This window comes from Leucoraja erinacea, chromosome 38 (assembly GCF_028641065.1).
Source record: "Leucoraja erinacea ecotype New England chromosome 38, Leri_hhj_1, whole genome shotgun sequence".
Taxonomy (NCBI): domain Eukaryota; kingdom Metazoa; phylum Chordata; class Chondrichthyes; order Rajiformes; family Rajidae; genus Leucoraja; species Leucoraja erinaceus.
In genome coordinates this window covers 2,931,408-3,219,765 of record NC_073414.1, presented here as the reverse complement: position 1 = coordinate 3,219,765, position 288,358 = coordinate 2,931,408, and the positions used below count along the sequence as shown (strand labels likewise).

The window sequence follows — 288,358 nt, the reverse complement described above, 5'->3', positions numbered from 1 at the left end:
GGATAAACGTACAATAAGCAATAATACAATAAATAATAATAAGTAATACAAGAGTCAAGACTGTTTTATTGTCATATGTCCCAGATAGGACAATGAAATTCATACTTGCAGCAGCACAACAGAATATTGTAAACCGTGTACACTGTAAACAATATGATAAATGAGAGAAAAAAAGTTCAGTGTGTGTATGTACACGTACTCACACATATAAATATGTACACGTATGCACACACACACACACATATATATATATATATATTATTTATATAAATATATGTATATATTTCTATGGAATTCTCTACCACAGAAAGTAGTTGAGGCCACAGTTCATAGGCTATATTTAAGAGGGAGTTAGATGTGGCCCTTGTGGCTAAAGGGATCGGGGGGTATGGAGAGAAGGCAGGTACGGGATACTGAGTTGGATGATCAGCCATGATCATATTGAATGGCCGAAGAGCCGAATGGCCTACTCCTGCACCTATTTTCTATGTTTCTATGTGAGATTAGAGAGGAGACCGCAGGTAGCAGGGAGATGAGTGTGTGGCTAGGATGGTGTGGGTCCTTGATGATGCTGCCAGCCTTTATGAGGCAGCGACTGCGATAAATCCCCTCGATGGAAGGGAGGTCAGAGCCGATGATGGACTGAGCAGTGTTTACTACTTTTTGCACCTATCTTCTATGTAAGGGCAATCCTAATACTGCCATCTCAACAGGTCTCCTCTATCTCCTAGATTGAGAAGCCGAGAGCATTCCGATGTGGGACATTTGGAGCATCTTCTCTCCAGCAGAGATACCTAGCAACGGGAGACTTTGATGGCAACCTCCACATCTGGTAACTTGCAGCTGGTTTGTGGCATGGGACAGAGTCTCAAACCTCGGGGTCCCAGAGTCAGGGAATCACGTTACACCTCTACAGGACTTTGGTCAGGGGACTAGAACCACTATCTATCTCATTGGTGACCCTCGCACCCTCTACCCTTGATTGGACTTTGCTGGCACTACCTTGCACTTAACATTATTCCCTTATCATGTATCTATACACTTCTTTCCACATAGAGGTGTTCAACACAAGGTCCCTTTAATAATTCCATTCGGGAGTTAAGGCAAACACTATTTTAGTTGCATAATGACAAGGAACTTCAAAGATTGGAAGCAAATGCTGTCCCAGGATATTAATAGACAATAGACAATAGGTGCAGGAATAGGCCATTTGGCCCTTCGAGCCATCACCACCATTCAATGTGATCATGGCTGATCATCCCCAACCCTGCCTTCTCCCCATATCCCCTGACTCCGCTATCTTTAAGAGTCCTATCTAGCTCTCTCTTGAAAGCATCCAGAGAACCTGCCCCCACCGCCCTCTGAGGCAGAGAATTCCACAGACTCACCACTCTCTGTGAGAAAAAGCGTTTCCTTGTCTCCGTTCTAAATGGCTTACTCCTTATTCTTAAACTGTGGCACCTGGTTCTGGACTCCCCCAACATCAGGAACATGTTCCTGCCTCTAGTGTATCCAAGCCATTGACAATCTTATTAAGCAAACAGTGATAAGAGTAGATAGACACAAATTGCTGGAGTAACTCATCGGGACAGGCAGCATCTCTGGAGAGAAGGAATGGGTGATATTTCGGGTCGAGACACTTCATCAGACTGTCAGTGATAAGAGCGTTAATCTTTTAGAGCAGGGGAATCCAGAGGGCATAGGTTTAAGGTGAGAAAGGAAAGATTAATATGTATCTAAAAAAAATGGTAAATTATTCCTAGTGTGCAAGTTTTGTTGGGTGGTCAGTGTGGACTAGATGGGCAGAAGGGCCCGTTTCCTTGCTGTATCTCTAAACTAAGCCAAGTGCAATGATTGTAGTGTCGGAAGGAACTATAGATGCTGGTTTAAACCGAAGATAGACACAAAATGCTGGAGTAACTCAGCGGGTCAGACAGCATCTCCGGAGAAAAGGAATAGGTGACGTTTCAGGTCAAGACCCTTCTTGAAAACAATGATTGTCGTGCAAGAATAGCAGTTTGTGGATGGCAAACATATTTAAATTCACAGAGACAAGGTTAAGCCAAGTGTATCTCTTAAGTACTCCTAGGTATAAAATCGTGAGAGGAATAGATCGGGTAGATGCACAGAATCTCTTGTCCAGAGAAGGGGAGCCAATGACTAGACGACACAGGTTCAAGGTGAAGTGGAAAAGATGGAATCTGAGGGGTAACCTTTTCACACAAAGGGTTGTGGGTGTATGGAACGAGCTGCCAGAGGAGGTAGTTGAGGCTGGGACTATCCCATCATTTAAGAACTAGTACATGGATAGGACAGGTTTGGAGGGATATGGGCCAAGCAGGTGGGACTAGTGTAGCTGGGACATGTTGGGCAAGTTGGGCCGAAGGGCCTATTTCCACACTCTATGACTCTAAGTGAAAAGTCTAAAATCTAGTTTTTAAGCAAACTCTTGCCTCTGTCTCCCTGCAGGAACCTAGAGGCACCTGCGACTCCCTTCTACACAACCAAAGCACATCAGGAGATCATCAACTGCATTGACGGTGTGGGTGGACTGGGAATTGGTGAGGGGGCCCCGGAAATTGTCACTGGAAGCAGAGACGGTGAGTAGTGAAATACACCAGAGTAGGAAGCAACTGCAGATGCTGGTTCACACCGAAGACAGATACAAAATACTGGAGTAACTCAGTGGGCCAGGCAGCATCTCTGGAGGGAAGGAATGGGCGAATTTTCAGATCTGGACCTTACATCTTACACCTCGTTATCCTTCTGTGTCTCCCTCTTACCTGACTCGCAGTGGATATGAATCACGAGCAGGCAGAGGAGATTAATTTAGCATCATTTGTACTCCCTGGCTTTTGACCATGCCTGAGGCTTTGCTTCTGTTTGTGGTGTTTTTGATGTTTCTTTATTTTGCATGTCTTTTCCTACTATTTCTTTTGATTGTTATTTTTGGTGTGTATTAACTTTTTTGTCAATGATTAGTGATGTACAGCACTTTGTTGCAGCTATGTTTGTTTTTAAAGTGCTCTATAAATAAAATTATTATTATTATTATTATTATTATCATGATTGGCACAGACATTATGGGCCGAAGAGCCTGTCCCTGTGCTGTCCTGTTAGAAACATAGAAAATACGTGCAGGAGGAGGCCATTCAGCCCTTCGAGCCAGCACCGCCATTCATTGTGATCACGGCTGATCGTCCCCAATCAATAACCCGTGCCTGCCTTCTCCCCATATCCCTTGACTCCACTAGCTCCTAGAGCTCTATCTCACTCTCTCTTAAATCCATCCAGTGACTTGGCCTCCACTGCCCTCTGTGGCAGGGAATTCCACAAATTCACAACTCTCTGGGTGAAAAAGTTTTTTCTCGCCTCAGTCTTAAATTACCTCCCCTTTATTCTAAGACTGTGTGTGGCCCCTGGTTCTGGACTCACCCAACATTGGGAAATTTTTTCCGGCATCTAGCTTGTCCAGTCCTTTTATAATTTTACATTTTTCTATAAGATCCCCCTCATCCTTCTAAACTCTAGTGAATACAAGCCTAGTCTTTTCAATCTTTCTTCATATGACAGTCCCACCATCCCAGGGATCAATCTCGTGAACCTACGCTGCACTGCCTCAATCACAAGGATGTCCTTCCTCAAATTAGGAGAGCAAAACGGTTCTATATTCTAAATGGGAATGGTATGGATGGGTACTTGATGGTCAGCATAGGCATGGTGGGCCAAAGGGCCTGTGTCTGCTGTATGACAATGTTACTTTGCCAGAATCACTTGGGAATGGTGGAGTTGGGTGGGAAGGCGGTGAGGTGGTGGCGGGACATCTCTCTACCTCTCCCCACAGGCACGGTCAAGGTTTGGGACTCGCGGCAGAAGGACCTGCCCGTGGCAAACATGGAGCCCGCACAGGGCGGGCACAGGAGGGACTGCTGGGCTGTAGCCTTCGGTGAGATCCTGCACACTTTACCATGCATTCTCCGTCACACTCACACACACACACACACACACCCTCACTTACACACACACTCACACCCACACACTCACACACACACACCACACAAACACACACACACTCACACACACACACCCTCACACACTCACACACACACACACACCCACACACACACACACACACACACACACACACACACACACACACACACACACACACACACACACACACACTCTCACACACACCCACACACACACACACACACACACACACACACACACACACACACACACACACACACACACACACACACACACACACACACCTCACACACACACACACACACACACACACACACACTCACACACACACACCCTCACACACACACACCACACACACACACACACACACACACACACACACACACACCCACACACACACCCACACACACACACACACACACACACACACACTCACACACTCACACACACACACACACTCCATTTCTCTGTCACACCCACACATTGCCTCCCTCTTACCATCGCCCGGTAGGGTATCGTCTCAGCGCAGAGGGAGAATGAGGAGGGAAGAGACAGCAACCCTAAGACTTTTGCCTCCATCACAGTGAGGAGGTGCTTGGTGAACTCACTGTGGTGGATGTTAATTTGTGTTTATTGTGTGTTGTTTATTATTACATGTATGGCTGCAGGCAACAATATTTCGTTCAGACCGAAAGGTCTGAATGACAAATAAAGGATTCAATTCAATTCAATTCATACTCCCTCCTCTCACACACTCAGATACATCCCCTCTAACGCACTCCCACATACACTCCCCCTCTCTCACACACTCCCCTTCTTACACACTCACACACACACTCCCCCTCATACACTCATTTACACACTTTCACTCACACACACACACTCCCCCTCATACCAATGACGGTGTATGTTTGGGCCGGTGCAGGTCACGCATGTAACCAGTGGGACCGCTGTGTATGCGCTGGATATGATAACGGGGACATCAAGCTCTTTGACCTGCGCAACATGGAGGTCCGATGGGAAACCAATGTCAAGAGTGGGGTAAGTTGGAGCTGGAGTAACTCAGCGGGACAGGCAGCATCTCCAGAGAGAAGGAATGGGTGACGTTTCGGGTCGAGACCCTTCTTCAAACTAATGGAGCCGACCCAGGCAGCAATGAGGGTAAATCTAGTGGAGGCAGATATGATAATGGAGTTTAAGAGGCTTTCAGATTGGGTCATGGATAGGCAGGGAATGGAGGGATATTTAGAGATTAGTTTGGCATCATGGTTAAGAAACGTTTAGGCAGGTACATGAATATGAAAGGTTTAGAGGGATATGGGCCAAACGCAGGCAGGTGGGAATAATGTAGATGGGGCATGTTGTGCAGAAGGGCCTGTTTCCATGCTGTAAGACACCATGCTTGGCAGGGACATTGTGGGCCGAAGGGACTGTTCCTGTGCTGTAGTGTTCTCAGTGTAAGAAAGAACTGCAGATGCTGATTTAAATCGAAGGTAGACACAAAATGCTGGTGTAACTCAGCGGGTGAGGCAGCATCACTGGAGAGAAGGAATGGGCGACGTTTCGGGTCGAGACCCTTCTTCAGTCTGAAAAAAGGGTCTCGACCTGAAACGTTGCCCATTCTGTAATCGCCCTTCACGGAGGCTACAAAACTCCATGACTATTCAGTACAGGAGTAAAGAGGTTCTTCTGCAGTTGTAGAGGGCTCTGGTGAGACCACATCTGGAGCATTGTGTACAGTTTTGGTCTACTAATTTGAGGAAGGACATCCTTGTGATTGAGGCAGTGCAGCGCAGGTTCACGAGATTAATCCCTGGGATGGCGGGACTGTCATATGAGGAAAGATTGGAAAGACTAGGCTTGTATTCACTGGAGTTTAGAAGGATGAGGGGGGAATCTTATAGAAACATATACATTTATAAAAGGACTAGACAAGCTAGATGCAGGAAAAATGTTCCCAATGTTGGGCGAGTCCAGAACCAGGGGCCACCGTCTTCGAATAATGGGGAAGCCATTTAAGACTGAGGTGAGAAAAAACCTTTTCACCCAGAGAGTTCATAATTTATGGAATTCCCTGCCACAGAGGGCAGTGGAGGCCAAGTCACTGGATGGATTTAAGAGAGAGTTAGATAGAGCTCATGGGGCTAGTGGAGTCAAGGGATATGGGCAGAAGGCAGGCACGGGTTATTGATTGGGGACGATCAGCCATGATCACAATGAATGGCGGTGCTGGTTCGAAGGGCCGAATGGCCTCCTCCTGCACCTATATTCTATGTTTAGAAACATAGAAACATAGAAATTAGGTGCAGGAGTAGGCCATTTGGCCCTTCGAGCCTGCACCGCCATTTAATATGATCATGGCTGATCATCCAACTCAGTATCCCATCCCTGCCTTCTCTCCATACCCTCTGATCCCCTTGGCCACATCTAACTCCCTCTTAAATATAGCCAATGAACTGGCCTCAACTACCCTCTGTGGCAGAGAGTTCCAGAGATTCACCACAGTTTCTATCTGATCACTCTCCAGCCGAGGGTTGTTGTGTCCTGTGGAATTTGATCATTAGTGAGGAAGAACATCTTGGGAGGAGAAGGGAGGGAGTGAGTGGATTATGTTGTTGAACCTTGCAGCTTAGAGAGGTCTCTGGGTTTTCTCCCTGTACAGGTGTGCTGCATGGAATTTGACGGGAAGGAGAGGAGTTTACATAAGCTGGTGGCGACCACGCTGGAGGGCAGGATACATGTCTTCAACCTGCATGCCTTCAATGCCAACAACGACTTGGTGTGTCAGAGTGAGAAGGTAAGGTGTGGGCAGTGGGCGGACAAGGGTACCTGCTGACAAGCACTGCAAGGCAATGATGCCGTGACAAACTGTATCAGAAAGAACTGCATATGCTGGTTCAAATCGAAGGTAGACACAAAATACTGGAGTAACTCAGAGGGTGGGCCACACCATATGGAATTCCCTGCCACAGAGGGCAGTGGAGGCCAAGTCACTGGATGGATTTAAGAGAGAGTTAGAAAGAGCTCTAGGGGCTAGTGGAGTCACAAGGGATATGGGGAGAAGGCAGACACGGGTTATTGATAGGGGACGATCAGCCATGATCACAATGAATGGCGGTGCTGGCTCGAAGGACCGAATGGCCTCCTCCTGCACCTATTTCTATGTATCTCTGGAGGAGTGGGCGACGTTTCGGGTCGAGGCCCTTCTTCCGACTGATGTCGGGGGGGGGGGGGGCGGGACAGTGATAGAATGTAGTCGGAGACTAGTGGGAGAATTGGGAAGGGGATGGAGAGAGAGAGAAAGCAAGGACTATCAGGTTAGAGAAGTCAATGTTCATACCGCTGGGGTGTAAACTAACCAAGCGGAATATGAGGTGCTGTTCCTCCAATTTGCGCTGGGCCTCACTCTGACAATGGAGGAGGCCCAGGACAGAAAAACAATGTTGTAACACTGTGTTCTACTCCCTGGTAATTTCCCCCTCTACAATACCTGTTGTACGTGTATAGAAACATAGACAATAGGTGCAGGAGTAGGCCATTCGGCCCTTCGAGCCTGCACCGCCATTCAATATGATCACGGACCGATAGTGTCCAAGGTAACGGAACCGTCCACTCACCAACCGGAGAGTGGTCCTGTCCTACCATCTATCTCGAAGGAGACTCTCAGACTATCTTTAATCGGACTTTACCTTGCACCCTAAACATCATTCTCTCTAACCAGTCTCTGTACACTGTGAATATACAGTGGACACTAAATGCTGGAGTAACTCAGCGGGGACAGGCAGCATCTTTGGAGAGAAGGAATGGGTGACGTTTTGGGTTGAGACCCTTCTTCAGGCTGAAGAATCTGAAGAGGGGCAAAGTTGAAAGGAGATGTCAGGTGCAATTGTTACAGTCCCGTTAAGTAACCTGTGCGTTTTTTGTCGTTTTGCGAAGCCGTACAAATTCACAGCTTGGACGGTCAGGCACTTGCCCCAGAATCGAGACATCTTCGTAACGAGCGGCGGGGCTGGCAGTCTGCATCTGTGGAAACAGTAAGTGGCTATAGCTTTGCATTGGGCAGGAGTTAAAGTACTGTGCGAGGGGGGGGAGAGGGGGGGATGCACGTGCAGTCTTGGCTGGGTCTGCAATAAACGGGTTCAGTCCGAAGATAGACACAAAATGCTGGAGTAGCTCAGCGGGCTTGTACACTCTGGAGTTTAGAAGGATCAGAGGGGATCTCATTGAAACATATAAGATTGTTAAGGGCTTGGACACACTAGAGGCAGGAAACATGTTCCCGATGTTGGGGGGAGTCCAGAACCAGGGGCCACACACAGTTTAAGAATAAGGAGTAAGCCATTTAGAACGGAGACGAGGAAACACTTTTTCTCACAGAGAGTGGCGAGTCTGTGGAATTCGCTGCCTCAGAGGGCGGTGGAGGCAGGTTCTCTGGATGCTTTCAAGAGAGAGCTGGATAGGGCTCTTATAAATAGCGGAGTCAGGGGATATGGGGAGAAGGCAAGAACGGGGTACTGATTGGGGATGATCAGCCATGATCAGCCATGAACCCTAACCCTAACCCTAACCCTAACCCTAGCCCTAACCCTAACCCTAACCCTACACCTATTGTCTATAGTCAGGCAGCATCTCCGGAGAGGAGCGGGTGACGTTTCGTGTTCAGATCCTTCTATAATGGCACCTAATCCTTTTTGCAAGAGATGCTGCCCGACCCACTGACTTACTCCATCATTTTGTGTCTATCCTGGGTGTAAACCAGCATCTGCAGTTCTTCTTACACACCAAAGACTTTCAAAGCCACTTCTAAAGTCACAAGGGGGGGGGGGGGGGGGGGGGAGAGAGTTAATCCAGTCTCAATCAGGGATTGTAATTCTCTCCCGATTGCAATGGTTAAAGGGGTGGTGTGAGATTAGATGTTATTTCTTCAGTTGACTCCTCATTATCCTGTTATTAGGGTTCCATGGATGCCATTTTATAAGGTCATCTGCCTACTTATTATTGATGGGTATCAGACAAAGTCTGCCCTATTCACACGGCAGTGCATGTAGCCTAGTTTAGTTTAGAGATACAACATGCACACAGGCCCTTCCGCCCACAGAGTCCACACCGACTAAACATCACTCGTACACACTAGTTCTAGGTTATCCCACTTTCTCATTCACTCTCAACACACTCGGAGGCAATTTACAGGGGGCCAATTCACCCACTTCTTCTTCTTGTGTATGGCATGCACAGCCTAAAGTTGTAGGACAACTTGCCATATTGCCATAGAGGGAGTGCAGAGAAGGTTCACCAGACTGATTCCTGGGATGTCAGGACTGTCTTATGAAGAAAGACTGGATAGACTGGTTTATACTCTCTAGAATTTAGGAGATTGAGAGGGGATCTTATAGAAACTTACAAAATTCTTAAGGGGTTTGGACAGGCTAGATGCAGGAAGATTGTTCCCGATGTTGGGGAAGTCCAGGACAAGGGGGTCACAGCTTACGGAAAAGGGGGAAATCCTTTAAAACCGAGATGAGGAGAACTTTTTTCACACAGAGAGTGGTGAATCTCTGGAACTCTCTGCCGCAGAGGGTAGTTGAGGCCACAGTTCATTGGCTATATTTAAGAGGGAGTTAGATATGGCCCTTGTGGCTAAGGGGATCAGAGGGTATGGAGAGAAGGCAGGTACAGGATACTGAGTTGGATGATCAGCTATGATCATATTGAATGGCGGTGCAGGCTCAAAGGGCCGAATGGCCTACTCCTGCACCTATTTTCTATGTTTCTATGATTCTAACTTGTTCTATTTGATCTTATTTGATTGTGCACACCGGGTGATTGCATTAGTCAGAACAGGGTGAAGGTTGCAATCTTCCACCCCCAATTAACCTACAAACACGCACGGCTTTGGGATGTGGGGGGAAACTGACGGGGTCACAGGGAGAACGCACAACGCTGCAGTGCAGTGCAGACAGCGCCTGTGGTCAGGATCGCACCTGCACCTCTGGCGCTGTGAGGCAGAAGCCCTGCACCATTGCCCCAGGAGCTTTGGGCAAATTCTACCCTCCCCTCACCCAAGATCAGCGTGATTCACAGAGGTCTTTGACCCCAGTGAGGTGGCCAGGGCAGGCGCACGTTCTTTAGAGAACTGTCCAGTGCATCTTTTTTCCTTTCTCTCCCTCTCTCCAGTGGCGATTCTCCAGCACAACTTGAAAGGACCGACCACGAACGAGAGGGCAAGGATTGTGCAGGCCCTACTCTCCTGAACAGCATCTCCCTCTCCTCACAACCCATCGGGAGCCTGGACTGGAACACTGACAAGCAGGGTCTCTGTATCTCCGCATCTTTTGACCACAAAGTCCACATCGTCTTTGTGGCAGACCAGCAAACTTTCTAGATGGGGACAGGGGATACAGGTGGCTGCTAGAACCATCCTTATTACTTGAAGCTTTTTAGCAATCAGCAAGAGTGTTGTAATGTTAAAGAGACCCCCATAGAGATATAAGGTGTGAAGTGTCACAATACTGTATTTTCTCAGCAGGAGTTTACACTGTACTAACAGCATTGAGCCAAACTGTATTTCTCAATGCAAAGAAGTCTCATCTCATTGTCACGATGGGTCCTTGGATTAATTAAAAAACTGTGAACACTAAACTTCTTCTTGCGTGTGGTGTGCACAAGCCTAAAGCTGTTTGACAACTTGTTCTATTTGATCGTGCACGCCTGGTTGATTGCATTCGTCGAAGCAGGGCGGACCAGGTGAAGGTCGCAATCTCCCACCCCAACACTAAACTGTGGTGTGTTTAGCCCTGATGCAAATACTTCTCATATGTCGCAGCTAAAGAACAGAGTAATTCATGCTTACTGCACAAGGGCAGCACAGTGGCACAACGGTAGAGTCGCTACAGAGTGCACGTTTGACCTGTCACCAGCCCAAACAAACTCTCATTGGTATTCGTTTATTAGTAACATGTTCTGACATAGTGTACAGTGGGGAGCAGTGGCAGAGTTTCTGCCTTGCAGCATCACAGACCCGGGTTCAATCCTGACTGCAGACGGATGCTGTCTATACAAAGTTTGTACCTTCTCTCTGTGACCACGTGGGTATTCTCTGGTTCCTAGGTTAATTGGCGAACATCAATCTCCACTGGGCAGCACACACGATGGCGTAGTGGTAGAGCTACTGCTTTACAGCGCCAGAGATCCCGGTTTGATCCCGTTTACGGGTGCTTATCTGTACAGTGTTTGTACGTTCTCTCCGTGACCTGCGTGGGTGTTCTCTGAGATGTACAGGTTTGTAGGTTAATTGGCTTGGTGTAAATGTAAAATTGTCCCTAGTGTGTGGGGCAGTGTTGCCAAAGGGCCTGTTTCCACACTGTATCTCTCAACTAATCTCCGCTTTAAAAATACCCAATAACTAGTCTTGCACAGCCATCCACGTGGCAATGAATTCCACAGATTCACCACCCTCTGGCTAAAGAAATTCCTCCTCTCTATTCTAAAAGAGCGTCCCTAAGGGAAGGTCCCACTTCCACGACCTCTGCCGAGTTTGCCCTTGACTCACACTCGCAGCATGGTCGACACGAGATGCTGAGAGAAAGGAGCAGCTGGGCTTGTACACTCCGGAGTTTAGAAGGATGAGAGGGAATCTCATTGAGACACATAAGATTGTTAAGGGCTTGGACACACTAGAGGCAGGAAACATGTTCCCGATGTTGGGGGAGTCCAGAACCAGGGGCCACACAGTTTAAGAATAAGGAGTAAGCCATTTAGAACGGAGATGAGGTAGATGGGACTAGGTGAGAGTAAGTGTTCGGCACGGACTAGAAGGGCCGAGATGACCTATTTCCTTGCTGTAATTGTTATATGGTTACGAGGAAACACTTTTTCCTCACAGAGAGTGGCGAGTCTGTGGAATTCTCTGCCTCAGTGGAGGCAGGTTCTCTGGAACGCTTTCAGGAGAGAGCTACATAGGGCTCTTAAAAATAGCGGAGTCAGGGGATGTGGGGAGAAGGCAGGAACGGGGTACTGATTGGGGGTGATCAGCCATGATCATATTGAATGGCGGTGCTGGCTCGAAGGGCCAAATGGCCTGCTCCTGCACCTATTTGTAAGTAGGTCTTAGCAGGTCATGATGCTAGTCGTATGTACTCATGGCATCAAGTAGGTCGGGGCGTTTTTTTTTAACATAATGAAAAATGTCCACGAGTAAAAAAGGTTGTGAATTAGGTCATGAAAGTAGGACAGGCCCTTTATATTGAGGCTGTCCCACTTGTCCTAGGCTGTTCCCACTGCTGGAAATGTCCTCTCCATGTCCAGCTGCTTCTGCAGTCTCTCATCCTAAGACCGACTTACACACAGCTGATGCCTGCTACGAGGAAAGATTGGACAGGCCAGGTTTGCAACCACAAGAAGGGGATTGGATCGAAAAATAAAAACCCTCAGGTCTTGACAGAGTGGAAGCAGTGGAGATGTTTCCCCCGAGACCCTGTGTAGAATCACAGTTTAAAAATAAGGGGTCATCCGTTTAGGACAGAGCGGAAACTAAATATTTGCTTTTGAATGCTTGAGAGTCTTCAGAATCTTCTTCCTCAAAAGGCAGTGTCAGCAAGAGTCTTTGGATGTTTAATGGCTGCAGCAAATAGATTGTATCTCAGCGAGTGACATATATAGGAACAGAGTTGAGGTCACAATCAGATCAATCTATTAAATGATGTTATTGCACCTGCCTCAGTAGCTTTTTCCATATACCATCTCATCCGAGTAAAATTGCTGGTGAGTGCGGACTCAGTGGGCCGAAGGGCCTGTTTCCGTGCTGTATCTAAACCAAACCAGCAGCAAATTCAGGCAGATTTAGTGTCCAGGCCCTCCATGAACCAATCTGGTCTCAAACAAATCTTCCCGCACTTGCATCAAAAACAGAAAGTAATGAGAGAGATTTTAATTAAACTTCAACCCAGATGAACAGAGCAGCCCGGAAAATAAACAAGCAAAAGGTCACTGTTGGTAACTAAAATTTTAATGCAGTACCATTTCTTGCTGCAAGGAATGATAGCGATGCACAGTCTTGTGTAGTACACAATCAGACTTTCTACACTAGCAGATTACAGTAAAGGTACATGGAACATTGAGATTTATAGTTTTCGTATAAAATTGTTAGTACAAACATCTAAATTGGTGTACGATGTTCCTTCAAATTCAGTTCCAATGCAGAGCAACATTACAGGTTGGTTCTCTAACAACTAGTTAGAGGGTGGGTCAAGTTAAATATAACTTTATATATACACTTTAAAACAATGTGAAAGGAACAAAAGCATGAACTATTAACATGTGAATCAAAAACTATATATATACACACATTTTCCCTGCTTTCCTCCAGCACCTGCCCTCCCCACATGATCAGGTCTTGGTGCCCGTCGCTCAGAGCAGGTGAGAAACATCATCTACACTGCAGCCACACACCGGGGCTTTCAAACGAAAGCAACTTCCAAATGCAAGCAGGGCAGGGTTCTCCAAAAGCAGGATGTAAATGTGCGCTACTGAAACACAACTGCACCAAATCACTGCTTTGGAAGAAACTCGTGGAGAGAGAAAATTCAAGGTTTAAAAAAAATAAAAAAATCTTGGAACCAGTAGCAACTCAAAACGAAAAAGGAAATGACCCATCTTGCGAGGTTTCCTAATAAACGGAATATTTTCAATAGCCACTGGCACCATGAAGGGCAGTTTCAGCAATTTTGTACAAAGCAAATAAATCTTGTCTCGGCTGCCGAAACATCATCTAGATCCGAGTTAAGATGCACACAGTTTGGGAACTAAAACATGTTTGGTCTTCAGCAGATGTCTCAATGAATGGAAGCACTCATTTTCAACTGGCTCAGCTCCTTTGAACCCAATATTCCCAACACGCCAATTAGTTGGGGAATTAAACTACAAACCTCAATCTGACGTTTTATCACAAGGACGCTCAATCAAATTCAAATCTGTCACATTCACTTCTTTTTAAAAATAATTCCAAACTCCACGTTCATGCAAGTTCTAGGAAGCCAGACCAGTTGTCCTGACACTGATTTCTCAACTGTCAATATTAGAACATGGTTAATGTGGACTGACTGAAGAAGCCCTGGGCTGATGGGCCCACCAGAATGGTCCAGCAATGAATGTCTCAACAAAACTAGTCAAATGATGACCAATTCTTCTCAACTTAATCTAAGAAACACAGGATTTTAAACCAAATGTCTGAATTAAATGGGATCATACGGTTCAAAGCGTTTGCATGAAACAAAGTTGAGGTACTTAAATCCCAAACCCAGCAACAGACAGGGGGAAAAAAAAAAATGACGAGGCCAACATTTCATAGAAAATCTTTTAGCAAATTATAAAAACATTTCAACATGGCGGTGTTTACTCTGCACTGTTGACAGGGGATTGCTCCCGGGAGCCCGACCAGGAACGTGGCGATTTACCAGGGGAATTCAACCGCGACCTCGACTGGGATGGCTTCCTGCGATGCTTGACCTCTGGCGAGCGGCTTGGGGTGCGGGATTCGTCCCGCTGCCGCTTGGCGTCACGGGCAGGCGACCTGCTGCGGGAGGAGCGAGACCGGCTGCGGCTCAGCGAACGGCTGGCAGACCTCGAAACGCTTCTGGAGCCCTTGTAGCTGCGGGATCGCGAAGAGCTTCGAGAACGAGATCTGGTCCAAGACCTGGAGGAGAAAAGACACGGGTTTATAGAGTACCTAAATGAACAAAATCGCAATGTGAGCGGTCATCGATTTGCTCTTGAACCCATGTCATCACAACTATTGTCAGGCAGAACGGAAAGGAATACCAGTCTAGATATAATCAGGTTTATTAAAGGAACTGCAGATGCTGGAAAATCAAAGGTAGACAAAAGTGCTGGAGAAACTCAGCGGGTGCAGCAGCATCTATGGAGCGAAGGAAATGGGCAACGTTTCGTCCCGAAACGTTGCCCATTTCCTTCGCTCCATAGATGCTGCTGCACCCGCTGAGTTTCTCTAGCACTTTTGTCTACCTATAATCGGGACTGGACCGTTGATGAGCACATTCCATTTCCCAGTGGAAGATGTACAGTGGCCTCCAGCTGCAGTGACTAATGCCTTCTGTATGAAAGGCATAGAGGTTTTTCTAAAGTCGCTATATTCAAGGCTAGTGCAGAACCTATGCCCTTCTGCACAACATGCCCCATCTACATTATACCCCTCCTCTTAAACCATTCGGTAATGGACGTAGGGCCAAACGGCAACAATTCTGGTTGGATTGGGCACTAACGGCCCATCTTCAGGTGTCTGCCCTTGTCGCAAGTTGGCTCCAGCAGCCCGCCACGTGGAGATCTTAAAAAAAACTGGAGCACTCGGGTACCAGCCCAGTCTCCTAGTTTAAATTCATCTGATCCATGGAAACATAGAAAATAGGTGCAGGAGGAGGCCATTCGGCCCTTCGAGTCTGCACCGCCATTCAATATGATCATGGCTGATCATCCAACTCAGTATCCCGTACCAGCCTTCTCTCCATACCCCCTGATCCCCTTAGCCACAAGGGCCACATCTAACTCCCTCTTAAATATAGCCAATGAACTGTGGCCTCAACTACCTTCTGTTGCAGAGAGTTCCAAAGATTCACCACTCTCTGTGTGAAAAATGTTTTTCTCATCTCCGTCTTAAAAGGATTTCCCCCTTATCCTTAAGCTGTGACCCCTTGTCCTGGGCTTCCCCAACATCGGGAACAATCTTCCTGCTTTTGGAATGAAACAGTGCAAACCCACAATCGCTGCAACGATTACCTGTGGCGGCGAGGCTCCTCGATCAGTTGGACCCTTCGCCCACTGATCTCTTTCCCATCCAGTTTGTCAATGGCATTTTTCAAATCAGTGTAAGAAGCAAACTCCACAATGCTATGAAGAGAATAAAAAAACACACAAGTCAGCAATGGAATGATGGAATAGATGCAAAAGGGCAGAACAATTTCTAAAGTCATTTACTGTCAATGCAAATGTATATGCACGTTGCAATTAAGCCCAGTGATTTATAATTTGCCAATGGCAAACATCCAAGAGTTTCCAGTCACCGCCACAGCCATTATACGGGAGGGGCAAGTGCAGTGCACACTCTCTCTTTCCATCTTTGCCACTCCAAATCTCTCCAGCCCTCTCCAAACACCAATGTGCCTTGCCAAACACCCAAAGGTCTTCCTGCACAGTCACCTCGAGTCTAATTGCAGAGTTCACAGCTCCCCTTATTCATCAAGCACGCAAACAGGTATACAGCAAAGGTAGACAAAAATGCTAGGGAAACTCAGCGGGTAAGGCAGCATCTTAAGGAATGAAGGAAATAGGCAACATTTCGGGTCGAAACGTTGCCTATTCCCTTCGATCCGTAGATGCTGCCTCACCCGCTGAGTTTCTCCAGCATTTTTGTCTCCCTCTGGTATAGATACATTTTGTTGGCCTGTCTAGTCATGAACAATGGCAGAAATGTTTAATTGATTGTAATAAGTAAATATGCATCACCACTTTATTGAAGCCTTGGGGCCGAAACCCTTCTTTGGACAGCAATATGTTTGACATTCAGTCTTGGTGTTTGTTCAAATAGCAATCATATGTTTAAAATATTACCATCCACATGAAGCCTAAAGTTGAACTGGAACTTTTGAGAAGTGACCTAGAACTGACCTATGGACTTGCTGACAAATGACAAAATGCTGCTATTTATAATCCCATGCCCTTTCCTTGCTCAAATTTGAAGCACGGGCAGAACACCTGCACTTTAACACTTTATGAAACCACAAACTTACTGCCAAGCTCCCCCCAAAGAGGTTCCCCAGCTCACACAAATGCCAACAGTTTGACCACTCGTGAATACCCAAACATTACCCCAAGAAGAGAAAAAAAAACTACTTTTAGCTGGGAATGTTAAAAATGGTTGGTAGACAAAAGTGCTGGAGAAATTCAGCGGGTGTAGCAGCATCTATGGAGCGAAGGAAATAGGTTTTGTTGCCCATTTCCTTCGCTCCATAGATGCTGCTGCACCCGCTGAGTTTCTCCAGCACTTTTGTCTACCTTCGATTTTCCAGCATCTGCAGTTCCTTCTTAAACATGTTAAAAAATGGTTGTTCATTGTCAGCAAATATGGAAAGTGACTGCTGGTTGGGAGTATGTGTTCTGAATTTAAATGATAACTAAAGGGCACTCTCTTACCCTTCATTATTGTGGATTCTATGAGCATCAGTGAAGGTCACTTCACCAGCCTGCCGCATGATGTCTTTCAGATCCTACAAACAGGAGAGACACTTAATGCGGTTCACACAGGAACAAACACACAACACAATAACCACCAGTTAATTGCCTCAGAATTGGGATGTCATGCTATGGGACGGACTTTAAGTGTATGGGATGTGGACTGCTTGTGGTGTAGCCAAATGTAACCCGACAACAGGGCTAAACCTCCCTGTTCCACCACACACAGGATGGCAACATATGAACAATTAACATGCTGTGGAATGTCACAGTCAACTGCACCAAACTGAAGACCATTGCTTCAAAGTTCCTGTAAATGGTCTGATCAAGATTTAAAAATAATCTTCAGCACATCAGGCTTGTTAACTCGTGCTCAACCAAGCAAAAGGAATAACTTGGTTGGTGACGGCTCGAATTATTTACGAAAATTAACCAGCAGTGCCGGAAAAGAGAACCATCCCTTCAACTTGTAAAGAAAATGTGTGCTGCTCTCATTACCACCACTGTGGCGTACAGGGAGATTGGAAAGTGGTTTCACTTCAACATCACCGCCCCACCCCGCGGCCTCCATTTCCTTCGTATTATGTGCGTTTGGATCGCTCGATAAACATGTGGCATAATTTGTGTCGCAACCGAGTCAATACAGCAGGACCCATGGAATGATAGATCCCGGTGGGAAGAAGCCTTGAAATATTGTGCTCAATATCATGACATCCCCATTCCAAATTAAATATATATAAAATTTAAATTAGCCCTGGGTTACCCAGACATTTTACAATTTTTAGGCAACCGTCCAAGCCCTACACGATGATGCATCTAAGCATAGGGTGCACCGCCCACTCAATACGATACCCTGTCGATACAGCATCTTGGGGCATGGCCCTTCCCTCAGTGGCACCGAATGTGCCTGCCACCCTGGGTAAGTGCCACCAATAACCATGGGTTGGGTGAAGGCTCGGCCACCTCACAAGTCAATCTCCTGACAAGCCTCCGAGAGCGAGATCGACACGTTTTTTTTTTTTTCCTTACACCAGGAACTTGGGAATGCGACAGGAGTCGGCGCCATCGGTGACCCTAGGATCAGTACAACCCAGAACCCGCGTCCAGCCGCCTGAATTATCGTGGGAGCCGACTGGCAAATTAGTCAACACGGGACTATTCCAGAAACAGGGCGCGACAACACGAGAAAAGGGAACTCCTGGTCAAAATGCCAATGACCTCACGACAAGCTGCTAAACAAAGGTTTTCAAATTTAGTCAAGCGGTCATTAATTTCCAACAATATTCAAACCATCAGATTTATACAGTTTGTACAATTATCACAGTAAATAGGCGTAATATTGGAGCCGTTAATATTTACAATTCAGAAATGTAATGGCGATTCATTTTACAAGCTTGTGCAGAATACCATTAGATTTCAGTAGAAAAGATTTAATTAAAAATCAACAGCCTCCCAAGATCATATTTTCACAAAAATAACCCAACATGTATCATGCAGCATTCATTGTGAATTGTTACATAGAAAGAGGAGGTAGAGAAAGAAGGAGGGAGAGAAAGAGAAGGAGGGAGAGAAAGAGAAGGAGGGAGAGAAAGAGAAGGAGGGAGAGAAAGAGAAGGAGGGAGAGAAAGAGAGGGGGAGAGAAGAGGGAGAGAAAGAGAAGGAGGGAGAGAAAGAGAAGGAGGGAGAGAAAGAGAAGGAGGGAGAGAAAGAGAAGGAGGGAGAGAAAGAGAAGGAGGGAGAGAAAGAGAAGGAGGGAGAGAAAGAGAAGGAGGGAGAGAAAGAGAAGGAGGGAGAGAGAAAGAGAAGGAGAAGGAGGGAGAGAAAGAGAAGGAGGGAGAGAAAGAGAAGGCGGGAGAGAAAGCAAAGGCGGGAGAGAAAGCAAAGGCGGGAGAAAGAGAGGGAGAAAGAGAGAGAGGGGGTGGCAAAGCACCTAGCGCAGAGTGACATCAGGAAGCACTTTCTTCCATAATAATTAATGTCCAGGGGCAATAATTCGAAGTGTAATTGACGTAGGTTGGAACACTTTTTTATGGCTTGGGACAGAACTGACATGGAATGGAAAGCAAAGCTACCTATAGACAGTAATAGCTGCAAATAGACACAGTTAGGAGGTGCCAACCATTACATTCTCACAAGCCTCAATCCCCACCCCAGAGTAAAATCTCATCATTGAGGCTTTTCTTTTTTTTTTGCCCCATGAATAGCACATATAATGGGTGGGAGGCAGGAGATTAAAATTGTGCGTGAACTGTGGTTGCAAGAATGCCGTTATGCAATGGATTAAATGCTTCAACAATGTTTTATCTGGTCAATTTACACTAACCAGCTGCAGCAAAGTGGACTGCAGTTAATTCTCCACCAAGTCCGGGAGCAGCATTTTAATGCTACGCCTCTCGCAAGCCACTTAAGGAAGGAAAACAGCAGTGGCAAAAACACCTTGGAGCAAATTGCGTTGATACACGTCACACAAACACCTGCATAAGATGCGGGGAAATTGTCCATGCAATGTGTTGAAAGAACACTAAGCGGTAACCCAGAAGCCACAAATACAAGGAACAATGATATTTGTTGGGGAAACAAGATGCAGTAAATGGGTCAATAGTTAGAGCTGCCTTTAACAGGCTACCATTACCAGACTCCCAACTTCCTCAATGGACCTACTCCAAATTCCTACAAAATATTTGTATTATGCACGCACAGCTTCCCCAGGCTCAAGGGTAAAGCAAGCTATGGGTTATATTTATGAAGTTATGACCCATGTGTTTAAGCAGAGGCATCCACGAAAAACTGAAATTCTTACAGTTTTAGTCTGTTACAATTCTTGCAGATTTATATTTAAATAAGTTGACCCACCTGCCAACTAACACGGGAAGAGAGATTCTTTACAATCAGCCGGTAGTCAGTGCGAACAGGAGGCCCATATCTGAAATCACATTAACAGCATCACTTGAAAGGAACAAAGAAAGATGGGACAAAGGCACTCAGTGGGGTCTGGCATCTGCCCCAACAATCTGGGATTTTTAGTTAGACGATCACACATGAATGCCAATATTTGCCTTCAACCATGAAGGAAAGGTGATGTATCAATTCATTTTTACTGCTAGTTGGCAGTGGTCGGAGGGTGAAAACAAAACTCTAGCAGATAGAAAATGACAGGAAGCTCAAACATAAACAGCGCACAGGTGGCTGGGTCTTGCCATTAGCATTTCTCAGTTCGTGGGAGGAAAACAAACTTTACAACATCCTCAAATTGCCGGAGGAGGAAGCGAATATTCCAGGCTGATGACGTGCTTACAGGGGAATTTGTTAGGAAGCGCAGCTCAAAAGCATGAAGCCACACACGAGAAAGTTGTTTAAACAAAGAGCAGGATTTGCATTTGACAATGATGGCGAGCAGACAAAGATGAGAACAACGAGACAAGGGTGCAGGGCAGGGCAGGCAACAGTGACTTGCTGCCAGGAAGGAAGATAAAGGAAGCAGGATAGCAGATCCATGGTTTCAGACCAAGCTATAAAATTCCCCAAATGGAGAACAGGAAAACCGATGCTACGTTGTTCATGGATTTCTCCACCACCAAGAATATTATTCTTTTTTAAAGCAATAACATTGAAGGAGCAAAGATCTATGCAGAAAATGCAATCAGAAAGATTGGTTACGGATAGCTTCCTGAATTGATGCATTGGCATCAAGTACAGACAGCAGTTACAATGAAAGGGGTTACACTTCTTCCTCTTAATTTACACACTTCAATCAATTTGCTACCTTAGTCCACTGCTTCGTTCACTTCTGGGGCGATAGTAATTAAATCTCCCACCAAATCGGCCCCCCTCCTCTCCGGGGTGGTGCCTTTGCCAGTTCCACCGTGATCCTAGAGGAGTTTGGACAAAAAGAAAAAATTACATTCGAACGAGAAAGGATACAAAATTGAAATGCTACACAACCTTGAATTGTTTAAGAAATAAGCTAACAAAAAACAAGTAAAAATTGAACCTCTCAAAACTGAAGTACTAGCAATTCTAGCAGTGTGATCCAGAATTAGGATCAACTTCAACATACAGATGTTCCCGTGTTCAAATATTTAATACCAAGTTAGGAGGGGGACATGACCAGAAGGTCCACTTATAGTAGCCACAAGCAATTGATGAGAACTACAACCACTATACCGCTAAATGCCCAAATTCCATCAAATATGTTGACATTCTTGGACCACTTTCAGGATGTTTTTAGTGTAGTGAATTAATCACAGATTATTCTGCAGTACTTACCGCTCATGGAACAGCTCCTTGCCATTCAGCTCATAAACAGCATCGTCAGCATCCCGTGCATCGTCAAATTCCTAAACAAGACAGGGTTTTGGTTCAAACCAATGCTTAAGCATGTTTTATGAACACCTTCATAAAATCAGATATCGATCGGTTGCAAGCCAAAGGTCGTCAAGTCACATTTATTTATATAGCACATTTAAAAAACAACTCTCATTGGCCAAAGTGCTTTACATTTGTTATAAGTTCAAATTCCACCATTGGAACTAATAAAACCACAGAGTCAGGTAGTCTGTAGCTGGGTTCTCAAATTTAAGTGCCATAAAATTTCAATGACTCATCATTCTGGATCAGTCCAATAAAACAGGTTCAGATATATGCATTGTAAAAGGAATATATATTTACTGTTGATGTCTTTCATAGATCTCAAACCAATTCAACACAGCAAATAAGAAAGGCAGAAATCATGAGAACCATGGTGTTTAAGAAAGAACTGCAGATGGTGGAAAATCGAAGGTAGACAAAAATGCTGGAGAAACTCAGCGGGTGATGCAGCATCTATGGAGCGAAGGAATGGGTGACGTTTCGGGTCAAGACCCTTCTTCAGACTTGAAAGATGAGCAAAAATGAACTCGTACCACTTGTGAAATGGAACTGGACCACAGGAGCAGAGGTTGGATAAGGCATTGAATCACCTAGATTTGACCTTACAGATTTGGGTGCCAACTCATACCTCTATGGCTGATGTACAACTTCATTCAGGGCTGCCGAATGGAGTTGATAATCAATATAAACAACCAATTCCCAACCTGAAGATGGGGGATGATCAGAGCAGCCAAAAGTGGTTCGTAGTGCTGACGTAGACAAAAGTACTGGGGAAACTCAGCGGGTGCGGCAGCATCTATGGAGCGAAGGCAACGTTTCGGGCGGAAACCCTTCTGACGTTGTGACATGCTACCCACTGAAAAATGTTCCATAATGCAAGATAATATTTATTGACAAAGCTGCATCAACCAATGACTGCAACTACAAGCCTTATCCTTCTTGGCTGAAGAGGTCATTGGCTTGGAAGGGGCAGCTGAAGTAGCCTTGGTGACCAACAAAAGTACAATTCTTAAACGGTACACAATGCAGCCACTGTGCGCTGGCCGACCGGTGACAGAGAAAGCAAATGTCCTACAGTTGTTGAGTTGCTGCTTTGGCTTGGATGGACCTGAGCTCGAGTTGTTGCCGCTGCACTCAACCAGTTACGTGGATGACACATTTCCTGCTTGCACCAACTGCTCCGATTGCAAAAATCCTACAGTTCCAAAACCTGAATTCTCAGCACCTTTATGCAACTCAATGGGGGTCAAGGAAAGAGCGTTCACGTCGCGTCCCTGTTTCCACCAATACGTACAAGACGCGACAAGACAGACACCATTGTGTGCAAATGCAGAACAGTGTGTTCAGCTCTGCCTGAATAACTTCTAAACTTGTGTGTAGACTCGATAAGAAGGTACTCAATTAAATAGGGGACCTTAATTAGTTAGCAATGACTACACAAAAGCTGTCGCAGGGGTAATTGAGACACAGTTGACACATGATATGCCGTTTTATTGTGGCAAAGTTTCTCTTCCCTTTGCCACAAAACTACATTTGTACAACAACTCATGCCTTTGCTACAAAACAGCCACTATGAAACTTATTTGACAAGGCAACAGTGAGTCCTATTAAAACAAAATACAATGCACCTCATATAGTTATCCTTGGTCAAATGGATTACTTTGTATATCTTGGCTGCAAGTGCAGACAAAGTTAACTCAAGAATCATCTCATTGTAAAATTATTTTTTTGTGTTTTACGGCTTGTTCAATTTACTGGATACAATTTCAGAGGAAGTGAAATGTCATGCAAATCACCTTGGGGGCATTTCCCACTGGTCGCTCTGTATTGGGGATCTATGCCTGTCCTTGGTGCAGGTAAAGTATTTACCACTGGTTTAATACTGGGTTCACCCGTACTTCCAACTGCAATTTCTTTGACTCACTGGTACTGATGGGCTCTATCTAGCTCCACTACTGTTCTTCGTAATCCCTCCAAATACACTACATAACTGAAGGGCCTCGACCCAAAACGTCTCCTGTTCCTTCTCTCCAGAGATGCTGCCTGTTCCCGCCGAGTTACTCCAGCATTTTGTGTCTGTCCTCCTTCATAACAAAGACCTCTACTTGGTTGCCCCTGTCTTTACCCCTCTGCCTCCCAATGCCCAATGGTTTTTTTTTTTGTCCTAACACATGACCCCAATCTGAACTAAATAAGGTTCCATGTAGCTCCATTGTGTCCCCTCTTGCTTTCAATGATCACCCTCTAAATAAACCATAGTATATTTGTACACCAGACTCTCGTTAGGTGTATTCTTCCTCAAAAGTGTATTGTCTGTTGAACATGTGGCAGTTTGCACATTGCCTCCCATTCCCTTCACCCAAAAAGCACTACATGTTCAAATTATTATAAATGGTGGTGTCTTCCGATTACAGGTTCTCGCAGAGCACCACTATTTACCCTGTTTCACTAATTAGCCTTTACTATCCTATCTTAATCCATTCTGCTACCTTTCTCAACACGGCATCATTTGAGAGGCAGTTGAAAATCTTGGTGACGTTACATCTGCTGCAGTACCATTGCCTATTCATTCTCAAACCTACTCTTTTCACGGCAGCAACAAAGTAACCATCAAGTGCAATGAAACACACAACGAACAGATCAAGAAAAATAAATAACTTGCGTTGAATGGAGAACAAAAACTTGTTTAAAAAGGCAAAATACTCACCACAAATCCAAAGCCTCTCTTCAGGTCAATTTCACGAATGCGTCCGTAACCTTTGAAGAATTTTTCAATGTCGCGGTCCCTCACCTGAGGGCTCAGGCGACCGATGAACACTCGGCAACCATTCATTTTGAAACTTTATATAGTCTGAAAGGAGAATATTGCAATAAACACACAATATTAAGAGCTAGAATGTTGGGAGGACTGAACTGGTGGCACACGTAAACACCCAAATACCATATCACTTATGAATCCAATATGAATATGGCCCGCTGGTCACATGGAGTTGACTTGTTTGTTTAAAAAAAAAGCTACTTATAAGGTCAGGCTGGCAAAGTGCCCAATTACATTGCACCAATTGCACACAAGCTGTTAACAAAAATTACCATCTTCAGAAATTGCTAGAAATTTACAAGTTGAAAAGCAAGCAATTCATTCACAATGGCAAAAAAGTTGTAACAAATCTTAAATCTCTTAATTTTCAAATACAAGTCCTGAGATATTCCCAGAGGTAAATTGGAGTTACCCTGAAGGAAAATAACAATTGTAGGCAATGAATGCTGCCTTTTTCACAAGTATTTTAAGAGGTAGGCCAGAAACATTGTTCCTGATAACACAATGAAGGAGAAGCAATTAAATGCAAAACATTGGCCAATGCTAAAGATCCCATTCAACAAGGCAAACTATTTACATTTCCCCAACTCTGTATGCAATTTGAATAAAGTTTAATTCACACACGACAGAGAAAGGATTTAAAAAAAACCCGAAGTGGCCAGCAGGAAGTTTTGTTTTAAATCGGATTAGCGTTTTGAATGGTTAAAGCGAGACAAGCGAACACATAATATAACGTCACATTACATGGTAGAATATTGTTTTAATTTGAATTTAAACCCACAGAGCGCTAACTCAGCTTTGACTACTCGTTTTTTTTAAACTTTTTTTTGAAAAAGGGATCAGACTGCAAAATCCGTGAAAGATGTAACTTTAACAAGTCTGCCTCGTAAAAAAACGAAACGGGTTAAATCTCACACAGAGAGAAATCATCGTTACTGAAAGGTGTTACTCTAGACGGATGGTGGTGATTTCAGTTTGACGAGGTGAGGGGAGGAGAAAAAAAGGGGGGAAATATTGGGTGTTTTCCCGATTTTTTTAAAACGGGGTTAAAAATGGTGTCAGTGTGGTCGAAACGACTAATATATGAAAGACCGGGGGGGGGGGGGGGAAGTAGGTGGAGGATAGGGTGGAGAGGGGGGGTAGTGGGGAGACAGACAGAATAGGGGGGAGAGAGAGAGAGAATAGGGGAGAGAAGGGGATTGGGGTGAGAGGGGGGATACTGAGAGAGAGAGGGGGATACTGAGAGAGAGGGGGGGATACTGAGAGAGAGGGATAGGGGAGAGAAAGAGGGGGGATAGAGAGAGGGGGGGGGTAGAGGGGGGGGTAGAGAGGGGGGGGGGGAGAGGGGGGGGGGGGGTAGAGAGAGGGAGGGGGGATAGAGAGGGGGGGGGGGAGAGGGAGGGGGGGGAGAGATAGAGAGGGGGGGGGATAGAGAGGGAGAGGGAGAGATGGAGAGAGAGAGAGAGAGAGAGAGAGAGAAGGGGGGGGATAGAGAGAGAGGGGGATGGAGAGAGAGGGGGGGGGGATAGAGAGGGGGGGGGGGATAGAGAGAGAGAGGGGGGGGGTAGAGAGAGAGGGGAGGTATAGAGAGAGAGAGGGGGGGATAGAGAGAGAGGGGGGGGGAGAGGGGGGGGGGATAGAGAGGGGGGGGGGGATAGATAGAGAGAGGGGGGGGGGGGATAGAGAGAGGGAGAGGGAGATGAGAGAGAGAGATAGGGGGGACAAAGATAGAGAGGGGGGGCAGAGAGAGAGAGAGAGAGGGGATATGGAGAGAGATGGAGAGGATAGGGGGAGAAGATAGAGGGGGATACTGATAGGGAGAGAGGATAGGGAGGTGAGGAGAGGTACAAAAGGGCAACAGCCGTGGCGAGGAGGGGGAGGATGTTGTTGTGTTGTGAACACAAGGGGAACAGAACGGGACACAAGAGCAACGTCCAGAAGGTTCGGGGGGAAAAACACAGCAGTTAAACGCTGAGGTGCTGAGGTCGAGAGGTCGCCCCTCCCCCCTAACCCCAGTGTGGGGTGTCCGCTCCACCCCCACAGGGCCTAGGCCCCAGACTTGACCCCGAGGCCCAGCCGCTGCCCGCCGGGCCTAGACATCTAGGCCCGATCCGCGAGTCTTTCCCCGGCCCCCGGCCGCCCCGCTCGCACCGTGGCTCGGCTCCGTCCGCTGCCGCTGCCGCTGCCGCTCTCTCCGCCGTCGCCTCAGTCACTCGACGCCAGCGTCACCGTCACCCTGCAGTGGCACGGGGCCTCCCACTCCGCGCCGCACGGGCCAAAGATCCGCCCCCAGTGTGTGACGTCACACAGCCCGCCCCCATCTCCTCTTCCTCGCGTCCCATTGGTTACTGCGCCTGTCCGTCACGTCTGTCCCGCCTCCCCGGCGGCCGACCTCGCGTCTCATTGGTCGGCGCCCATGTCTGTCAGTCCTGCCGATCACGCGTCCTCATTGGTCCGTGTCCCTGTCAATCATTCACACTGGCCGCACGTCCCGCCCACTTCCGGGCACTGTCACTGTGTGACCAGGTCCCGCCCCCATCCTGTCATTCCCGCGTCTCATTGGTCTGCGGTCCCGTCTGTCATCCACATTGGCTGCACGTCCCGCCCACTTCCGGGCTCTGTCTGAGTCCAGGTCCCGCCCCCATCCAGTCATTCCCGCGTCTCATTGGCCTGCGGTCCCGTCTGTCATTCACATTGGCTGCACGTCCCGCCCACTTCCGGGTTCTGTCTGCGTCTAGGTCCCGCCCCCATCCAGTCATTCCCGCGTCTCATTGGCCCTGGACCCTGTCTGTCATACACACCTGCTTGTTTGTGTTCACTTGTATTAAGGGATTACTAACCCCCTCTTTCCAATCTCAATACCTGTCCACAAACCTTTTAAAATGTTGCATTTGTATCTGCCTCCATTGCAGGAGTTCTCGAGCAGTTACTTCCAGATAACCAACTAAACAGGTGTAAGGTGAAAAGGGAGAAATGTAAAGGATATCTGTTTTTCATTTCTCCCTTCTCACCTTAAACCTGTTTAGTTTCAAGACTTCTCTGGCCTGGGAGAAAAGATCTGACTGTCTATTCCCACACAGAGAGTGGTGAATCTCTGGAACTCTCTGCCACAGAGGGTAGTTGAGGCCAGTTCATTGGCTATATTTAAGAGGGAGTTAGATGTGGCCCTTGTGGCCAAGGGGATCAGAGGGTATGGAGAGAAGGCATTTCGTTGTCTCTGTACTGTACACTGACAATGACAATTAAAATTGAATCTGAATCTGAAATTGAATCTGAGAAGGCAGGTACGGGATACTGAGTTGGATGATCAGCCATGATCATATTGAATGGCGGTGCAGGCTCGAAGGGCCGAATGGCCTACTCCTGCACCTAATTTCTATGTTTCTATGTTTCTATAGGAGTATGGAGCACAAACCAAAGCTAGGGAGAGCGATCAGCCTATTGCATTTTCTTTAAATCTTTAAGAACATAAAAGAGCAAATGGCCTCCCTTAGTGCCACCAATTTCAATGGTTCGATGTAAACTAATTATCAACAGAAGTGACAGGATTTACAAGAACACAAAGTGCATAAATTGTGAAATTATATTCTTTGTTATTTATTTTAAAACACCTAAAAAAAAAAATACAATGTGCATTTAACAGCCACCAAGCTATTAAGCATTGCAACCTCCAAACAAGCTCTGAACTATATATGTGTTAAAGAAGGAACTGCAGATGCTGGAAAATCGAAGGTACACAAAATTGCTGGAGAAACTCAGCGGGTGCAACAGCATCTATGGAGCGAAGGAAATCCTTCGCTCCATAGATGCTGCTGCACCCGCTGAGTTTCTCCAGCAATTTTGTGTACCTCTGAACTATATACTTTGGGATAGAGGAAGCACCCGCTGAGTTTCTCCAGCATTTTTGTGTACCTTATATACTTTGGGACATTGGTTTTGTACTTTACTTTTTGTACTTTTTGTACTATATCATTGTTTTTTTTTTAATGTGTATGTATCTGTGTTTGTGTATATACATATATATTTGTGTGTGTGTGTATATATATGTTTGTATATACACACACTGAGCTTTTTTTCTCGTTTATTATATTGTTTACAGAGTTCTATGTTCTAAGGCTGTTGAATGTTTAGTAGAGTGTTAAATTTGTTCATGATACATGTATTTTTTATTTCTATTTATTTTTTCATGCACACTGAATGGACACTGGTTGAGCAACGTTTTTTTTGTTTCCTCTGGGTATGCGAATACTCAGGAAATGACAATAAAGATTTACAATACAATACAATACAATGTTTATATATTCTACTGTGCTGCTGCATGTAAGAATTTAATTGTTCTATCTGGGACATATAAACCAAATATCTTATAGACACCGCTATTTATAATAATTTGCCTCTATAAGATCTTTGATATAAACATTCTTGACTGCTGGACTCTGAATTAATGTGTGCTCGGAGGCAGGAACTTCACAGCGGCAATTAGTTGGTCCGAGCGCGGAGCTTGTTGACGGGTGGAAACTGTACGAGCAGCTTTGGATTCCGTGCTGTTAAACGTTGGACTTAAACTGTGTGTGTGTGTGGGGTTTTTTTTGGTTGTTGTTGTTGAATAATAACTGGAGCGAAAACAGAAGCGGCCGCGGGTAAAATGTGAGGCGATGGACGGGGAACACAGTGCGGAGTTGGCGGAAGGTAAAGCAGTCTGTGGATGATGTAGCTCTGGGGCCTAGAGAGGTCTGGAACACATGGAGCCTAAAATTATAGACTCAAAATGCTGGAGTAACTCAGCGGGACAGGCAGCATCTCTGGAGAGGAGGAATGGGTGACCTTTCAGGTCAAGACCTTTCTTCAGACTGAGAGTAGAGGGGAGAGTGGGGAATTGGAGGTAGGAAAAGGCCAGAGCAAATCAGGATTGTATTGTATTGTATTGTATATCTTTATTGTCATTTCCTGAGTATTCGCATACCCAGAGGAAACAAAAAAAACGTTGCTCAACCAGTGTCCATTCAGTGTGCATGAAAAATAAATAGAAAAAAAAATAAAAATACATGTATCATGAACAAATTTAACACTCTACTAGACATTCAACAGGCGTTCCGACCGGCAGCGGCACAACAGTGGCTCTGCTGCAGTGTGGGGGTTTGTGAGCGATACTTGGCAGGGGGCAAAGTCCATTTAGCAGCCTTATAGCCTGTGGGAAGAAGCTGAGGAGCATCCTGCTGGTTTTGCAGCTAATGCTCCTGTACCTCTTCCCAGATGGCAGGATGGAGAAAATGTCATGCGATGGGTGGTAAGGGTCTTTGATGATGGCAACCATGGTCCCCATTTGTGATAACCCCATTTTCCTATATTTTAGTGTGTGGTGGGGAGCAAACATAGAAACATAGACAATAGGTGCAGGAGTAGAGGCCATTCAGCCCTTCGAGCCTGCACCGCCATTCAATATGATCACGGCTGATCATCCAACTCAGTATCCTGTACCTGCCTTCTCTCACCAGGGACTAACTCTACTGAACGTTTTCCTTCCAGTATTTATTATGTAAAAGAATATGTGTGTTATGATGTTTAAGAAGGAACTGCAGATGCTGGAGAATCGAAGGTTACACAAAAAAGCTGGAGAAACTCAGCGGGTGCAGCAGCATCTATGGAGCGAAGGAAATAGGCAACGTTTCGGGCCGAAACGTTGCCTATTTCCTTCGCTCCATAGATGCTGCTGCACCCGCTGAGTTTCTCCAGCTTTTCTGTGTGTTATGATTGTGTTTATAGTTTGTTTGGTTGTTTGTCTTTTTGCACAAAAGTCCGCGAGCATTGCCACTTTCATTTCACTGCACATCTCGTATGTGTATGTGACAAATAAACTTGACTCGACTCCATACCCCCTGATCTCTTTAGCCACAAAGGCCACATCTAACTCCCTCTTAAATATAGCCAATGAACTGTGGCCTCAATTACCTTCTGTGGCAGAGAATTCCACAGATTCACCACTCTCTGTGTGTGTGTAAAATGTTTTTCCTCATCTTGGTCCTAAAATATTTCCCCCTTATCCTTAAACTGTGTGACCCCTTGTTCTGGACTTCCCCAACATCGGGAACAATCTTCCTGCATCTAGCCTGTCCAACCCCTTAAGAATTTTGTAAGTTTCTATAAGATCCCCCCTCAATCTTCTAAATTCTAGCGAGTACAAGCCAAGTCTATCCAGTCTTTCTTCATATGAAAGACTTGACATCCCAGGAATAGACTCAAAGTGCTGGAGTATCTCAGCAGGACAGGCAGCATCTCTGGAGAGGAGGAATGGGTGACGTTTCGGGTCGAGACCCTTCTTCAGACTGAGAGTAGAGAGGAGTGGAGAGGAGGGAATTTGAGGTAAGAAAAGTTCAGAGCAAATCAGGATTGGCAACCTGAAAGGTCACCCATTCCTTCTATCCAGAGATGCTCCTGTCCTGCTGAGTTACTCCAGCATTATGTGTCCAACAGATGACTAAGGAAAGATGGAGCCTATAACTGTTCTCTGGTCCACACCATGCAGCTTGTATAGAATGTGAACGTCCCATTGAGTGAGGTAGACACAATAAAATGGAGTAACTCAGCGGGGACAGGCAGCATTTCTGGAGAAAAGGAAATAGGTGACGTTTCGGGTCGAGACCTTTCTTCAGACTGAGAGTCAGGTGAGAGGGAAACAAGAGATACAGACGGTGATGTAGAGAGATATATAGAACAAATAAATTAAAGATATGCAAGAAAGAAACGATGAAGACGGAAACAGGCCATTGTTAGCTAGGTCAAAACGAATTACAGACAATGAAACCCACCAGGGTGACAGTGTAACTAGTACAACTAGGGTGTGGGAGGGAGAGGGGATACAATCGTGACCTTGGCTGCTGGCTGCGTGGTTTGCACATTTTCCCTGTGACCGCTTGTGGGTTTTTAAGCTAATTGACCTCTGTACAAAAATATATATAGATAATTGCCCCTGGTGTGTAGGGAGTGGACGAGAAAGTGGAATAACAGAGAACAGGTGGTGGGTGTATAGAACAAGCTGTCAGAGGAGGTAGTTGAGGCTGGCACTATCCCAATGTTTAAGAAACGGTTAGACAGTTACATGGATAGGGCAGGTTTGGAGGGATTATGGACCAAGCACAGGCAGGTGGGACTAGTGCGGCTGGGACATGTTGACCGGTGTGGGCAAGTTAGGCCGAAGGGCCTGTTTCCACTCTGTATCACTCTAACTAGTGAATTAATGAATGCTTTATTGTCGCATGTGACAAGTCACAGCAAAATTATTTGCTTGCATACCTAAGGTATACAATAGTTGCCCCATAAAAGGCGCAGAGAAAGATACAGAGTCTCCTGCGTCAGGTCCTCCTTTGTTCTCTCGTGTGAACTAGCCTTGACGGGCTGAAGGGCCTGATTCCATGCTGTATCTTTCAATCAATCAGAAGTTCTCAAAAACAACCTGTTCCCTGAAACTGCTTAATTGTTGGGAAATTAATTGAACCCTAGGTCCTGAAACTCAAGAGGTCCAGGAAGTTGCTCCAGTGATAAGCGACTCTTCTACCGGTGCTGTTGCGCAGCAAGGCGATACTCGAGTGGACGAGATGATTGTGATTCCCACCGAGGGGCAGGAGGCTCCGACTGAGGGAGGGGAGCAGAGTCAACCGGCTGCTCTCGCCTCGGCAGCAGCGCTCAGAGTGAGCAGGGAGCGCTCCGAACTCCTGGAGATCGATGCCATGGATGCCTCGCTCAACAGTATGTTCCACGCCATATCCAGCAGCAAGGCCGTGATCAAGAGCCAGCAGAAGGACGAGCCCGACCTCCTCTACGACCAGAAGCTGGCCATCGTGAAGGAGCTTTTCTTCTGTAAGCCGGTGGTTTTCCTGGAACGCTTTCACAAGATCATCAGAGAAGATCACCTGCGCTGCTTCAGACACTTGGCTGGCAACTACGAAGTTGCCTTTTACTGCAACGAAGTGCAAAAGTCTTCAATGAAGAAAAGGGCCCGAACTAACGTCCGCAACAAGAGGTACGCGGCCCTGCAGCAGATGATCAAAGGTGATGTGTGCAAATAAATCTCTTTCCCTGTCCAGTCTTTAGGCTGGTGTTCACAACATCTTCATCAGGATCTTATTGAAACATATAAGGGATTGGACACGCTAGAGGCAGGAAACATGTTCCCGATGTTGAGGGAGTCCCGAACCAGGGGCCACAGTTTAAGACTAAGGGATAGACCATTTAGAACGGAGATGAGGAAAAACTTTTTCACCCAGAGAGTTTTCAATCTGTGGAGTTCGATGCCTCGGAAGGCAGTGGAGGCCCATTCACTGGATGCTTTCAAGAGGAGAAGGATCTCGACCTGTTTTGGGTCGAGATCCTTCTTCTCCTCTTGAAAGTATCCAGTGAATTGGCCGTTCCTTCTCTCCAGAGATGCTGCCTGTCCCGCTGAGTTACCCCTCTGCCTCCAGCATTTTGTGTCTGTCCAGACTGCCACTCAGCTGCATGTCGGGGCAATTTACAGTGGCTCAAAAAACTATTAACCATGGGCCGGGTTGGGGAAACCCATTTGGTCAAAGGGAGAGCGTGCAAACTCTACACAGGCAGTGTCCAGGGCTGGGGTTGAACCCAGGTTGCCAGAGATGTGAAGGAGCGGCTCCATCTCCTGCGCCCTTTAGCTGTCTGCAATAGGTTTCTCCCCTTTAGAGTGTGAATGAATGAACACTTTATTATCATGTGTGATGAGTCACAGTGAAATTCTCTGCTTGTAAATAGTAAAGGTATGCGAAGGGTGGCCACTTAAAGGGCGCCGACACAGCTACAAAGTATCCCATTGGGCGAGTCCAGAACCAGGGGCCACAGTCTTAGAATAAAGGGGAGGTAATTTAAGACTGAGGTGAGAAAAAAACGTTTTCACCCAGAGAGTTGTGAATTTGTGGAATTCCCTGCCACAGAGGGCAGTGGAGGCCAAGTCACTGGATGGATTTAAGAGAGAGTTAGATAGAGCTCTAGGGGCTAATGGAGTCAAGGGATATGGGGAGAAGGCAGGCATTGATAGGGGACGATCAGCCATGGCGGTGAATAGCGGTGCTGGCTTGAAGGGCCGAATGGCCTCCTCCTGCACCTATTTTCTATGTTTGTATGTTTGTATGTTCTCCCCCCCCCCCCCCCTCCCCCTTGCTCCAGGTCCACCTATATTATCCCCCCCCTCCCAGCCGTTCCCTCCAGAAGGGTCTTCCTTTGTTCTCCCCCCATCACAGCGGTCCCCTCACGCCGGTTCCACCTTCGTTCCTGCCAGCCCCTTCCCCGACTCCCGCGTGGCCCGTCCTTGGCCTCAACGACTGCCGACCCCGACCACCCTGTGTCTGTGTACATGTATACATGTTTGTTGTTTTGCCACAGTCAGCGCTTCCTGGTGCGATGTAAAGTGAATCTCTCTCTAATCTATCTTGGCAACTGTTCTCAAATCCACCCTGGCCTTCCAAGGCAGCTTGCTAGAAGTGTATCAGATAATTACCATTTTGTTTTGCTGTACATTTGTATCAAATATGAATTGAAATTATATTCTTCCTGCATTTTGTTTAACAGTGAAACAAGACATCTCGCCCCGTGGGCCTTCAGAGCTAGGTGCTGCACCCGCTGAGTTTCTCCAGCTTTTCTGTGTAACCTTTGATTCTCCAGCATCTGCAGTTCCCTCTTAAACGCTGGAAGTAACTGTTGGCCAACTTCACTGTAACCAACTGCTGTACCTTCTCTCCTGTTTGTCTAGAATGTATAAACAGTTTAACCAATGCAAATATTTACACAAGTCGACAGAATCCATTTGAGCCCCTTTCTGTTTACTGTTGCAGGTCTTTCCAAAATGTTTCCATTTTTCAGTTACACTCGATCTTTCTAATGATGTTCTTTTTCTAAAGCAGTGGTAATACTGTCAGTGAAGAAAAATATCGGTTCACATGCTTTCTCTGTTGCATCAGTTATTTAACTGAGCCAATGCTCTGTCTGATGAATATGCCTCCTCTCCGCTGGATATTTACACAAATGACTGCCAGAATGTGCCTTACGCCAATTGCTTTGGGAGTCATGGAGTGATACAGTGTGGAAACAGGCCCTTCTGTCCAACTTGCCCACACTGGCCAACATGTCCCAGCTACACTAGTCCCACCTGCCCGCGTTTGGTCCATATCCCTCCAAACCTGTCCTATCCATGTATCTGTCTAACTGTTTCTTAAAGGTTGGGATAGCCCCTGCCTTAACAACCTCCTCTGGCAGCTTGTTCCATGCACCCCACCCTTTGTGTGAAAACATTACCCCTCAGATTCCTATTAAATCTTTTCCACTTCACTTTAAACCTATGACCTCTGGTATGTTGATTCACCTACTCTGGGCAAGAGACTCTGTGTATCTACCTGATCTATTTGTCTCATGATTTTATACCCCTCATCCTACTGTGTTCCAAGGAATAGAGTCCGAGCCTACTCAACCTCTCCCTAAAGCTCAGATCCTGGCAACATCCTCATAACTCGCTTGAGTCACTCCGACAGCACCTCCCACAGGATCTTGCTCTACACTGCGCCTGTGGCTGGGATTTTTGTGGCCCATTCTTTGAAGCAACTGTGCTAACCTGTGTTTGGTTTTGCACTGCAGATGGGGAGTACTTCAGCGATGAGCAGATGCGAACGAGAGATCCCCTGCTCTACGAACAATACATCAGGCAGTACATGACAGATGAGGAGCTGTTGGTTCAAAGCAACAGGAACCTGGGCACTGCAATGACTTTGACTGACCTACTCATGAGCACATATCAGGAAAAGATTGTGCAGCAGAGACTGCAGTGGCAGCAAGAAAGAGAGGATGCCTGTGAAGAAGAGGAAGACGAGGATGAAGGTGCCTTTTTAAAATATCTCTTGGTTTAGATCTTCCCTGAAGAGAATAATTCTGCCAATTGAAAGCAAAACCTGAATGTTATAAATGTTATCCTTGCACTAAACCTTTCTTCCAGATTTCTCCTCTGAAGACATGCTTTTTTTTTCAAGATACAAGATACAAGATACATTTATTTGTCACATGTGCCAGATGGCACAGTGAATGTGATCACCATCCAGCCATACAATAAAATATAGAACACAACACACGATAGTGTTCAACATAAAAACACCCCCACACAGCAGAATCAAAAGTTTCCCACTGTGAGAGAAGGCATCAAAGTCAGTCATCTTCCTCTAATGTTCTCCAATGTTCACCCGTGGTCCCCCCCCCCCCCCCCCCCCCCCCCCGAGCCCTCCTGCTTGGGCTATGTTTTACTACTAATACTGCCAAGTCCTGTGTCTGGAGCAGGTTTGAGGGGCTGAATGTCCTAAAACACAAAGTGCTGGAGGAACTCGGCGGGTCCGCCAGTATCAGTGGAAAGAATGGAATAGCAATGTTTAGGGTCGGGGCCCGTCTTCAGACTGAAGAAGGGTCCCGACCTGAAATATCACAGTCCAAAGAAGGGTCAAAACCCAAAATGTCACCTATTCAGTCCCTCCGCAGATGCTGCCTGAACTGCTGAGTTACTCCAGCACTTTGTGTTTCACTCAAGATTCCAGCATCCTTGTATCTCCCTGACCTCCTTTTCCCGATTGTTAGGTTTGTTTAACATGGGTGTAGCCATGTAAGGGGCATCACATCGTAATGTAGATTTCACACAGATCGAGGCCATTCGGCCCATAACGATTGCAACAAATTTTGATCCTGTTCCAGCAAGAAGTTGCGTTCTCAGAATCTCCTTTACTGCACCGCTCCATGCTGCATCTCATTGATTCAATTATACTTATTGTCACGTATCTCGGTACAGTGAATTGCTTTGTTTTGCATACAACACACAGCATCTGCATTAGTGCTCTGTTTGGGTCTTTGGGGCAACCTCTTATACTCCCGTTTTGAGTTCCACCTTGTTCCATTGCTCCTGTTCCCATACAGAGGACAGTCCTGTGTCTAATGCTGAGGAGTGGGTGCCCAGTGATGACGAGAAGAGCATGCTGAGGGACGAATTTGTCAGCCGCATGCACCAGCGCTTCCTAGATGGAGAAGATAGAGACTTTGATTACAGGTAACTTTCATTCAGACGTTTGGGCGGTGCAGTGGTTCAGTGGTAGAGTTGCTGCCTGACATTGCCTGAGACCTGGGTTCGTCCCTGACTTTGGGTGAAGTCTGTATGCTCTCCCTGTGGCCAAGTAGGTCATCCCCGGGTGCTCCGGTTTCCTCCCACACTCCAAAGGCATACAGGTTTGAAGGTTAACTGGCTTTAGAAAGTAGTTAAAATTATCCCTACTGTGTGTAGATTAGTCCACGGGGTGATTGCTGGTCCGCGCGGACACGCTGGGCCGAAGGGCCTGTTTCTGCCCTGTTCCTCTGAACATGTATACAGCACAGATGGAAGTCACTTGGCCCTTTGGACTGCCTTTTAAAGACTGAATGATATTGTGTTTTTTTAAGGTAGAGAGATTGATAGGTTCTTGATTCGTGACGTTGTCAAGAGTTACGAAGAGAAGGCAGAAGAAGAATGGGGTTGTGAGGGAAAAATAAATTGGCCATGATTGAATGGCGGAGTAAACTCGATTGGGCTGAAAGGCCTAATTCTGCTCCTATTTCTTATGGTCAACTGTGGCCTCAGCGCAGATATCTCAGCTGAGAGTCACAACGCAGCGAGAGGGTGCTCCTTTGCTAAACGTGCTGACGTTCTGGTAAGATATTAAAACCAAACGCCATCCACCACTTGAGAACGATGCAGGAGCTGCCCTGTCATTGTTTTGAAGAACGACCAAGGAATGTTCTGATGCTCTGGCCAATATTTACTGAGCAATCAACATTGGTAAAAGAAAGTATGTTGCGTGGCCGTTATTTCTCCGCTGTTTGTGAGATCTCGCTGGATATGAATTGGCTACATTATTTCCTAAGTTACAAAGTGGATGCAGTTCAGGAAGAGTGAATCGGCTGTGTGGCAGTTTCTGACTTCCTGAGCCTTCCTATCAAAGGAAAGTTTCTCTCCTCGTTTCATCTGATTTCCGAAAAACCGTTCTCCTTCACTGGAGGATTGATCCTTAAATTTTTTTCTTAACGAAATCCACGGAACAGCTTATCATTTTGTGTCCACAGCAACAGTGTAACTTGATGCGAGTTGGCTTGGCATCCTCTCCTGTCTACGAAGCAGTTTGCAGCGTTTCTGAGATGCGAGGCTGTGGCTCTGTGTGTCGTGTACCAACATTACCCACACATTAGTGCCTTGAACCAGAAGTGGGACCATAAGACAGAGGATGGACACAAAATGCCGGAGTAACACAGCGGGACAGGCAGCATCTCTGGAGAGAAGGAATGGGTGACGTTTCGGGACGAGACCCTTCTACAGACTGAGGAAGGGTCTCGACCCGAAACGTCGCCCATTCCTTCTCTCTGGAGATGCTGCCTGTCTTCCGCTGAGTTACTCTGATATTTTGTGTATCTTTGGTTTAAACCAGCATCTGCAGTTCCTTCCTACCCATAAAACAGAGGAGCAGGATTCACAAATTGGGAGCCTGGGGGACAAAGCCTGGCAGTTCAGTACGATACCGAGTGCATCACTGTGAAAAAGCATCCCGACCCGAAATGCCACCTATCCATATTCTCCAGAGATGCTGCCTGACCTGCTGAGTTACTCCAGCTCTTTGTGTGTTTTTTTTTTGGTAAAACATCATCTACAGTTCCTTATGTCTACTGTCATAAATGTTGTTGTTTTTGAATGAGACATGAAATCACAGCCCCATCTGTGCTCTTGAGTGGACGTGAAACACACACTGCTAACTATTTTGAACAAGAGAAGCAGAATGTGGATTGACAATGGATCAGCTGCTCAACCAATACCCAAAGCTGATCAGTGGATATTTATAACACTGCCCTGGTAATGCGCAGAGCTGACATTTCTGTGCAGATTTTGGCTCGATTTTGTCTCGATTTAATATAGTCTTTCGTGATGTGATTCTAAAGTATTTCAAATCCTTAAGATCTGAGAGGTGCAGAATTTAATGGAAGATTTTTGTTTCAACATTTGAACATAGAACAGCACAAAAACAGGCCCTTTGGCCCATAATGTCTGTGCCAAACATGATGCCAAGTTAATCTCCACTGCCTGCACATAACCCTCCATTCTTTGCATATATCCATGTGTCTTCCTAAAATCCTCATAAATGCCACTATTATATCTGCCTCCACCACCACCCCAGGTAGCAAGTTTCAGACACCCAACACCCTCTGTAAAAAAACTTGCCCAACACATCTCCTTTAAACTTTGCCCCTCTCATCTTAGAGCAATGCTTTCTAGTCTTCGCCATCACTCGACACAGAAAAAAATAGCATGGTGCTGAAACATACTTTAAGGTTGGAGAATGAATAAACACTGTTGAGCTGACCTCTGTAAAACTTGCAGTTGATTTAAGACCCATATCCATTCCCCTTTCAGTACTGTCGATGACAACCCAGAGTTTGACAACCTTGACATTGTGAATCGTGATGAAGAGGAGCGATACTTCGATGAGGAGGAGCCGGTGGAAATCGAAGATATGGAAACAGAGTTGGATAGAGAATGACGAGATTCAAACACAGTTCAATTATATGTCATATTTTTCCATTTTAAAGTTAGAATTGTTTCTGAGTTTGCTTTGCGACTGTTAGAGAGAAGATGTTGTGGTATTTGTACATGGTGAGTCGAAACCAAAAAGTCCTAATCTCTCCTCTTTCCCCATTCATCAAGAATGATTAAAATGGCCAAGTGCCCTGTTGCTCTGGACCCAACAGCCATTACACCATGAAAGAATGAAACTGTGGGTGGCTGTTAAATGAAAATGGTATTACATCTCCCACATCTTCACCATTTGGTCCCTGATGTGCATGGAGTTAGCTGAGGCAACAACCTGGCCCTGGTCTCCTGGAGATCAGGGCAGAACAGTGGCTGGTTGAGTTTCTGCCTCGCAGCACCAGAGGCATGGATTTAATCCCTACCTCCAGTGCCATCTGTGTGGAATTTTACACATTCTCCCTGTGGGTGCATGGGCTTCCTCCCACATCCCAGACGTGCGGGTTTGTAGGTCAATTGGCCTCTGTTAAATTGCCCCTGGTGTGTAGGAAGCAAACGCAGTTATCAGAGAACTAGTGTGAATTGGTGTTCAATGGTCAATGTGAACTTGGGTGGGCTGAAGAGTCTGTTTCCATGCTGTATCTTTTTTTTAATTAAAAGAGCTTTCTAATTGCTTGTCTAATTGTCAGTTGTTTTATTCCCCCTCCCCCCCCGCCTGTTATGTGTGAATCAATCAAGGATGTGGGTGAATATAGTTCACAAGTGCTATGGTGGAGGAGGCTTGTTTTATTTCTCCCACTGCCCTTTCCTTATTGAACTGCCATCGAAGGGAGGTAAATATTCTCCTCATCTATATAAATTGAAGATGTAACAGTCTGTGAAATGAAAGGTCTGAGTAGGTTACACAAAAAAGCTGGAGAAACTCAGCGGGTGCAGCAGCATCTATGGAGCGAAGGAAATAGGCAACGTTTCGGGCCGAAACCCTTCTTCAGACTGACAGAAAGGTCTGAGTATGTTGTGTGGTCAGCTTCAGACAAATAACACAAATGTAAACTTGGTAAGTATTAAACATTTTATTAAGCACAGAATAAAGATAAGACACAGGGAAAAAAAGTACACGTATAATTTATTAAAAATTACTTTAGAAACCATCACACTTTCAAATTTCTCACAGAATTAAAAGTTAAATGCTTATTAACAGGGGCAAAGAGGTTGCTATGCATTAATTACAATATAGGATGTTTTAAGTACTCACACTTTATGCAAATTAAATAGGACCTGTGTTTTATCTTTATTCTCTGGTCAATAAAATGTTTAAAACTCACCAAGTTTACATTTGTTTGAAGAAGAGTTCCAACTCAAAACCAACCCAACCTTATTTTCTGTTTATATTTGAATATTTTTATTTCAGGTTTCCAGCATCTGCAACTATTTGTATGTCCGTTAGCCTTGTACATCTTCCCTGCAACCCTTTAGTGACTCTCTATGTTCTTTTAATAAAATGAAACTCAACGATGATCAAGGAAAGTTGGAGCCCATTATTGCCTGTGGTGTAGGTCACCCATTTATTTAGCTCGTGGCCCCCTTTGGATCTTTTAATTTTTCTGTGCCCCCCCCCCCCCCCCCCGACATTATTGGCGGAAAAAAAGTACTTCGATATTATAATACCTTCCATAAAAATATCAGTGTCTATTAATTGCACATATATTCTCTTTTATTCTATTCCACTATTTCAACTACATAGATTTAAACTTATTAAAACTGAAATTTAGGGGGCAACAGGGTGATAGCTCTGTGGCCCCCTTCATTGAACCTGTGGCCCCCTAAATCCCCAAATGTTTCTGTGGCCCCCCTGAAATTTGCCATGGATATGGCCCCGGTTGGGAATCACTGGTGTAGGTGATAATGAGTTTTCCAGACAGTGAAACTCAACAGGATGGCAGTGAAACTAGTACGGCGACTAGAGTGGGGGAGGGACGGAGAGACAGGGGATGCAAGGGTTACTTGCAGTTAGAGAAATCAATATTCATACCGCTGTGCTGCAACCTGCCAAAGTGAAATATGAGGTCCTGTTTATTGGTTATAATGTCACATGCAAAATTAAATTGTTACTTAGTCGTGTAGATTGTTATTTGTATTTTATGGATTTTGTTCAATAATTTACATAGGAACGAGCTGCCAGAGAAGGGGTAGATGAATGAGGTACTGTAACAACATTTAAAATACATTTAAGGATAGGTACATGGATAGGCAAGGTTTAGAGACCAAGTGGGACCAGTATAGATGGGGCATCTTGGTCGAGAAGTTGGGCCGAAGGGCCTGTTTCTGTGCCATATGGCCCTATGATTCAATTCACATAATGTGATCTACTCATTCAACAGAGAACTTTATTCTCTGAGGCCATGATGATAGCGATTTGTGATTTTGCAGGGAAGTTATGCTGTTTTTGAGAGTACACCTGGAAATATTTCCTCTCAAATAGTTACAGCCATGTGTGGACACACAAATGAAGATACAGAGATTGTCTAATGGAAACAAAATGTTAATATTATCAGTTGATACTGGAATCTTGTATCAGTGATCTTTGCAAATAAATAATTGTGTTGCTGTTGCTCTCTGAGCTTGGATACTTCTAAATGCAGACACATTGTATGACATTGTCTCAAGTTCGCATGTATTTTCTCTAAATCCTCATAACACTACATAAATTACCAGAACAGGCCAAGGATGAAAATAACATCATATCTAAAGAACAGAATACTCTGCGTTTTCAGGATCTTCTATCCAAATTAGCAATATTAGCCCCATATCCCCCTCCCATTCCAAATCTGACCATTCTGTCCTGGGCCTCCTCCATTGCCGGAGTGAGCTACTTGGAAGTTAGAGAAGTCGATGTTCAGACTGTTAGGGTGTACTGCTCATATTTCATACATTACAAAGCCTTAGCTCTGGTTACCTTTATTGCTCACCATGGCGCCCAGGTGCAGATATTGGGCTTGTTGCTGCTGTGTTGGACATTGACAATGGTTGATATGTGGCTGTTATTGCCCCAGTTACTTCAGTGGTTGACTACTAGGCCTTAGCTCCAATTACCTTATTGCTCACCATGGTCCCCCTGGTATAGACATTGGGCCTTAGCTCTGGTTACCTTATTGCTCACAAAGGTCCCCCTTGTGCAGACATTAAACCTTAGCTCTGGTTAGCCTATTGCTCGTCATGGTCCCCCTGATGCAGATATTGAGCCTTAGCTCGGGTTAGCTTATTGCTCACCATGATACAGATATTGGGCTTGTTGCTGCTGTGTTGGACATTGACAATGGCTGATATGTGGCTGTTATTGCCCCAGTTACTTCAGTGGTTGACTACTAGGCCTTAGCTAAAAGGATTTGAGTATAGGAGCAGGGAGGTTCTACTGCAGTTGTACAGGGTCTTGGTGAGACCACACCTGGAGTATTGCATACAGTTTTGGTCTCCTAATCTGAGGAAAGACATTCTTGCCATAGAGGGAGTACAGAGAAGGTTCACCAGGCTGATTCCTGGGATGTCGGGACTTTCATATGAAGAAAGACTGGATAGACTTGGTTTGTACTCGCTAGAATTTAGAAGATTGAGGGGGGATCTTATAGAAACTTACAAAATTCTTAAGGGGTTGGACAGGCTAGATGCAGGAAGATTGTTCCCGATGTTGGGGAAGTCCAGGACAAGGGGTCACACAGTTTAAGGATAAGAGGGAAATCTTTTAGGACCGAGATGAGGAAAACAGAGAGAGGTGAATCTGTGGAACTCTCTGCCACAGAGGGTAGTTGAGGCCACACAGTTCATTGGCTATATTTAAGAGGGAGTTAGATGCGGCCCTTGTGGCTAAAGAGATCAGGGGGTATGGAGAGAAGGCAGGTACGGGATACTGAGTTGGATGATCAGCCATGATCAGCCATCGCGCACAAACCCCCACACTGCAGCAGAGCCACTGTTGTGCCGCTGCTGGTCGGAACGCCTGTTGAATGTTTAGTAGAGTGTTAAATTTGTTCATGATACATGTATTTTTTTTATTTCTATTTATTTTTCATGCACACTGATGGACATAGCAACGAGCAAATTCAGGATGACCAGCAATACAATACATGATCATATATGAATGGCGATTGTGCAGGCTCGAAGGGCCGAATGGCCTCTACTCCTGCACCTAATTTCTATGTTTCTATGTTAGAAACTGTGGCAGAGAGTTCCAGAGATTCACCACTCTCTGTGTGAAAAAAGTTCTTCTCATCTCAGTTTTAAAGGATTTCCCCTTTATCCTTAAGATTTCCCCTTTATCCTTATGTTAGCTCTGGTTACCTTATTGGTATTTCGTTGTCTAATGCATTTCGTTGTCTCTGTACTGTACACTGACAATGACAATTAAAATTGAATCTGAATTGCTCACCATGGTCTCCCTGGTATAGACATTGGACCTTATTATTGTGTTATTATTGCAGTCTTCAGGGAGGAAGCGGCCGCTTCAGTCCAGGCCGCTGAAGAATCGTTCACCCGACGCCGATGATCCAGCTTCGCGGCAGAGGGCCTGAGAACATCGAGTTGGCTAAGGAGGCCACATATAGACCCCGACCTCGGGTGGACTATGAGGGGGAGAACTGGATATTTTTAGTGCCTTCCCTCACAGTGAATTCTGCTGTGGGGGGACGTTTCTTGTTGATTTCTATAGTGTACTGTTCTGTGTCTTTTTTTTTTTTTTTCTCTTTTTTTTTTTTATTTTATTGACATTTAGATATGGATTTATTTTACACTTACATGACAGTGAAACTGTGCTCGTACAATTACATTTAACAAAAAACAAGAAACAAAAAACTCAGAAGGTAAGGCACAAATTTGGTTACAAATATATACTGGAAAGTTTTGTGTGTGGAAAGTTATGGTAGATATAATTCTCGGGAAAGATATTCCTGAGTCTGTTATCCTGGATTTGATTATAGCGCCTTATTCAGCAGGTCGAACAGTGATGCAGAAGGCATTGGGCCATGTTTGTCTGTTCTTACAGACTGTGTTTTGGCCATTGTCCCGGTTGCCAGGCAGCGCCCCCCCCCCTAGCAACGGGGACGTCGCCTCGCTTCCGCCGGCGCCCGGAGATGACGTGTGGACGCTCCGCGGAACCAAGATGGTGTCGGTGACTCTCGGTAAGCGCCGGGCCGGCGGCGGCTCGAGCTCCGGCTCCCGGGCGGTCACGGCCAAGGGGCGGCTCAAGCGGCTCCTGCTGCTCCCCGGGACGGCCAGGGACGGCCAGGGACCCCCGGGGCGCGCGGCTCAAGCGGCTCCTCGTCCGGCCCGGGGCGGCGGGTCAAGCGGCTTCCGGTTCCCCCTCCCTTGAGGCGGCCACGGACCGGGGTAGCGGCTCCAGCGGGAGGGGAGAGGGGGAGGGGATGGAGAGGGGGGGAGGGGAGAGGGGGGAGAGAGGGGGAGAGGGGATATAGAGGGGGAGGGGGGTCATAGAGGCTTCCGGGGGGGGGGGGGGGGAGGGGGGGGGCGGGGGGGGGGAGGGGGGGAGGGAGGGAGGGGGGGGAGGGAGGGGGGGGGGAGGGAGAGGGAAGGGGGGGGGGGGGGGGGGGGGGGAGGGGGGAGGGGGAGAGATGGGAGGGGATAGAGAGGGAGGGAGAGAGGGGGATAGAGGGAGAGGGGATATAGGGGGGAGGGGATGGGGGGGAGAGGAGAGGGAGGGAGAGGGGAGGAGAGAGGGATGGAGAGAGAGGGGGAGGGAGGAGAGAGGGGAGAGGGGATAGAGGGGGAGGGGATAGATGGGGGGAGGGGGAGAGGGGAGGGAGGGAGAGAGGGGGATGGAGAGGGGATAGAGGGAGAGGGGGATAGGGGGAGAGGGGGGGGGAGGGGATAGAGAGGGGGGGGGAGGGAGGGAGGGGGAGGAGGGGGGGGAGGGAGAGGGGGGGGGAGATAGAGGGGGGGAGAGGGAGGAGGGGAGGGGAGGGGGATAGGGGAGGAGGGGAGGGTACAGTGGGAGGGGGGGATAGAGGAGGAGGGGAGAGAGGGAGAGAAAGGGGAGAGGAGGGGAGGGGGGGGCGGTGGTGGTGCTGAGAGGTGGTTAAGATGGGGGTGTGGGGTATACAAGGAGGCGGGAGATAGGGATCCGGGCTGGGAGAGGGCAAGGACCGGTGCCCGGTCCCCCTCTCTTGCCCTAATCCCCTCCCTCGCCTGGTCCCAACCCCCCCCCCCCCCCCCCCAAACACTGGCCACGATTTCCCCCCCCCCCTCCGGCCCCGAAACCCTCCTCACCTCTAGCCCTAATTCCCCTCTTACCTCGGCCCTAATTCATCCCCCACTCCACCTCTGGCCCCCGACCCCTCACAAACTCTTTCCCCCCCCCCCCCCCCCCCCCCCCCCCCCCCCCCCCCCCCCCCCCCCCCCCCCAACCCTGCGCCCCTCTCCCATTTGCCCCTGATTTTCCCCCCCCCCGCACCCCCCCCATCTGGCTCCAATTCCCTCCTCCCCCCCCCACAAAACTGGTCTCGGTTTCTCCTCACAATCTGGCCCCAGTTATACCTCACAATCTGGCCCTGATTTCCTCCCCAATCCAGCCCCGATCCCCCCACCTCTGGCCCTGACCCCCTCTGCCTGATCTCTAGTCCTGACCCCATTGCCACCTCACTGATGGCCCCTGATGCCCATCTGCGTTGCAGAGTTTAAATACCAGTGAAGAAAGGAGTATTGACATTAAAAGTTTGACATTATTGCATGGTCTTTTGTGACGGTCTTTAGTGCAAAGTTTGATATTAGTGCCTTTTATGTTAGCTAATCCAACAAGTGAACAGTTACAGATTTTTGTTTTCTTACTTTTATCGTGTTAATTTGGGTAAATCCTTTTCCAGCATTTAACATGGTAGCAGGATTGAGAGGAGGTGTAGAATGTAGACCCATTGGCAAGGACCTCAGACTTCTACATCACAGGTGGAATATTTGAAAGCAGTTGCACTGTCACAGAGAATGTTGTGACTGCCCCAGCCAAAAATAGACCAACTGATCATTTGCCTTATGAGGAGTTGTGACATCAGGCAAACCAGCTGCCACACTCTGTGTCAGTTTGTGGAAGCGAAAAATATTTGTTTGTGGTCCCAGTCCTTAAACAGAATATGAAAGAATTATAGAGAAGGGTCTCGACTTGAAACATCACCTATTCCTTTTCTCCAGGGATGCTGCCCGACCTTTTGAGTTACTCCAGCATTTTGCTGTCCATCTTCAGTGTAAACCAGCACATGAAAGAATTGAAGTAGTTTTAGGCAATTGTGTATAATCTATACCGAACTTTCAAAAAAATGCATGCAATGGTGATGACATTTGTTATAATTTGAAACTCAAAGGTACAAATATTTATAAAGAAATAGGAACAAGGAACTGCAGATGCTGGTTTATACTAAAGGCACAAAATGCTGGAGTAACTCAGCAGATCAGGCAGCATCTCTGGAAAAAAGGCTGTGTGATGTTTTGGGTCAGGTCCCTTCTGCAGAGTGAGAATCAAGGAGTGAAACACTGGAGGATCAAAAAAGCATGATTGCATTTGAAGATAAATGACAGTTTTCAGTAGAAAAAGATTTTAACGTTTGTAGGAAAGAACTGCAGATGCTGGTTTAAATCGAAGGTAGACACAAAATGCTGGAGTAACTCAGCGGGTCAGGCAGCATCCCTGGAGAAAAGGAATAGGCGACGTTTCGGGTCAAACCCCTTCCTCAGACTGAAAGATGGAAAAGGTCAAAACAAAAAAATGGCCTGCAACAGACGGCCTCAGGGAAGGGTGGAGTTCATCATGACCCATTGTTGGCTGGGGAAGAAGTGCTAATGACAGGGATACAAGGATGCGAACAGTGGAACTAGTTGGACAACTAGAGAGGGAGGGAAGGAATGCAGGAGTTACTTGAAATTAGGGAAATCAATGTTGATAGCGTTGGGTTGTAAGAAATATGCAGTGCTGTCATTAACCCCATTCTTCTCAAAAGTGCTCACCCTATTGTTCATCTTAAATGCTCTATTTGTGCAAGTTCAATATTCTTGACTCGTTGAATAGAAAACAAATTGCTGCCATCAATATTGATTCTTTTACACTTTTGATCATTCATTTTCAATTATCCCACACATCTACCCAATGGAAACTTTTAATTTTATATCCGATAATCCCTTAGGTTCCCGTGGTTTGATGGAGTAGAACAGGAAGAGGCCTGTCCCGTCTTTGAATGGGTGATCTGCGATTTTATATGTTTTCATTTACCGCATTTCTCTTAACACATTTGTTTAATAAACTCCAAATATATGTCCATTTTACTATCGACTTCAGAGCACGCCAAATTTCTGCTATCCCCTGTGCGTAGAGGTGTTTGTTTAGCTTCTGTGCTGCTAATCCTGCAGAATCCACTGATCTCCAGTGGTGTGTTACTCATGTTGGAAAGCAGTTTGCAACCCTGTAGTTTTATTTAGTAGTCGTGCTCTCTGTCACACGTGTGGTGCTATTTTGATCCCAGCACTTGTCTTTGGGGCTCGGTGGCCAAGTGACCTTCGGTTGCTGCACGTCTCAGCTGCCGGTCACAGAGGTATTCCAACTATGGATGAAATTCAAAGCCAAGCTTTCAAACAGCATTAGATCTAATGTTAAAATAGGAACTTAAGATTGCAAAGGGAAGCTCTGAGTAAGTTGTATACCCTCTTGATTTAGCAATGCCATGCAGTAACATTGTCTTAACTGCTTAGTGGCTGAGTTACTCCAGTGCTTTGTGTCTTTTTTTGTAAACCAACTTCTGCAGTTCCTTGCTGCGAAATTGGCTTTAACTCCATTTTCCTGCCTAATTCCCATTATTCCTGATTCCCCTAGATTCCAGAAATCTCTCTCAATTTGGAATTGTATTGTATTGTATTGTATTCAAATTTATTGTCATTGTCTCAATTAGAGACAACGAAATGAATTTCCCTTTACAGTCAGTATCATAAAAATAAATAAATAATAAATATTAAAACATATTTAAAAAAAAATAGAATTACAAAAAAAAAAAATGTAGTTAATCCCACAGATTACCAGCAGCACATGCCATGACCGCATTGTGTACCATTTGCAGAATAGAGTGCAGTTACTCGTATGCCCTGACAGCACCCCCTAAACCCATGGTGTCTACCACACCAAGGAGGACGTGGGCAGCAGTGGCACCATCCCCCCCTGTGAGGCTGCCCCTCCAGGTTGTGCAACACTGAGCTGAAAATATATTTCTGTTCTCTCATCGTATCTGGGGCTACATCCTGAAACTCCTGCCTAACAACACCGGGGAGGGAAGTATCTTCACCCGCTATGATTTTGGTGGCTCAAGAAGACAGCTCAACACGGCCCTCTCGAAGGTCAATAGATTAGGGATGGTATGGGCAATAAATGTGAGGCCCAGAGTCCAAAGAAGGGACTTCTCAATTGATTGAGAGCACCACAAAATGATGCCCTGATCGAATGGAGTGTCCCAACATTTAACTTCAAGAGTACAGTATGCTTACAATTACCTTTTCGTTACTAATTTTCATTTGGCCAAAAGAATCAGAATAAAAGGACGTACCTTTAGATAGAAGATGAGGGGGAATTTCTTTAGTCAGAGGCTGGTGAAATTGTGGAATTCACTGCCACATATGGGTGTGGAGGCCAAGTCATTGTGTATTTTTAAAGCGGGGATTGACAGGTTCTTGATTAGTGTGGGGGGGGCAAAGTTATGGGGAGAAGGCAGAAGAATGGGGTTCAAAGGGGAAAATAGGTCAGCCACAATTGAATGGTGGAGTAGACTCGATAGCCTAATTCTGCTCACGTGATTTATGAGTTTACCCTGGAGTATCACTGGATCAGTACATAGACATAGACGCACTTGTATCTCCTTTTGTTTAGGATGCCTGCCCTACTTTTATGTTGGATTTTGAGAATTTCTAAAATAAAGCCTTTTTTTCTCCTTAGCCACGTCAGAGTGGATCCAATTTTTCAAAGATGCCGGTATACCTGCAGGACCAGCTGTCAACTATGCTGTCAGCTTTGTGGACAACAGGTAGGCCTGTCACATCTACAGGTTTCCATCCCTTGCTAACTAAAGTAAACATATCATCTCTATATCTTTTTTTGCATCATAAACCTAAAATAATGAAACTCGGTACTTTTATTGTGATCCATGATATTAACGTAAGTGTTTGATGGAAATATAATAACATTAAAAAGGCACTTGGATAGATGCATGGATAGGATGTTTTAGGAGCAGCAGTAGGGCCTTACAGCACCAGAGATCAGAGTATGATCCTGCCTATAGGTGCTGTCTATGCGAAGTTTGTACATTCTCCACGCGACCTGCGTGGGTTTTCTCTGGAAGCCCCGATTACCTCCAAAGATGTACAGGTTTGTAGGCCAACTGGCTTGGTAAAAATTGTCCCTAGTCTGTAGGATAGGGTGTGCTGGACTAGGTGGGCCGAAGGGCCTGTTTCGGTGCTGTGTCACTAAACTAAGCTAGAGGGATATGGGTCAAACTCGGGCAGATGGGACTAGCTTAGATGAGGCATCTTGGTCGGCACGGACGAGTTGGGGTGAAGGGCGTGTTTCTGTGCTGTATGACTACAAAATTATGGGATAAGTATTGGGAAATATTAATATTGAAAATTAAGAATGACTGAGCCTCTAACTGCTCACCCTTTTTTAAGTTGTGTGACTTGTCCTGTCCCTGAAACAACCAGGGAAGATAGAACTGCAGATGAATTAAGCTCCTGGATAGTGCTTGGTGGATTGGTTGCAAAGTGCAAGCATTGGTTAGAAACAATATGAAAAACTGCCTCTTTTATTAAAAAAAAAAACACAAAGTCACCCATCCATCTTCTCCAGGAATGCGACTTAACCTGCTGAGCTACTCCAGCATATTTCTTTTTTTCGCCGTAAACCAGCATCTGCAGTAGGTGGTTTCTACAGCTGCATAATATAGTTCTGTGATCCATCTTCCCAAACCAGCATTTACTGAGCACTGCTCTTTTTTTCTGCCTTCCTTTCCTTCCTATCAAAGGCATAATGGAGTTTAAAACTTTAGAGGTAATAGTTCCCATAAATTACTGGTGGATAAGATAAATTTAGCCTGCAATTAAATAATGCATTAGTGATGGCAAATGATCCGGCATTCTCCCTGCTGTTAACGTCCAATGATTCCTTACGAAAGTGCCCTAAAAACAAATATCAAAGGTTTCTACATTTGAGTCCCTGCTGTTATTTTATTAATTTAGTCGAGAGAGTGTTGTAAACATACAATCTTTTACTTTGGTGGATGTCTGCACAACCCGGAGATTTTATTCCAAATAAATAATTTGTTGCATTAAAGTATGTTTTTTTGATTTCTCAGCGGGGTGCATTCTTGCTCTCGAGTGAGAGGCTTGGGTCCCAGTTCTATACACAGACTTGAACACAAAAAATCCGAGCGGATATCCTACTGCTATCTGTACACTGCAAGGGCTAGGAAGCGAGCAGGCAGGATCATCTCTGACCCCTCTCACCCTGGCCACAAACTCTTTGAATCACTTCCCTCTGGAAGGCGACTCCAGACTGTCAAAGCTGCCACAGCCAGACAGCTTTTATCCACGAGTAGTTGTTCTACTCAACAGCCAAAAATCTGTAGCCTCCCTTTGATCTGGTATTTTGTTGGTTCACATGCTTGATCAATGGTGTTTTATCATTAATGTTTTATTATTATTATTAATGTTTATTGTTTACTGAGTCATTCGTAACTGTCACTGTATGTCATGTTGTTACTTGTGGGCGGAGCACCAAGGCAAATTCCTTGTATGTGAATACTTGGCCAATAAACGTACTTACTTACTTATATCGAGGGAGTTGATGGGCACATGATGGGGACTGAAAGACATTTGGACAGATATATAGATGGGAAGGGTTTAGAGACCTATTGGCCAAATGCAGGCAAATGGGTCTAGCCCAGTATGCCAGCATGGTCTGAAAAACGGCCCTGACCCAAAACCTGTCCATTTGCTCCACAGATGTTGCCTGACTCGCTGAGTCCCTTAAACACTTTGTGTTATGCCAATTTGGTCGGCATGCACAAGATGGGCTGAAGGGCCTGTTTCCATGTTGTGTAGCTCGACAACCTTCCTTCATCAATTGTATTGCTACAGGGAAATAACGGGGGAATGGTCTTGGTGTTGCTCTGCTGGAAGCTAGCTAGCATGGACTCAGTGGGCCGAATGGCACCCTGTATTACAGTGCATCAGATAGAAGGCTGGGACCTCGAGTTGGATGAAATGTTTCTGCCAGTTTTACCCCTAATGTGGACTCAGTGAGAATCTGACTAGGAATGCGAATATTCTTTGACCTTGGGTCCTGCATCAACATCACCATTCTGTTCAATAATTTGAATTTGCAAATGCGAGGAGGAAAGGAACAGCTCCCGTAGTTAAATATCAGCGTAAAGGTCAATCAGCTGATTATTCATCTGCCTTGCATAACAAAATTTGTGTGTGGGGGGGGGTACTTTTCATCTGATTTTTGGTCTTCCTCTGCAACGGCAAAGTGGTGTTTAAGTTGGCCATCTCTGCTGAATTTATGAACCTGCCTAGTTATGAGCTGCCTTTTATCATTAGGAAGTAATTGATCTAAAGTACAGTGTATTTGTTTGTAAACTAATGCAAACATATAGTCCCATTTGTCTGTGCTTGGCCCATATCCCTCTAATTCATTTCTATCCATGCATCTGTCCCCATGTCTTTAAAATGCTGTAATTGTACCTGCCTCAACTCCTCTGACTGATAAGGTTGCCCCTTATGTTCCTATTAAATCTTTCTCCTTTCACTTTAAACCTATGTCCTTTCATTTTTGATTTCCCTACTCTGGGGAAGAATGCATTCACCCTATCATTAGACTTTAGAGATACAGCGTGGAAACAGGCCCTTCAGCCCACTGAGTCTGTGCCAACCAGCGACCACCCTGTGCACTAGCACCATCCCACACACACACACACACACTAGGGACAATTTACAATTTGCCAAAGCCAACTAACCTACAAACCTGCACGTCTTTGGAGTGTGGGAGGAAACCGGAGCTCCCGGAGAAAGCCCAGGTGGTCATGGGGAGAGTGTGCAAACTCCGTACAGACAGCACCCGCAGTCAGGATCGAACCCGGTTCTCTGGTGCTGTCAGGCAGCAACTCTGCCGCTGCACCCCTACCTTCCCCAAATAATTTTATTCATCTCAATAATATCAACTCTCAGCCTCGTGTGCTTCAAAGAATAAAGTTGTTGCCTGCCCGACTTCATCCTATAACTTAGCTCCTTGTGTCCTGCCAATCACTGTAAATCTTCTCTGCACTCTTGCCAGCTTAAGGACATTCTTGCTGTAGCAGGGCGACCAAAACTGAACACAGTTCTACACATTTGCTCTTCACTTTGCTGTTGTGAGGTCACGCAGTGGCTGCCATTTCATGCACTGAACCTTGCAAGTGATTCATTGGTTTATAAGCTTAAAAGATAAAAGCATGCCTAAAGATGTTCCCTGTACCAGATATTACATTGGAATCCAGCCATTTATTCACTTAGTTGGTTGTGTTTTTTTAAATTCCCCGTCTAAAGTCAGCTTGATTGCAGCTTTCTCCTCGAGTGCGGAGACCATATTGAATGGATTAAGTGTTGAAACAAGGAACTGCAGATTCTGGCTTACAAAAAAAAACCACACAGAACGCTGGAGTAACTCAGCTGGTCAGGTAGCATCTGTGGAGAATGGATTCATGTTCAAATGAGCAGAATATTGAAAGGCAAGGGGAGACTTGCTAGAAATATATAAAATCATGGGAGGCAAAGATCAGATAGACAATCAGAACCTTTTCCCCAGGGTGGAAGTGTTCAACACTAGAGGGCATAGCTATATGGTGAGATGGAGAAAGCTCAATGGAAATACAGTCTGAAGAAGGGTCTCAACCCGAAATGTCTCCAATTCCTTCTCTCCAGAGATGCTACCTGACCCGCTGAGTTACTCCAGCATTTTGTGTCTACCTTCGAAGCTTAATGGAGATGTTATTTTACAGTGTATTGGGCGCCTGGAACGCCTTGCCTAGGGTGGTGGTGGAGGCAGATATGATAGTGGTGTTTGAGGCTTTTAGAAGAGGAGAGAATAGAGGGATATGGATCATGAACAGGCAAATAGGATCAGTTTAACTTGCGTTCATGTTCGGCACAAACATTGTGGGCCATGGTTCAGAGAATATCTTTATGCATGTTTCTATCTTAAAGCTTATAAACCAATGAATCACCTGGAGGGCTCAGTACATGAAATGACAGACAGATGAAATGACAAATTCGTTCCTCAAACATTGGGGGCCAACTATGTTATATTATTCTATGTTCTGTGTTATACCCAAACGGAAAAAGGCCAAGTTTAACTTCGGACACTAAGCAGCTCCTGAGAATGCCACATTAACAGTCAGCTTGTTGCCACTGAGACTTCTTTCTGTTTGCACAGGATTCAGAGGAACATGCTCATGGATCTCACTAAAGATATCATGAATGAACTGGGCATCATGGTAGTCGGGGATATTATTGCCGTTCTGAAGCATGCCAAAGTCGTCTACAAACAGGTGAGGGCTGGTGAACTTCCCTTCTTACTCATGCGGCTCCTGCTAAAATAGGTCAGGTGCAGAGATAGTTGAGGCTGACTGGATAACACACAACAGAAGCTTTTCACTGTGACTCAATACCCGTGACAATAAACTAAACTAAACTGATTAAACCAAACTGATACTGTACAGCATCTTAAACTGAACTTACTCCTTCTAGGAACTTGCTAAGATGGCCACAGAGTCCATAACTCCGACCCATGGAAACGTTCATTTTGAATTAAAAAGAACTACCGGCTCCCGTAAGTACTCACAATCTGCTGTGATTTTTGGAATACAAGAAATGTCTTAAAAATTATGAAAACTGGGAATAATTCAACAGTTCAGGCAACGTCTGTGGAGAGAGAAAGAGAGATAAGATTTTGGGTCCATGGACTCTCATTAGAACTAGGACAAGTTAGTAAAACAAGCATGTTTAAGTTGCAGAGAAGGGGCAGTGGTGGAGATAACAAAGTATTGTCTGTGGTAAGATGCACGTTGAAAACTGAATCCTGATGGTTTTGCCATTTGCCAAAAAATGGAACGTTTATTCTGAAACGGGTTAACCATATAACCATATAACAATTACAGCACGGAAACGGGCCATCTCGGCCCTACAAGTCCGTGCCGAACAACTTTTTTTCCCCTTAGTCCCACCTGCCTGCACTCATACCATAACCCTCCATTCCCTTCTCATCCATATGCCTATCCAATTTATTTTTAAATGATACCAATGAACCTGCCTCCACCACTTCCACTGGGAGCTCATTCCACACCGCTACCACTCTCTGCGTAAAGAAGTTCCCCCTCATATTACCCCTAAACTTCTGTCCCTTAATTCTGAAGATGTCCTCTTGTTTGAATCTTCCCTATTCTCAAAGGGAAAAGCTTGTCCACATCAACTCTGTCCATCCCTCTCATCATTTTAAAGACCTCTATCAGGTCCCCCCTTAACCTTCTGCGCTCCAGAGAATAAAGAAGGGTTCTTTAAACACAATGTGCAGTATTATATATAGGTGTTTCCGTAAATAAGGGTACCAACCTGTGATAAGGGTGGCCAAATTTGAAAGTTATTAAATTACAATGAAATACCACAGTGTTAAAAATGAGCCTATCTGTGATCCTTTAGAGATAATTTGTGATCAAAATTTGACCGAAATTTAATGATTTCAAAATTCGGGGAGGAAAAAATAATTTATAATTTTATAAATTATAATTTTTTTTTTGTTTATATACATTTATATACATAAATGAGAAAGAATATAGTAACCTTCAATCGAATTCGATGTTAATTTACTCAAAATGTGCTCGGAAGCAAAAGCATCGGTGAAGACGGGAGCATACCTTCAACGAGGCATGGAGTTTCCTGGGACCAGATCACTTTTGCTACAGTTCACACACGTTACAACAACGTAGCAACAAGCAATGAAAGTTTAACAGAATTTAAACATTTCTATAGTAAACAAGAAGTAACATTTACGAGAAAAGAACGAAAAAGAACAAAAAGATTTTTACTAACCAATGATTCCAAGTTAAAAAAAAAGTGAGCAGTGTTATTCAGAGCATAGCGTGACCACTGGGTCACTGGCTCCCTTACAAAATGCCAGCACAAACCCCACCACAAGGCCCACTAAGTTACTCCAATACTTTGTGTCTATCCAGCGCATTGTGGCATCAGCTAATACAAAGACCACTTATGGTTGGACCCTCGTCAGTAGCTACGAGGGCTGGCACGTGACATCACGGCCTAGGGGGAGTGTCCTGCTACTTAAGCCTATCTCACCTCGAGACCTGGGAAGTCAACAGGTAGCTGAGCTCGAGAGACCAACCTCGCTCAGCTACAGCAGCAATGATAATTACGTTAGCGGACCAACTTAACATGTAACACCTGAATAAAACAACTGTTTGAACCTGCCTGACGTCTGGCCTTATTCACCACGTTTGGTGCCCCTACATTGGTGACCCCGACAATCCAAATTGATCTAGCATAAAGTATACTTGAATTTAGTTTTAATTACATCAGTTGTGTTGTTACTGAAGGAACTGAGTTTGATATCTGCATGGAATGATTGGATTCCTGTTAGTTAATGAGTTGGCATATGAGTGTCTGTGCTCACCAAGTGCATCCTCTTTATTCTTTCCCCCCACGATTCAGCTGCCACGCGAATGATCGCAAACAGCTTGAGCAGAGAATCCCCACCTACCACTCCTGTGAGGAGACCAGAACCAACCACTTCCAAAATATCCGTCACCGTGGCCAACAAACTTGCCACAAAGAAAGCAGGTATGAAAGGCAACGGTGTATGCAAGAACTGCAGATGCTGTTTTAAATCGAAGATAGACACTGGTGTAACTCAGCGGGACAGGCAGCACCTCTGGCGAGAAGGAATGGGTCGAGACCCTTCAGACCGCAGAAAGGCAATGGGGTCTCGTAGACATTCATCCTGTTTCCAATTGCAGAGAGCAATTTTTTTTTTTAAACCCGTGTTTTCATTTTAGAGATACAGCGCGGAAGCAGGCCCTTCAGCCCACCGAGACCACACCGACCAGCGATCCCCGAACATTAATACTACCACACACTCACACACACACACACACACACAGAAAAACACACACACACACACACACACACAGAAAACACACACACACACACAGAAAAAAACACACACACACACACACACACACACACACAAAAACACACACACACACACACACACACACACACACACACACACACACACACACACACACACACACACACACACACACACAAAAACACACACACACACACACACACACACAGACAAACACACACACACACACACAGAAAAACACACACACACACACACACACACACACAAACACACACACAACAATTTTTACATTTGCACCAAGCTTACAAACCTGTACGACTTTGGAGTGTGGGAGGAAACTGTAGATCTCGGAGGAAACCCACGCAGGTCACGGGGAGAATGTACAAACACCGTACAGACAGCACCCGTAGCCAGGATCGAACCCGGGTCTCTGGCGCTGTGAGGCAGCAGCTCTACCCGCTGCGTCACCGTGCCAACCAGCATATTTATGGTCAGAAAAAGCCTAGCGGTCACCCAAAAAGACCCGAAACGTCACCCATTCCTTCTCTCCATAGATGCAGCCTCACCCGCTGAGTTACTCCAGCATTTTGTGTCTACCTCTGTGTTTCCGTGCTGTTATTTCTAACCAATGCTGGACTAAACTCGTGTATAAAATAATTTGAGTGTAACAATGTCGAACGCCTAATAAGTGTGAGTGGGTTTGAGGGAGATAGCTGGCTGTTGGGCACAGCCCCATACACTTACCCCTCTTGCTGTGTTGCTTCAGTTCTTTCCAGACCAGCCGACCCAGGGCCGGACAACTCCGCTAAGCGACGGAGAGTGACTGCGGAAATGGAAGGTAAATACAAAATCAATATGCCACAAGGGACAACAGCAAAAACTAAGAAAATCCTGGAACAGCAAGCCACGAAAGGTAAACGTAATCACACAGTGCTTACAGTTGGGTGGCAACTGCATGCTAACACAGCAAGGTATAGAAACATAGAAAATAGGTGTAGGAGGAGGCCATTCGGCCCTTCAACCCAGCACCATTCGCCATTCATTGTGATCGTCCCCAATCAATAACCCGTGCCTGCCTTCTCCCCATATCCCTTGACTCCACTAGCCCCTAGAGCTCTATCTAACTCTCTTAAACCCATCCAGTGACTTGGCCTCCACTGCCCTCTGTGGCAGGGAATTCCACAAATTCACAACTCTCTGGGTGAAAAAGTTTTTTCTCACCTCAGTCTTAAATGACCTCCCCATTTATTCTAAGACTGTGTGTGGCCCCTGGTTCTGGACTCGCCCAACATTGGGAACATTTTTCCTGCATCTAGCTTGTCCAGTCCTTTTATAACTTTATATGTTTCTATAAGATCCCCCCATCATATAGTGCAGTGTGCAGGACTGCAAATACTAGTTTAAACCAAAGATAGATACAAGAAGGGCTGGATTTTAAAATGGTCACCATTCCTGCCATTTTATTGCAGATTCATTTAATTAACTGACTTTGAATGGAACAGGTGGCGTGGTGAGATCTGGACTCAGTGAACCATGTCCTGATCTATGGATTCCTGGTCCCCTATTGTAGCCACTGTTCTAGCGTATCCTTACATCAGACACATCAAAGCTTGAAAATACTTCAGTTATTAACATTGATTTGAAACAAAGTTTTAACCTGGCAAGAAGTTTGTTTTCTCCCGCATGTTTTAAAATGCCCTTCTTCCTCTTGCGTTTGAGTCAGTTTAAGTCTGCAGCATGGTGATGCCATCCGGTTCGACATCCATAGGTGCCCGCCCTAAAAAGGGCGCATGTTGGCGCCAAGCCATGGCGCTGCTGCCTCTGTTTGTTGTCGTTCACCTGACTGAGGTCAGTGGACATGAATCACCACTGGGAGGTCGACAACATGAGCCCCTTAAAATGCCCGATCTGGTGCCAGTTACTATTTCTGTCAGTCTTCTGCCGTTTCAATTTCAGGTTTGTCAAGGATGTCAGTGTTCGATCGGCTTGGAGCAGAAACAAAAGCAGACACCACGACAGGAAGCAAGGTAACTTCTGGTGGAACTTCCTCCTTCAAGAACGAACCGATCGTTTAACGTTTAAAGGACACAAAATGCTGGAGTAACTCAGCAGCTCAGGCAGCATCTGTGGAGAACATGGATGGGTGACGTTTTGGGTTGAGACGTTTCATTCGTCATTCTCTTCCGGAAACGTCACCCATCCATGTCCTCCACAGATGCTGCCTGACCCGCTGAGTTACTCCAGCACTCTGTGTCCTTTTGTGTATCAAACAGTTCTTTGTTTCTGCAGGTAGACACAAAATACTGGAGTAACTCAGCGGGCTAGGCAGCATCTGTGGAGGACATGGATGGGTGGCGTTTCAGGAAGAGAATGAAGAACAAAATGTCTCAACCCAGAACGTCACCTATCCATGTTCTCCACAGATGCTGCCTGACCCGCTGAGTTACTCCAGCACTCTGTGAAACGTCACCTATCCATGTTCTCCACAGATGTTGCCTGACCCGCTGAGTTACTCCAGCACTATGTGAAACGTCACCTATCCATGTTCTCCATAGATGCTGCCTGACCCGCTGAGTTACTCCAGCACTCTGTGAAACATCACCTATCCATGTTCTCCACAGATGCTGCCTGACCCACTGAGTTATGGTGCAGCAGCATCTATGGAGCTAAGGAAATAGGCAACATTTCGGGCCGAAACCCTTCCGGGTTTCGGCCCGAAACGTTGCCTATTTCCTTAGCTCCATAGATGCTGCTGCACCCGCTGAGTTACTCCAGCACTCTGTGAAACGTCACCTATCCATGTTCTCCATAGATGCTGCTGCACCCGCTGAGTTACTCCAGCACTCTGTGAAACATCACCTATCCATGTTCTCCATAGATGCTGCTGCACCTGCTGAGTTACTCCAGCACTCTGTGAAACGTCACCTATCCATGTTCCATGTTAAACAATCTGCAGAAACAAAGAACTGCTTAAATTGTTCGGCCTTTGCTGGAGGTTTTGCTGAAATCCTGCTTGTCTCTCAGCCGACAGGAGTGTTCAGCCGCCTGGGTGAAGTGGTGAGTCAGAGGAAGGAGAGCAGCGATGACGATGACGTTGGCTTGGTGCTGCAGTATGCCGGAGTTTTGAAGAGAGCCCCCTCGGCTCCCGTGCCGGAGAGCCCCAAGCCCCCGCTCACCGTGAAGGGGCGAACCGGGGCGGCACTCGCCACCATCCGGAGACTGGCCGCCCCCAAAGCCGGCGGCACTACCACTCCCACCCCTGCCACTGCCGTGCCCGGCAAGAGCGGCCAGGTCTCCCGGCTGCAGTCGGCGGCTCCAGCCAAGGTCAGCATCCGGCACAGGCTGGGGAAGGCCATGCCGGCCGCAGCCGACACTCAGGACAACAAGGTGACCAGCACCAAGAGCCGCAGCAGCCCCGAGTTCACCGTGACCATCAAGAACACGGCGCCGCGGACCCCCGTCGCCACCAAAGTGAGCAGCAGCACAGAGGGCCGCATGGCTCAGATGGACTCCACGGGGACTGTTAGCGTCTTTGAGCGGCTGGGGATGAAGTTAAAGTAACCGGGGACCTCACCAAAGGCTGTCACCACAAGCCGCTGTATTACTCTACGTACGTACAGTGTCTCTTCAGTCACGGCAGCACGCTGTGTGCTTTGGGGAGTTCACAACGACTGTTCTGTCCACACCCTAAAAAAAGGTCAAAAAAAGGGGTTAACTAATGACCCGTGAGAGAATAATTAGAGCAAACAAGATTTTAATTAGCGTTTAGGCTTTGTTTTGATAATTTATTCAATGGCCTCTTTTATTTCTGTTGATGGGAGGGTGTGGGTGCTTTTTTTAAATGGGGAAAATAAATTTGATGCCGGTATTTTGTACCTGGTCACTGCCTCTGCAAACAAGTTTAGACGTCACCACGCTTTGCCCCCCCCCCCCCTGGCATCTACTAGGGGGGTTTATTTTGTGCAGTGTGGTCACAGTCACTAATTTAATGAACCCTGTAGGAACTTGGATAATCTGAAGGTTTAGCTGTTGTTATTAATGCATCTCAGTCATGTTGGGGTATCGTGGCACTGAGCACAAGGTTGTTCAAAGCAGGCTGTTTTACACAGTTATTTTATGCCTTTTAAACGCTTAAAACCCCTGTCCCACCGTACGAGTTGAGTTCATTCCAAGAGCTCTCCTGAGTTTGCCCCGATTCCAACTCGGAGATTTACAGTAATGGCCACTCGTCGGTACTCGGGGCTCTCGTGGACATTTTTCAACATGTTGAAAAATCTTCACGAGTCTTCCTGTGCTTACCTGCCGTTAGCGAGTCTTCCGAATACCTGCCATTAGCGTTACGAGCCGGCAAGAGACGTCCCTGAGCTCCGACGTACCCGCTACGTTCATTCTCCGTGCTTACCGCGAGTTTGATTTTTTTTAAACTCGAGAGAGCTCTTGGAATGAACTCGCACCGTGGGACAGGGGCTATAACCATCTGTATTTATCAGCCAACCTTTCTTCCTCAGCCGTTCTGTTTTTCATGCTTCTGAGAAGATATAAAAATTGTTTTCATTGGGCTCTTGTTACTGTAGTTTGATTTGTGGACTAGCCTTTGATCGGGTGGCCACAACCTCTGAAGTTCTGGCTGTCAAGGTGACTTGTTTTACTCAAAACTATTTATTACCTTTAGTCCAAGTGGAATGGTCAGTCCCAGTCACTCGCTGGAACGTTCCGGAAAGGCAAATCAAAATCAGGTTTGGTTTGGTTTAGTTTAGAGATACAGCATGAAAACAGGTCCCTCAACCCACAGAGTCTGCGCTGACCAGTGGTCACCTGTACACTAGTTCATTCCTACACTCCAGGGACAATTCATAAGTTCCAGCAGCTGAATTAGGCCATTTGGCCCATCAAGTCCACCCTATCGCCTTCTCCCCATAACCTCTAAGCAATTACTCATCATTTAACCTACAAACCAAGACTTTGGAGAGTAGGAGGAAACCGGAGCAAACCAACGTGGTCACAGGGAGAACATGCAAACTCCACACACACAGGCAGCGCCCAAGGTCAGAATCGAACCGATGTATCTGGCGCTGTGATGAGACCTAATTTAATGCTGAACCCAGTTAAATAGACTGCTTTTAAAATATTTCCCGGAAGCATATTGTTACATCTGTATAGCATCCGTGAGATTGCAAAGTTCCTGACAAAACGCATCAGTAATGGCCTGACAGATAGATTACAGCGTGCAATTCTGTAATGAAATCACTTTAAATCAAAGAAAACGTTTCAAATTGAAGTTCGATGCAGACTCCGATATTTTGGGGGCTACCGTCCACACGGCAAAGGGTAGATGGGGAGGAAACATGAAGAAGGGTCTCGACCCGAAACGTCACCCATTTCTTCTCTCCTGAGATGCTGCCTGTCCCGCTGAGTTACTCCAGCAATCTGTGCCTTGGATCCCTGGACAATCTCCAAGCTTGCAGTGCAATTTACTAACAAAGACTCTTCTATGTAGTGCAATTTATTTTGTGCATTTGGGTAATATTGGAACTATCAATGTTACGGAAAGTGTGATCAATAAAAAAATTGTATGCCGATCTGATCGTTAAAGTTACGAGTGAGTTTTATATACAAGCACTTCCTGACGTACGTACGTACGGGTTTCGTTCTGTGAACCTTTACGTAAGTTAGCTTTTATGGCAGTCGGGATCACCAACCCCATCCACTGCCCGAAATATCTCACTCAGAGTATTAACTGTTTCATTGGCATTCTGTTTCCACACTTTCCCCAAAGGGGGGGGCCTGTTTCCACACTGTATCGCTAAAATAAACTAAACGAAAGTCAAAAATAACATCATCATCATTATAGAATTTGACCCGAAACATTAACTTTGTTCCTCTTTCCACAGATGATGCCTGACCTGCTGAGCATTTCCAGTCATTTCTCCCTTTTATTGTCTGAAATTATGTTTTCATTTATAAATTAAATGAGTCATTTTGCCTTGTTGAAAGCTGGACCCGTTCTCATTCTTCTGTCACTGGCCTCGCCCCAAATCAATTAGATGTCCGACAGGTTTGTTTAGTTTAGAGACACAGCACGGAGACACAACAGCCATTCGGCCCACCGTGTCCCCACCGACCAGCGATCCCACACAATTATGCCCCTGTCCCATTTTAGGAAACCTGAACGGAAACCTCTGGAGACTTTGCGCCCCACCCAAGGTTTCCGTGCGGTTCCCGGAGGTTGCAGGTGGTTGCCGGAGGTTGCAGGTAGTGGAAGCAGGTAGGGAGACTGACAAAACCTCCGGGAACCGCACGGAAACCTTGGGTGGGGCACAAAGTCTCCAGAGGTTTCCGTTCAGGTTTCCTAAGTGGGACAGGGGCAATAATAACACTATCTTAATTTACAATGATACCAAGCCAATTAACCTACAAACCTGCACGTCTTTGGAGTGTGGGAGGAAGCCGAAGATCTTGGAGAAAACTTTGGCAGGTCACAAGGAGAACGTGCAAACTCCGTACAGACAGCAAGATCTTTGGTTTAGTGTAAACATGCAGTGTGGAAACAGACCCTGCTGTATACTTAGAGAGCCTTCCTCAGTCAGGGACCCCAGCAGTCTTGGTGTCATCTGCAAACATGTATGTCTAGTATCATCTGAAATGTAATGAATGCTCAACAGCTGCTGAAAAATCATCAGATTCTGATTCACTATTCTGATTGATTGAAAGATACATCATTGAAACAGGCCCTTCGGCCCACCTAGTCCACACCGACCATGGATCGATCACCCGTTCTAGTTCCAAGGTACACAAAAATGGAGCGAAGGAAATAGGCAACGTTTCGAGCCGAAACCCTTCTTCAGACTGGTTCCGTGTTTAGAGAAGGCAGGAGACTGTGGTTGAGAGGGAAAGATAGATCAGCCATGATTGAATGGCGGAGTAGACTAGATGGGCTGAATGGCGTAATTCTGCTCCCATCACTTATGAATTTATGATAAACATCATCTCTGGAGTGAAGAAATAGATGACAAAAAAACATCACCCATTCCTTCTCTCAAAAGATGCTGCTAGTCCCACCGAGTTACTCCAGCATTTTGTGTCTGTGTGTAGGATGGAACTGCAGATGCTGGTTTGCATCGAAGATAGACACACAAAATGCTGGAGTAACTCAGCGGCACAGGCAGCATCTCTGGAGAGAAGGAATGGGTGACGCTGAAGGAATGGATCGAGACCTGAGTTTCTCCAGAAATTTTGTCTACCTTCGATTCTCCAGCATCTGCAGTTCCTTCTTGAACAATATGTTCCCGATTTTTGGGAGGGTGGGGGGGTAGGGGCAGAATCAGGGGTCCCACACAGTTTAAAAATAATGGGTAGTAGGCCATTTAGGGCTGAGGTGAGGAAAAACTTTTCCACCCAGAGAGTTGTGAATCTGTGGAATTCTCTGCCACAGAAGGCAGTGGAGGCCAATTCACTGGATGTTTTCAAGGTGAGACCACACCTGGAGTATTGCGTACAGATTTGGTCTCCGAATCTGAGAAAATACATTCTTGCCACAGAGGTGAGTGCAGAGAAGGTTCACCAGACTGATTCCTGGGATGTCAGGACTTTCATATGAAGAAAGACTGGATAGACTCGGCTTGTACTCGCTAGAATTTAGAAGATTGAGGGGGGATCTTATAGAAACTTCCAAAATTCTTAAGGGGTTGGACAGGCTAGATGCAGGAAGATTGTTCCCGATGTTGGGGAAGTCCAGAACAAGGGGTGACACAGTTTAAGGATAAGGGGGGCCGAGATGAGAAAAACATTTTTCACACAGAGAGGGGTGAATCTGTGGAATTCTCTGCCACAGAAGGTAGTTGAGGCCACAGTTCATTGGCTATATTTAAGAGGGAGTTAGATGTAGCTAAAGAGATCAGGGGGTATGGAGAGAAGGGAGGAACGGGGTACTAGAAACATAGAAAATAGGTGCAGGAGGAGGCCATTCGGCCCTTCGAGTCAGCACCGCCATTCATTGTGATCATGGCTGATCGTCCCCTATCAATAACCCATGCCTGCCTTCTCCCCATATCCCTTGACTCCACTAGCCCCTGGAGCTCTATCAAACAGTACTGATTAGGATGATCAGCCGTGAGCATATTGAATGGCGGTGCTGGCTGGAAGGGCCGAGTGGCCTGTACTCCTGCACCTATTTCTCTATGTTGGATGTTTTCTAAGGGGCGCCGCTGCAGTGAGCGGCGCTGACGTGTGCGTGCGCTGTCCGCTGCCGGCGGTGCTGAAGCTGCCTGGCTCGCCGGGTTACCGCGACCTCGGCCACCGGGTAGAGTGTGTGTGTGTGTGTGGGGGCAGAAATCCAACCACCGCCGCCGTTGATGCACAGCAGACTGCTCCAGACCATCAAGCGGCGACAGGTTTCAGATCTGGCTAAGAATGGCGCGTCTGTAGGTGAGATGGAGAATGTGTATTCCCTAAAAGCGCAGGGCGGGGGCGGACAGGGAGGGTCCCGCGTCGGGGCTAGAGGGGCCGGGCCGCTGCCAGCCGGCACCTGGGACCCCGTCCGGCCCCCTACCACCCCGCCGGACAGCCGCAGCCCCCCTCAACACCAAGCAGCAGGCGAGGGTGAAGACGGCTCCAAGATCCAGCGAGCCGTGGGCTTCAAGGTGGAGGGGAACCAGTGCTACAGGGAGAAGAAATTCCGGGAGGCGATCGGCAAATACCACCGGGCGCTGCTGCAGCTGAAGGGGGTCCGGAGCAGCCAAGGTCGGGCCGACGGCGTCAGCGAGTTCCGTGCAGGACGGGCCGGCTTGACCGAGGAGCAGAACCGACTTATCGAGAACACCGAGATCGATTGCTATGATAGTTTGGCCGGTGAGTTGTGTCAACACCTCTCCCTCTCTCGCACGTCATAAATAAACCCTCTAATCAGAAAAAAAATCCTCTAATCAGAAAAAAAAGCCCTCAGCCCGGGCGCCAGACAGTGTATACAGGGAGCCAGCGGGTTGTGAATCTGTGGGATTGACCTGTGGAGGCCAAGTCAATGGATCTTTTTCAAGGCAGAGATAGATAGATTCTTGATTATTGCGGGTGTCAGGGGTTATGGGGAGAAGGCAGGAGAATGGGGTTAGGAGGGAGAGATAGATCAGCCATGTTGAACGGCGGAGTGGCCTTGATGGGCCGAATGGCCTAATTCTGCTCCTATCACTTATGACCTCATCTTAATCCCGGGGAGAGAGGGAGAGGAAGGCGACTGTTTCTGCACCCATTCTCGTTTATAGACACATAGAAACATAGACAATAGGTGCAGGAGTAGGCCATTCGGCCCTTCGAGCCAGCACCGGCATTCATGGCTGATCATCCACAATCAGTTCCTGCCTTCTCCCCATATCCCCTTGATTCACTGACGATGACAGACACACACAGAGGCGACTGGTACATAATCCAGAACGCCGCTGCTTTGTGGCATTCGGCAGTTTAGAGGCTGGGCTTTCAGGAAAGGATACGTCCCTCATGATTCACAAGGTGATCCCGCGCCTTTCAAGAGAGGAATTAGCAGCGAGCATTGGGGATATATATCTATATATATATAAGGTGGACAAAAATGCTGGAGAAACTCAGCGGGTGCAGCAGCATCTATGGAGCGAAGGAATAGGTGACGTTTCGGGCCGACACCCTTCTTCAGATATATATCTATATATATATATACAGACACACATACACACACACACACACACACACACATATGAGTGTAGGAAGGAACTGCAGAAGCTGGTTTAAATCGAAGCTAGACACAAGATGCTGGAGTAACTCAGCGGGACAGGCAGCATCTCGTGGGAGAAGGAATGGGTGATATTTCGGGTCGAGACCCTTCTTTCTATATATATAATATAGACCCTTCTTTATATAAAATCCCGTACCTCGGCCACTGGGGAATCGTCTCTTGGAGGTAGTCCCTATGTGTGTGTAAGAGTGCGTGTTTGTGTGAGAGAGTGTGTGTGTGAGAGAGATAGTGTGTGTGTGAGAGAGAGTGCGTGTGTGTGTGTGTGTGTGTGTGTGTGTGTGTGAGAGAGAGAGAGAGAGAGTGTGTGTGTGAGTGTGTGTGTGTGAGTGTGTGTGTGTGAGTGTGTGTGTGTGTGTGTGTGTGTGTGAGAGAGAGAGTGTGTGAGAGAGTGTGTGTGTGTGTGTGTGAGAGAGAGTGAGTGTGTGTGTGTGTGTGTGTGTGTGTGTGTGTGTGTGAGAGTGTGTGTGTGTGTGTGAGAGAGAGAGAGTGTGTGTGTGTGTGTGTGCGTGTGTGTGTGTGTATGCGTGTGTGCGTGTGCGTGAATGTGTGTGTGTGTGTGTGTGTGTGTGTGTCTGAGCGTACGTGCGTTGCCCACCGCGGTGAAGGATACACTGTGATATCCTTATTGTATCTCCCCGCTACGGGAGCACAATGTCCGGGAACCTTGCCAATACCTCGCCTTCCTGCTTGGGTGTTACTGCTTGACCCGAAACGTCACCCATTCCTTCACTCCAAAGATACTACCTGTTCCACTGAGTTACTCCAGCTTTTTTGTGTCTGTCTTCGATTTAAACCAGCATCTGCAGGCAGTTCTTTCCTAACCCCTACATCAGGATGTGGAGAGGATGTCCATATACCTGCCATCTCTGCATATCTGCATTGAGAATTAGCTCCCCTGTGCTTGTTGTATCATTAAGACAATCTGACTGATCAAGGACCATAATATTTATCAATAGATAACTCGCTCAATGAAGCCGTGTTGGTGGGGAACGTTGCAATTACCGCTTCCGTGGGCTTGAGATGGGCGGAAACTCACCAACACTTAGAACATGCAAATGTTTATTGTGTCGGATGGAATATAATTAGAGCTCTATGTAATTATCTTGTACACAGCAGCGATAAAATTATTCTCACTTGTGTTCCAAGATTTACATAAAGAATGAGGGAAGTCCCATATTGTGCACAGATCCACGGCCACAAATTGACATTACATCATTAATATCAAACATAGACAGCACTGGTGTTTAAGAAGGAACTGCAGATGCTGGAAAATCGAAGGTAGACGGGAGAAACTCAGCGGGTGCAGCAGCGTCTATGGAGCGAAGGAAATAGGCAACGTTTCGGGCCGAAACCCTTCTTATTTTAGAAACATAGAAACATAGAAATTAGGTGCAGGAGTAGGCCATTCGGCCCTTCGAGCCTGCACCGCCATTCAATATGATCATGGCTGATCATCCAACTCAGTATCCCGTACCTGCCTTCTCTCCATACCCCCTGATCCCCTTAGCCACAAGGGCCACATCTAACTCCCTCTTAAATATAGCCAATGAACTGGCCTCAACTACCCTCTGTGGCAGAGAGTTCCAGAGATTCACCACTCTCTGTGTGAAAAAAAGTTCTTCTCATCTCGGTTTTAAAGGATTTCCCCTTTATCCTTAAGCTGTGACCCCTTGTCCTGGACTTCCCTAACATCGGGAACAATCTTCCTGCATCTAGCATGTCCAACCCTTTAAGAATTTTGTAAGTTTCTATAAGATCCCCTCTCAATCTTCTAAATTCTAGAGAGTATAAACCAAGTCTATCCAGTCTTTCTTCATAAGACAGTCCTGACATCCCAGGAATCAGTCTGGTGGACCGTCTCTGCACTCCCTCTGTGGCAATAATTTTAGCTTCCGTTACTCTTGTGAAACCAATTGGACGGTCTTTCCATACCGATTCACCGAGTCCGATTCACCTCTACCCCATTGCAGAGATTGGACTGTGTACCTTGTACCTTTCGAAGAGTCCACCAGGGACTATACTGGCAGCTGGACAATTTTATACTTGACAATTTGTTTTACATCTATCAAGCCAATGAATCTACAAACCCGGCCTGTACGTGGGAGAAAGCCGAAGATCTCGGAGAAAACGTACAAACTCCGTACAGACAGCACCCGTAGTCAGGATCGAACCCGGGTCCCCGGCGATGCAGGTTCGATCCTGACCACGGGCGCTGTCTGTACGGAGTTTGTACGTCGTCCCCGTGACCTCCGGGTGCTCCGGTTTCCTCCCACACTCCAAAGACGCACAGGTTTGTAGGTTAATTGGCTTGGCGTCTGTGTAAATTGTCCCTAGTGTAGGGTAGTGTTAATAGGCATATGCAACAGGTGCAGGAGTAGGCCATTCGGCCCTTCGAGCCAGCACCGCCATTCAATGTGATCATGGCTGATCATCCACAATCAGTACCCCGTTCCTGCCTTCTCCCCATATCCCCTGACTCCGCTATTTTTAAGAGCCCTATCTAGCTCTCTCTTGAAAGCATGTGCGGGTGCGCTGGGCGGTGCAGACTCGCTGGGCCGAAGGGCCTGTTTCCGCGCTGTATCTCTAAAACTAAAAAATGAAAACTGGGCTGGGCATGGGCTTATAGTTGTACAGTTGTACGCCCTGCAGTTGTACAGGGTCTTGGTGAGACCACACCTGGAGTATTGCGTACAGTTTTGGTCTCCAAATCTGAGGAAGGACATTATTGCCATAGAGGGAGTGCAGAGACGATTCACCAGACTGATTCCTGGGATGTCAGGACTGTCATGAAGAAAGACTGGATAGACTTGGTTTATACTCTCTAGAATTTAAGAGATTGAGAGGGGATCTTATAGAAACGTACAAAATTCTTAAGGGGTTGGACAGGCTAGATGCAGGAAGATTGTTCCCGATGTTGGGGAAGTCCAGGACAAGGGGTCACAGCTTAAGGATAAGGGGGAAATCCTTTAAAACCGAGATGAGAAAAACTTTTTTCACACAGAGAGTGGTGAATCTCTGGAACTCTCTGCCACAGAAGGTAGTTGAGGCCAGTTCATTGGCTATATTTAAGAGGGAGTTAGATGTGGCCCTTGTGGCTAAAGGTATCAGGGGGTATGGAGAGAAGGCAGGTACAGGATACTGTGTTGGATGATCAGCCATGATCATATTGAATGGCGGTGCAGGCTCGAAGGGCCGAATGGCCTCTACTCCTGCACCTAATTTCTATGTTTCTATGTTTCTATAGCGGTGGGCGGTGGGCGTGGGATTGGGGAGGGATATTGCAACCTCCACACGGATACCCCGGAGTCTGACCCCACGTCTCATTCCTCGCCAGCCTGCCTTCTCCAATCCGAGTTGGTCAACTACGAGCGCGTGAAGGAGTATTGTCTGAAGATTCTTGGCAGGCACAAGGACAATTTCAAAGCCATGTATAGGGCAGGGATCGCCTTCTATCACCTGGGCGACTGTGAGAACGCGCTGCAGTACCTGAAGGAAGCAAAAGACCGAGAACCCACAGGTGAGTTACTCCGCCTCTCCCACCTCTCACCTGGCCTCGCAGGTAGATGGGGCGCTCAAGAAGCTCGACACATTGGCCCCCATCAGTCAGAATATCGAATGTAAAATATTAGTACATAATAATATCAGTTACACTGATTAGTACGGGTGTCAGACGTTATGGAGAGAATGAATGAATGGCAATAAGTTTATTGGCCAAGTATTCACATACAAGGAATTTGCCTTGGTGCTCCACCCACAAGTGACAACATGACATATAGTGACAGTTAGGAATGACACATAAAACATTAAACATTAATAATAAAACGTTATTGGTTAAACATGTGAATTAAATAAATTCCCAGAGCAAAAGGAGGCTGTTATAAAACATTCATGTTTTATGTATTAAGGCATGAGAATGGGGTTAGGAGGGAGAGATAGATCAGCCATGGTTAAATGGCAGAGTAGACTTGATGGGCCGAATGGCCTGATTCTGCTCCTATCTCTCACTTATGATCTTATGAACAGTTGGGAGGCCATGTTATGAGGTTGACGTTGGAGAGGCCACGTTCAGATATTGTGTCCAATTCTGGTCACCGTTGGAACGATGTTGTCAAGCTCAAATGGGTGCAGGGAAGATTCACCAGGAAGTTGCCAGGACTGGAGGGTCCGAGCTACAGGGAGAGGTTGAGCAGGCTGGGACGCTATTCCGTGGAGCGCAGGGGGATGAGGGGTGATCTTATAGAAGTGTGTAGAATTACGGGAGCAATTGATCGGGTAGACACACTTTTGCCCCGGAGAATTGGGAATCAGAGGGCAAAGATTTAATGGGAACCTTATCGCACAAAGGGTGTCTGGTTCGAGCTGCCGGAGAAGGTAGTTGAGGCAGCTACTATACCAACGCTTAAGAAACATTTAGATACATGGCAACTCAAATATCACTGTATCTTAATTGGTGCATGGGACAATAGGTTCGAATTTGAACTTGGATAGGATAAGTTTAGAGGGATATGGGCCAAACGCGGTCAGGTGGGATTAGTGTAGATGGGGCATGTTGGTCGGTGTGGGCAAGTTGGACAGAGGGGCCTGTCTCTCCATGCTGTATCACTCTATGACTGGACTCAGACTGTGGGCTTGGTCTGCCAACATGCCAGAGGGTTGGTAGCGTTGCCTCATGACCTGTGTTCTCTCCACAGACACAAACGTCTTCAGATATATTCAGCTAACAGAGATAAAGATGAACCGGTGCAGTCAGAGAGAGCAAGAGGGCTGCAAGGAGATGATCGGCTGAGGAGACGCAGGGGCAGCGCTGAACGTGACCTCCGCCGCCGACGCTGCAAGGGACTAATTCGACAAAACCGTCTACTGGGCATTGGTTTGGGAACAAGAAATCTCACCGGCGTTTTCAGTGTGAGCTCTGGGGATGGGGAGGGGTGGGGTAGGGTGTTACCCGCACAAGGACCTTAGTGATTTGGTGTTTGGTGTGAACTCTGACCAACAGGGTCTGAAGAAGGGTCTCGACCCGAAACATCACCCGTTCTTCTCTCCAGAGATGCTGCCTGTCCCGCTGAGTTACTCCAGCATTTTGTGTCTACCTTCGCCTTCGGAGTAAACCGGCATCTGCAGTTCCTTCCTCCACATCTAACTACCCGCCACGTTCTCAAAGGTCCTACGATTTATTGACCATCACATGTGCCAAGGTGCGGTTAGGTACTTCTCTTTGCCTGCAGCTCAGCCGACAGTCGCCGAAACGTTTTGAACATTTCAAAATCCAGCGGCGACCAGAAAAACGCTACGACTCTTTGGGTGACTGAGGAGACTACTCACGACTCCCCGGTGACCATGTGGCGACAGCCTAGTCGCCTGTAGTCGCCTAAAAAAAAAATCGCCTAAGTGGGACAGGGGCAACTCCCAAGATGACCTGCCGTCCCCATTTTTTGGGATGTCTCACTAAATCCACCTATCACTTGCCTGGCTTTGTCTCTTCTCCAGCCTCCCCTCCCCCCTTACTAGAGTCAACCTGGGGAAGGGCATTGACCGAAACAACGTTGCCTGTCCATTCCCTCCACAGATGCTGCCTGACCCGTTGAGTTCCTCCAGCACTTTGGGGATTTTTTCCGTAAATCAACATAGGAAAATGCAGACACAAAAATGCTGGAGTAACTCAGCAGGACAGACAGGCAGCAAATCTGGTGAGAAAAAATGGGGGTGACGTTTCGGGTCGAGGCCCTTCTTCAGACATCACCCATTCCTTCTCTCCAGAGATGCTGCCTGTCCCGCTGAGTTACTCCAGCACTTTGTGTCCATCGTCGGTGTAAACCAGCATCTGTAGTTGCTTCTTACAGTGTGGGAATGCTGGTTCGTACCAAAGATAGACACAAAGTGCTGGAGTAACTCAGTGGGTCGGGCAGCATCTCTGGAGAAAAAGGAGGGGGTGAGGTTTCGGGTCTGAAGGAGGGTCCACAGGTTATTTAGACAATGGTGATCACCAAATCATGACGTCATGCCCTAGCTATCCAACCCGGAAAACAAGGGGAGAAATATAAATATGTCACTGGATATGTAAATGTTTATATTCACCATGTGATATCCCAGAGTGTTTACTTTTAATAAAGCATCCAAATATGAAACGTTCAAAATTTTGCGGTGATACTTTTGTTTGCCGCCTTGACTATACGTGTCCGTTTTCACAGCCCTCAGTCGCTGCTAGAACAATCCCCCTGGAATGGCTTTGCAAATGGTGAGATCACAGTTCAAGGGTATATAGCACTTACAAAGTTTTAAGGGAGACAAGTTACAAAGCGGGGACAAGTCAATGAAGTTTTGGTCTCCTAATCTGAGGAAGGACATTCTTGCCATAGAGGGAGTACAGATAGAGGTTCACCAGACTGATTCCTGGGATGGCATGTTACTTTCATATGAAAAGAAAGACTGGATAGACTCGGGGTCTTGTACTCGCTAGAAATTAGACAGATTGCCATAGAGGGGGCATCTTATAGAAACTGGATGCAAAATTCTTCTTATAGAAACTTACAAAATTCTTAAGGGGTTGGACAGGCTAGATGCAGGAAGATTGTTCCCGATGTTGGGGAAGTCCAGAACTAGGGGTCACACAGTTTAAGGATAAGGGGGAAATCTTTTAGGACCGAGATGAGAAAAAAATTTTTCACACAGAGAGTGGTGAATCTGTGGAATTCTCTGCCACAGAAGGTAGTTGAGGCTACAGTTCGTTAGCTATATTTAAGAGGGAGTTAGATGTGGCCCTTGTGGCTAAAGGGATCAGGGGGCATGGAGAGAAGGCAGGTACAGGATACTGAGATGGATGATCAGCCATGATCATATTGAATGGCGGTGCAGGCTCGAAGGGCCGAATGGCCTACTATTTTCTATGTTTCTATGGACAATGGCGGACCAGGTGTTAAGAACTACCTCCAGCATTGACCAAGATCAACAGCAGGTCATGGAGCAAGATGCAGATACTGTTGCGTATCCATAACCATACAGCTGTCTCCATGGTGACCGTGTGTCAGTGATTTCTCCAGCCCAGCAATGTTTGGAGAAAAATGGAACAATGTGCATGAATTAGAACCAAAGTTAACCACAAAATACTCTGGAGTTTAGAAGGATGAGAGGGTCTCTCATTGAAACATATATGAGATTATTAAGGGTTCGGACACGGTAGAGGCAGGAAACATGTTCCCGATGTTGGGGGAGTCCAGAACCAGGGGCCACACACACAGTTTAAGAATAAGGAGTGAGCCATTTAGAACGGAGACGAGGAAACACTTTTTCTCACAGAGTGTGGTGAGTCTGTGGAATTCTCTGCCTCAGAGGGCGGTGGAGGCCGGTTCTCTGGATGCTTTCAAGAGAGAGAGCTAGATAGGGAGAGAGGGACATAGGGAGAGGGGGAGAGAGGGACACAGAGAGGGGGAGAGAGGGACACAGAGAGGGGGAGAGAGGGACAGAGAGTTTTTACAGGCGTGCTGGTGGAGGTGGATATGATAATGCCATTTAAGAGGCTTTTATATAGGGACATGGATATGCAGGGGATGGAGGGATATGGATCACATGTTTCTCGTGACAATATGACCTAACAACATTTAAAAGGTACACAAAAATGCTGGAGAAACTCAGCGGGTGCAGCAGCATCTATGGAGCGAAGGAAATAGGCAAGAGGCAATAGGAAATAGGCAACGTTTCGGGCCGAACCCCTTCGGGATTCGGCCCGAAACGTTGCCTATTTCCTTCGCTCCATAGATGCTGCTGCACCCGCTGAGTTTCCCCAGCATTGTTTGTCTACCTGTGGACTGTGGGAAGTCCTGGGATCACCACACAGACTTGGGAGACAGCATCTCCACCCAGGAGACGGACGGCAGGTTGGCAAAGCCGATCAAAAATCACAAACGCACACTTTCAGATATAGTTCCAAGTTGACAACATTTTTGTGGCGAGCCCAAAAATAGCATGGTTGCTAGGTAACTAACTGCCCGAGAAGCTAGCTTGATTGGTTGGTGTCAGACCATATTCCCCTCTCTGCAGGTGGCAAGGCAGAACTAGTTTCATGCGATGGTTTCATGCACGGCTGGTCTGCATTGGTGCCTGCGTTCCTGGCAACCCTGCCCGTCACTCCTATCAAGGGGTCACAGTTTAAGGTCCAGAACAAGGGGTCACACAGTTTAAGGTCCAGAACAAGGGGGTCACAGTTTTAAGGTCCAGAACAAGGGGTCACAGTTTAAGGTCCAGAACAAGGGGTCACAGTTTAAGGTCCAGAACAAGGGGGTCACAGTTTAAGGTCCAGAACAAGGGGGTCACAGTTTAAGGTCCAGAACAAGGGGGTCACAGTTTAAGGTCCAGAACAAGGGGTCACACAGTTTAAGGTCCAGAACAAGGGGTCACAGTTTAAGGTCCAGAACAAGGGGTCACACAGTTTAAGGTCCAGAACAAGGGGTCACAGTTTAAGGTCCAGAACAAGGGGTCACACAGTTTAAGGTCCAGAACAAGGGGTCACAGTTTAAGGTCCAGAACAAGGGGTCACACAGTTTAAGGATAAGGGGGAAGTCTTTTAGGACCGAGATGAGAATTTTTTTTCCCCACACAGAGAGTGGTGAATCTGTGGACTTCTCTGCCACAGAGGGTAGTTGAGGCCACACAGTTCATTGGCTATATTTAAGAGGGAGTTAGATGTGGCCCTTGTGGCTAAAGGGATCAGGGGGGTATGGAGAGAAGGCAGGTACAGGATACTGAGTTGGATGGTCATATTGAATGGCGGTGCAGGCTCGAAGGGCCGAATGGCCTACTCCTGCACCTATTTTCTATGTTTCTATCAAAGATAGACACAAAGTGCTGGAGTAACTCAGCGGGATAGGCAGCATCTCTGGAGAGAAGGGATGGGTGACGTTTTCGGGTCGAGACCCTTCTTCAGATTCTTCTATCTATTGGTTGTTTCATTGAAAGATACAGCGCGGAAACAGGCCCTTCGGCCCTCTGAGTCCATGCTGGCCATCGATCACCCGTTCACACTAGTTCCATGTTATCCCACCTTCTCATCCACTCCCTGCACACTAGGGGTCATTTACAGAGGACGAGTAACCTGCAAACCTGCACGTCTTTGGGATGTGGGAGGAAACCGGAGCACCCGGAGGAAACTCATGGCGACACAGGGAGAGCATGCAAACTCCACATAGGCAGCACCTGAACTCAGGATCAAACCCGGGTCTCTGGCGCTGTGAGGCAGTGGCTCTACCAGCTCATCATAAGATCATAAGTGATAGGAGTAGAATTAGGCCATTCGGCCCATCAAGTCTACTCCGCCATTCATTCATGGCTGATCTACCTCTCCCTCCTAACCCCATTATTACCTGTGACACCCATACTAATCAAGAATCTATCTTTCTCTGCCTTAAATATATCCACACTAGGGGCAATTTACAGAGAACGTGGATAGGTGACATTTCAAGTCATATTGGGATGTAGGGCCCCAAGCGAAACGTCGCCTGTCCCCGTTCTAACCTTAGTCACCAACTCCACCCATCTGCCAGTCAAACCCTCCCCCCCTGTATCCACTTATCACTTGCACCCCCACCTCTTTTCCAGCTCCCCTCCCCCCCCTTAATATATCAGTCAGAAGGGTTCCAGCCTAAAATTATTGTCTGTCCATTCCCTCCACAGATGCTGCCTGACCCGCTGAGTTCCTCCAGCACTTTGTGTTTTGCTCAAGGTTTGTGCATCTGCAGTTCCTTGCGCCTGTTCCGACACTTGGAAACATAGAAAATAGGTGCAGGAGTAGGCCATTCGGCCCTTTGAGCCTGCACCGCCATTCAATATGATCATGGCTGATCATCCAACTCAGTATCCCGTACCTGCCTTCTCTCCATACCCCCTGATCCCTTTAGCCACATCTAACTCCCTCTTAAATATAGCCAATGAACTGTGGCCTCAACTACCTTCTGTAGCAGAGAATTCCACAGATTCACCACTCTCTGTGTGAAAAATGTGTTCCTCATCTCGGTCCTAAAAGATTTCCCCCTTATCCTTAAACTGTGTGACCCCTTGTCCTGGACTTCCCCAACATCGGGAACAATCTTCCTGCATCTAGCCTGTCCAACCCCTTAAGAATTTTGTACGTTTCCATAAGATCCCCCCTCAATCTTCTAAATTCTAGCGAGTACAAGCCGAGTCGATCCAGTCTTTCTTCATATGAAAGTCCTGACATCCCAGGAATCAGTCTGGTGAACCTTCTCTGTATTCCTACTTCACCGTAGCCAGCCCCTTTTCAAACCCTCCCCACTTCTACTGCAACATCAAGATCCTCTAATCTCCACTTAATCCCCAATTCTGAGACAAACAATGAAAAAACAAAGCATCCTCTAGTGCAAATGAAAACAATCACTCCTTGACAAATTATTTTATTTTCCTCTACAAATCACAGAATCACCAATCCGATCAGGGTATAACTTAAGGGCGAACCCGCCAATAAAACCTGGCAAATCCTTGATATCATTTACAAGTATTTACATGGAGCTAAAAATTTAAACATCATCATCTCGACGGTTTTATATTACAGCTGCTGTCATATTGACTGCACCCACAGTATGGCCTCACTGTGCACACACACACACACACACACACACACACACACACCTGGGTTGCATATTATTTACCTTCATTTACACCATTTACATCTTCAATTATTTGACTGAGAATGCAAACACTGGTTGTTCCAGATCGCATGAAACATCCTTTAATATTCTCCCCTCGTTTATTCTGCTGGGGAAGGAATAACCTTCCTCAACTCCCCGCTGAAGTGTCACGTACAGAAGGGGACATTGAGGCTGTACCAGTGCCATTTTTAAGGGTCTCGACTCGAAACGTCACCTATTCCTTTTCTCCAGAGATGCTGCCGGACCTGCCGAGACACTCCGGCTTTTTGTGTCTACAGTATTTCCCGCATTTAACACAGTTTCTCCCTGCAGTTGTCAATGAGGTGGTTGGATCCTTGTGGATTACTTCATTACAAGACAATTCTGACAGCTGGGTATTGCGTGCACCCTCAACTTTAGCACCAGCTGTGCTGGGTAATGGGACAAGTGTTTGGAACTTCTCAATCTTTGCCCGGGGGGGGGGGGGGGGGGGGGGGGGGGGGGGGGGAGGGGGGTTTAAGGTGGGGGGGGGGGGGTTAAGGTAAATCAAAAGCAAGCCACGCTGTTAAAACATACAATGAAAAGGAACTGCAGATGCCGGTTTATTCCAAAAGTGGACACAAAATTGATATTTTTAATGCAAAGATAGATTCTTGATTAGTACGGGTGTCAGGGGTTATGGGGAGAAGGCAGGAGAATGGGGTTAGTAGGGAGAGATAGATCAGCCATGATTGAATGGTCGGAGTAGATTTGATGGGCAGAGTGGCCTAATTCTGCTCCTAGCACATATGACCTTACGACCTCTGAAAATGCAGCCACCATCAAAGGCGTTGTAACTGTGGACTTTCTACAAATAGTCACGGAGACTTTCTCTACACAGTGGAGCATTCCCGATGGTCCAATGTAATAAACAGCGCCGCACTCTCAGAGATTCCCCATTGTAAAAGCTGTCACACTCACATGGATTCTCCCAGGGTAAGAACTGGCACTGCTCCTATCACTTATGACCTGAATGTTTTTTACGGGCCTGCGTTTGGAAGACCGGGTCCAAATGTGTTCCTGATCATTAGTTGTGGCAAAGAAACCGTTATTAAATAACAAACTAATTGGAATTAAAACCCTTGACTGGGGGCAGCGAGTGAAGCTGCTGCCTCACAGTGTCCACTTGAATCCGGACCTTGGGCGCAGTTTGTTATGGAGTTTGCACGTTCTCCCTGTGACCACGTGGGTTTCCTCCGGGTGCTCCGGTTTCCTCCTACTCTCCAGGTTTGTAGTTTAAGTTGTCTCTGCCTGTTGCCCCCTAGTGTGTAGGGAGTGGATGAGGTCCGGGTTTGTAGTTTAAGTTGTCTCTGTCTATTGCCCCCTAGTGTGTAGGGAGTGCATGAGGAAGTAAGGATAACATGGAACTAATGTGATCGGGTGATCGATGGCCAGTGAGGACTCAGTCCCACATCCATGCTGCATCTCCAAACTAAAGTAAACTATTGAAATAAATATTGCTATATGAGAGTCGAGTTCATAAAGGTGTGTATGTAGTTTCCATTTCAAAGGGCAGCACCTTCAAAAATGTGTAGTGAAATTTACACAAGTTAATTTAATAAAATGGCTCTTTTATCAAACGCATTTCAGAAACCCATATCTACACCTTCCATTGCAATATCTACTTATGTTAAATCAGCAGTGATTAAATCAGTAGTGTTTCTCCAAATGAACATAAATATTAGATAGAGCTCTAGGGGCTCGCAGAATCAAGGGGTGTGGGGAGAAGGCAGGCACGGGTTACTGATTGTGGATGATCAGCCATGAGCACAATTTATTGGCGGTGCTGGCTCGAGGGGCCAAATGGCCTCCTCCTGCACCTATTTTCTATGTTTCCTAAATTAAAATATCCTCCAGTAATGTCCAGGCCCAGTGGTTCGAAGACCAAATCCAAATTCGAAGACCAAGCATCTTCCCCTTGGGTGCAAGGGAAAATGGGAGGAAAGGCTTCTAGCCCATGTCAACTGGACCAGAGTCTCTCTGAGGAGGGATCTAGGGCTCCTTGAAGCAGAAGCTTAATCCGAGTAGGACCAGAAGCAAAACCTTGGGAAGATTGGAGGCGTTCCTCGTGAAGATTGGAGATGCTTCCTTTGACTCAGTATTTCTGAGCTGTTTGATTGAGGGGAGCAGCCATTCAATGAAACCTCTTGGGTCAGATAAGAGGGAGACTTGACACTCAACGTTACCTGCATTAGGGAGGTTCTTGTACCAAGATACTCTTGTTATTGCCGAATCGCCGCCATTTTGTTCACCTTGAGGCGCGACCCCCTGCGATTGGACGATACATTATCCAGGGTGGCGGGAAATGTTGAACGGTCCAATCAGAGCAGCAGATGCTGGCGGAGGCCGAGTGCCGGCCCGTTGCCGGGGGCGACAGGCTTGAGGCCTAGCGGCTTCAGCGCATGTGGTCCTCCTCCACGCTGTAAATGGAGTCCTTGCGAGGGGCCAGGTCGGCGCGGCAGAGGGGCACGGTGCCGTCGTCCGTCTGGCCCTCGATGTCCATGTCCAGCAGGCTGCGGCCGGTGTCCGAGCCCAGCCGCTCGTCGGCAGTGCCGGTGCTGCTGGGGGTGCCGGTGCTGCTGGCCGGCGACGAGCTGACGGTCCGGCTGAGGGAGACGAAGCGCCAGGGGTCGATGAGGGGCCTGCCTGCCGAAGGCCGGGGCCGGGGGGCAAACTCCAGCGTCTTGGGCCTCTCCAGCGCCGCGTCCTTGTCCGACGCTCTTCGCCGCAGGATTGGCGGCAGGACGGAGGCCGGGTCCGGCAGGCGCGGAATCTCACCGCAGTCCTTGGTGGGGCCTGGCGGGGGAATGAGGAGGAGATTTAGTTTGGTGATACAGCGCAGAAAAAGGCCTTCAGGCCCACCAGCGATCCCCGCACACTAACACCACCCTACACGCATTAGGGACAATTTGACCGAGCCTGTGTAGAAACGCTGTTCCTCATCTCCGTTCGAACTGGCCTACCCCTTATTCTTAAACTGTGTGGCCCACATTCAATGTGATCATGGCCGATCATCCCCAATCAGTACCCCGTTCCTGCCTTCCTCCCCATATCCCCTGACTCCGCTATCTTTAAGAGCCCTATCTAGCTCTCTCTTAAAAGCATCCAGAGAACCTGCCTCCACCGCCCTCTGTGAGGCAGAGAATTCCACAGACTCGCCACTCTCTGTGAGAAAAAGTGTTTCCTCGTCTCAGTTCTAAATGGCTTACTCCTTATTCTTAAACTGTGTGTGTGGCCCCTGGTTCTGGACTCCCCCAACATCGGGAACATGTTTCGTGCCTCCAGTGTGTCCAAACCCTTAATAATCTTGTATGTTTCAATATGATCCCCTCTCATCCTTCTAAATTACAGAGGATACAAGCCCAGCCGCTCCATTCTCTCAACATATGACAGTCCCGCCATCCCGGGAATTAAGCTAGTGAGTAGGACATTATTGCCATAGAGGGAGTGCAGAGACGGTTCACCAGACTGATTCCTGGGATGTCAGGACTGTCTTATGAAGAAAGACTGGATAGACTTGGTTTATACTCTCTAGAATTTAGAAGATTGAGAGGGGATCTTATAGAAACTTACAAAATTCTTAAGGGGTTGGACAGGCTAGATGCAGGAAGGTTGTTCCCGATGTTAGGGAAGTCCAGGACAAGGGGTCACAGCTTAAGGATAAAGGGGAAATCCTTTAAAACCGAGATGAGAAGAACTTTTTTCACGCAGAGAGTGGTGAATCTCTGGAACTCTCTGCCACAGAGGGTAGTTGAGGCCACACAGTTCATTGGCTATATTTAAGAGGGAGTTAGATGTGGCCCTTGTGGCTAAGGGGATCAGGGGGTATGGAGAGAAGGCAGGTACGGGATACTGCGTTGGATGATCAGCCATGATCATATTGAATGGCGGTGCAGGCTCGAAGGGACGAATGGCCTCTACTCCTGCACCTAATTTCTATGTTTCTATGTTTCTATGAGTGGGCAGTGTGGGTGGGGGTGGGGAGAGGGTTGTGGTCCCTTACCGGTGCTGGGCATGTTTTGGGGGCTGCCATCAGACGGAGTCCTCCTGTGGGCCAGTAGTCCCTGGGGCTGTTGGCGGATGGCACTGTCCGACGGGATCCTCCTGTGGCCCCGTTTGGTGGCAGAGGCGACACTGATGTGGGTGGGGGTGAGCGACTGGCGGGGGTCCTTCTTGAAGCTCTCCACCGCCAGGTCCACCAGCGGGTTGGCTCGGCGCGGCGCGTGTTCCACGGCGGCCTGGTGCCCCGCACCGCCCCCCTCCTCCCTGTCCCTGTCCCTGTCCCTGTCCGACCTCAGGAGGGAGCGGGTGGATGAGTTGCCGTCGGGCAAGGAGGAGAGGGAGAGGAGGGTGACGGAGGGGGAGGCCTCCAGCGAGGGCAGGGTGGAGGGCTCCTTGCGGGGGGGCGTGCGGCCCGGCGGGCTGCCCGCGTACCGTGCACGGCCCCCCCACTGGAATATTCCCTCGTGCCTCCTCCTCTCCTCCTCCTGCACCACTCGCTGCCTCCCCGCCTCCAGCAGGTCCCAGCCCAGCGCCACCGAGCACAGCACATTGGCACAGCCCAGCAGCACCAGGTCCCTCCTCCTGCGGTGGGCACTGCGACCGGGCGTGTCGCCACCCACGCCAGGGTGCTGCGCCGCCGGGCTGTCATCCGCCGAGCTCCCCTCGCTCTCCAGCGAACCCTCTCCTGTGCTGGGCGTCTGGCCATCTGCGGAGTCATAGAGAGATGGAGTCACAGAGTGATACAGTGTGGCCCTACTAGCCAACACTAAGTCCCAGCTACACCAAGTCCCACCTGCCTGTGTGTGGTCCATATCCCTCCAAACCTGCCCTAAAGGAGATTGAGAGGGGATCTTATAGAAACTTACAAAATTCTTATAGAAACTTACAAAATTCTTATAGAAACTTACAAAATTCTTATAGAAACTTACAAAATTCTTATAGAAACTTACAAAATTCTTATAGAAACTTACAAAATTCTTATAGAAACTTACAAAATTCTTAAGGGGTTGGACAGGCTAGATGCAGGAAGATTGTTCCCGATGTTGGGGAAGTCCAGGACAAGGGGTCACAGCTTAAGGATAAGGGGGAAATCCTTTAAAACCGAGATGAGAAGAACTTTTTTCACACAGAGAGTGGTGAATCTCTGGAACTCTCTGCCGCAGAGGGTAGTCGAGGCCACAGTTCATTGGCTATATTTAAGAGGGAGTTAGATGTGGCCCTTGTGGCTAAGGGGATCAGGGGGTATGGAGAGAAGGCAGGTACGGGATACTGAGTTGGATGATCAGCCATGATCATATTGAATGGCGGTGCAGGCTCGAAGGGCCGAATGGCCTCTACTCCGGCACCTAATTTCTATGTTTCTATCCATGTACCCCTTCTCAACTCTCCCTCAGCCCTCTAGGTCCACCTCTTCCTTTCTTCTTCCCGCCCCCCCCACCCCCACCTTGCATCAGTCTGAAGAAGAAGTCGCCTATTTCCTTCGCTCCATAAATGCTGCTGCACCCGCTGAGTTTCTCCAGCATTTTTGTCCAGCCTAATTCTGCTGCTATGATATGAATATCTAGGTTTGCGCGTTTTTGAATGACGTGCTGTTTTTAACGCACGTAAGCCCTGCGTATAGCGCGCGGTGCCTGTACGCATAGATGGCACTAGGCCTTGTCCGGATCGGAGCTGCGATACCTTAGAGCGCGGGTGGGACTTACCCATCTGGGTGAGGCTGGCAAAGCCCGTGGTGATGGGCAGGTGCCGCGGGCTTTTCCCCAGGCTCGGCGCGCTGGACGACCAGAAGCGGCTGCCGTCTCCCAGACACTTCAACCTGTGGGCGAGACAGAGCAGGAACACGCAGAGGGGGATCGCCAGTGAGTTACCAACGAACCGCCACCGTGATAACCCTTCACTCCTCCCCACCACCCCTCTTATAGAGCTGTATAAAATCACGAGGGGGATAGATGGGATGAATGTACTGTCATTTCCCCAGCATAAGGGGAATCAAGAACTAGAGGGGGAAGATTTCATAGGAAGCTTTCACACAGAGGGTGGTGGGTTTATGGAACAAGCTGCCAGAGGAAGTAGTTGAGGCTGGTACAATGGCAGTATTTAAAAATACATTTGGACAGGTACACAGATAGGAAAGCTTTAGACGAATGTGGCTTAGATGGGGCATCTTAGACAGTAGACAATAGACAATAGGTGCAGGAGTAGGCCATTCGGCCCCTCGAGCCAGCACTGCCATTCAATGTGATCATGGCTGATCATCCCCAATCAGTGCCCCATTCCTGCCTTCACCCCATATCCCCTGACATCCGCTATCTTTAAGAGCTCTATCTAGCTCTATATCCAGAGATAGGGCAGGGTCAGCTTCACCCCATGTATCAGTGGCGTGTAGCACAGAAACAGGCCCTTCGGCCCAACTAGTCCGTGCCGACCAAGATGCCCCACCTGAGCTGGTCCCGGAATGGAAAAATCAAAGATGGAAACAAACAGCTGGAGTAACTCAGCGAGACAGGCAGCATCTCTGGACCGAAACGTCACCCATCCCTTCTCTCCAGAGATGCTGCCTGTCCCGCTGAGTTACTACAGCATTTTGTGTTGAGCATGATGGGACGGTTCAGTTGCCTGAGAAGGTGCAGGTACTCACCTGTCCTCCCCTCCCATGCGCTCCTTGGGCTGTGTCGAGCTGGGCCCCCAGGTCCGGCCCTTCTTCTTGTGACCCTCGAACTCCTCGCGCTTGTACACGGCGTTGCGGCCCCAGGTCTGGCTGCCTTCAGCTGGAGTCACTGGTCACAAGGAATAGGAGCAGAATTAGGCCATTCGGCCCGTCAAACCTACTCTGTCATTCAATCATTCAATCTCCGTTCTAACCCCCATTCTCCTGCCTTCTCCCCATAAACGCGCTCTACACTGGAGTCTCACGAGCTTCGTTGGCTCGTCTCCAGTTGGTCCAAAATGCTGCCGCTCGCCTTTTAACCGGAACTCGAACTCGAAAGAGGGAGCACATTACGCCAATTTTGGCCTCCCTTCACTGGCTCCCAGTGCACTTTCGAGTTCATTTTAAAATTCTTTTATTTGTTTTTAAATCATTGAATGGCCTCGCCCCGCCTTACCTCTCTGAGCTGCTCCACCTATACGCTCCTGCCCGGTGCCTCAGGTCAGCGGATCAGCTGCTCCTTGAGGTACCAAGGTCTAGGCGGAAGCTCAGAGGGGATAGAGCCTTTTCTGTTGCTGCCCCGGCACTCTGGAACACCTTGCCGCTGCAGATCAGACAGGCCCCTTCACTGTCCATCTTTAAATCCTCCCTAAAAACTCACTTTTATTCACTGGCTTTCGACACTGGCTGAGACTTTGTTCCTGTTTTAGTGCTTTTAATGTCTTTTAATTTTTTACTGTTTTTTATAGTCCTGTCGTCTTAATGGTTTTAGTAGTTTGTAATAACTTTTTGTTGATTTCCCATGTACAGCACTTTGTGGTAACTGATGTTGTGTAAAAGCGCTTTATAAATAAAGTTATTATTATTATAATCATGTTCGGCACAGACATTGCGGGCCAACGGGCTGCACTGGTCTATGTTGACAGCGTTTTATCGGATGTGTAAAGGTATTTGAGCTGTCCTGGGTCCAGCTGAAGATTCCACTTGGTAGAGAATTCAAGTCGAGGTGCGCTGGCAGTGTCCACAAGAGGGCAGACTTGCTGCATCACTGATGCACCCACCATGATACATGGCCTCAGATAGACACAAAATGCTGGAGCAGGGTTGGGGAACTTCAGATTCAGATTCAATTTTAATTGTCATTGTCAGTGTACAGTACAGAGACAACGAAATGCATTTATCATCTCCCTGGAAGAGCGACATAGCAAATGATTTGAATAAATAATAATAAGTGTCGGGGGGGGGGGGGGGGTGATTGGCAGTCACCGAGGTACGTTGTTGAGTAGAGTGACAGCTGCCAGGAAGAAGCTGTTCCTCGACCTGCTGGTTCGGCAACGGAGAGACCTGTAGCGCCTCCCGGATGGTAGGAGGGTAAACAGTCCATGGTTGGGGTGAGAGCAGTCCTTGGCGATGCTGAGCGCCCTCCGCAGACAGCGCTTGCTTTGGACAGACTCAATGGAGGGGAGCGAGGAACTGGTGATGCGTTGGGCAATTTTCACCACCCTCTGCAATGCCTTCCGGTCAGAGACAGAGCAGTTGCCATACCATACTGTGATGCAGTTGGTAAGGATGCTCTCGATGGTGCAGCGGTAGAAGTTCACCAGGATCTGAGGAGACAGATGGACCTTCTTCAGTCTCCTCAGGAAGAAGAGACGCTGATGAGCCTTCTTGATCAGAGCAAGAACTTGATCAGAACTTGTGCCCTTAAGACCACATGAGGCCTTCTAGACCGTTACGTGTGTCCGGAGAAAACCCACGCAGGTCACGGGGAGAACGTACAAATCCCGTGCCGTCAGCACCCTAATCTGAGGAAAGACATTCTTGCCACAGAGGGAGTACAGAGAAGGTTCACCAGACAGATTCCTGGGATGGCAGGACTTTCATATGAAGAAAGACTATCCAGACTCGGCTTGTACTCGCTAGAATTTAGAAGATTGAGGGGGAAATCTTACAGAAACTTACAAAATCCTTAAGAGGTTGGACAGGCTAGATGCAGGAAGATTGTTCCCGATGTTGGGGAAGTCCAGAACAAGGGGTCACAGTTTAAGGATAAGGGGGAAGTCTTTTAGGACCGAGATGAGAAAAACATTTTTCACACCGAGAGTGGTGAATCTGTGGAATTCTCTGCCACAGAAGGTAGTTGAGGCCACACAGTTCATTGGCTATATTTAAGAGGGAGTTAGATGTGGCCCTTGTGGCTAAAGGTATCAGGGGGTATGGAGAGAAGGCAGGTACAGGATACTGAGTTGGATGATCAGTCATGATCATATTGAATGGCGGTGCAGGCTCGAAGGGCCGAATGGCCTCTACTCCTGCACCTATTGTCTATGTTTCTATGTAGTCGGGATTGAACCCGGGTCTCTGGCGCTGTGAGGCAGCGACTCTACCGCCGTGTCGCCCGTACATGAATACGCACACTGCACCTGTCGACTCTGAACCAAACCATCACCGACCGCCCGCGGAGTAACGCACAAGGCCGCTCGCAGTGACATCAGCGGGGAGACTTACGGCGAATGGCCCTGAGTCGGGGGATGACCAGGGGGCTGCAGGGTGGGCTCAGTCCGTCGGGCCCCTGCCCCTTCCTCTTGTCCACGGTGGGGGAGGCCTGCACTGTGATCTTGTGCTCAAAACCTGGGGAGCAAACAGAAGCCTCGGTTGTCACACGGGGGGGGGGGGGGGAGGGGGGCCGACAGGAGCGGGGGGGGGGGGGCAGGCGAGGTCTGGCTGAAGGGGGGGGTCTGGTGGGGGGGGGGGGGGGGGGGGGGAGGGGGGAGAAGTGCGTGAGGTTTGGGAGACACGTGGCTAGGGGGGGGGGGGGGGGGGACAGGAGGGGGGGGTCACGAATAGGGGGGGTGGGGGGGGGGGGGGGGGGGGGGTGGGGGGGGGGGGGGGGGGGGGGGGGGGGGGGGGGGGGGCGGGGGAGGGGGGGGCCACACACAGGGGGGGGTCACATAGAGGGGGGGGGGTCACACAGAGGGGGGGGGGGGGGTCACACACAGAGGGGGGGGGTCACACAGAGGGGGGGGGGTCACACACAGAGAGGGGGGGGGTCACAACAGAGGGGGGGGGGGGTCACACAGTGGGGGGAGGGTTACTCATTGGAGGGAGGGGGGGGTCACACACAGAGGGGGTCAGACTGTGGGAGGGTCACACACAGAGGGGGGGGTCACACACAGAGGGGGGGGTCACACACAGAGAGGGGGGGGGTCACACACACAGAGGGGGGGGTCACACACAGAGGGGGGGGGGGTCACACACAGAGGGGGGGGGGTCACACACAGAGAGGGGGGGGGGGGGGGGGGTCACACACAGAGGGGGGGGGGGGTCACACACAGAGGGGGGGGGTCACACACAGAGCGGGGGGGGGGGTCTGCGGAGCTTGGTACCGGAGGGCAGGCTGATGCGATTGCCATCTCTCAGCTTCAAGCGGCTCCTCTTGAAGTTGCCCTTGCGTTTCTTCACGCGGGGCTTCTCCTGGTACAGCTGCCGCATGATGATGTGCAGCTCCCGCTCCACAATGTCGATCTCCCGCTCGGCCAGCTCCTGCTCCCGCCGACGCAGCACCTCCTCCTGGTTACGCTGCTGCACTGCAGCCCGGCTCAGCTCCTCCTCCCAACTGCGCAGCTCCTGCAAGGGGGGGGGGGGGGATAGGACAGCTAGAGGGGCAGAGCGGCGGTCTGGCAGTATGGGGTGAGAAGGCAGGCGTGTGGCCCGACCGACCTCAAACCCGTCCTTACCCCACCGGAAATTGGAGGAACAGCACCTCATATTCCGTTTGGGGAGTCTGCACCCCCGGGGCATGAACATCGAATTCTCCCAATTTTGTTAGTCCTTGCTGTCTCCTCCCCTTCCTCAGCTCCCCTGCTGCCTCCTCCCACCCTCCAGCCTTCTGGCTACTCCTCCTTTTCCCTTTCTTGTCCCCACCTACCCCCACCCCCGATCAGTCTGAAGAAGGGTTTCGGCCCGAAACGTTGCCTATTTCCTTCGCTCCATAGATGCTGCTGCACCCGCTGAGTTTCTCCAGCTTTTCTGTGTAACCTTACGCCAGCCTGTTTAGTTTAGAGATACAGCGCAGAAACAGCCCACTAAGCCCATACCGACCAGCGATCCCCGCACACTAACACTATCCTACACACACTAGGGACAATTTTACATTTACACCAAGCCAACTAACCTACAAACCTGCACGTCTTTTGAACATGGGAGGACAGCGAATATCTCGGAGAAAACCCATGTGTTCACGGGGAGAACGTGCAAACTCCGTACAGACAGCACCCGATGGAAACCGGGTCTCTGTAAGGTAGCAACTGCTTCTCCAGATGTGTTCTCTCTCTCCCCCTCTCCCTCTCTGTTGGAGAATGAATGAGTTGGACCCTCACGGACCCCTTGCCCGACCCCACCAGCCTTCTACCTTCTCCTTGGTCCGCAGCTCGTCAAACATCTGCTGGATCTCCAGCTTCCAGTCCTCCTGCAGGGAGTGGAAGGATTCCAGTGGCATCTGGAAGAGCGACGACTGCTCGATGGCCACCAGCTGCGCCAGGATCTCCCCGAACGAGGGGCGGCCGTGAGCGTCCGAGTTCCAGCAATCTGCGGCCAAATACACGCACGCTGAGAGCCCAGGCCACGGCACAACGCACACGCACAAAACATGGCAGATACACGCAGAAAACACGCCAAATACACGCACGCTGAGAGCCCAGGCCACGGCACAACACACACGCACAAAACATGGCAGATACACGCACAGAACACGCCAAATACACGCACGCTGAGAGCCCAGGCCACGGCACAACACACACGCACAAAACATGGCAGATACACGCACAAAACACGCCAAATACACGCACGCTGAGAGCCCAGGCCACGGCACAACGCACAAAACATGGCAGATACACGCACAGAACACGCCAAATACACGCACGCTGAGAGCCAGGCCACGGCACAACGCACACGCACAAAACATGGCAGATACACGCAGAAAACACGCCAAATACACGCACACTGAGAGCCCAGCCACGGCACCATACACACGCACAAAACACGCCAAACATACGCACAAAACACGGCAGATACACGCACAAAATTTGCCAAACACACGCGCAAAACTCGCCAAACACATGCACAAAGCACGACAGTACAAAACAGGCACACGTACAAAACACGGCAGATACATGCACAAAACAGGCAGATACACGAACAAAACACGACAGATACACGAACAAAACACGACAAACACGCACAAAACACATCAAATACAGGCACAAAAACACGCAAACACATGCAGAATGCACGCCAGGCCAGAGAGCCGGGCCACGTGGAGCATGGCGTGTGGGAGTCAGGAGGTGATTTGCAGCTCCCTCTGCACCACTTGGCTCCGGCTGCATCTGCAGTAACGCGTGATTTTGCACTGGAGCAGATGAAACGTGTGAGAAGGAATCTGCGTCTGCCCTTCATCCCGTACATTCCCTCATCTGTTGCTGGCAAATGATGCCACACAAATGTGCAACGTGTGCCGTTACATATCAAGCACACGGTGATGGCTCAGCCTCCACGCCGTTCCTACCTTCCATCAGCTTGACAAAGGGCTCGGGGCAGGTGGACGGGATGGGGAGCGTGAGTTTGTTGACCGCCACGCCATACGCCACCGCCAGCCCGTCGATCTCACGGTACGGCACCTCTCCCGTCAGCAACTCCCACAACAGCACCCCAAAACTGTGGGAGAGGGGGAGAGAGACGAGGGGGGGAGAGAGGGGGTAGGGAAGGATAGGGGAGAGAGTGTGGGAAGCGTTAGTACCTTAAGCTGTAACTAAACCCCTCCTTGCCCAGTCTTTTCCTGCGCCTCTCACCCACTGCAGAGTGCACCTTCTCTCCCTCCGTTGCCACCCTGTTCCTTTCCCCTCTTCCATGCACTCATCTCCCATCCCTGCGTACCTCATTCCCCCTTCCATAATCTCCGCTTTCCCCAGCTATTCCGTTACAGTTTAGTTTATTGTCCCGTGTACCGAGGTACAGCGAAAAGCTTCTGCTGCGTGCTAACCAGTCAACAGAAAGACAATACCTGATTACAATCGAGCCGTCCACAGTGTACAGATACAGGATAAGGGAATAACGTTTAGTGCAAGGTAAAGCCAGCAAAGTCTGATCAAGGCCACTCTCTCTTCTCCCCTCTCCCATCGGGCAAGAGGTACAGAAGTGTGAAAACGAACGCACACACACCTCCAGATTCAGGGACAGTTTCTTCCCAGCTGTTATCAGGCAACTGAACCATCGTACCACAACCAGAGAGCAGTCCTGAACTACTATCTACCTCTTTGGTGACCCTTGGACTATCCTTGATCGGACGACAGATGGCACAATGGGCTAAGTGTTCGGCTGGCGACCGGAAGGTAGCCGGTTCGAATCCCGCTTGGAGTGCATACTGTCGTTGTGTCCTTGGGGCAAGACACTTCACCCACCTTTGCATGTGTGTAAAATTTAATGTAATTATGTGAAGCACTTTGGGGTCAATGCAAGTTGACTAAAAATTTGCTATATAAATAAGATTATTATTATTATTATTATTATTTACTGGCTGTACCTTGCACTAAACGTTATTCCCTTATCATGTATCTGTACACTGTGGACGGCTCGATTGTAATCATGTATTGTCTTTCCGCTGACTGGATAGCACGCAACAACAGCTTTTCACTGTACCTCGATACACTTGACAATAAACGGAATGAACTAAACTGAAATTACCACACATCTAAAAATGGCAACATGCAATTGAATTTCTAGGGAAATTTCTATACAACTCAGGGCGGCACAGTGAAGCAGCGGGTAGAGCTGCTGCCTCACAGCGCCAGAGACCCGGGTTCAATCCCGACTCCGGCTTCTGCCTGTACGGAGCTGTGTCTCACTGTACCTCTGTACAATGGGGATCTTATAGAAACATATACAATTCTTTAAGGATTGGACAGGCTAGATGCAGGAAAAAGGTTCCTGATGTTGGGGGAGTCCAGAACCAGGGGGTCACTGTTTTAAGAATAAGGGGTCGGCCATTTAGGACTGACATGAGGAAAACTTTTCCACCCAGAGAGTTGTGAGTCTGTGGAATTCTCTGCCACAGAAGGCAGTGGAGGCCGATTCACTGGATGCTTTCAAGAGAGAGTTAGATAGAGCTCTTATGTCTAACAGAATCAAGGGATATGGGGAGAAGGCAGGAACGGGGTACTGATTGTGGATGATCATATTGAATGGCGGTGCTGGCTCGAAGGGCCGAATGGCCTACACCTGCACCTATTGTCTATTGTATACAGATGTATACAGATGTGTACAGCAATTCGTTCTTCCCCCGCACAATTAAAGCAGGGAATAATCTCCACCCAACTATAGTTACAACTAAATTTAAAGTAGCTCTTTCTTCCCAATCACCCTTTCTGGCTTAAGTCCTCCCTCCACCACCTCCAGTTTAAATTCCATTTGGAATATTTTGGAGGACCAAGAAACCAAGAACCAAGCTGCGTTCCTGTGTGTTTGCTTGGGAGTGGTTCGGGTGCTTTCGTTGGCGAGACGAGGCCCTTCTGATGGTTCCCCTGCCTCTTACCTCCACACATCGCTGCTCTTGGAAAACAGGGAGAGCTTGATGACCTCGGGAGCCATCCAGGCGTAGGTCCCGGCCGCGCTCATCTTGGTCGTGCGGTGCCACTCCCGCGCCAGCCCGAAGTCGGTGATCTTCAACGTCTTGTTGCTGAGGTCGTCGTCTTCGGTCCGCTCCAGGATCAAAACTGGAACGATGCAACGGAGAAGAATACTCCATGGTCACAATCTCATTCTTTGCTCGCACACACAAGGTATGCAAATAGCTGCCACCTAAAGGGCACTGACAATGTTAAAATACCACCGACGCTCCCCCATTGTTTTGCCCCCTCCCCCTCCCCCATGCCAAACCGTCCATTTTCCCTTACTCTCCTCCCCCCCCCCACCCCCCCCCGCCCCCCACGGTCTATCCAAGGTATAGAAACATAGAAAACAGGTGCAGGTAGTAGGCCATTTTTTTTCCCTTCAGAGCCTGCACCGAATCTCTGGAATATCTGATCACAGAGGGTAGATCATCCAAGTTCATTGGCTATATTTAAGAGCCTTCTCTCCATACCTAAGGGGATCAGGGGGTTTAGCCAAGGCAGGTACGGGATACATCTGGATGATCAGCCATGATCTATTGAAATATGCAGTTAAGTGTTATGGCCTACTCCTGCATAATTTGTTTGGTTGTATGTTTCTGTTTGTCCCTTCGCACAAAACCGCCATTCAATATGAGCACGGCTGCATCCAACTCAGTTCACTGCACTGCCTTCTCTCGTATGTGTATGTGACAAATAAACTTGACTTGACTTCCCTCTTAAATATAGCCAATGAACTGTGGCCTCAACTATCTTCTGTGGCAGAGAATTCCACAGATTCACCACTCCTTTTAAAAAATAAATACATTTCTCATCTCGGTCCTAAAATATTTCCCTCTTATCCTTAAACCTGGTACTGGACTTCCCCAACATTGGGAACAACCTTCCTGCATCTAGCCTGTCCAACCCCTTAAGAATTTTGTAATTTTCTATAAAACACCTGTAATTTCTACATGGTGAAACCAAAATGTATAAAAATGGCCTTTTTAAAAAATCTGACAATGTGCACTTTAACCACATGTGATTTTTTCCGATTACAAATCTCAAATTGTGGAGTACAGAGGCAAATTCATAAATGGCGGGTCTTTGTCCCAAACATTATGGAAGGCGCTGTATATCCCTTCTTTTACTTTCCCCCGATACTCAGTCTGAAGAAGGGTCTCGACCTGAAACATCACCTATTCCTTTTCGCCAGAGATGCTGCCTGACCCACTTCCCTGCAATTTCACTGGATGTTTTCAAGAGAGGGTTAGATTTATCTCTTCGGACTAACGGAATCAAGGGATATGGGGAGAAAGCAGGAACGGGGGGTACTGATTTCGGACGATCAGCCATGACCATATTGAATGACGGTGCTGGCTCGGAGGGCCGAATGGCCTACTCCTGCACCTGTTTTCTAGGTTTCGATGACTTGATTGTATTTGTGTATAGTATTATCTGCTCTGTTTGGATAGCATGCAGAACAAAGATCTCATGGTACCTCAGTAAACATGAAACTTAAACATCAGCTCATGTGCCTTAAATGTGGACTAATCCCTCTTTCCCTCCACTCTGCCCGACCGACCGACCAAACCCTTGTTGAATTAAATGCAGGAATGCAGGGAGTAAACTGAGCCGCACCCTGGGATGAAAGGCTAAAGGTCTCTGCCTACTGATTAGGTTTATGACTTGCCACTCCCAGTCAGTGGTGCCTCCGCCCAGATAACATGTTTAGCAGAAGTCAGCCATTTGTGCCATCGAGTCAACTTTGCCATTCAACCGTGGCCAGGGTCACCAACTGTCCCGTATTAGCCGGGACATCCCGTATATTTTGGGCTAAATTGGTTTGTCCTGTACGGGACCGCCCTTAGAACCATAGAAAATAGGTGCAGGAGTAGGCCATTCGGCCCTTCGAGCCTGCACCATTCGCCATTCAATATGATCATGGCTGATCATCCAACTCAGTATTCCATCCCTGCCTTCTCTCCATACCCTTTAGCCACAAGGGCCACATCTAACTCCCTCTTAAATATAGCCAATGAACTGGCTGCAACTACTTTCCGTGGCAGAGAATTCCACAGATTCACCACTCTCTGTGTGAAAAATGTCTCGTCCCGAAACGTTGCCTATTTCCTTCACTCCATAGATGCTGCCGCACCCGCTGAGTTTCTCCAGCACTTTTGTCCACCTTCGATTCTCCAGCATCTGCAGTTCCTTCTTGAACACTAAGCATGGCTGGCCTACCTTGGCCCCTCAACCCCATTCTCCTGCCTTCTCCCCATCACCCCTGACATACACCCCATAGCTGTATGAGGCTGAATCCTCAGACAATATTCTGCGTGTGTAGGGTGGAGAGCCTACTGGCTCTTTGCATCAGGGCCAGGGTTAGCCCCCCCCCCCCACCATTGGTGTGAGGGACAGGACAAGGCTGGCAACGGTGGCATAGCAAAGGTTAAGCAGTTTTATTGTTTGTTTGTGAGTGAGTGTGCAAAGCCAAACAAAGGATAGCACTGGCCGAGACTGAAACCCACACTGCACAGAACAAGCGCTGTGTTTGTCCGACTCACATCTCCGGCTGCACATGTTTGTATCCCCATGCAAATTGTTTTCAGGGATCAAATCCCTCATTCATGCGAGCTGGACGGATTCCAGGAGGTATGAAAATGCCCAAAACCCGGAGCCCTGACCGGTCCGGTCCGGTCCCCGGCTGTCCTGTGTGTGTCACCCAGGTTGTGTCAGTGACCCCGTTTATTCCAAGGCCGACGGTAGAGTCACGGGTTCAATCCTGACTACGGGTGCTGTCTGTACGGAGTTTGCACGTTCTCCCCGTGGGTTTCCTCCGGGTGCTCCGGTTTCCTCCAAAGGCGTGCACGTTTGTCCGTGAATTGGCTGCGGTGAAATTGTAAGGATAGTGCTTGTGTGCGGGGATCGCTGGTCGGCACGGACTCGGTGGGCCGAAGGGCCTGTTTCCACGCTGTCTATCAATCTATCTCTACCTCGAGGATGTACCTACTAAATCAAACCCAAGAACTAGCTCGGGGCTCTGCCCAAATGAAAACTTTGTGTCGTGGTCTACCAGGAAGTGATTGCTCAATAATGGCGGCACACGGCGGGTAGTGCCGCTTCCTCACGGCGCTAGAGACCTGGGATCGATCCTGACATCAGGAGCTGGGTCTCCTCCCACATCCCACAGACCTGTATGTTTGTAGGTTAATTGGCCCTAGAGTGTAGAGAATAGATGGAAGTGTGGGATAGCATGAAGAAAGAATGTCTTATGAAGAAAGACTGGATAGACTTGGTTTATACTCGGGTCTCGACCCGAAACGTCACCCATTCCTCCTCTCCAGAGATGCTGCCTGTCCTGCTGAGATACTCCAGCATTTTGAGTCTATTCCTGGGATGTCAGGACTTTTATATGAAGAAAGACTGGATAGACTTGGTTTATACTCGCTAGAATTTAGGAGATTGAGAGGGGATCTTATAGAAACTTACAAAATTCTTAAGGGGTTGGACAGGCTAGATGCAGGAAGATTGTTCCCGTTGTTAGGGAAGTCCAGGACAAGGGGTCACAGTTTAAGGATCAGGGGGAAATCCTTTAAAACCGAGATGAGAAGAACTTTTTTCACACATAGAGTGGTGAATCTGTGGAACTCTCTGCCACAGAGGGTAGTGGAGGCCACAGTTCATTGGCTATATTTAAGAGGCAGTTAGATGTGGCCCTTGTGGCTAAGGGGATCAGGGGGTATGGAGAGAAGGCAGGTACGGGATACTGAGTTGGATGATCAGCCATGATCATATTGAATGGCGGTGCAGGCTGGAAGGGCCGAATGGCCTACTCCTGCACCTAATTTCTATGTTTCTAGCATGGAACTAAGGTGAAGGGGCAATGTTGGCGTGGGCCAAAGGGGCTGTTGCCATGCTGTATCTCTTTAAAAAAAAAAAATCTAAAACCCCTACAAAGTGGGTTCACCATTTTATAGACTCCAAGACAAAGAGCATGGAGTTGGGCCCTTTAGCCCATTGGACCACACCAACCATCAAACACCCATTCACGCTAATCCTACATCAGGAAGGTCCTGGGGGAAAGAGTTGGATTCATGGGAGGTTGGTCTTGGAGGGGAGGGTGCTCCTCAAACTGCGGGGCATCCTGGACAATACAGCTCACAGCTCACACCCCCTCCGTGCCACCACTGGTCAACCTGAGGAGCACCTTCAGCAACAGACTGGTTCCACCAAGATGCAGCACACAACGCCACAGGAGATCCTTCTTCCCTGTGGCCATCAAACTGTACAACTCCTCCCCCTTCCGTCGAGGGGTAGACTGAGACTGACTCCCCTCTCCCTCCCCCTCCCCAATCTTTGCACATCCCCAATCCTTTCCACTCGTCACCGTATTGTGTTTTTATGCCTGCTAGCAGATCAATTTCCCTCCTGGGATTAATAAAGTCCTATCGTATCGTAACATCTCGTTATATTCTCGCTACTTTCTCGTCAACGTCCCCACGGATTCTCGCATTCACCTGCACTTTTCTACCCGTTAAAACACCATTTCTAGTTGTTCCATTCCTGCAATGTGACCTATTAGAGTCATAGAGGCTGACATCACGGAAACAGGCCCTTTGACCCAAATTGTCCCTGCCGACCAAAATGCCCCATTTAAGCCAGTCCCACCTGTCGTACAGAGACATAGAAAATAGGTGCAGGAGGAGGCCATTCGGCCCTTCGAGCCAGCACTGCCATTTATTGGGATCAAGGCTGATCGTCCCCAATCAATAACCCGTGCCTGCCTTCTCCCCATATCCCTTGATTCCACCAGCCCCTAGAGCTCTAGACCTCCAGGTATCTGTCTGAGTACAATATTATATATTGTACTCGAGTGTGGCTGGATTGTATCTGTGTTTAGTATTATCTGATTTTGTTTCGATAACATGCAAAACAAGTGTATAAATGTACCAGGAATATGGATCAGGTACAGGCAGGGATTAGTTTAAGAAGGACACAAAAAAGCTGGAGAAACTCAGCGGGTGCAGCAGCATCTATGGAGCGAAGGAAATGGGCAACGTTGCGGGCCGAAACCCTTCTTCAGACTGATCGGGGGCGGGGGTGCAGCAGCATCCCGAAGGCTATGGAGACAGAGGGGGAAATAGGAGACGGACTAACAAAATTGGGAGAATTCGATGTTCATGCCCCCAGGATGCAGACTCCCCAAACGGAATATGAGGTGCTGTTCCTCCAATTTCCGGTGCTGCTCGCTGTGGCCATGGAGGAGACCCAGGACAGAGAGGTCGGAGACGGAGGGGGAGGGGGAGTTGAAGTGCTGGGCCACCGGGAGGTCAGCTTGGTTATTGCGGACCGAGCGGAGGTGTTCGGCGAAACGATCGCCCAACCTCCGCTTGGTCTCACCGATATAGATAGGGATTAGTTTAACTTGGCTACATGTCCGATACAGATATTGTGGGCGAAGTGGATGTTCCTGTGCTGTGATCTAAACCGTTTGGTCACAAGCTACCCAAGCGGAACATGGGTCTGGGCCTGATACAGTTAACAGGATCTTGCTGCTTTGCAATAGGAACCAAAGGCATGGCATTCTGCAATACGTTTTTTTTTGTCTAGGGGCAGACTTGGGCCATTCTGGAGAGAAGGAATGGGTAACAATTTGGGTCGAGGCCCTCCTTCAGACAGAATCAGGCATTATCCTCCTCTCAACATTATTCCTTTATCCTCTATCTGTACACTGGATGGTTTGATTGTGATAGCTCTGTCCCACGATACGAGTTCATTCCAAGAGCTCTCCCGAGTTTAAAAAAAAAATCAAACTCGCTACAATTCAGAAGATTGAGGGGGGATCTTATAGAAACTTACAAAATTCTTAAGGGGTTGGACAGGCTAGATGCAGGAAGATTATTCCCGATGTTAGGGAAGTCCAGAACTAGGGGGTCACAGTTTCAAGGATAAGAGGGAAGTCTTTTAGGACCGAGATGAGAAAATCATTTTTTACTCAGAGAGTGGTGAATCTGTGGAATTCTCTGCCACAGAAGGTAGTTGAGGCCACAGTTCATTGGCTCTTTTCGCCTTCACCTTAAAAAGGTGCTGTGACTGCAACTGTGCTTTAGAGCAAAGATCCTATAGCGGAGCAGGATAGACCACTCCTGCTAAATGCAATGGGCTGACGTGTAGTATGCAACGGAGCGGAACGTGGGCCTTTTTTTCATCCATTTCAGTAACCGGACCCGACCCGACCCGACTCGCAGTGTAATCAACGTTGCGGGGGAACAGTTTGTGTTAATAAATTAAAATTCTGAAAATGAGAAGATTTTTACCAAATAACTTTTGATTTTTACGAGGATGTTTCCGTAACCGGCTTCCGTCTCCGCACTAGTATCTTTGCTCCGCTACGGGATCTATGGTGCGGAGACGGAAGCCGGTTACGGAAATGGGGCCTAAAATCACCCATGAATCTGCCCATGACCGTACAATGTCTTTTTCGTCGAGTGGACAATCTTGCTCGCTGTAGGATCTTTAGCGTTGGCTGCACCGAGCTTCAGTGCGTCCGTCAGCAGTCTGGAGCGGGTCAGTCGGCAACATTCCCCGAAGGACACCGCGCTCGGATGGGGGGGCCAACGAGGTTCGGGCAGACTGCAGCGTGTCTTGATCGCCCAACAACACCTGATGCCCATCTCCGAAGGCGTCCCTGGGTAACAGCCAGCGGTTTAATTAGCCCCCAAAATCAGAGAGGCGCAACTATTCTGGGCAGAGGGGGAAGTGAGTGTTGGCTGCGATAAGAAGCCAATTCAGCAATCAAAGCAATTGCACAGTTTCGCACTTCAAACCCTGAGCCGAAACTACAAACCTGGACTTTGACACTCTCGGTTAACCAGCCCATACCCCCCCCTTTAATTTTGAGGCCGTGTGCTGTGGTCTTGGACTCTGGTGCTGTGAGGCAGAGGCTCTACATGCTGCGCTGTGGTGCGGGGCGGGGGGGGGGGTACTCGAGTAGCCTGGAGTGGGAATGGAACGGGTAGCCCATGGGGGGGCGGTGTGGTGTGGAGGGTGCAGGGCCGTGGAATCAGGGTGTTGCTGCAACCAGTGGTGTGGAGGGTGGCAGCCGGCCAGGTCAGGAGGCAGGTAGGCTGGCTGGCTGGAGCTCTGCCACATCCAATTATCTGCACAAGTATGTTTGCATTCCTCTCCTGACTTTGCTCCACGGCACTGCGAGTGTTACTGGGTGACACACACACACACAGTCTATTGACTCCCAATACACAGCACGGCAGCCTTTGGGAGTTATCTCTGACCCCTCTCACCCAGGCCACAAAATCTATGAATCACTTCCCTCTGGAAGGCGCCTCCGGACTGTCAAAGCTGCCACAGCCAGACATAAAAACAGTTTTTATCCACAAGTAGTTGCTCTACTCAACAGCCAACAATCTGTAGCCTCCCTTTGAGCTGGTATTTTGTTGGTTCACATGCTTGATCAATGGTGTTTTATCATTAATGTTTTATTATTATTAATGTTTAGTGTTTGAGTCATTCGTAACTGTCACTGTGTGTCATGTTGTTACTTGTGGGCGGAGCACCAAGGCAAATTCCTTGTATGTGAATACTTGGCAAATAACCTTACTTACTTATTGCCGGGCACTCCCGTGCAATGTGGCAGTTTAGTAATACAGGCCCTTCGGCCCATCGAGTCCGCGCCGACCTCCACCACAGAAGGCAGTGGAGGCCAAGTCACTGGATGGTTTCAGGAGAGCTAGATATAGTGTTTAAGAAGGAACTGCAGACACTGGAAAATCGAAGGTACACAAAAAAGGAAGAAGGCAATGTTTCGGGCCAAAACCCTTCTTCAGACTAGATATAGATCTTTGTGCTAACGGAGTCAAGGGAATCGGGGAGAAAGCAAGAACGGGGTACTGATTTTAGATGATCAGCCACGATCATATTGAATGGCAGTGCTGGCTCAAAGGGCCGAGTGGCCTACTCCTGCACCTGTTGTCTATGTTTCTGTGGCCAGTGATTCCTGCACACTAGCACCATCCTACACACAGTAGGGACAATTCACAATTTTACCAAGACAAGTAACCTACAGGAGAGGGGAGGAGGTTCCAGCTGCTACGGTCAGGCAAACGCCTCCGTTGCCATGCGGTGAGAACGGAGAGGTTGAGAAGGAGTTTCTTCCCAGAGTCAATTCGGACTGTAAACGCCTATCTCACCAGGGACTAACTCTACTGAACGTTTTTCCTACCATTATTTATTATGTAAAAGAATATGTGTGTTATGATTGTGTTTATAATTTGTTTGGTTGTTTGGTTTTGTTGTTTGTCTTTTGCACAAAAGTCCGCGAGCATTGCCACTTTCATTTCACTGCACATCTCGTATGTGTATGTGACAAATAAACTTGACTTGACTTGAGGGGTAATGGTTGCAAGAGAGAAGTGGGGAGAGGGGGGGGGGGGGGCAGAGGCGGGGGTGTGACCTTGTTTAAGTTTATACCTGTAAAAAGGAACTGCAGATGCTGGTTTATACCGAACAAAGATGCAAAGTGCTGGAGTAACTCAGGAGATCAGACAGCATCTCCAGAGAAAAAGGTGACATTTCGGGTAGGAATCCTTCTTCAGACTCCACATCAGTCAATAGGGAGATCAAGAAAGTGGAGGGAGTGAGTCTTCCCCACAGCCATCAGGCTATTAAACTTGGCTCGGACAAAACTGAGATTATTAATAACCAATTATCTGTAGTTTATTTATTCATGTGTGTATATATTTATATTATGGTATATGGACACACTGATCTGTTTTGTAGTAAATGCCTACTATGTTCTGTTGTGCTGAAGCAAAGCAAGAATTTCATTGTCCTATACAGGGACATATGACAACAAACTCACTTGAACTTGAACTTGGATGGTCTGAAGGAACGTTCCGACTCAAAGCACCACCTATCCTTTTCCTCCAGACCCGCGAGGGGGAGGGATAGTGTTAATTTGCGGGGATCGCTGGTCGGCACGGGCTCGGCGGGCCGAAGGGCCTGTTTCTGCTCTGTATCTCCAAACCAAACTAAACCAAAGCACGTTTCGCAGATTCCAGGCCTGGTTCCGCTGGCCAGGAGTCACTCACTGGCACCGACACCGAGTGGACAAAAGATTAACGAGACTTGGTTTCAGTCTGATGAGCGATGGAACTGCTGAAAGTTTCATTAGCGGGGTTAAGTTACAAGTAAAGGTATCTCCAAAAGGCTCCACTGATATCACCCATTCAGCTAATCAAAGTCAACGTATCTATTTCTGAGCGCTTTAAGCTCGAGGGCATTCAAAACCCTGTTTATTCAGCTGGGTTAAGAACAGAGAACAGAACAGTAGAGGAACATGCCCTTCAGCCCATGATTTCCGTGCCAATCTGGATGCCCAATTAGACTAATCTAATCTTCCTGCACGCAATCCATTTAACCATATAACAATTACAGCACGGAAACAGGCCATCTCAGCCCTTCGAATCTCACCTAGTCCCATCTACCATAACCCCACATTCCTTTCCCGACCATATAACTATCCAATTTATTTTTAAATGATAAAAACGAACCTGCTTCCACCACTTCCACTGGAAGCTCATTCCACACAGCTACCACTCTCTGAGTAAAGAAGTTCCCCCTCATGTTGCCCCTAAACATTTGTCCCTTAATTCTCAAATCATTTCCCTCCACTCTCGGCGTATCTATGTGCCCATACAAATAGCTTCTGAAACGTCACCACTGTTTCTGCCCCACGGCTCTTGCCAATGTTTTACCGGCACACACCATCTTCTGTGTAAATAAAAAGCCTCACACATCTTTACATTTTCTCCAGAACTTGATATTTCTAACCTGGGGAAAAGGTGCTGACTGCCCCCTATCTCTGCCTGAAGAAGGGTCTCGACCCGAAACGTCATCTATTTCCTTCACTCCATAGGTGCTGCCTCACCCGCTGAGTTTCTCCGGCATTTTTGTCTGTCTTCTATCTCTGCCTCTCCTCAGTTTGTATACTTCTACAAGGCCACCAAACTCACAGAGAGTTGTGAGTCTGGGGAATTCTCTGCCTCAGAGGGCGGTGGAGGCGGGTTCTCTGGATGCTTTCAAGAGGGAGCTAGATAGGGCTCTTAAAGATAGCGGAGTCAGGGGATATGGGGAGAAGGCAGGAACGGGGTACCATGATCACATTGAATGGCGGTGCTGGCTCGAAGGGCTGATTGGCCTAATCCTGCACCTATTGTCTATTGTCACCCCTCAGCCTCTAATACTCCAGAGAAAATGCCCCTCAGCCTCTCTTCATATCTAATACCATCCCCTTTGTCTCCTTCTCACACCTTACACTTCCTTATCTCTGTATCTCCCATGACTCAGTCTGAAGAAGGTTCTCAAGCAGAAACGCCACCCACGGATGCTGCCTGACCCGCCGAGTTACTCCAGCACTTTGTAGCTATCTTCGGTGTAAGCCAGCACCTGCAGTTCCTTCCTAGGCATTCCGGTAAGCCTTCTCTGTCTCCCACATCCTTCCCATTATGGAGCGGCAAGACTGCACACAACACTCCAAACTCATCCTAACGGAACTCCTAGAAAGCTGCAATATGACTTCCTGACTCTTATACTCAATGCCACCACCAAGGAAAGCAATGATGGATAAAATATTGTGCATTGAATATATTAGCTTGTGCCGGAGTAACCCAGCAGGTCAAGCAGCACCCTTGGAGAACATGAAATTGACTGTTGGGTGGGGTGTGTGTGTGTGTGTGTGTGTGTGTGTGTGTGTGTGTGTGTGTGTGTGTGTGTGTGTGTGTGTGTGTGTGTGTGTGTGTGTGTGTGTGTGTGTGTGTGTGTGTGTGTGTGTGTGTGTGTGTGTGTGTGTGTGTGTGTGTGTGTGTGTGTGTGTGTGTGTGTGGAGGGTGGGTCCAGTCAAATGGTTCAGCACCACCAGTGAGCGTTCACCTCTCAGCCAAGGTGCACTCCCCTTGGGGAAGCTGCTCCTCAGCTAATTGGTAATTAGAGGTTAATTATCACATCTGTGGGAGGCTTGCTCTTAATTTGTTGGTGCAGTGAAGGCACTGGGGCACTGGAGGCAGCAGATGGCAGCTCGCTGCTGTGCCCAGCCAACTGCGGCATCAAACGCTAGCGTGCCTTCAGACCCTGGACACAGCCGGGGGGGAGGGTAGAGGGTAGAGGGAGGGAGGAGGGAGGAAGAGGAGGGGAGGGGGAGGAGAGGGGAGGAGAGGGGAGGGGAGGGGGGAGGGGAGGAGAGGGGAGGAGAGGGGAGGAGAGGGGAGGAGAGGGGAGGGGTGAGGGGGAGAGGGGGGGTGAGGGGAAGAAAGAAGAGGAGGAATGGAGGAGAGGGGAGGAGAGAGAGGGAGGAGAGGGAGGAGAGGGAGGAGAGGGAGGAGAGGGGAGGAGAGGGGAGGAGGAGGGAGGGAGGGGAGGAGAGGGAGGAGGAGGAAGAGGGGGGAGGAAGGGGAGGGGGAGGAAGGAGAGGGGAGGAAGGAGGGAGGAGGGGAGGGGGGGAGGAGGAGAGAGGGGAGGAGGAGAGGGGAGGAGGAGAGAGGAGGTTGGAGAGGAGGGGAGAAGAGGGAAGGAAGGAGAGGGGAGGAGGAGAGGGGAGGAAGGAAGGAGAGGGGAGGAAGGAGAGGGGAGGAAGGAGAGGGGAGGAAGGAGGGGGGAGGAGAGAGAGGAAGGAAGGAAGGAGAGGAAGGAGAGGAAGGAGAGGAAGGAGAGGAAGGAGAGGAAGGAGAGGAAGGAGAGGGGAGGAGAGGGGATGCTCGGCATGTTTGGCAGGAGGCAGCTGCTTGTGTGTAAACAGTCCACAGATCGAGTTTCAGACGGAACGAGGTGGAGCTCCCGCCAGAGGTCCCATTAACCCTCCATGCACGGAGGAAAACTGGATTGGAGCGTTTCAGATACAAAGGAGAGGTTGCATAGACTTAGGAATGTTTTCTCCGGAATGGCAGAGGTTGAGGGGAGACTTGATAGAAGTATGAGAGACGTAGATAGGGTAGACAGTCAGAACCTTCCCCCCCAATCCCCCACCAAGGTGGAAATGTCAAAGGCTAGATGGCAGAGCTGTAAAGGGAGAGGGGGGTGAAAGTTCAAAGGAGATGTGCCGTGCATCTATCTATATATTTAACACATGCGGCACTGCGTGACTGGAACATGTTGCCTGGGTGAAGGCAGATACGACAGTGGTGTTTAAGAGGCTTTTAGATCAGCACATGGATGTGCAGGGAATGTGTGGTTATGATCACATGCAGATTATGCAAAGGAGATTAGTTGAGCTTGGTACCGTGTTTGGCACGCACGGACATTGTGGGCTGAAGGGCCTCCTCCCGAGCCGTGCAGCTCTGGGAATAGTCGCGGAGAAGATGTTCCCAGTTGAAGGAGAGGAAGGAGGTCACAAGAAGGGTTTCGGCCCGAAACGTTGCCCATTTCCTTCGCTGCATAGATGCTGCTGCACCCGCTGAGTTTTTCCAGCTTTTTTGTGTACCCACAAAAATAACAAGGTCACTCATGCATCCGATGCAGGAGAGGGGACCAGTGCAGAACACTCCCACATGACACTGTCTAAGGGCGCTAGTCTAAGGGGGAGAGATGATGATACACAAGGGGGGTGGAGGGAGATAACATCAACGGGATGGGCAGAATGGCCAGTTTGCGTGCTGCAATGCAAATATACTCCTCGCATGTAAATTCCTGCAGAGATATTTTAAGCATTTAATCGATTTCCTTTCCCAGTAGGGGCAGGCATCTCTGGTGCAGGAGCAAGAAGAGCCTTACTGTGACGACATTGGCGACCTTGCGCACATACACAAGGGAAGAGGACGGAGCACAGGAATGTTGTAACATGGCCCATAATATTATACAGCAGCTGAATCATAAGGGCGGCACGCTGGCGCAGCTGGTAGAGCTGCTGTCACACAGCCCAAGGTTCCCAGGTTCGATCCCGACCTCGGATGCTGTCTGTGCGGAGTTTGCATGTTCCCCCTGCGGTCACATAGGCTTCCTCCGGGTGTTTTGTTACATAGAAAATAGGTGCAGGAGTAGGCCATTCGGCCCTTCGATCCTGCACCACCATTCAATATGATCATGGCTGATCATAGAAACATAGAAATTAGGTGCAGGAGTAGAGGCCATTCGGCCCTTCGAGCCTGCACCGCCATTTGATATGATCATGGCTGATCATCCAACTCAGTATCCCATCCCTGCCTTCTCTCCATACCCCCTGATCCCTTTAGCCACAAGGACCACATCTAACTCCCTCTTAAATATAGCCAATGAACAGTGGCCTCAACTACATTCTGTGGCAGAGAATTCCACAGATTCACCACTCTCTGTGTAAAAAATGATTTTCTCATCTCGGTCCTAAAAGACTTCCCCCTTATCCTTAAAATGTGACCCCTAGTTCTGGACTTCCCCAACATCGGGAACAATCTTCCTGCATCTAGCCTGTCCAACCCCTTAAGAATTTTGTAAGTTTCTATAAGATCCCCCCTCAATCTTCTAAATTCTAGCGAGTACAAGCCGAGTCTATCCAGTCTTTCTTCATATGAAAGTCCTGACATCTCAGGAATCAGTCTGGTGAACCTTCTCTGTACTCCCTCTATGGCAAGAATGTCTTTCCTCAGATTAGGTGGCCAAACTGTACGCAATACTCCAGGTGTGGTCTCACCAAGACCCTGTACAACCTCCTATCTTCCAGTTCAGTGGGCTGAAGGGCCCGCTTCCATGCTGTATCTAAAACTAAAGAGAAATCTGTTCTTTCTGTACCTCTCTCATGCCATTCTCTGGCTGACTATCAGATACTGGCTTCATCTTATCACTGATTCTTCCTGTACAAACTATCTTTGAACGCTTAATTTTAGTTTTAGAGATACAGCGCAGAAACAGGACCTTCGGCCCACCGAGTCCATGCCAGTCAGTGATCACGCCTACAGACTAAAGACAATTTACAGAAGCCAATTAACCTACAAACCTGTACGTCTTTGGAGTGTGGGAGGAAACCAGAGAACCTGGAGAAAACCCACGCGGTCATAGGGAGAATGTACATACTTCGTACAGACAGCACCCGCAGTCAGGATTTCTGGCGCTGTAAGGCAGCAACTCTACCGCAATGGACAGCACATTCCCTTCCCTCAAGGATCATTGTGATATCTGCTTTATCCTGGTCACTGCATGACAGGGTCTCAGCCTGGTTGGTCGGCTGCAACCTCTATCCTGGAGGGCAATGGAGGCTGGTTTATTGGGAATATTTGAAGAGAAAGCAGATACATTTTCCGAACGTTCGGGAAATCGAGGGCTTCAGGGAACGTGCCAGGGAAGAGGTGGCAAGGCTAGAGGCAGATCAGCCAGTGAGTCAGAAACAGGCCCTTCAGCCCAACTTGTCCATCACAACACAAGTTTAGAAAGATAAGGAGGGGGGAGAGAAACCTCATAGAAACCTGGTTAGAGTGGATGTGGAGAGGATGTTTCCACTAGTGGGAGAGTGTAGGGCCAGAGGGCACAGCCTCAAAATCAAAAAGCGCGTACCTTTAGAAAGGAGATGAGGAGGAATCGCTTTAGTCCGAGGGTGGTGATTCAGTGGAATTCATTGCCACAGACAGCTGTGTAGGTCATTTAGTGAATGTGTTTAAGGCAGAGATTGGTAGATTCTTGATTAGTACGGGTGTCAGGGGTAATGGGGAGAAGACAGGAGAATGGGGTTGAGAGGGGAAGGTCCAAGCTGCTGTGAGGATTCTCCCAACGCCGGAGCACCATCACCCGGCGAGAACGGCCTGGAACATCAGGCCTCCGTAGCGGCGACTGCGGAGGCCTCAATAGGCCCGACTATGGGTGAACATGGGGATGGGGTCTGGACTTTGTGCCTTCCCTCACAATGGGAACCATTGTGAGGGTGATGTTTTTATGTTTAAATTTCTTTATCATTCTTATATGTTGTTTTCTATTGTATGTGCTGCAATGGCAATACACATTTCACTACACCAACTAATAAAGAACCTTTGAACCTTTGAGATAGATCTGATAGGATTGAAGGAAGACGAGTGGAATCCTGATGGCAGGTTATAAAATGATGAGAGGCATAAATGGGAAGACAGCCAGAACCCATCTCTCCAGAGTGGAAACAGTCGAGTCAAAGACTAGAGGGCAGAGCTCAAAGGTGACAGGTGCAAAGGTTATAGGAAAATGTGTGGAGCAATTTTTTTTTGTACACTGGGTGGCACAGTGATAGGATTTCTGCCTAACAGCGTCAGAGACCCAGGTTCGATCCTGACTACAGCTGCTGCCTGTATGGAATTTGTGCATTCTCCCCATGACTGCTTGGGTTTTCTCCAGATGCTCCGGTCTCCTCCCACGCTCCAAAGACGTCCAGGTTTGTAAATTACCCAAAGGTCTGAATGACAAATAAAGGATTCAATTCAATGAATTGGCCTTTCGGTAACATTGAAAACTTCCCCAGTGCTAGTGCTAGTATGCGGAGCGATCACTGGTCAGCGTCGACTCGGTGGGCCGAAGGGCCAGCTTCTGCGCTGCATCTCTAAAGTCTAAAGAGTGATGGGTGCCTCGAACATGCTGCCAGGTGGAGATATGGGCGACGTTCGGGGACTGAAGGGCCTCGACCCGAAATGTCAACCATTCCTTCTATGCAGAGATGCTGCCTCTGAGTTACTCCAGCACTTCGTGTCTATCCTTCGGAGTCATCACTCTTCACTTTAATTTTGGATGACACCTCCGCTTTTCCCACACAGACCACCCTGGACCCGTGTTTTATTACTCCTTTCTCTTTGCTTCAGCCTCCCCCCTCTGTCATTAAATCCCTCCCACCATGTCCCGCCGCTCTCCGACCAAAGCAGAAACACGGCAGATGCCAGAAAGCTGAAATACAAATCACTGGAGGCACATGAGACTGCAGATACTGGAATCTAGAGCAAAGCACAAAGTGCTGGAAAACCAATGGGTCAGGCAGTGTCTGTGGAGGCAATGGACTAAGATCAGACTGAAGAAAGGTCTCACCCAAAACATCTCCTTTCCATTCCTTCCACAGATGCTGCCTGACCTGCTGAGTACCTCCAGCACTGCTGGAAGTACCAAACAACATTGTGCAGGAAGGAACTGCAGATGCTGGTTTACACCGAGCATAGACACAAAATGCTGGAGTAACTCAGCGGGACAGGCAGCATCTCTGGAGAGAAGGAATGGGTGACGTTTTGGGTCGAGACCCTTCTTCAGACTTAGCCCTCTCCAGAGATGCCCTCTCCAGCATGTTTACCGTCCTCAACCAGCATCTGCAGTTCCTTCCTACCCATGTGTATATTCTCATTGTGGCTAAAGGGATCAGGGGGTATGGAGAGAAGGTAGGTACAGGATACTGAGTTGGATGATCAGCCATGATCATATTGAATGGCAGTGCAGGCTCGAAGGGCTGACTGGCCTACTCCTGCACCTATTTTCTATGTTTCTCTCTTCACAGATGCTGACTGGCCTGCTCAGCATTTTCCACTTAGTTTCAATATCTAAAAAGGAAAATACTTTTTCCCCCCGTGTTACTCCAGCATTTTGTGTCTACCCTCGGTTTAAACCGAGAATATTCTCTCTTCACAGATGCTGCCCGACCTGCTCAACATTTTCCGCCTATCTCAATATCTAAAAGGGAAAATACTTTGTGGCAAACTAAAGCATGGTCATATTGAATGGCGGTGCTGGTCTCGACCAAAAACATCACCCATTCCTTCTCTCCAGAGATGTTGCCTGTCCTGCTGAGTTACTCCTGCTGAATGGCCTACTCCTGCAACTATTTTTCAATGGAATTACTTACTGTTGCTGGATTTGAGGTCCCGGTGGATCACAGGGACCACGGCTTCGCTGTGGAGGTAGTTCATGCCCTTTGCTATCTGCACCGCCCAGTTGACCAAGACGTGAGGGGTGACCTTCCTCCGGGAGAGGGCTCGGTTCAAAGCTCCCCCTCGGGCGTACTCCATGACCAGGCACAGGTTGGGCTCCTTCAGACACAGCCCCTTCAGCAGGATGATGTTGGGGTGCCTCAGCATGCCAAACAGCCGGCCCTCCTTGCGGACGTTCTCCGCGGTCACGCTGATGTCCTCGTCCGGGTCTTGCCTGGCCGCCTTGACCGCCACCTCCTCGCCCCGCCACAGCCCCTTGTACACCTTGCCGAAGCCTCCCACGCCGATGATCTCCTCCAGCAACAACTCGTGGAAGTCGACCAGCGGAGGTGGAGGGTAGCCCCGGCTGCTCACGTAGTTGCAGGGGAACACCCCGACTTTGTCCCTGATCTTGCCCGTCCACCAGCCCTCGTCCCCGGACACGGTAGAGTCCTGAGACAGCAACTCCACCACGTCGCCCCGCCGGAGGGTCAGCTCCTCGTCCGCCGTCGACTCGTAGTCGAACACCGCCGTCCAGAAGCCGGGAGCAGCCTGAGCCTGCTGCGAGGGCGGCCTCCGAGGGTCCCCGTTGCAAGAGGCAACCGGGGACCCGATGCAATTCATCGCCGCTGGCTCCATTGCAGAAAATGCCGACTTGTGCATCCATGCAGCGGCTTGGCCATTGAGTCCCGAGGCTATGCCTTTAATGAAAGGCTTCGGTTTTCTGCTTCTGCTTCTCGCCCAGTCCCCGGCTTTAAGGAGCCATGCAACCCTTCCCCCCGCATATGGGGTCTTATTTTATTGCCATCTCTTCTATTCTTCTGCATTGCATTGATTCCGACAGAACATGTACCGAGCAACCTGCGGAAAATGAATTTAAAAGGTCACTACTTCCGCGTTGAAATAAACAAGGGCTCACCGTTCCGGCTGCGGCTTGTCACAGCGCCCCGGGGCTCTCAGCTGTTACATGGGAGCCCGGGCCGCGCGGTGGCTGCCGGGACCTGTAGTTCCACGACCCGAGTCCAACGCCGGCGCCGACCGGCACGCGGACTACAACTCCCAGCGTGCCGCGCGCGCATCAGCTGCCCCGCAGCAGGTCAAAGCAGCAGCAGCAGCATGACATGCAACGTTTCCCAATCCAACCCTGAGCAGGCTGGCACTGTGCATGCAGTTCGTGTCGGCAGTTCCTAGTGTCTATCTGTATCTGGACGTACAATCACCATCACTGGCTGTCGCTTACGTTAAAGGGTCAACCATGATCTTTCTGATCTCCCAATTTTGTTAGCCCTTGCTGTCTCCTCCCCTTCCTCAGCCCTCCTCCTCCTTTTTCCTTCCTTTTCCCCGCCACCCCCTATCAGTCTGAAGAAGGGTTTCGGCTCGAAACGTTGCCCTTTTCCTTCGCTCCATAGATGCTGCTGCACCCGCTGAGTTTCTCCAGCTTTTTTGTGTAACCTATGATCTTTCTGAATTGTGGAGAAGATTCCAAGTCTGAAATCTTAGAATAAAGGGGAGGTCATTTAAGACTGAGAGGTGAGAAAAAAACGTTTTCACCCAGAGAGTTGTGAATTTGTGGAATTCCCTGCCACAGAGGGCAGTGGAGGCCAAATCACTGGATGGATTTAAGAGGGTTAGATAGAGCTCTAGGGGCTAGTGGAGTCAAGGGATATGGGGAGAAGGCAGGCACGGGTTATTGATTGAGGACAATCAGCCATGATCACAATGATTGACGGTGCTGGCTCGAAGGGCTGAATGACCTACTCCTGCACCTATTTTCTATGTTTCTATGTCTATGAAAAGAGGGTCTCGACCCGAAACGTCACCCATTCCTTCTCTCCAGAGATGCTGCCCGTCCCGCTGAGTTACTCCAGCTTTTATCCAAGATTCCAAGGGTTGTCTCGCCCACTACAGACATAAAAAGCTGGAGTAACTCAGCGGGACGGGCAGCATCTCTGGAGAGAAGGAATGGGTGACTTGTTGGGTCGAGACCTTTCTTCAGGTTGAGTCAGAAGAGTGAGGAGACTAGAGATATGGAAGGGTAAGGTGTGAAAACGACAGTCAAAGCAGACGATGCTCAAGGAAATGTAGAATGGTTTATTGTTAGCAGGAGTTAAGGTGACAACGAGGTATACAATCAGAAAAATTAATCAGGAGGACAGTGAAACCAGTAATGTAGGAAGGAACTGCAGATGCTGGTTTACACCTTATCAGTTTATTTATTCATGTGTGTATATATTTATATCATGGTATATGGACACATTTATCTGTTTTGTAGTAAATGCCTACTATGTTCTGTGTGCTTAAGCAAAGCAAGAATTTAATTGTCCTATACAGGGACACATGACAATAAACTCACTTGAACTTGAACGCCCGAAGACAGATACTAAATGCTGGAGTAACTCAGCAGGTCAGGCATCATCTCTCGAGAGAAGAAATGGGTGATGTTTCGGGTCGAGACCCTTCTTCAGACTCAGAAGATTCTTCCAGTCTGTGGAAGGGTCTCGGCCCAAATCGTCACCCGTTCCTTTTCTCCAGAGAAGCTGCCTGTCCCGCTGAGTGAGCCAGCATTTTGTGTCTGGACAGTGAAACTAGTCGCTCCCTCCCCCGCCTTAGTTCTCCGGCTAGTTCCACTGTCCTGATTCAATTTTCTGATTGCATGCCTCTTTGTCACCTTCGCCCCTGCTAACAATAAACCATTCTACATGTTTATGAACATCGTCTGGGCTTTGATCTGCCATTTTCACACATTACCCATCCATCTCACTAGTCTCCCTCTCCCCTGACTGTCAGTCTGAAGAAGGGTCTCGACTCGAAACTTCACCCACTCCTTCTCTCCAGAGATGCTGCCCGTCCCTCTGAGTTGCTCCAGTGTTTTGTGCCTCTCTTTGGCAGTACAGTTTAATTGTCAGGCTTTGAGCCAATGAGCGTAGTGAAGGGCGGGCTCGCTGTGGAAATTGTTTAATGGACATATTTGTTGTGTTTGCAGTTTATTTGCATAATGCAAATAACAAAATCCTCATTTGTTTTTTTTTGCCCTTATATCCTGCATTGTTTCATTAAATTTCAGTTTTGACAGTTGTACGTTCTGTAAAAGCATTCTTAAAGTTTCAATCCATCAGCGTCATGTAGGTTGGTCTGGAATGTCTTTCCAACACAGCATTTGCATTTTAAAGTTGTGAAGTGGACGGCGAGAGGGCGTTTGGCAATGCTTTGCCGTATGTGCACACACACAGACTTGCCGGCTTATTGGAGGGGCGGGAAGAATAGAGTTCTGAATTTGAAAATGAAACAATAGGACATTTGCAAAACAAAAGCAATATTGCAATAACAATAAAAGCAGAAAACGTGCAGCAACTCACGATGTGACTGCAGAGGTGGCAGCTGATATACCTGGAACGAGGATATGTTTACATTTAGATGAGCAAAAATGGCAGGAGCTTTGAATAGAGAAATATCAACAAAAAAAAATTAAGTGCAGCACAGTGGCGCAGCTAGTAAAGCAGCCTCCTCACAGCTTCATAGACCTGGTTTGGATCCTGATTCGGTTGCTGGCTGTGTGGAGTTTGCATGTTTCCACCCACATCCTAAAGAAGTGCGTGTTTGCGGGTTAATTGGCCCTCTGTAAATTGCCCCTAGTGTGTAGGGAGTGGATGAGAAAGTGGGATGACATGGAACTAGTGTGAAGGGTTGATGGATGGTCGATGTGGATTCAGTGGACCAAAGGGCCTGTTTCCATGCTGTATCTTTCAATTCAATTCCATTGAAGATACAGAAGGAAAAGTTGCAGGAACATCAAGAAGAGAAATATTCACTCAGACTGGTTGGACTCAATAAGAACATAAGAAAACAAGTGCACGAGTAGGCCACTCGGCCCTCAAGCCCAACTCACCATTCAATATAATCTCAGCTGCTCGGCCTCAGGTTTTAATCTCTCTCCCTGCTCCCCGTTGCCTTCATTCCCATCAAAATGCCTGAAATTTCCTCCTCTTCACCTTAATCCTATGCCCTCTACTTCTCGATTCCCCTACTCTGGGCAAGACCAACAGAGGGCAGTGGAGCCCAAGTCACTGGATGGATTTAAGAGAGAGTTAGATAGAGTTCTAGGGGCTAGTGGAATCAATGGGGAGAAGGCAGGCACGGGTTATTGATAGGGGACGATCAGCCATGATCACAATGAATGGCCGTGCTGGCTCGAAGGGCCGAATGGCCTCCTCCTGCACATATTTTCTATGTTTCTATTAAGAGACTCAGTGCGTCTACTCGATCTGTTCCTCTCATGATTTGATACACCTCTATAAAATCAGATTAGGCAGGTCCATGGCTTTTAGGCTCCTCCTAAAAGACCGCATCACCCCTTCTCCTCCCTCCCCAAACTATGGCAACCTGAGTTTTACCCCCCCCCCCCACCCAAGTCACCAGAATGAAACTCTAAGCCACAAACTGCAGCAAGCAGAGAAAGATCCCATTGCTGGAGAGAAGCAGTTGCCTCTGGAAGTTTAAAAAAAAAATTATCAATTTATCTTTATTAGAGGCAATTAATTGTACAAGGATAAAACGATCGGCATCACAATTATACAATTATTTTTAACCTTTTAACCTAAATTTTAAAAACAAGAAAAAAGAAAACAAGGAAAGATGAAAAGAAAGAATGGAGAGATTAAGTAGAAAAGACCCCAAAGCTAGCAAAGCAGAGTGCAGAGGAAAGAAAAGGACATAAGAAAAAAAAAAGATGGAGATATATCTGGAAGTATTAAAGCAGGGAAGGAAATCGATGGGCTGGGAGAAGTGTGGAAAACAAAGGACTGTCAGGAATTTGAATAATGTGAATAATGTGAATGCAGAAGGAGCGATTGCTGGGGAGAATATTACCGAGCACGACAAAATTGCATTCATGAATCATCAGTTTTGCAAATTAGTTTCGCTCTCTACTGAGCTCAACTCCAACTGGGTAAATTGAGGCAGGTCCTGGGAAAGTGTAGCAAAAAACTGATTGCTCAGCAGAATGTTCGGGAGATTAATGTGTGGGTCGGTAGAATCGGAGATGCCTGCGTAAAAAATTGTTATTCTAAATCCAGCTATAAAATGGTGGGCCTTCAGCTTCAGTTCCACTTTAGTTTATTGCCACGTGTACTGAGGTACAGTGAAAAGCTTTTGTTGCGTGCTAACCAGTCAGCGGAAAGACAACACATGATTACAATCAATGCTTTTGACGAGAGTCTTCATTTTGTCATTAGTTTGCCCGACTCAAACTTCCCGCAGACTGAAGGACCAACTAGTTCTATGGAGGGAGAAGCAGAGATACACATGGTGAAGTAGAAAGAGAGAGAGGGGATATAGAGAATGGGGGAGAGAAAGACAGACATATAGAGAGACTTGAGAGAGGGATGAGAGAGAAAAATAGATCGGCAGAGAGGGGAGAAGAGGGGCAGAAAGACAGAAGAAATGTACCGGGAAAGAAAGAAGATGGAGATAAAGAGAGAGAATACTAAACAATATGTGCATGAGAGAGAGGGGGAGGGGAGGGAGAGGGAGAGAGGGAGAGGGAGAGGGGGAGGGAGATAGGGAGATGTAGATAGAGAGAGGGAGATGGAGAGAGAGAGAGGGAGAGGGAGATGGAGAGGGAGATGGAGAGAGGGAGATGGGAGAGGGAGATGGAGAGAGGGAGAGGGAGAGAGATAATTAGAGAGCTGAAAGTAGTAGAAAAAAGAGAAAAGAGGCAGAGACACAAATATTGACAGTGTATATGAATGGGGAAGATAGAAGAGATTAGAAAGAAAGAGAGCGTGGGGAAGACAGTGAGAGAAAGAGAGAGAGCGAAACAGAAATAGATTGAGAGAGAGCCCCAGAGAGAGCCTGATGATTGTTTAGGAATAAACTGTTCTTGATCCTGGCATGCACAGTTTTCAGACTCCTGTACCTTCTTCCTCAAGTCAAGTCAAGTTTATTTGTCACATACACATACGAGATGTGCAGTGAAATGAAAGTGGCAATGCTCGCGGACTTTTGTGCAAAAAGACAAACAACCAAACAAACTAAAAACACAATCATAAACACACATATTCTTTTACATAATAAATAATGGAAGGAAAAACGTTCAGTAGAGTTAGTCCCTGGTGAGATAGGCATTTACAGTCCGAATGGCCTCTGGGAAGAAACTCCTTCTCAACCTCTCCGTTCTCATCGCATGGCAACGGAGGCGTTTGCCTGACCGTCGCAGCTGGAACAGTCCGTTGCAGGGGTGGAAGGGGTCTCTCATGATGTTGTTGGCTCTGGAGTTGCACCTCCTGATGTATAGTTCCTGCAGGGGGGCAAGTGAAGTTCCCATAGTGCGTTCGGCCGAACGCACTGCTCTCTGCAGAGCCTTCTTGTCCTTGGCAGAGCAAATCCCAAACCAGATGGTAGGAATGAAATGAGAGCGTGGCCAGGGTGGTGTGGTCTTTGTAGACACTGGGAAATGCAGATGCTGGGTTACAAAAAAAAGACACAAAGTGCTGGAGTAACTCAGTGGTCCAGCAGCATCTCAGAGATGTCCCCTGACCCACTGAGTTACTCCAGCATGTTGTGTCTTTTTTTTCGTGTTGGTCTTTGATGATATTGGTTGCCTTTTTGAGGCAACGCCTCCTGTAGGACTCATAAATGGTACGTATGTCAGTGCCTGTCAGTGTACTCCACTCCCTGTAACCTCCTGTGCTCATGGGTGATAATTAAGCACGACATAGCAAGCATTATGGAACAAGTGAAGGCCATTTGGCCCATCAAATCTGCACAGGAGTCACATCGGTTCTTTACTTTTTCCCCAGGCTCCGCAAATGAGTTCCCCTTGTACCCATCCACTTCTCCTTTGAAACCCCATTGAGTCTGCCAGCTCCCTCTGCAGGTAGTGAGTATGTCACTGTGCTCTTCCACCTTGTGTCTTTTGCCCCCCAGTTCAAATCTGTGCCCCTCAGTCACCGAAACATCCGCCTATAGGAACAAGTAACTCCACCGTGATCACAAAAATCAAGATTATTTAATTCTTATATGCAAGGGAACAGAACAGAATGGTGGTATAGTGGGATAGTTGCTGCCTTACAGCGCTAGAGACCAGGGTTCATTCCTGACTAGGGTGCTGTCTGTATGAAGTTTGTACGTTCTCCCCGTGACCTCGTGGGTTTCCTCCCATATTCAAAAGACGTTAAGGTTTTTGTAGGTTAATGGGCTTCGGTAAAAATTGTAAATTGTCCCTAGTGTATAGGATAGTGCTAATGGACCATGCTAATCACTGGTCAGCGTGAGCTTGGTGGGCCAAAGGGCCTGTTTCCGTGCTGCAGCTCCAAATTAAACTAAACTAAAGAACAATGAAATTCCTACTTGCTGCAGCCTCACCGACCTGTCTGTTAAAGCAATAACACAAATAATCATACTTTGATTAATAATACAATAAATTAATATCAGTAATCTTAGTAAGGGAGATGTAAATGCAAACGTGAATCTCTGTACTGTACAACCAACAAAGACAATGGAAATTCGGTCTGAATCTGGTTGTGTACAGGTTTTGTAGGGTGGTCGGTCAAGAGCCTGATGATTAATTGGACCCTAGTGTTCTCAACCTGGATAGTGCTAATGGACCGTGCTAATCAACTTCTGCCCAAATTGGTAGTGAGAGCATGGCGCCACTGTGCCGCCCTAGTTTAGTTCATTGTCATGAGTACCCATGTACAATGCCCGCGGCTCCCTGGAGAGAGACCGCTTTTCAGGGCTCCTGCAGCGGCGACTTCTCCCGCCCGAGTTGCGGGGTCGAAGAGCAAATAATCCTAACATCATTGCCCCCGCGCGGCTGGAATGGCCGCGGATCTGCAGCGCACACCGGGGGGCTAACACCAGACCCGGTAGTGCAAACTCGAACCACCCGTACGTGGCTTTAAATGGCCGCGGGACAAAGTCCATCGCCAGCCGGGGGCTTTGTTTGACTCTGACATCGGGTTGTGGGGGTGGTACAAGAGCCTGATGGAGAGATAAGTTTATTGGGCTTCCATCACAGGAGGTGATGGATGTTTATGTTAAATGTAATTATGTTGTGGGGTCTAATTGTGTGTAGTAGGCTGCAGAGCAGAAACGGCATTTCGTGTTGGCCCTCCAGGGGGTTCATTGACAATTAGTTGACTCTTGACTGACTCAATGAGGTACAGGGAGAACATGTAACCTCCATACAGGCAACACACAAGGTCAGGATCAAACCTGGGTCTCTGGCAGTGTGAGACATCAGCTTTACCAGCTGTGCCACTGTGATGCCCATAAACATTTGGAACTATCTACCAGGGGTTAACAATGATTAAAGGATGGAGATTCGTAAACCAGTTTGTTTTGTACGAGAGTCCAAACCAGAGACAGGAGCTGGCCTTAAAATGTGGGCCAGGGTCTTTGGGAGTGATGTCAGAGAACACTTCTTTACTCCAGCTTTTTGTGTCTATCCTCAGTTTAAACCAGCATCTGCAGTTCCTTCCTAAACACTTACATAGAAACATAGAAAATAGGTGCAGGAGGTGGCCATTCGGCCCTTCGAGCCAGTACCGCCTTTCATTGTGATCATGGCTGATCGTCCCCTATCAATAACCTGTGCCTGCCTTCTCCCCATATCCCTTGACTCTACTAGCCCCCTAGAGCTCTATCTAACTCTCTCTTAAATCCATCCAGTGACTTGGCCTCCACCGTCCTCTGTGGCAGGGAATTCCACAAATTCACAACTCTCTGAGTGAAAATCTATCTACCTGGGGATTAAAAAGATCACAGATATTGCAGTGGGGATGGTGAATGAAAAATTTCAAAGGCAGATGAACAGATTCATGTTGGGAAGAGCGTTAAGGGTTAAGATTCAGATTCAGATTCAATTTTAATTGTCATTGTCAGTGTACAGTACAGAGACAACGAAATGCATTTAAGGTTAAAAACAAATAGGTTGGGATACAATTGGCCACACTCTAATTGAAAGGCAGAAATTGTTCTGCAGTTGAAATGAGCTCCTATTAACGTACTCCCAGGGGGTTGCCACATTTACAGGCGTTTAGGAAGAAAAGCAATCAATTGTTGCCGAGATGGTAATTCTGTTGCTCCATCGATCTGTCGAGAATGTGACATTTCTGGACCATTTCATGGATCAATAATCTCGTAAAGAACATGCATGGTAATTAACAAGCTGAACACTGGGGGGCAGTATGCCACGCGACACCAGGAGCTCGGGGTTTCGACAGATTGATTGTACAGAATTAGATGCAAAATATGATAATGATATGCATTTATTGTCAACTATTACAGTGAAACTTGCTTTTACTCAGTGTACATACAATTTAGCACAAAAAAACAAAAAACAGAAAAAAAAAAAACAGGGGAACTGCTGGGTTCTGGGGGGGGGGGGGGGGGGGATAGGTGTAAAAGTCGCAGATGGACACAAAATGCTGGAGTAACTCAGCGGGACAGGCAGCATCTCTGGAGAGAAGGAATGGGTGACGTTTCGGGTCGAGACCCTTCTTCAGACTGAAGTGTGCTACCCAGACTGTGATGATGGTTTCCAGAGACACCTTTGTCTCTGTGGAATTCTTTGCCACAGAAGGCTGTGAGGCCGTCAATTTGGATATTTTTAAGGCAGCGATAGATAGATTCTTGATTAGTACGGGTGTCAGGGGTTATGGGGAGAAGGCAGGAGAATGGGGTTAGGAGGGAGAGATAGATCAACCATGCTTGAGTAGTGGGGTAGATTTGATGGGCCGAATGGCCTAATTCTGCCCTTAGCATATATGACCTTATGACCTCTGAAAATGCAGCCACAATCAAAGGCGTTGAAAATGTGGACTTTCTCCAAATAGTCACAGAGACTTTCTCTAAATAGTGAAGCATTCCCAGTGGTCTGATGCAATAAACAGCGCCGCACTCTCAGAGAATCTCATTGTAAAAGCTGTCATACTCACATGGATTCTCCCAGGGTAAGCACTGGCACACAGGGATTCTCCTAGTGTAAACACTGGCATACACAGGGAATCCCCCCTCTTGTAAACACTGGCATACACAGGGAATCCCCTCCATGTAAACACTGGCATACACAGGTTATCCCCTCCATGTAAACACTGGCATACACAGGGGTCCCCCCCAGTATAAACAGTGCCATACACAGGGCTTCGCCAGTGAAAACACTGACACACACATGGATTGCCCCAGTGCACACACTAGCACACACATGAAGGGATTTCCCTACTCTAAACACTAGCACACGCATAGGGATTCATTCACTGTAAACACTGGCACAGAAGACGGCAGGGATTCTTCTTCTAAATCCAAGCACACACACACACAGGGATTTCCCGAATATAACACTGGCACCAATGCTGGCCTTCCCACATTGTAAACCTAGTGATACAGATAATCGAAAATGTATTCAAGACATATGGATTCACCAGTTATGCCAAAAGATATTGTGAGACGTATGAGATATGTGCCAGGTACAATCCAAAGGGGGGAGTGAAACAGAAACCAGGGAAAGGTCCCAACACACTGGCTCACACTGCCGCCCCCCCCCCCCCCCCCCCCATATACGGTGGCATACAGACGGAGATTCCCCTGGTGTAAACAATGGCTCACAGGCAGGATTCCCCCTGTATATAGTGACACACAAAGACGGAGATTACCTCAATGTAAACAATGATACACTGGCAAGATCCCCTCTGTATACAGTGGCACACAGTCGGGGATTTCCCCTGTATACAGCGACACACATTCGGGGATTGCCCCTGTATACACTGTATCTGTACCTTGATATATAATCATCATCACTGGTTGTCGCATACGTTAGGAGGGTCATGCGCAAAGTCGCAATTTAATATTAAGGTGGACCATAGAAATCAGCGTCTTAATATCTGAAGGGTCTCGCCTATTTTTTCGCTCCATAGATGCAGCCTCAAGCTGAATTTCCCCAGCTTTTTTGTCTACGAGCGTCTTAATATCGATTGTTTCCAACTTGGTCTTGAAGGTCTTGACTGGCACACAATGGTACACACAGCTGGGGATTACCCCTGTGTACAGTGGCACACAATGGTACACACAGCCGGGGATTACCCCTGTGTGCTGTGGCACACACAGCCGGTGAATCCCCCCTGTATACAGCGGCACACAGTCGGGGATTCCCCCTGTACACACAGTGACCCACAGATACAGTGTACACGCAGACGGGGATTCCCCCTGTGTACACTGGCACACACCGCCGGTGAATCCCCCCTGTATACAGCGGCACACAGTCGGGGATTCCCCCTGTACACACACAGTGACCCACAGACACAGTGTACACGCAGCCGGGGATTACCCCTGTGTACACTGGCACACACAGCCGGTGAATCCCCCCTGTATACAGCGGCACACAGTCGGGGATTCCCCCTGTACACACAGTGACCCACAGACACAGTGTACACGCAGCCGGGGATTACCCCTGTGTACACTGGCACACACAGATGAATGTTTGTATACAGCGGCGTACAGTCGGGGATTCCCCCTGTACCCACAGACACAGTGTACACGCAGCCGGGGATTACCCCTGTGTACACTGGCACACACAGCCGGCGGAGCCCCCCTGTATACAGCGGCACACACTCGGGGACTCCCCCCGGACACACACAGTGACCCACAGACACAGTGTACACGCAGACGGGGATTCCCCCCCCCATCGCCACCCACCAGATACTTTGCAGCGCGGGCGGGCGGCCACGCGCTTCCCCGGGGTTGGTTGCCGAGCAACCGGTTTATTGTTAGCAACCGCGGCGTGGGCGGGTCAGCGTCGGACGCCGCGTGACGTCACCGCGCAGGCGTGCGTGCGGCCTGCGCCGGCTCCTTCCCTCATTTTCAAAATTTAAAGAAACCGGGACCTACCTCAAAGCGTCGGGCAGGCGGCGCGGGGGCGGCAGATGTGTGTCTGTCATGAGGTGAGATAAGCGCACACGTCGACACGTCGACGTTGATTGTGTTTTGCGGTGAAATTTCCACTTAAAAACTTGAGAAACCTGTACTCCTGAGGGACGGTTAAACCCCCCCAGCTCTGCCTTCAAACCGGTGAGCGCGCATGCGTTGCCGCGCTGTGCACACTGGTAGCTGTAGTTCTTCTGTACCTGTTGCTGGACAGGGAACAGGGAGAAGGAGGAATGCCCGATTTGGGTGGGACACGTCTCCACTTTTGCCGCAAGCTTTGTATCCTGAGTGGTGCTCTATAAAACGCAGCAGGGATAAATGGAAGTTTGGCAAATGTGCCCTGCAGCATGCGGGTCTGTGGCGCTGTGAAGATTGGCGGAGATGGGGGATTAGATTCCAAAATCAATTTCCATCAGTGCATAATACCTCAAAACTGCAGCCTGGTCTGGTGTGGTTCCCATTCGCCACCCCTTGCACTAATTGTGTGTGTGTGTGTGTGTGTGGTACGTGTGTGTGTCTGTGGGTACATGTGTGTGTGTGTGTCTGTGTGTGTGTGTGTGTGTCTGTGGGTACATGTGTGTGTATGTGTGTGTGTGTGTGTGTGTGTGTGTGTCTGTGGGTACATGTGTGTGTGTGTGTCTCTGTGTGTGTGTGTCTGTGGTGTGTGTGTGTGTGTGTGTGTCTGTGGGTACATGTGTGTGTATGTCTGTGTGTGTGTGTGTGTGTATATGTTTGTGTGTGTGTGTGTGTGTGTGTGTGTGTGTGTGTGTGTGTCTGTGGGTACATGTGTGTGTATGTCTGTGTGTGTGTGTGTGTGTGTGTGTGTGGTACATGTGTGTGTATGTCTGTGTGTGTATGTGTGTGTGTCTGTGTGTGTGTGTGTCAGCTTATGTATTGGCCGTTCACGTTTAGGAACTACAACTCCCGGCGTGCACCGGGGGGGGGGGGGGGGTGACGGACGGGACGCCATTTTGAGAGTCCTTGATCTCGACGACCCCTGGCGGGTATTGTAGTTTGTTTCCACATCGCTGACAATGCACCGGGGGGGCCGTGGGACTACATCTCCCAGGGTGCTGAGCGCGGGCGCGGGGCCGACAGCGCTCGTCATGGCAGCTCGAGGCAAAGGCAGTTGGTTGGTATCGCCGGAGTGACATTGTGAGGAGGCGCTCTGTGGTAAAAGGGAGCCGGAGAGAGACGGAGAGAGAGTGTGAGCGCCATCGCCATCGCCGAACGCCGGCGAACAGACACCAAAAAGTTTCGCCCGTCGACTTTTTGCGGTGCGTGGTTTCGATGGAAGCGGTTTGCGAGGTGAGTGTGGGTCGCCTAGGCCCCTCCCGGGGGGCTGAGGGCTGTCTGGTGGCTCGAGCTGTGACAGGGGGGAAGGTACAAAGGCTTGCAAGCAGCTCCAACCTGGCAATCGAGCTGTGACACACACACAGGGAAGGTACAAGACAGTGCTTGCAACACACAGCTCCACACACCAGACACACACACAAGACACAGACACACACACACACACACACACACACAGACACACACACACAGACACACACACACACACACACACACACACACACACACACACACACACACACACACACACACACACACACACACACACACACACACACACACACACACACACACACACACACACACACACACACACACACACACACACACACACACACACACACACACACACACACACACACACACACACACACACACACACACACACACACACACACACACACACACACACACACACACACACACACACACACACACACACACACACACACACACACACACACACACACACACACACACACACACACACACACACACACACACACACACACACACACACACACACACACACACACACACACACACACACACACACACACACACACACACACACACACACAACAGACACACACACACACACACACACACACACACACACACACACACACACACACACACACACACACACACACACACACACACACACACACACAGACACACACACACACACACACACACACATACACACACACACACACACACACACACACACACACAGACACACACACAGACACACACACACACACACACACACACACACACACACACACACACACACACACACACACACAGACACACACACAGACACACACACACAGACACACACACACACACACACACACACACACACACACACACACACACACACACACACACACACACCAAAACAATAACAATAACAACAACAACATGTGCAAAATACCAAACCAACCCAACTATACTTTACTGTTCAAGAAGGAACTGCAGATGCTGGAAAATCGAAGGTTACACAAAAAAAAGCTGGAGAAACTCAGCGGGTGTGCCTGCACATACGAGATGTGCAGTGAAATGAAAAGTGGCAATGCTCGCGGACTTTGTTCAAAAAGACAACCAAACAAACTATAAACACAATCATAAACACACACACATATTATTTTGCATATTAAACATTGGAAGGAAAAACGTTCAGTAAAGTAGAAGGTACACAAAAAAGCTGGAGAAACTCAGCGGGTGCAGCAGCATCTATGGAGCGAAGGAAATCGGTAACGTTTCGGGCCGAAACCCTTCTTCAGACTTCAAACGTTGCCTATTTCTTTCGCTCCATAGATGCTGTTGCACCCGCTGAGTTTCTCCAGCATTTTTGTGTACCTTCTACTTTACTGAACGTTTTTCCTTCCAATGTTTAATATGTAAAAGAATATGTGTGTGTGTTTATGATTGTGTTTATAGTTTGTTTGTTTGTTTGTCTTTTTGCACAAAGTCCGCGAGCATTGCCACTTTTCATTTCACTGCACATCTCGTATGTGTATGTGACGAATAAACTTGACTTGACTCTAGGTGAAAAACTCTTTTGATTCATTTAAACTTGTATCCATGTCTTGTAACTCACAGTAAAATTAATCCATCGCGTATGTTCGATTTAGTTTCACGCGTGCATTTCTTGGTTTCTTGGTCCTCCAAAATATTCCAACTGGAGGTGGTGTTTGTGTTTTCAAATTTCTGAGCTTTCCAATGTAAACGATTCTAAACTTTGCAGCATAAACATTTTGAATATTTATGAAAAGAGATCATGATTTATTCAAACACTTTTTTTCCAGCTTGCTTTTTGTGTTTTTTTGTCCAATCTTTTTAGACTGACTAAATTGCAAACAGGAATATGGAACCAAAATGGGGTAATTGTGTGGGAAATAATGTTTTGCTCGGGAGGCGAGCAGCATACATATAAGATGTCAAATATAGTGACAGTGTTTGTGTCGAATGCTAAAACATCAGGACGGATATCTCTTGCATTTACTTTTTGTTTACCCTGACCCATTCATATCGTGTGGAATCAATGTTGGTGTGATGAAAGGGAAATGGAACATATGGAAGGCTGGTAATATATTTGTTTGTCTGGACCACTGTAGTACATGTGTAGGAAAGAACTGCAGATGCTGGTTTAAATTGAAGGTCGACACAAAATGCTGGAGTAATTCAGCGGGACAGGCAGCATCTCTGGAGAGAAAGAATGGGTGATGTTTGAAGAAGGGTCTCGACCCGAAACGTCCTGCTGAGTTACTCCAGCATTTTGTGTCTACCACTGTAGTACATATCATTCATTTGGATGTAGACACAAAACGCTGGAGTAACTCAGAGGGACAGGCAGCATCTCTGTATAGAAGGAATGGGTAAGGATGCTTAAAGCATTTTACGATTGAACGGAAAATAGCTAAAGATTTATTTAATAAATGCTTGAGATTAATGGTAGGGATAACAAACTGAATGAATGGTTTTACATTTCTGCTTTTGGTTCGTCAGGTTCTGCTTTTCTTTTAATGGTTATGGTTTTAATTAAAGCTGTTTGTTGTATCTTGTGAATTCTTCATCCTTCACCACGGGGTAGTTCACTTCCTTTCCCATCGTTAAATCGTTTCCCATAGTAAGGTATTGTGAGGATAACTAAAATTAATTTACTGAAGATGTTTATCTGAAACGCATCAAATTGCAGTGAGATATCTACAGAAACTCAAAGAAAGGGTTTGCATTGTATACTTGTCACAAACTCAAGATCCTCCAAAGAGTTTTGTAATCCGGTTAAGTTTTCTAAAAAAAATTCAGTCAGTTGTATATAGGAAACATATTTTCAGAATATTGTTTAAAATGAGTGCATCTTTCTTCAGGTAATCAAATTGATGCAAAGCTATCTCTATGTTACGTCAGAGGTAGACAAAAATGCTGGAGAAACTCAGCGGGCGAGGCAGCATCCAGAAATAGGCGACGTTTTGGGTCAAGACCCTTCTTCAGACCTTGCTTCTATGTTATGTCAAGTTGCTTGGTTAAGCAACTCTCTTATTGTGTAATACAAAAATGCCAAGAGCTATAAAGCTCAAGTTTCTATCGTGGAGAGTTGTGTAATAAAAGTGAGATGTAAGTGAGTTTTACACTATTTTAGTATGGGGAAAACAGAAAGCTTTATTTATCTAAACCTAATTGAACATTGTATTGTAAGTACAGCATTTTAAAGCTGGCATTTAAAATGGTCTAAGCAAGTAGTTTGACATTGTTGCTGAAAGCCGAATGTGCTTAATTTGTGGTGTGCATACAGTGCTGTATTAAGAGGGCACACAGCATTGTGTGATAAGCCACAGGATTTTTGACCTGAGCTGGACTGTTTTAATGCAAAGCAAAAACAGAATACTTCCTCATAAGGGAACAATACACCAAGGCCGAGGAGGCAGGTGTCTCTACGGAACATGGGAAGTGACGTACACAGGTGATGCTGTTTGCTGCCCTGTGCCCTAGAGGCTTAAACAAACAGGTTTGGTAAAATGACTTCCACAATACGCACATAGCAAATCTCCAAAATTTGGCGTAATAGTTTGCATGGTATATATTCCTTTGAAGTGAGGATAGAATTATCGTCCAGGCAAAAAGCTGCAGCCATAGCAAAGCAAAAACCCACAAGAGGGAAGTCACCTTGTTGCTGTGGTTTTGTTAGTCTTGGTTGAGAGAAGATGGTTGAGCTTGGTATCACCAGCATTTCTTGTTCTTCTTTGAATTACATTCTGGAGCTTTTACTAAGGTGGAGACAGTCACAATATTGCATTTCATTTGAAATGAGGATATCTGGTTGGTAAATTAATTAATTGCTGTCATTTAGTGTAATGGGTAGTAGGAGTATTGGGTGGAGTTTGTGGAGTATTGGGTGGAGTTTGTTGGGAACATGACGGAAAATGAAGGGTGGAGATTAATGAAATTGCTCCATAGACTTGATGGGCTGAATGGCCTCCTCCAATATCTAACAGTATTTCATTTTGTTTGGCAATGCATTAGACTGCCAGGTTTGACTGTGTACTCCAGTTCTCTTGAATAGAGACAAGACTCAATGGACAATAGGTGCAGAAGTAGGCCATTTGGCCCTTCGAGCCAGCACCGCCATTCAATGTGATCATGGCTGATCATCGTCAATCAGTACCCCGTTCCTGCCTTCTCCCCATATCCCGTGACTCCACTATTTTTAAGAGCCCTATCTAGCTCTCTTGAAAGCATCCAGAGAACCTGCCTGCACTGCCCTCTGAGGCAGAGAATTCCACAGAATTCCTCCAACTGATCTAAGCTGACATTTGATCAGTGATGTGACAGAATCGATGATGTTCCCAGGTAATTTAGCAATGCATTGCTTTTCGTGGTACATTTGGATTTATTAACATTTTACTAAGTTGAAAGAGCTTTGCCCTGTGGAATATCTGGCTGTTTGGATCCATAAGAGACTGCAGACGCTGAGATCTTGAACTAAACACAAAGGAGTTTCTCTGTAGAGAGGATGCAGACTATGTCTGAAGAAGGGTCCCGAACAGCAATGTCATTTGTCCATTCCCTGCACGTGTGCTGTCTAACCTGCTGAGTTCCTACAGCATTTTTTGTTGTTGGTTTTTTGCAACCTGTCTTTTGATTAATCACACAACAGAAAAAGCCCATCTGTGGTGACTGGAGCTGCTCCCACCTAATAGCTCATCGAGAGTCCATATTACAACACTGCCACCACAAACGACCTACACGAGTTCCACACTGAAACCTGTGACGCATTCACCTCCTTCACAAAGCATTACGTGTTGGGACCTCCTTTACAGGATGGCTTCTTACCCAGGTCTTTTAAAGTGGGGGTTAAATATCAAAAGAGCAGTAGACATCATCTGATTCAAATCAATACATCATATTTTAAACAAAAAAAAATATAATCTTCAGCAATTCAATATAATTTATTAAATTAAGTAGACAGTATTCTAAAAGGCTGCTACGGTGATAATCTGATTTTAATCCACCTCTTTAGTATAATCCAATCTGTCCTTTGCACATTGTTCCCTCACAGGGAAGGAACCAGCTTCTCATTTTGACTTCTTCCTAAAACCACCCAGTTTAAGTACAAATAGTTTCATGTTTGCCAATTTCAAAGGGCACATTTTTTTAAATGGTATCGTTGTAAGATTTTGTTTTGAGGTGAGTTTTCGAAGGTGCAGTACTTTGCCCTGTACCTGTGGTTTTGGCAGCAACATTATCCACTTGCACATTATAAACTAATACAAAGTTTGACCTTTCAAAGCTGGTGCATTATTGAAGGTGGGGCTGCACTGCCTTTGAAGTGTCTGCGTTCTTAGAATTTTTAACAAATTTACAGTAATTATAGTTCTCTCGTATGTTTTTTATAGTCAATTATTAGTGTAGTCAATCTGAAGACTGAAATCCCCATTTGTTTTTTTGCTTCAAGTTGCAGGTGAATATTTTGTAGACACACTAAATATATCTAGTTATTAGAATCTGTCCGGTTCTGGCAATTAGTGAAATAAGAAGCAGTTGAAGACTGCAAACATCACTTATCCATGTTGTTCCGAGATGCTGCCTGACCCGCCATGTTACTCCAGCGCTTTGTTTCTTTTTTTTTGTAATTCTGCATCTGCAGTTCCTTGTGTATTGCACTTGGAGCTGGAAGGGTTTTGGGGGAAATCTAGAGTGTTGGGTTGAAGTGGCTTTTGGTGAATGGACCAATGCACAATGGCTGGAGGAATGGGGAGCCTGAGAGGAAGCCAGGGTTGCGAGGAGATTTTGCTTTTGGATATGTATTGAGGTTGATGGACTAGAAAAGTGAGAGGCCATGATAAAAGTATGAGGCCAAGATAAAAATATGGTTTATCTTAGTGGATGAACATGATGTTCTGAGGCTTGGGGCTTGCATGAAGCGTTTGGATGTGTGGTAGATTATGGGGCATGACTGTAATATCCCTGGGTTAATTGAGGAGATGACAGCAGCCAAAGCATATACTAACATCTACTTTAAAGAAGTTCTCCTCCTCTCTCCGACTGCAGTTTTGTCAAACTCTCTCTTACTGCTCCCCCTCTGTGATTCCTGTTCTTTGACAGTGTGCAGAAGGGTCACCTATCCATGTCACCTGAAACGCTGCCTATCCACATCCTCCAGAGATGCTGCCTGGCCCGCGGAGTTACTCCACAACTTTGTGTTCCATTCAAGATTCTAGCATCTGCCGTTCCTTGTGACTAACAAAGTCTGTGACAGATGTGGAGGGAAAAAAGGAAGAAATGTTGCGGTTGCGTTGGTGGTATCCTCGTGGGATCTTGTTTGCTGCCTTTTGGGAATGTGGTTTGATGACCACTCAGGAAAGGATTTCATGAGATACTCAGAGTGCAGTTTGTCCCCGTTTTATTCTTCATGAATATTTCTCTGTTTTCACTACAGAGGAAGACATGAAGACTGGCAAACTTGGGAAAGTTAATGGCGATGTCTTGAGGACAAGGCAGTTGGAGGTGCTTGCACAGAGAGGAAAGGTTATGGGCTAAATGTGGGCAAATGGGACTAGTTTTGGGGCATCTCGATTGGCATGGATCTGACGTGGTGAAGGGCCTGTTTCCCAGCTGTATGACTCTACTTGATCTCTGGCTTGCATGCAGTGAGTTGAAAGGAGCAAGGGAACAAAAACATAATGCTCGTAACATTAGATGGGTGAGCGGAGAATTGACCAGGTAGTTTGACTCCGTTAGATGGTGTATTTTTCAGCATCTGCAGTATTTTTTTTGTTCTCGAAGGTAATGAGTATTACCCCCTCGGTTGGGATGTTCAGCATTGCTGCTGATCTGTAATTTAAAGAGGATTTGACCCAACTGTTACACAGACGCTGCACGCCAGGGAGCTTCACAGGTGCTGAGCCAGTGAAAGCTGGCATCTTCCAAGACTTTGGATTTGGTCGTTGTTAATCTTCTTCCTATGGAACCTGCAGGTTGATTGAAGGCTGCACATTGAGTTCATTAAGCTCTTTACCCCGAAAACAACAACAGTAAAGCAATGCATGTGGTGATGAGTGAAAGCTGACACACGGGGGGGGATTTTAAATGAAACAGTGAAAGGAGGGTGTTGGGTGATAATTACTGAAGAATCTAACAGAGTCCTTGGATTATCTGTTTTTCTTCATTGCAGAAATTTATCACCAAATCATTTTCACTGTGATTTTTGAGTAGTTTAGTTCAGAGATGCAGCGCGGAAACACCGGGTCCATGCCGACCAGTGATCCCCGCACATTAACACTATCCTACACCCACTAAGAACAATTTTTACATTTACCAAGCCAATTAACCTACAAACCTGTAGATCTTTGGAGTGTGGGAGGAAACCGAAGATCTTGGAGAAAGCCACAGGGAGAACGTACAAATTCCGTACAGCCAGCATCCGTAGTCGGGATTGAACCTGGGTCTCCGGCGCTGCATTCGCTGTAAGGCAGCAACTCTACCGCTGCGCCACCCTGACCGCCCTACTTTGAGTACTTTGAGGCAATGCGTTTCAGTGTTGTCGAAGAGGCAGGTGATCTCTGCACAGAGTCAGGAGGTAACAAGCTTGAAAGCCACGTCTTGGCTCAGTTAGTGGATTTACCTGTTGGCGTGACTGCATAATCCTTGTCATTGCAATAATATTTGCCCAGGGAAAGGCAAGTCAACCAAGATTCTGTGCTAGGTATAATTCCTAGGTTTTTGGAAGTTCACCAAATAAATGATATCATTGTGCACCTGAATTTTAAGTAGTTGTAATCATAGAAAAATGTAAGCTAATCATAGAAAAAAATCTATGTGCAGTGCTCATACAAGTAGTTTTTGTTGTTTTAAAAAAAAAGACATAGAGTACTGGAATAACTGGGAGGGTAAGGCAGCATCTATGGAGAACATGGATAGATAACGTTTGGGATTGGGAACCTTCTTCAGGCCAAAGAATCAACAAGTTCGATGAAGAAGGGTCCCGACCCAGAACATTGCCTAGGCTCGGTTTGAAGAAGAGACCAAACACTTTGCCTTTTTTATCGTAACAAGTATCAGTTCAACCTTTTTGTCATTGTTTGTTTTTATACTGAACATTTTGTTTATTATGAGTTTTACAGACTACTATGTTTACATATCTGTTGTGCTGCTGCAAGTAGGAATTTAATTGTTCTGTTTTGGAACACATTAAACACTCTTGACTCTTGTTTGGTCAACAATGGTTTAACATTGAAACACTGAGGCCGTTTGTGGTAGCTCATGTACAGCTGAGGAAGTTCCCAAACTGGAGTCTGAGATCGGACTGGGAAAGTACCAACCAGTTCTGCCTCAAAGTAAAGATGGCAAAGTGCATGACACCGACCCCGACCATGCTGATGAGGATCGGCTATCTCTGGAGTTGCTGACATCTGTTGAACATACACAAGCGACCAGAGATGCCTGCGAGCAGTGATCACTTCAAACAAAAATCTGCTTTTGGATCTAATGATTAGTCTGAGCAATTCATAAGCCTGTCTCCTATGGAACAAGTCATGGCTTTGATTGTTTTAAAATTATGAATCGGTTAATATACATCTAATTGAAGCAACATTTTATGCATTTCATTCAAATAGCTGATTAAAGCCAATTGGAAATTCTCAGTCATCTATGACTTAACATGAATTAGTTAGCTGACCACACCAGTTAGGCATGTTCCTCTTCCTTTTCCCAAAAAATAATCAGTTGAGTACTTCAACTGGGAGGTCAGACAGATGTGAACCCGACTCTTCCTGACAGATGTGAACTATCTGCTGACTTCATTCCCAGCTGAAGCAGCCGTGTATTCTGCACTGCGCAACAAGACCTACAAAGACACTTCTTTTGCTTCTTTTGAATCCATTCCCTCGAGTCCACTGATCTGTGATTTGACAGCAAAAGTACCAGAATTTACAGATAACTGCTTTGATCGTGTTTTGGCAGGAACATGAATCATCGGTTTAGCTAATCCAAGAACAGAAGAATATAGGGGTGTCCTATATGGTAATTGCAATCCTTTGCCAAAGTTTCTATTTCCTGATGTACTTGCACGCAATAAGATGACATTGTGGTTTCCTGTAAAACCAGTGAATGCTCCACTATTGATTTATTGTTTTTATTATTAATTTATGGGATGTAGGCAAGACTAGCATTTAATTTCCATCATTAATTCCTCTTTGAGAGGTGTGTGAGGTGCTGGCTTAAACCATTGCAATCTGTGCAGTAATAGCTTTGCTGTTGCGGATGCAGTTACAGGAATACGCCCAACTTCTAAACAGGTTGTAGGTTTACAGCGTTTACATTTATAGGCCATAACATTATTTCAATGTAGTGATTGTTGTAATTTTTCATAAAAAGCACTTTCCCCTTTCTGAAATAATGCTGCAACTATGCGTAGTATCAAGAAGATTGCATCTTCTCAGTGGTTTGAAGGAAGGTGCCAGTTTTGAATCCTACCAACCGATCAGCTTTCTAGTTGTTAATTTGACACCCGGGTCAGACTTGTGTTTTGATCCATTGCTCTGAATGTTACTCCAGTCACGCCCTGTGCCCACTGCAGCATCCCTTGTAAACTGCCATAAAAATTCCTTTTCATCATATGCTGGGTGTAATTAAATGTTCTAGTTGATTGTAGCTCAATGCAGCAAAAGATCCAAGTTCATTCCAGAGTAGGTTTAGTTTAGAGATACTGCACAGAAAACAGGCCCTTCGGCCCACCGAGTTCGCATAGACTGGTGATCCCTGCACATTATCACTACCCTACACACACACTAGGGAGAATTTACAATTATACCAATAATAGTTAATTTACAATTTTACCAAGCCCACTAACTTTGAAACGTGGGAGGAAACCGAGGATTTGAGAGAAAACTCATGGGGAGAGCATACACACTCCAAGCAGACAGCATCCGTAGTCGGGTTCGAACCTGGGTCTCCGGCACTGCAAGGCAGCAACTCCACCGTTGTGCCACCATGCCGCCCGTTATGGAAGGGGCATTTGTACTTTCTGAGACATGAAGATTGAGTTGATTTCTATTCAGTGCCATTTTCAGCATATCCCAGCTAGATTCCTCTTGCATTCCAGCAGCATGTCATTATCAATATTTTGGAAATGTGTCACAGAAAGCAAACCTGCTGCATGCATCCAGAAAAACAGCTTTGATCCACACAGTAACTGTCACTTGTATTGACAAAGAGAGACACAAAATGCTGGAGTAACTCAGCGGGTCAGGCCGTATCTCTGGAGAGAAGGTATACAATAGAATATGGATAGGTATACACTTGTATTAACAATCAGCTTTTCCTTTTGTTAATATTTGAATGGTACAACTACTTACATTTGTTTGAAAATTAGTGCAAAACAAATCCAGTGCTGCTTCACCAAAGCCCCCTAAATTCTCGTGAGTTAGTTGAATATTTTTCCGGAATTTACATAAACGGTTATCTTGGCTATTTTGAAAACAATGTGTTGAAGCAACACAAGCCACATGCGTTCATTCGGGTCGAGACTCTTCTTCAGATAAGAAGAGTCTCGACTCGAAACGTCGCCCATTTCTTCATTCCAGAGATGCTGCCTGAGTTACTCCAGCATTTTGTGTTTATAATGGAATTGTATAATAGGTCATGTGCTATTTTGTTCTGAATTGCCACCAACTTCCTGCTACATCGCCATTGCTCTAGTTCTTTTAGGAGTGGCGGACAAATATAGCACACCTGGTCCTGAGGAATGTGTTGCCACCCAGAACTGTTATCAAGAGCAATCAACATTTTTTTTTTTCATAGCAACCATTCGAGTTTTTGTGTCACATTACACTTATTGTAAACACAATGCTTTGTACAGATTGAAAAGAGACGATACAGAAAATAGCTTCTTTCTTGACACTTTTTGGCAGCTCACAATAGGTTCATTGATGGCCCTGTAACGTACGATGCTTTGTTCCATTGGTCCCTGTTTTTTTTGTGATGAATGAGACACCTGCCATATTTTTCCTAGAAAATGGGCAGAATCAGAACTTTGCCTTCAGTGAGGAGGGTAGGAAAACTCATCGGCAGGCAGGAGAGTGAGCAGCGCATTTGTTTTTTTTTTTCAGTTTTATTTCAGTTGGGATTTGCATTTATGGGATTTGCATGTCCAGAATTGGTCCTGCCCTTATATCAGGTTGGGGATAGTTTTGCCAATGCCTAAATAAAGGAGGTTGTTAGAAAGTGAGTGTGATTGGTGTATTGGTGGTTCCTTGTTACAGAAGTTCCTTAATACAGGACGGAGCACTGCTTGAGTCAAGACAAGTGCCTTTCCATCTCGCTGAATGATTGTCAAGTGCCTGTTGTGTTGGAGTGTGTCAAGTGTGTGTGTGTTGGAGTCAAGAAATTAGAGACCTTGTTATTAAACGGTGTAAATGTATTATTGTCAACCCAGCTCGCCTCCTCCAAATGATTGTAAATGCAAAGTGGAATAACTGAAACATAAAGAATGTAAATTAAATGGGAGAAAAATAGGCAACTTGAAAATATCTTGTTCTAATCAACAAATTTGTCACATTCATTTCAATAAAAACAAGTGGCTGGAGTAAGTTCCAGGATGCTGCCTGACCCGCTGAGTTACTGCAACGCTTTGTTTTTCTGTAAACCAACACCTGCAGTTCCTTGCATCTGTTACTTTCAATGACGGTAGTTATTTTAATATAAAGATGGATATTTTTGAGTATGTACATTTTTATAAGGTTACTTTAAAAAAAAATTTAAAAAAAAAATTAAATTTCAAAATAGACTTTATTCAGGTAATAAACATATACAATATGTGAACCGTGCGAAGAATCAAACCGACATTTTCGGAGGCTATACAAATTGTTCAATGCAGTTTATATACATTTCACAAATCTGTCCCCCACCCGTGCCACTCATGTGGCCCCCTGGCGTGGGATACCTTCCCTTATTTTGAGGGGCGTCTCCACCATACAGCACCCCCCATGTCCAGCAGCAGAAGGACCCTAGACTGTGGTCCTCCCCCACTGAGCCTTGGCGTTGGCTGCGCCAAGCTTCAGTGCGCCCCTCAGCACGTACTCCTGCATTCTGCAGCGGGCCGGTCGGCAACATTCCCTGACGAACATCTCGCTCTGCTGGGTGGTGAACAACGCTCGGGCAGACCAAAGAACGTCTTTCACCAACTTGATGACCTTCATATGGTTACTGTTGGAAACTACTACCTAGTTATTGCATGCTTTATCCTTTGCTGCTCTCACAATCTTTCCTTTTATCTCCTGTGGTTTGAGGGTGTGTTTGATAGTAAAGACCTGGTCTCTGTCCGAGCCTCGAGGTGCTTATTCCTCTTACTAACTGTTTGACCAATCTAACAACCATTCTTCATTTCATCTGTGTTCACAGCTTTGATTATTCAGTTCAAGGCACCAAGGCAAAATTGCATTGAAGGGGGACTGATGAAGCCATTAGCTTTTGTTTCTTGCAGCATAACAACAGGCAAACGGTGGAATGTGAATGATGTTCAAATTAAAATTCCAGGCACCCAAATACAATGCGGAGGAATTTGATTTCACCCACTGTCCATCAGTCCTGAGATTTAGAAAAGGGTATTCAACTCTAGTTTCATTCTGAGGGCGTTATACATTTTGGGGTTTGTCTTCTCTTTTTACTCTGGCACTGTTGTCTTCTGTGTTTCAATTTGTTCTCTATACAAACCCTGGCTTCATAATGGTCTATTGTGCATCGGTATGTAGGCTTGATGCACAAGCTCATTGATGACAAACAACAGACAGTCTCCTTTATTAATGGTTGTTTGTCTTTGCAATGTGGACGCTGCTGGTGGTGGTGGTATTTATTGTCCCCGGGATCTACAGGCAGCAAAGTCGCACGCATTTGAGGATCTGGAGTTGCACATGCAGAATGTAGAAAGGCACAGGGCAAGCCCTTTGGCTCGCGATGTCCACATCGGACGTGATGCCAATTTAAACTAATCTCCTTAACCTGCACGTGATACATATCCCACCATTCCCTTTACATGCCTATCTAAAAGCCTCATAAATAGCACTAATGTACCTGCAGCTGCCTCCACTACCAATGCAGCAGCGTGTTCCAAGCACCCACCGTGTGTGTGTGTGAGTGTGAATTAAAAGAACACAAAACTTGCCCTGCGCGTCACCTTTTTCAACTTTGCCCCTCTCACTTTATACCCCTCTCCCCTCTAGTCTTTGACATTTCCACCTTGGAGAAACCAGTTCTGATTTTCTACCCTATCTATGCCCCTCATCATTTTGTAAACTTCTATCAAGTCTCCCCTCAACCTCAGACGTTGCAGAGAAAACAATCCAAGTTTGTCCAATCCTCCTTTTATAGCTAATAACCTCAAAACCAGGCAGCATTCTGGTAAAGCCTTTCTGCATCCTCTCCAATGCCTCCACATCCCACCTGCAATGGGGCGACCAGAACTGCACATAATTCTGCATATGTGGCCTAACCAAAGTCCAATTAAGCTGCATGATGACCTCCTGACTCTTATACTCAATGCTCCAATGACGCATGTGGGGCAGAAAGGTGAGATTTGAAGTTTTCCTTCCCTGAAGAATAGTCGGGCATGAGAGGAATTCTCAAACACAATCCAGTAGTTCTGTGCTGAGATTAGTTTTGTTATTTCCAAATGAATTTGATGACATGACTTTACATGCCCCATGTGGGATTCAAACATGTGCCTCTGAAGCAGTAACTTTTACTTAGCTGTGATCCAGTGACAGATCAGCATGTCACTGCACCCACTGAAGCTCATTAACTCAGTGCGATCTTATTTGTTATTGAAATTTGGCCATATAAGTACCTAATTCATGGTGAACTGCCAAACAAATTTATTAAAATAAAAGAAAGCGGAGGATCTAGTGGTTTTTGTTATCGGGCAGGTAATACAGAGACCTGAATTCAAATCTCTCCATGGCTGACTGTTAAAGTTGCATTTTAGAGGGTTTTGATCCGAAACGTTGCCCATTTCCTTCGCTCCATAGATGGTGCCTCACCCACTGAGTTTCTCCAGCTTTTTTGTCTACCTTTGATTTTCCAGCATCTGCAGTTCCTTCTTAAATACAATGTAGAAAATATGGTCCATTTCAGAAAAACAACCAAATTCGAGTTACACAAACTGCTGGAGTAACTCAGCGGATCAGGCAGTGTCTCTGGAAAAAATGGATGGGTGACGTTTCACGCTGGGACCCTTCCTGACCAGGACCCTTCCTGACTTTCAAGAGAGAGCTAGATAGGGCTCTTAAAGATAGCGGAGTCAGGGGATATGGGGAGAAGACAGGAACGTGGTACTGATTGGGGATGATCAGCCATGATCACATTGAATGGCGGTGCTTGCTCAAAGGGCCGAATGGCCTACTCCTGTACCTATTGTATATTGACTGACTCGCTCAGTTACTCCAGCCATTGATGTTTATCTTTGGTATAAACTAGCATCAGCAGTTATTTTTTAATTCCATTTAACCAAATCGAGTGTTGTAGTAACTTTAAAAAGCTGCCTACCAGGCACTGATCTGAAGAGAACATGCCCACACTTAAAAGAAAATACTACAGACGCTAGAAATGTTATATTTGAACTGAAACTCATTTATTCATGTATTTATCAGGCTGAGCAACATCTGTGTAAATAGAAACCTTGTTTGTGTTGAATGGCCATTTTTCCTTCTGTTTTGCTGAAACTGCCAATAAGGTGAAAAGGACTTGCATTTTTGACATTGGAATAAATTGGCTTTAGACTTTAGAGATGGAATAACAGGCCCCTCAGCCCTTCGGCTCACAGACCAGCGATCACCCTGTACACTAGCACTATCCTACACACTTGGAACAATTTACAATTTTGCCGAAGCCACTGATCTGTATGTTTTTTGGAGTGTGGGAGGAAACTGGTGCTCCTGGATTGAGTCACAGGGAGAGCGTAGAAACTCCATGCAGACAACACCCGTAGTCAGGATTTAACCAGGGTCTCTTGTGCTGTGAGGCAGCAATTCAACTGCTGTGCCACCCCTGTAGTTTATGTTCTTACAAATATAAACTTATTATATCTTGGAACAATTTATGGGGGTTTTATGTTATTTTAATTTTTTTAAACCACGTGGAGATTTAGTTCCGCTGATCTTTGTTCAGAGAAGGTGCATGTGCCAATGTTAGTCTCCAGCAACTAAAGCAAATACTGTGAATTTTGTACAGCATCCTGTTACAAAATGTGCTATCATTGAAATGGAGAATAAATGAACAATGTTTTAATAGTCATCATTCATATTATCATACTTCCTGGAGTGGACAGGCTATTTAAGAAAGTCAAGGGCCTGTCCCACTTGCGTGCTTTTTTCAGCGACATGTCGCGGGGTGACGCCTGTATGGTCGTGAGTAGTCGCCCAAAGAGTCGTACCTTTTTCTGGTTGCCGCTGGATTTTCAACATGTTGAAAATTTTCGGCGACCTTCTGCGACTATGATGGGTGCCGGCAAGTCGCCTAAAAAAATCATCTAAGTGGGACAGACCCTTCATTTTTCTCTCTTCCCTGTCCCGTTGAATTGGAGTAATGATGAAATGGCATTCCGAACAGTATCAGGATTCCTCATATATGTGGGATTAAGTGCCGTGGGTTCTGCTGTGGGGGGTTGAATGTCAGTGATACTTTGTTACTTATTGATATTTTGTGAAGGAAAGAACCCAGCTGACAATGTAACAGAATCTATGTGGAGTTGGATGTTCATTCAATAAAAAAAACAGGTTTAATTAAGTCTGTTGTCTTGCTGCCATTGACAACACCCAGGCCTATTAAAGTAAGACGGCCATTGATTTTAGCTAGAGATTGGGCAATGCAGCAGAAATGAAGTTATCTCACTATGGATGAAAATGTAAAAAATCTATGGCAAGTAAGAGTAAATATCTGGTGTAAGTAGTGGAAGTTGTAATAGTGAAAGGGCTCATTTCCCTTTCCCATGAATCTTAGTCTGAAGAAGGGTCTCGACCCAAAATGTCACCTATTCCTTTTCTCCAGAGATGCTGCCTGCGTATGATCCATATCCCTCCAAACCTGTACTCTCCATGTACCTATCTGTTTCTTAAACATTGAGATAGTCCCTGCCTCAACTACCTCCTCTGGCAGCTTGTTCCATACACCCACCACCCTTTGTGTGAAGAAGTTACCCCTCAGCTTCCTATTAAATATTTTCCCCTTCACCTTAAACCCATGCCCTCTGCTCCTCGATTCCCCTGGGCAAGAGACTCTGTGCATCTACCTGATCTATAGTCAGGAACCTGCTGAGTGACACTTTTGTATAAATTCTAGTTGATTTAAAAGTTTGACAATGTTGTTAGGCCTCTTTGTGAAAAGCTTCTTTGTAAAAATGATGGAGATGTGAAATTAAAACCCATTGAACCCCATTTCTGGATTGTGGACATTCACCAGCTGAGATGTGCACACTATTTCAGGCTGTGTGTGTTTAAAAATGAAAGTCATCAGCTACAAAATGGGCATAATGTATCTTTGATAAATGGAAATTTGCTTTCAGGTGGATTTGGGGCATCTTGCAGTTAATTCTGTAGGAAGGAACTGCTGATGCTGGTTTAAACCAAAGATAGATACAAAAAGCTGGAGTAGGAGAAAAGACTGAAGGGTCTCAACCCGAAGCGTCACCTATTCCATTTCTCCAGAGATGCTGTCTGACCTGCTGAGTTACTCCAGCTCTTTGTGTCTATTTAGTCAGTTCTGTCTTGAGATGAGGACCATCTGAAATGTTCCAAACAAAAATAAAATAGAAATCTAGAAGCTCAAATCATTATTTTTAAAGTTGGATAATCATTCTCATAGTTTATTGCCCGAAAGAATATTGATCAGTCTTTGCATCTTCAAAGCTTTCCAGAAGGCATCTTTAGATGCGTTCGACATGGCTTCTTGTTGTTATGTAGTTAGTGTTACCTACGTACTGCGCACCTTTTTATAACATTTATCTGGTGACTCTTTAGAAACATAGAAATTAGGTGCAGGAGTAGGCCATTCGGCCCTTCGAGCCTGCACCGCCATTCAATATGATCATGGCTGATCATCCAACTCAGTATCCCGCACCTGCCTTCTCTCCATACCCCCTGATCCCCTTAGCCACAAGGGCCACATCTAACTCCCTCTTAAATATATCCAATGAACTGGCCTCAACTGCCCTCTGTGGCAGAGTTCCAGAGATTCACCACTCTCTGTGTGAAAAAAGTTCTTCTCATCTCGGTTTTAAAGGATTTCCCCCTTATCCTTAAGCTGTGACCCCTTGTCCTGGACTTCCCTAACATCGGGAACAATCTTCCTGCATCTAGCCTGTCCAACCCCTTAAGAATTTTGTAAGTTAACTTTCTTTGATTCCTTCTATAGGAACTCTAAGCTCCTTTCTCTCCACATCTGACTTTTCAGATTGCTAAACTCCATGCATCTATTCTTTTGCTGAGACCACCACACCAAATTCCTCCTATTCGCTTCCCTTGCTGCTCCTTAATGAAGTGTTTAATGTTGCCATTGCTCTTCATTGGAACAGCAACAAAAACATTCTATTTTTGTTTCAGACCTTCAAAGCGCTGTATTCTTAAGGCAAGTATAGCCTTGCTGTAACTGTATCCAAAATCTTCTTGGCATGGTGTGCTCCAGTCTCCTGGAACTCCCATAATCTCCTCTATTGCTAAAGCTGCATACAAGAATTATAAGCTTATTTCCTCCTCTTTTGCCAAACGCTTCTTTACTACTTAACAGTCCTTTGCTTTTAGTAAAGCTGAAAGCTGATGAAGAGTTGTAAACTGTTTCCAGGGCTCTCTTGGCAGCTGTCTCACTCTTGGAAGGGAAGTAGAAGACTCTTGCATGACAGCAAGCCCTGTCTTGCCCCTTGGCAAACCTCTCGTGTCACTGTTTGGATATGTTCCTTGTCTGTCTCCTTCCTTCTCGTTGCAGATGTTTTGAATTTTCTTCTCATGTTCTCGCTAAATGCCAAACAATATTTTATAAGCCCTACTTCCTTTCATCATCGTTACTGTACTGAAATCCAGATCCAGTGTCCCGTGCTCTTGTTTTCCCTCTCCATTTGATGAAGCAGATCATTTTACCCAGTCCTTGCCTTTTTCTTTCAATCTTTGTAGTGTTCAGTGTAAGGGCTTCGTTTAGAGATACAGTGTGGGAACAGGCCCTTCGGCCCATCGAGTCCATGGCAATCATCATTCACCAATGGACCTTGACCATTTATCTGTGGTTCCCAATAAATGCACTAGATTGAGACGGGTAACTAAAATGACATTTGCTGTGATCTTTAATATGAAAAGAGGAATTTGGAAATCAACTATGTGTGTGCAAAAACACAGGGCACTAGGTTCAGTTCAATATCTAAGAATAGGTATACGGCTGATATTAATTTGAGTTCAAATTTCTTTGCTACACTGGCCAAAAACAAGATTTCTGGAAACCTGAGGAAATGCATCTTCTCATGTCCTTTAAAGAGGAGATTTCATTCGGCTCACTTTGTGACATTGATGTCCAACAAGGCTTTATTTGAGGTGCTCTCCAACCTCTCTCTCTTTCTCTGCCCCCTGTCTCCTTTTCTTTCTGCCCCCATTTTTTCTCTTTTTTCCCTCTCTTTTTCTTTCCTCTCTTTTTCTCCCCTCTCCCCCCCACTCATGTATTTTCTGTTGTCTTACTTTTTTTTCTCCAGTCACCCTGCACGTCTTGTACTTCTTTAACAAAGAACTGCAGACATTAGTTTATTTTTAAAGACACAGAGTGCTGGAGTAACTATGGGCCATGCTGCATTTCTGGAGAACATGGATAGGTGACATTTCGCGTCAGGGCCCTTCTTCAGACTCGACTTCTCAGTGTTCCTGCTGTCCAGCAGTAGCTCTTTTGATTGAGTGTTGTGGTGCGGTACTTATTGTATTGATCAAACTGCAGGCTTTAAATTCACAACATAATCTGCATGCAGCAGCAAGGATAATGAAAATCGATTTCTCACATAATTCACGTTCAATATGTGGAGAGGCAGCTCTACAGATTGACGAGAGCCAATTGGCCCTGACAATGTACTTCTCAGCAAGATGGTGTCATAATATATGCTGTGGTATGTGCCACAGTTTAACGATTAGTCATACATAGTTTCCAAACTAGCCAGTTACATTTACCGCAAAACAGTGCTGGACAAACTCAGCCTGACCCGCAGAGTTCCTCCAGCACTTTGTGGTTTGCTCAAGATTCCAGCACCTGCAGCTCCTTGTGTCTCCGTTACATTACAATCTAATTGGCAACTGATGACTAATTTTAGACTTTGGACATTAGAGATACATTGTGGAAACGGGCTCTTCGGCTCACTGAGTCTGTACCGACCTGCGATCACCCTGCACTATCACACATACTAGGGACAAATTGCAGAAGCCAATTAACCTACAAACCTGTACGTCTTTGGAGTGAGAGGGGAAATCGGAGCACCAGGAGAAAACCCATGCAGGTCACGGGAAGAACGTACAAACTCCAAACAGACAGCACCCGCAGTGAGGATCGAACCCGGGACTCCGGTGCTGTACGTCAGCAACTCTACCACTGCATTGCTGTGCTGCCGTAACATTTCTTGTTTGAAATGTGATCACTGTGACTTGTATATCCATGAAGACACCTCAGTTCACATATTTTTAACCTGAATATCCAGTCCTTTTAAAAGAGGTTGAGCTTAAAATTGCTCCTCGTGAACTGGAGTTTCTGGCGCCTCGGTGGCTGCTGATGATATGCCTGGTATTTCCAAAATGCAGTTTGTAGTAGCATCAATTAAATGACAGCTAGTTTACAACCTTATGAAGCCTTTTCTAAGCAGAAACCTAGGTATGGGGATTTGTAAACCGAAAATACAAAGTCACTTAGCAGGTCAAGCAGCATCTGTGGATAGATGCCAATTCATAGACGTATCTAGTTGTACAATCTGTTTTCTTAACACTGAAGTACAATAAGCGAGTTTGGTATTCCGAAAAACGCAAGGAATCATGGGACTTGTCAAAGGTCACTCGTGATAAACATTCTCGGCAACTGTGCTGCTGCATGTGTACAGACCTGCGTTTCATCCGTAGTCGGGATCGATCCCGGGTCTCCGGTGCTGCAAGTGCTGTTGAATTGCTACTGGGCTGTCCCCGGCCCCTCCAGAGTGTCCCATCCCTGTCCGGGGGCAGCCGGAGATGTCCGGGATGACCCTGAACTGACGGGACACTGGTCCCTTGCCGTGGCGGTCCAGGGTTACAGGTGGCGCGGACACAAAGTGCTGAAGTAACTCAGTGGGTCAGACACCATTTGCGGAGAACATGGAGAGGTGATGTTTCGGATCGGGACCATTCTTAAGAAGAAAGCTGACTTGCGGGAGGGAATGTTATACACCTCATGATCTTATGCACCTGTAAGTTCATCCCTCTGCCTCCTGTGCTCCAAGGAATAAAGCCCTATCCTGCCTAACCTCTCCTGATACCTCTCGGGACGAAACGTTGCCTATTTCCTTCGCTCCCTAGATGCTGCTGCACCCGCTGAGTTTCTCCAGCACTTTTGTCTACCTTCGATTTTCCAGCATCTGCAGTTCCTTAACCTCTCCTGATACCTCATGAGCCTCAATTCCTGGCAACAACGTTGTAAACCTTCTCTGCACTCTTTCCAGCTGAACAACAACTTTCCTATTGCAGGGTGTGTAAAACTGAACTCCAAATGTGGCACCAATGTCTTGTACAACTGTGATATCATTCCAACTTCTATACTCAATACCCTAACTGCTGGCGGCCAATGCGCTGAAAGTCTTGTCGATCAGGGGAAAAGAAAGTGTTTCCATGTAATCAATATGTCACCTACACATCTCCACAATAATCAGACACCATTGTCTCGTAAGCATACAATTGCTAGTTTCACTGTTGAAATTGATAAGGATCGCTTCTATTGACATTCTATTGAACAATGTAACAGGCAGCCTTTAGTATTTTTAGCTTGCAGCAACAGAGGAAGTAGTTGAAGTCAGTACAATAACAGTGGTTGAAAGACAGGTACATGGAAGGGTGTGGGCTAAACATGAGCGAATGGGGCTAGTGTACATGGGGCATCTTGGTCAGCATGGACAAGTTGGGCTGAAGGGCTGTAGGACAGTCAATCTGTAGAATACATGAAGGATATAATTAACAAATAGTATCCTGAGTCAGCCCAATGAAAGGGCTAATCTGCTGCAAAATATTAAAAAGGTTTTTGTTTGGGGTTGGGAGAGGAAACAAGGATCCCTGTGCTCCAGCAACATGTCTGTTTAATCTGTTGAATGATTCAATGGAATCAAATACTGTTGGCATTGGCATGACTTTGTTTATAACACCTAATCTACAGTCAATGTTAAACAATCTATTAGTACTGGCTTTCACATTTTCCATTCTTATACTGCCATTTCAACTGGCTAGCTGTTAAATTGCTTTCAAATTTTAATTTCTGGCCCAGAGTCATGAGAATGGAAGGTTATGTTCCTTGTTGTAGTTTGCCTGTGTTTAACCGTTTGCTAGGCAGTCTCCGTGAAGCACATGAGATTGTAAAATGGCAAGATGACACTGAGAGGATGTTTACCCATAAGTCATGTCGAGAATTAAATGTCACAGGCCAAGCGGACAACTATAGAGGGTGGCACAGTGGCGCAGCAGTGGTGTTGCTGGCTTACTGCGCCAGAGACCTGCGTTTGCTTCTGATTACGGGTGCTATCTGTAAAGAGTTTGCACGTTTGCCCTGTGACTGCGTGGGTTTTTCCAGGTTCTCCCAGTTTCCTCCCACATTCCAAAGGTGCGCAAGTTTTTAAGGTAATTAGCTTCTGTAAATTGTCCCTAGTGTGTAGGATAGAACTGGGGTGCATGGGTGATCGATGTGGAGTCAGTGGGCCAAAGGGCCCGTTTTCATTCTGTATCACTAAACCAAAGATGAAGAATATTTTTTCACAATGTAAAATAATGTAATTCCCTTTCCAAAAGCTTTTGGAAGCCATGTTATTAGGACATTTGAAGGGGGGGTTATCGGATCCCATGATAGTGAAGAATAAGGAGAATTTCTTTAGAAGATCGAGCAGATTTGGAATATCGACAAATACTCTCTTGAGCTTCTACAGGTGTACAGTAGCGAGTATATTGACTAGATGCCTCCGACAACTCGAACCCCTAGAAATGATGGAGATTACAAAGAGTCATCAACACTGACATCCCCACCATCAAATGAATCTGTAGAAGGTGCTGCCTCAAAACCAGCATCATCAAAGACCCACCCCACCCTGGCCAAGATGCTTCATTTCGCTCCTACCTACAGTACTCATTCCCTCCAACTCTTCAGTTTTAATTTCTTCTTTGTTGGATTATTTTGGGAATAGGATTTTTACAAAGAAATCTGCCATGCTTCATTTTGTTATTGCATCTCTTTTCATGTAAACTCCACTGGGCCAAGATGCTAGATTTATTTGAAATGAAAGTTATGCCTGTATGAATTTATCTTTTGAGTTTATCAAAACACATTCTAAACCACATTGGATATCAGGTAGCAAGTGGCTCCATGTTCTGACCAGATTTAAAGCAAGATGATGAGGGCTAATCTTATTTTAAGTCTTAAAAGTATTTATTTGCCTTAGACACGGTTAATGTATCAACATTGTGATGATACAAGGAACTGCAAATGCTTGAGCAAATGAATCTTGAGCAAAACACAGTGCTGGAGGAACTCGGCGAGTCAGGCAACATCCATGGAGGAGGAGCATTTCGGGAACATGGCCTATTTATTCCCTCCACAGATGCTCACAGACTGGTTGAGTTACTCCAGCACTTGTATTTTGCTCAACATTGTGTGATGCTCCCACTTTGTCCCTAACAGTTTGTATCCTGGAGAATGCTTGGTTAATGTGTTTAGTTTCCAATATTATCCATGCATCACACAGTGGTGATACCGAACTCCACAAAGAGTGAAGCACTCAGGGCAAGTTTATTAAAGTGGAACCCAGTATTGATTTGAAATATCCACCTTCCACACCAGGGAAAGCTGCCTAAATCGGGCAGATGGAGCTAACTCTGCCATTGCCATGAAAGTCAATTGTATGTTAAGCATGCTGACTTTTATTGACAATTCAGAAAGTATTTACCACTTTTTAGTAGTCTGTATTGATTTAAGCCATAATTGGGTATTCAAACCACTTCTATCGTTTCATTGCACCTTGTTAAACCGGACAGTAAAATCCCAGGTGACACCTCAGATCATTAGGGGAGGCAGTTGTTAAATGAAATTATTTTCTTTTAAAGAATTATTGACTGGCTTCCCTTTAACTTTGCTTTTGCCACCCCCTGAACTCAGATGTGAATAGCATTAATGAAGGATCATATTGGTTGCTGCCTTACAGTGCCAGAGACCCAGGTTTGATCCTGACTGCGAGTGCTGCCTGTATGGAGTTTGCACGTTGTAACTGTGACCACGTGGGTTTTCTCAGGGTGCTTCAGTCCACATTCCAGACATGTAGGTTCCTTGGCTTCTGTAAATTATCGCTGGTGTATAGGATGCGAAAGAGGGATAACATAGAACTAGTGTACTGGTGATACACAAAAATGCTGGAGAAACTCAGCGGGGGCAGCAGCATCTATGGAGCGAAGGAAATGGGCAACGTTTCGGGCTGAATCCCGAAGGGGTTCGGCCCGAAACGTTGCCTATTTCCTATTGCCTCTTGCCTATTTCCTTCGCTCCATAGATGCTGCTGCACCCGCTGAGTTTCTCCAGCATTTTTGTGTACCTTCGATTTTCCAGCATCTGCAGTTCCTTCTTAAACACTTAGTGTACTGGTGATTGTTGGCTGGCGTGGACTTGGTGGGCTGAAGGGCTTGTTTCCATGCTGTATCTCTAAACCAGTGGTTCCCAACCTTTTTTTGGCCATGCCCCACCTAATCACCTCTAAAAGCCTGATGCCCCCCCCCTTGCTTTCCCTTGAGAGAAAACTGAGGAAATAGATATTATAAGGGTAACTTAGCAAAAGCTCTTTGAATCGCATTTCTAAATCAAATTCAATAAATAAGGTTCTCCCATGACCTCGCGCGCTTCGTGCGACGTGCATGAAGAGCGATGGCGCGGTGATTATGTAATAACTACACAATAAAGACCTTTTTTACCCAAAAAAAAATATTTACTCAGAATAACATCTGAAACATAAGCTACATATGTTTACCTGAAGGAAAATCCAAAAAAATAAAAATCGAAAATTTGGACCCAGACCTCCTCAGTCGCACTCAATTGCCCCCCTTAAAAATCAAATTGCCCCCTTGTGGGGCGTACGCCCCACGTTGGGAACCACTGCTAAACTAAATTAAACTGAATGAATAATGGTAAATGTGGTCATCAAACTCAAAGGAGAAGGAGAGTGGTACAAACGTCTGAGGTGAGGTAATGTAGAGTTTGCTATGGGTTCGGGGTGAGTAGAGTTCAGGGCTGTTTAATTTATTAGTGACTATGTATCTGAGTGTCAATTACCCTTTGCCTAATCTCCACACACCTACAGCCAGGGTTGCTGTAAAGCAAGCAGGGTGTGAACTTTTATCCCCAGTGCTACACTTGCTTTAATCAATTTTTAAAATGCAAAATGTTGCCCTGTTGCATTATTTGCCTTGGCATTATGCCATTGGTTAATTATGCATGAGAATTTGCCTTGAGCATATGGCTTATTTAAGTATAGTTAAACATTTTTCCGCACTAGAGGACCTGACTAAGTTGTACAATTCATGTTTAATAATTGTGCTTTTATTCTTGACATCTCCTGCTAGCCTGGTTTAAAGTCTGTCTTTTGATTATGAAATAGCCCTTTGAGTAATTATTGGAGGGCTGAAATGCTGTGTTATGAATTAATCAAAAATGTAATGGTTTTCCAAAAGAGATTGTGCAGTTGACCGCCATTAAAATGAGGCGGCTTTTCTCCGTCCCCATGTAAGGATAGATGTCGGAGGCTGAGTAAGTATGTGTGGGGTGTCTACCTGTCATCAGTTGCAACACTGAGCAGCTGGACGAGCTGTGGAAACTTTAAATTACAGACGTAAGCCGTTTTTGTAACCAAAAAAAAAGAAGCTTGTGTTAATGTTACCTTGCTGTGGAGGATTACGGAGGAAGAAAAATCAGGAACAAAAAAATAGAACCCAAGCCTTTGGAGGGAGAAGGAAACAAAGATGAGAGTCAGACAATAGACAATAGGTGCAGGAGTAGGCCATTTGGCCCTTTGAGCCAGCACCGCCATTCAATGTGATCATGGCTGATCATCCACAATCAGTACCTCGTTCCTGCCTTCTCCCCATATCCCCTAACTCCGCTATCTTTAAGAGCCCTATCTAGCTCTCTCTTGAAAGCATCCAGAGAACCTGCCTCCACCGCCCTCTTGAGGAAGAGAATTCCACAGACTCGCCACTCTCTGTGAGAAAATGTGTTTCCTCGTCGCCGTTCTAAATGGCTTGCTCCTTATTCTTAAACTGTGTGTGGCCCCTGGTTCTGGATTCCCCCAACATCGGGAACATGTTTCCTGCCTCTAGCGTGTCCAAGCCCTTAATAATCTTAATGTTGTTGAGACCATGAACGAAAGATCTGCATTTTGTTTTTGGACCTTTGATGCCCTTTTCAGTGCATGGCCTCCATTGGTGAAAAGGTTTTTAAGTTTGGAGACAATGTGCTGGAGTAACTCAGTAGGTCGGGCAGCTTCTCTGGAGAACATGGATAGGCGACGTTTTGGGTCGGGACTCTTGGAGTTAAGTTGAAGGACTCTTGGAGTAGACTTATTTCTGCCTCTTGTGTTATTGGTGGTACTAAGGGGCTGACTGTGTATGCCTTCTAATGTTGTGTAATGCCACCAATACAAACTGTTCAATACTGGTCTAGTAACCAACAGGACATTTTGCTTGAGTCTGTAGGAGGTTTTTGGCCTGAAACGTCATCTGTACCTTTCTGTCCACGGATGCCGCCTGAACTACTGAGTTCCACCAGCACTTTGTGTTTCCATCATGTATGAGTAAATTGGGTTTGAAAAATCACTGCTTCTTTCCCCGAGTCCTTTCACATCTTCATTCACACCATATTGCGTACAGTTTTGGTCTCCTAATCTGAGGAAAGACATTCTTCCCATAGAGGAAGTACAGAGAAGGTTCACCAGACTGATTCCTGAGATGCCAGGACTTTCATATGCAGAAAGACTGGATAGACTCGGCTTGTACTCGCTAGAATTTAGAAGATTGAGGGGGGAATCTTATAGAAACTTACAAAATTCTTAAGGGGTTGGACAGGCTAGATGCAGGAAGATTGTTCCCGATGTTGGGGAAGTCCAGAACAAGGGGTCACAGTTTAAGGATAAGGGGGAAATCCTTTAGGACTGAGATGAAAATTTTTTTTTTCACACATAGTGGTGAATCTGTGGAATTCTCTGCCACAGAAGGTAGTTGAGGCCAGTTCATTGGCTATATTTAAGAGGGAGTTCGATGTGGCCCTTGTGGCTAAAGAGATCAGGGGGGTATGGAGAGAAGGCAGGTACAGGATACTGAGTTGGATGATCAGCCATGATCATATTGAATGGCGGTGCAGGCTTGAAGGGCCAAATGGCTTACTCCGGCAGCTATTTTCTATGTTTCTATTCATCTGAAGCCTATTTACACAAATCTTTTCTTTGATAAGGATTTTTTTGTGCCCTTCCTCTTGCTATCTTCTGCTGAGGGTGCACTATTCACAGAGAAGATAACATCTGGAAGAGTGTGTGGATGATTAAGTCTTGTATCAAGCTTTAAAGATTGCTTTCATCATGATTTTAGTCCCTTTTGTGGGACTGATGCAGCAGAAGGCACAGTTGCTTGGTCGAAATTCTGCATGCTCCATCAAGCATAAGATGCTTAGCTGTCATAACATCATTAACCTCCAACATAATTGTATTATTAGCTGTGTTATTTAACAGAAATCCCATCCGTTTTTTTCCCATTAACCCTTCACTTCAGCCAATCAACAAGATTGTTGCCTTTGTTGGTCCAATATGGAATAACCTAATGATTGGAATTGTTAGCCTGCTTAGAAAAACATGTTCATTGAATGCTGGAATGTTTTTTCTAGTTGGCTGCAATAGAATATTAATTGTAGACTCATCTGCCTTTCCTACTCTCTCTTTCTGATCCCATCCTCCTGTTTCTTTGTCCTCTTTCCAATTTCACTCTCCCTCCATCACCCAGTTTCATGGATGAATCCCAGCTGCAGATTCACTGCTGCAGGATATCAGTCCTCTCCCCTTGTAGCCTTGTGCTTTGTAAAGGGCCAGTCCCACTTGCGTGATTTTTTTAGGCCACTGCCAGCACCCGTCATAGTCGCAGCAGGTGGCCAAAAATTTGCAACATATTGAAAATCCAGCAGCGACCAGAAAAAGGTACGACTCTTTGGGCGACTACTCACGACCATACAGGCTTCACCCTGCAACAATCGCGTAAGTGGGACAGGCCCTTTCTAAGTGCTGAATTCTGCCTCTTTGCATAGTTATTGCCATGCAAACTAACTGGGGATTCAGCTTTTTTTTTAAATAAAAGGATGAGTAGCTCCAGCTTAGAATCTTTGAACTCTTACCTTGAAGCGTAGCTGCCTTAATATTTTAATAGTGTCCAGTGTGGGTGTCTGGAGAGGACTGTCTACAAACTGAATTATTTGAGGAAAGCAGCACACACTAGTCTCTGAAGTTTCTGTGTAGCGTGGGCAATGTGCAGAGTATTGATCTTTCTGTTGGAGCCCTGCCAGAACTGGGTGAACAATTGCAGTGTGCAGCCGCAAATATTTGACTATTGGGAGTGTTGAAATTTTGTGACATTGAAACTGTCTCCCGAAGTAAATACTGAACTTGCGTGAACTATCGTTCTGGAATTAGTACAATGCTCTAACGCTATCTCGCACAGTATCCTTACAGCTGATACTGTTTTGGATCATAATCTTGCTTTTTTTAAGTCGTATGGGTAAATTATCAAGAGAACAAGGTAACCTTTACATTGACTGACCCGTTGAGAGCTTGTGACTGTACGTGTGCTAGTGTTACTTTTGATTTTTTTTTTAAACTAGAATCTAAATTGTTACATAATATGTTGAGTGATGATAATTGATGGTGTCTTGCATCCTTTATTGTTTCTGGCAGTCAGAAGCAGATCAGGCGCATTCTTACTGCATTAAAGAGTCCTTTTCATTGAACTTTTGCTTCGAATGTTGGCTGTTATTAATGATGCAGTACCGCATGCTGAGGGAAGTGGGTAGCAATGCAGGGTCTGACTCAGTTGTCCACCTCTGTGCTTCCTGAAACTGAGGAATCTGTGGAATTGCCTGCCACAGAGGGCAGTGGAGGCCAATTCACTGGATGGATTTAAGAGAGAGTTAGATAGAGCTCTAAGGGCTAGTAGAATCAAGGGATATGGGGAGAAGGCAGGCATGGGTTATTGATTGGGGACGATCAGCCTTGATCACAATGAATGGCAGTGCTGGCTTAAAGAGCTGAATGGCCTCCTCCTGCACCTATTTTCTATGTTTCTATGAATCCTGTAGGAGGGATATTTATGGGCATGGTAAAAGTTAGCATATTATTGCAAGGGTCTCAACCCAAAATATCGCCTATTCCTTCTCTCAATAGATGCTGCCTCACCCGCTGAGTTTCTCCAGCATTTTTGTCTACCTACGATTTTTTTCCACATCTGCAGTTCTTTCTTGAACATGGAGCAACTGATTAAGAGCTATAACCCAGTTCTATTCCTTCAGATATTTTCTTCTAAATGGCAACCATTTGCAAGCAGTAACATGCAAGTCTGATACGACGCTGTCCCTGTTCAGGCTTGGACGACACAAGGTGATCTTTGTGTACTCTACAACACGCCCTTCATTTTTTTTGCTGTATTTCAAAGTATAAAATTACTTTAATTTTTTTTTTTTAAATGTGTCGTGGGAACTACAGTGTGAGACATGACTGTGTTAAACAAGGGCATTATCAATGGACTGTGAAAGACTGGATGGGAGCCAGTTGGAACACTGATACAATTGATTCACAATCACTGAGTTTTTGTTGTTTGTGTTTCTTTGAACATGGGGCACAAATTTTGGAGCATATGTGCCATTTATGGCAAAGAGTTGAAATATATTAGCAGGTTGAAGTTAAAATGTGATGCACTGAAAGAGGCAGATATTACTGGATGTTGTAACATCTGGTGACACAGATTGGTACTATCCTGCTTTAGAGAAGCTCCTGTTATCTGATTCAGTAATGTGACCACAATGTAATCTTTTGTTTCATTTGAAAGGGAATAACCTACTTTATAATTATTTTTAGAATCCAATCGATATGGAGAACACTTTATTTTTCATTTCTGGTTAGTGGTAGATTCCTTGTTTTAATGCAGAAGAGACCTTTACCCTATTGTGACACAAAAAGCTGGAGTAACTCAGCAGGTCAGATAGCTTCTCTGGAGAAAAGGAATAGGTGATATTTCGGGTTGAGAGCTTTCTTCAGACAGTCAAGGGAAAGGGAAACAAGAGTTATAGATGGTGGTATAGAGAGATATAAAACAAATGGATGAAAGATATGCAAAAACGTAACAATGATAAAAGAAACAGGCCGATGTTTGCTCGGGGCTCGGTGAAAACGAGTCACAGACAATGAGACTCAACAAGATGACTTTGAAGCTAATAGGACTTGGTTGGGGGAGGGGATGGAGAGAGGAGGGATGCAAGGGTTATTTGATGTAGAGAGTCAACTATTGTGTCCAGGCTGAAAGCGAGCCATCCAGAGCCGTATCTACTTGTCAGCTGTTGAAATGATCAGACTCACACATAGTGATTAGAATCTACATCAGCTGAACATTTGTACTCAAGTGGCGATCTGATCAGCTAGCAGAATATGGAGGTGTCTGTTCCACGATTCATGGATTGGATTCTTGTCGATGTAACCTAAGGATGACACTAGTTTCCTCAAGCTGCCTAATTTAGCTGTCTTCCTTTGGTCTTTTAAAAAAATTACCAATGTGGACGACTTGTTCTGTGTGGTTTTGACCATGATGAAGTGAAGTACATTTTTGACATTTTCACCCATGTTTGTCATGGAAAGTTGGGTTTTGAATGTTTTTTATGATCTGTGCATCCAATATATCTTGGTGCTCTTATCCTTATTTAGTTTATATTTAAATTTTGAAATTGAAAAAATGGTGACCGGCCACGAGCATTAATTTGATTTATACAGGCATATAGCACAGGGAAAGGCCCTTCGGCCCACTATGTACATGCTGACCATCGGGCACCAATCTACACTAATCCCAAATTCCAACACTTGCCCCATAGCCTTTATGCTTAACTAGATACTTGCATGCTGCAACAGTCTTGGCCTCACCCACCCCCTCTGGCAGAGTCTTACAGATTCTAACTACCCTGTGAGGTGGGTGACAGGGCGGAAATTCTTCCTCAACTGGTTCGCAGGAGTTGTGGGAAAGAAATTGGGCGCGTTGTGTTGGAAGGGTTGGTATTAAAATGCCCATCCTTTAGGGGTGAAAATTTCAGTATTTTGACTTTTTTTTTCAACGTTTCTTCAATTTTTGTTACAGAAATTTTCCAGAACCTGTGAGGGCTTTTAATTTGTTTTAATCCTGTGGAATAAAGGCAGACTAAAAGCCCAGATGTGTGTTGTTGCAGAAGGGTTAATACTAATGGCTTACCAACTCAGGACACCAGTGACTACCGACTGAAATCTGTTGCAGGTGGCTTGCATGGAGCTATTTGAAGTAACGTGACCACCCAGACACAAGAGAATATGTTACACATACTGAAGTTTAGTTTTGATTTCATGGAGATCTAATGTTCGCACAAAACCCTTCACAGCCCAATTATAGCCCCAGTTCAAGTAATTGTAAGTGATTTCTTCCACACCATCTTCTGCGGTAGTTTCAGTTAGCAGGGTAAATCAGGAGAGTAGGTTCCAGACTTATCATTGTCATTTGCTAAAGCTGATATTAGTGTCATAAGGTCATAAGTAATAGGAACAGAATTAGGCCATTCGGCCCATCAAGTGTACTCTGCCATTCAATCAAGGCTGGTCTATCTCGACCACCTCGCCTCTTTCTCCTGCCTTCTTCCCAGAACCCCTGACACCGGTACGAGTCGGGAATCTATTTACCTCCTTAGTTCCTTTATCTGGAATGAGCAGATGAAGTTATAGATTTGTTCACAATTAATAAAAATATTTCAGACAGATATATAAATAGGAAGGGTTTAGATGCCCATGACCAAATGCAGGCACATGGGACAAGCCCAGTGTGCCAACTTGCTTAGCATGGGCAAGGTGGGCTAAAGAGGTGGTTCAGCTCTGTGACTCTAATAGAACATATCCATTTGTGTAGCTTCTCTGGTACCATTTAGAACCACTTCTGGAAAGATTCTGTTAATATTGTAATCATAGCAATCATTTTGCCTGCAGCAAGCTGACACACATGGCAGATAGTTACTTGATCATCAATTTTTAGTGATGGTGTTTGTTCGGGACATTGGGGTTGATGTCCCAACTCGTCCCATCTCACCTTAAAAATAATGCTGTGCAACACAGGGATTCAAAATTATATTTTAACGTTTCATCCAAAAAACTGGACCACTGGCAATGTGGGGAGGGGTGGGAGCGGTGGAGAGGGAGGTCAGCTTAGCCTTTTTTGTTGCTGCTCAGGTCTTTAAGTGGGATTTGAACCACACACTTTGCAAGAGAATGGGGTTGAGAGGGAAAGATGGATCGGCCATGATCGAATGGCAGAGCAGACTCAATGGGTCGAATGGCCTGATTCTGCTCCTATATCTTATGGAATTATAATTTTCCATAGACACCAAATTCTGACCTGCCCATGACTCTTATGTCAATTGCTCATCTTCCGATGGAAAGTTTATCAGAGTGTTAGGAGAAATTTAATTCTCCTTTTAAATGGCTGTGGTAACACCATTTTGTTGAACGTGTATTGCTCTCTGCGGGTCGCGTTTCACCAGAGAGCTATTTAGTTCTTACTGTGTGTTCAAACCATGTTTTGGAAACACTTGTACTCAAATGTGCCCTTGCCAAACAGACTTAAACGATGTGTTTTGCGCCTGGCCTCGGTATTCCATGCCTCAGTGCTAGGAACCATCCATCCACTGATGTGTGACTCATCTTCACATTGCACCATTTTCAATGTTGTGGTGTTTTCTCTAAGGTCTCGACTCTTCCCCACTGACTTCTATTTCAAAGTAAAATTATATCTGTGATCATCAGAGGATTGTGTGGGAAATCTGGAGATGGGGAGAGGCAAGAAGCTGCCAAATCTCACTAGATAATTAATATGTAGAGGTGTTTGGTAAAACTTATGTGATGCAGGTTGAGATTTTGTGCAGTAGAGGAAAGAAGAAAGGAATGCGAGTTGCGGGACTAAGTCAGCTGGCTGGGTGCCATCTGTGGGTTGGGTTCCACAAAACTTGTCAAATTTTAAAGTATTACCTGGCCATGACATTAGCACCTTTTTGTCATAGAACATGGAAGAGTGCAGTAAAGGAATAGGCCATTCGGCCCACAATGTCCATACCAAGCATGATGCCAAGTTAAACTGATCTCCTCCACCTGTACGTGATGCATATTCTTCCATTAGTTGCATGTCATGTGCCTTTCCAGATGTCTCTTAAATGCCACAATCGTATTTGACTGGTTATGTATATAATGTAAAATGACCTGTCGAGTGTATGTACAGGAAAATACTGTTGTGCAGGTTTTGAGCTTTGATTTTAATTTATTGTGCTGCTTGGGAGAGTTTGGGGATTTTCTTAATGTTCAACAAAATTGCTATTTTTGCAATTTAAAAATCTTGAATCCATCGATTCACCAGTTGTTAAATTAAATTATATAGAGTAATAATATCAAAATCATATTACCTTCTTAAAATCTGCTATATATCATGTCATACCTAGTGTTTCATGCAAACAAGTGGAATTGGTCGTTAGACTAAATGTGTATCTTGAAGTCTGAAGAAGGGTCTTGATCTGAACCCATCCATGTTCTCCAGAGATGCTGCCTGACCTGCTGAGTTACTCCAACGCTTTGTGTCCTTATGTGTATTTCTTGAAGGTCAGTCTTAAAGCAGAATGAGTGAAGGTGTAAATTCTGCTCGGTTGACATTTATTGCCAGTACAATAAATTTATCTGGTGGACCTCCCAATTTTATTTTTTGTGTTTTTCTTTATATTGGTTAAAACTGAAAAATTCAAATAGTTCCTCCATGTAGGTTTAGGTTTCACAGCCTGAAGGCAACTACACAGCTGTAATGGAAACTGGATTCCATGGGAGATGAACTTGTGTACGAGGTACCTGAGCTCCATTTCTAGAGACTCATAACACTGAAAATGTTATTAACGAACAAAAAAGCATTAAGCTACATACCAGTGAGAGTGTCACATCCACATTACTTGCTAAATTATATCCTTAACCTTGGCTCATTGTGTGGGAAAGTGTCGAGCATACTTTGGAAAGAAAAATAATATTTCTGCAAAGGTTATATTAGCTTCAGGGGTTTGGAATCGTGTTACACTTTTCTAGAAAGGGATCTGTGTGATTGGTGACCACAAAACCTGTGGTTTTAAAGTGAAAATGTAAATTATAGAATATCAATAAATGATTTTCTGAGGAACGTTTTAAGAGTACAAAAACTGTTTTTTTTTTCTTCAGAAATAATCCACGATGTCTCTCATTAGTTAGCAAGTAAACTGAGCCACCTTGGGAGAAATTATGGTAGATGATTAAATGTTTAGTCGGTGATGAATGTAGAACAGCACAGTACAGCATTGGAACAGGCCCTTCGGCCCACATTATCCATGCTGAACATGATGCCTCGTAAAATTAATCTTTTCTCCCTGGATGTGATCCTTATCCCTCCATTCCATGCATGTCGGTGTGCCCATCTAAAAGCCTCTTAAATGGCACTATCGTATCTGCATCAACTACCACCCCTGGCAGCGCGTTCCAGACATCCTCCAACCTCTGTGTTAAAAAAAGAAACTTGCTACGCACTTCTCCTTTAAGCTTTGCCCATTTCATCTTTAAACTACGCCCTCCAGCCTTTGACATTTCTATCATGGGTGGGTGGGGGGGGGGGGGGGGGGGGGGGGGGGGGGGGGAGGATCTGAAAATCTAACCTGTCTATGCCTCTCGTAGTTTTATACTTCTATCAAGTCTCCCGCCAACCTCCAATGTTCCAAAGAAGATAATCAAAGTTTATCCAACACCTCCTTAAAGCAAATACCCTCTAATGCAGGCAGCATTCTAATCAACCTCTTTGAACTTCTCCAAAGCTTCCACATCCATCCTATAATGGGGTGAGTAGAACTGCAAACAGTACTCCAAATGCAGCCTAACCAAAATCCCATCAAGCTGTACCTGATTCCTTGTTTCTTCCGCTCAATGCCCTGACTGATGAAGGCAAACCTTTACCAGATGCCTTTACCACTGTATCGACCTGTGTAGTGATTTTCAGAGAGGTAAGTAAGTTTGTTGACAATGTATTCAGATAGAAGGAATTTGCCTTGGTGCTCCGCCCACAAGTACCAACATGACATAGAGTGACAGTTACGAGTGACTCAGAAAATACTAAACATTAATAATAATAATAAGACATTAATGATAAAATACCATTGATCAAGCAAGTGAACCAACAAAATACCAGATCAAAGAGAGGCTACAGATTTTTGGCTGTTGAGTAGAGCAACTACTTGAGGATAAAAACTTTTTTTATGTCTGGCTGTGGCAGCTTTGACAGTCCGGAGTCGCCTTCCAGAGGGAAGTGATTCAAAGAGTTTGTGGCCAGGGTGAGAGGGGTCAGTCAGTATGGACTTGGACCCTAAGATCCTTCTCTATATTAATGCTGTTGAGGGAGTTTTAAAGAAAATTGTAAAGGGGAAGAAAGTCGGGGGGGCTTTGTTTGTGGGGGGAAATTCCACAGGTTAAGGCCTCGCCTGGTGAAACCATTGCTGCCAATAATGGATCAAATAAATATAATGCATCACTTATCCATTACCAAACCTTTGGGAGCCATGCATTTGTTAAACGTTCAAAGTAAATTGCCTGGCAGGTGTCCCAGTGGTGTTTTAGTGTGAGATATCCACTTCAGTTTAATCAGCTATTATGGGTAGTGTTTTAGTCTATGAAAATTGATGCATTTAGCTGCAGTGTTCTTTAGAAACATCATGGTGCAGGTATTGAAAGAAGGCTCTCTGGTTGTTTCTGTTGTTATTTTTTAAATAATGGAGTCAGTGATGTTAAAATTCACACCGTGTGATTTTCAGTTAAGTCTAACTAATGATAGCCGAGGCACAGTGGTAGAGTTGCTGCTTTACAGCGCCAGATACCCAAATTCAATCCTGACAATGGGTGCTGTCTCTGTGGAGTTTGTGCGTTCTCCACGTGATTGCTTGGGTTATCTCGGGTGCTCCAGTTTCCTCCCATACTCCAAAGATGTACAAGTTTGTAGGTTAATTGGCTTTGGTGCAAATTGTAAATTGTCCTTGGTGTGTAGGATAGGTCTAGTGTTCGGGGATTGCTGGATCGCACAGACTCGGTGGGGCAAACATCGACATAGAAACATAGAAAATAGGTGCAGGAGTAGGCCATTCGGCCCTTCGAGCCTGCACCGCCATTCAATATGATCATGGCTGATCATCCAACTCGGTATCCTGTACCTGCCTTCCCTCCATACCTTTAGCCACAAGGGCCACATCTAACTCCCTCTTAAATATAGCCAATGAACTGGCCTCAACTACCTTCTGTGGCAGAGAATTCCACAGATTCACCACTTTGTGTGAAAAATGTTTTTCTCATCTCAATCCTAAAAGATTTCCCCTTTATCCTTGAACTGTGACCCTTTGTTCTGGACTTCCCCAAGATCGGGAACAATCTTCCTGCATCAAGCCTGTCCAACCCCTTAAGAATTTTGTAAGTTTCTATAAGATCCCCCCTCAATCTTCAGGGGCACGTTTATGTGCTGTATCTCTAAACTAAACTGTAGCTATTGAGAAAATGTACTGGTGGGCAGTGTATGGCCAGTGGCATTACCAGGGTCTTGTGGGGAAACATTGTCCTTTCTCAGTTACCTGCATTGTGTATCCAAACACTTTCTTTCTAAGAAAACAATCAACATTGATGTTGGCCGTCCAAAATTAGGCTGTGTTGTGAAAGAGAATTCTGTGTCGGGCCTGTCAGAACATGGAGTAACACTGACAAATTGTTCCACAGTGCTCCAAGACATTATTGCTAAATTATATAAGGAACCTTTCTCATCTCCCACCTCTTTGAAATTGGCTTCTGTCAAGGAATTGCAGTCCCAAAGCTGCTGGCTATCAAGTTGTCAGATGTGAATGTGAACAATGTGCGGCACTCTCACAATTTGCGTTGACAGCATAAAGCCTGAACGAATGAACCACTTGATCGTTGTAGCGTTTTATCCTAGGTGTGAAATTTCTTGCAGTGTTTTATTGAATACGTTGAATATGTCAGATGTCATAAATAAGTACTGCTATCGTGTGAACAGTCACTTAATGTGGTCCTCCAACCTGAATATTGCGTTGGTCACCTGGGATAAATACTTGGCCAACTTCCTTTTGTTGGTACAAATGCCGCAAATGAGTTTGTCGTCCTCAGTAATTTGTACTCCATTGCCATAAATGATTTGATTGCCATCTCAATCATTGCCCTGAACACTCATATAATGGCAGTTTCTATTCCTTCTCAAAGTCCAACTTCGATAGCCATTACTTCTCAGGAATGTGATAGAGTTATAATTTACGCACACGGCGAACTCTTGTGATAGCAAAAACTAATCCTCCAGATGTTGCTTCTTGATTAAATGGTCTTTATTGAAGTAATACATGACAAGGAAATAATTCGTAACTTTCCGTTCTCAATAACTGTTCCATTCGTGGCTTATAAATCATATAAGAGTGTGGCGTCTCAGGAGATTGTGGTAAAAACTGTTAGCCTTCACACCCCTCGAGGACGACTAAAACTAAAACCTATGCGCTAGTCTCCCCCGAAGTAGACTAACTCCTCGACATATCAAATCCCACCTACAAAAGTAATGACAGATAAAAAAAACGAAAAATATTAGACATGGCTATAATGTACTGACTTAAGCTTAATGGCTCCTACAATTCCATTTACAATTTTACTACTTTTGGATTAAGAACATTGTGGTTTGGATAAAGGCATCTTTTCCCTATTGTGAACACATACATCAGTCTCGGGAAGGGTTTCGACCCAAGACGCCACTTATCCCTTTTCTCCAGAGATGCTGCCTAACCTGCTGAGCTACTCCAGCATTTAGTGTCTTATCATCAGGAGAACAAGTTGGAATCTGGAAGAAGAAAAGGTTTGGTATTAAAAGCAAGTGCAATATCACACATCTGATTTTGTTTAGCTAAATTGAAGGATGTATTGGATTCCCTTTTGGTGAATCATGAAGAGTTCGGCAGGAAGAGGGGGATTTTTGTGCTCTCGTGAACTGCAGGTGTTGTTAACACCCTTGCCCTGGGTTTGAAATGCTCTGGGTTTGAGGCCATGGACTTTTTATTTTTGTTAGAAGTACAATAATGTGGTACCACAGTACCTAATACATATTGACATATTACATTTCATATACAACTTCTTATTTTTAATTTAGTAATAAAACGGAAATAACCCATCCCTTCTCTGCAGAGATGCTGCCTGTCCTGCTGAGTTACTCCAGCATTTTGTGTCTTATCTTCATATCTAATCTATCATTGGATAGGATCATTTGAAAAGCATTGAATAATGAAGATTAGAATGGTGCTTGACGTTTTTCTACTCTCTACCATCTATTTTTCCACTTTTTCCTCTTTCTATTGTTTTCTTTTTCTTGTCCTGCTTACTTCCTTCTTATAACATAAAACTAGAGGTTGTACATAGAATGGATTACGGTATTACATAGTTGGCACCTAAAATTAGGTTCCACTGTATTGTTTTGTGCTGTATTAACTTCTAATAAAATAAACAAAAAAAAAAAACAAAAAAAAAAAGAATGGTGCTTGAAACTGGTCTAGTGAAAAGGAATGATTGTGGTCTTGTCAAAATATCCTCCAACTGACCTGCTTCCCTGTGGAAAATGTTTGAGAAGGAACTGCAGATGCTGGAAAATCAAAAGTACACAAAAATGCTGGAGAACCTCAGCGGGTGCAGCAGCATCTATGGAGCGAAGGAAATAGGCAACGTTTCGTCCCGAAACGTTGCCTATTTCCTTCGCTCCATAGATGCTGCTGCACCCGCTGAGTTTCTCCAGCATTTTTGTGTACCTTCGTGGAAAATGTTGCTGTGGTAACACTAAAGGAAGCTTGAAATGTAATATTTAATGTTTTGAGCTAAAGGTTGGCGCTGTCTATGTTTTCTCTTTGGCAGATAGAATTTGACCAGGGTTTGCATGTTTTGCGAGCTGGGCTGGGCTGGTCCCTTTATAATAGCGATTATTTTTGTTGATCTATACTTGCGCAGATTTTGCTTGGGGGTGGTCATCTGTTCCCATTGTGTACTGTGTGGGTGAAAGAACTTTGTTCTCTGTAATCATTTCCTGCCAGAGCAGAAGGAAGAAACGCTCTCCATCCAGTACAGGTTTTTGGCGATTTACAATCTGGGATAGATTGATGTACTGTGGAAAGAGAATCAATAGCCCATTCCCTCCACACCGCCATGCCAGCTATTGTGCTTGAGGCAAAAAGCAAAGATTTGTGTGGCTGTGTGCCTCTGAACATATTTTCACCTCCATGAGAACAACATAAGGGAGCGGCAAGGGAAAATAGTGATTGGAAAGTATTAAAAACAGCTGGGAAATGGTGGGCTAGAATAGAAACACATTGATTCACATTCTTGCAAACCCCTTCGCACTGTTTAGATAGTGATTGCAACCTGTATTAAAGGATAAGAGAGACCATGCTTAGTTAGTTGGGATAAGGTTGTGGTTTGGATTAGGATCTGCTTGGGTATGAACAGGGCCGGCCTTAGATGGTGCGGGGCCCAATTGGGAACAATTGGTGAGCCTGCGTTGCATCGTATAAAGGATGCCGTTGATAAAGGCAATGTAAAAGGGATTCAACACCCCCGCACATTCAGCAACAGTCCAAGCAACTGCAGACCGCAATATAGTCTTCTCCAGACGAAGATTAGCGGCACTAGCACAGAGCGCGTAGCCCCCTTAGGCGCGGGGCCCCCTTAGGCCCAAATGGGAGCAATTGGTCCAATTGGCTTAAGGCCGGCCCTGGGAATGAAACTTGGAAAGCCTGGCCTGATAATTACCAGCCTCCACTCAACCCCAGATCAAGAACTTCTAAACTGAAGTCTAACACAAAATGCAGGAATAACTGAGGGGGACAGGCAGCATCTCTGGAGAGAAGGAATGGGTGATGTTTTCTTCAGACTGTGGTTGTGTCGGGTTGAGTCTTGTCGTGCTTGTGTTGGACAAATACATTTTAGGATTGATCTCCACCCATGCATGGGTTTCTGAAGTTCCATTGGTGAATTGTGTACTGGTGCTTTTCTCTGGAAACTCAACCTTTCCTTCAGGTACCCGGCTTCAAGCTGCCCCTGACAGGAAACAAGAACCGATGCTAATAGCAGGACATATACGTAGCAGGTCAAACTATGCACATAGATGTACAGAGTCTCTCGGGTGCTAGTAGGGGAATCGAGGACCAGAGGACACATGTTTAAGGTGAAGGGGAAGAGATGCAATAAGAATCTGAGGGGTAACCTTTTCACAAAAGGTGGTGGGTGTATGGAACAAGCTGCCAGAGGAGATAGTTGAGGCTGGGACTATCGCAACGTTTAAGAAACAGTTAGACAGGTACATGGATAGAACCGCTTTAGAGGGAGACGGGCCAAACGCTGGCAGGTGGGTAGATGGGGCAAGTTGGGCCAAAGGGCCTATTTCTAGGTTGTATCACTTTATGACTCTTAACAACGGCAAAGAAACATGATCGGCCTCGACTATCACATGGACCATTTGGTCTCGCCCTATTAGAGATACTCCCATTTCTCCCTTATCCCATCTGGTAGAAAATGCAAAAGCTTGAAAACGTGTACCACCAGTTTCAGGAACGGCTTCTTCCCCATCGTTACCAGTCCTCCCATAACCTAAGGTGTTGTTCCGACCTTCCACCCTATTCATTTAGACCTTTTCTCTGGAAGTGTAACACTGCGATGCAATAACACAATATTCTGTCATTTTTTCCTTTGCTCTGCTTGTACTGTATGTGGTTACTTCCTGCTTTAGCAGTGGAGGGATTTTGATAATGAGCAGGAGTGGGAACCCATGCTAGTTTCTCTGCATTTGCATCCACGCTTCCAAGCCTAGTCCTACTTTTTCATTGGATTCACAATGCAGAATTTAATTTAGCATCTGTTTGCATGAGATTGAGCTGTTCGCTGTCTTTTGGGATAATATCATGTTGACAGCTCCCAATATTTCAGCTTTTATTTAGTTAGCTATCTCTGTTTCCCTGAGTGCATCCACTTGCAAACCTGCTTTCTCGTATAAACTGCAGTGTATCAGCAGTTTTGTTAAAATATTTGGAGCACACAAAGCTTAATTCTGTGCCAATCTTTGTCGCTTTGGGAAAAGCAGCTAGAACAAAGGTTGAACCATAAAAGGAATGTTTGACATTTATTTTGGAGTGAATTTAAAGGAAAAATCAACTTTTTTCCTCGTATATATTTAAAAAAATTCCCCTTTGATGTTGACAATGGAAAGTTAAAAATCTTGAATCTAAAATCATAGTTTCTGATCAAGTATCACTGCCGTCTATTTTTAAAAAATAATCCGTTTGCCATGGGAATGGGAAGTGCATCTGATCTGTTAAATTTGTGAATTCATATGTGGATTAAACAGAGCATATCGACCTTTGTGAATGTGCCTACATGTTGTCCAGTTGTGCCTTGTATTTCATCAGCACTCTATAGACTTTCTTTTTAATTATTTGCAAAATAAATAGTATTAAGAGAGGTTACTGGTTGAGAACCTGTTTCTTCCTTTCTTCAGGGATATCAATTTCTGTCTAAATTCATTCATTTCAACTGGTGAGGGGTCAACAAAAATGCTGGAGAAACTCAGCGGGTGAGGCAGCATCTAGGAGCGAAGGAAATAGGCAACGTTTCGGGTCGAGACCCTTCTTCAGACTGATATGAGGGTGGGGAGGGCAGGAAGAAGAAAGGAAGAGGTGGAGACAGTGGACTGAGCGAGAGCAGAGAAGGAGAGGAGAAAGCAGGGACTACCTGAAATTAGAGAAACCAATGTTCTGAAGAAGGGTTTCGGCCCGAAACGTTGCCTATTTCCTTCGCTCCATAGATGCTGCTGCACCCGTTGAGTTTCTCCAGCATTTTTGTGTACCTTCAATGTTCATACCGCTGGGGTGTAAACTTCCCAAGCGAAATATGAGGTGCTGCTCCTCCAATTTAAAGTGGCCCTCACTCTGGCCATTGAGGAGGCCCAGGACAGAAAGGTCAGATTCGGAATGGGAGGAGGAGTTGAAGTGCTGAGCCACCAGGAGATCAGGTAGGTTAATGCAAACCGAGCGGAGGTGTTGGGCGAAGCGATCGCCAAGCCTACGCTTGGTCTCACCGATGTAGATGTTGGATTTTTGCTCGTGCCTTTTCAATGTGCCAGTCACAATTGTGAATGGACAATGTTTCGAGCACCCTTGTGGCTTGACAGTGTGAGGCACGAGGCAGTGATTATGGCAGTCATAGTTCAGCTCGGTAGGTTTATTAATACAAGATGGGCGCCTGGAGCAAGCCTGTCACTTCTGTCGCATTCTATCTGCTGCCTTGAAGTAATTCTATTATGTTCCGATGCTCACTGAGTGAGCAGAAACTTTGAAAGCGGTCAACTCTTCACAAATCATTCTTCTTCTTGCTGACTGCTCTTTGCAAATCATATTTAATCTTGTGATACAGGATGTTCAGCCGTGCATGCGATGATCTGTCTCATTTTTATACCATTTTGCCTTCATTGTTTGGACACTGTTTTATTGTGTTTGGCTGAAGAGTATAATCCAACTGGTCACCTCTACTTTCACCATTATAAAGCGAGCCATTGTCTTGATCTTAACTTTGCAGCAATCTTCTTGTCGAGCAATGACTTGGCTGCTATTACATTTTTTTTAGCATATCATGTTATTAGTGCGTTCAGAGATGTAAGGAAATGGATTAAGAGAATTATTTAAAACATTGCAAAGCCATTCTAGGATCTCTCTCTGCACAATGTTTGAACACAATAACTTGGAAAAGTCTAGTTTTGGCAACATTTTGATAAATGAAAGACCTTGTCAAAGTCCAAAAAATAACCTCATGTGCTGTAAATCTGAAATAAAAACAGTAAATGTTGGAGCTATCAGCAGGTGGAAGGGGAAACGAAGTTGATGCTTTAGGTCAAGGACAATTGTCTGAACTAGGAACGAGAGAAAACAGATTTGTATAAGCTGCAGACATGGTGCAGGAGGGAAGGTTAAAACAAGGGGAAATATCTGTGATTGGGGGAAAGCCAGGATTAGTTTTGTGTAGGTCCACCAGTCAAAAATCATCATCATCATAGTTGAAAGCATCAATGGGTACGGTGCCTTACATGTACGACAGTGATTGCAACTTCTACTGACGTGTGGATGGCTGTTGGCTCGCTAGATGCTCATCCGCCCTTTGACAGGTCTTGTTTTTGCTCCCGCTGGGGGTCCACAGCCCCCTCCTCGCCTGGTAAACCAGGTGGCAGAGACGGTTTATTCGCCGACTATACGACCATGGAGCAGGTAGCACGGGATTACATGGTACCGATGGCGGGGGGGAACTCCTCCCGACCTGACTTTAAAGTCTAATGCCGTACAAAAATAGCAAGGCTATGGCACATCTCTGGGACATGGTGTGGCAATAGAAGCAGAAAAACTGAGGAGATACCAAAGTTGGGTGTCTTTCAACAGGAAGCCAGTTACCTTGGAGAACTTGGCATTGAGTCTACAAGGCTGCAGTGTGCTTGGGTGGAAGATGAAGTGCCTTCGGACCTTGTTTTAATGCTGGTTGCTTGAACTGCAACTGTTAATAAAGATGAATTTCTACCTCTAATGATACTCGGTTTGACTTCATCACTTCTGAGCGGACAAGGATTCTGCCTGTCAGAAGCAGCCCAATACTGGGGAAAGTTTGGATGGACCACTGATACCGGGCATGAGTTTGGCACAATATTGGAAAGTAGCGGAATTGTGCGTTTGTTTTGTTGCTGAATTTTGCCCTATTGATAAAAGGATGAAAGTTCACTTGGCTTGACAAGACATTAAACAGGTCAATTTTATTCAATGTACCCAAAGGCCTAGATATTCAGGGACACGTGTTCCAACTGCAACTTGGTAGCTGGGGAATGTAAATTTGATTAATTTTTAAAATCTAGAATTACTGGTGACCAAAATTTATAATTTATTTTAGAAAAACTAGCTGGTTGGCTTCTGTGTGGACTGATGGGCCTGTTTCTATGCTGTGTGATTCATTGACTAATATTCTGCAGAAAAGGCAATCGGTCTGAATAAGTGTACCCAGCCCTAAACATCACCAGTCCATTCCCTCCATAAATGCTTCCTGACCCACTGAGTTAGAGTTTAGAGATACACCATGGAAACAGGCCCGCCGGGTCCGCACCAACCAGCGATCACTCCGTACAGTAACCAACACAACACAAAGTGAGGGGGAATCGCGATGGCACAGCGGTAGAGTTGCTGCCTTATAGCGCAAGAGACCCGGGTTCGATCCTGACTATGGATGCTGTCTGTACGGCCCCCCCCTCCATCAGTCTGAAGAAGGGTTTCGGCCCGAAACGTTGCCAATTTCCTTCCCTTCATAGATGCTGCTGCACCCGCTGAGTTTCTCCAGCTTTTTTGTGTACCTTCTATTTTCCAGCATCTGTAGTTCCTTCTTAAACACAATCTAGGATCAAATGTGCAACTTACTAATGCTGATTAACTTTTAAATCTGTATGTCTTTGGAGTGTGAGAGGAAACGGGAGCACCCAGAGAAAACCTTTGCGGTCACAGGGAGAATGTACAAACTCCATACGGACAGCACCCATTGTCAGGATCGAACCGGGGTCTCTTGTGCTATAAGGTAGCAACTCTACCGCTGTGCCACCCTGCTGCCCCCTCTAGCACTTTGTGTTTTACTCGAGATTCCAACACCTGCAGTTCCTTGTGTCTCCAGAAAAGGAAATCTCTTGCCCTAGTTTAGTGGGTCTGTATGTGAATCTAGATCCACAAGTTGAACTCTGTAATAGCCCAGAAGGATGCACGGCTCAGGGGGACGTTGGAGATGATCAGTAAATGTTTCCTGTAAACTGAATGTAAAGTAAAAGAGTCCTGGAGTGACTCTAGGTGGAGGTCTCCTTTGTAGATTGGCTAAAATGGAAAACTTTGTTAATTTGACAGCAGATCTATTTTGGTTAATACATTCAGAGTTCCACCATGCTCGCTCTATTATACAAAAAAATCCCCAAACACCTCTGGTCTCTTTCCAGTTTATCTCATTTAAGCTTGTGTTGAGAATGTTTACAACTCCAGAGGGAGTTGTAAAGTGGGTATCCTTTTCCTCTTTTTACTGTGCCACATTACCACATCTAGTTTATTAATGTAAACATTTGATCCTCTTGGTAACTGAAAAGTTTGGCTTAATTAAAACTTTGCCCCCGGGTTTAAAAAAAAACCCCGCTGCATACATCTTTACAAAGAGTAATGGAATGGCTCAGTGATAAAAGAAAAAATATATTTCATGTTAACCTTCAACTAACACAGATCTCATTTGTTAGGAAGTGCCTGGAGGCACCATTAGCTGATAATATATTTTTTTGTATCTCTCACTCGTTCCTGCAGAAGCTAAATGACTGCATTGTCTGATGTTTTGGAGCTACCAGGTTAGATATCTGAAATCAAGGAATGACCCACCTCTAATGCCCAGGTCTACAATGGTTAACTTTTGTAGAGCGAGCAGAGCTAATGATAGCACTTTAACTGCCCTTGAGTCCTTTTGAGGACTATTTGTAATCCACTGTTGTAACAATATTTAGTTTATTTTAGAAATACAGCTCGGAAACAGGCCCTTCGGCCCAACGAGTCCGCTCCGACCAGCGATCCCCGCACACCATCACTATCCCATACACAAGGGACAATTTACGATTTTACCGAAGCTAATTAACCGACAAACCTGAACGTCTTTGGAATGTGGGAGGAAATCGGAACTCCCGGAGAAAACTGGGAGAACATACAAACTGTGTAGAGACAGCACCTGTCGTCAGGATTGAACCCGGGTTCCTGGCATTGTGAGGCAGCATCTCTACCGCTGTGCCACTGTCCCGCCCCCATAATATTATTGCTATGATTTATTTAACCAGTTTTGTTCAGATGAGACATTAAACATAAGCGCTAGCCCATTCTGCCGGGCACACAAGACATCCTGACGTTATTAAAAGAAAATATCTCTAATATCCATTCCTTGAGCGCCATATCCGAAAAATGGCTTGCATCGTAAACACATTGATATTTATGGGATTTTAGTGACAGACTTTAGAAGTGTTTATTACCTGTAAAACGGAGGCACAGCAAAAACTACAGATGCTGGAATCTTGAGCAAAAAAAATGAAAGGCTGGAACAACCCTGCTGGTCAGGCAGCATCTGTGGAGATGAAATGGGCAGGCACATTTTTGGATTGGGATTGTCTTCAGTCAGTTTTCTCTCCTGCTTTACAGCTATTAAGCAAATAAACTAAAGTCTGGAGGAGCTCAGCGGGTCAGGCAGCATCTGGGGAGGGTACGAGCAGATGACGATCCAGGTCAGGACTCTCCTTCAGTCAATCAATCAATCAATCAGTTTTATTCGTCACTTGCACATAACGTGCAAGTGAAATGAATTTGCCAGCAGTGTTACAATGAAAAAGAACACAGAAAAACACAATAAAAATTTAGCACAAACATCTTCCACAGCTGATCACTTCCAAAACGTTGTCTGACATTCCCTCCATAGATGCTGAGTTCCTCCAGCCTTTTGCTTTTTCTGCTTATTAGCTGTAAACCGCTTTGATAGGAGATGTCCTAAAGTTCTGAAAGATGCTCTTGAAACGGGCAAGGTTTCTGTGTTTGTGATGAGTAACTCTTAATTTGCCCCAAAAGAGGCTATTGGAGCATTGGAGAAAAGAAGAGGCCTTTGGGGGGATAGAATTAGCAGTCTAAACACAATAGAGTGAGACAAATGCCGTATGATCAACGCTACTGTACATATAGACAATAGACAATACTGCTGCTGCTAGCAAGAAGACACCAGCAATCTGGATATCTGAATCCTTGCATCCTTAATAAAAGATACATCAATGCCATTTTAGGTTGTGTGAAATGTTTAGTTTAACTGAAGGGAAAAGTCAAGAAACATCTAAATTTAAACTAGATGGTGCAATTAGTTACATGACCGTGGATGACATTTTAACAACGGGGGCAGCCGACTATGAAAACTGTTGATGGAGAATAGCAAATTAATGCTTCATTAGCTTAGTAGCACAAGGTGACTTGCTGTGACCACAGCAGATTGGGAGCCAGTGAGCTGTGTTAATTGATGTTGGCTTCAAAACAATAGCTCCTTGGCTTCCTTATTAGCCCACATTGAAGTTCAAAATTCCCATTTGTGTGTGCGTGTGTTTTGAGCTGCACACGGCTATCACTTCTGCTCATTGCCTTGAGCAAGGAACTACTAGAGCTTATGCGTAGGTAAGAACTGCAGGTCCTGGTTTAAATCGAAGTTAGACGCAAAATGCTGGAGTAACTCAGCGGGATAGGCAGCATCTCTAGAGAGAAGGAAAGGGTGACGTTTCGGGTTGAGACCCTTCTTCAGATTGAACTAACAGAGGTTAGTTTCGTTTAGAGATGCAGCGCTGAAAAAGGCCCTTCGGCACACCGAGTCCACGCCGATCAGCGATCCTCAGACACAAATACTATCCCACACACACCCTAGGGACAATTTATGATTATTCCAAGCCAATTAACCTCCACTTCTTTGGAGTGTGGGAGGAAATCCTGGAGAAAACCCACACAGGTCACTGGGTGAATGTACAAACTTCGTACAGGCAAGCACCCGTAGTCGGGATCATAACCGGGTGAATGATAATCCAGCCTTCTCTCTCCATGTGCACTGGTGCGGGAAGAGAGAGGTTAAAGTCAGTTTTGCAGCTGCCACTAATTTGTGAGGTGTGGTACATTATATTCAAAGATGGCACCGGAGCATGGCGACTCTTTGAGTACCAGTCCCAGAAGACCATTACTATTATTCAATGCAATCATTCGCTCTTTTACATTTCTATTCCATTTGGAAATCTATCCGTTTTCTAGACCTGTGAATAGCTTCATTGTATTCATGTATAGTGTTACTTAATTTAATTCAAGAGCACACAAACAAAAGCTTTTCATTGTATCCCAGTGCGCAATAATAATAAGAAAATACTAATATCAAGTGAGTGGTGAATCTCTGCCACAGAAGGTAGTTGAGGCCAGTTCATTGGCTATATTTAAGAGGGAGTTAGATGTGGCCCTTGTGGCTAAAGGGATCAGGGGGTATGGAGAGAAGGCAGGTACAGGATACTGAGTTGGATGATCAGCCATGATCATATCGTAGGCTCGAAGGGCCGAATGGCCTACTCCTGCACTATTTTATATGTTTCTATGTTTCTAAGTATTGAGCCTGAAGAAGAGTACCGACCCGAAACATCACCTATCCATGTTCTCCTGGGATAATGCCTGTTGATAATAACCTATAATAAGCCAGTGATAATAACCCATTGAGTTACTCCAGCACTTTAATTAAAAAAATTTTAAAAAAAGTAAACTAGCATCTGCAGTTCCTTGTTTCCTCCAATATTAATATTGTTCAGGGCACTAAGTTAGACAGGAACATAAAACTTTTGCAGCTGGAGATCAAATGTGGATGTGCTATCTTACTGGCTTATAGATCTGAGGGAAAAGAAAATCAAAACCATTTCTTCATAGGGGCTGGTGGCAGACAAGAAAGTTTATGTGATCCAAAGATGATCTTGTGCACAAATTAAGAGATTAAATGGGTGTTTTTGCAAAAAACAAATTGTAATGACTGAAGGAGCATTGCTGTTTGTTTACGAGGGATTCACGAAAATAATGTGTAGGGCAGAACTGCAGATGCTGGTTTAAATCGAAGGTAGACACAAAATGCTGGAGTAAGTCAGCGATCTCTGGAGATGCTGCCTTCTCTCCAGAGATGCTGCCTGTCCCGCTGAGTTACTCCAGCATCTTGTGTCTACCTTCGAGCATCTTGTGTCTACTCACGGAATAAAAATGCTTTGGTTGGACAGAGTTCATCAGTATAAAAGGCGCATCGGCCTTTGGCTAGAGCGGATTTGCCAGTATGTTACTTGAGCTTAAAGGATTAAATTGCGAGAGGCTTTACAATGTTTGTTTGTATTCCATTGAGCTTCGAAGATTGAGGAGTGGCAGAGAGAAAATCAATTGTGGAAATACCACAAAAGGAGAGGAGTTGAGGAAAGCTAGTTCTTGTTGATTTGATGATAGCGTGGTGTATTACAGGTGATCCCTGCTTCACAACTCTTTGGGTAATGGAGATTTGCACTTGGGGAATTACACGGATCACTACCCAGAAATTTGAAATATAGTCACCGTGGTGCAGCAGTACAGTTGCTGCCTTATTGCGAATGTAGCACCGGAGACCCGGGTTCGATCCTGACTACAGGTTCTATCTGTACGGAATTTGTACGTTCTCCCGGTGACCTGTGTGAGTTTTCTCCCACACTCCAAAAACATACAGGTTTGTAGGTTAATTGGCTTGTTAAAATGTAAAAATTGTCCCTAGTGGGTGTAGGATGGTGTTAATGTGCGGGGATCGCTGGTCAGTGCGGACCCGGTGGGCCGAAGGGCCTGTTTCCCGCTGTATCTCTAAACTAAACTAAAGAATAAAATTTGCTCTCCTGATATTTAAGCATTAAAATAAATAATGATAACAGCTATGATAAATCTGCAGCACCTGACCTTGGTGATAGAAGTTTTCGACTTGCCTAGGCGAGTAACCAGGCTAAATTTATGGACAAGTTTAACAACATTCTTAAAGCAGAAATGGTTAAAACAATTTTATGATTAATTCAAAATTGAGAGTAAACCTATTTCTTCTACACACAGGAGAAAGAGTATCTGGAGGACATAAATTTGACACAGCGGGTAAAAGAGATGTTGTATTTCATGAGTGGATGATGGAAACTGCCAGGCTGTTTAGTTTGGAGATTTTGCTTGGATTTTATCAGCGTTCTCAGTAACCAGCTGTTCCATGATGGGTGAGAACAGCTGCCTGTGGCTTATCTTCCTCAATTTGTATTAACAACCCCTCATATCTCCGTCCTTTGTATCTGTATAGCTGCCTAGAAAACTTGGATTATTTCTGTGTAGGATGGAACTGCAAATGCTGGTTTAAACCGAAGATAGACACAAAAAGCTGGAGTAACTCAATGGGTCAGGCAGCATCTCTGGAGAAAAGGAACAGGTGACGTTTTGGGTGGAAACCCTATTTCAAACTCCTGAAGAAGGGCTTGTGCCCAAAACGTCACCTATTCCCTTTCTCCAACGATGCTGCCTGACCCGTTGAGTTACTCCAGCATTTTGTGTCACGTTTCCAGCATCTGCAGTTCCTTGTATCTCCGTGGAGGAGGTACTATCCCAGGACTTTAGACTTAAGAATGAGGCTTAATGGGTAAGTCCCAAGTCTGTGTGAGTCCCATGTACACTGTCCATAAATCATGAGGCAGTGGTCATTACATTTTACACTTTGGTGCTGTCTGTTGAATTATTGACTGACGCCTATGCAGTATATAATTTCTGTGCCTTCGGAATCTTATATGTCGGGCATCGCTTGCTTAAAAGGCTTCAGCTTTTATCCAGTGCTCCTGTCTTGTTTCTGCATTCCATTTGGGATGATTCTGTTGCCTGACAAAGTATCATTTGTTCAGCCATCAAGGCAGCGAATTATTAACATGCTCTATGAATACTTGATATGCCCAAAGGGAGATTACAGTACAGCCGAGAGTCACTGTGCTTGATCACTGCAAGATAAATTGTGTGGATACTTGGATCTGTCAGGGGAAGGGGATAGATAGCATTCTCTGCCTTGAGGTGGAGCCACAAGAAACTGAAAATGCTGGAATCTTGAGCAAAAAAAATGAAGGGCTGGAGGGTCTCAGCAAGTGAAAAAGTCTAAAGATCCAAAACCTTGAGAATGGGGTTATTATGTTGCACGGGTTACATGAGCGTATTAATTAATTATTTATTTGAGCGTTTTTAATTTGCCAGAGGGGGGTGGCGAGCCTGTGCAGAGCTTTCATATGACAACAAAATTCTCCACAGTTTCCCTTTCCTTCACCTTTTGACATCCGTTGATGCAGCAAAACCAGTGTCTGAAAAAGTACTATAATAAGATGTATAGCTGGAATTAGTTTCATTATTTGCTTTGTTTCTAAATCTAGCAAAAGAAAGACTTTGTTACCTCATCATGCATTCATGGGAATGTAAGAGAAACGAGAGTCATTTGAAGTCCCTCCACCATGTCAATAAATAGGTGCAGGAGTAGGCCATTCGGACCTTTGAGCCAGCACCACCATTCAATATGAACATGGCTGATCATCCACAATCAGTACCCCGTATCCCCATATCCCCTGACTCCGCTATCTTTAAGAGCCCTATCTAGCTCTCTCTTGAAAGCATCCAGAGAACCGGCCTCCACCGCCCTCTGAAGCAGAGAATTCCACAGACTCACAATTCTGTGCGAAAATTAGATTATTGTTACTTTGATCATTAATCTCAGCATCTTTCCTTGTTGAGGAGTACTGGGAATAGGAGGTGTTATCAATAAGAGCATTGGATGGCTGGAACTATCTACCAGGGGTTGTGGTGGAGGCAGTTAAATAATGGCGTTTGAGGTTTTTGGGTCACTACATGGATATGATCATTGGAAGGCAGAGGTAGATGCAAAATGCTGGAGAAACTCAGCGGGTGAGGCAGCATCTATGGAGAGAAGGAATTGGTGACGTTTCGGAGACCCGAAACGTCGCCAATTCCTTCTCTCCATAGATGCTGCCTCACCCACTGAGTTTCTCCAGCATTTTGTGTCTACCTTCGATTTTACCAGCATCTGCAGTTCATTCTTCAACGTGCAGGCAGAGGTGATTAGTTTAACTCGGCATCGGTATCAACATTACGGATCGATGGGCCTGTTCTCAGCACCCATGTCAAAAGTAATCGTCAGAGGTAGCAAGACAGACAACGCACAGATCCCATATCCTCCACATCTCCTCAGGTTCCCTCATTCCAAATCCCATCAATACAAGAATCCGCTTCAGAAAATCTATCACATCAAGTTTTTCTGAATCTCGCTGAAGAAGGGTCCCAACCTGAGGCATCGCCGGCGGCTGTCACTCTACTCAACAACGTACCTCGGTGACTGCCAATCACCACCCCCCCCCCCCGGACACTTATTATTATTTATTCAAATCGTTTGCTATGTCGCTCTTCCAGGGAGATGCTAAATGCATTTCGTTGTCTCTGTACTGTACACTGACAATGACAATTAAAATTGAATCTGAATCTGCATGTCCATTCAGCTCCACAGATGCTGGCTAACCCACTGAGTTCCGACAGCAAGTTTGATTTTTGATCGGGATTCCAGCATCTGCAGTCTCTTGTGTTTCTCTGAATCTTGCACAGGCTTTCCGGGTGAAGCTGAGAAATAAGAAGGGGATGATCACCTTGCACTTGGACAATAAGCCCCCAAATTAATGGGAGTTAGATGAACAAATATGTCGGGAGTATAAACAAAGAACTGCAGATGCTGGTTAATACACAAAAGGACGCCAAGTGCTGGTGTAACTCAACGGGTCAGGCAGCATCCTTGGAGAACATGGATTGGTGACATTTCGGGTCGGGACCCTTCAGGGTGATTACAGAGCGTTGCAGGGAATAACAGGTCTGTCATCGTCTTAAATGGTGTTTGAGGTTTTTGTGTCTGGTTTAGAATAGTAATAATCTGTCTAGGTATGTGATTAAGAAAGATTCTCAACGATTCAGCAGAAATGACACTTTGTATATCTGTGTCACAATATACCAGGTAAAGGTGGCTATCAGTTTAAATCTGCTTTTCCCAAAATGTTATATATTTATAAACCATTTTCTTCAATTAGGTTAAACCCCCCCCCCCCCCCCGACCATTTGCAATGACAGTGGCTTCAGGAAATAATTGATTTCACAGCATCAGAGGTATATTGATCTACAAGAAAGCTGTCATTATCTAGCCCTACATGAAATGTTTTGCACTCGCCCTATTCTGAGGATCATTAAATGTTGAGGAGAAAATGAAAGGAAAAATGATTCGGTCAATTATAGCTGTGTTTTGGCTTCAGGGAATAGAATGTACAATTTGTAGGTTAATTGGCTTGGTATAATTGTAAATTGTCCCCAGTTGTATGTAGGGTAGTGTTAATGTGCGGGGATTGCTGTTTGGTGCTGACTCAGTGAGCCGACGGGCCTGTTTCCGCACCATATCTCTAAACTGAAATGAATGCTGGCAGACACAAAATGCTGGAGTAACTCAGCAGGGGAGGCAGTATCTATGGAGAGAAGGAATGGGCGACGTTTCAGGTCGAGACCCTTCCTCAGACTGAAGAAGGGTCTCCACCCGAAATGTTGCCCATTCCTTCTCTCCATAGATGCTGCCTCACCCGCTGAGTTACTCCAGCATTTTATGTCTACCTTTGGATTTTACCAGCATCTGCAGTTCTTTTTTCACCATGCAGGCAGAGGTGATAAACTAATCAACGTGGCTTCGGTCTCAACATTATGGACCGACAGCCCTGTTCCTGAGCTGTACTTCTCTATGCTGGTATTTTTGTGAGTGAGCCCTCGACTCCAAGCAGCTGAATTCTGACAGTGCTGAACTCCAATGTCATTCTTTCTTCTAGCTTGATTTAAGATCTGAACCAGTTCCAAATGGAGAGAGTATATGGTGCAATCCAGATGTGTTTTATCGGTGCATGTGTAATTTATCCATGTGTAGTTTGTCTTACCGTCTTGGTTTTGTGTGTGTCTCTCTCCACCAGCTCCCAGGATTAGAGTGATTCAGTTAGGATTATAGGACTTGATATTACAATCCCTACTATAATTGGCACCTTCTTAATATCTTGAGTGGGGGTAGGGGTCATCAGGTGGGCACCCTCCTTCCTTGGTGTTTCGTTGACAGGCCCACAACACCTCCAGGGGGCTCAACAGCAACAGCTGGCGTCCCAGGTGCGCTCCCCTCCGTTTTACCCCTCTTGCTGGTCATTTTGCAGCCCAGTTGGTCCTTCCTCTTCAGCCACAGCCAGTTGCTGCTTCGCTCGGCAGCTTCTGACAGCGACCTGAAGGCCTGTCCTCAAACTCCCATTCCCTTCAGGAGTCAGGTTGTTGACATGGCTACACACCCTCTACAACCAACCTCTGCAGGTAGCACCTGGGTACGCCACCCAGTACAGAATGTGAAGGGGACAGTTTTGTTTATAAATTCATGCATGTGGATTAGGAGAGGACAACAATCATCGGGAAGATTTCCTCTTCATCTTGCGATATGATGAATTTTCTTTTGGGGAAATAAAGCCCTAATATTTTATGTAACATAATGTGGTTTTCAGTAAGAGACAGCTGTGCAACGCCTGTCTCATCTGAGTTTATAATTAACTTGCTTCTGAATTGATACCAGCAATGTAGCAGAATAGTAATCATATCTGTAGGATCAATTCTGATCCTTCGCACAATAGCAGTTCGCTATTTCAATTTCAGTAGCCTTGGGCAAATGATGTGAGCCATTTCCTCCGCTATAAAAATTCTGGGTTTTATAATTGATTTTTGAGATGAACGGGTTTGTGCCTCTTGAATCTTCAGCTAAGTTACAGAGGCTCTTTTGTGGATGATGCGATAACGGAGCAAAGTCTCTTGCAACGCAAAGCCAAAAACTACATCTGGATGCACAATGCTAGTGTATCTCAGCGGGTCAGGCAGCACCTCTGGTGAAAATGGATAGGTAACATATTGGTTTCAGCCCAAAACGTTGCCTATTTCCTTTGCTCCATAGATGCTGCTGCACCCGCTGAGTTTCTCCAGCACTTTTGTCTACCAGGTGACATATTATGTTGGTACCCTTCGTCATACTCGACCTGAAATGTCACCTATCTATTTTCTCCAGAGATGCAGCCTGACCCGCTGAGTTACTCCAACATTTGGTGCCTGTCTTTGATATAAACATTGCAGTTCCTTTTTATTACAAAAACACTGCAGGTACTGGAATCTACAATCAAAATAGAAAATGTTGGAAATGCTTAAAAGATCTATGGAGTGAGAACCAAAGTTCTCATTTTGTCAATGCCCCCTTGCAAACTAAAGGCTGCCGACAAGAGAGCTGTGTGGATGCAAACCTGCATCTTGGCGCATTGTCTGCAGTATTTTGGGTACTTATTGGGTATTTTTAAAGCGGAGACGGATAGATTCTTGATTAGCCTGGGCCTCAAACGAAACAGGAAGAAGGGTGGAGCATGGGAGTTGGAAGGAAAATAGATCAGCATTGATTGAATGGCATGACATGCTTGATGGGCTGAAATACCTAATTCTGCTCCTATGACATGGTCTTTTAAAAGAACATAAAAAGTTAATAAAGGTGGTAGTTTCTAAATGGGGGTCCTCAGATCTACGATTGAAGGCCATTGATTTGAAGAGCTAATGCTACTTTTCTCTCCAGGATGCTATTTCCAACATTTTCTGTCAATACTCTGGATTCCTGTGTAAGAAAGGCGGCTTGGTGCTCATTACAGGCGTTTGAGAAACGTGATCTGATTTGCTGGAAGACATGATTGCAAGTAAACGCAAAACCAATCTTGTTCCATTGGAGGGTGTAATATTGGTAGTTAGCAACCACTACAGAATTCTGTAGTCACTGATCTGTGAAGTTGTTGCTGTTGTATCAACATTGTAGAAAAAATCAATTAAATCTCCTGAGAGATACAAGTGACTGTTTAAAGAAGAGGCTGAGGTTTCCTTGGGGAAATGTGTAAAGTGGATGTGTATGAAGGAACTGCAGATGCTGGTTTAAACCCTTCTTTAGACTTTTCGACCCGAAATGTCACCCATTCCTTCTCTCCGGAGATGCTGCCTGTCCCGCTGAGTTACTCCATCTTCGTGGAGAGTGGTTGATGGTTTTACCTGTGCCCTGCTCTCCATATCCAATTGATCACCTCAAAGAATGAAGAGTATCTCTCTCTTTCCACCCCCCCCCCCCCCCCCCCCCCATCCCATTGCTCTTTCCTGTTCTTTTACAAGATAAACTGGAGAAATTTATCTGGTGAAATGCACAGTGAGGGTCTTGGGTCAAGAGTGTTTTATGGTCATAGGTCCCAGATAGAACAATGAAACTCTTATTTGCAACAGCACAACAGAAAATGTACATATAGTACTGTAAACAATATAATAGACGAGAGAAAAGTCACACACTCTCACACACTCAAACACACTCACACACACTCTCACACACTCTCACACACTCACACACACACTCACACACACTCTCACACACTCTCACACACTCTCACACACTCTCACACTCTCACGCACTCTCACACACACTCTCACACACTCTCTCACACACACTCTCTCACACACACACTCTCACACACACTCTCACACACACTCTCACACACACTCTCACACACACTCTCTCACACACACTCTCTCACACACTCTCTCTCACACACTCTCTCACACACACTCTCACACACACTCTCTCACACTCTCTCTCACACACTCTCACACACACTCAACACACACTCTCACACACTCTCACACACTCTCACACACTCTCAATAATAGTATATGTAGTTCAGACTTTATTGGATGTTGTAGTTTTCAAGAGCCTGATGGCTGTAGGGAAGAAGCTGTATTGGTGGACTACTTTGATAGGGAATTCTGCACGCTGTCCTGCCTCCTGCCACTTTGTTCCTTCACACTGTCAGGACTTCAGAGAAAACCTTTTGAATAACAACATCAAAGATCAAAAGGGAATTTAGTGAAAATTCAGGGCCATCTTCATGGGGCTTTCAGGGCAAAGTGAATGAAAGGAAACTGAAATGTTTTTTTTAGTGATTCATGAGGCTGGTCATGCAGCAGTTATGTTGCCCTACAAGTTTGGCAATGAGGAGATTAAGAGTTCAAACCCCTACGAGGCACATTGTGGTCTGAAATGGGTGTTTACTTTATGTGCACGATTTAACAAAAGCCGAGAGTCAAGGAGTGTTTTACTGTCATATATGTCCCAGATAGAACAATGAAATCCTTACCTGCAGCCACACAACAAAATATGTAAATAATATAATAAATAAACGAGAGAGGGGAAAAAAAGTTCAGTGTGTGTATATGTACATACTTGCAAATACACACATATGTATAGATTAAATATAGATATATAAACACAGGTGTAATTTCTACATGGTGAAACCAAAATGTATAAAAATGGCCTTTATTAAAATCTGACAATGTGCACTTTAACCACATCATCAGATTTTAATAAAGGCCATTTTTATTAAATACTTTAACCACATGTGATTTTTTTTTTCTATTACAAATCTCAAATTGTGGCGTACCGAGGCAAATAAATAAATGATGGGTCTTTGTCCTAAACATTACGGAGGGCATTGTACAATGGAGTTAGGACGGTATAGCAATAGTTCCCCAGCATATTGTTATTCCCCCACGCACTCCAGTCATTGTGTTGACTTACAACTAGATATTTTTAAGGCACCAACCTATGTAGCACATCAGGCAAACATTTTGCAGCAGTCTGAAATCAAAGTAAATGCTTTAGTTGAGGCAGGCACCCACCTAGGCTGCAAAATGCCTCCTTGTATTGACCTTGCTGGCGGTTCTATGGGCACGTTAATAGATGGATTGATTACAGATGAAGATACAGCAACCTCGCTGCACTGGAGGTGAAATTTGAACTGTCAGCTGGTGTGGCTCGTTGAAGCTTTTTTCTTTGCACATAACTAACAGAGAAAGGGTTTTTTTTGGGGGGGTTTTTTAATTAAATTTTTTTTTTTAATTTGTATCATTTAAAAATAAATTGGATAGGCATATGGATGAGAAGGGAATGGAGGGTTATGGTACGAGTGCAGGCAGGTGGGACTAAGGGGAAAAAAAATTGTTCGGCATGGACTTGTAGGGCCGAGATGGCCTGTTTCCGTGCTGTAATTGTTATATGGTTATATGGTTATTTATTAGAAGTCAGTACAATACAATGGTACCTTTTTCCAGGTTCCCAAAATTATGTTAACATATTACATTCCCTGTACAACTTCCTTTTTTTTTTTTTATAACAGAAAAAGTAAGAAAAGAAAAAGAGTTAGTAAAGAGTGAAGGTTAGACTAGTGTTTGTGAGTAAGAAGCAGAAAAAGGAAATAGTGAAGAAAAGAAATACGTGAGGAAGGAAAGCAGGCGGGAGTTTATCCAATCGCCACAAGGAGACGATTTTTTATATTCTATGTCGTCTTTCACTCATACCTGAAACTTTTAATTTTTACGATACTGTTGCACCACATGATTCACCACAGAGAAAGGTTTAGCTTAAAATTTGTTTTTTGAACAATTTCTGATGTACAGGGTCTTTTATGTATTGAAAGGATTGATAACTTCATCAAAGGTGAGGCTGGGAAATATCAAAATATCAAAATGAGTTATACGATGACATGGTGGCGTCGTGGTAGAGCTACTGCCTTGCAGCGACAGAGACCGGGTTCGATCCTTACTACGGGTGCTTGTCTGTGCGGAGTTTGTACGTTCTCCCAGAGACCTGTGTGGGTTTTTTTTCAGAGATCTCCAGTTTCCTCCCACACTCCAACGACGTACAGGTTTGTAGGTCAATTAGCTTGCTATATGTAAAAATTGTTTAGGATAGTGTTAATGTGCGGGGATCGCTGGTCAGTGCAGACTCTGTGGGCCGAAGGTTTCTGTGCTGTATCTCTAAACTAAACTACTCAGCAGAGGCGGCCAATTCTTGAAGCACCAAAGGCAAATGGTTATGTTTCAATTTGTTGATTCCCTCGTACTACTGAGTGGCTGGTGCACCGTTGCCTGCTATCATATTTACTATGCGAGGTGGGAACATTGTGTGGGAGAATGAGATCTTTGAGCAAATATGGATGGTGGGTGGGACGACTGAGAATTCAGACTGGAGGTTTGTGTCTAGCGGTGTGCTGCAGTGATTGGTGCTGGGTCCGCTGCTGATTGTAAAATTTCACAATGATTTGGATGGGACTGGAGTTGGCGTGGTTAGTAGGTTTACTGATAAACCAGAATTAGTTTTATAGTGGACAATGAGGCAGGTTATTTAAGATTACAAAACGAGCAAATCAAATTCCTCGTATGTTGCGAAAGTATGATTATGATCTAAATCGACTGCGAAAGTGGACCAAGAATTGGCAGATTCAATTTAACTGGATCGAGTGCAAAGTGTTGCATCTCTTTTATTTCCTGCTCAAGTCAGTAGAAGTTACAGAAGCTTTAAAGTGCACACTATCAGACTCTGAACCGCTTCTTTCCCTCTGTATTCAGACTTCTGAACAGTCCTAGATAGACACAAAATGCTGGGGTAACTCAGCAGGACAGGCAGCATCTCTGGAGAGATTCAAGATTCAAGGGTGTCTATTGTCATGTGCCCCAGATAGGACAATGAAATTCTCTCTGAAGAAGGGTTTCAGCACAAAACGTTGCCTATTTCCTTCGCTCCATAGATGCTGCTGCACCTGCTGAGTTTCTCCAGCATTTTTGTGTACCTACAATGAAATTCTTGCTTTGCTTCAGCAAACCAGAATATTGTAGGCATAGTCCTCCTTGACAAACCGGCTCTCCGTAATCTTCTCAGGAAGTAGAGGCGCTGATGTGCTTTCTTTATAATTGCATCAGTGCTCTGGGACCAGGAAAGATCTTCAGAAATATGCACGCCCAGGAATTTGAAGCTCTTGACCCTTTCCACCATCGACCCGTTGATATAAACGGGACTGTGGGTCCCCATCCTACCCCTTCCAAAGTCCACAATCAGTTACGTGGTTTTGCTGGTGTTGAGAGCCAGGTTATTGTGCTGGCACCATGTGGTCAGAGAAGGAATGGGTGACCTTTTGGGTCGAGACCCTTCTTCAGACACATCATTCGACCCTTTGACCCACTCACGCCAGCCATCGAGCAAGCATTTACACTCAACCTGTTTTATTCTCAGTACATTCCCATCGACTCACGGGGAGAATGTATAAACTCCGTACAGAATGCACCCATAGTCGGGATTGAACCCAGCAGCAACTCCACCACTGTGCCATCGTGCTACCGATTAAGATGGGGGAAGGGGGAGACTGAAATCATCTACACGTGACAATTGTTGATGTTGATGTTGTCTTGGTAGAGGAACGTGTAGGACAGAGCTGGGAACTGCGTGCGGAGACACGACTGCCAGCATTCGATGGCAGTACAGATAGAGACATTCCGTCTGAATAAAGTGTGTGAAAGAGCCCTGTGAAACAACTGCCGCTTACAACTTCACGTTCACGTTCACGACCCCTCTTCTATGGGGTGACAGCTGGCCTTTGCAAGATGCCGTTCCCTTCAGGGCAGCTGGCATCCATAACCCACCAATTTCAGAGATGATAAGAAACATTCTGAGGCCCCAGTGTTGAAGTGTGCCCCGTTTTATGTTTGTTAGATAGTCAGAAATCACAAATTCCATCTTGAGACGGCATTGTACAGAGCCGGTATTTCTGAGCACAATTAACCCCAAATATTTGAAAGCAGTAATTTATTCACACTGTATCTTTGTGCCAGCATAAAGGAGGGGAAGGAATCCAGCCATTTTCTTTCTTTTGCATTGAGATTAGCCAGTGTGGCCACGCAGCCTTGTATTTGAGGATTTCTTTCAGTGTGTAGTAAGTGGGTGTGTGTATCCTCCCTGCTGTTTTCCCCCCAGAGCACAAGTGAACCATTGTTCTGTACAGTTCATGTACTTCAGGCGAAGAAATCTCCGCCCAACCGATACTGTGCCATTCAGAAATAAAACTGCACACTAATTAATCCGATGTTTCGGGTGAAGTTCACCGTTCCCATTTTGTTACTTTGAACCGAGTGGTTTATTGTGATGGTTGTGGATTGGTGGAGTAGATATTTAGGAGGGTTTAGAGTCTGACCTTTAGTTTAGTTTAGAGAAACAGCACGGAAACAGACACTTTCAGCCCACCGGGTCCGCGCCGACCAGCGATCCCCGCACACTAACACTATCGTACACACACTAGGGACAAGTTTTAATTTTACCATGCCAATTAACCTACATACCTGTACGCCTTTGGAGTGTGGAAGGAAACCGAATATCTCGGAGAAAACCCATGCAGGTCACGGGCAGATCGTACAAACTCTGTACAGACCTGTGCACCCTTAGTCGGGATCGAACCCGGGTCTCTGGCGTTACATTCACTGTAAGGCAGAAGCTCTACCGCTGCGCCCTTGTAGATCTTACAAAAAAGCTTCTCGGTATACGTGGTGTTAGCTTTAAAACCTTTGTTGTCTGCAATCTTATTTCCTGACAGTGCAGTAGTTTGTACATGTGCAGCACCTGGAATCTTCACTACAGACACAATCTGCACATTTAGAATTCTTGATGATTCTAAATTATGCCAATTTGATACATTTCTGAAATGAATTTTGTGGCTGTGGATGCATGTTTAGTTTAGAGAGGAAACAGGCCCTACGGCTCACCGAGTCCGCACTACCCAGCAATCACCCCGCACACTAGCACTATCCTAGGGACAATTTACAATTTTACCGAAGCCAATTAACCAACAAACCTACACCCGGGGAAAACCCACGCAGGTCACGGGGAGAATGTACAAACTCCGTACAGACGGCATCAGTAGTCGGGATCGAACCCGCGTCTCTGGTGCTGTAAGGCAGCAACTCTACTGCTGCATAATTGTGCCGCCCCATTTTAGTGCTTGTGTGAAGTGCGCAGTGGATGCCCATCAAAGTTAAGCACTTATGAAACTTAGCTCCATACATTAATCATGCCCCTAGTTGGAAGTTTGCTGCACTCAGTGCTTATTGTTGCCGCTTAAGAGTTGGTCAAACGTGAGTTGCTCAAAAATGTGTAGAATGAGACTGATTGTAGTAGGGTGAATAAAGCTGGAAAAGAGGTGGGGAGCGTGACAACGCCTGGCAAGTGATAGGTGGATAGACGCAGAATGCTGGGGTAACTCAGCGGGTCGGGCAGCAGCTCTGGAGAAAGGAACAGGTGCCGTTTCGGGTCGAGACCTTTCAGGTGGATGGAGGCGAGGGGAATGTGATTGGCAGATGGGGTGGACAAAGTCTAGAAATGAAAAGGAAAAATTATGGTGTTGGCTAATGAGAGGAGAGGAGTGAATGCCAAGCCAGAGGGAGGGATATAGATGGAAAGGGGGTCAGTACGGTGGGAGAAAAGGGAGCACAGGAAAGAGGGAGGAGAAGAGGGTGTTACCTAGAATTTGAGGAGCATCCTGAGATGGAAGCATAAAAAGATTAGACTTGACAGTCCACTGCGGGAATGCTATACTGCTGGAGCTGCCATCTTTTGAATAAGGTGTTAAAATGAGGCCCAGCCTTTGATTTATGAGCAGGATTTAAATAATACAAAATGCACGGCTTGCAGAGTTTGGAAGGAAACTGACAAAGGATTGCGTTAAACTGGAGTACAATGTATTAGAAAATGTATCTTTTGTTAATAACTGAACGGTCTGGTAAAACTGGATTGCTAATACATGGTGAACAGAACTGCAGTGCCTTTGAGGGGGATGGCCCATTGATATTCAGGGAGCGAGTGTAGTATCTAGCTGCTGAGCTTGAATGAAAGCTGATCTCATTATTTTATGCCCAGTATTTTGCTAGTCATGTGTGACTCACTCGGTAACGCAAGGGCATTACGGAGAAATGCGCTGGATTGGTATTTACGAGGAACTCTGGTGCAAGAAAACTGAATCTCACTGATTTATTGTAGAGAAAAAAAGAACCTCTCGGTTTTTTTAGTTTAGTTGGTGGTACGTACAGCGTGGCTGTAGGCCCTTCGGCCCACGAGTCGCTGCCGACCAGTGACTACCCCTTACAGTAGCACTATCTACATGCCAGGGATGATTTACTATTTTCACTGAGGCCAAATTAGCCTAATTACGCGGTGTACGAGGTGATCACTGGTCAGCGCGGACTCAGTGGGCCGAATGGCCTGTTCCCTGGCTGTTTCTCTCTAGTCTATATAGTTACACACAGAGTGGTGAGTGCCTCTAATGCACTGCCAGAGGAGTTGATGAAGGCAGATATGATAGTGGCATTTAAAGATTTTGGATCGGGAATGGATGAATCGGGTGTATGGGAGATTAGTTTAACTTTGGCACCCTGTTCGGCATGGACTTTGCGGGACGAAGGGCCTTTCCCTGTGCTGTACTGTTCTATGTTCTTACACTTCACACTTGTCCTCCACAATTCTTCAACCAGTGAAGAAAAATAGTGAATATATCCGTTAAATATAATTCTGAATTTACATGATAATGTTTTAGACCAGGAATTCAGATCTGAAGCCTTAGGTTTGGGTCATAAGATATAAGTAATAGGAGCAGAATTAGGCCATTCGGCCCATCAAGTCGACTTGGTCATTTAATAATGGCTGATCTAGCTCTCCCTCCTAACCCCATTCTCCTGCCTTCTCCCCATAACCCCTGACACCTGTACTAATCAAGAATCTATCTCTGCCTTAAAAATGTCCATTGACTTGGCCTCCACAGCCATCTGTGGCAAAGAGTTCCACAGATTCACCACCCTGTGACTAAAGAAATTCTTGATTGTCTCCTCATCTTCCTAAAGGAACGTCCTTTAATTCTGAGGCTGTGCCCTCTAGTCCTAGACGCTCCCAGGTTTAGATCTGTTTTTGATCCTTAAACTATGCCCCTGTTAAAATGTGACTGATAGTTGTGCTTGACAAAATAATTAATTTTGCATCGGTCTGCTTCTGTGTCATGAGAATGATCACACTGCGGGCACCGTGGTTAAAACACAAAACAGACTGTGGCCTATAATGTTTATTCACATTGAGTGCCTTCCACAGTTTAGTCAATTCCACCATTCATGATGCAGCTTGGTACTTTGCCAAATATGAGTGAAAGGTGTCTATGGTGATCAATAATTTGTATTGTTCCCTTGCCAGCTGTCGCTTAAGCTTCAGCTATGGTTCAGTAGACAGCAGTCTAGCCCTGGAAGAGCCCCACAGCCCACATCAGGAACTCGAGCACTAATGTCGAGGCTGATTCTCCAATGTGCTGCTCTAACAATCTTGCATTGTTTCACGCGTCATCTTTTGGATCAGGGTGGCACAGTGGTAGAGTCGCTGCCTTGAGGCACGGCAGGCCCGGGTTTGTTATGCTGTTGAAAGTACTTCATTGTTCCAATGTACATCAGCCTGAAGAAGGGTCTCGATCCGAAACGTCGCCTATACCTTCTCTCCATAGATGCTGCCTCACCCGCTGAGTTTCTCCAGCATTTTTGTCTACCGTCAGGTTTGTAGGTTAATTGGTTTGGTAAATAATTGTAATTTGTCCCAAGTGTGTGTAAGATAATGTGAGTGTGCGGGGATCGCTGGTTGGTGCTGACTCGGAAAGCCAAAAAACCTGTTTCCGCACTGTATCTTTAATCTAAACTAAATGTCAAACTAAGACCAAGACTTAGCTCAAGAGAAATCCTGGCCCAAGTATGAGAAATAACCTAGATATTCCAACCTTTAGTTCTTAATTGACGTCACAGTAATGTTGTTTGTGTGAGCTTGTATGTAAATTGCCTGGATGGTTTGTGCACTGTCCTTCAAAAGGTATTTCATGGCATTTTGGGATATTATGAAAGTGATGTGAAATATTTTCTTCTTGCATCTACAAATCTGGAAATCTGAGATAAAAACGCAAAAATACTGGAAACACTCAGCAAGTCGGGCAGAATCTGTGGAGAGAGAAGCACAGTTACTGTTTCAGGCTTAAGACTCTTCCTCAGAACTGGCAAAGTGAGAAGAGACGCCATTTGTCATTTGCCCTGAATGTGGTGGAGGAATGGATAAGATAAAGTGAGAATATCTCTGGTAGAGCGAGAACAGGGTTGCTATGGGGACGCGCGAGAGAAGTTTTCAACCTTGGTGATGTGTAGGAAGGAACTGTAGATGCTGGTTTACACTGAAGACAGACACAAAATGCTGGAGTAACTCTGGAGAGAAGGAATGGGTATCATTTTGGGTCAAGACCCTTCTTCAGACCACATGTTTTAGGTCGAGGCACTTCTGAAGAGCTGCAAACTCTGTTTCTTTTGCTCAAGATAACATACAAAGTGCTGGAGGAACCACAGGTCTGTGGCGTCTGAAGGAAGGTCTCGACCCAAAACGTCACCCATTCCTTCTCTCCAGAGATGCTGCCTGTCCCGCAGAGTTACTCCAGCATTTAGTCCTGATTAGGTTTGCAGATACTAAAAGCTGAAGAAAGGAGTTGACTGCCTCTCTCATGCCTTCCTCGAAGGGCACCCAAAGAAAATCTTTCCTTTATAAAGCACACATTCCAAAGCGGTTAACAACCAATTAAATTATATGTCAAAGGATTATTCTTGCAATATGGGATATTAATATTTACTTTACTTTTAGATGGAAGTAAATGTGGTGAAGAGAGTACAGAGTGTTTGGATTATTGGCCTCTTAGTCATTCATTTTGGTTACTCACAAGTCTTGAGGAATTCTGTGAATCATAATCATCAGTGAGAAAGACAAAGCAACATGATTTTATGACTGTGCAAAATACTGAAGTGCTTGGGGTGATGGTGACTTTTGCACTGTGATCATTTTCTTGTTTGGTAGAATAAAATTATGAAAGGCTGAAGAAGGGTCTCGACCCGAAACGTCACCTATTCCTTCGCTCCATGGATCCTGCCTCACCCGCTCAGTTTCTCCAGCATTTTTGTCTACCTTAGAAAGGGTAGACACAACATAACCACAACACAACACAATGGCACCAAAGTTGAGGAAGGTACCATCTTCCAGCCAGCCTCCCCTCCGAAGCTTTCCACTGTGCCTCTGTACACGTGACAATAAACTAAAACTCAACTCAATAGCGATTACGTGAGAGGGGGATATTTTAATGGAGATGTGTGGGGTAAGTTTTACCACAAAGTGGTGGGGACCTGGAACGGCTGCAAGAGGTGGTGGTGGAGGCCAATACAATAGTGGCGTTTAAGAGGCTTTCAGATAGGCACATGGAAGTGCGGGGAATAGAGGGATATGGATGTGTTTAAGAAGGAACTGCAGATGCTGGAGAATCGAAGGTACACAAAAAAGCTGGAGAAACTCAGCGGGTGCAGCAGCATCTATGGAGCGAAGGAAATAGGCAACGTTTCGGGCCGTCTGAAAAAGGGTTTCAGCCCGAAACGTTGCCTATTTCCTTCGCTCCATAGATGTTGCTGCACCCGCTGCGTTTCTCCAGCTTTTTTGTGTACCTCAGAGGGATATGGATGGTGTGCAGGCAGATGAGGTCCGTTTAACTTGGCATGTTGGGCACAAACGTGGGCTGAAGGGCTGCTTCTGTGCTATGTTTTATGTTTTAGCTCCATTTTCAAAAGCTTCTTCTATGATTCAGCTGGCTAGCACAGATATCTGAAACCTCTCCATGTTATACTCGAGCTTGCTTCTCTGTACAGGTGTTTCTGCTCACTTGTTCCACATTTTCAGCTGCTTGGGAGCACTGTTTCTGTGGAATTTCTGCTGCTGCAACCAGATAGCAGGAGCGGGAGAGCTGTGTATTCATCACCGCTGAACACTGGAGTGTAACCCCATCCTGTCACTTTGTTCTTTGCACCGCAGAGCTGTGTATTCATCACCGCTGAACACTGGAGTGTAACCCCATCCTGTCACTTTGTTCTTTGCACCGCACTTGCCAGTAACTTAATGCCAGAACAAAGATGGTACTGTGGTGCTGAACATAGACGCAGCCCCCCCCCCCCCCCCCCTCATTACTTAGTGCCTCTGCTACGATCAATCTGCCTGAGTATTATGGGCTTGCGACACTTTAGGCGAGTGCCAGGGACTAGTTTTAATGGAATTCACCTACGGCAACTAACGACAACCTACGGCAACACCTACGTCAACCTACGATAGCAAAAATTCTCGCCACTGTCATAGAACATAGAAACATAGAAATTCAGTGCAGCCATTCAGCCCTTCGAGCCTGCACCGCCATTCAATATGATCATGGCTGATCATCCAACTCAGTATCCTGTACCTGCCTTCTCTCCATACCCCCTGATCCCTTTAGCCACAAGGGCCACATCTAACTCCTTCTTAAATATAGCCAATGAACTGGCCTCAACTACCTTCTATGGCAGAGAATTCCAGAGATTCACCAATCTCCATGTGAAAAATATTTTTCTCATCTCGGTCCTAAAAGATTTCCCCCTTATCCTTAAACTGTGACCCCTTGTTCTAGACGTCCCCAACATCGGGAACAATCTTCCTGCATCTAGCCTGTCCAACCCCTTAAGAATTTTGTAAGTTTCAATAAACATGTTGAAAATTTTGTGGCAGTCGCCCAAGAAATCGCCTAAGTGGGATGGGCCCACAGGGTATACAATAATGTTGACATTTAGGATGATTTTTATGATCTGGAAAATGAAATCCAACCATGGATATATTTTTCCATTTGCCACTGTTCAACAATGGTTCACTATGTAATATTTGCCCAGCTAAAGTTAAAAAAAATAAAAAAATGATGATTGTTGACTCTTGCTAACACAAAGTTAATCGTGCCTTCAGAGTCCACTGGAAGAATGGGCAATTGTACTGCCCGTGAGTGGCTCCTGACTGCACAACAAGCCCTGACAGCGTCGGTCAGCGTCGGGCTGGGTGTGTTTGCTCGTGAGCCATGTGGGTTTGGATAGTGTCCGGATGATAGAGAGAGAGGTCAAGGTGGTCAAAGACGGGCCACGTGGGTGACGGAGGATGGGGGCACTGCCGAGAACAAAGGAGGAGCCGGTGTGGATACTTTGTAACGTTGTCCACGCCCTTTATGTGGTGACTCTTTGCATACCTTGGGCATGCAAAACAAAGAATATCACTGTCACGTCACATAAAATATTCATTCACTCAGAATATGGTAGGGAGTGAGAGGTCGGAAGGCCGGGCACAGGGTGAGCTTGGGAGCGACGTGGAGTTACAAAGTTGTAGAGTCATGGAACAGGGAAAAAGGCCCTTCAGCACAACATATATCTACTGACCAAGGTCCCCCATCCACACTGGTCCCACTTGCCTGTATTTGTCCCATATCCAAGATACAAGATGCAAGATACATTTATTTGTCACGTGTGCCAGTTGGCACAGTGAAATGTGATCACCATACACCGTACAATAAAATAAAGAACATATTCCTTCAAATTCCACATCTTAGAAGTCTAAAGAAGGGTCGCACTCCAGAGATGCTGCCTACCCAGCTGATTTACTCCAGCGTTTTGTGTCTATCTTCGATTTAAACCAGCGTCTGCAGTTCCTTCCTACACATTCCCTCCAAATCTTTCATATCCATGATGAAAGACAATGGTGGTGTTGGGTCTGGAATAAATTACAAGCTCCAGGGGGCCTGAACCTGTCTCGAACTGTGATTACTCACCCACAGAGGTTTGCTAAGGTAGGGAGAGAATGTTGGAAGTGTACCATTGTAGGTGGCTGATAGAAAGCAACTGCTTGATCATCTCTGATTTCACGCTGTTGCCAAAGGGAAGTCCGCAGTGGGAGCGTTGCATTCCTGGAAGCAAAGTCAGATGGCCATCACATGTTGGAGCTCTTCTCTATCTTTCTCATGCAGTCTTGTGGGCAGGATTTACAGTCTGCACATGTTCGCCAGATCTCAGCCCCCACCTCTCAGCTTTTACATTTTATACCAATTAGTGGTTGAGATGGAGGAAGTTTCAGAACTGGATGAAAGCAAATGGTGAAACAATGAAAGGAGTTGTGGGATGTTTTCAATCTTATGTTTGCTGCCGAGGAATGCTGCAGTTAGTTCCGTGTCGGCAAGGAGCCCGTCTTTTATACTGCCACATTAAATTTGCACTGGATAATTTAAACTGTTCTCCCTTCTATTAATATGCTATAATATTCATTGTCATTACAAAACCATCCTTTGGCAAATATGTTTGTGTTCAATGCTATAGTCAACATACAGCTGCCTAAGTGGAGCAAGGCTGATATAGAAATTGTAGTGGTATTGTTGTTAGACAAAAATGCTGGAGAAACTCAGCGGGTGAGGCAGCATCTATGGAGCGAAGGAAATAGGCAACGTTTTGGGTCAAAATCTTTCTACAGACTGATGTGGGGGCGGGAAGAAGAAAGGAAGCAGCCACGACAATGGGTTGTGGGAGAGCTGGGGAGGGGAAAGCAAGGACTACCTGAAATTGGAGAAGTCAATGTTGATACCGCTGGGGTGTAAACTACCCAAGCGAAATATGAGGTGCTGCTCCTCCAATTTATAGGTGGGCCTCACTGTGGCCATGGAGGAGGCCCAGGACAGAAAGGTCGGATTCAGAATGGGAGGAGGAGTTGTAGTGCTGAGCCACCGGGAGATCAGGTTGGTTATTGCGAACCAAGCGGAGATGTTGGGCGAAGCGATCGCCAAGCCTAGTCTCACCGATGTAGTATTGTATTAATGTCGGTTTTGTAGTGATGTCTTTTGGTAAGTACCTATGAATGTGCACATTGACCTTTTGAACAGTCATTGTTCATTTAATATACCATTCAAATGAATGGCTTACTGCAGCATTTCACAGGTTGGCTAAGAGTTAAGTACATTGCTGTGGGTCTGGAGTTGTACACATGCTGGATTGGGTAAAGCCTAGTTTGGAGCGACAGCGCAGAAACAGGCCCCAATGACCCAACCGACCCTTTCCATGTTCTCCAGAGTTGCTCGTTGAGTTTCTCCAGCTTTTTGCGTCTCATTTTGGTTATTTTCTGTTTGCTGTAATTCACGATATCCCCAGAGGGCTTTCTCTTCAACCTGCGATCATGGCTGTTAATTCTTCCATACACTTTCGAGCACCATGGGGATGTTTGAAAGAGCGTGGTTGAATTAATGGCCATGATGGAAACAATCGTAGAACAAGCAAGGTTAGCGCACTGCTGATCAAATTTGTTTCCTGGCTTGGGGGCCGTTTCTGCTACAGTAGATTTTACTTTTGGTTTGTGTCCCTCAGCTGATGAGTTGCTTTGATAGGACTGGCTTGCTCTTTCACCTCCCTGTGGATGAGTGCCCTGCCTTTCATTCAATCCATTTCCTCTCTTCGTCTAGCTGAGACAGATAGAATTTAATTGATAGTAATTAAATCAGCCAAGTCTCTGTATTCTTAAGTGCCCATTATGGAAGTGCCTCGTGTACTACAGATTACAATTGGTGCATTTGGAATTTGGTTATGGAGAAAGTGCCATCAGATAGTTAAAAGTGGCACTTCCTAAATATGATCTTCCTTTAAATCATGTTTCCTGCCCTTGTATATTAAACGTTTTAGTTTTTTACTGGGATAGACTTGCTTCAATAGGAGCTTTCCAACATACAGCAAGAGCTCCCACTCACAGCCACACTTGATGTAAACACGAAGGTCTGATAGCAGAACAGACCAGCATTCACAGTTCTGGATTATTGATCCAGGGGCATGAGTTCAAATCCCACTCCAGCAACTGGGGGATTTGACTTTAAATCTCGCCCTTCAGGGAAAGAAATCTGGTCTATTTTTTAATTGAATTAATTTATGCAAATGAAATGAGGCACCCTCAAATTGATTCTTTTTGCCAATTATTTTCGAACATTTAGAGAATTATTTAGAAAATGGGGGACATTAATGTTACTAATCCACTGAAGCAAACATTCAATGTTTGTAGCATGGAGTTTGGAGTCTGCACTTCACACGATTGAAGTCTTTATTTCACAGCTCATCTCAATGATTGCACTTGTTCCTTGCGAGTAATTCCATTATTTCTGATGGGTATCGTGGCTTGAGTTTGCCCGCTGGTGTCACTAGTTATCTGGTTATTTAAGTGCAAATCCTCTGGGTTATTGGGGCTTTAAGCTTTTGGCCAGGAGCAAAATATCCCCTCGATGAACCATGACTGGTGCCAGTCACTGGAAAAATGTACATCCCTCCCTCTGGGTCAGCTGCAGTTATTACCTTTGTGTTGAATGCAGCCCGGTTTATATTAAATGCTGATAATACTTCTGATTGTGCCTGTCACATGAGCTCATGTTTATCAGTGACAGGAGCAGAATTAGGCCATTCGGCCCATCAAATGTTCTCTGTCATTCAATCATGCTTGATCTATCTCTCCCTCCTAACCCCATTATCCTGCCTTCTCCCCATAACCCCTGACGCCCGTTTTAAATGAAGGATCTATCTATCTCTGTCTTCAAAATTATCTATCTCTGCCTTCAAAATACCCGTTGGTTTGGCCTTCACAGCCTTCTGCGGCAATGAATTCCACAGATTCACCACCCTCTGACTAAAGACATTCCTCCTCATCTCCTTCCTAAAGGAATGTCCTTTAATTCTGAGGCTGTGACCTCTGGTCCTAGACTCTCCCACTGTGTAAGCATGGGAATAGCTAATGAGGAAAAGACCTATTCAAGTTCAAGTGAGTTTATTGTCATGTGTCCCTGATAGGACAATTAAATTCTTGCATTGCTTCAGCACAACAGAACATAGTAGGCATTTACTACAAAACGGATCAGTGTGTCCACATCATAGTCCATACTAGAGCAACTGGAGGTGATCTTGCTGCTTTGCATTTTGAAACGGTGACATTTTTGTGTGAATTTTATACAGTAATACATTTGATGACTATTATCTTGCAAACCTAGACTTTAGACTTTAGTGTAAACATTAAAGACTTTAGCCTAGATTACAAGATAATAGATAATAGTCAACAGCGGTACTGTTGGGAAATCCTGTTTCGCATTCTAATACAGTGACATTTTTGGGTGCGTTTCGTACAGTATCATCTTTGCGGACCATAATTTAAGTTATACTCATCTTGTAATCTGAAGTTAAATCACTAAGGGATAATCAATACTAATTGAATGATTGCAAGATACTAATATAATTTAGATAATTAGCAGTAGTTAAGATAGTGTCAGACATTTAAAGAAAAGGATGACTGTGGAATATCCTATGGGATATTTGGTGCGGATACGGAAGCCAGCTACGGAAATGGGGCCGAAAATTACCCATGAATCCGCCCATGACCGTACTACGTCTTTTTCGTCAAGTGGACTATCTTGGATCTTTGGCTTTGACTGCTGAAAATTGAAATAAACCCAGAAATTGATATGAATTCTATTAGTACTGGGGGAAAACAATCCAAAGCTGTGCAGCAGTTTGGGTTTCCTGAGCATGGAGTTTGTCCGTTACATTTACACCGTTCGCATTGCTAATCCTTTTTCTGCATGGCTGAATCGTAGATCCTTTATTCTCATCCATCTGTGATTCTGTTGCTGAGGAAAGAGAGCGATTGTTAACAGTAGGTTGGGAAGCAACAAAGCTTATCAGCAGCTCGAATAACAAACTCCAATCACGTGTTTATTCATGGGTTAATATATATTTCATAGATTGGAAACTGGAGCACCTGGAGGAAACTCTGCCGGTCACAGGGTGCATGTTCCACACGGACAGCACCCAAGGTCAGGATCGAACCCAGGTCTTCACCAGCTGCACCACCATGCCTCCCCTTCTTAGACACATAGAAAATAGGAGCAGGAGTAGGCCATTCGGCCCTTCGAATGCACCGCCATTCAACATGATCATGGCTGATCATCCAACTCAGTACCCTGTACCTGCCTTCTCTCCATACCCCCTGATCCCTTTAGCCACAAGGGCCACATCTAACTCCCTCTTAAATATAGCCAATGAACTGTGGCCTCAACTACATTCTGTGGCAGAGAATTCCACAGATTCACCACTTCTCTTCTTCTTGCATATGCATGCACAGCCTAAAGTTGTAGGACTACTTGATCTATTTGATCTTATTTCATTGTGCACGCCGGGTTGATTGCATTTGTTAAAACTTGACAGACCACGTGAAGGTTGCAATCTCCCACCCCCTCCCCTTTCTTGAGAACATGTAAACAAAAGGTTGTACAATTATATTGGAGAAGATAATATTTATAAATAGTTTGTTAGGCCGTGCTCTGAATCCACATTTAGTTCTGGTTAAATATAGAAGTGTACAGCACAGGAACAGGCCCTTCGGCCCACACTGTTTGTGCTGAACATAATGCCAAGATAAACTAATCTCATCTGCCTGCAGATGATCCTTATCCCTCTATTCCGTGCATATCCATGTACCTAACTAAAAGCTTCTTGTTAAGAATCAAAAGGACTTGAGTTATGGAGATGAGGGAACATTATGCCAGATTCTTCAAAGTAGGGAAAATAATTCTATTTCAAATTAAAGTCGAACAAGAACTGAGGTTTGTCATTAGTCATTAATTTATTGTCACGTGCACTGAGAAACAGTGAAAACCTTTTGTGGCGTGCTAACCAGTCAGCGGAAAGACAATACATGATTACAATCGATACGTCCACAGTGTACAGATACATGATAAAGGGAATTATGTTTAGTGCAAGAAAAAGCCAGTAAAGTCTGATCAAAGATAGTCTGAGGGTCTCTAATGAGGTAGATTAGTAGTTCAGCACTGCTCTCTAGTTGTTGGTAGGATGGATCAGTTGCCTGATAGCAGCTGGGAAGAAACTGTCCCTGAATCTGGAGGTGTGCGTTTTCACACTTCTGTACCTCTTGCCTGATGGGAGAGAGGGGGTGAGATTATGCTGCTGGCCTTGCAGAGGCAGCGTGAGGTGTAGATTGAGTCAATGGAAGGGAGGTTGGTTTGTGTGATGGTCTGGACTGCATCCACAATTCTTTGCAGTTTCTTGCAACCATGGATGAAGCTGTTCCCATGTCACGCTTCCCGATAAAAAGTGGTTGAGGATGCAATGTGATTATTTTTAGAAAGGTCATGAGCAAAGAGTGATCAGCGTGGGGATTGATGTGTAGACAGAGATGCAGTGTGATGGGGCATGGCCCTTTCTTGCATAAATCAAGAGCAGCCTTCCTTCTCCGTGTTATTAGCTTGTGATCTATTTTCCTCTGGCACAGACCACAGTGCATTCCCTGATCTCCCGGTGTGATTACAGAGTGAGGGGATGAAGAATGATTGCGATATTATCACTGCGGGTTATTGGAGAGATATTTGCAAATGATTAGTATGGAATTCTCTGGCCATTGTATATTGTGAGGCCCAATAATTCAATCATGACATTTAAAGACCCAGGCCATGAAACTTCTATTGAGTTTCTGCGCGTAATCGGATTTGGGAGTCGCGGCTTACTGCTTTATGTCAGCAGACCCAGCTTAATCAGGATAAATTTAACCTCTGCAGGCACCAGGCAATGTTGTAAAATGGGAGGAATGGGGACTCTTCCTGAATCCTGATGTCTTTTCACACATCAAAATTAGAACGGAGATGAGGAAACACTTTTTCTCACAGAGAGTGGCAAGTCTGTGGAATTCTCTGCCTCAGAGGGCAGTGGAGGCCGGTTCTCTGGATTCTTTCAAGAGAGAGCTAGATAGGGCTCTTAAAAATAGTGGAGTCAGGGGATATGGGGAGAAGGCACGAACGGTATTGATTAGCCATGATCACATTGAATGGTGGTGCTGGCTCGAAGGGCCGAATGGCCTACTCCTGCACCTATTGTCTATTGACTAAAATACAGCTTCCCACAGCTATGACAAAATGAACAATCTTGCGGTGTGGTATGGTACAGTACTTTATGGGTCACATGTACAGTGAAATTCATCTTTGTATACAGTTCAGTACAAGTATCACTAGATATAGAATGTGTAGGTAGGAACTGCAGATGTTGGTTTACACCGAAGATAGTCACAAAATGCTGCAGTACGTCTGAAGAAAGGTCTCGACCCAAAACGTCACACATTCCTTCTCTCCACTATACATAATCACTTACATACATCTTGGATAAACATCTCCGATTCAGTTCAAGTGTATAGTTATACACTGAGACAGTATACAAGGTCGCCAGTTTGGTGCCATTTTCAGGTCCCAGCTGATGTAAGTGCAGGGTTCTTGACCTGACCCTGAAGGGTCGTTGTCCTGGCGATGTTGCAGGGTCTACAAAAATGATGGAGAAACTCAGCGGGTGCAGCAGCATCTATGGAGCGAAGGAAATAGGCAACGTTTCGGGCCAAAACATCTGCAGTTCCCTCTTAAACAAGATGTTGCTGGGTCGGCTTGGTTAAGTGAAGCCGTGGTGTTCTCCGCCACTTCCTGGGGTGGGGTGTGTGGGATAATGTTCCTGAGGGTAAACTGCTGGTGGCAGCCCAACCAAATTACTCTTTTCACTACGACACATGGGTTGCCTCTGTCTTTTTTACTTGACCCCGATCCCAACGGCTACTGAAATTGAGAACAATGTGCTCTTCAGTGGAAATGCTGCCGAGAAGGCCACTGAACTTCAATCAAGAAGTATGAAAAAGATTTGGAGATTCATTTTCAATGTCATCGAAGAAAGATGTTTGCATGCTGTTGGCTGAGCTACCCCAGGTCAATAGACCCCTTCCATTATCACTATTACTTTTTTTTGCTATATCTTTCATTAATTTGTTCTATATCACCATCCATATCTCTCGTTTCTCTCTCCCCTGACTCAAGTCTGAAGTAGGGTCTCAACCCGAAACGTCACCTATTCCTTTGCTCCAGAGATGCTGTCTGTTCTGCTGAGTCACTCCAGCTTTTTGTGTCTAACCCCAGGTCCATGATGTGTGGTGATGTTCACACAACATGTCGTTGACCCGCTGCAGTATTATTGTCTAGAACTCTATAATGAACTCCAGTTAACTGCCGTGAAATTTCGTCTTGTGCATTCCTAGTCCTCGGATACTAGATATGTCTGTGGATTACGGGGAGTCCAGTTCAGGAGTAAAGTTGAGTGAGCAGTTTATGTTCAGTTGGGGTGTTTATTTCTTGTCAGGTACATTCTAATGTTTGGAGTGGCTGGATTTCTCTTGGCTTTGAAGATGCAGTTGGCAGGTGGTTTATTCAGAGTATGAGATTCATTTTGATGGGGCCAAGTGATATAAGACTATCTTAATTTGAGCTTCCCACACACCACAAGGATTGGGTCACAAATGGATCATGTTCTGGGGAACTAACCGTATCGAGACTGATTTACTGTGTTTGTTTGGTAAAGCAATCCACTTGTTGCGAGCAGGAAACAACATTCTGTATCTTGTGCTTCATGCGATGAGTCACAATTAATTTCTAACTTCAACATTGTCCATAAACATAGAAACATAGAAAATAGGTGCAGGAGTAGGCCATTTGGCCCTTTAAGCCTGCACCGCCATTCAATATGATCATGGCTGATCATCCAACTCAATATCCCATCCCTGCCTTCTCTCCATACCCCCTGATCCCTTCAGCCACAAGGGCCACATCTAACTCCCTCTTAAAATAGCCAATGAACTGGCCTCAACTACCTTCAGTGGTAGAGAGTTCCACAGATTCACCACTCTCTGTGAAAAATGTTTTTCTCATCTCGGTCCTAAAAGACTTCCCCTTATCCTTAAACTGTGACCCCTTGTTCTGGACTTCCCCAACATTGGGAACAATCTTCCTGCATCCAGCCTGTCCAACCCTTTTAGAATTTTGGTAAGTTTCTATAAGATCCCTCCTCAATCTTCTAAATTCTAGCGAGTACAAGCCGAGTCTATAAAAAGCAGAGTCTTTTGTTAAAAATGTTCCTCAAACAATTGAGGGGTGGCACGGTGGTGCAGCGGGTAGAGCAGCTGCCTCACAGGGCCAGAGACTCACCTGACTACGGGAGCTGTCTGTGTGGAGTTTGTACCTACTCCCTGTGACTGCGTGGATTTCCTCCTGGTACTCCGGTTCCCTCTCGCATCACAGGGATTGTAGGTTAATTGGCCTCTGTAAATTACCCCTCGTGTGTTGGGAATGGATGAGAAAGTGGGATAACATAGATCTAGTGCGCCGGGTGATTGATGGTTTGCATGGACTCAGTGGGCTGAAGGGCCTGTTCCCATTCTATGTCGTGAAACTAAACTAGTTTTGTTGTTGCCTCTGCTTGTTGTCCAGTGAGAATCATCGTTTGTGGCCACGATAGTTCAGTGTGTCAGCAAAGTTGAATTGGGTGGCCTCCTGGTTTTGGTTTGCTTCTGGTCATGTGCACAGCGATGCATAGTGATGCTTGTTCTCCATGCTGTCAAACCATATTATGCACAAATGCAGTAGATCCTCCTGGAACAGCACACTGAGTATTGCCACGTCAGGGGCCATCTCAAAAAGAGTAAGTCTCTGTGAAGTTCAATTTTGGCCCGAGGATATATGCATTTTCTTATTTTCACACATTAAGGCTTGGATCTTTGATTGGTACGGGCATCGGGGGTTATGGGGAGAAGGCAGGAGAATGGGGTTGAGGGGGAAAGATAGATCAGCCATGATTGAATGGTGGAGTAGACTTGATGGGCCGAATGGCCTAATTCTGCTTCTATAACATGAAGATCCAGGTGGCACTGGATAGATGGTGCAGGAGTCGGCCTGGCCCAGCGCAATGCCGTTGGCTCCTTCCGCCGCCGCTCCGTGCAGCTGCCGCAGGCTGCGCTCGCTCACCCGGCTGCTGTAGGACCTCCCGTGGTCGCCACCACCAAAACCACCACCCACGACCACCGCAAACGTGCCGTCCGTCATCTCCAAAGGGCTATGACCCAGACTGTGGCCTCTTGTGGGCTGTGGTTCACTTGGCAGTGGAAGGCTGGGCTTTGAACATAAAGTTTGACATTTCTGTGTTTAACCTAATTGAGATAACTGTGTAGATTATTGTCACGTGTACCGAAGTACAGTGAAAAGCTCTTGTTGCGTGCTATCCAGTGTTTGTGTCAACGATAGCTGTGTAAGAATAGAATGAGCAAAATCAATCAATCTGCTCACCAAATGTTCCCAATGTTGGGCGAGTCCAGAACCAGGGGCCACAGTCTTAGAATAAAGGGGAGGTCATTTAAGACTGAGGTGAGAAAAAACCTTATCACCCAGAGAGTTGTGAATTTATGGAATTCCCTGCCACAGAAGGCAGTGGAGGCCTAATCACTGGATGGATTTAAGAGAACGTTAGATAGAGCTCTAGGGACTAGTGGAGTCGAGGAGTGAAGGCAGGCAGGGGTTATTGATAGGGGCCGATCAGCAATGATCACAATGAATGGCGGTGCTGGTTCGAAGGGCCGAATGGCCTCCTCCTGCACCTATTTTCTATGTTTCTATGTTTGTCGGTTAATTGGCTTGTAACATAGTGAATCATCCCTAGTGTGTAGGAAAGTGTTAGCGTATGGGGATGATCAGCCATGATCATAATGAATGGCGGTGCTGGTTCGAAGGGCCGAATGGCCTCCGTCTGCATCTATTTTCTATGTTTCTATGTTTCATGCCTGGTTAGAGCGCAACAAGAGCTTTTCATTGTACTTCGGCACACTTGACTATAATCTAATCTCAAACCCACCTTTGCCCAACAGTTTTTGGGACTTCCTGGTTTTTAATTAGGCCATCCCCATTTCACTGGCAGAGTTACTCATCACTTCTCCTTCACATCTTTGCCAAACGGCAGCCAGCCTAGAGTTGACAGCAGGCCGGCGATACCTTCTGGGCCAACACCTAACACCATCTGTTGTGGAAATCCTCCTGGTTTCACGTTAACTGTCCACACACAGAGTATAACAAAGATGGGAAGAAATATATGCAGTGGATTCTCCATAAATGGGAAATCAGCACAAAACCCTTGTCAAAATGTGGTGCAAGGAACTACAGATGCTGCTATGTACCGAAGTGCTGGAGTAACTCAGGTGGTCAGGCAGCATCTCTGGTGAGATGAAACGTTTCAGATCAGGACTGAAGAAGGGTCTCGACCTGAAACGTCACCCATCCTTTTTCTCCAGAGATGCTGCCTGACCTGCTGAGTTACTCCAGCACTTTGTGTCTACCCTTTCTTGTCATTTGCCTCTACCGTTGAATATAAGAACAGATGGGAGAGGGAGTAGGTCAGTCAGTCCCTGGAGCCTGCTGTTCCAGTAAGATATTAATTGATTTGCCTCTTCCCATTGTCCCAGTATGTGGCAGTGTTATTGTTCCTGAGTGAGCTATGCTAGAAATAAGAGTTGCTTGTATCATGTTTATCAAAGTGAAACTTTTGTTGCAAGTTTGGAATGTAATCTACTTTTATATAATTTGACATCATCTAGATTGAATGGCAGTGCAGTACTGCAGCTAGTGTAGTTGCCAGCTCCAGAGACCCAGGTTCAATCCTGACCTCGGGTGCTGGCTGTGTGGAGTTTGCATGTTCTCCCCGTGACCATGTGAGCTTCCTCCGGGCGCTCCGGTTTCCTCCCACATCCCAAAAGACTTAAGGATTTGTATGTTAATTTGGCCCTCTGAAAATTGCCAATAATACATGGGGTGTGTGGATGAAACAATCTGATAACATAGAACTGGTGTGATCCATGGCTGGCATCGACTCAGTGGGCCAAAGTATCAGTTTCCATTCTGTATTTCTAAACTAAACAAGCTGGCAGCTTACCTACAGACTGAAGAAGGGTCTCGGCCCGAAACGTCACCCATTCCTTCTCTCCAGAGATGCTGCCTGTCCCGCTGAGTTGATCCAGCATTTTGTGTCTATCTACGATTTAAACCAGCACCTGCAGTTCCTTCCTACACAGCTTACCTACACTGCATTTTGTTATGATTTCTTATTGCTCTGGTGCCAGCTTTGTGAGCTGGAGAGTTGCAGGCAGGCATGATTCATCACTGCCTGCATAATCATGCACTCTGATCAAGCAGTTCTTAGGACGTGCAAGCTTCCAGCCAAAAGTAGTTGCTGGTCAGCTCTGTGGATGTGGTGCAATGGCCAAATGCATGGAGTGAGCAGCAAAACCTCTCTGGGAAACAGGATCCAGAACCAACCTCCCCACCCACTCCACTAGCCCATCATCCTGGGTCACACTTCCTTGAAACAGTGACTCGCAAACCAAGCAGGCTTTCTATTACCAAAGATAGACACAAGATGCTGGAAGCACAGGCAGCATCTCTGGAGAGAAGGAATGTATGACACTTTTTGTCGAGACGTGAGTCAGGGAAGAGGAGACAAGGAGGAAGATTGTGGCCTAACTTAAAATTGGAGACTTTCAAGCTTCCTACTGTTGGATTGTAAACTACACAAGCACAATATGAAGTGCTTTTCCTCCAGTTTGTGTGTGGCTGCACTCTGGCAATAGAGGAGGCCCAGGACAAAAAGTTCACTGTAGGCATGGGAAGGGGAGCTAAGGGCCTGTCCCACTTACACAATTTTTTCGGCGACTTGCCGGCACCCGTCATAATCGCAACAGGTGGCTGAAATTTTTCAACATGTTGAAAATCCAGCGGCAATCAGAAAAAGGTACGACTCTTTGGGCGACTACTCCCGACCAAACGGGTAACATATTGACATGTGACGCCTGTATGGTCGTGAGTAGTCGCCCAAAGAGTCGTACCTTTTTCTGGTCGCCGTTGGATTTTCAACGTTTTGAAATTTTTCGTCGACCTGCTGCGACTATGACGTCAAATCAACGAAAAAATTGCGTAAATTGGACAGGCCCTTTAGAATAGTTGCTTAACTTTGTTGTCATCAAGAGGCATTGATCATAATGTTGACTTGTCAAGTACCCGAGGCATAAATCGGATGCTGCCACTACAACAGTGGAATGATTTTACTGTTAATGAGTCTCGTGGATTTTGTTGGCAATGAATTACAACTTAAAAGGAAAAAAGCATGGAATTGTAATTAACGGAGCAAATGGCTGCTGAAAGTTGTAACTGGGGTGAAATGAGTGCAAAGAGGCAGAAGATATCCAGAGACATTCGATGAGCCAGCAATCCCGTTCTGAGTCCTTTGGGTTTCCAACATGTCTTATGGAGATGCAAGGAACTGCAGGCGCTGGTTTACAAAAGAAGCCAAAGTGCTGGAGTAAGTCTGAGTCGAGCAACATCTCTGGAGAACACGAATAAGCAATGTTTTGGATTGGGACCCTTCTTCATAAATTAGTTAAAGAAGTGCTCCAACCCTAAACATCACCTATCCATAGAAACATAGAAAATAGGTGCAGGAGTAGGCCATTCGGCCCTTCTAGCCTGCACTGCCATTCAATATGATCATGGCTGATCATCCAACTCAGTATCCTGTACCTGCCTTCTCTCCATACCCCCTTATCCCTTTAGCCACAAGGGCCACATATAACTCCCTCTTAAATATAACCAATGAACTGGCCTCAACTACCTTCTGTGGCAGAGATTTCCACAGATTCACCACTCTCTGTGTGAAAAATGTTTTCCTCATCTCGGTCCTGAAAGATTTCCCCCTTATCCTTAAACTGTGACCCCTTGTTCTGGACCCCTTGATCCATGTTCTCCAGTGATACTGCCTGGCTCGTTGAGTAACTCCAGCACTGTGCCTCGTGTTGGTTTCAAGTGATGACGGCAGCATTGTGGTGAAACTTGGCAGGGAAATGGATGTAGAACAGCATGGCTGCCTCTCAAGCCAAGTGGGTGATCATCCAACTCTAGGTGGAGCAGCTTTGTTGACGTATTAGTCAATAAAAAAGAGAGCTGATCAAACTGCTTAACTGCAGCAGTGTAAATTGTTCTCGTTTCTGCTTGCCTTGTAAGACGACAAATGAAAATTTGGCGACGATCAGTATGTGAATGTGGATTGTTTCATTTAATCAGTCGTAAATGTTATGTCAAAATTAAACCTCTGCTCTTAAACATGGAGTCAAGAGTGTTTTATTGTCATATGTCCCGAAAAGGAACAAACAAGTTCTTACGAGCAGCAGCACAATAGATATGTAAACATAGTACTGAATAGACACCATATTAAACAATTAAAAATTCAATATGTAAAAACAAGCAAACATACAGTGCAAATATAGAACAGTGCAGCACAAGAACAGGCCCTTCGGCCCACAATGTCTGTGTCGAAAATGATGCCCCAACCAACTCTTACCTGCCTGCGTATAATCCATATCCCTCTATTCCTTGCATATCCATGTGCCTTGCGACAAATCTCTTAAATACCACTGCTGTATCTGCCTCAACCACCAATCCCAGCAGCACTTTCCAGGCACTCATCACCCTCTGTTTAAATGAAAAGAGCTTTTGCCCTGCACATCTCCTTTTAAACGTTTTAAAAGAATAGCACCACATATTACACTTGGGCAACTTACAACCCAGCGATATAAATATTGACTTCTCAAACTTCAAGTAACCCTTGCTTTCCGTCTCTCTCAGTCCCTCCCCCACCCTGGTTCACTGACCAGTCTGACTGTCCTCCTGGTTCAATTTTACATTGTATGCCTCATTGTCAGCTTCCTCTAGCTGACAAAATGATCTATTCTACATTTTCCTCGTTTGTTGTCCCCTTTGATCTCTTGTTTTCACACCTTGCCCTTCCTTCCTTCCATTTCGTTTTCCTCTCCCCTGACAGAAAAGGGTCTCGATCCGAAACATCACCCATTCCTTCTCAGGTCTCGACCCGAAACGTCACCCATTCCTTCTCTCCAGATACTGCCTGTCCCGCTGAGTTAAGCCCCTGTCCTTATGATGTGAGTTCACCCAAGAGCTCTCCCGAGTTTAAAAAAAAATCAAACACGTGGTAAGTACGTAGAATGTATATAGATAGATAGATATGCCATTTATTGTCACTATACATGTACAGTGAAACTGAAAGCTGCTCGTACTCAGTGCATACATACAATTTAGCACAAAAAACAAGAAACAGAAAAAACAAAAAACAGAAGGGATTTGGGGGGGGAGGGGGAATAGGTGCACAAATTCTGCGGCGCTACATACATATATACATATATACAGATGGAAGTCCGTGTTGGGCGGTGTAGTCAGTGCATGTGTGAATTTGAATTTATAGTAGATATAATTCTCGGAAAGCAACTATTCCTGAGTCTGTTTGTCCTGGATTTGATGCACCTATAGCGCCTTCCAGAGGGCAGCAGGTCGAACAGTCCAAACGCAGGATGGGAGCTGTCTTTGATGATCTTCTTTGCCCTGCTAAGGCAGCGGGAGGTGTAGATGTCCATCAGGGAGGGGAGAGGGCAGCCAATGATCCTCTGCGCTGTCCTGGTTACCCTCTGAAGCCACTCCCTGTCTGCCATGGTGCAGCTGCCATACCATAGCGGGCACTTAGGACCTCGTGGATGTCTCGTAACGGCTCGTAATGCGAACGGCAGATACTCGGGGAACGCGGTAACTCGTGAAGTTTTTTTCAACATTGAAAAATGTCCAAGAGATTCTCGAGTACCTGCCGTTTTTACCGTGTTTCCCGAGTACCTGCCGTTAGCGTTACGAGCCGCTACGGGACATCCACGAGCTCTGACGTACCCGCTACGTACATTCTACGTACTTACCACGAGTTAGATTTTTTTTTTTCACTCGGGAGACCTCTTGGGTGAACTCGCGTCGTGGGACATGGGCTTAACTCCAACTTTTTGTGTCTATCTTTGGTGTAAACCAGCATTCCTCCCCCCACCCCTCTTAAACGTTGCTCCTCTCGCCTTAGAGCCGCGCCCGCAAGTATTTGATTTTCCCATCCCGGAAGCTTTCACATTTTTTACTACAATGTCCTGCCTGGCAGCCTAGTTGCAAAAATAAATCCCGAGGTTGCCGGTGTGAGTGAGCCTGCGCTGTGTGGAAGCATTCTGCTTCTGATTGTTTGCCGGTGAGCCAGTGGAGCGTGCACTCTGTGTGCACTGGGATGATCTCACTAAATAAATGGGCAGCAAACTATGACTGCTGGTGCCACATGTCAGGTAGCTGGCTGAGTGAGCATTCAGGGTGGGGTGGAAGGGGGCAAGATAGTTGTTGGTGGGCAGAGCCCCAGGTAACCTCCTCACGTTTTGTTTTGTTATGCATTATATTGATAGATTTTTATTTATTGAACCTCTTTAAAATTATGGACAGGCGGCACCTCTGGATAGAAGGAATGGGTGACGTTTTGGGTCAAGACCCTTCCTCAAACTGAGAGTCAGGGGAGAGGGAGACGCAGAGATATGGAAGGGTAAGGTGTGAAGACCTTATTTTGTGTCTATCTTGGTTGTAAACCAGCATCTGCAGTTCTTTCCTACACTTTTTTAATCTATTGGGTACTGTGTTCACCAACCTGTTGGGCTGCTGCAAGTAAGAATTTTATTGTGTAGGAAGGAATTGTGCAGATGCTGCTTTACACCGGAGATAGACACAAAATGCTGGAGTAACTCAGTGGAACAGGCAGCATGTATGAAGAGAAGGAGCGGGTGATGTTTTGGGTCGAGATCCTTCTTCCGACTGAGAGTCAGGGGAGAGGGAAACAGTTTTTCGTTGAATTTCCGTGTTCTGTTTTGGTAGATACAACAATGAAACACTCCTGACTCTCTTTTGAATCTTGAGTGTGAGGTATCAACACGGCCGAATACAGTGAATGTCAACTAAAATCTACTCTGCCTTTTCTGCTTTTGGAAAGTAGGGCTATTTGTAGTGACGCTGTCATCTCGGCGAATTATGTTGCAGCACCAAGACAAAGGCCATGCCGTTTATTCTTGGTAAAGAGCTGTGTGTTGGCACGACTCGCTGTCTGCTCCGTGTGGAACCTGAACCAGCCGAGTCCACTGAGTCACATTGTCCAACGCCAGGAGCAGGTCTGCACTGGCCTGCCCCAAAAAGACAGCTAGACACTCCCCCCCCGCCACCGATCGCCAGCGATCTGTCAGCACCAACTCTGCTCAACAGTTGTGGGAAAGCGGGATTACTGAAACCGATTCGCAAACAACACGCTGAACACGTTGCTGGGCGGTTCACATCCTTGTCAAGAAGAAACTTGCACTTGTGAGATGAAAACCTATTGTGGAGTTTCACTTTGCTATTCCCAGGTGGAGCAACTTGGGAAAGAACCAAGCCTCAGTTTTGGTGGTTGTGTAATTTCCCCAGAGGTTGGATCAAGGAGGGGGGAGGAAGAAAGAAAGAGGAAGAGTGAACGAGACAAAGAAACAGAGGGTGAGACAGTGAAAGAAAGGGAGGGGTGGTGGAAAGGGAGAATGAAAGAGGGCGGGAAGAAAGAGAGAGGAGGGGGGAAGAAAGAGACGTGGGGGGGAAAAGAGAGAGAGGGGGGTGAAAGAAAGAGGGGGGGGAGAAAGAGAGAAAGAAAGAGTGGGGGAGGGAGAGGAAGTGAGATGGGCAGAAGGGGAAGGAGAGATGTATGGTTGTTGTCAGCCGTCTACACCCTGCATTAGTTGAAGCTGCAGACTGTCCGTGTAAATGAGGTTGCTGTCAAAGGTGCTTTGACTCCTGAGATGATTTTCAGGGACGTTAGTTTGCTTGTCCTGTTTTATGCAGAGAACAAACAGCAGAGTGATCTATTTAGCTGTCGGGGCTTGTCTGTAAGCTCCAAGTTCATTGTGATTCTGTGAAATGAGATGAGGATTACATGAAGTCTGTCCGTCTATTAAAACTCTCCGTCCTGTGAAAATCAGCAAGTCTTCCAGCTCACCTTTGAAAACCCATTTTGCACATGAAGGTTATTTTCTGTGCTGCAAGGCCAACATGGAGATGGGAATTGTTCCGTCTGTTATTGAGCTGGGCAGTTCTAGGCTGTGTGTGAATGCATTCTTTTCTGTGAAAACCATAGATGCAGCAATTTTTGCGTGACGGCAGACTTGAAATGTGTTCTCTAAATTGTGCCACATCAAGGCCAATTAATGTCTGCTGCTGTCTATTTACAAAGTCAATATCTTGATTTAGCCCACCATCACCGGTGCAGTGAATCACCCTGGTGATGTGTCTGCACGGCATGTTATCATAAACCCCATCTATGGATCACTCAAGTTTGTAATCATTTATGATACTGCCCCAGCTAGAATATACCCAGGATTTGCACGCTCATTTGGGTTAATATAAATAATTTTTTTAACTATTTAAAAGATTCTTGCAGTAATTAATTTGTTCTCTGAAGTCAATAACAATCCAAAATTTGGATCAGGCTGGGTAATTAGGCTTAAATCTCATTTTATTCTTCAAGCTCAAATCCACTTGCAGATGTTGTTTCTCTTGTCAGAAGTGCATTTAGTTATCTGGCACATCTAGGTTGTCCATTGTGGTAATTTATCTGACACGTTTCATACTCTCGAGATGATAAATGTTCTCCCCCATTTTTCGTGTTACTTCTAATTGCTAATGAATGGTGCAATGCATCCGGAATGTTTAATTCAGGATTTCAGTGACTTCAATGCCGAGTGGTAATTTGTTATTCTGTTCTCATTTTAGGACGATCACCATCTCCGTCTGGTTAAAGGATCAAGCGAAATGCCGCTGTGGATCTGTTGAACCCCGCGTGGAGGATATCTGGACTTAGCCGAGTTTCACCCAGTCGCAGATTTTGTATCCTTGGTCTCCTGGATTAAATTTCTTTCTGTCGCAAGGAAATATTCGGCATGTGGATGTCAAGGAATTATAAAACGATGCATCTGATCCAGAGACATTGTACAGCTGCTCTTTAATTGCGTTTGGGCTTATTGGAACCGCTTCTGTTTTCAGCTTGACCCCGCAGCTTCCAGCAATCAAGGAGATGAGCGGCACTTTTCTGTTGCTCCCTGCGAGACTGCATGTTGATGGACTATGACAAGCTATAGACCTGTTCAAAATGAAAAGGTGGAGGTTGGTGGATTAGTTATAGGTGGAGTGGACATTCTCGCAGGTACGAGCACATACGATTACCACGCATCTCCGTTCGGGGTCCAGAATGGGAACGTTTGCAACCAGGGAGAGATCGCACCCCGTGCAAGTTCCACCCCCGCCATGCCGAAGATGGGCGTCCGTGCTCGAATTGCCGACTGGCCACCAAAGCGGGATCTAACGCAATATCCAGCCCTCAGTCCGGCAAGGGAATCCGACGGTTCCATGGTGGATATTGAGCTCATCTCGACCCGAGGGTTGCAGAATGGGCAGTGTTATCCGAACTATCAAAATGCTTCCCAAACCCCCTGGACCCGAGGCCCCTCACACAGACCTCAAGGCAAAGCAAGGGAAGTGGAGTTCCAGAACGAGTGGCCTCGGGCTCCAGGCAAAGTGTTTGTTCCGCTGAGAGCACGAAGTAACAGCGAGGTTACACTCAATGAATATGATGGGGATGGGACCCTGGATCTCAAAGGCCCCAAACACGGGAGTGGAATGCTCCCCTTGAGGGAATACGGCAGCACCTCGTCCATAGATGTTCACGGAGTGGCGACTGAGAGCTTTTTCGACATGCTGAAAGAGTACAAAAATGAGAAGATTGACCAGCGGAGCTCGGTGCCAGACAGCCTGAAGAAGCTGCTGCGGGCAGACCCCAGCATGGCCTCCAGCCTCAGCCTTGAGGGGAGCGCCAGGGCCGACGACAGCCGAAGCGAGTCGTCTCAAAGGGAGGAGCCAAAGAGCGCGCACAAAGACCGGGAGAAAGCACGCAAGAAGCAGTCGCGGCACGAGAGCGGCGAGTCCATCTTGAAGAAGCTTCGCAGCAGCAAGAGCGAGCAGGACTCGGGGAGGTCGAGCTCGGATCACGAAGACGGCCGATCGCAGGACAGCACCAAGCCCTGGGTTTGCCAGAAGTGCTTTGGCCACTTTGACGTGCAGAGCATCCTGTTTGACCTCAACGAAGTGGTGAGCAACCGGAACTATGTGGCCCACCGGAGGAACACCACGACCGGCGCCTCTGCCGCCTCTGCCACCTCGCTCGCCGTGTCGCGCTCGAACGCTCTGGGAAACCTGGATTCTCGCTTCCCCAGCACCGAGGAGGTGAATGGCAAAGAGAACCTGGAGCTTGACCTCGGAGACAGCAACTGCAACGACCTGCTCCTCAACTGCCCGCACTTCCGCAATGAAACCGGCGGGAGCAGCGAGCGGGATATCAGCCTGTCGAAGGCCAGCATCAACGCTGGGCAGAGCGGCGACTTCGAAGGAGCTTTCCCAAAGTTGGTCTGGAACCCGTACTGCACAAACGCCAGCATTTCTGTGCTTGAGGTGCCAAAGGAGTCGCAGCTGCAACAGGAACGACTGAAGCACTTCAGCATCGAGCATGTGGACCGTGGAGCCAGATATTACCAAGATTATTTCCATGGGAAAGGTATGTTCTTGAGGAAAGGAGGACAAAAACAATATCCTAAACTAGACATTTGTTGCCTTAGTTTAGTTTAAGAAGGAACTGCAGATGCTGGAAGAAAGATAGAAAGAGGAGAAATAGATAGAAGGGAAAAGAGAGGAGAGATAGAGAAGAAAGAGAGGAGATAGATAGATAGATATAAAGATAGATAGATATAAGATAGATAGATAGATATAAAGATAGATAGATGTAAAGATAGATAGATATAAAGATAGATAGATATAAAGATAGATAGATAGATAGATAGATAGATAGATAGATAACCACCACCACCTCCAGTTTAAATTCTATTTGGAATATTTTGGAGGACCAAGAACCAAGAAAATCAAAGGTAGACAAAAGTGCTGGAGAAACTCAGCGGGTGCAGCTGCATCTATGGAGCGAAGGAAATAGGCAACGTTTCGGGCCGAAACGTTGCCTATTTTATTCGCTCCATAGATGCTGCTGCACCCGCTGAGTTTCTCCAGCACGTTTGTCTACCTTTAGTTTAATTTAGCGATGCATACAATATCCAAATGTAGCCTAACCAATTTTTTAATACATTTCAGCCTGGATTGAGTAGATGTGGAGAGGATGTTTCCGCTGGTGGGAGAGTTTAGGACCAGAGGTCACAGCCTCAGAATTAAAGGACGTAACTTTAGGAAGGAGATGAGGGGGAATTTCTTTAGCCAAAGGGTGATGAATCTGTGGAATTCATTGCCACAGACGACTGTGGAGGCCCAGTCAATGGATATATTTAAGGCAGAGATAGTTAGATTCTTGATTAAAAACATAGAAAATAGGTGCAGGAGTAGGCCATTCGGCCCTTCGAGCCTGCACCGCCATTCAATATGATCATGGCTGATTATCCAACTCAGCATTTTAATACATTTTTATTGTGTATTGTGTGTTCTTTATCACTGTACCGCTGCTGGTAAATTCATCTCACTTGCACTTTATGTGCAATGTGACGAATAAAACCGTATGGTGTTGTATCCTGTACCTGCCTTCTCTCCATACCCCCTGATCCCTTTAGCCACAAGGGCAACATCTAACTCCCTCTTAAATATAGCCAATGAACTGGCCTCAACTTCTTTCTGTGGCAGAGATTAGTACGGATTAGGGGAGGAACGTGGGTTGGCAGGTCGAGCTGGTCAAGGGAGACGGGGGAGGCCCTACAGCAGCCTGGGGTTTGCCCAGATCAGTGGTGCACCAGTACATCCAGCATGTGGACCGGACTTTGGACCATTTTCTAAATGGTGCCAAAATATGGCGACGGGTGCAAGATGCGTCTGTGACAATTAAGAACCATTTGAACCGTTACGTTTCTGAATTGGTCCCTTCCTTTCATGGATTTACTTCTTGTTTCACCGTGTATTCGCAGAGCACTGGAATTACTTTGGAGTGGATGAGAAGCTCGGCCCGGTGGCTGTAAGCATCAAGAGGGAGAAACTGGAGGACAGCAAAGAGCAAACACCTCAGTACGTGTACCGAATCATCTTCAGGACCAGTGAGGTGAGGGACAATTGTTTTAATGAAATTACATTGCACGGTGGTTTAGTTTGAGAACATTTTTAACACCGTTTTTGTGTTGTGATTTTCATGCAATAATTCTGGATAATTCTTGTGACAGAGACATTTGGGAAAGAAATTCAGTTGTAAGAATATAACCTGTTTGTGGATCGCAAATAGGTCACCATAAATTAAATGCTTCATTACAAATGGGATGATTGACAGTAATGCGTTAGAGGGGATATGCAACACCAGAAGAGAGTTCTCAACACACAAATGGTTTGAGAAAAATGTATATGTTATCAATAGACGATAGACCATAGGTGCAGGAGTAGGCCATTCGGCCCTTCGAGCCAGCACCACCATTCACTGTGATCGTGGCTGATCCCCAATCAGTACCCCGTTCCTGCCTTCTCCCCCATATCCCATGACTCCGCTATCTTTAAGAGCTTTATCTAACTCTCTCTTGAAAGCATCCAGAGAATCGGCCTCCACTGCCTTCTGAGGCAGCAAATTCCACAGATTCACAATTCTCTGGGTGAAAAAGTTTTTCCTCATCTCCGTTCTAAATGGCCTAACCCCTTATTCTTAAACTGTGGCCACAGGTTCTGAACTCCCCCAACATCGAAAACATGTTTCCTGCCTCTAGAGGGTCTAAACCCTTAATAATATTATATGCTTCAATAAGATCCCCGCTCCTCCTTGATAATGTAGCCATCCTTGGATCCAAATGACAGTTTAATGAGTTTCCAGGGTGTGGGAATCATTGGCAGGGTTGGCCTATATTGCAGCCTCCATGGGTCTTTGTTAAGCTGGTCTGAGCCTGCGGCCTTGAACTACTGCAGTCTCAGGTGAAGGCGCTTGAAGTGAGTGGTTCGGAAGGTGAAGATGTCCTAGAGCCATACAGCCTGCATACAGGCCCTTCGGCCCAACTTGTCCATGCCGACCAACATGCCCAGTCTACACTAGTCCCTGTAGTCCACTAGGCCTGCGTTTGGTCCGAATTTTCTGAGCTTTCACAACTGTGGAGTGGAAAGTTTGGAGCAGGCCAAAAATGATAAATTAATTTGGCCTGTGATGCCATATCATAGAAACATAGAAACATAGAAATTAGGTGCAGGAGTAGGCCATTCGGCCCTTCGAGCCTGCACCGCCATTCAATATGATCATGGCTGATCATCCAACTCAGTATCCCGTACCTGCCTTCTCTCCATACCCCCTGATCCCCTTAGCCACAAGGGCCACATCTAACTCCCTCTTAAATATAGCCAATGAACTGGCCTCAACTACCCTCTGTGGCAGAGAGTTCCAGAGATTCACCACTCTCTGTGTGAAAAAAGTTCTTCTCGTCTCGGCTTTAAAGGATTTCCCCCTTATCCTTAAGCTGTGACCCCTTGTCCTGGACTTCCCTAACATCGGGAACAACAATCTTCCTGCATCTAGCCTGTCCAACCCCTTAAGAATTTTGTAAGTTTCTATAAGATCATATCAATAAATAATTATTCCTAGTGTGAGCATGCGGCCTGTGGTGTGTTAGTTACCGGAACCCTTCCTTTTGAATTAGTTTTCCTTTGCTTCAGAAACTAATCTGCAGCAATATTCTTGTTGTTAACCTGAAAAAAGGTGAAGTATAATTGCACACCACTCGATAGGTGCAGAGCTTTGACTGAGATGAAAATGTGAACGTTGCTCCCTTCAGCTCATCACACTGAGAGGAGCGATCCTGGAGGATGCGGTTCCATCAACGTCCAAGCACGGCACGGTGCGCGGGCTGCCGCTGAAAGAGGTGTTAGAAACGGTGATACCGGAACTCAACATCCAGTGTCTGCGGCTGGCTTTCAGCACACCCAAAGTGACAGAGCAGCTGCTGAAACTGGACGAGCAAGGGGTAAGACAACAATCTGTGGAGCTTCAATCCTCCCCTGTAGTTTGTGGCCCTCTGTCCGACCGCTTGCACTGTTGCTATTGCATGGAATTGGGCGCTCATCTCTGGTCATCAGAGATTTTTCAGTTTAAGAAGAAACTGCAGATGCTGGAAAAATCAAAGGTAGACGAAAATGCTGGAGAAACTCAGTGGGTGAGGCAGCATCTATGGAGCAAAGGGTCTCGACCCGAAATGTCACCTATTCCTTCACTCCATAGATGCTGCCTCGCCCGCTGAGTTTCTCCACCATTTTTGTCTACCTTAGAGTTTCTTCAGTGATCTGTAAAGTGAACAAGAATGTAATTGCCTGCAAAGCAAATCTCTCGACTGAAATCCAGGAATACGTGTATAGATGCTCCCCGATTTACGATGCTCCAACTTACGATATTTTGACTTTACGATAGTGCAAACGCAGGGTAACGGCAGCGAGCCGCACCTCACTTCCGGCCACGTGATCAAATTGTATTAAATGCGTTTTCGAGGTACGATATTTTTTGGTTTACGATAGGTTTATCGGAACGTAACCCCATCGTAGGTCGAGGAGCAGCTGTATTTGCCTCTTGCTTTGCCATGGAAGTGCGAAGAACAATTGCTGAGCTCGTACCCAGCGTCGCGGGCTATTGATTTGGGATGAGTGTTTAAATCTCAGCACAACAATTACTTCAATCCAGTTAATTAAATAAAATTGGATCAAAAATCAAGTCTCGGTAATGATGGCCATGAAATTAGCAAATTAATGTCATGAAACAAAATGTGCTTCACCAACGCTTTTCAAGGTTGGGAATCTGTCCGAGAACATAGAAAATTACGGCACGGGAACGGGCCCTTCGACCCACAATGTTTGTGCTCAACCTGATGCCAAGTTAATGTGTAATAAAGAACGACAGATGCTGGTTTAAATCGAAGGTAGACACAAAATGCTGGAGTAACTCAGCGGGTGAGGCAGTCATGTTCTCATTGACTGACTGTGTTTGGTTCTGGTATACCGGTATCTATTCATCATTAGTTGTTCATAAATAAGTGAAATAACACTGTTATGTGCTATTAAAGTTGCCTGGGGTAAACGGAACGAACAAGGTTGGGAACCCCGTCTCTAGTTGATGGATCTGAGGCTGCCCTTAACTTGCCGGTGATTGTTGTGCTTTCAATACCTCTGCAGCTCAGCAGAAAGCATAAGGTTGGCATTCTGTACTGTACAGCCGGCCAGGGGACTGAAGAGGAGATGTACAACAACGAGGAAGCGGGCCCGGCCTTTGAGGAATTCCTGGAACAACTTGGGGAAAAAGTCCTTCTCAAGGGTTTTAATAAATATGCAGCTCAACTGGACACAAAAAGTAAGTTTTTAAAAAAAAAAAAAAAGTGTTATACAATTATTTCCTAGATCGGATGCCTAGTGCAGGCTGGAAATCCATCCAAGAGTTCTAATGAATGGTTTAATATAAACAGCCGGTGCTAAGAATCCACAGGCTTGTTGACCTTTGAATGAAAGATCACTGAGCTGGATTGTTAACTCCTGTTCATTTCATTACAGAATCTGCTCCACCGGGCTAGTAGCATTTCTTTCTATTTCAGATGCCATGTATCTGTACACCGTGGGCGGTTCGATTTGTAATCATGTATAGTCTTTCCACTGACTGGTCGGCACACAACAAAGGCTTTTCACTCTACCTCGGTACACGTGACAATAAACCAAACTCAAGCTCAACTCAGAATATTTAGCACCCACACTATCTTTTTTGTAGTATCTGTAAAAAGGGTCGTCTTGAACCCTTGGGAAGAACTGGAGTTAAATAGGCTCCTTCTAATACCATCAATCAAGGAATTAAAACGTTCCGCGGGACAATAGACAATAGGTGCAGGAGTAGGCCGTTCGGCCCTTCGAGCCAGCAGCGCCATTCAATGTGATCATGGTTGATCATCCCCAATCAGTACCCCGTTCCTACCTTCTCCCCATATCCCCTGGCTCCGCTATCTTTAAGAGCCCTATCTAGCGCTCTCTTGAAAGTATCCAGAGAACCTGCCTCCACCTCCTTCTGAGGCAGAGAATTCCACAGACGGGGAAGTTTGTGTTGGGAAGAGAACTGCTGTTACAATTTTGTTGATTTATCAATGTGTGGGTTTTTTTATTGCTGATTGGGGGAAAATTTAAAACCAGTTACCTTGAACAAGTGCGCAAACGAAAACAAATGCAGAAACATCCAAAGCAAGAATAATGTAAAGAGTTTGCATATCCTAAAGGATACTTTGTCAATGCCCTTTATGGGTGACTATTTGAATACCTTGGGTATGCAAGCAAAGAATTTCACTGTGCCCTGCCACATGTGACAATAAAGTATTAATTAATACACACAAACTCTCCCGCACATTCCCAGCAATTCAAGTGAAAAAGTTGCCTCTCGGGTTCCTATTAAATCTTTCCCCTCTCACCTTAAACATAGAAAATAGGTGCAGGAGTAGGCCATTCAGCCTGTCGACCAGCACCACCATTCAATTTGGTCATGGCTGATCATCCAAAATCGGTACCTCGTTCCGGCTTTCTCCCCATATCCCTTGATTCTCTTGGACCCCAAGAGTTAAATGTAACTCTCTCTTGAAAGCATCCAGTGAATTGGCCTCCACTGCCTTCTGTGGTAGAGAATTCCACAGATTCACAATTCTCTGGGTGAAAATGTTTTTCCTCATCTCAGTCCTAAATGGCCTACCCCTTATTCTTAAACTGTGTGACCCCTGCTTCTGGACTCCCCCAACATCGGGAACATTTTTCTTGCATCTACACTGTCCAATCCTCTAAGAATTTTATCTGTTTCTATAAGATCCCCTCGATACTAGAGGGGAAAACCCAAATGATGAACTTGCCTTAATTTTATAGATTGTTATGGCACAGAATTCTAGCATTCCCTGTTTTTGGTTCTGATGGTATAATTCTTTCTGGTGACTTTCTGTGGAATGTAATATTTAAAATATTTTCTATTTTCAGCTGGTTCAACTGGTACCCACTCCCTATACACCACATATCTGGACTATGAGATCATGTTCCACGTCTCCACCATGCTTCCTTACACCCCCAACAATCGGCAGCAGGTTGGTAACATTTGCAGGGTATTCCAAGCAAAGTAAATAATGAGCCGCACGGTAGCGCAGCGGTAGAGTTGCTGCCTCACAGCGCCAGAGACCTGGGTTCGATCCTGACTACGGGCGCTTGTCTGTACGGAGTTTGTATGTTCTCCCCATGACTTGCGTGGCTTTTTTCTGGGATCTCTTGTCTCCTCCCACATGCCAAAGACGTACGGGTTTGTAGGTTAATTGGCTTGGTATAATTGTAGATTGTCCCTGGTGTGTGTAGGATTGTGTTGGTGTGCAGGGATCGCTGGTGGGTGCAGACTCGGTCGGCCGAAGGGCTTGTGTCCACGCTGTACGACTCCATGACTCTGTCAGCGGGCGAGCCTTTGAAAGTACACTCTGGATCCTAACCCAAAGTCCTTACACTTTGTCTGTGAAGAGCATGTCTGGAGTGTGGCATTCATCCGACAATGCCTGTGTTGGTGAGTTCGGCAAGTGAGCAGCAGAGTCATCTCAACCAACGTCAGCCAGATTTCATTAGTAAATTCAAACCAGGGCTCCTCACGGGAAATGACGGTTGATCTCTAAATCCCTGGAATGAAGAGCAAGGAGTCATGTATCTGATCACTGTCTAGGGAGGACACGGTCGGATTCTGAATGATGAGATGATTAGTCAAGGCTCTTGTGTGACTAATGGCCGCTTGTATATAATGAGTTGGCGGAAGGCTGTAGATTGAAAACTGAGTCAATACATTCAAGACAAGAAGTACAAAAACTATTAAGGGAATAATGAAGCAAATTACCAGAGAAGATTTGAGCCGCATTAAATAGCTGAAACATAATAATTAATGTTCTTACACAAATTAATATTTACCATGTTCGTGGAAAATGGATGGATGTGTGGATGCAACTAATGTGGCAACATCTGCACTTACATATGGAGGACTGTGGTACATTACTGAATTACAGATTGAGCAGGACAGGACTTTATTCTTTGGAACACTGGAGGATGAGGGGCAATCTTATAAAGGTGTACCAAATGCGCAGACTAAGGGAACCGAGAACCAGAGAACATGGGTTTAAGGTGGGAGGGAAATATGTGATAGGATCCCGAGGTGTAACTTTTTTAATCCAAAGTGTGGTGGGTGTATGGAATAAGCTGCCAGAGGAGGTCGTTGATGCAACGTTTGGGAAACATTTGAACAGGTACATGGATAGGACGGGTTTAGAGGGATATGGGCCAAACGCAAGCAGATGGGACTGGTGTAGATGGGGGCATGCTGGTTGGCATGGGCAAGTTGGGCCGAAGGGCCTGTTTCCACGCTCTACGACCCTATGCATGACCATGCGTGTTTCCATTGGAATGAACGATGACGCAGCGGTAGAGTTGCTGCCTTACAGCGAATGCAGCGCCGGAGACTCGGGGTCGATCCCAACTACGGGTGCTGTCTGTATGGAGTTTGTACATTCTCCCCGTGACCTGCGTGGGTTTTCTCCGAGATCTTCGGTTTCTTCCCACACTCCAAAGATGTACAGGTTTGTAGGTTAATTGATTGGCAAAATGTAAAAATTGTCCCTAGTGTGTGTAAGGTAGTGTTAATGTGCGGGGATCGCTGGTCGGCGCGGATCCGGCGGGCCTTAGGGCCTGTTTCTGCGCCGTATCTCTAAATACATTTTTTTTTTTTTTAAACATGGAAAGTGAGTACGTTGCAGCCGTTATTTATAAGCTGATATGTTTGTGTATTCACAGCTTCTCAGAAAGAGGCACATCGGCAACGATATTGTCACCATCATTTTCCAGGAACCTGGTGCGCTGCCCTTCACACCAAAGAGCGTCCGTTCCCATTTCCAGCACGTGTTTGTGATTGTCAGGGTGAATAATCCGTGCACTGAGGATGTGTGCTACAGGTGAGTGCTCACATCACAGAAAGCAAACGTTTACTGCCATCGTTTTATACTCTTTCACAATCATAGCGCAACCAGTCGTTAGTGAAGTCTTTTTGAGAAGGCTCAACGTGCTCCGATGGAAGTGCAAAACCAATTGGTGCGTAGAAAGGTAGACACAAAATGCTGGAGGAACTCAGCGGGTGAGGCAGCATCTATGGAGAGCGGGAATTGGCGACTGCTTTTCTGAGTAGGTGTGAAGTGTAGATAGAAACATATAAAATAGGTGCAGGAGGAGGCCATTCGGCCCTTTGAGCAAGCACTACCATTCAATGTGATCATGGCTGATCGTCCCCTATTAATAACCCATGCCTGCCTTCTCCCCATATCCCTTGATTCCACTAGCCCCTAGAGCTCTATCTAACTCTCTCTTAAATCCATCCAGTGATTTGGCCTCCACTGCCCTCTGTGGCAGGGAATTCCACAAATTCACAACTCTCTGGGTGAAAAAGTTTTTTCTCACCTCAGTCTTAAATGACCTCCCCTTTATTCTAAGACTGTGTGTGGCCCCTGGTTCTGGACTTACCCAACATTGGGAACATTTTTCCTGCATCTAGCTTGTCCAGTTATTTTATAATTTTATATGTTTCTATAAGATCCCCCTCATCCTTCTAAACTCTGGTGAATACAAGCCTAGTCTTTTCAATCTTTCCTCATATGACAGTCCCGCCATCCCAGGGATGGAGTTGATGGTGGCAAGTCTGGACTGTCTGGTGGACTGGGCTGTTCGGAATGATTGAAATCATGCCTAAGGTGAGATCAAACTAGTTGGAAGAACTCCAGATTTAATTCTCTTTCCCATTTTATTTTATTAATATTTACTGGCTCCTATATGACCCAAGAAACAAAACAACGGACAGAGTCAAAACAAAAAAAGACCCTGAATCTTGCATCTTCGGGATATCTCGAATGCTTTGCAGGGGGAAATGTAATCAAAATAATGAGGATGTACAGAAAGTGACCCTTTCCTGCTGTCTGTTGACCAGTTGACCACAACTGGATTGGAGTCATTGGACGTCGGATGAGGAAGTAAAGATGAATGATGACTAGAGGCCTTCCTGAGTTGAGAATGCAGGAATGTCAAGTAATGGTGCCAGGTTTTGGTTACTCCACCGGCCTTGAGGTGAAGAAAACGGTCACCACTTAAAGCTATCATTTCTTACTTCTCCTCCCATCTGTGCTGATTCCACAGTGTTTTTTTCTGGAAGATACTTTATGTACTCTTTCGGCTTGGGCAGTGGAGAGGACCTGATCTGGAATCAGCGTCTTTAGCAGAATTAAGAATAGGAGAGAAAGGCAAATCAGCATTTAGTCAAACAGCATGGAAACGGATCCTACAGCCCAACTCAGCCATTTGTTCAAAGTGCTCCATCTATGCTGGTCCCATTTGCCCACATCCCTCGGAATCTTTCCTATCCATGTACCTGTCCAAATGTCTTGCATTGCAATGGTACCTGCAGCCATCATTTCCTCTGGCAGCTCGTTGCATGTACCCAAGTCAAGAGTCAAGAGAGTTTATTGTCATGTGTCCCAGATAGGACAATGAAATTCTTGCTTACTGCAGCACAACAGAATATTTTAAGCATAATACAGAACCGTTCAGTGTGTCTATATACTATATATAGACCATATATATATATATACACAAATAAATAGATAAAGTGCAATAAGCTGTTCAGAGTTTGTTTGATGTTGTATTTAATAGTCTGATGGCTGTGGGAAAGAAGCTGTTCCTGAACCTGGATGTTCCAGATTTCAAGCTCCTGTACCTTCTTCCCGATGGCAACAGAGAAATGAGTGTGTGGCAAGGATGGTGTGGGTCTTTGCTGATGTTGGCAGCCTTTTTGAGGCAGCGACTGCGATAGATCCCTTCGATGGTGAGGAGGTCAGAGCCGATGATGGCATGGGCAGTGGTCACAACTTTCTGCATTCTTTTCCGCTCCTGGACGTTCAAGTTGCCGAGCCAAGCCACGATGCAACCAGTCAGTATGGTCCCTACAGTGTACCTGTAGAAGTTCGAGAGAGTCCTCCTTGACATACCTACTCTCTGTAATCTTCTCAAGAAGTAGAGGTGCTGATGTGACTTCTTTTTAATTGCATCGGCGTTGCCACCACCCTCTGTATAGGAAAATGCCTCCCAGGTTCCAATTAAAACTTTCCCCTCTCACCTTAAATGATTGCCTTCTTGACTTGAGCTCTCCTACCCTGGGTACATTCACCCTATCAATTCCCCTCACGGCTTTATACACCTCAGTAAGATCACCCCTCGGCCTCCTGTACTCCAAGGAATAAAGTCCTAGCCTGCCCAACCTCTCCCTTTGGCTCAGGCCATCAAATCCCGTCAACATCCTCGTAAATGGAAAAGACACTGGGACAGCTACATGGATAGGAAAGGTTCGGACAGGTAAAGTCCAAATACGGACAAATGGGACTCGCATAGATGGGGCATCTTGGTCGGGAACTGCTCCAGTACATCGAGCCCGAGAGCCGAGCGGCCTTGGTACTTTGAATAATGATGGCGCCAGCATGTGTAATATATACAAAATGAATTTCACTATGGAGTTGCATATGTGACAAATATGTGACCATTGAAAGCATGGATGAGTTGGACCATAGGGTTATCATTTTAAACTTTGGTTGTATTTCCCCCCCCCCAGTGTGGCAGTGACCAGATCCAAGGACGTCCCGATCTTCGGGCCGCCCATTCCCCAGGGCTTCACCTTCAGCAAGTCTGTGGTTTTCAGAGACTTCCTGCTGGCCAAGGTCATCAACGGGGAGAAGGCGGCGCACAAGTCGGAGAAGTTCCACGCCATGGCCACCCGCACCCGGCAGGAGTACCTGAAGGACCTGGCGGAAAACAGCGTCACCAACACGCCCGTGGAAACCACCGGCAAGTTCAACCTCATGCTGCTGGGCACCAAGAAGAAGGAGAAGACGAAAGGCCGGCTGGGAGCCGAGCTCTACAGCGCCGGGGCCGTCACGTGGTGGGTTTACGCCCAGGACTACAGCCAGGCCATTGAAGTGGAGTGCGTTCTGGGCATCTCCACCGAGTACGTGGTGGTTATTGAGCAGAGTACCAAGGACGTGGTGTTCAACTGCTTCAGTGACGATGTGATCGGCTGGACCCCCGAAGCATCGACAATCAAAATCTTCCACGGCAGAGGCGACTGCATATACATTCGGGCACTGGAGGAGAGTGCGGAGGACGTCAAGGAAATCGTTCAGAGGTTGAAGGTAACTTTGCGATTTCGATTTCTGGGCTCAAACTTTGCGAATTTTTGTTCTCTGGTGATATATTCCCCCACTGTGGGCCACCCCCTACTGATGGGTTTATGGAACGAGCTGTCAGAGGAGCCACTTGAGGCCGCTACCATACAGCATTTAAACGGCATGTGCGAAGGTACACTGATTTAGCAACTAGCTTAGATGTAGGCTCTTGCTTGGCATGGGCAAGATGGGCCGAGGGGCCTGTTTCCATGCTCTATGTCACTTCTGGTGGCTCTTCCAATCTCGTGTTCATCCACCTCCTTAACCGGGGAGATTGGTGGTGATTTGAACATCCCTACAAATTGTATTCCCAATTTCCCTTCCTCCGTAATTTTTTTCAGTTACCAGTTTTGATTGAATTGAAAGGTACGGCATGGCAACAGGCACTATTTTAGGTAGACAAAAATGCTGGAGAAACTCAGCGGTGCAGCAGCATCTATGGAGCGAAGGAAATAGGCAACGTTTCGGGCTGAAACCCTTCTTCAACTTCTCCATAGATGCTGCTGCACCCGCTGAGTTTCTCCAGCATTTTTGTGTACCTTTGATTTTCCAGCATCTGCAGTTCCTTCTTAAACACCACTTTATTTTATTTTGGCTCAAGAATCCAGCATCTGCAGTCTCTTGAGTCTCGATCTCAAACCAAGCCTGCATTTCATTGATTTTTGTCCCACTTGAACCAAGTCGAGAACCTTTTAGTTTGATTAACAGCACAGATGTGTGATTCAACCTGATTAAGTAAGTAAGTAGGTTTATTGGCCAAGTATTCACATACAAGGAATTTGCCTTGGTGCTCCGCCCACAAGTAACAACATGACATACAGTGACAGTTACGAATGACTCAGAAAACACTAAGCATTAATAATAATAAAACTTTAATGATAAAACACCATTGATCAAGCATGTTAATGGGCAGCACGGAGGTTCAGCTGTCTTATAGCACCAGAGACCCAGGTTCGATCCTGACCACGGGTGCTGTCTGTACACAGTTTGTAAGTTCTTCCCGTGAGCTGCGTGAGTTTTCTTCAGGATATCCGGTTTCCTCCCACACTCCAAAGGCGTACAGGTTTGTATGTTAATCGGCTTGTTATAATTGTAAATTGTCCCTAGGGTTTGTTTGATAGCATCAGTATGTGTGGATCGCTGGTTGGTGCCTGTTTCCGTGCTGTATCTCTAAACTAAACCCCAGGCCTATTTGTTGCTGTCATCCAGCTGTTCATTGCTTTTTCAGCTACTCCTTTGGGTAAATCTTCCTCAAGGCAGAGAGATAAGTACAGTGTACTGTAACGTTACATTATAATGTTAAATATCTGTCTGAAGAAAGGTCTTTTCTCCAGAGATGCTGTCTGACCCACTGAGTTACTCCAGCATCTTGTGTTTATCTAAATATTCATTGAGCTTTGTTGAAAATGTTTTTCCAGCCCTGGGAAAGGAAATGCACAGCAAACCATTGCCTGTCAACGTTAATCTGCTGGCCAATGAAGATCTGCTGTTTAGGACATTTGAATTCAATTGAATTGAATTGAATTTATATGTCATTCAGACCTTTCGGTCTGAAGATTGTTCCCGATGTTGGGGAAGTCCAGGACAAGGGGTCACAGCTTAAGGATAAGGGGGAAATCTTTTAGGACTGAGATGAGGAAAACATTTTTCACACAGAGAGTGGTGAATCTCTGGAATTCTCTGGCACAGAAGGTAGTGAGGCCAGTTCATTGGCTATATTTAAGAGGGAGTTAGATGTGGCCCTTGTGGCTAAAGGGATCAGGGGGTATGGAGAGAAGGCAGGTACAGTATACTGAGTTGGATGATCAGCCATGATCATATTGAACGGCAGTGCAGGCTCGAAAGGCCGAATGGCCTCTACTCCTGCACCTATTTTCTATGTTTCTATGAATGAAATTTCGTCACCATGCAGTCATACATATAATAAAAAAGACAAAAACACACAATAAACACAAATTTAACATCCACCACAGTGAGTTCACCAGGCATCTCCTCACTGCTATGGAAGGCAAAAGTCTTAAGTCTTTGTCTCTTCCCTCCTTGTTCTCCCTCTGCGCCGAGGCGATCCAGGCTTCGGATGTTGTGACCCCGCTGGGCGATGATAAGTAATGTCAGTCCCGCGGCTGAATCCAAGCGCTGCGAACGGGAATTTGATCTCGAATTCCTGCTGTATCTTGGGTCTGATTAATTGTAATGGGAAGTCGCAGTTTCATTCCAGCCTTTGAACTGATTTGTGAGTTGAATTAATTGACCTTGGGCCAAATGTCCTTCACGCTGAACGCGGTGTAAATTGTTGCCGTTTTGTCCATTTGCAGAAGCATTGACCCGAAGACTTTGCTTGTTCTTCAGTTATTTGGGTTAATCATAAGCCACAAATGTTGCCCTACATTTTTACAGAACCTCTGCTGAACATTGGAATCATCTTTGTTTCACGAGAAAGTAACTGGTGCACAAATGATCCTCGACATCCCGCGGAGCATTTGGTGTTGTGTTGCAGGAGCTTCTGGGCTCCGAGCTCCATAAGCAATCAGTGACTTGGTCATAGGACTTCACATTAACTAAAACTATCCGGGTGTGTCAGGATATATTAATGAAAGCATTTCATGGATACTTAAAGAAATATATTAGGCACACTAACACTATCCCACACACTGGGGACAATTTACAATTTTACCAAAGCCAATTAGCCTACAAGCCTGTAACCTACAAGCCTTTGGAGTGTGGGAGGAATCTGGAGCATTCGGAGAAAACTCACAGGGAAAATGTACAAACTCCTCACAGATAAACACCCGTGGGCTGGATTGAATCTGGGTCTCCAGCGCTGTAAGACAACAACTTGACTGCTGTGCCAATGTACCGCTCCTAAAGTAGTTTACTGGAATTAGTTGGGTCGGAGCTCACTGTGTTAATTGTGAATCTTTATCCCTCTTTCACCCGCAGATTGTGACTGGAGGGTGCGAGACTGTGGACATGACTCTGCGGCGGAACGGCCTCGGGCAGCTTGGGTTTCACGTCAAGTACGACGGCACGGTGGCGGAAGTGGAGGAGTATGGGTTTGCCTGGCAGGCTGGGCTGAGACAGGGGAGTCGACTGGTGGAGATCTGCAAGGTGGCCATTGTAACGCTGACCCACGACCAGATGATCGATCTCCTGAGGACATCAGTGACCGTGAAGGTGGTCATCATCCCACCTCACGAAGACGGAAGCCCACGCAGGTATGATGCTCTTCAATGCTCAAATCTGGCAGCATCACTGTTAATTGTAAATGGCCATTCCACCCACATTTCCACCTTGTACTAGGATCCAGTGCTTTCATTTGTGACTACAAGCCCACATCTCGAAAAAGTTTTTTAAACTGTGGCGCAGTGTTGGAGTTGCTGCCTTACGGGCCTGTCCCACTTAGGCGACTCTTTAGGCGACTGCCAGGGACTAGTTTTAATGCAATTATACCAAGCCAATTAACCTACAAACCTGAGGTAGACAAAAATGCTGGAGAAACTCAGCGGGTGCAGCAGCATCTATGAAGCGAAGGAAATAGGCAACGTTTCGGGCCGAAACCCTTCTTCAGACTAATAGGGGGTGGCGGGGAGAAGAAAGGAAAAAGGAGGAGGAGGAGCCCGAGGGCTGAGGAAGGGGAGGAGACAGCAAGGGCTAACAAAATTGGGAGAATTCAATGTTCATGCCCGCAGGATGCAGACTCTCCAAGCGGAATATGAGGTGCTGTTCCTCCAATTTCCGGTGTTACTCGCTCTGGCCATGGAGGAGACCCAGGACAGAGAGGTCGGATGGGGAATGGGAGGGGGAGTTGAAGTGCTGAGCCACCGGGAGGTCAGGTTGGTTATCGCGGACCGAGTGGAGGTGTTCGGCGAAGCGATCGCCCAGCCTCCGCTTGATCTCACCGACAAACCTGTACGTCTTTAGAGTGTGGGAGGAAACCAAAAATCTCTGAGAAAACCCACACAGTTTCAAGGGGAGAACATACAAACTCTGTACAGACAGCACCAGTAGTCGGGATCGAACCCGCGTCTCAGGTGCTGCAAACATTGTAAGGCAGCAACTCTACCACTGTGCCACCCTGCTGCCCCTGCACCTTTTAGAACCTTTAGGTCACAGTTTCCAGACTCTTAAACCTTCTTTCAGATGGTAGATGTGAAACGAGAGTGCGGCCAAGGTCTTTGGTTCCAAAAGGAAATACACTACTAAGCCCCTATTCATAGGTTTCAATAGCTTTGCTGCCTGTTAATAGAACAAATGATCCCTTGAACTTATCCAGAATTAATGCTGATGCCTGATTAGCATTTTTCTCTACTTTTGTTAATGTTTTGGAATTGTTTTTTGCTGAAGCAGTGAATAGTGCTGTTTTTCACCCCCCTGGAATCAGGCCAGGGCTGCTGTTAAATTTTGACTGTGGACATAAATTCAAATCAACTGTTGTTGTAAGTATTCTAAGTACTTTAGTTCAAGTCACGTACGTTAATCTGGCTCCCTCATGTTCTTGGACTACATTACTTGCCCTACCCTGCAGCCCACACTGCAGTATCATCAATATTTTCTAATGACTGCTCACATCTGATGAATGAAACAGGAGGAAGCCATTTTAACACTTTGGGTCTGTTCTACCATTTAATAAGATCATGCCTGATAGAAACACAAAATCATAGACAATAGGCGCAGGAGTAGGCCATTTGGCCTTTTGAGCCAGCACAGCCATTCAATATGATCATGGCTGATCATCCAGAATCAGTACCCCGTTCCTGCTTTGGCAAGAAGAATTTCACTACACCTAGGTGCATGTGACTAATAAAATAACCTTGATCCTTGACCTTTCTCTCCATATCCCTTGATTCCGTTAGCCTCAAGAACTCTCTCTTGAAAACATCCAGTGAATTGGCCTCCACTACCTTCTGTTGCAGAGAATTGCACAGATTCGCAACTCTCTGGGTGAAAAAGTGTTTCCTCATTTCAGTCCTAAATGGCCTACTACCCCTTATTCTGGAACTGTGACCCCTGGTTCTGGGCTCTCCCAACATTGGGAACATTTTTCTTGCATCTAGCCTGTCCAATCCCTTAAGAAATTTATATTTCTGTAAGATCCCCTCTTCTTCCAAAAATTCCAGTGAATACAAGCACATTCTATCATCTATGACCATACTAGATTGTATCTGTTTTAACTTCATCATCTCCCAGTCCCCCCCCCCCCCCATCTGTACCCCTCTAGTCTTTGTGCCTCCCCCACCTCTCTGTTCCAGCTTCCTTTCCCCTTCCACAATCAGTCTACATGAGAAAGAATGGCAAGATGGAATCTGCAGGAAAGTTGGAGGCATTTTGAACAAAGTTACTCCAGAGAAATTTGGCAAGCTCTGCCTTGAGCTTCCCAATGTGGGTGTAGACTCAAAACTGGGACTAAAAGAGAGCATTTTACTGGAAGTAGACTATCCTGACATAAACAGCACTGCCAGGAAAGGATGAGGGGAAAAGAAAAAGTAGTAGCGAGGGTCAGAGAATGGAGGAATTACTGGGGAGAGGAGCCGAGCAAGGGAGAGAGATAATTTACCAGCAAAAAAAAAGCCCAGAAAAAAAATTGATTTACAAATTAATCCTTGCCTTAGAATTGTGTTTAGAGAAACAATAAACGTTGCCGTAATTGGATTTCTTTGAGGGAGGGCTATTCTTTGAATAGCAATTTTTCACGTTACAAATCTATTAGCATTTGTTTTCCTTGGTGCCACATCCAGGCCCTGTAGGAGACCGACCTCCTAAGGTACAACAGCGATGAAAATGCATTCAATACATCCTTCCTTGCTCTAAATTGCCTGCTTTTAAGATCCAGCTGTGTTGAATTCATGCAGAGACCTGTGTGTGTCCATGCATTTGAAGGAAACCTATTACGTCGGGAAGCGCATACATTTGTACAGTTCAGTCTAATCTTTGTGAGAGTTATTGTTAGCACCTGTCCATCTATCTTGTACGTTTTTAATTTGCCTCTTTCACGATGTTCATTCATAAATCTTTTAGTATATTAACAGTTGTTAATATTCAAAAGCATTCATTTCAGTTTAGTTTATTGTCACATGTACCGAGGTACAGTGTTTGCATGCGTGCTTAAAAATTTTTGTTGCGTGCTTAAAAACTCAGTGGAAAGACCATACACGATTACAATTGATTAAGAAGGAACTGCAGATGCTGGAAAAATCCAAGGTAGACAAAAATGCTGGAGAAACTCAGTGGGTGAGGCAGCATCTATGGAGCGAAGGAATGGGTGACGTTTCTGAAGAAGGTTCTCAACCTGAAACGTCACCTATTTCCTTCGCTCCATAGATGCTGCCTCACCCGCTGAGTTTCTCCAGCATTTTTGTCTACCTACGATTACAATTGAGATTGTAAAATTCTTAAGGGGTTGGACAGGCTAGATGCAGGAAGATTGTTTCCGATGTTGGGGAAGTCCAGAACAAGGGGTCACAGTTTAAGGATAAGGGGGAAATCTTTTAGGACTGAGATGAGGAAAACATTTTTCACACGGAGAGTGGTGAATCTGTGGAATTCTCTGCCACAGAAGGTAGTTGAGGCCACACAGTTCATTGGCTATATTTAAGAGGGAGTTAGATGTGGCCCTTGTGGCTAAAGGGATCAGGGGGTATGGAGAGAAGGCAGGCACAGGATACTGAGTTGGATGATCAGCCATGATCATATTGAATGGCGGTGCAGGCTCGAAGGGCCGAATGGCCTACTCCTGCACCTATTTTCTATGTTTCGAGATCGGTGTCTTGCCAGAGAGCCAGGAGGTGCAGAGGTAGCCTTCCTCCAGATCTTTCTAGTGGCGAAGCCTTTCGATTCTTCAGCAATAAAGAAAGTCAAGGCTACGGGAGGGGCGGGAACGGGACCAAGAATTGTAGCGTTGAAAGGAAATGAAACCAAAAGCACCGATCGATGAATGATGGACACACGGAGGATCAAAACCAGAGATAAGACACAAAAATGCTACTCAGCTGGAACAGGCAGCATCTCTGGAGAGAAGGAATGGGTGAGGTTTTGGGTGGAGACCATTCTTCAGACTCAAAACTGGACAAAATACAATTTCAAGGGAAACGGGTGGCACGGTTCTGCAGTGGCGTGAAATAATGATTTGTGCGCATTGAATGACAAGGGGGATACAAGGGGCCGAATGGCCTTGTCCTGCATCTATTTCTAATGACTCACCTATAGAGTGATTCATTAGAAATGATAGACTCATCATCCCATTCCTCTTGACCCATATGGCTTTAATTTAGAATACATTTAGACTAACTTCTTGGAAGAAGTACTTGAGTCACAGCTGCGTGTGGGCCTGATGACTCTCCTGTGTGTTCTTGGACACTGCCAGAGGATATCATGACCCTGCTCCAAACTTGACCACAGCAGGGGTGGTCGCATCAGGAAGGATCTTTTCACTTTACATCCCCGCGTGACAAAGCTATCTTCTTCACTCTGAGCTAGAGAGCACATCCAAGTTACTGTCAAGGACTAAAAGTAATTGTACAAATAACCTAAACTCATCTGGGACAGGCAGCATCTCTGGAGAGAAGGAATGGGTGACACATCGGGTCGAGGCCCTTCTTCAGACTGATGTCCAGCATCACTCCAGCATTTTGTGTCTACCTTCGATTTAAACCCGCATCTGCCAAATAGCTATCTCTCCTTTATTCTTCTGCTTTCTACCTCTGCTTATTTTCTTTTCATTCTCTTTCCTTCCTCATTTTCCTTTTCTTACTTTCTGAAATCACACACGTTTAAAAAAAAAGTAAAGAAAAAAAAAGAAGAGGAAAAAAAAGCATCTGCAGTCCTTTCCTGCACCTAAGCTCATCCTGCAAGTTGTAGACACAAGGAACTGCAAACGCTGGCTTACCAAAAAAAAGACACAAAATGCTGGAGCAACTCTGCCGAGTTGGTGGAGTAACTTGGTGGATTAACTCAGTGGACTGAAGAGGAATTGGGAGAATGGCCCTATGCCTATCCCTGCCTTCCACAGATGCTGCCTGACTCACTGAGTTATTCGGTGTCTTCTTTTCTCAACGTTCTGGTTTGCGGGCGGGGCTGAAATCTTGTCTAAACCCGCACCCCTGGTGAGCAGCCAGTTTCCAGAAGTTTGTAAGTTGGGAAATAACGTCGCCCATCCCTGCGATCAGGCGTTGCATATTACTCCGGGGTTACTCAATCACAACCGCAGGAGCCAGCCACATTCCAGACTGCACTTCACATTGTGGGTAGACAAAAAATGCTGGAGTAACTCAGCGGGTGAGGCAGCATCTATGGAGAGAAGGAATGGGTGACAGTTCGAGTCGAAAACCCGAAACATAGAAATTAGGTACAGGAGTAGGCCATTTGGCCCTTCGAGCCTGCACCGCCATTCAATATGATCATGGATGATCATCCAACTCAGTATCCCATCCTTGCCTTCTCTCCATACCCCCTGATCCCTCTAGCCACAAGGGCCACATCTACAGGTAACTCCCTCTTAAATATAGCCAATGAACTGGCCTCAACTCCTTCCAGTGGCAGAGAATTCCACAGATTCACCACTCTCTGTGTGAAAAAAAATATATCTTCTCGGTCCTAAAAGACTCCCCCCTGATCTTTAAACTGTGACCCCTTGTCCTGGACTTCCCCAACATCGGGAACAATCTTCCTGCATCACCCATCACCCATTCCTTCTCCAGAGATGCTGCCTGTCCCGCTGAGTTTCTCTAGCGTTTTGTGTCTATCTTAGAGAGAGAGAAAGAGATGGGATCAGGCTCTTTGGTCTGAAGAAGGGTCTCCACTCAAAATTTCACCTCTCCATGTTCTCCAGAGATGCTGCATAACCTGTTGAATTACTCTGGCACTTAGTGTCTTTTTTTTGTAAACCAGCATCTGCAGTTCTTTGTCACCACTCTTTGTTAAAGGGATGTGGCTGTGTTCAAATCCTAATAGATACTGATTCTGTGATAACAAAAATATTTTAAGATAGCCGTAAATGTTATATTACTGGTAGGTCTCATTTCCATATTCCATGCTCCATGGCTAGAGGGATCAGGGGGAATGGAGAGAAGGCAGGTACAGGATGCTCACACAGTTAGAAGAAGAGTTTCGACCCGAAACGTTGCCTATTTCCTTCGCGCCAAAGTTGCTGCTGCACCCGCTGATTTTTCCAGCACTTTTGTCTACCTGCTCACACACTTATTCTTCTCCTCATCCATCCATGCCCATTGCTGGAAAAAGTGTGGTGGCTTCTGGTGGGAACAAGTTGGCGAGATAGTTAGCCTGCCAGCAATCATTCACGGGGCAAGAATGTGCTAGATTACTTGGTCAGACTTGGTTGTCCTATTTGCAGACTTCATTTCCTCTGTCATCACTTTTCATGTCAGTGTTTAATTGGAGTGAGTTCCTGAAGTGTTTCTTCTGAAGTCTGTCCAAAGCAAGCGCTGTCTGCGGAGGGCGCTCAGCATCGCCAAGGACTGCTCTCACCCCAACCATGGACTGTTTACCCTCCTACCATCCGGGAGGCGCTACAGGTCTCTCCGTTGCCGAACCAGCAGGTCGAGGAACAGCTTCTTCCCGGCGGCTGTCACTCTACTCAACAACGTACCTCGGTGACTGCCAATCACCACCCCCCCCGGACACTTATTATTATTTATTCAAATCATTTGCTATGTCGCTCTTCCAGGGAGATGCTAAATGCATTTCGTTGTCTCTGTACTGTACACTGACAATGACAATTAAAATTGAATCTGAATCTGAATCTGAATCTGAAGTGCTGGCCTGAAATTGATCAAAGGTCTTCCTTCTTCCCCCTTTGTCTCACAATGTCAGTGCCGAACATGATGCTGAGTTAAAGTGATCACCTCCATGTAGATTGGTTACTTTACATACTAACTAGCACGTGATCCCTATCCCTCCATTCTCCATCTCCGTGTGTGTGTGTACAGTGGCGGACTGGGTCTAAAAATATAGGTTGCCACGAGACAAAGGAGGCCCACTTCATCAGGGACTCACTTGATATAGGGGCCTCACTTCATCAGGGGCCCACTTGATATAGGGGGCTCACTTCATCAGGGGCCCACTTGATATAGGGGGCTCACTTCATCAGGGGCCCACTTGTCATCGGGCAAGCTGACACCCTGGCCAGTCCGCCAATGTGTGTGTATGCTAATACCTCTTAAACGCCACTATTGCATCTGCCTCCACCACCACCCCTGCTAACGCACTGCCCTCTGTGACTGTAAAAATACAAACTTACCCCGCACATCTCTTTTAACCTTAGCCCCTCCCATCGTACAGTTCTGCCCTCTCGTCATTGACATTTCCACTTTGGCGAACCGGCTTGCGACTGTATCAAGTTCATTTCATCTTGGCCTCAAAGCACCTACTATTCTTTTAATGTGTAGCCAAATTGATTGCCAAATCTCAGAGTTGCTCCACGGAGCAAGATGAAGGAAGGCAGGTCTGCATTCTCTAGGGCTTAGAAGACAAAGGAGGCGATTTCATTGAAATTTCTGAGACTCTGCCAAAAATTGACAGGTTAGATTTAGACTTCAGAGGTTCAGCGTGGAAACAGGCCCTTCGGCACGCCGGGTCCGGTCCAACCAGCGATCGCCCCCGTACACTGGTACTATCCTACACGCCATGGACAATTTACGTCTTTAGAGTGTCGGTCGAAACCGGAGCACCCAGAAAAAGGCCACACGGTCACAGGGAGAACGTACAAACTCCGCACAGACAGCACCCGTAGTCAGGATCGAACCTGGGTCTCTGGTGCTGTGAGGCACCGCTGGATCCCAAGAGGCTGTTTGTTCAGGTTGGACAACCTGGAAGGTAGACAAAAGGGTTTAGAGAAACTCAGCGGGTGCAGCAGCATCTATGGAGCGAAGGAAATAGGCAACGTTTCGTCCCGAAACGTTGCCTATTTCCTTCGCTCCATAGATGCTGCTGCACCCGCTGAGTTTCTCCGGCACTTTTGTCTACCTTCGATTTTCCAGCATCTCAAGTTCAAGTGAGTTTATTGTCCTGTCCCCATCTGCAGTTCCTTCTTAAACTCTTGGACAACCTGGATGTGAGGGTCCCAGACAACAGAGTTGGTCGCTTGGTGAAAGACCTCTCCCCTCGGGGGGGCTTACTATTTGAATCCTCCGGCTTGTGAGGCCGTTTATGCTCAAGTGAGATTGACGGATGTTTTGCAATAACAGGAGATCAAAGCATGTGAGGACAGGAGGGGAAATGAATGATGTACAGGGATTAACCGTGATCTTATTAAGTGGTGGAGTGGGCTCAAGGATGTGTGCGCTCCTGGACTCCTGTCCTTCTTTAAAGCTCCTATGTTGAAACTCAAACAGCTTTGCCAAACAGCTCATTATGATGTGGGTGGTGCCTGGCTCTCAGACCTGTTTAACTGAGGCTGGAGAGATTTATTTACTTTTTATTTCATTTGAAGATGTTCCCCATCGGAAGGGTATTGTCCTGTGAACTTAATGAAAAGCCCGGAGTAACATGCAGTGTTTGCTGATTGCCTAAACGGCTTTCAATCCTGACGTGACCGATGAATGCCAGATGAATGCCAGTGTTTTTTTTTTATTTTTTATAAACCTTCCTCTATTGTGACTCATTTTTCTTTTTATGTTTCTGCGGAACACAAAGCTGCCTTTTCAAGCTTTTGTGCGGTGCTCTATAATGGGGCTAGTTTTGTCTTGCCTGAGCCAAAGGGGAGGAGAGGAAATGAAACACAATCTGCAAAGAGCAGTTTTTCTTTTAATTGGCACGGCTTCAAAAACCACCGGCTCCCCTTCAAGTGCACCAAACGTGGCCATTTATAATCCTACTTAACAGCGCAAATTTGTCTTGAATGGCGGTGGAATGTGCCATGAATGCATCGGGGTTGAATCTAAGCCGTGTCGCGCTCTCCAACAAACCACATCTTTTTTTTGTCGCCTTCATTATTAATTGGGATGTTTTTAATCTTCAAATTGCCAAATCAGAAAGGAACAGCAGCGGCACGTTGGCGCAGCGGTAGAGTTGCTGCCTCACAGCGCCAGAGACCCGGGTTTGATCCTGACTACAGGTGCTGTCTGTACGGAGTTTGTACGTTCTCCCCGTGACCTGCGTATTTTTTCTCCTGCGATCTTCGGCTTCCTCCCACACTCCAAAGACGTACAGATTAGAACGGAGATCTAATTTGCCCCGTTCCTGCCCTCTCCCCATATCCCCTGACATTGAATCTGTCCAAAGCAAGCGCTGTCTGCGGAGGGCGCTCAGCATCGCCAAGGACTGCTCTCACCCCAACCATGGACTGTTTACCCTCCTACCATCCGGGAGGCGCTACAGGTCTCTCCGTTGCCGAACCAGCAGGTCGAGGAACAGCTTCTTTCCGGCGGCTGTCACTCTACTCAACAACGTACCTCGGTGACTGCCAATCACCACCCCCCCCCCCCCCTTATTCTTTTTTTTTTAATTCAAATCGTTTGCTATGTCGCTCTTCCAGGGAGATGCTAAATGCATTTCGTTGTCTCTGTACTGTACACTGACAATGACAATTAAATTGAATCTGAATCTGAGATGAGGAATCACTTTTTCACACTGAGAGTTGTGCGTCTGTGGAATTCTCTGCCTCAGAGGGCGGTGGAGGCCGGTTCTCAGGACACTGTCAAGAGAGAACTACGTAGGGCTCTTAAAGATAGCTGAGTCAGGGAATATGGGGAGAGGGCAGGAACGGGGTACTGATTGTGGATGATCAGCCATGATCACATTGAATGGAGGTGCTGGCTCAAAGGGCCAAATGGCCTACTCTGGATGGCCTACTCTGACATCTGAATTTCCCCTGAATAAGGGGATTAATAAAGTATTTATTACTATTATTATTATTTATTACTCCTGCACCTATTTATTGTTTGTGAGCTAATTGGCTTGGTATAAATGTAAATTGCCACTAGAATAGTGTTAGAATGTGGGAATCGCTGGCCCGTACGGACACGGTGGACCGAAGGGCCTGTTTCCGTGCTGTACCTCAAAACTGAAGTAAACTAAACTAAAAGGTAGTGTACACGTATCACAGTGCAGTGATTTTCCAGCGTCTTTTGGAGTGCCGGCATCAGGCACTGGCTCCCAATTTGGTTCCAAAACTAAGCTCAACCTTGAGGTCTTTCCCAAGCGAGCGTGCCTTCCCCAGCGGCAGTACGCTGCTGGCTTAATAATCATACCAGGCAGAGGGGACCACTGTTTTGGCGCACTTAGTAAAGAAGGGGATAGAAGTTTGAAAAATGCTGAGAGTCATAGATAGATAGGGTCGACAGTCAGAACCTTTTCCCAAGGGTGCCAATGTCAAAGAGTAGAGGGCATAGCTTTAAGGTGAGAGGGGCAAAGTTCAAAGAAGATGTGCAGGGCAGGGTTTTTATTTATAATGAGAGTGCTTGGTGCCTGGAACGTGCTGCGTTGGGTGTGGTGGTAGAGGCAGATACCAGAGTGGTGTTTAAGAGGCTCTTAATAGGCACATAGATATGCAGGGATATGAATCATGATGAAAAAGGACAGATTTAATTTAATTTGGCATCTTAGGGCAGCACGGTGGCGCTGTGGTACAGTTGCTGTCACAGCGCCGGAGACCCGCGTTCGATCCCGACTACGAGTGCTGTCTGTACGGAGTTTGCACGTTCTCCCCGTGACCTGCGTTGTTTTTCTCAGAGATCTTCGGTTTCCTCCCGCACTCCAAAGACGTGCAGGTTTGTAGGTTAATTGGCTTGGTATAACTTTAAATTGGCCCTAGTGTGTGTATGGTAGTGTTTGTGTGCGGGGATCGCTGGTCAGGGCAGACCTGCGTGGGCCGAAGGGCCTTTTTCAGAGATCTTCGGTTTCTCTAAACTGCACTAAAAAGACGTGGGACATTGTGAGTTAATTGGCTTGGTGCCCACTTTAAATTGGCCTATAGTGTGTGTATAGTCAGTACCAAAGTGTGCGGGTATCGCTGGTCAGGCAGACTACGGTGGGAAATTAAGGGCCTGTTTCCACGAATTGGGAATTGATTGCAGTGAATCTCAGCCCCAAACTGAACTAAACAAGAACTTGGGACTCCCTCTGTGAGCCAAAAATGTATAGGTGTGAAAACACACCATCCAGATTCACTCGGTTTCTTGGTGTGTTATCTAGTCAGCTACCAAAACTACACAACAAGAGCAGTGCTAACATTCTATCAACCTCATTGCAGCACTCTTGACGGGAAGAGAAATTAGGGGCGTTTACCTTGCAGAAACGGGAATTCCCTTATCGTGTATCTGTACATTGAATTGTTTGGATTCATGTATTGCTTTCTGCTGACCATCACACAAACCAGAAGTTATTCCCATTGACACACTCTCAGCATCACCTCAACGCTGCCTCGGCAAGGCTTCTTGTGGTGGAAATCAAGGACCAGTCTCACCCTGGCCACTCCCTCTTCTCCCATCTCCCATCGGGCAAAATGTATAGGTGTGAAAACACACACCTCCAGATTCAGGGACGGTGGTGGAAAGATTGGTGGAAACAGGGCCGCGATGTAAACGCTCTTTCCTTGCCCCCTGCTGGCTGGTTAGCACGCAGCAAAAGCTTTTCACTGTACCTCAGTACAGGTGACAATAAACTAAACTGAACTGAGCAGGGTGTGGTAAGATTGAGAGGCTGACTTCACCGGCACAGGTATTAGTGCCAAAGCAAAACACTGTATCCCCTAAACGTACATGCAGTAACTTAAAGGCCAGTCTTGCTCAGCACTGTCCTACAAACTCTACCTCCGGCAGTTGCAATTCTGGTTTTAAATTGTAATCCTGCTAATAAAATGCTTGGATGGATTTGGACAAGTTCTGTCTTAAATAAAATGTTTTCCCAACATACAGAATTATTAAGGTCTGGCAAGCCGATGAGCTGTTTTCCTCTGCACCACCCTGCAATCTGTGGAATCATGGTTACGCCACAAAGTGTGGTCAAAAACAACTAAATATAGTTTTGGTTTAGTTCACAGTAACATCTCTTTAAATAGGGTGCGAGGTAGTTGGTGATCAAGTGGAGGGTTAAAGGGCCTGTCCCACTTAGGCAACTTTCTCGGTGACTTTCTGGCACCCGTCATAGTCGCGGCAGTTGGCTGAAATTTTTCAACGTGTTCAAAATCGAGCGGCTACCAGAAAAAGGTGCGACTCTTTGGGCGACTACTCACGGCCTTACAGGCGTCACCCCTGTTTCCATGCTGCATCTCTGAACTGAAATGAAAACCATTCCTGGCACTCTGGCAGGAAGGCGGATAAACCACAGAGAGTGTGTCCTTTCCCAAGGCAGCAGGACTGACCAAGGAGTGTGAATCCATAGGTTCTAGGAGCAGAATAAGGCCATTCGGCCCATCAAGTCTACTCCACCGTTCACTGACATTTGATTGTTTAAGAAAGAACTGTAGATGCTGGAAAAATCGAAGGGAGACAAAAATGCTGGATGAACTCAGCGGGTGAGGCAGCATCTATGGAGAGAAGGAATAGGCGAAGTTTTGAGTCGAGACCCTTCTTCACTTCTGATTTGTCTTTCCCTCCCAACCCCATTCTCCTGCCTCCCCCCCTAGCGCCTAATACCCGTGAGTATGCTATTGAGCATAGTTTTTAGTTAAATTATCATTGCCTATATTTGCTTTAAATAAAAAAAAGTTCTATATTTTTTTAACTAGTTTAGCTCTCCTGCCTAAATGAATGAAGACATCAAAACTGGGATGATCCAGCTTTAATGTGGAGTTTTTGCGGGCACCAACTTAACCACGCCTGGCTTGCGCTTTCAACGTGACAACTGAAAACATGTCTGGGCAGAGCACTTCATTTTACTTGGTAAAAGTTTGTAATCCTGTGCATGAGAGAGAGAGAAAGAGAGAGAGAGAGCGAGAGCGAGCCAAGATAAAGTTACCAACCCTGTAAATAGAACTGTTGAGCAGCGAGGTTCTCAGAATCGGATTGAGAAGGTATTGTCACTTTCCGCGCTCCAGTATTGAAATGCCATGAGACTGTCGGCAGCTCGATCAAGGGAGTTCCAGGTAACTTAATAGCGAGGAGCCTTGTGAAAAATGGCTCAGTGAATGTTTTGGCAGTGTTTTATGGGCCACAGGCCATGGATGTATTAAGTTTTTAAGAACGAACTGCAGATGCTGGAAAATCGAAGGTAGACAAAAATGCTGGAGACACTCAGCGGGTGCAGCAGCATTTATTGTTTACATTAAGTTTTCTGGGGCTGCCTGATTAAGTAATTCTGAAGAAGGGTTTCGGCCCTAAACGTTGCCTATTTCCTTCGCTCCGTAGATGCTGCTGCACCCGCTGAGTTTCTCCAGCTTTTTTGTGTACCTAAGTAATTCACTAGGTAGACAGAAATGCTGGAGAAACTCAGCTGGTGAGGCAGCATCTATGGAGAGAAGGAAAAGGTGACGTTTCAACCCGAAACGTCGCCTATTCCTTCTCTCCATAGATGCTGCCTCACCCGCTGAGTTCCTCCAGCATTTTTGTCTACCTTCTATTTTTTCCAGCATCTGCAGTTCTTTCTTAAACAAGTAATTCACTATGTTACTTCTCTGCAACATGTCGACACGTCACACCTGTATGGTCGTGAGTAGTCGCTCAAAGAGTCGTACCTTTTTCTGGTCGCCGCTGGATTTTCAACATGTTGAACATTTTCGGAGACCTGCTGCGACTATGACGGGTGCAGGCAAGTTGCCGAAAAAAATCCCGTAAGTGGGACAGGCCCTTTACTGGACTGATCAGTCTGAAGATGGGTTTTGGCCCGAAACGTTGCCTATTTCCTTCGCTCCATAGATGCTGCTGCACCTGCTGAGTTTCTCCAGCTTTTTTTTGTACCTTCGATTTTCCAGCATCTGCAGTTCCTTCTTAAACACCTTTACTGGACTTTATCTTCCACTAAACACTATTCATGTTCTTCCCTTTATCATGTATCTACACAATGACGGCTCGATTGTAATCGTGTATAATCTTTCCATTGACTGGTTAGCATGCAACAAAACCTTTTCACTACCTTGGTACATGTGTGAAAACGACGTCAAAGACAATGAGACTCGGGTCGGGACCTTTCTTCAGACCTGACCCGTAACGTCACCCATCCAGTCTATTCAGTGCTGTTTCCTGACCAGCTGAGTAACTGCAGAACTCTGTGTCTTTGTTTGATTCATGAGCATGTTTGTTTTTCATGCCCATGGGCATCACTGGCAAGACTAGGGTGGTGGTGAGCTGCCAGCCTGCACTCTTGCAGCCCGTGTGGGAGGAGGAGTAAATGGTTGGAGGGGTGAAGCTGACATTTTAAAAGACATTTGGATAAAATGTGTAGGAAGGAACTGCAGATGCTGGCTTAAACCGAAAATGCTGGAGTAACTCAGCGGGACAGGCAGCATCTCTGGAGAGAAGGAATGGGTGACGTTTCAGGTCGAGACCCTTCTTCAGAATCTGTCTGAAGAAGGGTTTCGGCCCGAAACGTTGCCTATTTCCTTCGCTCCATAGATGCTGCTGCACCCGCTGAGTTTCTCCAGCGCTTTTGTGTACCTTGTTCAACCACCTCTTCTCTGACCGACTGTGCCTGGAATTGTCCGCGCTGTTCAATTTGAAGTCCTGCCCTGTTGGGAAAAGAGAACATGTAGTTATGAGGCCCGGCCCAGCCATGCTTGAAGACGAAGCTTCCCATCTCCAAAGTAAATTTCACAAGTGATTTAATCTGTTAGGACAAAGTGTTTCCTTTCACAGGAGTGACATGCCAAGAATCTTCTCGCCCGTCCGCATGCCTAAGCCATGGCATGCTTTGGATTCAGAGTGTACTTAATTATCTACTGGCCAAGTCTGATAAATGGCTTCCTTGTCGGCAGCTGAGAGAGGGGGCTGTCTATTTAAGATTAAGCACACACTATCCACAGAGGGTCATGTTGCTTTTCGCCAAACCACTTGACTTGGATTCCCACCAAGTTTCTGGAGCTAACTTGATGTCTTTGGAATCTGGCTGTCTTTTCAGATGCTGGAACTGTGGACTTCTTCTCCCAGGTGGACTAAACATGCTGGAATAACTCAGTGGGTGAGGCAGCATCTATGAAGAGAAGGAATGGCCAACGTTTCGGGTCGAGAAGTCAGACTGAAGAAGGGTCTCGACCTGAAACGTCACCCATTCCTTCTCTCCATAGCTGCTGCCTCACCCGCTGAGTTACTCCAGCATTTTGTGCCTACCTTTGATTTGACCTGCATTTGCAGTTCTTTCTTGGTTATATTCTCCCAGCATGACAAATTATTGGCTCATGGCTCTCGGCAGTGGCATCTACAAGGTGACTAGCTTGGAAGAGTAATGAGAGTAGTGTAGATGGACTTGGCATGTGTAGAGTTTTATTTGCCTGCTTGCTGAGGATCAACTCCTCTGACCCTAGATTCCTTGAGAACTGTTGTGTATTATTCTTTATGTGGGCGTAAGTGGGTAGACATTTCAAATAAATAGATGTTGCAGCTATGCACAACCCATTGCTTGAGGGTGGAGTCTGTGGATAGTGTGTGCTCAATGCTAAATGGACAGCCCACTCCCACAGCAGCTGACAAGGAGACCAGTTATCAAACTGGTCCTTACAACTTGACAACTGAAGATAGACACAAAATGCTGGAGCAACTCAGCGGGACAGGCAGCATCTCTGGAGGGACGGAATGGGTGATGTTTCAGATCGAGACCCTTCTTCAGTCAGACTTCTCGACCCGAAACGTCACCCATTTCCTTTTCTCCAGGGATGCTGCCTGTCCCGCTGAGTTACTCCAGCATTTCGTGTCTATCTTCGATTTAAACAAGCGTCTGCAGTTCTTTCCCACGCAACTTGACAACCAAGATCTGAAGAAGGGTCTCGATTCGAAACGTCACCTGTATCTTTTCTCCAGAGGTGCTGTCTGACCTGCTGAGTAACTCCAGCACTTTGTGTCCATCCATGGTCACTGAATCCCAATTGTAGCGACTCCCCAGATGACTAGCGGAGATTGTGGTGGGGGAAGGGTTTAACTTCAGACTTTCTGCTCTCGCAAGTTCTAGGACAGGGTTGGGGAACCTGCGGCCTTCTAGGCCATTAAGTGCGGCCTTTTGAATGAAGCCAAATTTTGTAGAACAAATCCCTTTATTCTTATTAATATATTTTTGTTTGTCTTTTATTATTTTTATTTTAATCTTAAAATGAACGTATATAAAATACCAAAGAGTAAAAGAAGATTCGACAAAATAATCCTATATCCAATTGAAGGTTCTTGGATGTGGCCTTATTAGATTACAGCTAACTTAATGCGGCCTTCCAACAGGAAAAGGTTCCCCATCCCTAGACTCTAGGGAAATAGATGGTACAGCACAGGAACAGGCCCTTCGGCCCACAATGTCCCTGCCAAACATGATGCCAAGTTAACCTAATCTCCTCTGCCTGCACGTAATACATATCCTGGATTGATTTGGCGTGTACTCGCTAGACTGGATAGACTCGGCTTGTACTCGCTAGAATTTAGAAGAATGAGGGGGGATCTTATAGAAACTTACAAAATACTGAAGGGGTTGGACAGGCTAGATGCAGGAAGATTGCTCCCGATGTTGGGGAAGTCCAGGACAAGGGGTCACAGCTTAAGGATAAGGGGGAAATCCTTTAAAACCGAGATGAGAAAAACATTTTTTTCACACAGAGAGTGGTGAATCTCTGGAATTCTCTGCCACAGAGGGTAGTTGAGGCCACAGTTCATTGGCTATATTTAAGAGGGCGTTAGATGTGGCCCTTGTGGCTAAAGGGATCAGGGGGTATGGAGAGAAGGCAGGTACAGGATACTGAGTTGGATGATCAGCCATGATCATATTGAATGGCGGTGCAGGCTCGAAGGGCCGAATGGCCTACTCCTGCACCTATTTTCTGTTTCCATGTTTCCATTCCCTGCACATCCCAAGCAAAAGTAACAGCAGCAGAAGAACATATTTCTATGACATATCTATGAACGAAAGGAGGATGTGATGACAAAAGGATTTTTTCATAACTGAAAGTCGCATTGAATTTGTTCCTTGCCACTCTGGTGTCCCTGAATTATGAGGCATTTATAGGCGCAGGAAAGAAAAATACTTTGATGTCAATCTCCAGAGGATTGCAACGATGCAACATAGTAAATAACTCATGTCGTGGGTTTAGCCTGAATTAAATGGGTGATTTATGAGCCACCGTTTCAGCGGTTGTCCTAATTCTGTCGCCGGGCCTGTGTTTCCTCCCAGGGGTTACTCCGAGTTGTATGAAATGCGGACCATGGACAGCAAGACTGAGAGCGATAGCATGCCTGCTGGCTTGCGGCCACCCTACAGGACTAACACGCTGCAGTGGAGCAGTCCCACAGCCCACAGCGCGCTGCAGGCCCAGCGATGGCCTGGAGGCGTGCCCACTCAGCCATCCAACCGCAACCAGCCCTCCCGACAGCCCGCTGTCCCAGCCTCCTACAGTGAATCACAAGCAAAGAACAGCAAGCGGTAAGATCCGGCGTTTCAACATCAATTTGTTTCCAGGCAAAAAAATGCAGGAGTAACTCAGCGGATCAGGCAGCAGTGTTTAAGAAGGAACTGCAGATGCTGGAAAATCGAAGGTACACAAAAATGCTGCAGAAACTCAGCGGGTGCAGCAGCATCTACGGAGTGAAGGAAATAGGCAACGTTTCGGGCCAAAACCCTTCTTCAGACTGAGCAGGCAGCAGATCAGGCAGCATCTCTGGAGTAAAGGAACAGGTGACCTTTCAATCTGATAAAGGGTCTCCACCCAAAAACGTCGCCTGGTCCTTCTCCACAGAGATGCCGCCTGTCCTGCTGAGTTACTCCAGCTCTTTGTGTCCATCTTCGGTATAAACCAGCATCTGCAGTTCCTTCCTACACATCGCTATGTTTCTGTCGGGATGGTGTGTAGGCTGCAGGACCACTTCCAGCTACTGCTGGAGAAATGAACTGCAGATGCTGGTTTAGACTGAAGATCGACACATAAATGCTGGAATAACTCAGCGTGTCAAGCACCATCTATGGAGAAAAATGATGGGTGACGTTTTGAGTCGGGGGCCCTTCAGAGTGGCTGATGAAGGGTTCTGACCTGAAATATCGGCCAGAGATGCTGCCTGAAACGCTGAGTTACTCCGGCACTTTGTGCCTATTTCCAGCTGCTGGTGTTCATATTGCTTTTGCTGCCCTTTCCTTTCCGACTGGTACAGGTGGTGTGGATGGAAGCTGCTGTCTACGGAGTCTTCCACATAATGGAGAGAGTTATGCCCCTGTCCCACTTAGGAAACCTGAGGAGACTTTGCGCCCCACCCAGGGTTTCCGTGCAGTTCCCGGAGGTTTTTGTCAGTCTCCCTACCTGCTTCCACTACCTGCAACCTCCGGCAACCACCTGCAACCTCCAGGAACTGCATGGAAACCTTGGGTGGGGCGCAAAGTCACCAGAGGTTTCCGTTCAGGTTTCCTAAGTGGGACAGGGGCAATAGAGGGTTCTAACGTGATTCACACATTCACCATGTAGAAGGTGTAAAATTCTGCAGACTCAAGGAACTGCAAGTACTGGTATTAGAGGAGGTGCATGTGGACCTCTGTCTCACCTGGGAAGACTGCATGGGTCCCTGGATGCATGCGAGTGAGCAGGTACAGGGACAGGTGTTGCATCTCTTGCGGTTGCAAGGGAAAATACCTGGGGAGGGGGTGCTGTGGGTGTGAATTCTACAGCAGGGTCGAGAGCTCTTGTCATAGCCACTGGTATAACACAGAGGTGTAGATTCTCAGACAAAATTAAAAACATTGAAAGGATAGAGAATTGGTGCTGGAGTAGGCCATTCAGCCCTTCGAGCCAGCACCGCCATTCAATATGATCATTACTGATCATCCACAATCAATACCTCGTTCCTGCTTTTTCCCCATATCCCTTGAGCTAAATCTAACTCTCTCTTGAATACATCTATGTTTCTTAGAATTTAGATGAACAGTCTAGTGTATGTGTCAAAACAAAACAATTTTGCGTAGGAAGAAACTATTTCCATCGCTGTTATTAAACGGTCATTAAATATTTAGCTTTTGATCTGGTTAGGTTTGCCAAATATTTCCATTTACTTTACAGGCCGGTTAGCTACCCAGAGACTTTGTACAGCACGGCATCGACGGTGGTGGCAGTGGAGAGAGTTGTGCCTTTTCGAAATCCCTCTGGAAGCTTCTCTTCGTCGGGTTCTGGAAACGCCCTGTCTGGCAGACACAAAGGAACCCCTGACAGGTAGGACCAATGCCGTTTACTTCTACGGCTGTCTACTACAGCGGTACTAGGATGGTAGTTGTGAAGAAGGGTCTCGACCCGAAACGTCACCCACTCCTTCTCTCCAGAGATGCTGCCTGTCCCGCTGAGTTACTCCAGCGTTTTGTGTCTATCCTCAGGCTAGTAGCTCATGTACAAGGGAACCACAGCTGGTCTCTGTCACTGCCCACTGATCCTGCTCAGTCTGCTGTGTGGGGCAATATCTTGGTTTGCAATAGAAACATAGGTGCAGTAGGCCACTCAATATGATCATGGTTGATGATTCAAAATCAGTACCCCGTTCTTGCTTTCTCCCCATATCCCTTGATGCTGTTTTTAAATACAATAGAAATACACTATACCATATAATGGTAAATGGACACACTGATCTGTTCTGTATTCATGCCTACTATGTTCTGTTGTGCTGAAGCAAAGCAAGAATTTAATTGTCCTATCAGGGTCACATGACAATAAACTCTCTTGAATCTTGAATCAAAGTGCTGGAGTAACTCAGCGGGTCAGGCAGCATCTGTGGAGAACATGGATATGTGACGTTTCACAGAGTGCTGGGGTAACTCAGCGGGTCAGGCAGCATCTGTGGAGAACATGGATAGGTGACGTTTCACAGAGTGCTGGAGTAACTCAGCGGGTCAGGCAGCATCTGTGGAGAACATGGATAGGTGGCGTTTCACAGAGTGCTGGAGTAACTTAGTGGGTCAGGCAGCATCTGTGGAGAACATGGATAGGTGACGTTTCACAGAGTGCTGGATTAACTCAGTGGGTCAGGCAGCATCTGTGGAGAACATGGATAGGTGACGTTTCACAAAGTGCTGGAATAACTCAGCGGGTCAGGCAGCATCTGTGGAGAACATGGATAGGTGACGTTTCACAGAGTGCTGGAGTAACTCAGCGGGTCAGGCAGCATCTGTGGTGAACATGGATAGGTGACGTTTCAGGTTGGGACCTGTCTTTATTCTGCTTCAATTTCACAAGATTGTGTTCACCCTTTCTCCAGTCACTGTTGCACCATTGCAGCTTCTGAGTTAAATGTTATGATTAGTCTTAATTTAAACGGGGGTATTTTCCCTGGTATATCATCAGACATCAGCAATTCATTATTTAGTAAATGCTCTATATCCTGCATACACAGTTACTGTCTGTAAAATTTTAAATCAAGTCTCATCAATAATTATGTTGTATTCCAATAATTTTTTAATGATTTCAGTTCCAGACACACCTTGTGTAATAACATATTCTGCAACAAAGTCAAGAGTTCTTGAAATAGCCACCGGTATTACACCGAGGTGTAGATTCTCAGAAGAATTTAGATGAACTGTCTAGTGTGCATGTCAAAACTATTTTGTGTAGGAAGGAACTGCAGATGCTGGTTTACACCGAAGATAGACACAAAATGCTGGAGTAACTCAGTGGGATGGGTAATCTCTAAAGAAGGGTCTCGACCCGAGACGCCGCCCATTCTTTCTCTCCAACGACGCTGCCTGTCACGCAGCTCCTGCTTCTTGTGTCTATCTTGGGTCAAAACAATTAGTTTTTTCCCCTCAAACATGCGTTCCTTTCCAATCACTTAATATTCTGAACCAGCACAAACCCTAACTACATGGTTGCATTGGTAAAACAACAAATGTTTCTCTCCTGGTATTGCAACTAATTCACAGGTACTGTCATTATTAGTCACAGATTCAATTCCAGGTTAACCACGCATGCGCACACACATGCACACGCACACGGACACAGACGCACACACGCGCACACACATACTTGTACCCACCTATCGTCATCCCACACCCATCTCTTTGTGAAGAAGGGTTCACATGAATTTGAGAGGTTTGGAGGGATATGGACCAAACGCAGGCAGATGGGACTAATATACTTTGGATATGTTGTCCAAGTTGGGCCGAAGGGCCTGTTTCCATGTTGTATCACTCTATGACCTGAAATTTCCCCTGCTGATCCGCTGAGTTACTCCAGCACTCTGTGAAACGTTGCTTATCCATGTTCTCCAGAGATGTTGCCTGACCCGCTGAGTTACACCAGCACTTTGTATTGCTTCTTTTTCAGCCCCCACCCCCCCCCCCCCCCCTTAAATCAGTTTGAAGGAGAGTCCCACCCCAAAACGTCACCTCTCCATGTCCTCCACAGAAGCTGCCTGACCCATTGAATGCCTCCAGCATTTTATGTTTTTCTCAACTCCAGGTCTTATTATGAATAATAACAGGGTTTGGGTTCATTGTTTGTGTATCTTCCTCATAAATGGTATGGTTTTAAACAGATCTTGCACAAGACTGATGTGCATCAGGTGAAACTTCTAGTTCTACGCTGACAAAACCATATGTTCTTGGAATTGTACACTTTAATTAAGATGGGGGGGGAGAGCACAGTGAGGCTTGAGTTGCTCTGCTGAGAATGAGATGAATTTCCAAAGGCAGAGACAAAGACCCTACAGCGAGCAAGATCGTCCACGCGACAAAAAAGACGCAGTACGGTCATGGGCAGATTCATGGGTAATTTTCTGGCCCCATTTCCGTAACCGGCTTCCGTCTCCGCACCAAAGATCCCGCAGGATACTAGTGCGGAGACGGAAGCTGGTTACGGAAACATCCTCGTAAAAATAACATTTCTTTGGTAAAAATCTTCTCCTCATTTTCAGAATTTTAATTTATTAACACAAACTGTTCCCCCACAACGTTGATTACACTGCGAGTTGGGTCGGGTCCGGTTACGGAAATGGATGAAAAAAAGGCCCACGTTCCGCTCCGTTGCAGTTAGAAGGCGTGATCCATCTTGCTTGCTGTAGGATCTTTGGGCAGGACATTGTTGATCTTGCCACTGGCTGGAGCTTGCCTGATCAATACAAGTAATCTCTTGTTACGATGGGTGTGGCAGGCTTGCTTCAGCCTCCCTCGTTGAGGAGAGAGGGAAGCTGTTCCATCCTTGTTAAATTGTAAATTGGGTCATTAGAGTCCTGCAGTATAGAAGCAGGCCATTCGGCCCACAGTTTAATGGGCACCTGTCTATATTAACCCGGCACATGGCTTCCTCTTGTTACTGTTCCTACACATTTATTTCTTCAAACAACGCTTCAAAGACTGTCCCTCAAAGACCTTAACATCAATCTCAAAGGATTTGAGTATAGGAGCAGAGAGGTTCTACTGCAGTTGTACAGGGTCTTGGTGAGACCACACCTGGAGTATTGCGTACAGTTTTGGTCTCCAAATCTGAGGAAGGACATCACTGCCATAGAGGGAGTGCAGAGACGGTTCACCAGACTGATTCCTGGGATGTCAGGACTGTCTTATGAGGAAAGACTGGATAGACTTGGTTTATACTCTCTAGAATTTAGGAGATTGAGAGGGGATCTTATAGAAACGTATAAGAGGGGTTGGACAGGCTAGATGCAGGAAGATTGCTCCCGATGTTGGGGAAGTCCAGGACAAGGGGTCACAGCTTAAGGATAAGGGGAAAATCCTTTAAAACCGAGATGAGAAGAACTTTTTTCACACAGAGAGTGGTGAATCTCTGGAACTCTCTGCCACAGAGGGTAGTTGAGGCCAGTTCATTGGCTATATTTAAGAGGGAGTTAGATGTGGCCCTTGTGGCTAAGGGGATCAGGGGGTATGGAGAGAAGGCAGGTACGGGATACTGAGTTGGATGATCAGCCATGATCATATTGAATGGCGGTGCAGGCTCGAAGGGCCGAATGGCCTACTCCTGCACCTAATTTCTATGTTTCTATGTAATCTCAATACTTGGTAGTCGCTTGTTCTGCACCGCCCAACTGGGTGAAGCTAGATCCCCACAGAAGCGCGTGCAGCTGAGAAGAGGCTCACCGCAGAAGCTCAAAGGAAACGCGCCGCTCGCAAGGCTCGGGGGACTTCAACATCGACTGCAGCACCCACCCAACTGTGGCCCATATGCGGGCGAGCCTTCTGGGCCCAGACCGGTCTCACCACTCACCTCCAGACCCACAAACAAAAACACTGAAGTCGTGGGCTTCTTCAGCTACGAAGGACGAACAACACAGAACATTTTCTGCGTTTCACATTTCTAATTGAAACAAGTGTATATTAATTTTTTCTTCACATTATAATTTTTGTTTCTTACCAAGGAAAATATCCTTGGATTTCCCATATTATCTATCACCTTCTTGGACATGCCTGTGTCGGTTTTCAGTTGTAGTTTCTTTGTACACTGACAGCTGACGTCCACACTTGTAGCTGGAGCATTTGTGTCGGTGATTCAGTTACAGCTCACTGGTGACACCTCTGGGTGACTGAAAATGTGAGCTTCACCCTTGTAAGACTGTTGAAGGTCAAAGTGGTTGACCTTCTCCATTGTCAGAGTGAGGCCCAGCGCAGATTGCAGGAACAGCACCTCATATTTTGCTTGGGCAGTTTACACCCCATCGGTATGAACATTGACTTCTCTAACTTCAAGTAACCCTTGCTTTCCCTCACTCTCTGTCCCCAACGCCTTCCTAGTTCTCCCACCAGTCTGACTGTCCCCCTGATTAAATTTTATCTCTGTATGCTTCATTGTCACCTTCACCTAGCTAACAATAATCTATTCTATGTTTTCCTTAAGCCTTGTCTCCTTTAATGTCTCAATGTCACGCCTTGCCCATCCTTATCTCTGTGCCACCATCTCCCCTGACTCTCAGTCTGAAGAAGAGGCTCGACCCAAAATGTCACCCATTCCTTCTCTCTAGTGAAGCTGCCTCCAGCATTTACTCCAGCATTTTGTGCCGACCTTTCTCTCTTACTATAACCATATAACCATATAACATATACAATTACGGAAAACAGGCCATCTCGACCCTTCTAGTCCGTGCCAAAGACATATTCTCCCCTAGTCCCATATACCTGCGTTCAGACCATAACCCTCCATACCTTCCCATCCATATAACTATCCAATTTATTTTTAAATGATAAAAACGAACCTGCCTCCACCACCTTCACTGGAAGCTCATTCCACGCAGCTACCACTCTCTGAGTAAAGAAGTTCCCCCTCATGTTACCCCTAAACTTCAGTCCTTTAATTCTCAAATCATGTCCCCTTGTTTGAATCTTCCCTACTCTCAGTGGGAAAAGCTTTTCCACGTCAACTCTGTCTATCCCTCTCATCATTTTAAAAACCTCTATCAAGTCCCCCCTTAACCTTCTGCGCTCCAGAGAATAAAGCCCTAACTTGTTCAACCTTTCTCTGTAACTTAGTTGCTGAAACCCAGGCAACATTCTAGTAAATCTCCTCTGTACTCTCTCTATTTTGTTGACATCCTTCCTATAATTAGGCGACCAAAATTGTACACCATACTCCAGAATTGCCCTCACCAATGCCTTGTACAATTTTAACATTACATCCCAACTTCTATACTCAACTATGGATAAAGAAAAAGCACAAAGTGCTAGGGTAATTCAGCAGGTCAGGCAGTATCTGCAAGGGATGGACAGGAGATGGCTTGATTTGGAACCTTCTTCAGTCTGATTGCAGAGGGGAGAGAAAGCTAGAAAAGAGATGGAGGTTGGACAAAAGATAGACACAAAATGCTGGAGTAACTCAGTGAGTCAGGCAGCATCTCCAGAGAAAAGGAATAGGTGATGTTTCAGGTTGAGACCCTTCTTCCGACAAAGACTGGCAAGGAATATCGATCATCTTACCGCCTTAACCCCATTCTCCTGCCTTCTCCCCGTAACCCCTGACACCCGTACTAATCAAGAATCTATCTATCTCTGCCTTAAAAATATCCATTAACTTGGCCTCCACAAACTTCTGTGGCAATGAATTCCACACCACCTCTGATTTAAGAAATTCCTCCTCATCTCCTTCTGAAAGAAATGTCCTTTAATTCTGAGGCTGGGCCCTCTAGTTCTAGACTCTCCCATCAGTGAACTCGTTGATCCGAAGGGCCATAAACTTATGAGATCCATGATGTGTCATATATTTACATTACAAACTGTGACACCTTGCATTTGATTAGATTGCAAGGTTTTTATTCCGGTTGAAAGCCATCTGTTGGCTGTTTCTCTTTGGCAAGGTTAAATAAATGTTTTTCAGCAGGTTAAACCCGCCCATTGTGAATTGCAGTCATTCGAACACCAAACTGGTTTTTCCAGTTGCTAGAATAGTAACCTCCATTGCGTGACTGAGATCTGTTTACATTAGCTGGGCTACAGTAGTACCAACATTAAGAGGCAGCCACGTACACAGCTATGTGGAATGAAAGGAACTCATGGTTGGCAGCAGATTACCTATTAACAATCCAAGGAAACTTTAGTGAGAGTTACGATATAGAAAGCCAATCTTGTCTGGTGCGATGTGTAGGAAGGAACGGCAGATGCTGGTTTAAACCGAAGATAGACACAATAATCTGGCATAACTCGGCGGGTCAAACAGCATCTCTGGAGAAAAGGGGTAGGTGACGTTTCGGGTGACCTCGACCCGAAACGTCACCTATTGATGCTGCCTGACCCACTGAGTTGCTCCAGCTTTTCGTGTCTAGTTGTTCGGTGTAAAGCAGGGACTGACTGAGAATAGCAATTACTCTGACAAAGCCCTTGATATGTTTAAGAAGGAACTGCAGATGCTGGAAAAATCGAAGGTAGACGCAAATGCTGGAGAAACTCAGCGGGCGAGGCAGCATCTATGGAGCGAAGGGAATCGTGACGTTTCGGGCCAATCTCGATCCAAAACGTCATAATATATCTGAGGACATTGTGGAAATATATATCCGAGGACATTGTGGGAAACCAGAGAGGATATTCATGATAAGGGAATGCCGTTTAGAGTAAGGTAAAACCAGCAAAGTCGGATCAAGGCTAGTCCGAGGGTCACCAATGAGGTAGATAGTAGTCCAGGGCTGCTGTGAGATATCTGGAACCAGTCAGTTACCTAATCCCGGGCCAGGGGAGACGGGAGTGTAATTGGGTTGGAGCCGGGTGGGGAAGTGGGGAAGGTCGGCCGTGGTATTGGTGGTTCAGTCAGGAAGCATCTCTGCAGAAAAGGAATAAGTGACGTTTTGGGTCGAGACCCTTCCTCATACACGCAGCTTGGATTAGAGGATATTAGCTTCAAGGAGAGGCTTGCATTGGTTTCTCCTGGAGGCTGAATGAAGGCCTGATCGGAGTTTAGTAAATAATGAGAGGAATAGACTGAGTAGACAATCAGTACCTTTTCCCCAGGGTGGAAATGTCAAAGACCAGAGGGCAAAGCTTTAAGATGAGAGGAGCCAAGTTTAAAGGAGATGTGCTGAGCAAGTTTTTTTTTATCCATAGGGAGGTGGGGACCGATGTTGGTGAAGATAGATCCGATAGTGGCGTTTAGGCTTTTAAAAAGGCGTTCAAGAAGGAACTGCAGATGCTGGAGAATCGAAAGTAGACAAAATTGCTGGAGAAACTCAGCGGGTGCGGCAGCATCTATGGAGCGAAGGAAAGGGGCAACGTTTCAGGCCGAAACCCTTCTTCCGACTGATCGGACAGGAGCAAAGTTTAAAGGAGATATGCCTCTCCTGTGAGATCAGTCTGAAGAAGGGTTTCGGCCCGAAACGTTGCCCCTTTCCTTCGCTCCATAGATGCTGCTGCACCCGCTGAGTTTCTCCAGTATTTTTGTCTCCCTTTTAAAAAGGTGTATGGGTATGAAGGGAAGGTGGGGGGGAAGGGGGGAGGGGGGGGGAGGGTGGGGGAGATAGATCACGTGCAGGCAGAGGAGATTAATTTAACTTGGCAACAGCAATGAAGAGAAAAACATTGAACATTTCAGATGGATGACTGATCATTGATTTGAAATATTAACCCTGTTTTTCTCTCTCCCTCTCCTGCTGAGTAGTGCCAGCATTTCCTATTTTTGTTTGAAGTTTCTATCAGCCGTGGTATTTTGCTTTTATATTAATTGCTTCCAGTTCTGTTGCTGAGCAGTGGTAATGCTGCTTGTACTAATTGATTCGGACAGACGCGGGGATTATCCTCTGAAAACATTATCCAGAGCAGCATACCAGCAGCACCAGGGAGATACCAATATTTCGATCCGCTTTCATTATCCTGCGCTTTCACCCTTCACATTCCTTCCACCCCAAAAGGCTGACCTAATTCCCCCGACTGTATTTACACTCAGGCGCTTAAACCAACTACAGTAAACAATGACACAAGGAACCACAGATGCTGGTTTACAAAAAAACGGCAAGTGCTTGAGTAGCTCAGCAGCTCAGGCAGCATCTCGGGGAAAACATGAAGTTAGACATACAATGCTGGAGTAACTCACCGGGACAGGCAGCACCTCTGGAGAGAAGGAATGGGTGACGTTTCGGGTTGAGATCCTTCTTCAGACATGAAGGGTGACAAGTGTAGGAAGGAACCGCGGATGCTGGTTTAAACCGAAGATAGACACAAAAGCCCAGAGTAACTCAGCAGGACAGGCAGCATCTCTGGAGAGAAGGAATGGGTGACGTTTCAGGTCAGGTCTGAAGAAGGGTCTCGACCCAAAATTGTCACCCATTCCTTCTCTCCAGAGATGCTGAATTACACCAGCATTTTGTGTCTATGATGGGTGTCGCGATCCTTCTAAGCAGGGCAGCACTTTGTGTCATTTTTTTTGCTGTAAATGATGTCCCATTAGGTTCAAACAGAACGCTGGGCCTTTAGAAATTTTGGATGAATTTGGTCGTTAATTATTTTTGGGATGTAGCCATAACTGGCAACGCTCGCTCATCCCTGGATACCCTTGAGAAATGATTTTTTTTTAGCCAATGCAGACTGCCACAGTGCACAGACAGCACCCGAGGTCAGGATCAATCCCGGGTGTCTGGCGCTGTGAGGCAACAGCTCTACCCGCTGCGCCACTGTGCCACCAATTGCGGTAGAGGTCCACCACCGATTTTCCTACTACTTGGGGTCCAGCACCTCCTTTAGAAACATAGACATAGAAATTAGGTGCAGGAGTAAGCCATTCGGCCCTTTGAGCCTGCACCGCCATTCAATATGATCATGGCTGATCATCCAACTCAGTATCCCGTACCTCTCCATACCCCCTGATCCCCTTAGCCACAAGGGCCACATCTAACTCCCTCTTAAATATAGCCAATGAACTGTGGCCTCAACTACCCTCTGTGGCAGAGAGCTCCAGAGATTCACCACTCTCTGTGTGAAAAAAGTTCTTCTCATCTCGGTTTTAAAGGATTTCCCCCTTATCCTTAAGCTGTGACCCCTTGTCCTGGACTTTCCCAACATCGGGAACAATCTTCCTGCATCTAGTCTGTCCAACCCCTTAAGAATTTTGTAAGTTTCTATAAGATCCCCTCTCAATCTTCTAAATTCTAGAGAGTATAAACCAGTCCGTAATTTTAATCCGGACAAAATTACGAGAGCACACTTAAAATTTCCTCCCTCCCCCCGGAAGTTCCCCCGAACATGTGGCACCTAGGCTAGTTGAGGCGGCCGATCTAGACCTCATTGGGACTTCTGCGTCAATCGGCTGGTCAAATCTCCCCCCCCCCCCTGTGACCGGGGCTCTGGAACTCCGACCGGAGCCAGCAGATCCATTCCCATTGCCGACTGTGTGAGGCGGAATGTTCCGGTACTGTTGGACTCCTCTCTGAGGCCCTGACCACTGTTTGGGCCGGCAAAACGGATAATCCGGAAAGGCTCTGGAACCGGAACCAAGGGAACCGGAAAATCAGTGGTGGACCTGTAACAACTAATGACCCCAATTAAAAGGGTATCAAATAAAAGCTGGATTACTGAGATATTTCAATGCTAGGAGCTGCCGACGGGACTAAGTTTGTTTGTTTGATTGTTACTCCAGCAGGTACGGAGGGGGTCAACATGGGCTTCCCCTGTATGAGCATCACAGCAGAGAGGATACCATGTCGAGTGGCAAGTCTTCATCTGGAGGTCTAACAAGCCAGGACAGCACAATGGAACGGAATAAGAATGGTAAAGGTTCCTGCGACTGGCTAGGTTCAATATTCTGGCAAGGATGCATGTTCATAATTCAATAGACCATGTTTAATAGACAATAGGTGCAGGAGTAGGCCATTCAGCCCTTCGAGCCAGCACTGCCATTCAATGTGATCATGGCTGATCATCACCAATCAGTACCCCGTTCCTGCCTTATCCCCATATCCCCTGACTCCGCTACCTTTAAGAGCCCTATCTAGCTCTCTCTTGAAAGCATCCAGAGAACCTGCCTCCACCATCCCCTGAGGCAGAGTATTCCACAGACTCACCACTCTCTGTGACAAAAAGTGTTTCCTTGTCTACGTTCTAAATGGCTTACCCCTTATTCTTAAACTGTGTGGCCCCTGGTTCTGGACTCCCCAAACATCGGGATCATGTTTCCTGCCTCTAGCGTTTCCAAGCCCTTAACAATCTTCTATGTTTCAATGAGATCTCCTCTCATCTTTCTAAACTCCGGAGTGTACAAGCCCAGCTGCTCCATTCTCTCAGCATATGACAGTCCCGCCATCCCAGGAATTAACCTTGTAAACCTACACTGCACTCCCTCAATAGCAAGAATGTCCTTCCTCAAATTAGGGAACTGCCCTTTCGGAAGTGCAAGAGTCCCACTGCTTTCTAGTGTTGGAAGTGTGCTCCAGTCTTGTATGCTGTTTATATCTAGCCTGCTATTTATATCTATTATGGGGAGAAGGCGGGAGAATGTGGTTAGGAGGGAGATATAGATCAGCCATGATTGACAAATTGTATTTATTATTTAAAAATGAATCATTTAAATAATTTAAAAATCTGCAATTCTTCCATTTCAGAGCCCTTGTGGCATGTACCTGCAGTGTCCAAAGTTTACACAAACTCCGGAAACAATATCTTTAAACGGCTCCCGAGACAAGAGCTAACAGGCAAGGATTCCCCCAACAGGAATGCCAAAGTAAGTCTCCTTTCTGTGGTTTTATTGCCTGTGTCTTGTCTGAAGAGGGGTCTCGACCCGAAACGTTACCTTTTCCTTCTCTCCAGAGATGCTGCCTGTCCCACTGAGTTACTCCAGCTTTTTCTATCTATCTTCGGTTTAAACCAGCATCTGCAGTTCCTTCTTAGAAACATAGAAATGGTGCAGGAGTGGCCATCTTCGTCACCGCCATTCAATATGATTACTCCAGCTGATCATCCAACTCAGTATCTGTACCTGCCTTCTCTCCATATCCCTTCCACAAGGGCCACATCTAAACCCTCTTAAATATAGCATCTGAAGTGACTTCTCAACTACCCTCTTTCCAGAGATTCACCACTCTCTTCTTACATATCTTGTCAGATAAGGAATGGTTTGGCATTGCTTAAAAGAAAAATTGTCATTGTCCAGCACATTAAAAGATCTCTTTGCAGGTAGACACAAAATCGAGAGGAGAGACATGGGTTTAGCACTCAACGTGAACATGGCAGGGGGGGTAGGGTGAGGTGGGGTGGAGAGTTGGGGGGCTGAAGGGGAGGAGGGTAAGGGGATGGGGGTCGAGGAGGGGTGAGGGAGGGGCATTGGTGGGGGGGGGGGGGGGGGGGGGGGGGGGGGGGGGGGGGGGGGGGGGTTAGACAATAGACAATAGGTGTAGGAGTAGGCCATTCGACCCTTCGAGCCCAGCACCGCCATTCAATGTGATCGTGGCTAATCATCCCCAATCAGTACCCCTTTCCTGCCCCATATCCCCTGACTCCGCTATTTTTAAGAGCCCTATCTAGCTCTCTCTTGAAAATATCCAGAGAACCTGCCTCCACCGCCCTCTGAGGCAGAGAATTCCACAGACTCACCACTCTCTGTGTGAGAAAAAGTGTTTCCTCGTCTCCGTTCTAATTGGCTTACCCCTTATTCTTAAACTGTGTGTGTGGCCCCTGGTTCTGGACTCCCCCAACATCGGGAACATGTTTCCTGCCTCTAGCGTGTCCAAATCCTTAACAATCTTCTATGTTTCAATGAGATGTCTTCTCATCCTTCTAAACTCCAGAGTGTACAAGCCCAGCCGCTCCATTCTCTCAGCATATGACAGTCCCGCCATCCCGGGAATTAACCTTGTAATCCTCTAGTGTGTCCAAGCCCTTAACAATCTTAAGTATGGGGTATGGGGGGGGAGTGATGGTAGGACGGGGTGGGCAGGGCAAGTGAGTGTGTGGGGGAGGGGCAGGTTTGAAGGGGGGGGGGGTCAGTGAGGGGGGGCCCGGGGGGAGGGGCCGGGAGGTTCGGTTGTCTCTGTTCATGTTCATGTTCAAGTGAGCATTTTGTTGTCTCTGTACTGTACACTGACAATGACAATTAAAATTGAATCTGAATCTGAATCTGAGTTATGGTGCAGCAGCATCTATGGAGCTAAGGAAATAGGCAATGTTTCGGGCCGAAATCCTTCTGGAAATAGGCAATGTTTCGGGCCGAAACCCTTACGGGTTTCGGCCCAAAACGTTGCCTATTTCCTTAGCTCCATAGATGCTGCCTGACCCGCTGTTACTCCAGCACTCTGTGTCCTGAAAAAGAATGATTTGTTAGACCTTCCTCATAAGGCGAAATATACAGCACGCAATGAAGCAGTCATTATATTTTAAGTACAGCAAAGGGGAAAGAATGTGATATTTCCCACAGGGTGAGGGTGAAGATATCTAGGGATGTTCCCCTGACTGCACCCATTCATTGACGTTGGCTGCCTTTGTTGTCACGCCAGGGACTGCAACCTAATTGCCAACATGTTCCAGCCGCTCCATTTAACAGGTGTGAAGTCACAGCTGCCGTGCTGGGAGCTGCAAGACCCGGCCCTTTCTCCGGGGGCTGCAGGAGTCGCCCGTCAGTCTGCCCGAGGCTCCAATTCTAATCTGGTGCGTGTTCCTTCGCAGGGCGACGCTCATTACTCCAGCCAGTCCAGCAGCAACACGCTGTCCAGCAACGCCTCCAGCAGCCACAGCGACGAGCGGTGGTCTGACAACGTGGAGCACATGGAGGTTGAGCTGGAGGCCTCGGTGAAGGGGGCGTCCAGCGACAGCGGCATCGACACCACCCTCTACGCCCCCAGCCCCTTTGCTGCCGGCACGACGGCAGCCAAGCCAGCCCGGGCCGCACCCTGGCGGGACAAAGCTCAGAGACCCTTGCAGACGTCGGCCACCTATAGCGAGCTGCAGGAGTGCACCAGCCGCATGACGGACTGCACGCCGCCTCCCATGGAGAAGAGGAGAGACTCGTCGCCAGCCCTCAACGCCAACGGCCAGAGCAAAGGCCACAGGAAGAAGGCCCACACTCCTGCTCACAGCACCAGCTATGGGCTGAACAGCAGCAACGACAGTCCACATCCTAGGTAAGGAGCAATCAAGTTCATGTTCTGAAGAAGTCTGAAGAAGGGTTTCGGCCCGAAACGTTGCCTATTTCCTTCGCTCCATAGATGCTGCTGCACCCGCTGAGTTTCTCCAGCTTTTTTGTGTAACCAAGTTCATGTTCAAGTGAGCTTGTGGTCACATGTCCCTGATAGGACAATGAAATTCTTGCTTTGCTTCAGCACAACAGAACATAGTAGGCATTGACTACAAAACAGATCAGTGTGTCCATATACCATTAATAAACACACATGAATAAATAAACTCTGCGCCTAGTGCAGCCTAGGTTCACCAGGTTAATTCCCGGGGTTGCGGGACTGTCATACGTTGAAAGAATGGAGCGAATGGGCTTGTACACACTGGAATTTAGAAGGAAGAGAGGGGATCTTATTTAAACATAAAAGATTATTAATGGATTGGACACGTATGGTCCTGAATAGTCGCCCAAAGAGTCGTACCTTTTTCTGGTCGCCACTGGGTTTTCAACATGTTGAAAATTTTCGGTTACCTGCTGCGACTATGACGGGTGCCGGCAGTCGCCGAAAAAATTGCATGTGGGACAGGCCCTTTAGGGAGTGAGGCGGCTGGGCTGGGGTGGGCAGTCTCTCTGAGGCAGTGCCACACGCTGTATCATTGTGACCCACACCCTACCGTCCCTATCATTGCCGGCAGCTGCAGCCGTCGGGAGACGACGCATCCTTGAAACTCAAGGATCTTGGCAGCAGTGTAAAAAGCTTGTGATACGGAAGAGAAATGGTGTAATTGCCATGACGGAGATTGGCCCAGAGCACGTTCTGTGGTGAATGTTTGATTATCTGGGTATCGCCACAACCTAATCTTGCTGCTCCCCACTATCTCAATTATTAGTAAAACTCTCTGAACCACAGGATCAGATTACAGCGCTCTAATTCACATCTGGCATTAGTTTTTCGTTGCTGCACTTTTAACCGAGTTTTGATTAATTTCTGAGTCAACAGTGGCCTCCCGTGTGGCCTGTTGTTTTATTTTTCTCCGCCACTCTCCAGCACGAGCTGCCTTCTGTGCTACACACACGATATTCAAAGCGACCGGCCCATGTCCTTGGATTAAACATGGATCATGATAGCCCGATGTCATCACCGTGACTCCACCGGGCAGTCACGGTGGCGCAGCGGTAGAGTTGCTGCCTTACAGCGAAAGCAGCGCCGGAGACCCGGGTTCGATCCCGACTACGGGTTCTGTCTGTACATTCTCCCCGTGACCTGCGTGGGTTTTCTCCGAGATCTTCGATTTCTTCCCACACTCCCAAAAGATGTACAGGTTTGTAGGTTAATTGGCTTAGTAAATGTAAAAATTGTCCCTAGTGGGTATAGGATAGTGTTAAAATGCTGGTAGGCGAAAGTGCTGGAGAAACTCAGCGGGTGCAGCAGCATCAATGGAGCGAAGGAAATAGGCAACGTTTCTGGCCGAAACCCTTCTTCAGACTGTTAAAATGCTGGGATCACTGGTCGACGTGGGCCAAAGTGCCTGTTTCCACGCTGTATCTCTAAACTAAACTAAACTAAACTAAAAAGCAGTGGACACAAAAAGCTGGAGTAACTCAGCGGGAGAGGCAGCATCTCTGGAGAGAAGGAATGGGTGACGTTTCAGGTCACCCGTTTCATCCCGACCCAAAACGTCACCCAGTCCTTCTCTCTAAGAAATGCTGCCTGGCCCGCTGTGTTACTCCAGGTCTATCTTTGGTGTAAATCAGCATCTGAGTTCCTTCGTGCAGGAGTTCCTCCAGCACTTTATATAGTCGAGGTACATTTTGTAACGAGGGCAAGGGGTCACAGCTTAAGGATAAGGGGGAAATCCTTTAAAACCGAGATGAGGAGAACTTTTTTCACACAGAGAGTGGTGAATCTCTGGAACTCTCTGCCACAGAGGGTAGTTGAGGCCAGTTCATTGGCTATATTTAAGAGGGAGTTAGATGTTGCCCTTGTGGCCAAGGGGATCAGAGGGTATGGAGAGAAGGCAGGTACGGGATACTGAGTTGGATGATCAGCCATGATCATATTGAATGGCGGTGCAGGCTCGAAGGGCCGAATGGCCTACTCCTGCACCTAATTTCTATGTTTCTATGTAAACTAATGACACCTTTTATTTTCTGGGACTTTCCTGTACTGGGGTGGAAAAGAAAACGGATCAGATTTTGATTTTAATTCTGATCCCTCCTTTTTAATCCCTGCGTATTTAAAACAGACAAATGTTTAGTTTAGAGATACAGCTGGGGACCAGGCTCTTTAGCCCACCGAGTCCGCACCGACCAGCGATCCCCGGACAATTTTTTTCCTTCTATACCAGGCAAATTAACCTACAAACCTGAACGTCTTTGGAGCGTGGCAGGTAACCGAAGATCTCGGAGAAAACCCATGGGAGAACGTACAAACTCCGTATAGACAGCACCCGTAGTCAGGATGGAACCTGGATCTCTGGCGCTGTGAGGCAGCAGCTCTACCCGCTGCACCACTGTGACGCCCGTGGTTCTCCTTCCTCCACATTATTGAGGCATTGATTTGTTTGAATCAACCTGGTGGGTGTCTAAATGCTAGGATACTAGGAACTTGCTGAGCTTTTCTTACAAACACTGCTGACACGTTCTACAGCTGTGGTGTTTCAGCTGCTCCTCGCCAGGGCCCGAGGCTTTACTATTTTAGTCAGTGAAATCGTACACCTCTCCCAAATGGACTGCTAATCCATCTCCTCGAAGGAAAAAGATGAAGAACCTTGGCTGAACTGAGTTAATAGTATTGCTGTGTGGGAAGGAACTGCAGATGCTGGTTTATACCGAAGATAGACACAGCGTGCTGGAGTAACCCAGCGGGACAGGCAGCATCTCTGGTGACGTTTTGTGTCAGAACCCAAAACCAGGATTTCAGAATCAGTGTCGGAAGAAGGGTTCCGACCCGAAACGTCACCTATTTGTTTTCTCCAGAGATGCTGCCCGTCCCGCTGAGTTACTCCAGCACTGTGTGTCCATCTAATAGAATTGCTGCTGTTCGAGTCCTTGTGCAATTTTAGAATTAAATCTGTTAAAAATAAATCATCTTCCAGCAGAGTCATAGAGCTGTACAGAATGTAAAACAGGCCCTTCTGCCCATCTTGTCCATGCTAACAACTTTAGCATATTATGTGTGAGAAGGAACTGCAGATGCTGGATAAAATTTAAAGTAGACACAAAATGCTGGAGTAACTCAGCGGGTAGAGATGCAGCGTGGAAGCAGGCCCTTCGGCCCATCGAGTCCGCGTCGACCAGCGATCCCCGCACACTAACACTATCCTCCACCAGGGACAGTTTTTACATTTACAACAAACCAATTAACCTACAAACCTGTCCTACTGCACGTCTTTGGAGTGCGGGAGGAAACCGAAGTCTCCGGAGGAAACCCACGCAGGTCACGGGGAGAATGTGCAAACTCCGTACGGAGAGCACCCGTAGTCAGGATCGAACCCGGGTCTCCGGCGCTGTGAGGCAGCAACTCTACCCGCTGCGCCCCCGTGCCTCCCCAGATTACTTTGAGGAACTTGTGTGTCTTGATGTTCTGCAAGCTGAGAGTGCCTGGTACTTTGTGTTGGGTTCTGGTTACCTGGGTTTAAATTTGTGCCCTCTCATGATAATAAACAAAACCAATCTAAACTTTTAAAAAAAGTGAGAAGACAGAGGGAGAAAGTTGCTTAAAGTTAGTAAAACAATTTTATTTTTGGGTTGCTTGCTTATTTTCATTTTATTTTTTAATTTTGTTTTCCCCGCACCCTTGCATTGCAGGCCAGGACACACCCCTCGCACCCACAAGACCCCGCCACCGGACTTGCCCAGGCCACTGGCGCCCTGCCCTCAGCTCTCAGCTTCCGTCCCCAAATCCTTCTACTCCTATCAGAATGTGAAGAACATGTGTCCAGCTGGCTGGAAAATCTCCGCCAGCTCCCAGGGTCGACATTCTGGATTCACCGAGACTAAAACGTAGGAGTCACGTTGCAAGCAGTTTGGACCTCAGTCTTTTGCAATCAACAAAATGTGTTGGGCTTTGGTTTTGCACCACACTTTATGTCATGCATTGTAGAAGCAGGCTATTTGACCCTACTGGTCCCAACCAGTGCTTACTGTATCTCTCTCTACATCATCGTCTATATCTCTTGGTTCCTTTTGCCGTGATTTTCCGTCTGAAGAAGGGTCTCGACCCGAAACATCACCCATTCCTTCTCTCCAGAGATGCTGCCTGTCCCGCTGAGTTACTCCAGCTTTTTGTGTTTATCTTTTACTTAAACAAATCTGCTTTCTTCTTCCCGCTGTCTTTCCGGCTGAGTGGGCGGATGGTAGATCCACTGCTTCACAGCGCCAGAGACCCGCGGTCATCCGTCTGCTTAGACCTGTGTTCATCCGTCTGCTTAGATCTGTCATTTTCACGCCGTACCCTTCCATGCCTCTAGTCTCTCTTCTCACCCTGACTCTCAGTCTGAAGAAGAGTCTCGATCCGAAACGTCACACATTCCTTCTCTCCAGAGGTGCTTCCTCACCCGCTGAGTTACTCTGGCATTCTGAGTTCCATCCTGACCTTGGGCACTGCCTGTGTGGAGTTTACACCTTCTCTCTGTAACTCTCGGGTTTCCACCGGGTGCTCTTGTTTCCTCCTGCCAACAACTTGCAGGTTTGCAGGTGAATTTGCCCTTTGTAAACTTGCCCCTAGTGTGTAGGGAGTGGATGCGGATGTGGGATGGCATAGAACTAGTGTAAACTCGATGGGCCGAAGGGGCTGTACCTTTCAGTCGATCAATTTTCCTTCCCTCTTGTCTGTTCTTTAAAGCTTCTTCGTAAATGAATCTTCTTTTTGTCTCGAACACTTCCTGTGGGAACAATTTCCATGTTCCCACATCTCTATGAGTGGAGACATTTCTTCTAAATTCCCTGTTGAATTGAATATGACAGTCAGCGATGATATTATCTCTTAACCCGCAAGTTGGAGCTGTGCTTCAGCACATGGAGTCATGACACCAATCAGCCCTGCGCTCTCTGAAAATTCTCTGCAGGCTTTGCCACATAATGAGGGCAGAATCAGGGAACAATGCCTCTCATTGTGAAGAGAGAAAATAGCGTTACTCCACAACTGAATTTGGCCCACGAGGTATATGTATTGATACATCTGTTTTTAATGAATAGAGAGGAACAGCAAATGCATTTTTGTTGTTAAAATTGGCCAAATTTCTAATGCTGGAAAATGTAGGCGTTTCCAATAATGCATAATATAGAATATAGAACAGCACAGACTTGGTGGGCCCAAGGGGCTAGTACCAAACAGAAGATAGACACAAACTCTAGAGTAACTCTGCGGACAGGCAGCATCTCTGGAGAGACGGAATGGGTGACGTTTCTGTCTCGAGACCCAACCTGTCTGAAGAAGGGTCTCGACACGAAACGTCACCTATTCCTTCTTTCCAGAGATACTGCCTATCCCGCTGAGTTACTCTAGAGTTTGTGTCGATCTTCTGTTTGGTACTAGCCCCTTCGGCCCACCGAGTCTGTACTGGTCTATATTCTATAACCCCCTGACACCCGTACTAATCAAGAATCTATCTATCTCTGCCTTAAAGATATCCATTAACTTGGCCTCCATTACCTTCAGTGGCAATGACAGTTCTACTATATAGAAATAGTCTTCAACTGTAATAGATTCTGTTAATAGAAGGGCCTGTTTTCACACTGTACCTCTAAACTAAACTAAAACTAATTTATTCTGCGTTAGTTATTATCTTTCATAGAAAACATAGAAATTAGGTGCAGGAGCAGGCCATTCGGCCCTTCGAGCCTGCACCGCCATTCAATATGATCATGGCTGATCATCCAACTCAGTATCCCGTACCTGCCTTCTCTCCATACCCCCTGATTCCCTTAGCCACAAGGGCCACATCTAACTCCCTCTTAAATATAGCCAATGAACTGGCCTCGACTACCCTCTGCGGCAGAGAGTTCCAGAGACTCACCACTCTCTGTGTGAATTCCCTCAGAAGCAGGATTTTTTTTTTTTAAATAGTCAGCATTTTTTTTCAACCAGTTGAATTTAAATAGCTCCGGTATCTGCCAGTCCTCAGTGAATCTCCTAACTAATTGAATCCTAGAAAATCTGAAACCACTAACTTTCATTTCTAAAGGTATTGAATATTATGTCTGTGGGCGCAAGATAAAATGTGATTTTTTTTTTTCTCCTTTGGAAACAAATAAGATCTGCCTCTCGAAGTCCAATGATACTACAGGGTTAATACAACCACCTCCGCAGAAAGAACTCCGACTCTGATATTTAGACCATTCTGCATATCAGATGTTTGGTGTACAGTTCAATAGATTTAGTGAAAGGCAGAGGTTCCTGGTTCAAAGCCACCAGATGTAGGTTGTATAAGGGAAATTGCTGCATATTAACAGCAGCCTGCAGCTTTTCACTGTCCTAATAAACTCAAGAAGCCTTTGTATCTGATCTGCAAACGTAATTTGAGGAGGTTTTTTTATCAGTCATATCACTGAATAAGCTCTTCAGTGGAAAAGCTTCATCACTATGTAAAACACCACGCCATGCTTGTTCCACCAGTCCCATCATTCCCTCCCACAGATGCTGCCTGACCCACTGAGTTCGTTCAGCACTTTGTTCTACACAAGGTTCCAGCATCTGCAGTTGCTTGTATGTGAGTGTGTGTCTCCCTCTCCCGCTCCCTCTCCTCTCTCCCTCTCCCGCTCTCCCCCTCTCCCTCTCCCATCTGCATTACCAGTTAATACACCACGTTCTGAAGAAGGGCCCCATCCAGAAAGATCGTCTGTCCGTTCCCTCCACAGGCTTGGATAGAGTGGATGTGGAGAGGATGTTTCCACTGGTGGGAGAGTCTAGGACCAGAGGGCACAGCGTCAGAATATAAGGACATAACTGTTAGGAAGGAGATGGGAGGAATTTCTTTAGAGGGTGGTGAATCTGTGGGATTAATTGCCACAGAAGGTTGTGAAGGCCAAGTCAATGGATATTATTAAGGCAGAGATAGATGTGGAGAAGGCATGAGAATGGGGTTGAGAGGAAGAGATAGATCAGCCATGACTTGATGGGCCAAATGGCGTAACTCTGCTCCCATAACTAATGAACAGATGCTGCCCGAGTCACTGAGTTCCTCCAGTACTTTGTGTTTTTCAGTATTGCTATTTACTATAATGTCATTTTAACTGAGTACTTACATACACAGATTTCTCAATCAGTTCCTGTCAGTGCAGTTAATAAAAACAGAATAAATACATATAGCTTTAAAAATTAAAATTACCATATCTAAAATATGCCTAATAATTGAAATAAAAACACTTTCAGACAGAACAGTGGCTTTGCTTTGACAGGTGCCTAGCTGTCAAAGTGTGGGTGAGGTTAGATGTGTTGGTTTGCTCAGGATTCCAGCTTCTTGTGTCTCCAATATTGAGTTTGAAAGGCCGCAGGTTGCCTAGTAGACAGAAAAAGGGGTGTTGATCCCGAAGGTTTAGTCGAGATACAGCCTGCAAACAGGCCCTTTGGCCCACCAAGTCCACACACCCACCAACGATCACCAGAGATTCCTGCCTGTGCAGTCTCTTGTGATCCAACTCTTCTTGCCTGCTTAGCTAAGGCTTTACACAGTAAAATAGCATGTGTCTGAAGAAGGGTCTCGACCCGAAATGTCACCTATTTCCCTTATGCAGAGATGCTGTCTGACCCGCTGGGTTAGTCCAGCTTTTTGTGTCTATCTTCAGTTTAAACCCAGCATCTGCAGTTCCTTCCCACACAAAATAGCATCATTTCTAGAATAATCCCAACAACATATTAGTTTGATTTAAATTTTTGGAAAGGAAAGAGTTTACCCTGGGAGTAGTGTTTCTGGCATAAAGCGTTGAGAGAGATATTAGCCCAGGATGAAACTCAGCCTGAACTTCACAAAGTGTTTACGTTATCTGTTCCTCATGGGGAAGTTGTCGGAAACACAGGGCAAGTTAGTTGGGAGATAATTGCTTCCTTGCAATGTGGGGGGCAATCTCTGCTTGTCTACAGACCGCCCACCCGGCATTCCCCCACAGGAATCCCAACTCCACAGCCTTGGAGAGTCGAGAGAAGTGTCCTGACCCGAAACGTTTCCTTCCATGACATCTAGAGATGCTGCCTGACCCGCTGAGCTAGAGAGTCTTACAGTGTGGAAGCAGGCCCAACTTGCCCACACCAAGCATCTACGCTACTCATCTTGCCTGCATTTGGCCCAGATCCCGCTAAACCTGTCCTATCCATCTAAGTTCTTCCAGCACTTTGTGTCTTTTCTTGCAAACCGGCAACTGCAGTTCCTTGTGCCTTGAGGAGAATCTAGAGAAGGGTCCCGACCCGAAACGTCGCCTATCCATGACCTCTGGAGATGCTGCCCGACCTGCTGAGTTCTGAGTTCCCCCACCACTATGTGCCTTTTCTTGTAAACCAGCATCTGCAGTTCCTTGTGTCAGCTGGTTTAAACAGAAGATAGACACAAAATGCTGGAGTAACTCAGCGGGACAGGCAGCATCTCTGGAGAGAAGGAATGGGTGATGTTTCGGTTGTGAAGAAGGGTCTTGGATTACATTTTATCTCTGTTTGCTTTGTTGTCACCTTCTCCTAGCTAACAATGATCTATTCTACTCTATTCTATTCTTCAACTCCACCCCCTTTAATATCTCGTTCTCACATCTTACACTTCCTTATCGCTGTATCTCCCCCTCCCCCTCATTAACTCTCAGTCTGAAGAAGGGTCTCGACCCGAAACATCACCCATTCCTTCTCTCCAGAGATGCTGCCTGTCCCGCTGAGTTACTCCAGCATTTTGTGTCCATGTTAGCTCATTTGGTGTTAATGCTTGACTGAGTGTAATGGGAAAATCTATTGCTTTTGCCTTCATAGGACAATAATAGATTTTGTAACCATGTGCCCAGCACCCAAATCCCTATTGCCCCAATTCTCGATAAATAACTTAGATATGCATATGCACAAATAGCAGTAAATGCAGAAAATGCAGAAAACCAGGATGCCAGATCCACAAGCAGGATGTGGGCAGTGGTGGTTCTGGTGGTTAATGGAAAAATGTTTGGAATTAAGGATACCAGCAACCTTTTTTGGCAAATGGATGATCAAAATCCTTAATGATGCAAGTACTTTTACATTTTGGATCCTGAAGGATTTTGATCATCAAGAGAAATTCAAAAATGGATTAATTCGGTTCAGGAAATCTGGAATAAAATCCAGCAAGGGCATCACGATGGCGCAGAGGTAGAGTCGCTGCCTCACAGCGCCAGAGACCCGGGTTCGATCCTGAATACGGGTGCTGTCTGTACAGAGTTTGTACGTTCTACCCGTGATCTGCGTACGTTTTCTCCGGGTGCTCCAGTACTTTGTGTCTATCTTGCTGGAGTAGGCAGCTTGCTGGAGCAATTCAGCAGGTCAGGCAGCATCTCTGGAGGACATGACTGAAGGAGGGTCCCTACCCCGAAACGTCACCTATCCATGTTCTCCACAGATGCTGCCTGACCCGCTGAGTTACTCCAGCACTCTGTGAAACGTCACCTATCCATGTTCTCCACAGATGCTGCCTGACCCACTGAGTTATGGTGCAGCACTCTGTGAAACGTCACCTATCCATGTTCTCCACAGATGCTGCCTGACCCGCTGAGTTACTCCAGCACTCTGTGAAACGTCACCTATCCTTAGCTCCACAGATGCTGCCTGACCCTCTGAGTTACTCCAGCACTCTGTGAAACGTCACCTATCCATGTTCTCCACAGATGCTGCCTGACCCACTGAGTTATGGTGCAGCACTCTGTGAAACGTCACCTATCCATGTTCTCCACAGATCCTGCCTGACCCGCTGAGTTACTCCAGCACTCTGTGAAACGTCACCTATCCATGTTCTCCACAGATGCTGCCTGACCCTCTGAGTTACTCCAGCACTCTGTGAAACGTCACCTATCCATGTTCTCCACAGATGCTGCCTGACCCGCTGAGTTACTCCAGCACTCTGTGAAACGTCACCTATCCATGTTCTCCACAGATGCTGCCTGACCCGCTCAGTTATGGTGCAGCAGCATCTATGGAGCTAAGGAAATAGGCAACGTTTCGGGCCGAAATCCTTCTGGAAATAGGCAACGTTTCGGGCCGAAACCCTTACGGGTTTCGGCCCAAAACGTTGCCTATTTCCTTAGCTCCATAGATGCTGCCTGACCCTCTGAGTTACTCCAGCACTCTGAAATGTCACCTATCCATGTTCTCCACAGATGCTGCCTGACCCGCTGAGTTACTCCAGCACTCTGTGAAACGTCACCTATCCATGTTCTCCATAGATGCTGCCTGACCCGCTGAGTTACTCCAGTACTGAAACGTCACCTATCCATGTTCTCCACAATGCTGCCTGACCCGCTGTTACTCCAGCACTCTGTGTCCTGAAAAAGAATGATTTGTTAGACCTTCCTCATAAGGCGAAATATACAGCACGCAATGAAGCAGTCATTATATTTTAAGTACAGCAAAGGGGAAAGAATGTGATATTTCCCACAGGGTGAGGGTGAAGATATCTAGGGATGTTCCCCTGACTGCACCCATTCATTGACGTTGGCTGCCTTTGTTGTCACGCCAGGGACTGCAGCCTAATTGCCAACATGTGGTGAGATGAGTGGAGACATTCCACGGCCTTTACACTCCCAATCTGTTGGTCTCTTCCCCTTTCAGAGACCAGAATGCATTTGCAGGAGAAATCAAAACCGATTTATGCTGGCACTCAAGATCTGAAGAGTGTCAAATATTTCTGCCTGGAGTCGGGGAGGGGGGAGGGTGGGGGTGATTTGGCAACGGTTCCTGCACAAGGCTCTGGTTGTCAGAATGCACAGCAGCGCTGCCTGGCCAAGTGTTTTTGTTCTAGAAAATATGTATTAGAAGTTTGTAAGCACGATCAAAAGGCTGGCCTTCTTCACCGTATGAAAAGCCTCGTGCGGTGCAGTGTGCCCCTGTTACATCCTGTCAGTTGATTCTTTCCTGAAGGGTTGTGGCGTCCGAACGGCTATGCAGATGCGACGACTTTCTTTGCTGCCTCGACATGGAGGGCGGCACGGTGGCGCAGCGGTGGAGTCGCTGCCTTACAGCGCCTGCAGCGCCGGAGACCCGTGTTCAATCCCGACTACGGGCGCTGCCTGTACGGAGTTTGCACGTTCTCCCCGTGACCTGCGAGGGTTTCCCCCCGCGACCTCGGTTTCCTCCCACACTCCAAAGACGTGCAGGTTTGTAGGTTAATTGGCTTGGTGTAAGTGCAAATTGTTCCTAGTGTGTGTAGGATAGTGTTCGCTGGTCAGTGCGGACTCGGTGGGCTGAAGGGCGCTGTGTCTCTAAACTAAACTAAATTCCAGTCTATTATGCTTCCAATCGTGTAGAAGTACAAGATGTATGGAAATAAATTAAAAAATGGAATTAAATTTAAAAAACTCTTCCCCTTTCTCATTCCATGTCCTTGAGTTTGGGTTGTCCCGTGCAGTGTAGAGGAGGTGCAGACCATGGACTCCCTTCCCTCTGCTGTGAGTTAATGGGGGTTGCCCATCTTTCACCTCTTACAGTTGTGGCCAGAGCTGCCACTGCCTTCACCTCCATAGACAATGAATTTCCCAAAGACAAATAACAAGGAAGCTGATTTGGTTTAGTTTAGTTTAGAGATACAGCGTGGAAACAGGCCCTTCGGCCCACCTAGTCCGTGCCGACCAGCGATCCCCGCACATCAACACTATCCCACACACACTAGGGACTATTGTTACATTTACCATTGAAATTTACTGATGTACCTGGACGTCTTTGATGTGTGGGGGGAAACCGAAGACCTGGGAAAAACCCACGCGGTCACGTGGAGAACGTACAAACTCCGTACAGACAGCACCCATAGTCGGGATCGAACCGCTGTAAAGAAGCAACTCTACCGCTGCCCCATTGTGTCACCTCAAAAAAAAAACAAGTCACCCCACCTTGAGGAATTGGTATTAAAATGGTGCCACTCAGTGGGAGAGAACTAACGGAGTGGTTTCCACAAACATCTTTGGATCTTTGACATTATTCATCAACTTTAAAGGACGACTGGTTTATGATTCAGTTAGTAGAAATATTGATGCTCAGGTGTTGGTAAGGATCTGAAATTCTGTCTTCTCTCTCCTCCCAGGTCAGCCAATGTTGCCTCTACTAACGTCTTTGGCCAGCCCAGGTTGCGGGCGTCTCTCCGAGACCTCCGATCGCCGCGCAGAGCCCACAAGTCCACCCTGGAGGAGGATCTGAAGAAGCTTATTCTGCTGGACAGCCCCCTGCCGGAGACAGATAGGGATATGCTGGTATGTCCCCGATGTGGGTGTGTGGCTGGGTTTACCAAGTGTGAATTACCAAGTGCCCCTTGCCAATCGGCGGCGCAGCGGTATAGTTGCTGCCTCACAGTGCCAGTGACCCTGGTTCAATCCTGACCACGGGTGCTGTCTGTACAGAGTTTGTGCGTTCTCCCCATGACCATTTGCATTTCCTCCGGGTGCTCCGGTTTCCTCCCACACTACAAAGATGTACAGGTTAGGCTTGTATGTGTTCACTGGAGTTTAGAAGGATGAGGGGGTATCTTATACAAACATATAAAATTATAAAAGGACTGGACAAGCTAGATGCAGGAAAAATGTTCCCAATGTTGGGCGAGTCCAGAACCAGGGGCCACACACAGTCTTAGAATAAAGGGGAGGCCATTTAAGACTGAGGTGAGAAAAAACCTTTTCACCCAGAGAGTTGTGAATTTATGGAATTCCCTGCCACAGAGGGCAGTGGAGGCCAAATCACTGGATGGATTTAAGAGAGAGTTAGATAGAGCTCTAGGGACTAGTGGAGTCAAGGGGTGAAGGCAGGCACGGGTTATTGATAGGGGACGATCAGCCATGATCACAATGAATGGCGGTGCTGGTTCGAAGGGCCGAATGGCCTCCTCCTGCACCTATTGTCTATTGTCTATTGTTATACTATACCCCAGTGTTATACACACACACCCACTTCCCTCCAAAGAAGGGCCTGTTTCAAGGCTGTTTCTCTAAACTAAAGGTACACGGATAGAACCTATTTTCTATGTTTCTATGTTTGTCGGTTAATTGGCTTGTAACATAGTGAATCATCCCTAGTGTGTAGGAAAGTATTAGCGTACGGGGCGATCGATGGTCGGCACGAACCAGGTGACCGAAGGGCCTGCTTCCGCGCCATATCTCCAAAGTCTCTGCGTAACAGCCCAAGAGATCCGAGTTCAATCCTGACTACAAGCGCGGTTCGTACGGAGTTTGTACGTCCCCCCCCCCCCTCCCCCGTGACTGCGTGGCTGCAAGGAGTGGGGTAATGACGGGTGATCGATGGGCCGTGAGTGCGTGCTGAGAACGCCGCAGTCAGCACTCGTGAATTAAATCAAATGGCAGCCTTGGTGATCGGGTCAGTGGGTAGTGCAGTGAGCTGTGAAGTCACATTGCTGCCAGTGTTTCTCTGGCTTGTTGTTCACAGTGAGAAATGTCATGCTCAAGCAAGTGTGTGCTGCTGATTCACTCAAACATGCTCTCCGCCTTCTCGGCTCTCCTCTAAAACAATATCTTGCACCAGTTTAAACCTGGCACCGTGTGAGCGGCCTGGGGCAGCAGTGACCCGGAATCTGTGTCCCTGCCACCCCCAGCTTTGGGGCAACATTCCACGTTCCTCAGTGCCTGTTAATAGAAAGTAGAACAGTACGGAAAGGACAGACGCAAGAAGCTGGAGTAACTCAGCGGGTCAGGCACGAGGAACGACCACGCGGTCACGGGGAGAATGTGAACAAGCAAACTCTGCAAGGGGCAGCACCCGAGATCAGGATCATAGAAACATAAACAATAGGTGCAGGAGTAGGCCATTCGGCCCTTCGAGCCTGCACCGCCATTCAATGTGATCATGGCTGATCATCCAACTCAGTACAAGGGGTCATAGTTTAAGGATAAGGGGGAAATCTTTTAGGACCGAGATGAGGAAAACATTTTCCACACAGAGAGTGGTGAATCTGTGGAATTCTCTGCCACAGAAGTTAGTTGAAGCCACAGTTCATTGGCTATATTTAAGAGGGAGTTAGATGTGGCCCTTGTGGCTAAAGGGATCAGAGGGTATGGAGAGAAGGCAGGTACAGGATACTCAGCCATGATCATATTGAATGGCGGTGCAGGCTCGAAGGGTCGAATGGCCTACTCCTGCACCTATTTTCTATGTATCCTGTACCTGCCTTCTCTCCATATCCCCTGATCCCTTTAGCCACAAGGGCCACATCTAACTCCCTCTTAAATAAAAAATTTAATTCAAATCGTTTGCTATGTCGCTCTTCAAGGGAGATGCTAAATGCATTTCGTTGTCTCTGTACTGTACACTGACAATGCCAATTAAAATTGAATCTGAATCTGAATCTGAATCTGAAATATAGCCAATGAACTGGCCTCAACTACCTTCTGTGGCAGAGAATTCCACTGATTCACCACTCTCTGTGTAAAAATCAAATCCAGGTCCCTGGCACTGTGAGGCAGCAGCTCTACCCGCTGCACCACTGTGCCGCCCTCAATGGTCAACATGGACCTGGTGGGTGGAAGGGTCCCTATCTGGGCTGTGTGTCTGAAGAAGGGTCTCGACCCATTCCTTCCCTCCAGAGACGCTGCCTGTCCCGCTGAGTTGCTGCACCATTTTGTGTCTATCTTCTGGGCGGGCGATTATGTTTATGTGTGTTTCATTTATAACCAAGCGAATCGTTGCTGCTTTCCAGCATTCTTCACGGAAGAACCTGCAGCGAACCCTGTCCGACGAAAGTATCTGCAGCGGACGAAGGGAGCCGATGTACGCCAACTCCCAGCACGCTGCCATCGACCAGGCCCTTCCAAATGACGTGATCTTCACCAGCACCTACCCATCCCAAACGCTTCCCATCCGCAGGCTAGCTCAGCCTCCCACCTCTAACTTCGAAAAGAAAAGTAAGCACTTTCTTAAATACTTTGTCCGTTGGAGCGCAGGAGGTTGAAGGGTGGTTATGAGTGGGATGGATTGGGTGAATGCACAGAGACTTTTACCTAGGGGATGTGTTCAAGGTGAGAGGGGAAAGGTTTAATAGTCAAGTCAAGTCCCATTTATTTATACAGCACATTTAAAAAACAACTCTCGTTGGACAAAGTGCTTTACATTTATTATAAGAATAGCACAACAAAACAAACTACATACATATATACATGTAGCCCTCACTCAGAGGACTTCAGGAAAGGTTTGGGAGTATAGATAAGTCTTTAGTCTTGACTTAAAAGAGTCGATGGAGGGGGCAGTTCTGATGGGAAAGGGGGTGCTGTTCCACAGTCTAGGGGCAACCTGCGAGACATTTTCACTCAGAGGGTGGTGGTTATATCTGGGGAGAATGCAGAAAATATGGGTTGAGGGAGAAACATGGGCCAGCCACGATCAACTGGCAGAGTAGACTTGATGGGCCGAATGGTCTAATTCTACTCCTCTATCTTGTGGGTCAGGTTTCCAATGACTCCTCTCAGCAATGGCCATAGGAAAAGAGACATCGCAAGAGTCTTCACCACTTAAGAAAAGAACTGCGCAAAAACCAAAGCTTTTACTTTGAGTCAGAGAGACAAACTGCCGATGCTGGATCCTTGAGCAAACCACAAAGTGTCCGAGGAACTCAGCAGGTCAGTCAGCATCTGTGGAGGGAATGGACAGACAACATTTTGGGTCTGGACCCGTCTTCAGACTCAAGTTCGAAGAAATGTTCCAACCCAAAAAAGTCATCAGTCCATTCCCTCCACAGATGCTGCCTGACCTGCTGAGTTCCCCTGGCACTTTGTGTCTGTCTTTGATTTGATAGCTTCAATTTCAGCATGGTCTCCCCCATCCCCCAGATGGCATCCAACCTAGACGACTATTTACATACTAGACACAGAACCAGATTGTGCCTCCTATTGCATATTGCAATCACGCCACAACTCTCTATTCCTCCAACAACATGTCTTCACTAAACATTATTGCCGTATCATGTATCTATAAACTGTAAATGGCTCGATTGTAAATGGCTCGAGATGAGAAGAACCTTTTTCACACAGAGAGTGGTGAATCTCTGGAACTCTCTGCCGCAGAGGGTAGTTGAGGCCAGTTCATTGGCTATATTTAAGAGGGAGTTAGATGTGGCCCTTGCGGCTAAGGGGATCAGGGGGTATGGAGAGAAGGCAGGTACGGGATACTGAGTTGGATGATCAGCCATGATCATATTGAATGGTGGTGCAGGCTCGAAGGGCCGAATGGCCTACTCCTGCACCTAATTTCTATGTTTCTATGAGATGAGAAGAACTTTTTTCACACAGAGAGTGGTGAATCTCTGGAACTCTCTGCCACAGAGGGTAGTTGAGGCCAGTTCATTGGCTATATTTAAGAGGGAGTTAGATGTGGCCCTTGTGGCTAAGGGGATCAGGGGGTATGGAGAGAAGGCAGGTACGGGATACTGAGTGGGATGATCAGCCATGATCATATTGAATGACGGTGCAGGCTCGAAGGGCCGAATGGCCTACTCCTGCACCTAATTTCTATGTTTCTATGTAATCTTGTAGGAAGGAACTGCAGATGCTGGTTTAAGCCGAAGATGGACACAAAATGCTGGAGTAACTCAGCGGGTCAGGCAGCATCTCTGGGGAGAAGGAAGAGGTGACGTTTAGGGTATAGCCTGGAAAAGTCGAAACGTCACCCATTCCTTCTATCCAGAAATGCTGCCTGTCCCACTGAGTTACTCCAGCATTTTGTGTCCATCTTGGACAATAAACTAAACAGTTTTGTCTCTCCTCTGGCACAGCTAACATATCTGCCTCCGAGCTCTCGTTGACGGACCTGCGAGACCGCATACCGGTGCGCCGGAATGACCCGGGACTCATGCCTCTGCCCGACCCCGAGTCAGAGCTGGAATGGTCCAGCCTTGTCAACGTTGCCAAAGCCTACGAGGGTAAGACTCGCTCTGTAACGGAATTCCTCCACGAGGAAAAACGAACCGTAATTCACGATAGACACAAAATGCTGGAGTAACTTCGAACCCTTCTGACCCGAAACGTCACATTGCATTAATGTATAAAGATTGATAAATTCCAATGTGGGCGCACCAGCTGCCAGATTGTAAGTGGCTGTGTGTGGATCCCAGCTCACCCCAGCAGCTGCAGCAACATCTGGCTTTATTCCAAATATCTCAGCTCTTTCAAACCACCAGCAAATGCCACTCCCGCCCGTAACATCCAAACCTCACTAGCTCTCGCCACAACTTATTCCTGATATATTTGTGCATGCACACACACACACGCACACGCCTACACACATATATACCTACACACCGACATGCACACACAGACACACACACACACGCACACGCCTACACACATATATACCTACACACACATACACACCGACATGCACACACACATGGACACACACGCACATGCCTACACACACATATACCTACACACACACACATACACGCCGACATGCACACACACATGGACACACACGCACACGCCTACACACATATATACCTACACACACATACACGCCGACATGGACACACATGGACACGCACTTACACATGCATACTCACATATACACTCACACACACTCACACGCCTACACACATATATACCTACACACACATACACACCGACATGCACACACACATGGACACACACGCACACGCCCTCACACACATATACCTACACACACACACATACACGCTGACATGCATACACACATGGACACACACATACACACGGACACGCACTTACACATGCATACTCACATATACACGCACACTCATACACACACACCCACTCACACACACACACTCACACGCACACACTCACTCACTCTCACACTCAGGCACACATACACACACTCACTCACTCTCACACTCAGGCACACATACACACACTCACACACACTCACACACAGGCACACACACACTCACACACACACACACACACACACACACACACACACACTCACACACACACACACACACACACACACACACACACACACACACACACACACACACACACACACACACTTCACTGAGAGAATAACCTGAAATCTGTAGGAAAACAAGCGCGTGAGCTGAGTGTGAGAAAGGTGGACACAATACAGCCCAGGTTGTGTCACGTCAGTCCCTCTGAACCCGATACCCTGGGACTGGGGGCGGTTTGAAACAAAGTGTGGATTATCCCATGGCAGGCTGTCAGCAGCAAACCAACTTGGGTTGGCACTGAGGTGGGGCTGGGCATTGTTTATCGGGGCTGGGCACGGGGTATCAGTTGTACAGCAGGATAGGTTTTCAGCTGCACCGAGACGAACAATGAAGGAAAACGTTGAGAGCAGCAGTAACCTGATGCCTGGCCCTTGGTGAAAGGGTTGGGGCCTGCCCACAGTCATTGACAGCGGAACAATGGCCTTCAGCAAAGATGCAGAACTTTCAGAAAACACAGCAAATTACAGGACGAGACTTTGATTTTCCCCAGTGATGGATTATCATCAGTGTTGGGATAAGTGTCACGTTAATGACTTGGTTCAGTTAAAGCACATTAACTAGGGATTTATTCCTTGGTGCGCTGGAGGCTGAGGGATGAGGCATAGAAAGGGCGCGGTAGAGTTGCTGCCTTACAGCGCTAGAGACCCGGGTTCCATCTTGACCACGTGTGCTGTCTGTACGGAGTCTGCACGTGACCACGTGGGTTTTCTGCGGGTGCTCTGGTTTCCTCCCACACTACAAAGAAGCACAGATTTGTAGTTTAATTGGCTTCTGTAATATTATAAATTGTCCCTAGTGTGTAGGGTGGTGCAAATGTACGGGGTGATCGCTGGTCGGCACGGATAAGGTGGGCCGAATGGCCTGTTTCCGTGCTGTATCTCTAAAATCTAAAGTCTAAAGTAAACTAGAAGATTGGGGTTTAAGGGTAAAGGGTAAAGATTTAATAGGCACCTGAGGGGCAACCTTGCTCACTGAGGGTGGTGGGAATATAGAACAAGATGCCAGAGGAGGTAGTTAAAGCAGGTACAAAAACAAGTGGGAACAGTCGATGCCTGATGCTGAAACGTCACCCATTCCTTCTCTCCAGAGATGTTGCCTGTCCCGCTGAGTTACTCCAGCATTCTGTACTGTACACTGACAATGACAATTAAATTGAATCTGAATCTGAATCTGAATCTGATTTTGTGTCTACCTTTGTTGCTCCAAGTGTTGGGATGGGCACGGCGTGAGGCTCGATGGTCAGCAAGCACCACAGGAGGATTCTCCAATACGTCACCTGCCAATGCTTATTCAGTTCTGTTTGTGTTTTTTTTCTCCAGTCCAGAGAGCGGTTTCTCTCTTCTCATTAAATGATCCCGAGGTGGGCCGGTCGTTCAGCCCATCGCATGGCCACATTGTCCTGGAACGGCAGAGCTCGCCCAGGGCCACCCACGTCTTAAGGTGACCGACCGACCGACCGCCCGCCTCTCCTCTTCCCTGTGACACTTTGTGTAGGACACCCAGCAGTCTAATCATTCGTTGCCTCCACAACAGCTGCCCCCTGCACCAGTGACATTGAGGCAGTGCAGCGTAGGTTTACAAGGTTAATTCCCGGGAAGGCGGGACTGTCATATGCTGAGGGAATGGAGCGGCTGGGCTTGTACACTCTGGAGTTTAGAAGGATGAGAGGGGACCTTATTGAAACATATACGATTGTTAAGGGTTTGGACACTGCTAGAGGCAGGAAACATGTTCCCGATTTTGGGGGAGTCCAGAACCAGGGGCCACACAGTTTAATAATAAGGGGTAAGCCATTTAGAACGGAGACGAGGAAACACTTTTTCTACAAAACAATACAATACAATACCTGTATTTGTCATTTGAACCTCACATGAGGTTCAAACGAAATGTAGTTTCTGCAGCCATACCATTCTCACAGAGAGTGGTGGAATTCTCTGCCTCGGAGGGCGGCGGAGGCCGATTCTCTGGATACTTTCAAGGGAGAGCTGGATAGTGCTCTTAAAGATAGCGGAGTCAGGGGATTTGGGGAGAAGGCAGGAACAGGGTACTGATTGGGGATGATCAGCCATGATCACATTGAATGGCGATGCTGGCTCAAAGGGCCGAATGGCCTACTCCTGCACCCATTGTCTGTTGTCTATTGTCTATTCAGACTCTGTGAGCCTATCCCATAACTACCAGCAAAGACCAAGCAAGTTCTCCTTAGGAACTGAATTTTGAGTAAAACACAAAGTGCTGGAGTAACTCAGCGGGTCCAGCAGCATCTGTGGAGGCAATGGATAGGTGAAGCTTAGGGTCGGACTCTGATGGGAGACTGATTTCAACTGAGCAGCTTGCGTCGGAAGGGATAATCAGCTTCTGCGGACTCTGAAGAAGAGTCCCAACACTCATCATATGTTAACGGTCCTACCCGTTCCTGCTGATCATTCTTGTAGACCTTCTGTGGACCCTCTCCAGAGCCACAGCATCTCCATTTGTCTGGCCCATTTACCTGTTGAAATGTTTCGTAAACGTAGTATGACACTACCTGCCGCTGTGAGACCCGGGATGCGTGGGTGGAATGTAATTGGTGCATTATCTGTTGCAGCAACGAGCCGGCATTAGCACTGACAGGGAAAGTCTACCAGCTCGAGGTCCAACTGAAGCAGCTACAGGATGACCTGCTGAAGGTAAGAGGCATAAGGTTCCTTTTTTTTTTTTTTAATCAAAAATATTTATTCAAATATTAAAATAGTATTTACAATACAATAAAACAAAACACCACCATAATACAAGACGGACAAATATGCTAAGCAATCCTTGTCCAGGATACATAGACATAGAAACATAGACATTTGGTGCAGGAGTAGGCCATTCGGCCCTTCGAGCCTGCACCACCATTCAATAGGATCATGGCTGATCATCCAACTCAGTATCCCGTACCTGCCTTCTCCATACCCTCTGACCCCCTTGGCCACACGGGCCACATCTAACTCCCTCTTAAATATAGCCAATGAACTGGCCTCAACTACCCCCTGTGGCAGAGAGTTCCAGAGATTCACCACTCTCTGTGTGAAAAAAAGTTCTTCTCATCTCGGTTTTAAAGGATTTCCCCCTTATCCTTAAGCTGTGACCCCTTGTCCTGGACTTCCCCAACATCGGGAACAATCTTCCTGCATCTAGCCTGTCCAACCCCTTAAGAATTTTGTAAGTTTCTATAAGTAAGAAGCATAAGTTCCTTTTTTTTTTTTTTAATCAAAAATATTTATTCAAATATTAAAATAGTATTTACAATACAATAAAACAAAACACCACCATAATACAAGACGGACAGATATGCTAAGCAATCCTTGTCCAGGATACATTCAACCCCCCTCGGTGCCCAGCGTTTGCGGAACTCCATCAGGGTGCCCGTAGACAGGGCGTATTCCCCTTCTATCCGCACCCAGGCACGGACGTATCCCCGGAAAAGAGGCGGGCAGCTGGCTCGGGTAGAGTCCTCCACCACCTGGCGCCTTGACTCGCGGATGGCCAGCTTGGCCAGGCCCAGGAGCAACCCAACCAGGACATCTTCAGCCCTACCCTCTCCCCTACGCACAGGGGTGTCCAAAGATGAGGGTGGTGGGTGAAAAACGCAGCAAGGAGGCGAGGAGCAGCCCCTTTAGATAATGGAACAGCCTCACACACTCCATGTACATACACGTGGTACACAGACTCTTCCTCAGTTCCTTCTTGGGACATTGTGTCACCAACAAGACCCATCCCTGAGAAGCATCGAGACAAGCATGGATGATGGCCAACCACCAACCTTGTTTGTTTGGAGTCATTCAGCAAGGAAACAGGCCCTTCGGCCCAACACGTCCATTCCGACCAAGATGCCCAATCTACACTAATCCCATTAACCTCCATTTGACCCATATCCCTCTAAACCAGTGGGTCCCAACCTTTTTTTGGCCATGCCCCACCTAATCACCTCTAAATTCCTGATGCCCCCCCCATGTGGTGATATATAATTCTTATCGGTGATTATGTAATAACTACACAATTAAGACCTTCTTTACCCCCAAAGAATTATTTACTCAAAATAACATCTGAAACATAAACTACATATGTTTACCTGATGGAAAATCCAAAATAATAAAAATCGAAAATTTGGACCCAGACCTCCTCAGTCGCACTCAATTGCCCCCCTTAAAAATCAAATTGCCCCATGTTGGGAACCACTGCTCTAAACCTTTCCTATACATGCACCCATTCAAATGTCCTTTAAATATTGTTAAGCACCAAGGCAGATTCCTTGTATGTGTACATACTTGGTTAATAAATTGTATTCAATTCAATTCTCTCTCTCTCCTCCCCCCCCCCAGGAGAAGGAGGATAAGTTTGTGCTGCAGGCGGAGGTTGCCAACCTGCGTGTCAATAACCAGCGCCTCCAGGAGGAGTCGCTCTCGGCCACCGAGCAGCTGCGGAGGTTTGCTGAGATATTTTCCAGCTCGATGGAGAAGAAGTGACCCCTCCGCCCTCCGCCCTCTGCCCTCTGCCCTCCGCCCTCCGCCCTGGCCGAGCCTCGGCCTGCGAGAGACTTTACGGAGCGGCAACCCATCCTGGAATGTTCCGGAAGCCGCAGAGCTGCCACGGCCAGCCGGAGGTGGTAGAGTGTGGGTTGTGGGTTGCGGGGTACCCCTTTATGCTGGGGGTATCTGGGCCCTCTCTACCCTGCCCTGCCCTGCGGGATTCACCGCCCTGCCTCCATTAACACCAGCACCAACCCAGCCTGAGCGAATGTTTCACCATCTCCCTCCGTCTGTCAGTAAACCAGCGCGATGCCCTGTTGCCCCTCTCCCCCCCCTCTGCTGCTCCCTAAAGGCAGTCTGGATCACACAAGCGACAAGCTAAAATCCGCTTCATATGTCTACACAATACCTCGGAGTCACAGAGTGATACAACATGGAAACAGGCCCTTCAGGCCCAACCTGCCCACACTAGTCCCACCTGCCTGCGTTTGGCCCATATCCCTCTAAACCCATGTACCTGTCCGAATGTTTGTTAAACGTTGCGATACTACCTGCCTCAACTACCTCCTCTGGCAGCTCGTTCCATACAACCCACCACCCTTTGTGTGGAAAAGGTCTCTAGGCAGGAATTACGATTCAGGTTCCCCATCTTAACGGTAGCCGTTCTAGTGTGCTAAACCAGGCATTGCTTGCATCTAGAATTATACTCCAGCCACAGGGCCTTCTATCCGTACAGCCAGAAACTATTATATTGCCTCCTCATGGAGTGACACAGCACGGAAACAGGCCCTTCAGCCCAACATGCCCATGCCGACCAAACTGTCCCATCTACACCAGTCCCACCTGCCTGCGTTTGGCCCATATCCCTCTAACCCTGCCCTGCCCATCTACCTGTCCAAATGTCTCTTAAATATTGTGACAGCACCTGCCTCAACTACCTCCTGTTCAGAACTTAAACATGGGGCAGTTTTAATATGACATTCAAAAGGGGTGGCCCAGTGGCGCACAGTTTCGATCCTGACCTCGAGTGCTTTCTGTGTGGAGTTTGCACGTTCTCCCTGCGACTGCATGGGTCTCGTAAGGGGAGCTCCGGTTTTCTGCCACGTCCCAAAGGCATGCGGGTCCGTGGGCCAATCGGCCCTCTGAAAATTGCCCCCTCGTCGTGTGTGGGGAGGGGGTGAGAAAGTGGGATAGCATGGACCCGGTGCGAACGGGTGATCAAATGTGGGCCAAAGGGTCTGTCTCCGTGCTGCATCTCTAAACTGATCTAAAGGAGCAGGCAAGGTTTGTGTCATTTTAGTTCTTAATAACGTGCTTGGGAAGAGAGCAGAGAGCGGACTTGGACTGGAGTGTTCTGGGTTGGGTTTGATCAGCATGTTGGGGGTCACCATGCAGAGTAAGGTGTCTCTCTAGAAGGTAGACTCTCCCACTCCCCATTGCTGCCCAATGAACCCTCTACCCCTCCACTCTTTCCCTCCGTGCAGAAGAAGCATTGTGATGCAAACCTGGGCCAAGCATCCTCTAGTTTAGAGACCCAGAGACCCAGGTTCGATCCCGACTGCGGGTGCTGTCTGTCCAGACTTTGTACGTTCTCCCCGTGACCTGCGTGGGTTTTCTCCGGGAGCTCCGGTTTCCTCCCACACTCCAAAGACGTGCAGGTTTGTCGGCTAATTGGCTTGGGTAAAAATTGTAAATTGTCCCTAGTGTGTGGTGTGGGTGTGTGTGTGTGATGTTTCAGGATAACGTTAGTGTGCAGGGATCGCTGGTCTGCGTGGACCCGGAGGGCCGAAGGGCCTGTTTCCGCGCTGTATCTCTAAACTAAAACTAAAAGTTTGGAGAGTCTAGGGTCAGCGGAGGACAATGTTGAGAGACAGTCTCCACTTACAGCGAATGCCAGCATTGAGGGAACGAGAGATTGGATCGATGATGGCTGAGTCCCTGTTAAACACCACTCAGCCATCCGTTTAACTCCACCCTCGTTCGATCTGATACAATCCAGTTGTGACATTAAGACCTTTTTCCTTTGTACAGTCTGCCACACTGTTGATATATTTCAGTAAGCTATTTAATTTTATTTGAAAATTTTTTTAATTGAAAATCTTTGTTTCTGAGATAATGTTTCAGACTAAGACACTAAGGGGTCTTTACGCGAAAATCACTTACGCCTTTTTTTCTTTTTTGGCGACTTAGTCGCAGCAGGTGGCCGAAAATCTTCACCGTGTTGAAAATCCAGCGGGGACCAGAAAAAGGTACGACTCTTTGGGCGACTTCTCACGACCATACAGGCTTCACCCCGCCACATGTCGACAGGTGACGCCTGTCTGGTCATGAGTAGTCACCCAAAGAGTCGTACCTTTTTCTGATCGCCGCTGGATTTTCACCATTTTTAAAATTTCCGTCCACCTGCTGCGACTATGACGGGTGCTGGCGAATCACCGAAAAAATCACGTAAGTGGGACAGCCCCTTAAGGTGATCACGGTCTAACGATACGATAGGAAGTAATGAAAAGCACTTTCTCATGCAGCCTAAATTATTTTCTAGAAAAGTTCCATTCGGGATGGCTCAGGAAATTTAAATTGATAAATGTACATGCTTTTTTTGTATACACTATATTTGTATAAATTGTTTTAGGTTTTTTTTAATTTGAAATCTTAAAAATTGCAATTGGAATTGTCGAGTTGAACTAGTGAACTACTGACCATTGTGAGTCTCTAGAGGCAGCTGTTTCAGTAGAGAGCTAGGTGGCCAGATCAATGCAGACTCTGTAGGTTGTCCTACACTGTAAGCAGTTTGCTCAATTGTCCTTGTGGAGGAAGAACAGGCATTAAAACAAATGTTACACAAAAAAGCTGGAGAAACTCAGCGGGTGCAGCAGCATCTATGGAGCGAAGGAAATAGTATTTCCTTCGCTCCATAGATGCTGCACCCGCTGAGTTTCTCCAGCTTTTTTGTGTTTCGATTCTCCAGCATCTGCAGGTAAACATTAAAACAAATGATTGTGTTAAGAAGGAACTGCAGATGCTGGTTTACACTGAAGGTAGACACAAAATGCTGGAGTAACTCAGCGGAAGGGCAGCATCTCTGGAGAGAAGGAATGGGTGACGTTTCAGGTCGAGACCCTTCTTCAGACTCCAATTCAGTTGAACCTCAGATTCAGATTCAGATTCAATTTTAATTGTCATTGTCAGTGTAGAGTACAGAGACAACGAAATGCATTTAGCATCTCCCTTGAAGAGCGACATAGCAAACGATTTGAATAAATAATAATAAGTGTCCGGGGGGGGGGGGGGGGGGGGGGGATGGTGATTGGCAGTCACCGAGGTACCTACCTCTTCTGACCACATCACCTGGAAATTCATATCCAGCTTGTAGACTTTGATGACTAGACCAGTGTTTATCTTGTATTCCCCATTGCCTGTGAGGAACTGCAGATGCTGGAATCTTGAGCAAAACACTAGACTGCCGGGCGAACTCAGTTCAGTTTATTGTCGTCTTCAGACTGAGAGTCGGGGGAGAGGGGAGACTGGAGGTATGGAAGGGTAAGGTGTGAAAACACAGATCGAAGGAAGTCAAGGTGGTCAAGGAAATGTAAAATGGTTCATCATTAGCCGAGGGGAAGGTTGCAATGAGGCGGTAATATTTATTCAGAAGGTCAATGAAACTAGTCGAACTAGGATGGGGAGGGACAGAGAGAGAGAGGGGGGAAAGCAAGGGCTACTTGAAGCAAACTGTGCCTATAAAAAGCGATTAGCTGTTCATCGTGTTCCCCTGAGATGCTGCCTGACCCGCTGAGTTACTCCAGCACTTTGCTTTTTTTTGGTAAACCGGAATCTGCAGTTCCTTGTGTCTGCACGGTCACTGTGGCCTGTGTCCACTCCTCACGTCGCCAAACTGTGAGCTTCTCACAGTCATTCTGAGCCCAAATATTCCTGGCTTTCAAAGTGCAGTGGTATCTCATTCCATTGGCCTTGCAGCGAGAACTGGTGTGGGCCTCGACCCGAAACGCCAGCCATTCCTTTTCTCCACAGATTCTGCCTGTCCCGCTGAGTTACTCCAGCATTTTGTGTCTATCTTTGATTTAAACCAGCGCCTGCAGTTCCTTCCTGCAAATTCCATGTGTGTGTGTGTGTACCTGCGTGTGTGTGTACCTGAGTGTGCGTGTGTGTATGCGCGTGTATGTGTGCGTGGCCGACACTTGTATGAAGCAGTGTTGTCCCGTGCTCTAGCTAAGAGTGAACATGCTGACTGACCCCTTGGTGGAGATGAGCGGGAAGGATGCAGATGCTGGTTATAGGCAGAAGATAGACACAATATGCTGGAGTAACTCAGCCGGTCAGGCAGCATAATGTGTCTGTGTGTGTGTGCGTATGCGCCTGCGTGTATGTGCGTGTACCTGCGTGTGCGTGTGTATACCTGAGTGTGCGTGTGTGTGTGTACCTGCGTGTGTGTGTACACATACCTGTCTTTGTGTGTGTCCACGTGTGTTGTGTGCCTGAATGTCTATATGTGTCCTTGCATGCCTGCCTGTGTGAATGCATGTATAACGGTGCGTGTGTGTGCATGCTTGTGTATATGTGCGTGTGTGCGTACGTGTGTGTGGCGCGTGTGCGAGCGCGTGTGTGTGAGCGCGTGCGTGCACGTGTGTGTGCACGTGCATGCGTGAGCGTGTGTGAGCGTGTGTGTGAGTGCGCGCGTGTGAGTGAGTGTGCGCGTGTGTGCGTGTGTGTGCGCATGTATGTGCGTGAGCGTGTGTGTGCGCGTGTGTGTGCGTGTGCGTGTGTGTGCGCATGTATGTGTGCGTATATGTGTGTGTGTGCGCGTGTGTGTGTGTGCATACCTTGACTTGCAGCTCGGGCCTGTGGACACCCATGTACTGCGGGTAATTTTGCTCTACACTCTGAACCATAAACGCCGTGGCCTCCGTCTGCCGTTCCCACGGCAGTAATTCGGCCCATCTGCAGGCTGGCAGCAGCATGCTGGATGATGCACCCTCTGCTTGATGCATAAACTGGGTTACAATAAACAACAGGGTTTTATAGGACATTTATACGACAACTTAAACTTCATGCTGTACGCAAACGGTTCCAAGTGTCACAGCTGCAACCATCAATGTCTTAGAAATAACGTTTACTTGGAATTTCAACTTTCTTTGTAATATTTCTGTACAAAAAGTGAAGAATGTCTTACATTTTATTGTGTTTGTGTGGTGTACATTTTCCAATGTACATTTCTGTCTGTAGAATTGTTGATGTGACACTGATTTGGGGACATGGTTTCTCATGGAATAATGTGTAATTGAACTGTGATTTTCATATTTTATACAGACACCATGCTTTCAAATGAGATTTGTATTTAATTTGTTTTGATTCAGCTTTTTCACGGATAAATCATCTTTTACTTTGTTCCCTTGGCATGTACTTGGTAAATTGAATAAAGTCTTTCATAAACTTGCAACCTGTCATTTTTTACACTCCTAACCCTCACAGTTTAAAAAAAACTACTGATAGACACAAAATGCTGGAGTAACTCAGCGGAAGGGCAGCATCTCTGGAGAGAAGGAATGGGTGACGTTTCAGGTCGAGACCCTTCTTCAGACTCCTATTCAGTTGAACCCACCTCTGCCGATCACATCACATGTAAATTCATATCCAGCTTGTAGACTTTGATGACTAGACCAGTGTTTATCTTGTATTCCCCATTGCCTGTGAGAATAGGGATACAAGGAACTGCAGATGCAGCAATCTTGAGCGAAACACTAAAGTTTCGGGCGAACTCAGTTCAGAGCCGTTTACAGCGGATAGATAAGTGATAAGGGATAACGTTTAGTACAAGGTAAAGCCAGTAAAGTCCGAAAAGATCCTGTATGTATTCACTGTGGACGGCTCGATTATAATCATGTCTTGTCTTTCCGCTGACTGGTTAGCACAATACATGATTACAATTGAGCCATTTACAATGGATAAGGAATAACGTTTAGTGCAAGGTAAAGCCAGCAAAGTCCAATAAGATCCTGTATCTATTCACTGTGGACGGCTTTTTGTCAGTCTCCCTGCCTGCTTCCACTACCTGCAACCTCCGGCAACCACCTGCAACCTCCGGGAACCGCACAGAAACCTTGGGTGGGGCGCAAAGTCTCCAGAGGTTTCCGTTCAGGTTTCCTAAGAGGGACAGGGGCATTATAGGTTAATTAATTCCTGGGATGGCGGGACTGACATGTGAAAGAAGGGATCGACTGGGCTTGTATTCACTGGAATTTAGGATGAGAGGGATTCTTGTAGAAACGTATATATACAATTCTTAAGGCATGGGACAGGCTAGATGCAGGAAATAATGCTCCCTATGTTGGAGTCCAGAACCAGGAGGTCACAGTTTAAGATAAGGGGTCGGCCATTTAGGACTGAGATGAGGAAAAATCTTTCTCTGTGGAATTCTCTGCCACAGAAGGCAGCGGAGGCCAGTTCACTGGATGCTTTCAAGAGAGATTTGGATATAGCTTTTAGGGCTAACGGAATCAAGGGGATATGGGGAGAAAGCAGGAACGGGGTACTGGATGATCAGCCATGATCATATTGAATGGCGGTGCAGGCTCGAAGGGCCGAACGGCCTACTCCTGCACCTATTGTCTATGTTTCTACGTGTTTAAGAAAGAACTACAGATGCTGGTAAAATCGAAGGTAGACAAAAATGCTGGAGAAACTCAGTGGGTGAGGCAGCATCAATGGAGAGATGGAATAGGTGACGTTTCTGGTCGAGACCCTTCTTCAGACTGATGTGGGGGGGGGGGAAGGGGGGGGAAGAAGAAAGGAAGAGGCGGAGACAGGAGGCTTGTGGGAGAGCTGGGAAGGGGAGGGGAAGGAGGGAGAAAGCAGGGACTACCTGAAATTGGAGAAGTCAATGTTCATACTGCTGGGGTGTAAACTACCCAAGCGAAATATGAGGTATCATTGATATCATTGTAAAATTGTCTCTGGTGTGCGTAGGATAGTCCCAGTGTGCAGGGTGATCGCTGGTCAGCATGGACTCGGTGGGCCGAAGGGTCTGCTTCCGCGCTGTATCTCTGAGGAGTTAAACTGTGTTGGAAGGAACAGCAGATGCTGGTGTACACTGAAGTTAGACACAAAATGCTGGAGTAACTCAGCGGGGCAGGCAGCATCTCTGGAGAGAAGGAATGGGTGACGTTTCTGGTCGAGACCCATTCCTTCTCTCCAGAGATGCTGCCTGTCCTGCTGAGTTACTCCAGCATGTTGTGTCTATAATAAAGAGGCTGTCTTTTAAAATGATAGCAATTCCGCCTTTGAGCAGCAGATGGCAGGCGATGCTCAGTGTAAAGTCTGAGGCTTTAACTCTGCAGAATCCTTTACTGTGTCTCTGGCTGCCCTTGGTTAAGTGGAAGGGTTTGTTTAACCCCAAGAGGAGAAGAGTGAGCGCAGGGAGGAGAAGGCTGGTGGTTTGAGAGTCTGCACCCACTTAGGACATCCCATAGGGAGTACAGAGAAGGTTCACCAGACTAATTCCTGGGATGTCAGGACTTTCATATGAAGAAAGACTGGATAAACTCGGCTAGAATTTAGAAGATTGAGGGGGGATCTTATAGAAACTTACAAAATTCTTAAGGGGTTGGACAGGCTAGATGCAGGATGATTGTTCCCGATGTTGGGGAAGTCAAGGGGTCACAGTTTAAGGATAAGGGGGAAATCTTTTAGGTCCGAGATGAGGAAAACATTTTTCACACAGAGAGTGGTGAATCTGTGGAATTCTCTGCCACAGAAGGTAGTTGAGGCCACAGTTCATTGGCTATATTTAATAGGGAGTTAGATGTGGCCCTTGTGGCTAAAGGGATCAGGGGGTATGGAGAGAAGGCAGGGATGGGATACTGAGTTGGATGATCAGCCATGATCATATTGAATGGCGGTGCAGGCTCGAAGGGCCGAATGGCCTACTCCTGCACCTATTTTCTATGTTTCTACGCCAGTACAGAACACAATCACCACCAACCCTCCCTCGATATCACCTCCCTTGATCCACCGACCCCCTCACCCAGCCCCAGGCCACCCACCCTCTGAAGTTACCCAGCGAGTCAGGCAGCATCAGTGTGGAGGTCTCAGATTAGCAACATCTAGTTTAGTTTCGAGATACAAGCTCAGAAACAGGCCCTTCGGCCCACCGAGTCCGCGCCGACCATCGATCCCCGAATTAGGCCATTCAGCCCATCAAGTCTACTCCGCCATTGAATCACGGCTGATCTATCTCTCCCTCCTAACCCCATTATCCTGCCTTCTCCCCATCACCCGCACTAATCAAGAATCTATCTATGGATGAGGTCGGAAGAACACAAGGAAGGGAGTATGATGCAGGGTTTCGGCCCGAAACGTTGCCTATTTCCTTCGCTCCATAGATACATAGAAACCATAGAGTTTCTCCAGCATTTTTGTGTAACCCAAGAATCTATATATCTCTGCCTTTTATCTTTTTATCCATTTTATCCTTTTGTTAGTTGATGTTGCACGGTGAACCAGGATGCAACGAAATTTCCTTCAGACTTGCATTTGTTGGTGTATTTTTGAATGACAATAAGGTCACATTTGATTGATTGATGAAACAATATCCATTGACTTGGCCTTCACAGCCGTCTGTGGCAATGAATTCCACAGATTCACCAGCCTCTGCCCTCTGCGCCACCGAGCTGCTCCCCCCCCCCCCCCCCCCCCCCCCCCCCCCCTCTCGAGCCACACTGACCACCGGTAAAGTGAGAAAGAAGGTGGCAGAGCAAGACCTTGTGTTAGAAACAGCGAGGTGATAATGGCAAGGTGATGATAGTGGGGGTTTAGGGGGCTTTGGGCTAAACGCAGGTAAATGGGCCTAGAATTCGACCGCACGTTGGTGTAGCATTAGAGTTACTGCCTCACACAGCACCGGAGGCCCAGGTTCGATCCCGACCACGGGTGCTGTCTGTACGGAGTTTGCACGTTCTCCCCGTGACCTGCGTGGGTTTTCTCCAGGATCTTCGGTTTCCTCCCACACTCCAAAGACGTACAGGTTTGTAGGTAAATTGACTTTGGCAAATGTAAAAATTGTCCCTAGTGTGTGTGTGTAGGATAGTGTTAGTGTGCGGGGATCGCTGGTCGGCGCGGACCCGGTGGGCCGAAGGGCCTGTTTCTGCGCTGTATCTCTAAACTACATTCCATCTTGGTTGGCATGGACGAGATGGGCTGAATGGCCTATTTCTGTGACGTAATTAGTGGAACTATGGTGGCGCAGCGGTAGAGTTGCTGCCTCACAGCGCCAGAGACCCATGTTCCACCCCGACTGCGGGTGCTGTCTGTACAGAGTTTGCACGTTCTCCCCTTGACCACGTGGTTACATCCCACACTCCAAAGACGTACAGGTTTCTCGGTTAATTGGCTCGATATAGAGCTAAATTATGATAAACCTCAGACTATCCTTGATCGGACTTTGCTGGCTTTACCTTGCACTAAACATTATTCCCTTATCCTGTATCTGTACATTGTGGACGGCTCGATTGTAACCATGTATTGTCTTTCCACTGACTGGTTAGCACGCAACAAATGAAGCTTTTCTCTGTACCTCGGTACACATGACAATAAACTAAACTGAACTGAAATTGTCCCTAGTGTGTGTCGGGGATGGTGTTAATGTGCGGGGATCGCTGGTCGGTGTGGATTCGATGGGCTGAAGGGCCTGTTTCAGCGCTGTGCTGGGCACAAGGGTGAACATCACGGCTTTTGGTTTCACCAGGAGAGTCTTTTACGCACACATTGGTTCAAGGTGAAGGGGGAGAAGATTTAATGGGAATCTGAGGGGTAACTTTTTTACACAG

The 288,358-nt window shown here is 46.3% G+C and overlaps 7 protein-coding genes across 13 annotated transcripts in view; 5 read left to right on the top strand and 2 right to left on the bottom strand.

Annotated features, from left to right (window-relative positions):
- LOC129714138 (dynein axonemal assembly factor 10-like) overlaps positions 1-10,632 on the top strand; it is a 14,701-nt gene extending 4,069 nt beyond the window's left edge. The window contains exons 2-8 of the mRNA XM_055663627.1: positions 732-832; positions 2,470-2,600; positions 3,845-3,946; positions 4,919-5,034; positions 6,656-6,790; positions 7,930-8,027; positions 10,168-10,632. Coding sequence (XP_055519602.1) covers positions 732-832; positions 2,470-2,600; positions 3,845-3,946; positions 4,919-5,034; positions 6,656-6,790; positions 7,930-8,027; positions 10,168-10,375 — 891 coding nt within the window. The 3' untranslated portion in view covers positions 10,376-10,632. The remainder of the gene's footprint in view (positions 1-731; positions 833-2,469; positions 2,601-3,844; positions 3,947-4,918; positions 5,035-6,655; positions 6,791-7,929; positions 8,028-10,167) is intronic.
- A 2,343-nt stretch (positions 10,633-12,975) lies between these two features.
- Positions 12,976-26,706, bottom strand: LOC129714139 (serine/arginine-rich splicing factor 5-like). The gene is given in 9 exon segments (XM_055663628.1): positions 12,976-14,683; positions 15,781-15,891; positions 17,194-17,267; positions 20,086-20,155; positions 20,996-21,060; positions 21,062-21,101; positions 21,499-21,569; positions 24,308-24,451; positions 26,570-26,706. Coding segments are annotated over 8 exon segments (858 nt in total). The 5' UTR covers positions 24,434-24,451; positions 26,570-26,706; the 3' UTR covers positions 12,976-14,382.
- A 2,198-nt stretch (positions 26,707-28,904) lies between these two features.
- ccdc97 (coiled-coil domain containing 97) lies at positions 28,905-39,665 on the top strand. Its single transcript, XM_055663626.1, has 5 exons — positions 28,905-29,107; positions 31,916-32,464; positions 35,051-35,290; positions 36,365-36,494; positions 38,877-39,665. Exons 1-5 carry the CDS (start codon positions 29,074-29,076, stop codon positions 39,001-39,003), a joined length of 1,080 nt encoding a protein of 359 aa, XP_055519601.1. The 5' UTR covers positions 28,905-29,073; the 3' UTR covers positions 39,004-39,665.
- A 4,370-nt stretch (positions 39,666-44,035) lies between these two features.
- On the top strand, positions 44,036-62,198 carry c38h19orf47 (chromosome 38 C19orf47 homolog). 3 transcript variants are annotated; one of them, XM_055663623.1, is made up of 9 exons: positions 44,036-44,161; positions 48,955-49,042; positions 53,485-53,599; positions 53,799-53,880; positions 55,773-55,901; positions 56,978-57,124; positions 58,168-58,238; positions 59,236-59,821; positions 62,103-62,198. In XM_055663623.1, exons 1-8 carry the CDS (start codon positions 44,143-44,145, stop codon positions 59,770-59,772), a joined length of 1,188 nt encoding a protein of 395 aa, XP_055519598.1. In that variant the 5' UTR covers positions 44,036-44,142; the 3' UTR covers positions 59,773-59,821; positions 62,103-62,198. The 3 variants fall into 3 exon arrangements, with proteins under 3 accessions (XP_055519598.1, XP_055519599.1, XP_055519597.1); XM_055663624.1 differs by having other exon boundaries at positions 56,978-57,049; positions 59,236-62,198; XM_055663622.1 differs by having other exon boundaries at positions 59,236-62,198.
- Positions 62,199-64,310: 2,112 nt separating this feature from the next.
- Positions 64,311-71,142, top strand: ttc9b (tetratricopeptide repeat domain 9B). The gene is made up of 3 exons (XM_055663769.1): positions 64,311-65,058; positions 69,303-69,485; positions 70,660-71,142. Exons 1-3 carry the CDS (start codon positions 64,563-64,565, stop codon positions 70,752-70,754), a joined length of 774 nt encoding a protein of 257 aa, XP_055519744.1. The 5' UTR covers positions 64,311-64,562; the 3' UTR covers positions 70,755-71,142.
- A 6,593-nt stretch (positions 71,143-77,735) lies between these two features.
- map3k10 (mitogen-activated protein kinase kinase kinase 10) lies at positions 77,736-119,769 on the bottom strand. Of its 2 annotated transcripts, XM_055663620.1 has the most exons (11): positions 119,694-119,769; positions 107,747-108,671; positions 90,876-91,056; positions 88,854-89,002; positions 87,702-87,877; positions 86,677-86,917; positions 85,799-85,921; positions 83,282-83,420; positions 82,347-82,459; positions 80,645-81,349; positions 77,736-79,437 (listed from the first exon to the last, which is right to left on the bottom strand). In XM_055663620.1, exons 2-11 carry the CDS (start codon positions 108,471-108,473, stop codon positions 79,037-79,039), a joined length of 2,955 nt encoding a protein of 984 aa, XP_055519595.1. In that variant the 5' UTR covers positions 108,474-108,671; positions 119,694-119,769; the 3' UTR covers positions 77,736-79,036. The 2 variants fall into 2 exon arrangements, with proteins under 2 accessions (XP_055519595.1, XP_055519596.1); XM_055663621.1 differs by lacking the exons at positions 80,645-81,349; positions 119,694-119,769 and having other exon boundaries at positions 107,747-108,757.
- On the top strand, positions 119,635-281,380 carry sipa1l3 (signal-induced proliferation-associated 1 like 3). 4 transcript variants are annotated; one of them, XM_055663617.1, is made up of 21 exons: positions 119,635-119,746; positions 206,786-208,619; positions 210,019-210,149; positions 211,846-212,034; positions 213,230-213,404; positions 215,048-215,151; positions 216,881-217,038; positions 219,732-220,308; positions 223,282-223,556; positions 240,589-240,837; positions 242,456-242,605; positions 252,434-252,564; positions 253,395-253,513; positions 255,451-255,905; positions 259,709-259,903; positions 268,132-268,297; positions 270,748-270,952; positions 272,815-272,961; positions 275,346-275,466; positions 276,614-276,695; positions 278,373-281,380. In XM_055663617.1, exons 2-21 carry the CDS (start codon positions 207,137-207,139, stop codon positions 278,514-278,516), a joined length of 5,256 nt encoding a protein of 1,751 aa, XP_055519592.1. In that variant the 5' UTR covers positions 119,635-119,746; positions 206,786-207,136; the 3' UTR covers positions 278,517-281,380. The 4 variants fall into 4 exon arrangements, with proteins under 4 accessions (XP_055519592.1, XP_055519593.1, XP_055519591.1 ...); XM_055663618.1 differs by lacking the exon at positions 119,635-119,746 and adding an exon at positions 120,862-121,037 and having other exon boundaries at positions 252,437-252,564; XM_055663616.1 differs by lacking the exon at positions 119,635-119,746 and adding an exon at positions 120,863-121,037.
- The last annotated feature ends 6,978 nt before the right edge of the window (positions 281,381-288,358 follow it).

What these genes read in the sequence shown, in the direction of transcription:
- c38h19orf47 (XM_055663623.1), top strand. An exon ending in AAAAAGAACTACCGGCTCCC is followed by an intron (nt 53,881 to 55,772) that starts GTAAGTACTCAC and finishes CCCACGATTCAG; the next exon opens with CTGCCACGCGAATGATCGCA. An exon ending in GGAACAGCAAGCCACGAAAG is followed by an intron (nt 57,125 to 58,167) that starts GTAAACGTAATC and finishes TTTCAATTTCAG; the next exon opens with GTTTGTCAAGGATGTCAGTG.
- map3k10 (XM_055663620.1), bottom strand. Translation starts at nt 108,473, where the DNA reads ATGCACAAGTCGGCATTTTCTGCAATGGAGCCAGCGGCGATGAATTGC. An exon ending in AAGAGCAGCGATGTGTGGAG is followed by an intron (nt 89,003 to 90,875) that starts GTAAGAGGCAGG and finishes CCTCTCCCACAG; the next exon opens with TTTTGGGGTGCTGTTGTGGG. An exon ending in TCGCATCAGCCTGCCCTCCG is followed by an intron (nt 85,922 to 86,676) that starts GTACCAAGCTCC and finishes TTTGCTCCCCAG; the next exon opens with GTTTTGAGCACAAGATCACA.
- ttc9b (XM_055663769.1), top strand. Translation starts at nt 64,563, where the DNA reads ATGCACAGCAGACTGCTCCAGACCATCAAGCGGCGACAGGTTTCAGAT. An exon ending in TTGCTATGATAGTTTGGCCG is followed by an intron (nt 65,059 to 69,302) that starts GTGAGTTGTGTC and finishes ATTCCTCGCCAG; the next exon opens with CCTGCCTTCTCCAATCCGAG. An exon ending in AAAAGACCGAGAACCCACAG is followed by an intron (nt 69,486 to 70,659) that starts GTGAGTTACTCC and finishes TTCTCTCCACAG; the next exon opens with ACACAAACGTCTTCAGATAT.
- sipa1l3 (XM_055663617.1), top strand. Translation starts at nt 207,137, where the DNA reads ATGACAAGCTATAGACCTGTTCAAAATGAAAAGGTGGAGGTTGGTGGA. An exon ending in GAAGACGGAAGCCCACGCAG is followed by an intron (nt 223,557 to 240,588) that starts GTATGATGCTCT and finishes GTTTCCTCCCAG; the next exon opens with GGGTTACTCCGAGTTGTATG. An exon ending in AACGACAGTCCACATCCTAG is followed by an intron (nt 255,906 to 259,708) that starts GTAAGGAGCAAT and finishes CTTGCATTGCAG; the next exon opens with GCCAGGACACACCCCTCGCA.
- ccdc97 (XM_055663626.1), top strand. Translation starts at nt 29,074, where the DNA reads ATGGACGGGGAACACAGTGCGGAGTTGGCGGAAG. An exon ending in CAGTGCGGAGTTGGCGGAAG is followed by an intron (nt 29,108 to 31,915) that starts GTAAAGCAGTCT and finishes ATTGAACCCTAG; the next exon opens with GTCCTGAAACTCAAGAGGTC. An exon ending in CCTGCAGCAGATGATCAAAG is followed by an intron (nt 32,465 to 35,050) that starts GTGATGTGTGCA and finishes TTTGCACTGCAG; the next exon opens with ATGGGGAGTACTTCAGCGAT.